The sequence below is a fragment of the Macrotis lagotis genome, chromosome X (assembly GCF_037893015.1).
Source record: "Macrotis lagotis isolate mMagLag1 chromosome X, bilby.v1.9.chrom.fasta, whole genome shotgun sequence".
NCBI lineage: Eukaryota > Metazoa > Chordata > Mammalia > Peramelemorphia > Peramelidae > Macrotis > Macrotis lagotis.
The window spans coordinates 504,059,826-504,341,225 of NC_133666.1; the positions used below are offsets into that span (position 1 = coordinate 504,059,826).

The 281,400-nt window shown below is 34.8% G+C and overlaps 1 protein-coding gene and 1 pseudogene across 1 annotated transcript; both read right to left on the reverse strand.

Annotated features, from left to right (window-relative positions):
- Positions 1-38,721: 38,721 nt before the first annotated feature.
- On the reverse strand, positions 38,722-240,284 carry LOC141499312 (F-actin-uncapping protein LRRC16A). Its single transcript, XM_074202092.1, has 37 exons — positions 240,246-240,284; positions 239,830-239,880; positions 225,212-225,271; positions 219,086-219,207; positions 209,967-210,064; positions 209,555-209,625; positions 209,041-209,114; positions 190,532-190,607; positions 182,520-182,608; positions 181,361-181,455; positions 169,708-169,794; positions 161,383-161,486; positions 159,116-159,193; positions 158,907-158,983; positions 155,197-155,301; positions 150,543-150,612; positions 140,328-140,409; positions 139,499-139,598; positions 139,340-139,394; positions 133,901-134,073; positions 132,796-132,864; positions 128,114-128,207; positions 123,377-123,475; positions 114,916-115,044; positions 113,469-113,600; positions 102,340-102,515; positions 98,551-98,638; positions 95,540-95,689; positions 72,722-72,788; positions 71,994-72,190; positions 64,756-64,868; positions 58,998-59,427; positions 52,843-52,924; positions 51,436-51,669; positions 49,637-49,783; positions 47,142-47,288; positions 38,722-39,759 (listed from the first exon to the last, which is right to left on the reverse strand). Exons 1-37 carry the CDS (start codon positions 240,282-240,284, stop codon positions 39,623-39,625), a joined length of 4,197 nt encoding a protein of 1,398 aa, XP_074058193.1. The 3' UTR covers positions 38,722-39,622.
- On the reverse strand, positions 190,615-199,715 carry LOC141501318 (RNA-binding protein FUS pseudogene; annotated as a pseudogene).
- Positions 240,285-281,400: the final 41,116 nt, after the last annotated feature.

Sequence of the window (281,400 nt, forward strand, 5' to 3'; positions counted from 1 at the left end):
AGCTCAAGGGACCACAAGGTTTTCTGAGGGATCAGCTCGGGAGACCCGCCCAGTTCTCCAGCTTGTTGGCTCCCAGGGACGCCTCCCTCTCTCAACTAGTCTATGCTGGTCAAGAAGAGTCAGACAACCTTTGATGGGTAACTGGAGAAAACAGCTGTCACTGCCTTTCATGGTTCACTGTTTTTCACCATTTAACTTTTCCTTAAATTCAAAGAAAACAACATCATTTGACTTATCCATGAAACATATGTCCCCTCTGGGATTTAGGTATTTTCTAGCAAGTATTCCCCTGCTCAAGCTATTGGTAAAGTTTGTCAATGTGAGTTCCCTTTGGGACTGATGATTTTAAACTGTTTGTATGTTTTAAACTTTGAGAAGGCACAGAGCATTTATTGAGCACGTATTCTATGCAGGACTTTAATAGCTATAAAGACACTGCTTGACCCTTTTATCCAAGTAAAGGGAAATCTGCTATTGGGAAGTCAATTCAAATTCTGATGAAAAATGAAGGAACGTATGTTCATTATTTAGAGATAGAATAGAAAAATAGAGAAATACCTTTCCAGTAAAGTTAATCTATAGAGTTTATCACAACTCTTCAAAATGACGTCAACTTTTGGTGGGGGATGGGTGCATATGGGTCTGTTCATTTTCTGGAAATTGTCATACATTGGATCTGCAAAAATGACAGTTGAATTTGAATTATTCAGTTATCAATTAAGCAGTTAAATTTAATTATTTCCTTTGAAATTCCTTTTCTGAATTGTTCATCTTCTGACCATTTCACTGATTCCTAGCAGCAACATCTGAAGGTGATCCAGAGAGCAGAAAAACTTATTTATTATTGTTATTTATTAGACAAGTTGTAAAAAATGTGGAGATTAAAAATAAAAAAAAAATCAAATTAAGCTCTCTTACATAGCCTGCCAGATTTCATTTATTCCTTCTATCCCTTTCTGGCACCTTCTCCCCTGCACAGATAATTGAGGGTTGTCTATACAAGAAAAAAGTGGAAACCTATAATTGGAAGCATTGCTAATCAACTATGATGCAAGCTTTATTCTCTGAGCTGGAATGTATGAGTGCCTGCAAAACCAGGTCTAGGAAGCACATCTGAAGATGCAAGGAGTATTCCTTGTCAGTATCCATTAGCATTTTTTTGAACATTTAAACAAGTCAGGCACTACACATAACATAGAAATACTTATGGACCTTCTTATACCAATCGAGGAAGCAATCACTCAAAGTTAAAACATCTTAAATAGGCAAAAGTTAGTCCAAAAATCTACACCCCCCAAATACAAGCGGAGTAGATTAGGAATAGAAGAGTTGAATTCTAAAATAAACAATTACTCTATCAAGATTTCTAACAGGAGAGTTATCTCATCTCCCTTACTAATTGTTCTTTTCAAAAAATGCCTGTAGAGCAGCTAAGTGGTGTAGTGGATAGAGATCTTGACCCAGAGTCAGGAAGATCTGAGTTTCCCTTGGCCTCAGACACTAACTAGCTGTATGACCCTGGGCAGATCATTATTCTCTGCCTCAGTTTTCTCATGAAAAATGAACTGGAAAAAGAAATGGCAAACCACTCCATTATCTTTACCAAGAAAACCCCAAATTGAATGACAAAGAGTCAGACAGGACTGAATAACAGCAACAAAATAAAATGCATGACTTCTCATTTTAAATTAGAGAAACACCGATCCCTCTTAATGTCTCTCCATTACTCACTATGTGTCCCTAGTTAAGTCATATCATTTCTCCATGACTCAATTATCTCCTGTGTAGCTTAACCAGCTAAATGAACCAGAAATTTCCCTTTGTCTCTAAATCTATTGATTTTTTTTGTCTTTTGAAATATATTTAAATCCTACAATTGTTTCCATCATGGACTCCTCTAATAATAGATTGAAATAATACAAAATTTCACAGTATCAAGTAACTTCTTGCTGAGTGAGAGCTTATACTTTTTTCATCAACTAGGTAAAACTCATCTTTCACACAACAACATTCCTTTTGAGATCATTGATTTCTGATTGAAAGTGTTGACCACTGCAGGAATGAGGGAAGAAGAGCATACTTTGTTAAGTTTGTTCATCACTCTAGAAATGTCACACCTATGCAATAGACTGTCTTACTGATGTCAAAATGGTTGACATAATTTGAGTGATTCCAGAGGAGTGCTTAAATTCAAAGAGCATGCTAGCCTTTTGGGATGTCTGAATAAAAGTAGCTAGTTAAAATGCATAAGGTAATAAATATCTTGGGTTGGTAGAGCAAAGCTGGACCACTTAATTATCTGAAAACTTCTGTTTATGACAATCAAACTCCAATTAATGAAGTGTTATTCCTGGAGTTCTCCAAACAAAAATAAAATTCTCCCAAAATAGTTTTTATTGTTGATTAACAACAAGCTTATTTAATTAATGGAATCAATTTAAAATACTATTCAACTCACCAAGTGTTTATTAATTGGCTATTATATACAAGATGCTGTATTAAATGATGGAAGCAAGACCATCCTAAATAGCATAATCTGTCAGAATTGGAAGGGTCCTTAAATCAATTAGAGTGAAATCCTCATTTTTCTTGTTTGCAGGAATATCCTCTTCACTAGTAATCTTGCCTTTTCATTTATGTTGATATCATCTTTTTTTAGATAAAACCTATAAAAGACTGCTCAGACACATTCTCTATAAAACTTTTTTCAAGAGTATCTAGGGGAAAAGGAGCTGAAAACACAAGTCATATCTAAATTCTTCTTTTTCTTTGGTCATGTTCAGTCCTTCTTGGAGTTTTCTTCACAAAGATATTGGAGTGGATTGCCATTTCCTTCTCCAGGTGTAGAAGCAGTCATTCAAAAGAAAATTGCCATCTACTCTTTGAGACCCAAGGTAATCAGACTTGGAGTGAGGAAGGTCTGGATTATTTTAATTTTCCTAATGAAAGCCTCTGATATCAGAGAATAAATCTTAGTGCTGCTGATTTCATAGCAATTACTTCTTTTGAACATGATGACAAAACTGCCCATAAAGCCTATGAGGCTGGATTATAGGTGTTACTATGAGTCTGCAAATGGGTGATTCTTTAAAAGGGTGGTACTTCAAGTATCTGTTTTTGGTTAGAAAATTATGTATTGCATAGTAAATTATGCCCTATCTTGAGTCCAGACATTTTATATATTTTACTCTATACCTCTAAAAACATAATTCTGAGGGCAGTTAGGTGGTGCAGCGGGTAGAGCATTGACTCTGGAGTCAGGAAGACCTGAGTTCAAATCTTGGCTTCAGACACTTAAACTTACTTAGCTGTGTGAGTTTGTGCAAGTCACTTAACCCCATTGCCTTGCAAAACCAACCCCCCCACACACAACAAAACATAATTCTAAAAGGGGCCATAGATTTTATCAAACTGCCTAAGGGGTCCATGGCACAACAGAAGATTAAGCACCACAGATTTAATCCAACCCCTTCATTTTATAAATGAAGAAATTGTCCCAAAGATATGACTTGACTAAAGCCACAAGGCTAGCAAGTAGTCTTGTTCAATTGTTTCAGTAGTGTTAGACTCTCCATGGCCCCATTTGGAATTTTCTTGACAAAGAAACTAAGAGTATTCTACCATTTCCTTTTCTAGTTCATTTTATAGATGAAGAAACTGAGGCAAAAAAAGGAAAAACTTGCCCAGACTCACATACCTAATAATCTGAGGTCAGATTTGAGCTCAGATCTTCCTGACTCTAGGTTTGGCATTCTATCCATCTTACTACCAGCAAGAAACAGTATTACTCTTTTGTTTGAGATTTGAACCAAAATCTCTTGATCCATTGATTTTCTTCACTTTAATTTATCCATTATGGATTTTTTCAAAAGAGAATACTTTTTCTGAATGTTCATCAATTGAGGAATGGTTTAGAAAACTGTGGTATATGTACATTATGGAACATAATTGTTCTATCAGAAACCAGGAGGGATGGGAATTCAGAGAAGCCTGGAAAGACTTGTATGAACTGTTACTGAGCGAGATGAGCAGAACCAGAACATTATACATCTTAACAGCAACATGGGGGTGATGATCAACCTTAATGGACTTGCTCATTTTATCAGTGCAATCAGCAGGGACAATTTTATGGTATCTATGATGGAGAATACCATCTGTATCCAGAGAAGGAATTGTGGAGTTAAAACAAAAAACACAGACTATTACCTTCATTTTTTTAAAAAAAAGTTGTCTTTATGTAGTTTTTAATTTTGCTATCTCGTATTTTATTTTTTCCTCAAGGATATGATTTTTCTCTCAACACATTCAATTTTGATCAATGTTTAGCATGGAGACAATGTAAAAATTATCAGACTGTCTTCTGTGGGGGGGTGAGGGAAGGGAAGGAAAGTTGGGGGAAAATTGTAAAATTCAAAACATTACAAAAATGATAAGTAGAAATTACTATTGTATATAATTGGAAAACAAATAAAATATTTATATTAAAAAAGAGAGAATCCTTTCCCCCTGTTTCCCAAAAAGGTCAGTCCCACAATGTCTGGAGACATTGCAGAGAGCTGAGCTACTCCAACTTTCTTGGTCTCATGAACTTCTTGCTATTTCTCTGTTTAGAGAAAGTAGGATCAAAGATTGACTAATTCTTGTTTAAACACTAACAATATGTCTAGGCTTCTTTTTAGCATTTATGTGAGTCCTCATATACATTGTACACAATCTTCTGTTATATAATGTGGCTATGCACATGGCAAGTACTCTATAAACACTTGTTAAAATTTGCTTATGTTGCTTACTTATCTTTAAAATTTTCTATTTAAAATTTCTATTTAAAAATAGTCTTTAAATTGAAGAGGATCTAATGGGAAGGCAGGATAGATGTGGTAGTTCCTGAGAGAGAAGTCCCAGTTTTCTATTCTTTCAAAGATCAGTTCATTTCCTTTAAGCATAGATTTTTCAATGTATTGATCCTGACTGACAAAGTTCTTTCAAGAAAAAAAGGTTAATTTTCCAATGTGAGTCTGTCCAAGGCTTCATAAGGAGGTCTTACCCAAGACATCCCCCAGTAAATAAAACAAACAGAGCTTTTGTCCCTTCCCCAGATTCCCTTTCCCCTCCACTACACCAAGTTAAACAGAATACAGAGTTCATATGGACCTAAGCACCTGTTCAGATGTTTGCTTTTTAGAAAGGAGATAAGTCAATATTTACTGGGAGGGATTTCAAGATGCTCTTTAAGCATCAGTAGGGCTGACATTTCCTGAACAAAAGGAGCCAGGTGCTTTTCCTCTTTTCCCTGAAAAGAACTGATAGCTGACCCTAGAAATGATATTTCCTTTTCTGTTTTACATGTACATTTAATGTTTGTCCTTCATTTTTGAAGACTACCATGGCATCAGGGAGGTGATATCATGACAAATGCATGAATTGGATTTGAGTGAGTAGATGTTGTGCTCAGTCACCAACCTCATTTTTTCCTCCAGAGTCTTCAGGGTCCAGTGGTCAAATATGAATAAGGATGACTGGAGATGGTCCTGGATGCAAGTGACCTTCCCAAGGTCACACAGCTAGTAAGTATCAGAGGCTGGATTCGAACTACTGTCCTCCTGATTCCAAAACCAGTGGTCTATCCACTGCACCACTTAGCTGAACCACATGCACATTTATTTAGTATCTGTAGCCACCTCTGAAGATTTGATTCACCAGATAAAGAAATAAGCAGACATATAGCCTCCTGGGTTCAGATGAATTTACATTGTAGAACCCTAGCTAAACAGTTGGAAGAGAAGTTAGAGCTCAAAAGTCCTTTCTCTAGACTGCTTTTGTACTTCTGTCTCCCCAGATACTCCTCTATATTTAGATAACTGAATTTAACTCAATCTTGTTCAGTTGTTTTCAGTCATGTCTAATTCTTCGTGACCCCTTTTTGGAGTTTTCTTGGCAAAAGATATTAGAATAGTTTGTCATTTCCTTCCCCAATTTGAGGCAAACAAGGTGAAGTGATTTGCCCAGGGTCAAACAAGTAAATGAGATTAGATTTGAACTCAGGACTTTCTGACTTCCAGGTCTGATTTTCTATTCACTATGCCACTTAACTGTCCCAACTCTCTCCTACATTAATAATAATGATGACAACTTACATTTATGTTACTGACTATTTGCCAATCATTGTGTTGAAATTATCTCATTTGATCTTCACAACAACCATTAGGAGATAGGTATTATTATTATCCCTATTTTACAGATGAGGAAAGTATAGCAAACAGGTTAAATGATTCAACTAGAGTCACATAGCAAGGAAGATCTGAGACCTTATTTGCACTCAGATTTTCTTGACTCTCATCCAACAATATCTCCCCATTATATTGAGGTGAATGCCTTTTTCCTTGTAAGTTCTATTCATTGGATCTAACTTTGTCTTTTGGGGGCAATAAAAAATAAGTCTGTTTCCTCTCTTCCAATCTGATAGTGCATCAAATGGTTGAGAATAGTAATCCTATCCTCACTTAGTTTCCTTTTCTTTAGGCTAAATACAACCTTTTTCCTTAAAAAAAATTTTGTATAATGTTATTTTCACATCTCTCCTTCTCCTAGTATGAATTTCTGGTTTGTCAGTATTCCTAATAAAATATAGTATCCAAAACTGAGCACATTGCTTCAGATGTGACTGAACCAGTATGGAACACAGACTTAATTATTGCCTGTACTGTTCAGGACCTTAAATGATCAAACTTTATTATTTGTGGGTCCCATATTTGCAAATTTGCCTAGTAGCTAATATTTATTTGTAACCCCAAAATCAATACTCATGTTCCTCTTGTGGTCATTCATGGACATGCTCAGATGGGCAAAAATTTAAGTATGCTGACTTGCAGATTTCCAGTTGAGGTTGGAAAAAAGTGATGTTTTTCCTTCCTATTTCAATTCTCATATTGTAAATAAGTGTCCTTTTTAGACTTATTTTAATACCATGGTTTCCACATTTTTGTGCTTTTTGCTGGTGGCTCTGCTGATTTTTAAAATTTTAATTTATTTTAATTTGTGGAATAAAACAAGCATATCCATAACATAGAATAATAAAATGATGAATACAAACAAAACTGCAAACCTATTATGTACAGTTTGCCATTCTTTTAAATATATAATAAGGTTATTATGTAAATATCTTTTTTTCTTCCCCCCTTCCTGTCCTAGTGTTTTATAAACATATATATGTATGTATATAACTGTAAAATAATTCTATACATATTTCTATTTGCATTTCTTTCTCTGGATGCAGATGGAGACTTCCATCATATGTAATTTGTAGTTAATTTAGTTTTATATATAATCGCCAAAATGACTCAGTCACTCAAAGATGTTTTTAACTTTGCTATTACTATATACAATGTTCTCTTGTTTAAAATGACCCCAAGCATATCAAGGTGATGTCTGGTGTTAATAAGTCCAAGAAGGCTGTGATGTGTTTTTTGGAGAATGTTAGATAAGCTTTGTTTAGGATGAATTATAGTGCTATTGTTCATGAGTTTGATGTTAATGAATCAACATGACACTTCTAGAAAAAGGAAAAGGAAGTTTTGCTGATCTCTACATGAAGCCTTTCTGGAAAGTGCTAGCATCAATATTATGACCAGAGGCTTGTAGGAATCTGATCCTGTATTTCCTCTAGGTTCAATGGTTCACTAGTCACTAATTCAGAATTTATGGCAACTTTTGTAGAACATAACTACTGTGAATGATGAGAATCAACTGTCTTCTTATTTATGAAGCCTTAGTTTGATTTGTTGTTATTATGATTCATATTATATTGATTATATCATTGGCTCTGATAGAACTTGTGATCAACCAAAACCTCCAGATTTTTTCGTATGACCTGCCATCATATCAATTCTCCCCTATATTGCTCTTACAAAGTTGATTTTAAAAATTTATTTAACATATATTCCTTTTAACAACTCTGGAATCCCACTATTTTTTGTGTTCAAAATGGAGTCTCAAATCCATCAAATAATGAAATAATTCTCAATTTTCTATAATTTATTGGCACCTATTTATAATACTTTGAGAGAAGAGGCATGAAAAAACAAGTGCAAACTTTTTAAAAGCTATTAGGACCCTTGGATACACTGACATGTAAAGGAGAACAGTACCTAACATGTCCCTTGACTTCGAGAGACTGCGGAGGGTAGACTTCCCTTGTTGAGGTGGCCTCCTCTTTGATTGAACTGAGACTTTTAACTCACTTTCAGTCAAAGATCTTCTTTGCTATTGTATATTCTTTAGCCTATTCTAATCTATAGAACTTCCCTGACTTTACCTGTTTTTCTTGGATAAATGGGTTTCCTTGTTATTTATGATGGTCTTTTATGTAACTAGAAGTTGGTGGAAGAGAGCTAAAATGATAATATTAAGATAGCTATTATTTTCCTTTTGAGAAGAAGATAGCAGAGAAAAAAGGATCATTCTTGCAAGTGGTCAGGAAAAAAAAAACCCTTTCATTCTGAATATATTTTAATCCTATATTGCCAATATTTGAAATATGCTGCATAAATACAATTTTATCCCACTTTCTCTCTTGGAAATTGGTGAGGGAAGGAACAAAATAAACAGTCGTGGCATTTTTCCTGCTGGAAACCACAGTTTACCTTGGAGAAGAGTAGGCTAGATAATTGTACCTAAATTAATTTATTCATTCAGTGCCATTCCAATCAAACTACCAAAATATATTTTATAGAGCCAGAAAAAATTAATAATAAAATTCACCTGGAAGAACAAAAAGGTCAAGAATTTCAAGGGAATTCTTGAAAAATTGCAAAGGAAAGTGATCTAGCCATACCAGATCTCAAACTAGATTATCAAGTGGTAATCATTAAACTATCTGGTGCTAAGAATTAGAGTGGTGGATCAGCAGAATAGGTTACTTACAAAAGGCATAGTAAATGACTCTAGTCATCTAGTGTTTGATAAAATCAAAGATCTAAGCTTCTAGGACAAGAACTCACTATCCGACAAAAACTACTGGGGAAAATAGTATTTCTGAAACCATATATAGACCAATATCTTATACCATATAGGTCAAAATGGGTGTATGATTTAGACAAAAGGGTTGATGCCATAAGCAAAAGGAGAATAATTTACCTGTTAGATCTGGGGAGAATGGAAGCATTTTTGACTAAACAAGAGATAAAGAGAAATGCAAAATGTCAAATGTAAAATAATTTTGATTATATTTAATTTAAAAGAGTTTGTAAAAACAAAACCAATGCAAAGATTAGAAGGAAATCACTAGAAAAATGCAAATTAAAGGATCTTTGAAATACCTCCTCATACCTCTCAGATTGGCCAATATGACCAGAAAGGAAAATAATCAATGTTGGAGGGTATGTGGGAAATCTGGGACACTAATGCATTGTTGGAGTTGTGAACTTATCCAACTTTTCTGGAGAGCAATTTGGAATTATGCCCAAAGGACAATAAAAATGTGCATGCCCTTTGATCCAGCAATACCACTACTGGATCTATATCTTGAAGAGAGCATGAAAAAGGGTAAAAATATCACTTGTACAAAAATATTCATAGCAGCTCTGTTTGTGATATCAAAGAATTGGAAATTGGGGGGATATCCATCAATTGGGGAATGACTAAACAAATTGTGGTATATGTATGTGATGAACACTATTGTTCTATTAGAAAGGAGGGACAGGCTCACTCAAAGATGTTTTCAGACATCTTATTATCCTAGTGTGGATTTCTGGTTTGTCAGTATTCCTATTAAAATACAGTTTCCAAAACTGAGAACATTGCTTCAGATGTGGCTGAATCAATACAGAACATAGACCTAACTATTGTCTTAACTTCCTTTCCCTTTTTTTTAGGTTTTTGCAAGGCAAATGGGGTTAATTGGCTTGCCCAAGGCCACACAGCTAGGTAATTATTAAGTGTCTGAGACCGAATTTGAACCCAGGTACTCTTGACTCCAGGGCCGGTGCTTTATCCACTGTGCCACCTAGCCTCCCCTTTCCTTTTCCTTTTTCTAGAAATATCATGATGTTGATTCATTAACATCAAACTCATGAACAATAGCACTATAATTCATCCTGACAAAACCTTATCTAATATTCTCCAAAAAACACATCACAGCCTTCTTGGACTTATTAACACTAGACATCACCTTGGTATTATGTTTGCGGTCATTTTAAACAAGAGAACATTGTATATAGTAATAGCAAAGTCAAAAACATCTTTGAGTGAGCCTATCCCTCCTCTCAGGAGGTTTTTCAAAGAAACCTGGAAAATATGCATGAAATGATCTCTGAGTGAGATGAGCAGAAACAGAAGAACATTGTACATCCTAACAGCAACATGGAGGTGATGATCTACCTTAATGGACTTGCTCATTCAATCAGTGCAATAATCAGGGACAATTTAAGGTATCTGTGATGGAGAATACTATCTGTATCCAGAGAAAGAACAGTGGAGTTTAAACAAAGATCAAAGACTATTACCTTTAATTTCTTTTTTTAATTGTCTTATGTACTTCATAATTTTGCTATCTTTATTTTATTTTTTCCTCAAGGATATGCTTTTTCTCTCAATACATTTAATTTTTATTAATGTATAGCAGGGAAACAATGTAAAGATTTTCAGACCGCATTCGGGGGGGGGGAGGGGGGAGGGAAGGGAGAGTGGAGGGAAAATTGTAAAATTCAAAGCCTTACGGGGTGGCTAGGTGGCTCAGTGGATAGAGCACTGGACTTGGAGTTAGGAGTACCTGAGTTCAAATCCAGCTTCAGACACCTAGCTGTGTGACCTTGGTCAAGTCACTTAACCCCGTTGCCTTGCAAAATAAAGAGGAAAAAATACTCTAAATCTAAAAAATTGATTAGGAAAACTCAAATTAAAACAACTCCGAGGTTCCACCTCATACCTGTCAGATTGGCCAATATGACAGAAAAAATAAAATGATAATTATTGGCAGGGTTGTGGGAAAATTGGAACATTAATACAATGTTGGTGGAGCTGTGAATTGATCCAAGCAATATGGAGAATGGTTTGAAACTATGCCCAAAGGGAAATCAAACTATGCATAATGTCAGTATTCCAAAGAGATTTAAAAAGGGGGGGGGGAACCTATTTGTACAAGAGTATTTATAGCAATTCTTCTTTGTTGTAGCACAGAATTGGAAATTGAGGGGATGACCATCAATTGAGGAATAGCTGAACAAGTTATGATATACAAATGTAATAGGATACTATGTGCTGCAAGAAATGATGAGGTTTCAGAAAAACCTGGGAGGACTTCCTTCAACTGATGCAAGGTGAAATGAGTAAAACCAAGAGAATATTATACACAATAACAGTATATTTTACAATTATCAACTATGAATGATTTAGCTATTCTCAGCAATAAGTAATCCAAGACCATTACAAAGGACTCATGAAGAAAAAAATCAATGGAGTGTGAATGTAGATCAAAGCACACCATTTTTACTGTATTATTTTTTTTTAATTCTTTTGGTCTTTTTCTTCTTTCACAATAATACAAATATAGTGTTTGATATAACCAAAGACCTATTTGCACATATGTGACCTTTATCACATATAGCCTATGATTGCACATATATAATCTGTATCAAATTGCTTAACAGTTTTAGGGAGGAAGAAAATTTGGAACTCAAAATTTAAAAGCAATGAATGTTAAAATTTGTCTTTTCATGTCATTGAATAAAATAAAATACTATTTTTGAAAAAAGGCTAGGAGTGGGCTAGATCCTAGATGAAATATTTATCCAGGTAACACTCAAGCTAGTCCTCTTTATATTTAGTCAGCCATAACCACATATGTATATTTTATACAATATCATTGAGACTTGCTAGGATAGGACTCAGGATTGGATAACTAAAAATTTATTCTCAGGTTCACCTGCCTATCATCTTTCTCATCTGTTCTTCCTTTTTACAGTACAGACAATATTTTCTTAATTCTTCATGGTTTCTGTGCTTTCTCCCTGACTGAAATAAAACTCTTAATTAAAATAAAGCAAAACAAAAAACAAATATACTTTATTGGCTCTTTTGAGTTATCATTCCCTGCCTATCATGTCCCTGGTGTTATTCTTTTCATCTGCAAGATTACTTCCCTCTAGGAGTCTTTTTCCAATTAGGATTTCATCTCTATTTTACAATCTGGTCCCTGCCATTGTTCTATTTCTTTTCTCTAAGGATGTAAAACCCACAGAATAGAACAAAACAGTTGTTAAAGTTAATAGTGATTTCTTTTTAAAAGTTAATTTTACCATTTCAAAATTAGAATGTATTTACTTTTTGTCCTTTCCCTCTCTCCTCTTCCAATTGAACAACAACAAAAAGAAAACTCTTCTAGTAAATATACAAAGTCAAGTAAAGCAAATTCCATATTAGCTATATTAAGAAATGTATGTCTCTTTTTGTATAATGGGTGCCTCACCTCTTTATCAGGATCTAAGTAACATGCTTCATCTTTAGTCTTCCAGTATCATGATTAGTCATTGATCAAAGTTTTCAAGTCTTTCAAAGACATTTATCTTTTGTTATTAAAAATTTGTCCTGAATATAATGCCTAGAGTAGTAGGTACTTAATAAGACTGACTAACTGGTTCATCTCACTTCTCTCTGAATGAATTTATTAAAATCTTCTCAGATTTTTGTGAAACTATTAATTTTGTAATTTCTTATGGCATAATGATAAAAGTTATATTCACAGTTTGTAATATATTTAGTCATTCCTCAATTGATGGGCACTCACTCATTATCAATACTTTCTATGAGAAGGGAAGAAGTCACTCAGGAAAAACAATAACAGATAACTAGCATAATAGGATCAAATATGACAATACATATAAAACATCCTATATCTTAAAGCTCTTGAAAAGGATAAAGATATTATTTGTCATCAAATAAATCATGTCTAATTTGTTTAAGTTATATTTAGTTCAGTTTTATAAAAAGGAATTGGCACTATACCTGAAGAGGAAATAAATGGTTCTAACTGGACCTTACTTTCCATTTGGGCCAAAGGAAATCTTTAGTGTACTATGGGAGGAGAGGCAAAATGATGCACTGGGCTTGTCTTTAGGAGATACAAGAGTATAAATTCAGTCTTAGTACAAACTGTAACCTTGGGCCTGTAATTTCTTTGAGTCTCAGTTTCCTCTTCTGTATAATAGGACTAATCAAACCTATAGTATTCATATGACAGGATTGCAGTGATTAGAGTACCAGGCCTTACAGTCAGGAAGATTCATCTTCTGAGTTCAAATATGGCATCAAACCCTTACTAACTGTGAGATCCTGGGAAAGTCATTTAACACTACCTCAGGTTTCTCATCTGTAAGATGAGCTGGAGAAGGAAATGGCAAACCATCCAGTATCTTTGATGAGAAAACTCCAAATGAGATCATGAAGAGTAAGATATGACTAAAAAACAACTGAACATCTAATGAAATAACATACATAAAGTGCTTTTTAAGCCTCAATATGTTATTATAAAGCTAGTTATTGTTACAAAGGAAAATTTCAACTACCTCATATGTTCAGTAATTGGCACACATCAGATACTCAATAAATACTTGATGAGTTGAATGGAATGTGAAAGGCAACACCTTGCTAACACAGGAAAACATTTTTGGATGATGGGTGATGTTAAAGCAGGAAATCTATAGCAGGCAGAAAAGTGAGTTCACCAAACTTGACAGTGAAATACAGCTGAAATGTTCTAATTTTCTACAATAATCTTCATCTTGTAGAGATTGTGTGAATTTATCCCCTCTAAAAGTGCTACCATGTTAATCCACATACAATAGAACAATACTGATAGTTGTAGTATATTTTTTCCTAAAAAAACCATGGGAACAGAGTATTCTATTTGGGAAAAGCACAAATAATGCAAGAAATGAGTTTAGTAGACAACATGACCATGCCTTGTTCAGGTAACTAGATTATATTACTCCTGCATCTTCTCTGCCTCCTTTGTTTGCATTTCCCAGTTCCTGCCTTTCCCCCTTCCCTACTTTTATCTTCACCAGTTGGAGGTAGCTGGCAGCAGGAAATACCACTAGAAAATCATTTTTGTTTCATGGTGGACAGTGGACCAGATACAACTTGGTTAGGTGTGTTTTGTTCAGTAATCACTTAGAAGTTTGTACTTTAACTGCTGAGTATTCTGGTTTATACTCTTAATCTCTGAGGCAGCTTCAGGGAGGGACTAAGATCTACCTGGGTTAGGTCATCTAAATTGAAGAAAGATGGGTATGACTGAAATAACCTGGGATACTCTCAAAGAAGTTTAGATTTGACATGGAACCCAGAAACATGTGGATTTGTTAGGTCTTCCTGATGGGTGCCTATAAGAAATCTACTGTAGCAATCTGAGAAACAAAGAATGTGGCTATTCAAGAATTTTGTAATAGCTGCCTAGAAGTGGGAATTATATATTGGGGGAGGCATTAATCTCCATATAACATTAGGGAGAAAAGAGTATATAGGGGGAGGGTGACAGTGTCAGAACCTTCAAAGAGGATAGGTAATTGGGAGAGCTGAAAAGAGGCCATAATATCTAGAAGTTAAGAGATTTCTGGTAATCTTGGAAAGAGAAGTCTCTATAGAATGCTGATACAGGAGCACAAGACCTGAGTCTTGATTCTTCCACTAGTCAATTAAATTACCTTGAGGAAATCACATTTTTGTGAACTTCATCTGTAGCTTCATCTGTACCTGAGATTTTTGTATTTCTATAATCATTTTAAAGTAGAGAAGACTAAACACAGAGCCCCCAACACAGTACTAATATATACTAATTTAATATTTCTTTTTTTAAAGCACATAGTATATATATTAGTTCTATGTTAAGGGCTCTGTGTTTGATCATCTCTGCTCTTAGAAGAATGACTGTATCAGAATGCTAGCTTCTAGAATTACATGAACTGATGCTGAGAGAAGTGAGCAGAACCAAGAGAACATTGTAGTCATTAACAATATGGTGAGATGATCAATTATGATCAGCTCCTCTCAGCATTTCAGAGATCAAAGACCATCCTGCCATGGACAATACCATCCACATCCAGAGGGAAAAAACCATGGAGTCTAAATTTTTAAAAAACTTTTTTTAAAAAATTAAAGAAAAAAACTTCTTTTAGCGTTTTTCCTTCCTTTCTCATGTTTTTTTCTTTCCCCTTAACTCTAATTCCTCTTTCACAACATGACTAATATGAAAATATGTTAAATAGGATTTTACATATACAATTTTTACCAGACTGCTGCCATGTTGGGGGAGGATGGGGAAGAAGGGAGGGTGGTAGAAAAATGTGGAACTCATAAATTTGCAAATGGATGAATGTTGAAAAATTACCATTGCATGTAATTGGAAAAATAAAATAAAATTTCAATAAAAAAGAACAACATGCTTCTCTAGTTATACTCTATTGCATTTCAGCCACTTTGAAATTTGTATCCACACTGCTACAAACTCTCTGTGATGAGTTCAAGTAGGGGATTTGCTTCTGAGCAGCTTGCACCTGAAAAAAATGGGATTCATCTTCTGGTGATATAAAAACTGATGTGAATAACAATGAAAGCAGGCTCAATTTAGAGTCCAATTCTATGTCTGAATTTTTGTTGTGGCTTGAAATATCTGTATGACCTTAGACAAGTCCCTTCATTTTGTGGGCTTCACTTTCCTATCTATAAAATAAGGGGGGAAAGGCTAGTCAAGGATTCTTAACATAAGATTCATGAATTTATTTTATTTTAAAGATTGATAATGCTCTTCTTTTTTAGTTTTTGCAAGGCAAATGGGGTTAAGTGGCTTGCCCAAGGCCACACAGCTAGGTAATTATTAAGTGTCTGAGACTGGATTTGAACCCAGGTACTCCTGACTCCAAGGCCAGTGCTTTATCCATTGTGCCACCTAACCGCCCCGATAGTGCTCTTCTTATAAAATTGGTTTCCTTTGTAATCTTAGAGATTTTAATTTATGCATATCAAAAACATAAGAGAAGAGCTCTACAGGCTTTAACAAATCATCAAAGGAATTCTGAAAAGTGATCATACAACTCCTACTTGAAGATTCCAGTAATGGAGAACTCCAAGCAGTCTGATCTATTTTGGACAGTTCTAATTATCATGAGAGTCTTTCCTTTTGTTTAGCTGAAGTTCTACCCAATGAGTTCTACCCATTGGTTCCAGTTCTATCCTTTAGAAACAAGCAAAACAAATCTAATTTTCTTTACATTGTCTTCTCTAACCATCCCTAATTTATCCAACTGAACCTTATATGACATGATTTCTTCCCCTCTGCCATTCCAGATGCTTTCTTTTGATCATATTCAATCCCACCAAAGACCTTTCTGAGATCATCATCAAAAAATGGACACAATATTCTGAAAACAACCTGATTAGAGCAAGGGATTTGATTTCAAGTTCTACTTCTGACATCAGATTACTTTTCTGGCAAGTAGGATAATATAGCTGCAAATGGAAGGGAAAAATTTTGATCAATAAGCATTCAATGAATCATTAATATTTATTAAATACATGTGTTATATCCCTATCTCCTAACCGATACAAAGACAAAAATGAAATAATCTCTGCCCTTAAGAAGCTTACATTTTATCAGGTCAAAGAATAGACAATTGTAAACTCATTCTCCCAACCTGAATTCCACTGGCAAGTTGGGACCTCAGAGCAAGGTGTTACTGCATCTCCCCTAAGAGTTCTGATTTCACAGAAATATCAATGAATTATTGATATTGAAGCACTAACCACTTAGTATAGGAAGGAAGGGTCTAGATGAGGGCTTGGAACAATAGCATTAGGAAAACCTCACATTATCTCAGTGTACCCCAGAACTCTTAGAACTAAAGGGGTTGGTACCAAATATTTACCTTACCATGTTCACTTCTGGATGAATAGCTGTTGAATGAGTAACTCCCTTACCTGTGGCATATGGTAGCCTAGAGATTCACTGCTGGGATGAGTCATATGGGCTGCTTCCTCTTTCCATCCTCAAAGGCTTTCATCAGTTTTTGCTTCAGTAATAACCATTTAAGAGAGAGGTCAAATTCCTCCACTGGAGCACTTTCAAATCTAATTTAGCAGCTAATGAAAAGACTTCTTTGCTACACAGAAAAGCAGACGGAGGAGAACCAGGGGCAAAGATCTTCTATTACAAAAAGTCATCATGCATTTCTAGAAGCTAGCTTACCACATATGTCACATGTGATTGGTGACCTGTAGAGTCCTTTGTGCATTCTCTGAGGACTAGGCTCATCTCCTCCCCCTTAATGCATACGTAAATCTAAAGGGGCAGCTAGATGGTGCAGTGGATAGAGCACCAGCCCTGAAGTCAGGAGGACCTGGGTTCAAATCTTCCCTCAGTCACTTAATAATTGCCTAGCTTTGTGACCTTGGGCAAGTCATTTAATCTCACTGCCTTGCAAAAAATTAAAAAAATAAGTAAACTCAAAGGAATCTGGTGGAAAAGAACTCATGTCTGAGGAGGAAGTGATGGAAGTAGTGGTAGTTAACAGGAGAGATCTCATTTAGGAGGTGGTTGTTGTTCATCCTTCTTTCTTGAAGAGGACCAAGGACATCAGAAGGATGATGTCTTGACTTGCAAGTGAATTGGATTTAAGTGAGGCAGAATTGTATGAAGTCATCAGCCTCACTCTTAGGAAGTGGTACTTGAAGTGAACTTTTTCCTAGTTAAAAAACCAGAGTAATGAACCACTGACTTCAGTTATAGACATACCTCCTAGCCATCTTCAATCCTAGAACCCTTGCATATCAGAGTTGGAATGGACTTTGGAACTCATCAAAATCTGTCCAGTGGTGTAACTGTCTTAAAGTCACACAAAAATTTTCTCATAAATGTGATAAGTTAAAGCAAAATGGTGAGGGGAGCAAGATAGAGGATTTTGGTTTGTTTCTTTGAAGTGGAGTGGGAAGCTTTATGGTCTTCTTCAAGATACTCTTCATTGAAATTCCATTAAAGAAATTTAGGGAAAAAAGGAGGCTGCACTTCAGTATTCTCCATCTCCCGACATCAGGAGGCCAGCAAGGGGGAAGCATCATTATGCCTGGGCTGGCAAAGGTTGGGGTTTGATTGTCACCGGTTGGAGTTCAATGGAGTTGTATTTGCCACTGCTTAGATTTAACACAGCAGTCTCTCTTTCACTGCAGGTGATTGACATTAAAGCAACCATCAGGGCTTTTACCAGTTTAGATCTCTGGAAATCTGTGGCTTCTGATTATTCTGGGAACTTTCAGTTTCCCAAGTCTGGATAGAACCCCTAGCCAATATCCTATTTACTGCACCACAGGTTCCATCATCAGCCTCCCTGAAGAGCAGATGGGAAAAAAAAGTTTGAACTCAGAATTCCACATCAGAGTAGGAAGGTACCTGAAAAACTATCTAGTCAAAGTTTATCTGAGCAAGAATCCCAACTATAATAATCCCTTAGCAGTTCTCAGTTCATCAAGAAATGAAGTCAGGGGCAGCTAGGTGGAGCAGTGGATAGAGCACTGACTCTGGAGTCAGGAGAACCTGAATTCAAATCCAGCCTCAGACATGTAATAATTGCCTGGCTGTGTTACCTTGGGCAAGTCACTTAACTCTTTCGCCATAAATTAAAAGAAAAAAAAGAAATGCAGTCATGCAAGTGGTTCAATCACACCATTATTACTTTCCCCTGGCAGGGAAGAGGTCATGCTATTCTTAAAAATAAAGTGTTTAGGGCTAGGGTAAATGGAGTGAGAAGGATAAGTAAGCAAAATAAGAAGGAGGAAATATGCAACAAGTAATTATAGGTTAGATTGTGAATGGGATGAATTTACCATAAAACATAAAGGGATAGAATTAAAAATTTGAATTCAACAGAATGTTGCTTTCAGGAAACAATAAAAAGAGAGATACACACAAAGATAAAATAATGGAATAGAATTTACTGTGTTAAAAAAAGCAGGGGTGGTAAATCATGGTCTCAGAAAAAGTTTAGAAAATGGTTTTAATTAAAAGGGGAAAAATAGGGAAATTACATTGTCAACTCAACTTATTGGATCCTTAGCATTTAAAACTTTTTACTGGATGTTGCTTTTGAAGTTTACAGAGTTTTAGGTGATGGTGTGGTATTCTTATCATTGGAGGTATGTCTATAACTGAAACCAGTGGTTCCTTCCTTTGTTAATACCAGTAACTTTCATGATTACAGCAGTCTGATCTGGATTGAAGCATTGACTCATTCATTCAGTATATACTACCATGCATCCAGTAATGGATTAAAAGATGTCTCTGATGTGGTCCCTCTTCTCACAGGACTAAAGATCTAGTTGAGGAGATGAACTAATACAGATGAAGAATTTAAATGATAAAAGATGTTACAAGGCCATAGATGTTATAACTGGAAATTCACAGAGGATCCATTATTCAAGAAGTATTCAATATTTTTGTTTAATGATTTATCATATTATTGGTATAAATAATTAGTATTTTGAATTTACTTTCACTATTGCATTGTAACATCAAGTATCCTGTACAAGGGAGTCAGGAAATGCAGGCTCTAAAGACATCCATGCTACATTGTAGGTCTTTGGGTCTCAATTTTCTCATCTGTTAAATAAAAGAGATAAACCAAATCAGAGGTTCTTAACCTAAGTTCAGTAAAGTTGTGGGCTTCTTCTTTTTTTTTTTTTTTACATTTTAAAAATTTTGTTTTTACAAATAATCGGTTTCCTTTGTAAGGACTTTTTTTTTTGTATTTAGAAATAGTATTCTGAGAAGGAGTCCAAGTTTACCAGTATGCCAAAGGAATCCATGAACAAAGAAAGGTTAAGAACTCCTGGACCAGCTTATCCTTTAGTCTCTTTCTCTTTTAAATTCTGCAATTCATTGATTTCTCCCACACACATACTTTATTTGTTGGTCCCTTCTGCACTCACCTGTAGGCCCTCTCTATTGAAATGAGCTCAGGCAAGTTTCATGTTCTGAGATCTTGCTTTGTCTGGCTTCCAGAAAAGACAGGAGAGTTCATGTTAGGCCTCTGCTCAGTGAAATGAAATTGGATTTACCTAGATGAAAGGCTCTTCATCTTGCCCTTTCTAGGCAGAATCAATGTAATTTAAATGGTCATCCTTTCAAGCTGTCTTTCTGTATTTTCTTATTTCTACTGAATTTAAAATGGGTCTGTGGGGAGAGGGAGTGTGTGAAGTAAGGATGGTGATGGTACCTTCCCCCCCCACCACCATAAAGCATAAAGGAACTAGGGTAGCTTGCAAAGATTTTTCAGAATATTCTGTATTTAAAATAGTTCTCTTAAGATGGAACCTCCTCTGGAAGGAAGGATTGATGGACACAAAACATTCAAGTCAAATCCTTCTAATAATAGCCCTTAATTCACTGACTTTTGTAAAGCTCTCAAGACAAAACCCATGGGAAGCACTGCATAAATATTTATTGTTAGTAATTATTATTTAATTATGAATGATTATTTTTGATGTTAATATAACAATTTTTAAATTATTTATTAGTTATTATTATTATTTATGGCTGGAAGGTAGCTTAGGGAACCATCTAACCCTGTCTTTGAGTTTTATCAATGAAGAAGCCAAGTCTCAGAGAATTTTGTAACTTGCCCAAAATCCCAAAGGAAAATAAGTTCATAAAAGAGAGCTGAGATTTGAACCTAGGCTTCTGAATTGGAATATTGTCTTGCATTGAGTAGATATTTTAATTACATTGACTAAATCAAATTATTCTCCCCACCATGCCAAACTGCTTCTACATGTTCATGAAATGCTTGTCAGCTACGTTATATCATTAATTTTGTTTTTCCTGAACCTCTGCTTCTGTCTGACTTCTACCTCCTATTGCTAAAGCAGCTAATGTCCTGGCCAGCTCAGGGCAGTTCTGATCGCCTCACTGGGGGAAGCAAACATAAGTGTGAGGAATCCTGGGGAGAGAGAGGGGAAAGGGTGACCAACAACATAGATGTGACTAGATCACAGGCCTGGTGTAACTGAGTAATAAACTAACATTTATTAAACAATACTATGCGCTGGACACTGTATTATTTAAAGCATTGGGCAGTCCCTGCCCAGAAGACAATATGTTCATACAGACTACATACAGAATAGATGAAAGGTATACTTAGAGGGTTAGACCCTAGCAGCTGGGTGGGATCAGAAAAGGTATTAATCATTCAGTCATTAACAGAAATGTATTATTTGCCTGCTATCTGCCAGTTACTGGGTTAAAGTCCTGGATATGCAAAGACAAGTAAAAGATAGTCCCTGTCTTCAAGGAGTTTCTTGTCTAATGGGAGACAACACTCAAACAACTATGTCACAAACAAAATATAGAAAGGATAAATTAGAAGTAATCAATAGAATGAAGGCATTTTCATTTAGGAGGATCAGGAAAGGCTTCTAATAGAAGGTGGAATTGAAGGAAGACAAGCTTGAGAGGATGTAGAACTGAAGGAGAGAATTCCAGGCATGGGGGACAGCCATAAAAAAAAATAATTGGGTCCCTATTACCTCCAGGATCAATTATTAAATCTTATGTGTGACATTAAAAATTCTTTATAGTCTGGCTTCTTTCACCCTTTCTGATCTTCTTTCCATACACTTTGAGGTTTAATTGATGTTTGTCCTTCATTCTTGAAGAAGACCATGATGTCAGAGAGGTGATACCATACTGACACATGAATTGGATTTGAGAGACGGGCACTGTGCTAAGTCACCAGTCTCACTTTCTCCTCCAGAGCCACCTGGGTCCAGTGGCTAGATATGAATCAGGATGACTGGAGATGACCCTGGATGTGAGGCAGAGTTAATTGACTTGCCCAAGTCTCTGAGGTTGAATTTGAACTCCCATCCTCCTGACTCTAAGGTCAGTACTCTATCCACAGTGCCACCTATTCCTTAAACAAAATGTTCAATCTCCTTCTCTGTAGCTATACATTGGTGGGCTATTATGTCGAGCATGGCTTCTCTCCACTTTTCTGCCTTCTGATGATCTTGGCTTTCTCTAAGACTCAGTTCAAATGCCACCTTCCTGAGACCAGTTAATATCATAAGGACTTTCCTTTCTAAGGGCCACCTTCCATCTCCTCTTTATGTATCTTTTATATATCTATTTATTTACATGTTATCTCCCTCTTAGAATGTAAGCTCCTGGAGGGTGGGGCCCTTCCCCTCCACCCTTTTCTTTGTATTTTTATCTTAGAATACTTTGAACAGAGTCCCACACAGGCCCTCTCCCCTATCTCTTCCCCAGGCTCCCTCACATTTAATATTCACTTCCACCTAATTAATACACGCTTCTTGGCTGACCTGAGAAAAGCATGAAGGAAAGTTGGGGTTCTAAGAGTTGGAGGTTCATAGTAGAAGGAGTTCATTTCCTAGTAGTAATAGGGGACAGCATGTGCAAAGGAATGGAAACCAAGATGGAATGTTCAATATTTATAGATAGATAGATAGATAGATAGATAGATAGATAGATAGATAGATAGATAGATATAAATATGGATATAGATATAGATATGAGGCTAGTTTGGCTACAAGGTAGTAAAGTAGGAAGGAGAGTAATGTGAAATCAGTCTAGAAATCTGGAATCAGATTATGAAGGGCTTTAAATGACAAACTGAAGAGTTAATATTTTATCCTAGAGGTAATGGGGAATCATTGAAGCTTCTTGAGTAAGAGAATGCCATAGCTAGATTATGTAAGGAAGATTATTGTGGGGTTAGGGAAAAGGAATAAGAATTATGTGCCAGGTACCATGTTAAATGCTTTAATATTACTATTAGTGCCACTATTTACTACTACTACCACCATTTATATAGTGTTTCCTACACACCAGGGTGCTAAGCATATTACAATTATCTCATTTAACACAACAATCCTAGGAGACAAGCACTGAAATTATTATACTATTGGTATTGTCAAAAATGTCTGAGTCAGCTTTGCTCCCCCTCTTTGCTTGGCAACTCTCATAATGTCCAGAGAAAGACCATGCAGAATAGGGGAAGGACTCAGGACTTTTCTTCCTTCACTCTGAGTCCATCCCTAACCATTTTCATTCCCCCTCTAGGTGAAATGAGTGAGCCATAGGAACTCAGGAATCAGAATCCAGGCTGGATGTTGTATTTAAACCAACACCAATGGAAGAATCAGTCTCTAGGAGTGATCTTCTGGGCCTCAATCCAACAGAAGGACCCATTTGGCAGCAATTCCTCCTTTGGACTTGAACTCGGTGGGGACAATGCTATGTAGATTTTGCTTTCTCTTTGGAAAAGTTTTCTGCAGTTTAGTGGTTAAATGGCCATGGGTTGTTAATCACTGACTTAACAATGGGATGGGCTTGGGGGAAGGGGAAGACATAGATGGTGGTGTCTTGAGTCAATGATAATAGAAAAAAAATATTCTAACCTCTCAGAGCACCCTAGAACCATTCAAAGCTAAGAAACCTGATCAGACCCTGAGAGAATAGGGCCAGTAATAACTGAAGTAATAACTGAAGGCAGGAGGAAATCAGAAAGTGATACCTGAGTTGAACTTTGAAGAAAGACAAAAATTCTTAGACCTGAAGACAAGAAGTGCATCAAGGTTTGCAGATTTGCTTGCGTAAAAGCACTGAGGCAGGAAATAATAAGAGTACTGATTTCAAGGGAGGAGCTAATGATTTAAATTAGTTATTACAAAAGTCTAGGTGAGAAGAGATGAGATTCTGAACTGGAGTACTGAAGAGTTAGAGAAGAGATTATGAAAGTAGTATCAATAAGACTTGGCACAAGAGATGAGGAAGAGGGCTGTGAGGAAATAGAGTCATCAAATAGAAATGATTCTATGTGAAAGGATGGAAAGTTATAGTACATTATCTAGAGAGATCAGGAGAATGAGGTTTTTTTTTAAAGGATCTGATAGACCTGAATATGTTTGTAGGGGAATTATCTGATAAATAAAAGAGATCAAAGGTGAGAGTAAAAGAAGAAATAAAGAATGAGATATGTTATCAAAGGAAGGAGGAAAAGATAGATTCAAGGATATGATTAAAAGAATTAATCTTGGCCAGAAAGCTTCCTCCTCAAAGCAAGAATAAAAAAAAGGATTGGGGAAGGAGTAGTCATGGAGTAGGAAAGATCTGATGAATAAGCTTTGATTTTTGTCAATAAAATAGTAAAATGGTTAGGGATGACCTTGGACTTAGAGAAAAGTGATTTGATTCACTCCCAGATGAAATAGTGAATCAAAAATGGGCTGTCCAAGTAGCTCTGATAGCATGGTTGAGATTAGATAACATGAATGTGTAGTGCATTAGTCATCATAGTGATATACTTCTTAAATCCCTTTGCAGGCAGCAGTAGACAAGGTGGATGATGAAGTAATGGCAAGAGAAGAAGGCAAAAAGGGACACAAATGAAGACAGGACCAGTGATAAACCAGAAAAACAAGAAAAGAGGGAAGGAGTAGCTGGAAGGAGAGGAGAAATGAGGAGAGGAAGTGAGGGAAGAACATGAAATTCAAAATCATAGAAATGAAACAATTATGGGTGATAGTGAAAATTCCTTTGGATGCCCAAGGGATTGTGAAGATTTAGGTCAGGAGAGTTGAGGGAATTGACAAAATGGGAGATGAGAGTGTTGAAGGGTCTATCAGTGGTAATGTTGAAGACATGAAGGTGGGGTAGAATGAAAGAGGGTGAGACAGATATGAATCTCCTTGAAATTAAGAGAAAGGGTGATATGAAAGCAAGGAGAATTCAGAAGCAAGGCTCTGGCTTGGTTTATAGAAATGAATAGAGTGAATCTCAACAGAGGAGAGGATGATAAATTACAATTTCAGAGGATCTGGCAGGGGCATGATGATGATTCTTTCCCCAATGTCAAGAAGACATAAGAAGACATAGTTATTGTCAAGGGACATAGGAGAAAGTCAACTGTCACTGGTAAGGGTGGTCAAGGATTCAGTGTGATCCTCAGAGTCAGAATCCTGTGAATGAAAGGAACCATATGAAAAAAGAATCAATCTGTACTGAAGGAAATCCCAAAGGAAAAGGAGGACAAGACTGCTAGTGAGGACCTAGGAAGAAGAGGACGGGAGTTTTTAACTTTCCAGAGGAGTGACTCAATCTTAGGAATTAGGGAAGCAGGAGTCCTCAGGGACACCTTGAAGTACAGGAAGCTCCGATCGGTTAGGGCTTCCGCCCACCAAAGTACAAGGAGGGCAAAGGTGGTGTGGGTGTTCCTTTATCAAACACTGAAGAACTAAGAAGTTGGGCCAATTTTAAGAGCAGATAGATTTCCATAGTTGTTAAATGGGTCTTCCTATACAGCCTCTCCTCCCTCCCACTAAACTAGTTTGAGGATGTTAAAGACCTATTAAAGAAGCTGGACAGTGACTTGCAAATGATCACATGGTTGGTAAACGTTTGTAGTCAGTACCTCAACAAAGGAATCTTATTCTCTCTCTCTCTTTTTTTAATGAAAATATGTATTTTATTTTTATTAAATATTTTATTTATTTTTCTTCCAACTACATGCAATGGTAGTTTTCAACAGTCATTTGTAAGGTTTTGAGTTTTGCATTTTTTCCCCTCCTCCCTCCCCCTGACAGAAAGCAATCTAATATAGGCTCTACATATATAACCATGCTAAACATAGATCCATATTAACCATGTTGTGAAAGAAGTATCAAATCTAGATGAGGGAAAAACATTAGAGAGGAAAAAAGACATAAAAAAGACAAATTTTAAAAATTAAAGCCACTAAGCTTTGATCCACATTTAATCTCCACAGATTCTTCTTTGGATATGGATTGTATTTTTCATCACAAGTCTTTTAGAATTGTATTTGATAACTGAACTGCTGAAATGAACGAGTCCATCATTGTTGAGTATCATCCCATGTTGTTGTTAGCATGTATGATGTTCTTCTGGTTCTGCTCACTTCAATCTGATCAGTTAGTGCAAATCTTTTCAGGCTCTTCTGAAGTCCTGTCACTCATGAGTTTGTATAGAACAATAGTATTTCATCACATTCATATACCACAATTTGTTCAGCCATTCCCCAACCGATGGGCAACCCCTCAATTTCCAATTCTTTGCCACTACAGAAAAAGCTGCTGTGGATACTTTTATACATGTCGGATTTTTACCCCTTTTGATGATCTCCAAAGACCTAGCAGTGGAATTACTGGATCAAGGGGTATACACTGTTTTATTGCTTGTTGGGTATAGGAATCTTATTCTCTTGCATATCCTCCCTACCTCCTACTCCTATCCCCCACTGCCCCTCCCATAATACAATTTATACTTTTTATTGACTTTCAATTTAAGCCATGACCTCAGCAAGCTAAAAGCTTGAATAATTATTTTGTAGTTATTCAGGAACTATGTTTTCATTGATATAGAGAACTTCCCAATGAAGAATCTCCCTCCACTCGTATCAGAATCTTTTCTGAAACTTAGTCTTGGAGTTTCCTAGGGCAGTGAGAGCTTAAGTGATTTGCCCAGGGTCACAAAGTCAGAATATGTTAGAAGCAGAACTTGAACCTAGGTCTTCTTGACTCAATGACCATGACAGCTTTTTGAATCATACATCATTTAACATTATGTTTTTTTTACTGAACATAAAGGAAGAAATCCTCAGGATTTTTCCAAGGTTCTGTAGAATAGGAAACATCTCAGGAAAGATAACAGAAGGGAATTCAAGTGCCTTGGAATAAGTCATTTCCTATTCATTTTTTCAGGAATATAATTTAGATAATGTAAGCATCCTGTTGCCTCTGTCCAGCAGAGGGGCTCTGGCAGGCCTTGGCTCACATAGCTAATTAGGAGTGATGTGTCAGGCAAAGAAGTGATACTATTGCTCAATGTGCTTGTTTGGAAGTTTCTGGAAAGAATGCAGAGGCAGGGCCAAATGGATCTGAGGACAACTTGCGGACTGTAAAGCAAGCCCCAAACTCTCCTGGGGTTGGCCTTCTGGGGCCTGCAGTGCTTAAGAACAATAGTGGCATATAATAGCATCTTCTGGAAGAGGGTTCCGATCACAGGTCCAGTTCCAGTTTTCTGTGCAATTCTGCCCTTGTGGTTTTCACTAAGAATGAAAGCTTAAATTTTAATCCTGAGCAAGCTTCAGCCAGGCCTGGTCTCCCATCCCTCTCCAGGGCGCAGAGGACCTTTTCCCTTAACACAATTTTTAGTATCCCTGGCAGGGGGAGGGCTGCCAGCTGTTTCCTCACTCTCTGAAGGCTTTGCAGGAGCAGACCAGATCTCAGCCAGGGAACAGGCTGCTCCTTGGCACCAACCTATCGGACTTCCTGCTGGCTTCCAGAATGCTCCACAATATGGAAAGGGGATGGGACAGGGAACTGTCAGCAGTCAGCAAATCCCCTTTCCTAAGCTTTTAATTCTGGAAACCAAACAAGTTTAGGAGTGACCATCAGGGCATGACCATCTTTAGCCAACATGGAGCATCTCATGGGTGAAAAATTTTTGTATTCTAACTGCTGGGTAGGGGACAAATAGGTCCTTATTTCATCTCTCCATTCATATTTTGTCTCTGATTTTCTGTTTTTCCTTTCTTCTCCTCCTACCTTCTAGCCAATAAGTGGGAATGTCCAGACTTGTGGGACACCTTGAAGGTAGCAGACTCTGCAACCTCGGAGGATTCTCGAGCCTCCAGAAGGGGACCCTGCTGCTGCGTCTCTCTCTACTACACTGGTTACTCCATGGGCTGCTAGCAGGGTGATTGATTTAACTATGGGTCATTGATACACAGGCTGGGATTATCAAGTTGTTTGTCCTGTGAATGGTTCTTACAAAATTCCGTTTGCTAAAGACATTTCAGATTTAAGTTTTTAGGCTCCTAGATTCATCTTCCAATATCTGAAATTAATAATTGGTTGGGGGATTTTTTGCATGGCAATGGGCTTAAGTGACTTGCCCAAGTTGACACAGCTAGGTAATTATTAAGTGCCTGAGGTTGAATTTGAACTCAGGAACTCCTGACTCCAGGGCCAGTGCTCTATCCACTGTGCACCTAGCTGCCTCCAATAATTGGTTGTTCTTCAGAGGGCTATTCTCCTAAATTATTGCCACATGGAAGTCAAGAGTACAAAGATTCTCTGAGGGCCCCATCAGTATTCTTTCTTTTATTCTCTAGGACCCTGGGCTGGCACCATGTCAACTCTGGGACTGAGAGACCATAAGACCAGACCAAAGTTGGATGGACAGGTCTGATGCCTGAATGGGAAGGAAACCAGATTGATGAATAAAATACATACATATGTCTTTCCTGAAGAAACTGGAAAAGTGATAAAGCCTATTATTTTACAGTCCAGGGAAGGCTGAGTAGGGGAAAGCCCTATGGGAAAGGAAGATAGAAGTATATTACAGGGACAGCTAGGTGGCACAGTGGATAAAACACCGGCCCTGGAGTCAGGAGTACCTGGTTCAAATCCGGTCTCAGACACTTAATAATGACCTAGTTGTGTGGCCTTGGGCAAGCCACTTAACCCCATTTGCCTTGCAAAAAAAAGTATATTACAGAATATTTCAGAGAAAAAATAAGAATAGAGAACAATAAAGCTCCCTTCCTCCCTATGAATAGAATATCACGGAGCTTTATTGTTCAATTTTTTCATTATTTTAAAACATAATAGATGTGATCTATATAAAAATAATTATGCTGTAATGATCATTTGCTTTTAAATATTACATGTGGCCTACTGAAACATAAATTCAGTAGAAATAATATAATTCCTTAAGAGAATCTCTCTTGAATTCTGTGGTGTGATTCTTTCACATAGTGAGGATTGTATTAAATGAAGGTGATTATCCATTAAAAATGTCAATGCTCAAACTGCTGATAAGGAGGCAGAAATAGGATTTTAACTGGTGTCCAATACTCTGGTTCAGATACAATAATACATCACAGGTGGAACTGAAATTAGATTAGGCCCTAGGGTTTGTGCTTCCTCTCCTGCATGATGCCCCTCCTCACCTAGTCTCATTAAAATAATCCCCACCATCACCTTCCTGACTACCTTGGGAACTCACCTGGCAATACCTTCTGCTGAACAGCCAGTCACCCTTCATGTCCTGCCAGCAGTCCTGTTCCTGCAGGACATTTGTTTTTAAGATTTATAGTCTAGCAGAGAGAAGAGACAACAAGATTAATGATACCCACTCTGTAAAAAAGCAATGCATCTCTTTAGGTTTCTCCCACCCCTAGCCCCCAAACACACACACACACACACACACACACACACACACACACACACACACACACACACCACACATGCAAACACAGAAATTTCTGTCTGAGGCCCAGGTTTCTGATATAGAAATCTTTTAGGCCAGTATTTCCAGGTGGTTATCATCAACTCTCACCTCCTGGAAGAACCGTGAACAATTATCCTCCTTCTGAAATGGTAGATGGTGGCAGAGACAGTTCCTTTGAGATACAGTGCCAACTATCTCACTGGCATTTAGGTGGGATTTGTTGTCATTCCTCTTTTTAGACTGGAGCAGTAAGCCTCATCTGTCTGAAATGGGCCAGCAGGAGGATCGACTTTGTGCCTCTTAAAATATATGATTGCTCAAGGTCTTAGAGTTACCATGGCCCCCATTTGCCATGGCAATAAATCATAAGTTCAGTGGTCCCTTGGCCAAAATGGGGCAGGACATGGCAGGAACATAATAGGTGAGGACTGTGGTCTAAAGCCTCAAATGGAAAGATCAGTGATAGAGTAAATGAAACTTTTGTCAAGTCTTTCCCTCACTAATAATCAATAAACATTTATTAAATGTCTACTATGATCCAGGCACTGTGCTCCTTGCTGGGGCTATGAGGCAAAAAAGCCAGCACTTGCCCTCAAGGAGCTTACAATCTAATATAGGAAATAGCAGCAAACAAATATATTCAAAGAAAACTAGATATGGGATAAATAAAAAAATAATTAACAGAGGGAAATCATGAATATTGAGAGGGATTGGGAAAGATTTTCTCTAGAAGATAGGATTTTATTTGGGACTTAAAAGAAGCTGGGAGGGAGTAAGAGTAGAAGAGGGAGAGCATTCCATCCATGGGGAAGTCAGAAAGAATGCTTGGAGATGGAGGGTGTTGCTTGTGAAGCCAGTGTCAGTGGATGCAAGAGATGGGAAGAAAGGTGTAAGAATGCTTGGAAATGTAGATGTGGGGCAGGTGGGTGGCAAAGTGAATATGCACATAGTCCTGCAGTTAGAACTCAGAGCCTTGCTACTTTCTAGTTGTGTGACCCTGAGCAAGTCATTTAACCCTAATTGTCTTGCCAAAAAAAAAGTTTGTCAATGAATAAACCCAATTATACAATAAAACATATCCATTTTGATGACCTATAAACACAGGCAGTTTGCCACTTATGGGTGAGTTTTAGCCCATAAATTGGTTTTATATAGTCTGAAGGAAATGCCTGTATTGTTAGTTTCCCTTGTTTCCTTGGTCTTGATTTCAGATTTACTTTCCTTGTTCAATGAAGACGGTGATGAAAGTTTCTTGGACCCTATTTACTATCCAACCCAAATACCTATTCTGCTTCTTCTTTTTCAGGGGAAAAAAGTAGCCACTTTTTGATCTTGGTCATCTCTGTATTAGATGATTTAATAAGTGAAGGAATAAATGGATTTCCAGGATTGTTGAAGTTTCATTAAGCAGCAGCTGGGAGCTTAAAAACATCCACCCTGACTCTCCTTACTTTTAAAAATCAAAAAAGGTGCTTTAACACCAAGAGGCATAGAATTCCTCTTTTTTTTACGTCAAGTCATTGACTAATATAGTGAAGTTCTCTAGGCACAGTATGCACCCCTACAACTCTGGTAAGAAGGATCTGGTACATGTAGTTAGTAGAATAGTGTCAGATCTTACCTGAAGTTTCATGTTGGTTCTGGAATACTCAACATTGCTCTCTTTCCTATTCCTCCAAAAGAATGAGTATCTGGTATGTTGAAACAATGTAGTTAAAAGGAGTTAGCAAGCCAGATCTATAACTTTGAGGGGAAAAAATTTGAAAGTAGCTCTTAACCTTTTTGTGGCAATATGGTAGCCAATGAACTCCTCAGAATACTATTAATGTATAAAATTTACAGTATTAGGAAGCTAAATATATTGAAATATAGATGTGAAGCCACATTAAATTAACTGACCTCAAGTTTGCTCTAAAAAAACTAAAGACTAGTTTGGGGACCCTGTCCCTATGAACCTTGCTACTTTTCTCCTCCTTCACTTTCCCTGCTCCCTAGTGTACATGGATATTATACACAGAAATCTGAAAGGGCACATTCACAGTTCCCAATCACAATCACTTTTATCTTCTAGTCACTTCTGGAATCATTGAATAGAATGGCAGATAAAAATGTCCTCATTAAATTACTTTACTTTTTCTCCCCTCGTCATTTATTTTTTAAATTATTCATTCCATTCATTACCAATCCCAAATAGTTGAAATTGCTTAAGTTAAATGTATAAATAATGTGTCTCTATGATACACATCTCTGAAAACCTCCTAATGATTTTCAGTAATTGGTTTAATAGAAAAACCATTGAAAACCAATTTTTCACATTGTTCTTAGAGCTACCATTTACCTAGAGGAGATAAAACTGGCAACCTTTGCTTTGGCAACAATAAAGTGCTCATAATCATGGAATATTCCATCTTTCATCTTTACACTGGGATGCTTTGCCTCCTCATCCCCAACTTTTAGCTTCCACAGTTTCCTTCCTGACTCAATTTAAATCCCACTCACCTTCCACAGGGGGCTTTTCCTGCCTCTCTCAGGAGCTAATGCCATTTTGGATTACTGCATCTACAGATATACTGTATCTATAGATGTATAATATCTGTATTTCTAGTTATATGTTCCTAGTTATTGACATGTGGTTTCCCCAATTAGAATGCAAAGTTCTTGGAAGGCAGGGGCTGTTAGCCTTTCTTTGTATCCCCAATAATCAGCATACATGTCTAGGCTGATTGATGAAGACAAGATTGATTGATAGATGTCTTAATGATGAAGAAATCCTAAATCTAAATGAATTTTGGGTTTCCCCCAAATTTTTAAAGTCTGGGATAAAGGAAGTGATGTTGGTGGCTTCACCCCTTTCAACAATTGGTCAACATAGAACCTCGATAATTATGTTAATATCCCAAATTACAGGACAAAATATCCTGGCTCCAAAGCAGCAAGGACACAAGAGGCAAGATGCACAAATTTTTGTCTTGTGATTCAAATCCTGTGACAGCACAAGCCAAAAGTTTACAGCTCTGCACAGATCTCAGTCCTTACATCAAGACACAATTGCTTCTTTTAATTTATAACAATATTACTCTCCAGTATCTATGTAGGTAAGTCAGCAAGTCAATGAACCCCTAAGCTAGTAATCAATAGGGGGCTGGGATTTTTAAAGCAATGAAATATGCAGAGAAGACAGCTCCCTCAGGCTGATTGGGAAAGACAGAAAACATTTCTTTATTCATGCTGAGAAGGCCAAGTCTTCTTTACCTTGAGGCTTATTATATTAAATCATCCTACTTAACCGTAAAAAATAGTGGAAGACAATTTCCCCTTTATGGTTCCTTTTGCAAAGTGCTATAGAAATGATTTATTCTTACATTGTCCTTTGTTTGAGATAGGTTACATAGTAGAAAACACACTCTCTGTCTTAGAGTCAAAAATTCTCTATGGGAGTCTCAGTTCTAACATGAGACCCATAAGAAGTCATTTTGTCTTTCTGAGTCTCAAGTTTTTCATCTATAAAATGAAGAAAATACTCTGCTTATCCCATAAGAGTGTTTTTATAAAAAAAAAGCTTTGTAATCCTTAAAGTAACATAAGAATGGGAGTTATTTTTTAAGAAGTCTGGCTCCTACTTAGCATTAAAAAGGTGCTGGATATGTCCTTAAGCAAGTTAGACAGTGTTTTCAAATCTGATTTAGGAGGTATAATTTAAGGGAGAAGCGACAAATAAACTGGATAGACTTTAAAGTAAATGAGGTTATATTTTTGGGGTTTTTTTTTTTTTGGTTTTTTCAAGGCAAACACGGGGTTAAGTGGCTTGCCCAAGACCACACAGCTAGGTAATTATTAAGTGTCTGAGACCGGATTTGAACCCAGGTACTCCTGACTTCAGGGCCGGTGCTTTATCCACTAGGCCACCTAGCTGCCCCAAGGTTATATTTTTTTAAAAATACATTTTATTGGCCTTTTTTTCTCTACATCTTTATCATTTCAAATGCCCCTTTCCCTTCATGTCTTTCATGACAAAGAAAAATCAATTAATCATAAATATCCAATAAGTAGTGCAGTAGATAGAGCACTGGCCCTGGAGTCAGGAGGACCTGAGTTCAAATGTAGCCTCAGACACTTACTTAACCCCATTGCTTCAAATAAAACAAACAAAAAATACCCCAAACAGGGAACTAATCTAACAGTGTATACACTATTCTGTCCTAGTAGTCCTATCTCTTTGCCCTGAGGGGGAGCTATGATTCATTAATCATTCTCTAGGACCTTAATTAATTTCCTATTACTTATTTGGATCTTTTTTTTGGATCTTTTCCTTTATATTCTTGTACTTACTGTGTTTTCTTCATTCTGTTTATTTTGTTTTGCATTAATTAAACAAATCTCATTTTCTATGGGTTTTCCCTTTCTTTATTGCACTTTATTTTCAATTCTTTGAATCTACAAGAATTTGTATATTTGCAGACTTTGTTTCTGTCTTTGACTTCCCTGGGGTATATGTTCGGAAGTAATATTGCTAGGCTCAAGAATATGAAAAATTTAGTCACTTCTACATAATTCCAAGCTAATTTTCAGAATGGATGTATCATTATATCTTGCCAATGTCCCTTTAGACTATTTCCACATTTTCTAAAGAGTTTTTAATGTGAATTTCTCTTGATATTAGTGATAAAGAATATGTAATATGGCATATATATTGCCAAATACAGATATGGCAATATAAAAAATATTTTGCAGTTCTTTTCAAAATGATTTAAAGACCAGGCTGTCCAATCTTACTTTTAAAAGTTTTTATTGAAACAACAGACAATATATTTTGATTTGCCATTTTCATGAGAGCTCTGCAGGAGATTGGCTACGTTTACTAAAGCATTTAATAAACCCACAGGGGGATGCATATAAAACCACACTGTGGGCTGTATTTTGGATAACCCTGGTTTAAAACATGCAAGTTAGAGACTTGAAATCAGTTATCTCTTATAAACATTTGACAAATGAAGGGAATTAACAGATATAGAAGACAAAGATATTTATCAATGAATAAATGATAAATGAATAGTTCTCAAAAGAACTGCACACTATAAACAATATCAACAAGAGAATTCAGGTCATCAAAATTCACACCCGGAAAACTAAGATGATAGAAGATGGAAATAGTGTTGGAAGGTTGGTGAAAAGATAAGTATATTAATAGAGCTCTGAATTAACATAGTCATTTTGAAAAATTCTTTGGAATCATAAAAATTAACTAAAATGTTTATACCCTTTGTCCAGATATCCCATTTGCTAGTACTGTATGTACAATCCCCATTGTGACTCTGAAGTCAGACAGAAAGGCTCCATGTACACCAAAATATTAATAATCAGTGGCTTTTTAATGGTAGCAAAATCTATAAAGCAGATGTCATTGCTTGGGGAATGGCTAAACAAACTGTACACAGTAAATGATTGTTATTGAAATGAAATATAAAGGGAAAGCTTAGACTTTTAATTGAGCATATATATTAATTTTATAATAATGCATAATTACTAGGAACTTGATTATTAATAGATAAATATGAGAGGATTTAAAGGGACTCAGAGAGACCTAGGTCCAAATCCCTCTTTAGATATTTACTAGCTGTGTGACCCTGGTTAAGTCATTTAATCTCTTGCAGAGATTATCATCTGTAAAATGAAGATAACTGCAATTCTTACCTCATGGTATTGTTTTAAGCATCAAATGAGATAATGAATATAAAACACTTTACTGATAGAGAAATGAGCTATTATTATCAATCATCTAATTGTGATTGGCTGAGGAATTAGTTTCATAGTATATTGGGTAAATACAGAGAAGAGATCTATGAATTAGGAAACTAGTTCTAGTCCATGGTTGGCTATAATTAGATGTATTATCTTAGTCACAAGTTGCACAGTAGCAGACCCTAAAACAAGTACAGGACTGCAACGTGTAGGAACAAACAACAAACTGGATGCTGTGCAATTATAATGACTACGTTTTGTTGGAACAGTCAAGAAAATGCACCTCCCTCCATTTCTTTGTAGAGGTTGAACACTGTAAATATGGAATATTACATTTCCTTTAAGATGTAAGATAAATATGGAATATTACATTTCCTTTAAGATGTAAGATTGCACCTACCTTCTAAAAGGTAGGAAGAACTCTCTGTGATCCTGCTTGGGGCTTTTTTGGCAGAGATGCTGAAGTGGTTTGTTATTTCCATTTCATCAGGAAGATTAGTCTTACTGAATCCAAGCCCAGGACTCTATTCACTGACTAGAAGCTTAATATAAAGAAGAAAACTAATATACTTTGACCACTTTCCTACTGGGGAATGGTTCTTACTTTTATTTGTATAAATACCCTGTTTTGGATAGATTTTTATCATCAATATTTAATACAAACACCCCCCCACTCTGCTTTTTAATACTTAATTTCTAAGAACCATGCTTTTCAAGTATATAAGTAGTGGGGACCAGAATTCAGAAACATTTTCTAATCCAATCCTGCTTATGTTATTGGCTTTATCGGCAGAGTATCAATATCTCTTCTTGTGACAGTTGCCTCAGTCACAGAGAATGAATTCACAGGCATTTGCTTACTGGGTTGAGAGCATTTGGAAGATGTTTTGAGATTTCCTCAGGTTTAATGACATTAAGTGAAAGTGTACTTAGTAACTATTCAAATGCCTTAAAAAAAGGTACCTCCATGGGGGTTCTGGAGCAAGTAGGGAAATGGATAGAGTCCTGGGCTTGGACTCAACAAGAACAATCTTTCTGATGAAATGGAAATAGCAAACCACTCCATCTCTGCCATGAAACAATGAGATCACCAAGAGTTAGACATGATTGAACAATGACTCCACACACATGGGAATATATAAACTAGGAACTGGGAGCAGGTACAACTTCTACACCATCATGTACAACTTCTTAGACCATCCTTGTCTTGTTATTCTTATGCAGATCCTTCTTCTTTCACAGGACATCCATCAAGGTTTTCCCCTTGTCCGTAATCACATTTTCTTTGGGCACATTGTCTTTCAATTTTATATACTTTAAAAAGAGTCACAAAATTCTTTTCCTTTTCATAGCAGAGAATCTTCTTTTATCTCCTTGTTGTCAGCTTTGAATCAGACATGTAAGAAATAACCTTTTGTGCTAATGTTCCACATCCAATTTTTAATCTTTGGCTGGTTTTCTCATGCACATGGCGGCCTCTCATCCTGCTACTGGCCAGCTGGCAATGTGCTCAGTAAATACAAAGTAATACTAATATCAGTCTAAGGAAAACCAAATTAGGAAGTTCATTTTTTCCCCTTGTTTATCCCAAAGAAGTAAAATTTACTACAATACCAAAAAAAGAAATGATTGAATTATGAAAACATGATTTCTGGCATTGAAATATGCTCGTCATTGTTTGCTTTACTTTTCCTTACTATAGGTGTTTAAATGTGGCTCTCAGAATGTGACAGATTTTTGTTTCTGGAATTTTAGGGGTTTCCTAGGTCCCACTTCAAGACTAAGATGTTAGAATCATATGATCCTGAATTTTTTGGTTTGGATCACCTCACTTTGAAGAGCAGAGAGTGATGTAGTGGATAGAGAACTGGCTCCAAGGCCAGTAATACCTGGAGTTAAATCCTGCCCTTGATACCTACTGGCTGTGTGAACCCAGGAAAGTCTCTTAACCTTAGTGTTCTAAATAGTTCTCTTAAGATGCAGAGAAGGTGCCAACCTGTATCTGCAGAGGGAGTTGATCCATCTGGGACTTCCTGATACCAAAGAAAATACAGGTGCAGTTTCTATCCTCTCAATTTCTGACTCTGATCATCCAAGCAGGAGACATCTCTCTGTTAAGCTTTCATACACAGCTGGTCATTCCTTGTAGGCTTTTTGGGGACACCCAGTTCTGATCTACACTGCAGCAGTCCTAGTTCCAGTTCTTTTGGTCCCCCCAAAGTTGTCTTCACTTCTCTATATACCTCAAAATCAGAGTGACTCAGAGTAGGCTCTAGTCTGGCAAAATTCCATAGGATAGAAGGTAACTCTGAGAAGTCATTTAGTTCAGTTATCCTTGTTTCCATGTGTGAATTCACTTATCTTTAGAAGGATGACCTATGCCCTCATCCTCAGTTTTCCCATTTGTAAATGGTGTTAATAATAGCAGCTATCTCATAGGGTTGTTGTGAAGATCAAATGAGATAATGTATATACAGTACACTGAATATCCTAAAGCACTATAGTGTCATCACCAATATTATTTGTTAAAACTTTTTAAGATTTCACAACTGCAGTTGTAACACAAAAGCCATTTTTTTTTTTTTTGGCCTGGAATGGTGTTCCTTCCCTCTCAGCATTTAAACTAATTCCTTCATATTGCAGCACATTTCCTCGTGTCTGTCCTTAGGAAAGGTTGAGAACAACTGGTTATGACCCTCTGAAAAACTATTTAGAGTTAGGAGACTTAACTAGCTAGTTATTAACTAGCTATATTTACTTGAAAAAAGTTCCTTGGTCTCTCTTTAGATTACAGTAGCTCCATTTTAAATTTTATTGGCTAAAATTATATCCTTTGGTCCAGGGTTCTAGACTATTCTCAGGATTAAAGGGAGAAAAGCAGAAATTAAATTTCAGAGAATAAATTTTCATGCCAAAAATTGGTACACAAGTAGTTTTAACACATATTTTAATATATTAGAAGGCAAAAAACCCATCTATAGAATTCTTATCCATATCATATGAAACCAAGGTTCTGTAAAACACAGCTTGGGAATTGCCTGAGTAACTGAAATGGATGGTTTTTTCTAAAGCATTTATTAGTTAAAATGTCAGAGACTGAATTAGGCAATTTGCATGAGCTTATCCTGGGGTATACCTTTAATTGGTCCACCTTGCCAAGGGTACAGCCAAATGCAAATGAATGAATCACTTGATTTGATTTTAATTTGATATATTCTTATTAGACAAGAATGGCTTTTCTAAGAAATGGATACCTCTTCGATGTGAGTGTCATGATCCCTCCAAATTATCCTCATTTTACATCTTGAGTTTCTCCTGCATCCCAGGAGTGATTGACCCTAGTGCCCAGACCCTCCATGAGGAGCTGCAGAGCAACAACAGAAACCAGATGGAGCCTTTAGCCTTTCTGCTAAATATATGGAAATCGGTCTGTCATGCAGCCAGGTGTAAAGCACTGATAAATATTTGATTCTTTGTCCTTATGTAAATTCCACTACCCTGCCCCCCACCCACTCTAGAGATGGTAAGCAACTGTAATAGTGAATTATTATCTGTTTTGAATGTAATAGCTCCCCTTGTGGTGTGTCACAATTGTGATTATTACAATTTTTTCCCCCCAGAAAGAATGAAATGACTTCACAAAAACCAAGTCCATCTTAAGAAGGCCACTATTCCACTTGCAAAATCATTTTATTGGTACAAATATACATATGAATAAAATTCAACTTGTAATGTAAGTGAATATCTCTGAAATATGCCCCCAAAAGAGTACTTTTTTTTACAGATGTCTAATTATTCTTCTCAAATCACACATTAAGAGCTAATATGCAGACAGAACTGAAAACAACCTCCCAAACACCAATATTCATAAAATCCTGATTGCCTCATTCCAATTAACTATATACATTAATCCCAGGATTTAGTAGAGTCACAGTTCTATTCCACTCTTTGTTGTGCTTGTTGACAGTATGCAAATGTAACCAATTGTGGGTGGCTGTTTTTTGTTTCGTTTTGTTTTTTTCTGTACAGTTCAATAGGAAGAAAGACATTCTCTCTGGGAGAATGTAAAACCCAGACCCAAGCATCTAATATATATAATTTGTACAAATTATTTATTAGTGTGCTCTGTGACTATAATTACAATGTGCAATTGCATACAGCAAGAATATATTTCTTTGTCGGACACGTGCAGATTTGACACATTTACATTCAGCAGTACAACACCCAACTGTTGTACAGTGGATTCCTGTGAGATGGTTTCCAGTTACTTTCCTTTGCCTTCCCCAAACCCATAGGTTGGGCACTTTGTGAAGCTGCTTCTAAGAAATTCTAATAGGGAACATGAGCAGGATGCTGGCTTTTAGTGAAGGCAAATAAGGGAATGTTTGAGAATCAAATGCATCATCCAGAAAAGGAGAAACCAAACTAATGTGCTTTGAATATAATTAATAAAAAATTTCCTATTCACAAAAAAAAGAAAGAAAAGAAAGAAAACCAACTGCACCAAAAGAAAACAGTACCCGGGGCTACAAAAGTACTCCGTCCAATAGATCATTTACAAAGCATACCCCTTTAAACAAAAATAAAGTCTTTCTCTGCATCTTCTCCAGAGTCACTGGACTTGCTGCCTTGGTAGCCGTCTTTGCTAGAGGACCTTGGCCTTTGCTCCTGGTGTTCAGGCGACTGGTGTCCTTGGATCTTCCATGAAACTGCAGCAAACAAAGAAGAAGCTTATACAAAGAGTTTGCTCTAGGGGGGATGCCAGTAGTTCAACATGGCTAGCCAACTCAGGGTAGAAGATGGGGGCACCCAAGGGTGAAGAGTTTGGGACAGATTTTATTAGCAACAACTTATCAATAAAGGCTTGTTTTCTTTTAAGCCTGAAGACAAGGGAAAAAAAGTACAGAGAGACCTTCTGTGTCTTCTTGGCCCTCTCAGACTTACTGATTGACATTTTACCAATTATTTGACCTTTAGTTTCACTTCCTCAGGTATGAGTCTTATGAGATATTAATTGATACCAGCAAGTACAATAAACCACTCTCCTTCATAAAGAGGTATTATTTCAATCAATTTTTGCTCTAGTTACATGCAAAGGCAAAGGTCCTAAAAGAGACAAAACAGTTTTTGCAACAAAGGGGAGAAAAGAAAAAGGCACTTCAGTTTCCAGTGCCTTGGGGAACGTGTTTTAAATTCTATATACTACAGTACATGACATTAAAAGCTATTAAAGGTTATTTACAATGACTGTTATATGGACACAATTTGTTTAAAATAAAAACACAGCCTTTGTGTAATTTGAATGAAAAATGGAATTGCCTCATTTAGCTTAGTAGTTCAAGTGCTTTCCAGGAAAACCTTAAAAATGTATTTGAAAACTCTTATTTGGCTGGCTCTGTGAGTCTTAGGCTCATAAATTATATTTGGCTATTAAAGTAGTAAAAAGAGGACTCAGGAAGTGAGGACTCATTAGCCCTAAGAGCCTTGGATACAAACAACAACATCATAACTCCTTTGCCAAGACTGTGGTGACCACCAGATTATGATCTCTAATCAAGGAAAATTTAAATTTTTAGTTAATGACATGAAGTAATAAGAGCATTTAAGTCCTGAGTTCCAACTTCTCTAAAGTGAGATATTTGTTTTTTCAGAATGAAGATGAGTTTTAGCTCACAACTTTGGATTTACTTTTAAAAAACGCATTAAGGAAAAAAGCAATGGATATAATTATCTGTCTGAGGATGAACAAAGTTATGTGGAAGTTGTTCATAACCCTACGTATTATATATCCTTCAAGTTGCTCTTAGATATTAAATTAATAAAATGATAGTGTCCAAAGAAAGTTTTTAATTTATTAAGCAACTAATATAGTAGAGAAATAGATCTAGTAGTAGAAGACTTGGCTTCAAATCCAAGCTCTGCCCCTTCCTCATCTGTAAAATGGGGATGCGTTAACTACTTATATTATCAAATTCACCAAGAAGAGATTGTAAAACTTAAGTGCTAAAGATATGTGAGTTCTTATTTTTATTATTATTGATATCTGAGATGAGTAACTTGATCTTTTTCTGGGTCTCTTTTTTTCTACTATTAAATAAAGTTGTATTGCACTAGATAATCTCCAGATGTTTTACAACTCTAAAATCCTTTCCTGCTATATAATGCAGGTAGATGAATATTTACTGACCTTCATTTTGAAGAAACATTATAAAATCCAGTCATAAAGAAATGCTGTTGCCAAGGGTGTTAGCTATGATTGCTTTATTAAAATTTAAAATACAGAAGGAGTTAGCTGTCTCTCTTGCATTTGCTGCTTCATAATGAATTTTAATTGTAGGATGCAGGGGCAAAACCATTCTGGCAAAACCAGAAATTCTTCCCTGATTTCCTAAAGCAGATATATTGATTTATCTTGTTTTACTTTTCATTGTATTCAACTTTTTGGTTTGAGGAATTTTCTTGGATTCAAATCATGTTGTACAAAATGGCCCACTCTCATTTCTTTTTAAGAACCATGGAATTCATACAACTAAAAATAACAAGCCAGAAATTAATGAGGCAGTATCCCCTAAGATAAAATTTGCCTCATCTTTCTAAATTGCCTCACAGAAGGCCCTCTTCAACACACTGATCTTTCTGATAAAAACTAGTTCTGGCTTAAAAATTCTTTGTAATCAATCAACCAATAAGCATTTGTTAAGGGGTTACTATGTAGCAAGCTTGAGGCATACAGATACAAAAATAAGTAAGATTGTCTCTGGTTGTAATAAGTTTATATTCTACCCTTCCACCACCCTATATTTTATTTTTAATTTATGGAATAAAAGAAGTTATTTCCATGAGTATAATTTTTAAAAAAGGTGACTGTAGCTGAAACTGCAAATCTATTAATGTATAGCTTGTTATTCCTTTTAAATTTATGAAGTTCTTATGTAAATATTTTTCCTTCCCTCCCCCTTGCTACCATTATTACCATTACCATTATTCTATTGTTTTCATTCAAAAAGGTTGATTTTCTTATTGAGTCAATGACATTACTTTTGGGGGTCTTTCTCTGTTGTGGATGGGAGGATAAAAGCCCATTTTCATGTTCAAGGATATAAACCAGGTTCTAAGTATAAAAATGCCATAAAAGAATTTGTATTATATACTTCCTAGAGACTGGTTATCTAATACTTTAGATAACAATATTACATTTCAACATCCATTCTAAGTAAAAGATTTCACTAGTCCAGATCCTTCTATTAATTCTGAAAGAGGGATCATTTGGCCAGAACTAAGCTGATTTTCTTTGATATTAGTGATGAAGAAAGAGATTGCTAATAGTATCTCATCTATATTACCTTCAATTTTTTTCTGTAGTTCCATCTCTTTCTACCTTTTAACAATTTTGTGAAGCGCTGTTGCTATTATCCCCATTTTACAGGTGGGAAAATGAAGGTCAAGAGAAGGTAAATGATTTATCTGAAATCATAAAGTCAGGTAGCAACTGAGCTGGGTCTAGAATTAGGGTTCTTGATTCCTAGGTTAATTCACCATGCCAAATTAATATTATAAACAAATCTTTAGGGTAATTGTTCCTGAGGGAAGATACTGTCTTCAGGCTTTTTTAGCAATATCCATTTCCGTATAAACAATATGCTAATTACAAATGAGTAATGTATTTATTAAAGATCACACAGCAGGCCTGTGGTTAGCAGATGGCATTACTAATTATATATACCTGAAATAAAAATGTTTCTATGTTAAAATACTTTTAAAAAATAAATCTAAATTTCAAATCTTTTATTAATTTCAGCATGATGCCTACCTAGTTAACCTAAATGAATTTAGTTTTACTCTGATTTTCTAAATTTATATTTTCTTCAATAAACCTCTCTGATAAAAGGTTACTGTTCCATTAGTTTACAAGCTTTTTTGGGTCCCTAAGTACACTGGGGAAAAAAGTTACTCATACATAATGGATAAGCAAACTAAGCAACTGTGTCCTGTATTCAACAATCTATCTATATTCAAATCATACATATACCATCAAGTTCTCAGTCAGAGGGGTTCAAAAATGGAACCTCTTATTCTCCAAAATGATTTGATTTTGTATAAAAGTCGAAGGTCAACGTTAGCACTGTTATAGCAAAGATTTCCATGAGGAACAATAAGATATTTTCCTTGAGGAATATCAGATCAAAGTTTCTGCTTTCTCCTCCATTAAACTACAATGCTATACTAATATTTTGGAAATCTAAAACTATTATGACCTAAAAGGAACATTCACCAGTGGTTTGTTTGCTCACCACTCCCAGAATGAACCAAAATGGCAACATTTCTCTTGGGGCCAACATAGAAGGGAAATGAAACTGGGCATGGGCCATTCAATGTCAAACCCCACAGTATTTGTAGAATGTGACTTTTATTATTGAGATGGGACAGATAATGTAAAAAAAGCCTCAACATCAGATGACATTTGCTTTCCCTTTCTTCTCTAAAGATCCATTTATACTACATGCAAAGACGACTATTTTCTATAAGAAACAACATAACCAATAATGAAAAATTGTAGCTTATAATTAAGTGGAAAGAGAAAATGATAGGAAACATAAATGATGTAGTTAGAAACACTTTCAATAAATGAAGTTAAACTAGTCTTGCATACAAATACCTGTCAAATAAATATTAAAATATCCAGACTCAATTAAAACAGAAGAATAATCATGAGAAAACAATATGCAGCATGCTTTGAGAACAATAGCTTCTGTATGCTTCATTAAAAACTTAATTTTGAAAGGAATAAGAAAATTGTTTTGTCTAAATAAAGCTGCTGAAAAATTATCTGAGGGACAACTTGCAGCTTAAAAAACTTGTTTAATTTTTATTCATTAATAGTAAAACTGAACACCAAAACTCTTTTCTGAAAGCAGAATGCTATTCAGTTCTCAAAGGTTTAGACAGGTGCTAGGAACTGGCACTAACAAATGAAAGTCATTCATGTAGAAACATAATTACCACTCTTTAAACAAAATCATCATCTTTTTGGTACCTATAAACTGAAGTTTGTTAATATTTTAAGATGCCATGACAAGTAAGCTTCTGAAAGGTAAGCTTCTATAAGGTGACTCAATTTAAGTGATCTTAAGATTCAATACTTCAAATTATTTCTAAAGTCTTAATAAGTATGAGGACTCTCCTCATCAATATACTGTAAAATCATAACCATACCACATCTGATTAGCTTGCCTTAATTTGTTGTCCATGCAGCAGGTGATGAGGGAGTGGACTCAGGTGACTCATCTCTCTAAACTTTAACTATATCAGACTTGGGGTAAATGAAATGTAGGTTATGATTGACTAGGTCCACACTCAAAGCCCAAGAGCTTGAGGAACAAGTGAGAAAGAACATTTCCTTTCCATTGGTGTTGCTGTAAGATCCCAGAGGCACCTCCATGTCACATTTAAACATCAATCAATCAAAGAAGCTTTTATTAAATGCATACTTTGTCCCGGGTAAAGTCCTAGATCCTAAAGATATAGACAAAAATGAAATATTACAGGAGGGGATGTATTATGGAGTTGCTGGGGTTCTGAAAAGACTTTTGGTAAGAAATGGAACATTGGAGGAGGAAGCTAGGGTTTCTAAAAGACAAAGGAGAGGAGAGGAGAGGAGAGGAGAGAAGAGAAAGTGTACATGGTTTGTGCAAAAACAGAGATGGGATGATGTGCCTGAGGAGCAGGAAGGAGGTGAGTAAAAAGTTGGATCAAAGAATACATGACTAATTTATAATAAGCTTTGAAAGGCAGGTAGGTTGGAGGCAAGCAGTGAAGGACTTTAAATGCCAGAGAGGCAAAAGGAAGTTCCTGTAGTGGTCATGGTCAGACTGTTCACTGGAAATAATGTGGAAGGAGGATTAGAGGTATGAGCCTTGAGACAGGGAGGTTAATTAGTTCAGACAGGAGAGCCTGAATTAAGGTGATAGTACGTTCAGAAAAATACTAGGGATGGAGGGGAGGTGCTGGAGGGGGCAAGGGAATAGGAGGATGCTAAAGATGTGGAGCCAGAACCAATATTGCTTGGTAATTGTCTCTGTTTGTGGGTTGGCAGTGTGGAAGAATGAAGTGTCAGAAATGATCTGAAAGATGCAATCCTGAGTGACTGCACCTTAGTGGAGATGACCAGCTTTAAAGAATTTAAAGTTTTAAAATGAGAATTTTGCAAAGCAAACATATTTTGATTAAATAAATGGACATGCCAAAAAGTGTGAAATCTTTGGTAATATTTTTTCCATGAGTATGTACCATAGGTCCACTGGGAGACCAGGCACACAGTGGAGAAGTTCACTGCAAATCTGTCACCCTCCTAGGAAAAAAGATCAGAGACAAGGTGCAGTAATACCATTGGATGCCTTATTAGAGCACCAGATTTCAAGTGCCTATTTGTAATGACCAAATGATCTTTGTAAAGGAAGGCAGACTCATTTCATTTTGTGATCTAGAGCCCTCTGAAGAAAACTCAAACATGAACAAACATAGGAACATTTGTTTTTCTCTCTTTGTTCTCAAGGAAACTAAAATCTCTTTAAAAGGGGAAGCCATTAATTTTTCAAGTCATGTTTATGAGAAAGAGCAAAAAGTGAGGAAGGACATATCCTTTCCCATACCCCCAACTGTGAAAAAATATATTCATCTCCTTTAAAATGTTATATAATAAAGGATTTTTTCTAAATTATACAGAGGCTAAAACCAATGTAGAAATCTTTCCTTCCTCTAATCTTCTGATGACTTGCATTTACACTGCATATTCTAGGACACAATGCTGAAGGAACTTTTAAAAAACTGTCCTCAAAGACAGAGAAAAATAATTGGGGGTTTTCCTCCATTTTACTAAATAATCACAGAAAATCTCTATTAATAATAATGCATATGGCAGAGAGATCTATTACTATTTTTTGGTTAAAGTCATTCCTTTCTTCTAATGAGCTTATGCCATTTATGTTGTATAAATAACAATAAAGCTTATGTTGTAATAATAACAAATAGCATTTATATAATGCATTAAGATTCAGAAAGTGCTTTTTGAATGGTCCCCCCCCAATACCCCTAGGAAATAGATGTAATTATTGCTCTCATTTTACAGATGGGGAAACCAAGGCAGGTGAAAGTTAAGTGACTTACCCAGAGTCACACATAGCCTGAGGCAGGATTTGAAATCTAGGTTTCCCAATTCCAAATTGATGACTCTCCTACTGTTGTCTTTGGAAAGAGACTCAACTGTCTCTTCTACCTCTGAACTTTGATAAATTACTTTACCTTAAGCTCTCAATAATATAAAAGGTTCAGAAGAGATCCTTTCTAAGGTCCCTTACAAATCTAAAATCCTAGTCTGAGTCTTAGAAGTCTCAAGATTATTTTTTATAGTTAAGACTCTCTGAAGGGAGCAGTAACTAGGAATTTTTACAAGAGGGGCTCAATGCACGCCTTGAGAAGCATCTATGAGGGAGACAAAGGTTTTGGTGTAAGACTTGTTTCTGGGGAGGTCATTGTATGAAGGTGTGTTGGGGGGGATAGGTGGAAGAACTCATGCCAGCCCATCTGGTAGCCTCTTATTTTAATTGTCTTTATTCTTTAGACACCTTGGCTCTGTTGTCTTTAATCTGCCAGGAGACTATCAGTGAACTCTAAGTTCAATGTCCTAAGCCTCCAGTCCAGTCACTTCATAGTAGATACAGCTCTGCCAAGAAGAATGAGAGCAGAAAGGAAAAGAACAGGGAAATGTGCTTTGACAAAATAACAAATCTGAAAGGAAAAGTGGATGACAATAAGTCGTTCCTTCCTGACAGAAGACCCACTCCCTTGTGAGCACTCCAGTTGACATTATCAACCTTGGATGCTTTTCAGTCTTTCCGAAGCATTTTGGGTGGCCATTTTTAAAATGGAAGAAGATCTCGAGTTTCTGTTCTAGGGATACTTACTGTTGTCTGAATAATGTCCCAAACTCACCCCCTGGAATGGAACACAATGAACTGCCTTGCAGCTAAATGTTGATCTTAGTGCCAGTTCTTTAGCATTGACTCCATGAAAGATGAAAATTGAAGGTTCTAACCATTTGTTGGCTGTGACTTCCTGTGCCCAACTGCATTCACTTCCTCTTCCGAAGTGGTAGAGTACAGTTTTGAAGATCTTTTTCCTCCACTGGTGAACTTGTCATTGCCATGGTCTGAATCTCTTTTGTAATAATCTCCTGTTTGTTCTACTGGGGAAAAGGGATTCATTTTACCCCCTTGTCAATATTGGCAAATAAATCCACGTGTGGAAGCTACTATTAAAAAAAGAATTTAATATCATCTTATCCACCCCACTTATCATAATCCAAGGGAAATAGGCCATCTATTCAGGTACCTTCAGTCCTGGGCATATCTGCTGTTATTTACAGAATTCAACAGCCAACATTATGGAAATGTAGTGCAAAATGAGGTGTGCTTTGAAATTGCCCCAAAAAAGTTACTTACAAAACAAAAAACAAAAATCTTATAAAGTGCATCTTATTTCCATTTTGGTTCTGTAATGGACAAAAAAATAAATAAAACACATTCACTATGGAGTAATCAGGAATAATTGCAGTGATTTACCTGTTTCAGAAATTAGTTGGGCATGCTAGTCCAAAGGAAAGCACAGAGCAAGGAAAACGGGAGTAATTGGCATGAAGAAAGCATAAAAAAATTTGAAACAGAATGATTAGGAATTTTTTTCTACAGCAAGAGGCAGTGTTTATTCACAAGCATCTCTATTTCCCAGGTAACTCTAGCCGAAAATCTGATAATGAGCATTTGTGAAAACTTTAAATCAAAGTTTCACCATCTTTGATATGCCTATGTTTAAAATCTGTTTTTGAATGGCATCTTTTCTCAATGTACTATACTTCAATCTCAAAGAGAATTTGAATCATTGTGACTTGCCTTTTAGGAATTCTAACTGCAAAACTGAATTGCACAGCTGACCTCCTCCTCCCATCCAGTTTCAAAAGTAAGATTTTTTTATGTACCCCTAAATGGGGTACCACTGGATTCTAATAGCTGCTGGGAAAAAATCCAAACACCCTACTCCACCTCCCCTGAAATTTATTAGAAGCAATTCATTCTATCTCTTACTGTTTTTTTCTGGAAAAAAAATCAGAACATTTCAAACCGGGCAAGACCATGCTCATGGCATCATATATTTTATTTTTTCATACATCTGAGGGAGAGTAGACTTCCCTTTGGTTACTGAAATTATTTAAGAATATTTTAGTCATTAAAGAAAATAACCTAACTTTTAACTTTTACTTACTTCAAAGTTTTAATTGTCCTAGAATAAAGGGCCATTTTATCCCACCTCCTTTACGCCAAGATTTTTCCATTTATCTTTTGAAGGTTCTCAAAGTTAGCTATATACATTTTTAGAGCAAGCAAGTACAGAAAGCGGGGAGAAAAAGGAAAGCAGAAAGAAAATTTTCATTTCAAATGAAGAGGAAAAGTTATTTGTAGATGCTGTCAGGTGGCCAAAGTCAATGCCATCTTGTCAACATTTTAGAACTTTCTCTTGCACAGAGAGTGATTTATACTAAATTAAGGGTGCAAATAGCTTTCATTGCCCTTTTTGAGGATCATTAATTAGATGACTTGTGTCAAAACTCCAGATCTGAATTTTCAGCCAAGTTTTTTTTTATGGTCTCTATTCAAATGGGCTAAAATTCAGTACAGATCAAAAAGGGAGAGGTTTCATTTCATTTCATTTTATCTTTGGTTTGTTGTTTGTCTACAAGGATCAAAAGCATTTTTTTTTTTTACCATTTACTTTGGCCCAAAAATCATTACTTGATGATTTGTCAAACCCTGGGAGATCAAAGGAATTTGAAGGAACTGAAATCTTTCACATACAAAATTTCACATCTAAGAGAAGACAAAAAGGACACTTGTACACAGACTATGGTGATCCTTTTTGCTTTGATTGAAAATATTCAAGGCACAAATCTACTATACCTTTTATATAAAAGCAAATGCACATAACACAGCAAAAGGAATAAAGTTGAATATGGAGGCTTCTGAGCCTCAGAAAAGCTCTACCATCAGGTCTGGGGAAATGATTTGATGCAATAAAGGACTTTTGGTTCCTGGGTGCGTGCTATCTTTTGAATCAAAAGTATTAAATTTTATCCTATGAAGGCTGTAGGGGTCCAGATAAATATACAATGGGCTCCAGAAACTGAAAGATGGATGTTTCAGAGAAATCCACTAATATATGATTATTTACTTAGAAGTCATTCCTGAAGGGGCCTATGATGGGGTTTCTAATGCAGAATTCAGTGAATAGTCAGAGAGAATTTTTTTCTTTAAACAGTTAAGTACAACTTATTCCAATAAGTTATAAATAATACACATGCTTCTTGGCAAGAACTTATAAAACCAAGAAATTATGAAAGTACCATAAACTGACCTGAGGGAACTTACCACCTAACCAATATGGAATCAGCTTAATTATTCCAGTGTTTATTTCTTTTCCCTGAAATATCTAAGAGGAAAGTTATATAGCAATATAGACCTAGAGAAGAGCCCATCTTACCTTCTTGGGAAAATGATCTTGCCGTAGGCTGAGGGCTGCTTTGGCCATCTCTCTCTTTGTCAGAAGGAATTTTCTTTAGAACAGGTGGAAGCAAAGCAACTTTAGGGGAAACGGGGCCAGTTGGAGAATCTGGGATATCAGGGATATCTGGGGTAAACAGACAAATCAAATTTCTCAATATCTGAGAGCATGAGTCAAGTAATAGATTACTATGGTAAATGACTTAAAAAAATGGGATTTTGGTTTTTTATGTCTTGGAACAATTTCATATTTCAACTCAGCATAACAAAACTGGTAAAAATATAAAAGTCTAACTTCTGCACAGATATTACTTGACTCCACAGAAGTAGAGCAGGATTACATTTGTAAATTAGCCAAGTGTTTCCTTTAGCTGCCAAGTTCAAGGGTGTTGTAATTTCTTATAGTATCTAGCCTCCACAATCCACAACCTTCATTGGTTGTCATATCCAAAGAATGGGGATGCTATATAAATATTAGGAGCATAAGAGTGACTTCAAAAAGCAATTTTATCATACCCTTTTAAAGGAAACAAAATATACTGATTTTGCCACCAAAGAAAGAAAAGTAACCCATTGACTCCATTTTTCTGCATTCTCTATATGTGGGACTATCCAACATATCTTTACTTAATTCAATTTCACACAGTAAATCTAGGCTGAAACTTAATAAAATTCAAAAGGATTTGCCTTAGCAGATCATAAATGTACCACTTTCCTCCAACCTGTGATTATTTTGGTTCTTTGTAGAACCAAAACACAGTTTGTACTGTGTTTTAGAAGGGATAAATGGGCTAAAGTGTCTTAGTAAGATTGATCAGTTTGGCTACTGTACATCTGAGAGAAAATTAGGAAAGAAATAGGAGAAAGAGAAGAAGATTGAAAGTGGGGCCATGGGATGGTGATACTTTCCAAATTATACACATATACTGAATGCATATTGATCGGGTAATCAGACAATTCATTGTGTTGATCTATTTATATTTATACACACACACGAATTTACTTATTTATTCTGTGTATTTAGGGGAGAAATGTCTGCTTAAGATGTTAAGTTTGATGGGCATGTGGGAGATAGAATAGTAAAGGGAGAAGGAGAATAAGAAATAAAACAAATTGTTTTCCATGCAAGTGGCGCGGGGAGGGGTGGTGGTGGCAGAGAACACTGGGCTTGGAGTCAGGAAGATCTGAGTTCAAATCTGAACTCAGATACCAGCTTGTGACCCTGGACAAGTCACTTAACTTAATTCTGCCCTGGTTTCCTCAAGTGCAAAACAGGGGTGATAAAAAGCACCTATCTTCACCCAAGGCTGTTATTTGGATCAAACAAGATAATATAGGTAATGTATTTAGCAAAGGGTCTGGCACACAGTTAGTGAATATTTAATGTTTGTTTCCTTCTTTCTGATTTTCTGTTCATCATCTTCAGACACTTGACCTAATTCTAGCTTGGATATGTTGTGTTCACTGATCTGAGGTTAAGACAAAAACAAATGAATCTTCCTGTTCTTGTAGTGCATGGTCACAAAGTACAACTTTGTGTTCAACATCCTCATTTTTCAGAGGAGAAAATGTGGTCTATAAAAGTTAAATCATTTATTCTTAGTAAATGACAGGACTGAGATTTGACTCCAAGTTTCTCGGAAATTCTATGCCTTTTCCACTAAACCATCCTGCCTGCTTTTATGAAACACATTTTTCAGAGGTTCTGGTTTCTCATGCTTATAAGAACCAGCAACATCTCTAACAGATTTTGAATTGGTGGCAAGTGCAGTCTCTTACCAGGACGAGAGGAAGTTCTTGGTTTCTGTGGGACGGTGGGCCTTGCTGCCAAGGCAGGTTTGGGTGACTGAAGGAGGGGTTTGGGACTGGTAGGTGTATTGGAAGAACTCCGAGGTCTGATACCAACTTCCACCTTGGAGTCTATTTTAGTGTTTTTCTCTGGTGTTGCTGCAATGTAGTCGCCTTTATTTGCAGTAAAACGGTTCTCTGGAAGACCTGGATGCAGCTTAGGTACTAGAAAGAAAACAGATATATGTTGCATAAAATTCAAGAACAACTGGTTATAGGGAGATAGAGTCAAGATTTGAAATCAAGCAATATTTTCCCCAAATACACACATACATATGTGTACATACATTTACATATTAAATCTAGAAAAGATAATTTCAACAATCACCAGAAGAAACTTGGTCCAGATTATGATGTCATTTTTTTTTTTTAGGTTTTTGCTAGGCAATAGGGTTAAGTGGCTTGCCCAAGGCCACACAGTTAGTTAATTACTAAGTGTTTAAGGTCAGATTTGTACTCAGGTCTTCCTGACTCCAGGGCCGGTGCTCTATCCACTGAGCCACCTAGCTGACCCCCCAGATGTTATTTTTAATTGTGGATATTATTTTATATTGGATTCTTCTTGGAAGCCTTTACCAAAAAAACCTGACTTCCTGATAGTACTATTCCACAAACATCAATTCAGTCAATTAACAGGTTTTCTAATAATTATACAAAGTTAAGAACATCAACTACTGCACATCAGATTTTAAAATCTTTTTTTGTTGTTCTATGGTAATAAAATATTTGATGAATATAAAAATTACTATTATGGACAATTATAAATAAAAGTGCTAACTATATTAATAGCCCTGTTCACAAATCTTAGAATGAATTAAGTAATGGGGGGATATGGTGATGGCAATCTTTCAGTGAATGGCACACCTTTTGGAAGTGAAGTCTTCACAATATTTTAGTTTAGAAACAGTATTTTACAAAACTCCAATTTCCTACATCATAATATTTGTATCACTTAATCACAATAGGATACAAGCTCCATGAGGGAAGGCACAATTTCATTTTTGCTTTTGTATCTAGTGTCTCACAAAGTAGCTTGTACACAAATAGATATTTAATAAAATGTTTGATTGATATAAGCATACTGAGCATTAGTATTATCATAGCAATATTGAATTTCTAGTATGTATCATATGCAAATACTTTCCACTTTAGGCATATTATTACTCTATTCCAATAACCCAAAGGAAAAGGAATTGAGTAAATGTATTTAAGTAGAGGAAAATCTAAAAAAAGCAACATTTAGAAATAAATATCTTCCCTGCAACAAATGTCTTTACCATGACAGATTAGTGTAAGGGTTCTTCTTAAGAAGAAAAAAAAAAGTTGAGCCTAATTTACCTGTTCCACTCCCATCTGATCGTTCTGTGTTGCTCAAAGCAGTAGCAGAAACATCCTGGGGAGAGGTTTCATTTCCAAGCTTCTAGGAAAATACAAGAAACCCCACACCCACCCCAATAAAATTATTTAATGAAATGAAAAAGTAACAACAAAACAAAATCACTTTATTCAGCAACTTGCCACAGAGCAGAAAACAGATAACATACAGAATCTTGCCAAACTCCCCTCTGACTTTTTGAGCATCTTTCACAAACCTGACCCTCTCTGGCCTTCAAAATACCCTCACAGGCAATATTCCTGTGAAGACAAAACACTAAGATGTGAAATCTATTTTTAAAAAAATTGGGGGGAGGGGCACTGCATTTGTAATTTTATTAGTGTCAGAACTTCTGGCAAGGAAACCCCTCTTCCAATGCAGGTCAGCATCTCTTCTATTACCTAGAGGCTTAGATTGATGCTTGAGGACCCTGAGAAGTTAAATGAGTTTCCCAGAGTCAGTTGGGATGTGTCAGAAGAAGGATTTAAATTCAGATCTTCCTGATTCTGAAACCACTATTATTACATCAAACTTCCTCTGATATGGGTTGAGAATATGTGGGATTTGGGATCCTTGGTGCTGACAGTAATTGGTAAATCTATATACCTTCTGGCTCCCAAAAGATCTCACATCTGGTGATGACTGATGAAGCAAGGTGGGCTTAGGGAAGAGGGGGGTGGAGAGCCAGACGAGATGATGGAGCAGAATCAGCAAAACCAAGTGAACTCTCCCAACATTCCTTTCCAAAAACTTTAAAATAATGCTTCAAAACAAATTTTGGAACAATAGAGTCCACAAAAGGTCAGTAAGAGATATTTTTCCAGCCCAAGGCAACTTAGCAGGTTGGTGGGAAAGGTCTGTGAGCCTGGGTGGAGACTGTAAGAGGTAGCAGCAGCACCAGAAGCAGCCTGGGAGGGGGCTGTGATAGCAGCTCCAGTAGCTTTGGGAGCGCTAAGCACAGAGATGGTAAATCACATCAGATAAATGGTCTGAAAGAGATCAAAAGAGAACTTTTGCTGCCATAGGATGTATCTGGGACTGATTAGAAATTCTATAGCTCATATGTGGATCTGAATAGAAAGAACATTAGTGATCAGTCACAAGGGGGCATTCTTCAAATAGATGTAAATTGAGAATTTAGAGCTAGGAATTAGTAACAATCACATGTCTTTAGGGTTCTAGGAAGCACTTCACTGGAGTAGCCAGTTGAAGATTGAGCCTGCCGACATCTTTGGGTGAGCATATCAAAGTCTGTGAGCATCAGGGATTGTTCCTAATCTAACTTTCTACCTAATTGTCTATGTCCAAGTAAGGATGTGATCAATTTTTCATGATAGAAATTTTGTGTCTTATCTTTTCTATATTTAAAACTCTTCCAAACAGTTCCAAAACAGAATGGAACACTGGCATTTGCAACTAAAAGACAGCAGATGATCTGGCCACAATAGGAGCACTATTTGCAGAGGAACAGGGGCCCTTCCTGAGAAAAGGCTTTACTGAAGACCAGAAGACCATCAGAAGACCACTTGGCCACCAAAACCTTGCAGATTCTCAAAATTAGCAACTTGAAGAAGTCTTTACTTTGAAGCAATACCTCCTGACCTTCAGGGGAGCAGAGTCCAATTTTAATGTAAAATTCAAAGTCAAGAAATAGACTGGGGAAATGAACAAACAACAACAAATAAGAATGTTATCATAAAAAAACTACTACAGTGGAAGGAAGACCAAGACAGAACCTAAGAAGAAAACAATAATCTGAAAACAGCTATAATCAAACCCTCATAAAAAGTGCTAACTAGATTCAAGACCAACAAGAATTCCTGGGAAACTTAAAACAAGAGATAAAAGTAGTAGAGAAAAAATTGAGCAAATAAATGAGTTATGCAAGAAAATTATGAAAAGAAGCATAAAAATTCACTGAAGAAAAGATGGGTATTGTGGCCTCTTAAACTGTATTTCTTGTTCAATTCAGCATTGATATACATGATACTCATTATACTGAGAAATCACACAAAGAATATATAGTTAGAAACAGGCCCTGCTTTCTAGGATCATATGTTCTGAATGTTTTTGGAAGTTCTGTAGGAAAAAAAAGGAAGACATTTTCTCCATTCTTTTTTGGTTGCAAAAAATTGTTATATGGATTTTGGATTGTTTAAATTAAAAAAAAAAACTCTGCATGTGTAACTGCCTATAAATGCCAGAGTAGATAGAGGAAGAAGAGCAAAAAACAAACAAACAAAAAAAAAAACAACTCAAAAAACTCACAGTCCTCTTCTCCCATGAAGAGTTTTAAATATAAAAAAGATAAGACACAGAATTTCTATATTTTTATGATTATTCTCAATAATCCTATCATGTAAAATTGTTTGCATCCTTACTTGGACATAGAAATTAGGTAGAAACTTAGATTAGGAACAATTCCTGATGCTCACACAGACTCTGATATGTTCATCCAAAGGTATCGGGTAGGCTCAGCCTTCAACTTGGCTTATTCTAACAATGAAAGCAACCTGACAAAGCCCTTCCTAGAACTCTAAAAGACATGTGGTTGCTATTAATTCCTAGTTCTGAATTCTGGATTTACATTTATTTAAAGAACAAGCTAATTTTCTTTGAAAAGAAGACTGTCTCATTTATTATATTTATTATCAAACTACCATTGTCATTGAGTCCCCAAATGGAGGCCAGTTAGACCCAAATCATGGCAAGGATTCCAAGAATATTTGTTCTGACCCAAGGAAAAATCCATGAAAGACTAAAGCAGACCCAATTTTAGTAGTGCTAGGGACTGGGTCTACATCATTGATTCAGGGAATGGAATTCCTGAAGGAAGAAATACTTTAATCCAGAGTGTTTCTGAGAAAACTGAAAGGTTTGTATTAGATGCAGACCTTCATCTATTAGGCTGCTTCTTTTTTTCATTTAGTAGTGAAAGCTTTACAATATACACAGGAAATTATACATAGGCACTGCAAAAGGACTAAGCATGTGGTTTGATCCCAATGGAAGTAACTCAAGGAAAAGAAACATTAAGAATAGTTGAGTGCTACCTTTACATTTAGAATAAATGTCTTGAGGAATTGTAGTATTCAATTCTGGACTCTGCATTTTAGTAAGTACATCAACAAGCTGGACAGTATTAAGAGTAGAGAAACCCAAGATGTTGAAGAGCCTGGAGATCAGGTTATATAAGAATTGTTTGAAGGAAGTTGGATGTTTAATGTGGAAAAGTAGAGACTTAGGGGAAATATGAAAGCTAGAAGGACTGTCATTTGGAAAAGGGATTAGACATAATCTATGTGGCTCCAGGGGACATAAAAAGGAAGCCTAAGAAAACATTTCAAAGAGTTGATTTAGGCTTGATGGAAGACTTTCCTAAAGACTAGAGCCTGCTTAAAGGAAGCAGAAGGTCACCATTTAATGGAGTTTTTAAGCAGAAACCAGATGAATCTTTGGTCATGGGTGTTGTAGGAAATAATCTTGGGGCGGGGCAAAGCTAGGTGGCAGCCTTGGAGTCAGGAGGACCTGAGTTCAAATCCAGCCTCAAACCTTGGACAAGTCACTTCACTCCATTGCCATAAATATTTTTTTTTGCAAGGCAAATGGGGTTAAGTGGCTTTCCCAAGGCCACACAGCTAGGTAATTATTAAATGTCTAAGGCCAGATTTGAACTCAGGTACTCCTGATTCCAGGGCCGGTGCTCTATCCACTACGCCACCTAGTCACCCCAATAAAACTTTTAAAAGGAAAAAATTTTTGTTTAGATTTAGATGGTCCTAGGTTTAGATGCCTTGAGAACTTTTCAAATCTGAGCTTCTAAAATTTCTAGGAACATAAGTAAATTAGAACACAATGAGCTGAACTAATTTCTTAGTCATCGATGCTGATGTCTTACTGTTTTAAGGTTATAAAGTTATAAGTTTACAAAAGGCAGAAACTGATATTTTCATAGGTCTTCTTATGTAGGATCATAGGCAGTTAACATAAATATATCCGTAAAAACACTGATATTGGAATGATTATTCACCTCCACACTGTTCTTGTTTCTAGATGTTCTCAGAAGAATTAGGATTATTAATTTGTTGATTGATTCTTAGAAGAGTGAGGGCAGCTCAGCCTTGATAATGACTGTATTTAGCCCTGAATAAAATTAAGTTTTATTTATGGTAGCTTATATTTACATTGTACTTTTTACAGTTCTATATGAGTTTTGAATGTGAAAACTAGATATGTAGCTACTAAGCATCTGGTAATTTATACTTCAAATCATTAGTATAAATGACTAGTGCTGTTCTCTGCAAAATTTCTTAATGTTTTAGACAAATGTCTTAAGTATGAATAATGCCTACTTAAATATTTATGCAAGAGGATGAAAATCTTTTTTCCCCACTAGTATACCAAAAAAAAGCTTTAAGTTTCCAATGTCCTTAGTTGACTACCACAACAACAATAATAATATTAAGATTTAGAAATAGTGGTTTAAATTGCTGTTAAATATGCTAATGCAGATTTCCTTAATTATTAATGTAGATTTTTCTTAATTATGAAAAGGCATGGCTTAATATCTGTTCATTCAGCTCTTAAATATTAAGTTTTGCAAACACTAGATGGAGCCAAGTGATCATTAGTTTGAGCCTTATGCAAAAGCAAACACCAATTCATATTTATTTTGTAGCTTTAAGGCAATTTACACATCAGAAACCATATGAAAACAAAACCAGCATTTGCCATTTTTCCATCCAAAGTGCAGCTGTTCATCATTAGTGGCTGTGATGAAACAGGAACAGCTTGTGAGTAAAAACAGTAAATGTCTTCTTATTTTAAAGAAATGAACACGAATAGATAAGAATTCAGGCAGCGTCTTGACCCAGGATACACATGCATTCAAGAGAGTATTTGTTCAGAATTCTGATCAATCTGGAGACACGTGGTATCATCCCTGTTATTGTCTGCAGAATGCACCACTCTTTAGGATCCATGGTGGCTATTTGAGAGTGACTTTAGTTGAATTGTTCACTGAGCTGTACCAGGTTATAACAGTAGCTTAAATTTGCATTTTACAATTATTCAGTTATTACAATGAGATGCCTATGATACAAACCCAGGTTCTGATGATAAGCTCTTTCCACTAGAATGCATAATATACTTATTTTAGTCTATTTTAAATCAAGTAGAAGGAATTTCACAGAAACCACTCCCTTCTATGTCCTCAAAAACAAAACAAAATAAAACCCCAAAATAACAAAAAACCTCATCAGTGACACCGCTAAAATAAAATCCAAGACCTCTGGCATTGTATTGAGTTCTCTCAATTATCAAAAGGGGCTCAATAGTTTTAGTAATCAGAGGAAATATCCTTCTCTCCCCCACTCCTTAAAAAAATTTCAAAGACAAATGAAATACTGTTTTAACCCAATCTTTTTGAAACACTCAGTACATGTAGATTTTATTTTGAGATTTTTCTGGTCAACATACAAATTATGAGAAAACAAAATTTGCTCTCCTCCCTTAAAGGACAGTAAAAATTCAGAGGTCAGACATTTGATTAATTCCAGTACTTAACTCAACCTTTTTTTTTCCCCTCTATTTTGGTTTTTAAAATCCAGACCATACTAAGCAATGTTTGTATTTAAGACAGAGAAGAAATTACAAAATGGCTGAAAAGATTCTTGATATTATAATTGCCTGGTTTCAACCATTTCTTATATGAAATTCCAATTCCAATTACTATTAAAATCCCATCTGCGATCCTCATAAGAAGGTCTGATTGACATCTGTAAGATTTGTTTTCCAGGACTTAAGCAGGTCCCCAAAGAATGTGATTCCCATGTCAGAGATGAAACACATTTCTTTCTGAAAATGCCCATGTATTGACATGCCACTAATCTACAGGACTATACATTTGGACCTTTGGTATTTTTTTTGGTCAGTGTTCCCTTTTTTATTTAAAAGAAGCTTTCTGTCCAAAATCTAGAACAGGCATTAAGGACTCAAATAGCTCTTTAGCTTATGGAAACATAATTACTGATATTTCTGTATTTTTCTCCTCTATCTTCAGCATTCTATTGTAAAGAAAATCCATCAGGTTGAAAGGATAGCCTTTTTTTCCCCTTACCTTTTGTGCAGAAGCTGCTCTCCTTTCCTGCTTGGCTTTCATTTCTGCTAGAAGGCCACTCCCCATCACCTGAACTCCATACCTTCGCCCTCCCTGGGGGCTGTTCCTGCTGTCACTCCGCTCTAACTTCCCAGGTTCCTCCACCTGATGATCCTCAAGTGAGTCTGGTGTTTTTAACTCCTCTGTTCGTTCTGAGCTTCCATTCTGCTCTGTGGGCTTTACATCCTTTTTGGAGGTGTCCACAGCAGGGCTTTTCACTGCCCCTTTTGGAGATGATGGCTCCTCTGTGACCAGAACAGTTTGTGGGCGCTCAGATTTGGATCGTGATTTGATTAAATTGAGAAAGCCACTTTTCCGAGAATCCCGTTTTTTCTTTTCATCCCCTCCTTCATTTGACTCATGGGAATCTGAACCTTTTGCGGAGGATCTCCTACACATCCAAACCAAGACATTAATTCCTTGCTGATTTGAGGGAAACAATACAATACAAAATACAAAGCACAATACAAAACAATGACATTGAAGCTGCTGGTGACCACAGCATCTTTACCTAGGACTTAAAAGAAGCATTTGGAATGGCACACCAGAGGAGTAGGGAGCAGTCGGGATCTTCATCTTTCAGATTATTAAACTGAGGTGCAGGGATTAAACCACTCAAGAAAAATCAATGTCTGAACTGAGCCAAAGCCATGTCTTTTGGTGGTCATTTAAAAAAAAAAACTGAACTCAAACACTATTAAGATGAACATTTCCATTTGAAAAATAGAACTTTTTAAAACATGAAGCTATAAATTTGTATCACACATAGATTATTTTCCTTTTAAATATATAACAAATTTAATATTATTGTGTTTATGGTTGATGAATATTTAGAGCTATTCTACTTGCCTGTTTTCTACTAACCTTCCTTTTGTTCTCTTCTCTCGGAAATTTAAAACCTGCACTGACCCTCTTTTTTTCCCTCATCTTTTTAATTTTTAAGTTTTTACCCATTTTGGTATCATTGACCCCTGATTTGACTTGGATCTCCTTAGTTTGAATTTCTTCTCCACCTGGTATACATCTTTTACATTTTGGAACTCCAAAAAAATAAAATAAAATAAAAATAAAAATAAAAATCACACAGCTCCTGCAACAGCCCAGCTTCTGGTGTTAGTTCACTTAAATTTCACAATGTAGTATCCATTGAGAAGATTTAAATCTACGTTCCAATTATGCTAACCAATATATCTGTGTTCCTAGGCAATAGCTCCTTTCAGTCTCACTTTACTCATCTGTATTCATACTTGTACTGACTGGGTGGTTATAAGGAAAGTCTTTGTGAACCATAAAGTACTTCATGTGAAATAATGTTATCTCATGTATTTATTATTATTATTATCATAATATTTATCATCATCATCATCATCATCATTATTAATATACTTTTTAAACACTGGCCCTCACCTGGGATCCCCTTTGGTCTGATAATCTCCCACTATATTAATTTACCAAGATGACAAGATGACTACAACTAACAATGATAGACTCATATCTGCTACATCTCCCCCTTCCTCCAACAACCACTAGAAGAATAGAGACCCAGTGACCTTTTTGAGCTACAACATACCTGGAACTATCGAAATCAGCAAAAATTCAATTATTACTTCGGCTAATCATTGAAGTCAGCTGATCTAGCCTCTTATAGTACTAAGAATAATGTACATATTTTTGCCACAGTCTGGTCTAAGTCATTTATGGACTTGATTCACCCTGGGTATATAATGACTCAGTTCAGAGTGATCATAATGGTTTTACTTCTAAGGAGACTGGTCATCTAAAGGAACCACTATTTTATTCACAAAATCTATTAAGCAAGGACTCCATTTAAGTTCTCAAGGAGAACTGATAATTTACTGACCTACCCATGTTTATCTCGTTATACCTACCGACCTACCCATGCTCATCTGGTTATGGGTGGACATGGCTACTGACCTAACTGTGCTCATCTGGTTATGAGTGGACATGGCTACTAACCTATCCGTGCTCATCTAGTGAACATAGTTACTGACTTACCCATGCTCATCTGGTTTTGGGTGGATATGGCTACCAACCTACCTGTGCTCATCTGGTTAAGGTTGAACCTCAAGTTCTGCTTCTGTTTATGGTCAAAGTAGTGGCAGATCACCTAGCCCACAATAAGCCTACCTGGTGGCAAAAATAATGTGGTGGAGGAGTAGAGTGAGAAAGAAATCCAGTGTAGCTTGTGAAGCACTATGACTGTTTCAGGTATGGAATCTACCTTGGCCATTCTTGGACCAGACAGACTGATCCCTCTGGGTAAGAAGATAGTGAGACTTTCATTTTCACTCATTCTCAGTCTCAAACATTTCTCACATCCCCTCCCACAGTCCAAGTATTTGTGAACCTTGAGATTTGATTGAGCTTTAATTGTCAAATCCTCAGCAGAATAGAAGCTCCTTGAGAACATGAGCTATTTTTAATTGGTCTCTGCATAGTGGAGCACTTAATGATTTGAAGAACCATTTGCTTCAGTCTCTATCTTGATATACCTGGATCTACATAAGTAATTTGTGGTGTGGAATGACATACCCTGTAGGATTGTAGGTCTCTCCTAAAGCCCTAGGCCTCTGTATACCTCTTATTAATGAGGAGCTATGTGATCAAAGAGGAATTGGCTAATGGAGAATACCATATGTATCCAGAGAAAGAATTGTGGGGTTTAAACAAAGACCAAAGACTATTACCTTTAACTTAAAACCCCCCCGCTATCTTATTATATAATTTTTCTGTCTCTTATACTTAGTTTTTTTCCCTTAAGAATATGATTTCTCTCTTATCACATTCAACTTAGATCAATGTATACCATGGAAACAATGTAAAGACTAATAGAATGCCTTCTGTGGCGGTGGGGGGGAAGGAAGCGAGATTAGGGGGAAAATTATAAAATTCGAAATAAATAATTTAAAAAAAAAAAGGACGGGGTGGCTAGGTGGCGTAGTAGATAAAGCACCAGCCTTGGAGTCAGGAGTACCTGGGTTCAAATCCGGTCTCAGACACTTAATGACCTAGCTGTGTGGCCTTGGGCAAGCCACTTAACTCCGTTTGCCTTGCAAAAAAAAAAAAAAGAATTGGCTAATGTTCAAAGTTGTAGACAGAGAGGCATCATCTGAAGAGAGCAAGGTCCCTGAACCAGAAGGCCTCAGAAATTGGAAGGAAAGGATGACTAACTCCTTATTTTTCTTTAAAACAAGTTCTAAGGGCCATTAACTGAGGTTATCCTTATTATACTAAATTCACATTAGGTTCTCTGCTAGCCTTTGTTATAATAACCTCATCATGACTTAAATCTATGGACTACAAATTCTTCCCCATCATTGCTAATTACAGATAGGCAGGGAGAATACATAGTTTAAAATGTCCTTGACTCATTTAAAGTTAAGGATCAATGTTAATTACTAGTGTATTGGCTGGAGTACAGTCCCAAGAAGAGAACAGAAAAGCTACTATATACTATGAATGGCATAGCACCAAAACAGTCCTTCTAGTAACACTGTCCTAATGAAACCTTCCATCAAGGTCTAGGAAGTTGTCTGGTGGATCCAGCCATGATCATATTAACACATTAGTGGAGACTGATGGTGGGGAACACATACAGTCAGTAAAAAAGAGATAAAGAATCAGGGAGATAAGTCAAAAAAAAGGCACCTTGATAGGAGAGTTGGCTATACTTAGTTTTCCACACTGGGATTGAGGAGCTCTAGACAAACCAAGGGCCCTCTTGCTTCCTCTCCCCCAGCCCCGACTTTGGTTTATATCTTCTTGAATCCTGATTTACAAATTGATGCCTCTTTTCCTAGCAAGTGAGTTTCTTCTTCCCCTGGGTACTGATGAATGTTAAATTTACAAGTATACATTAGCTCCTTGGGAAGAAAAATCAGTTCTCTCAAGGTAGCAGGCAGCAATGCCACCAAAAGGGAGAAAAAAGCCAATACTAGGGACTTTGAGGGTACAGAGGACATACTTTGCCTAGCATTCCCCTCTAGAATCTGTCTTATTTTAAGTTTCAAACGAAAAATATCCTATTCTGTATAAAATAATTTAATGAATAATCATTTGGTTGGAAGATCAGTTCTATCATTATTTGGTAATTATTAAGCATATATTCAAGCTCTGTGTCATATACCGTATTTCCATAGATAAATTCAATAATTGAATCTTCTTGGATTAGTCTGATGTAGAAGAATATTTTTATTTTTTTTAATGCATTTACAAATCTTTAATTCAAAGACTATTAAAGGAGATAAGAGCAGAAAAAAAACCATGACCCAGAGCACATGGTCATAAATGTCCCTATTAAAGATAATGATATTACTTTACAGAAACACAAATTAACAGTGAGAATCTAGATTATATGGATAAAGGCCCAAGTTGGTCAGATTGCTACAAGAGTAAATCTCTTGTTGTCAAAGTATGATTCTAAGCTACAGCACTATCAAAAGGCTAATAATTGACTATTAGAGTTTATTATGGCACTATTGTGCTCTATTTTATATATATATATATATATGGAAAGATGACATTTCCACATCAACCTCTTGGTGAGTTCTGGGCACAACCATTTAAAAAATAGGTACACAAACTCTTTTATACATATACTCAGCTTATGTTTCATTTTTGAATCTGATGCCCTCCAAATAAAGGCTGCATCACAATGGAAAAAACAAAACAAAATACAAGACCAAGAACTGTTAACAAATAACTTGGGGGGGGTATGTAGGCATGTATGTATGCATATATGTTTTTACATATGTGCATTAATGTACTATCAATCAAATACACATTCATTTGGAAAATCTATATCAAATAATTTGGTACAAATTGCACATACAGACTGAAAGTTCTTACTGTTATTAAAGAGCTCAACTATTAACTTAATCTAAGAAAAACAAAACACCTGCCTTAATCACATGGAAATTTGTGGCTTACTTTGGCACTTAATCTTTTGCCCTTTTGAAAATGAAAATTTCCTGGGCTTTATGACCCCCCAAAACATCAGGCTACAGGCAAGTGACAATTTTGGTTAAAAATAAACCTACGCCCTTCAGTCCCACTGCTGAGTTTTATTAAAGACTACTGAGTCAGACATCTAATATAGTATTTTAGCATGGATGAGAAGAATTCTTAAGGCTGGGTCACTCAATCTGTAAGAAGTCCTCTCTAGGAAAGCTCTGAATAACTTTTCTCTCCATCACCCATTAAAAATTGTGTCTCAGTTCAACTTAACATTAGCTAAGTGCTCACCATGGGCAAGACATTCAACTACTGCTTTCTAAAACTAAAGATTTGTGTTTCCAGCTCTAAATCTTCTGCTTGGAAATAGATTTAATAGTCTCTGCAAATGTTAAGCTCTTGCTTTGAATTCACAAATTCCACTGCTGCCATGAAGAAAGAGCTCCAAATTCTCCCTTCTTACACCCCCTCATTTCTTCCACCTCTTTCAGCCCAGAAGGGTTAAGGGCAAGGGTTTTCTAATTTAGAGATTTCCTGATCTAAAGAATTCCTTGCAGATGGTGAGAAAGACTTGTAAAAAGAAAAAAAAATACATTTATATGTAGGCTAGGTAATTACTACTGTCAAACACTGGTTAAGAAATGAACATATTCTAATTTACCCTTGAAATACATTAAATTTAATGTAATTAAAGTAATTCTTGATAAGTGCATTTTGTTGCTTTTTTTAACTGCTATAAACTCACTTGGAATCCATTTTAGTTACTTTCTTGGTAAAAAATTCATCTACACCTTCATCCACTCTCCCCATAAGGCCATTCTGTTCTCCATCATGAGGGGCAGGGGTAGCAGCGCATACCTGAAAAAAAAAATGGCCTCTTGTGAAGCACTTTCTTTAGTTCAAGCCATACAGGTGACAGAGTATGATAAAACCATGTGCCAAACTCACCCTTCATACAGACAATCCACATACCAAAGTCTGCTCCATTAACTTTCCTGGGCCCAAATATATGCTTTTTAGTTGTGTTGGGCAAAGACAAATGGGCAAATGTTGCTAAAAACTAACAAAATGTTCTGTTCATCATTTACATATAAACAGCAGAGGGAATAGGAAATACTTTGAGAGAAGAAATGCACTGGAATTACATGGGATTTGGAAAATCTAGACTATGTGATTTATGGGAAGTCAGTATGGTGGAGATGAGGACAGAGAACATTCCAGACATGGGGAATAGCTTAGAGAAAATGCCCGGGGCTAAAAGATGAAGTAAATTTGTGTGATAGCAAGAGGGTCAGTGTTACTGAGGGAGTACACTATATAGTCAGGGCAGTAGTGCTAGGTTATGATGGGCTTTGAATGCCAAGCAGGGGCTTTTGTATTTGATCCTGGAGCTGATAGGGAGCCATGGAAGTTGATTGATTAGTGGGATGACATAGTTGGACTTGAGGCAAGCAGCCTCATTAACCAGTTACTTATGATAGTCTAGAAGTTAGGTTGTGAATGCCAACACCAGAATGGTGGCAGTATCAAAGGAGAGAAAGGGGCATAGTCAAGAGATGTTGCAAAGATAAAATCTGCCATCCTTAGTAATGTATTGGATATGGGGGAAGACAGGTAGTAAAAAGTCAAAGATGGCACCTAGGTTGTGGGGGATAGGAGGAGCTTCTGGGAGCCATCTATCGTCAAAGGGAAAATAGAAGTGGTGGGGTTGAAGGGGACAGATAATCAGTCTGGCTTGAACTCTTGATGTCTACCAAGCATCCTGTTTGAGATGACTGAAAAGCAATCTGAGACTAGAGCTTAGTAGAGGCTAGAACAGGATAGGTAGATTTAAGAATCATTACCATAGAGATACTAGTTAAATCCATGGGAGTCAATGAAATTATCAAATGAAGTAGTATAGATGAAGAAGAGTGCTTGGACAAATCCCTGAGGGGTTTTTAGAGGGTGTAATTTAGAGAGTGTAATCTAGATGAGGACTCAGGAAAGACCAATTAAATGAAGATTCTCTTAATTCACCTGAATACCTATTTGAAAAGAAACTTAAGGATTTTATTGCATATTTGTGAATCACTAGAAAGCAAAATGCAAAAACAAAGAATAAAATGACACAAGGAGATAATCAACTCTAACTTTCCTTTAAGTTTGAAAAATCTGTGGTTCTATGATATCATATTGCAATAAAGAAAAGACATACTTCCATATAGTAGATATGACCTAGAAAATTTCACAAGCAGATAAAGAAAAGAAGATTCACCAAAAATGTGCTTAATTTTTTCATTTAATTATGAAAAACAGAAACTATTTTTATTTTTCACTTTCATAAGAAAAATGCTAATTTAAAATGATCTAGCTGATGTATACACATATATATGTACACAGACATATACATCACACACATATATCTTAACATACTATGTTCACTCTTCAACATGTCTCTTCCATAATTAGCAAGCCTATTTAGAGAAGAAAAGTATTACCTACACATTGCAAGCTCCACTATTTTTTCCCCACTGTAGAAGAACAATGACAGCTACTAAGAAAAGGTTCCTTGCAACATTTAACAACATCCTGGTTGTAAGGGCACAATGATGTCCAAACTTCTCTCTCTCTCTTTTTCTTCTAAATTTTCATATTTTATAAACAGAAGGAATCTCAGAGATCATTAAGTTTAATTGTCTCATTTCAGAAATAAGAATACTAGGCTTCACAGAGTTTCAGTGACTTGCTCATAGCCACAGCTAATTTATGGCAGTCAGGACTAGAGTCCAGACAGATCTCTTAGCCCTCAAGTCAAGTATGCTTTCTTCTATCCTATACTGACTCCCTCTCTTATAAGGAAGAAGAAACATTTTTCCTTTAAGGAACAATTTTTTCACACAAAAAAGGAATGTGTTCTGGCACTACCATGAAAAACAAACTTAGGGTCACTGAGGAGGGATGGAACTTATCCTACTATTTCACTTTATCTTATTATTATCTATTTCCCTTACAAATAGCTTAAGCAGTCAGAGCCAAACTGGCTGACAATTTCAGTTACGCTAAATAAGTTTTAGCCAGGGCATCCAAGGGCAAGAATATCCACACAGTGGCAGCTTACCAGTACTTCAACAAGTATGGTATCTTGGAAGAAGCAGGAGCCTATAGAGACCTATCCTTTACAGACCTAAATGGATAATGTGATAGTAATTCAACAATCATTTACTCACCACCAATATGTATAAAGGTAGTTGGTGATAGAGTGAATTGAGAGTTAGGCCTGGAACCAAGAAGACTCATCTTCTTGAAGGTGTTTTGAGATGGAATTTGAACTCAGGTCTTCCTGACTCCCGGGCTGATGCTCTATCAATTGTGCCACCTCACTGTCCCAAATTTATATAAAGTTTTAAAGTTTCCATTATGGTTTCTTTTTTGTTGTTATTGTTGTTTTTTGCAAGGCAATGGTATTAAGTGACTTGCCCAAGGTCATACAGCTAAGTAATTATCAAGTGTTTGAAGCCAGATTTGACCAGATCCTCCTGACTCCAGGGTTGGTGCTCTATCCACTAAGTCATCTAGTTGTCCCATGACTTCCTTATAACTCAATGAGGTAAACAGTATTCTCTCCATTTTTACAAATGAGGAAACTGAGGCCTAGGGAGATTAAGTGGCTGGTTATTTATTAAATATATAAATATACTGTTTTCTTGACTCCAAGGTTCACTTTTCCAACTATGCCATGCTGTCTCTCAGTACCAGCTAAATGCTTCAGAAAGGTCAAGGTCAAGGTGCATAGATTTTTATTTAGTAGGTTATTGGTGATTTTGAGAGACTAGTTTCAGAGTCAGAAGGGGATGACTTCAGGAAAACATGGGAAGACATATAGATAGTTGCAAAGTAAAATTAAGTAGAACTAAAAAATCTTACACAACAGCAATATTGCAATGATAAGCAACTGTGAAAGACTTTGATCCTCTGATCAATATAATGATCCACAACAATTTCAGGTCTCATAATGAAAACTGCTATCCACCTCCAGAGAGAGAACTGATGAACTGAGTAGAGACTGATGCATATTTGTTCACTTTCTTAGCTTTTTTTTGCACCATAGCTAAAATGGAAATGTTTTGCCTGATTTCAGATGCATAATGAGAATCGTACTTCTTGTCTTCTCAGTGGGTGGGGGGAAAGGTTGAAGAAGGTGGAGAATTTTGAATTGAAAATAAAAACTTTTTTAAATAAAAAGATAATGCTGACTACCAAAAAAAAAGAGAAATTGGACTAAAAAAACTAGTTGGCAAGGGGCTGAGGAAGAAGCTGAATGTTATATCTTCCTTATATTTAGTAAAATTGAAGGTGAGATCATTTCCTGAGACACTGAATGAATGTGCATTACTCTAAGAATTTAGAATTAAAAGGGAGGGGACATATAACTTTGGGGTGGCAGAATCCAAGGAAGGAATTGGGTAGAAAAATCTAAACATTTTGGAAGTCAGTGGGGAAGAAACTAGTTGGCAGAAAGAGATGGAAGGAGAAATGAGGCAAACTTGGAAATGATGAGATGAGAGACCTATCAAAGAAGAAGTAAAAACAAGGAAAAGTGTCACATCATTCTATGGAAAAGGAAGAGTGGATGAATGAAAACATGGTTCTGGGATGTAAAGACAGGGAAACAAGAGAGAACTCAGAATGACTATCCTCAACATTCTCAGTAAAATGGGATATGAGATAATTAAGAGCTCTTTTGGATATGGAATAGTCACTCTGGGGAATAGCATAGAGAATCTGAGATTAATAAAAGTATTGCTATAGAAGCAAGTTGGACTTAATTGAGGTGAAATAGGATGAATTTGTAAGAATGCTTTCATGAAAGGAAAATGATAAATGTTGGAGGGAATGGGGGAAAACTAGGACACTAATGCTCTGTTGATGGAGTGAAATGACCCAATTGTTCTGTTTGGAACTATGTCCAAAGGGCTATAAAACTATGCATATTCTTTGATACAGCAATACCCACCACCAGGTTTGTATTCCAAAGAGATAACAAAAGAGGAAAAAGAAGCCAAACATACAAATAGGAAATTAAGGAGATGCCCATCAACTGGGGAATGGTTGAACAAACTGTGTTATATGAATGTGATGGAGTACTATTGCTCTATAAGAAATCGTGAGAGGGTGGATTTCAGAAAAACTTGGAAAAACTTACACGAACTGATATTGAGTGAAGTCAGCAGAACCAGAAAATCAGCAGCAACATTATGCAACAATCAACTATGAATGACTTAACCCTTCCCAGCAATACAATGATCAAAGACAATTCTAAAAGACTTATGATAGAAAATACCATTCACATTCAGAACTATGGAATCTGCAGTAAACCAAAGTATACTATTTTCACATTTTTAAATTTGTTGTATGTTTTTTCTTTCTCATATTTTTCCCTTTTGTTATGATTCTTTTTTTACAACATGACTAATATGGAAATATGTATTACATGATTGTATATATATGGCCTACATCAAATTACTAGCTGTCGTGGGGAAAGGGGGTTAAATAAAGAAGAGGGAGAAAAATGTGGAACTCAAAATCTTACAAAAAATGAATGTTGAAAACTATCTTTCTGTGAGATTGGAAAAAATAAAATTAAAAAAAGAATATTTTCATGACCTCCTCTAGCAACATTAAGTAGTTTGTGAACAGAAGGAGTAAAGGCAAAAAGTAGGAAAAAGGGGAGGGAAGATCATTAGGATATGAACAGAGAAAGAGGTAAATCATTCAAGAAAGAAGGATGGTGACTTATTGAATTGATTAAATCAAGAATATGAAGTGATCCCCAGAATAAAGATGCTATAGACTGGCAACACAGGGAGGTATAGGGAAACCAGAGGTAGTGGGAAGGACAATCAGGACATTCAGAGGATTGAGACAGTTCTCAAATAAGAGAATATTTGTGAAATATTTAGCACAGGGTCTAGCACATGGTATATAAATACTTATTTGTTTCCTATTTCCAAAGCATCTCGATTCCATTAAACAAAAATTTGTTAAGTCTCTAGATGAACCAGGTTTTTCCCTCAAGGTGCTTCCATTCAACTGGGGAAACAGCACATGAACACAATGAGACGCATTAACAAATGAGAAGGGGATCCTTGAAAATGAGGAGTCTAAATGTAAGAAATAAGAAAAGACTGCATGTGATTGGCATGTATAAATTCATAGGAAGGAGACATAATTAGGGAATAACTGGAATTCAAGTTTGGCTAAAATATTGAGTATGAATTGGAATAATGTGAGAGAAGATTGTAAAGATTAAGTTAGATCCAGACTGTGAGGAACCTTAAATGCTTGGCTGAGGAGTATTTTACTCTTAAAGGCATGGGAAGTGATTGAAGGCTTTTGGGCATGGGAACAACACGGTCATATTTGTACTTTGGAGAGATTATTTTTGGCAGATAGGTAAAAGATAGTTTGGAGAGCAAAGAACCTGGAAATCAGTTATTCAAGCAGGAACTTTTACAGTAGATAAGGTGATGAGGGACTGAGCTAAAGTAATGATTATGTGGGCAAGGTATTTGATAGACATTTCAGAAGTAGAACTGAGAATGTTTAGATTCAAAGAGATGAAAACATCAATGACAACTGAGTCAGTGAACCTGGGTGAAAGATAAGATAGTAGGGCTTTCAAAAGAAACATAAGAGGAAAGACCAGGAAAATAAAATTTTTATTTCAGACACTTTAAGATTCTTTCAGGATACTGAAGTTCTTCAGAAAACTGGTGAAAACAGGACTATTATACAACAGAGATGAAAGGCTAGACATGTCTATTTGGGGGTAACCTGCATAGACACAGTAACTGAATCCAATAGGAGAGATGGGAGAGCCAACTGTGATTGGAAAAGGCAATTTCAGCCAATGTCACAAGATTCTGAGAATATTTCCAAGATGTTTCTCAATCAAGAAACTGCCACAATTTACCTTAGAACAGAACAACAGAGTCAACTATGCAGAACCTATATTCTGCAACCTAATTACCAATCTTTCTGTGGGTCACTGATTTAAGTATAGGGACATTAAATTCATTTCAGGAACAAATTAGAGTTTTAATAGTCCTTCAAAGGAAGGGAGATAAAAAGAAACTATTTGGAAACATACTATAGTGTTGATTATTGACTTTTCAAAACGAGTAATGTCAACTTCCTTTATATTGTCCTTAAAAAAAAAACAAAAAGATGCATTCAAATAAATGAACTAAATTATAAAAACATTTCCCCCTTCCATTGACATTTAGATAAAGATGGGTTGAAAATCCTGACAATTATCAACTATTTGCAATCAAATTAAAACCAAAAGCATCTAATAACTTAATAAACTAAAGCAAATCTAATAACCTAAAGCAAAACAGAGCCCCTTACACTTCTAAACCCAGAGTTCTAAACTTTTTTTGTGTCATAGATCCTTTTGGCAGTCTGGTGAATATTGCATAAAATGCACACTATTACAAAGGAAAACAATGAAAATGAAGCAATTGTTTTTTTTTATATAAATTCATGGTCCCCAGATTAAGAAACTCTTCAATGTAGTCCACAAAAACAGAGCCAAACTAATAGTGCCATAGGTAGATATGAAAGAAAGTGTAGGACTTTTTGCATATATGTATTTCTTTTCTGATTTTGCAAAGTGAAACATAAATGACTTGTTCACTCATATTTAACAAATCTTTTCACTCCTGAACATCAAAGGTAACTCTAGGCATGGTTTCCATGTATTCTGAGATTCAACTTGTTCTCAGACACTCTATCTTGGCTCTATGCTGCTCTACATTTTATATCCCTCAGTTTTTCAAAAGTATCTCGAAGCAATTAATTTGCATGGGATTTCAGCTTTGGCCATTATTTCCTACCCTATCTAAACCCTACATTTTAACTCTTTGTGAAATATCTAATTCATATCACAAGCCAGAGCTGGAGGGAAAAAAAAAAGTAGAATTACTCAAGTGAACTTACTGCTGTTTGTGTAGGTTGTTGCTTTTTATTCCGTTTTGGCCTTAATTTGGTGAAATGCTCCAGTTTCTTCCCCTCCTCAGATGGTAGCTCTGAGATAAATCCTGAAGCCCTCTTCTCTTGTCTGATGGATGGGAAAGGTGGGTCCTCTATATGAATTGGAACTTCTTCTAGTGCCTTATCAAGATCAAACTCCATTTCTTAAGGGAAGCAACACAAAAGTGAATATCACATATGGCAATGCCTGACTGAAGACCAGAAGGACAGCTAGGTGATGCAGTGGAGAGAGTGTTGGGCTAGAAGAATGAAAGACTTATCTTCCTGAGTTCAAATGTGGTGTCCGACATTTCTATATGTATGACCCTGAACAAGTCACTTAAACCCATTTGTCTCAGTTTCTCATCTGTAAAATGAGTCAGAGAAGGAAATATAAACCACTCCAATATCTTTGCCAAGAAAACACCAAATGGGATCTCAGTAAGATATGACTGAAACAATTGAATAACAAAGTGTTTAAGGCACCATGGTAGGTGTTATCTTGCAATACAAGGCAAATCTCTTTGCCCCTCTTTCGTTCCTCAATATTCCCCATCTATAAAAGCAGGACCAGAAGAAGTGTCATAAGGAAGAATATATTTCTGACTATGAGGTAGTTTGATCAGCTTGGTCTAAGAGTTGTACTTACAAGAATTTTTTTATAGTATAATAAAAACAAGGAAATATTAACTTACCAAAGGCCCTGGAAACAGGTCGGAGCATTCGGCTATGTATACTTTTCCTTTTAGATTTAGGAGTCATCTAGCAACCAAAGGAAAATAAGCAATTAGTAATCACAGAAATATTACTCTACCATCTTTAGAAATATTTTGTGGTAAATTTTAGTCTAACTAGAAACTTTATTTGTTTCCTCTAGGAATGGTTGAGTAACTTTGTTTGGATTGAAAGAATCATTTCATGTTTGAGAAAGTAACAATTTTTTTAAATTTGTACAATTTTAACCCCAAACTTTGGATGGGAGTGTAAAACTATATTTGGGCTAATATTTCACAACCAGAACTGAATTCTTTTACTATGTTTTTGCAAATTATATATGATGCAAATAAGCATCAGAGATGCAGTAACAAAAGACTATCATAATATATAATATGCACAAGATTAAAGACAACAGAAATCAGTTTCTAGGAATTCAAGGATGCAAATAAATAAATTCACCTTAATTACAGGATCACACATCATGAAATGGTACATCAGAGATCATTGTAATTTGACTCCCTCATTATACAGATGAGGAAACTCGGGTACTTTTTCTCAATTCTACCTTGATTTTTTTTTTCATTTCTCCTCATTTTTCTTTAGTTAAAAATCAAAATCTCCTAGAAATACATAGTGTATATGTACAATCATGTTCAGTATACTGCTGGTCTCTTAGTGACAGATCATAAAAATAAGCCTTTTTCCCCCCCAGCAATTTTGTCATTAACTGATAAACTTTAGTACTGAGTTCTTACAACATTGCTCTTAGTCATAAAGAACTACTTTGTCAGTTCCACCAAAAGAGTAGTACTAGGAGGACAAGTTAATGAATCTCTCTAAGGTGCTAAGAAAAGTGAGTTGTTCATCTTCATCATCATCATCATCATCATCATCATTGAGTCAGATATAGAATCATTAAATTTTAAGAGTAGAAGGAACCTTTGACACTATCAGCAGCAGTTCTTATTTTACAGATGAAAAAATTGGGTTCTAGACTGATTAAATGATTTGCCCAGGATTACATAGCTAAGCGATAGAAACAGGACTAGAATAAAGCTCTCTAGTCTAGTGTTCTTTCCTCTACACTGTAACCCTATAAATGTACTTGTGAATTTTAGAAATAAAACAAAACAACCATGCAAATTAATTTGAGAAATAAGAAAATATGATTTGATGTTGAAAGAATGAAATAAATTTGTGAATTTCAATCTCATAGTAGAACTTAATACTCCAGTAAAAATAAAACCATCTTCATTGGATGATATTTTCATAGAATAAATCAGCAGTCAACTGGGTTGACTGGGTTTGCTAGGGGTTTTTTTTGCTAGTATTTTAAAAAAGTATATTTTGTTGCCAATACTTATCTGAAAGAAAGGTAGGGGAGAACAGAAGAATCATTTTTAGATCTAAATTGGTCAACTTGGCCAATAATAGTAAATGGCCTATTCTGTTAAAAATGTTGATATGATACCAAGTAAAAACATTAATTCAGAGAAAAGATTTTGTAGTATTATAAAAGCCCCATTAAGATTGACCATGAGAGGCAACCATTTTGATAGTAGTTCCCATTCCCCTACAAGTTTGGCTCAGTATAAATACAGTCTAGAATTAGACTTCAGAAATTAGTAGCCCAATAGGCATCTTTACAACTTGGGTCTCTCCCAAGAAGTTTATCTTCAGCAGAAATTGATTCATAATGCCTTAAAATGGTGCATATATAGTATTCCTGCTCTGAGATATAACCAGCCAATGTCAATAATAGTCTTTCTAGTGTCTTGAATGCAGCCTATTCTTTAAGGCATTGATCCCTGCTTCTACCAGCAGAAACTCTTATTGTTGACTGTAAGAAGGTAGAATATATAATCGTCCTTTGACAACTTCTTGAATGAGGATGGACACTGAGAAAAATCAGACTCTAACAAAAAAATTCATGATTTAGTCCAAGGGAGGATAGGCTTCTAATACTATTCCTGTTTTGGCTTGTTATTGTGATTGCTGTTATTTGGGAAGCATGTGATGGACATAGAAAAAGGCAGAATAATGAGAAAAGATCTTCGGGACTGGCCCATGGGAGAAGGTTCTCTTACAAAATAGATAATGAACTAAGAAAAGCTCTATAGAAATAAATAACTAAAGTTTCATTTGCTTGTCATCAAGTTAAGTCTACAGACAATTCTTCCTTTACATAAATGAACCTCTGGCAAAGTGATTTGTACATGTGCCCTTTGCCCTCACTGGCTTCACTCTATAACAAAGGCATACATAAAATAATAGCTGTATATTAACTTTATAAATGTACAGTATATTTCCTCACCTACTACACCTAGCCTTTAGATGACTGTGCAATATTTTTTTTTTTATGAAGCCAGAAAGATATTTGGATGGTGGCTCTCTTTTTTTCCCCTTGTGTATCTAACAACAGCAAACAATCTTATCCTCAATTAAGTCTTTGAACTTTTTTAAAAAACTTGATTTAGATGTATCTTTTCTGTTAATTTACTGAAAAAAAAATTACTGAAAATGATGATATGCCAACCATTTTTCTGGTTTGTTTTCACTTCAGGTTGTGATGTTTCCTTTTCTTCTTCGACAATTTTTGAAGCTAGCAACTCAATTAGATCCTCACTTGACAGTTTTTCACCATGAGACTTAATTAACTCCTCCATATCATCCTCATCCACTTCAAGTTCCAATTCTGTGCTAATTACAATATAGTTACTCCTTCAAAAGTTCTATCTTAGTCAATTCACCAGGACTGAACTATGGGCACACTTTTCCCCCTACCATCTTCATACATGTTTCCATTACACTTTCCATTCCTTAGCAAAATTCTACATTGCAAGGTAAGTATAATGGGATTGGCAGAAAACTCTCAGAGTCAAGGTCTTATCTGCATGCAAAGCTTCAATTGCCTGGACCAATGTAGTGTGCAAATAACAGATCTTGAAATTTATCACCACTCCCTGTAATATGAGGTAGAATTAGGAGGAAGAGAGACCACTTTTTCATGTTCATTAAAATCATTCAGACAGTGAGGGTGACTTGGGGCATTATCCAAAGTAAGTAGAATCTTGAAAGGAATATCATCATTATGAAACTTCTTTTGGATTTGAGGAGTGAAGTAGTGCATAAACCATTTTTCAAAGACGATAAGGGTTATCTATACCTTAGGTTTAGCAGAAATAATGCACAGGTAGTGTTGCCTTGCTGATTCCTTTAAATGCTCTAGCATTTTCAGAGTGGTGCATGAGAACAGTCTTAATTTACAAGTCCCAGAGACATTTTCATGAAGCAAGAGTAACTATTTTTCCAAGTTTATACCCTAGCGTAGTTTTTTTTCTTCAACTGAAAAGCAAGTTTGAGAGGATATTCTTTGTTAAAATAGGCCAGTTTTATCTACATTAAAGATGTCTCTGGCAAGTATGAACTTTCATCTATTTTTTTTTCTGGAACTGAGAACTTCTTGGCTATTTCTGTACAAGAAGCCTTTCCAGACTCTTGCATATTATGAAATCCTCCAAATAAACCATTGCTTGCTGTAAATATCTGTATTACTTTAGGGTACTTTACTTTTAAATATGTTTTGCATAAGGAATTTTTGTATTTCTTCTTGGATTGCTGTTTTTGTAAAACCCAATTTGCATAATGCAAATTTACACAAAGAATAAGTCTCTATATGCCCAATACAAAAACCACTCCATTTGCAAACAGATTTGTCCATTTCCTAAAAAGTCTTGCCCAATTCCACAGCAAATCTTCAATCATTCAATATCATTAAGATAAAAGGTCCTGATCTTAAAAATAAAATATTAAAGAAATCCCTATTCAAGTAGTACACTGGCCATCTTTATCTTTCTAATTTCTTAAAATTAAATTCTTGAAGATATAAAACAAGACTCATTATTTTGCTTTATTGTATTTATTACAGTTATTGCAATACTTCTGTGTCCTTCACAAGCATCTTCCAAAACATGGTGACATTTCATTGGATTTTAAAGAACCCTTTTTCACAGAGGAATGTGACTTTTCAATTGTCCCCAAAGTGACTTTTCTACTGATCCCAAGCTTACTAAGCTCATATTACTTACAGTTCACTATAGAGTTTTATACTTGATATTGGTAAATAAGATCTCATTTTACACACATTTTTCTACCTGCTAATTTACTTTTTTTTAACTTGCCTGACAGAATCACAAAAGATAATAATTTTTGAGTGATCCCTTACAATCAACCATGCAAACTTGATGACCATAAAAAGCCTAGAACAGAAGTATAAACAGTGCCTAACTGACAAAGACAGCTTTTTCAGGATTATCTATGTTCTTGAGTAACCATTTCATTCTCAGCTACTTACTTTCACAGATGAGTTATATCTGGGATGAAACTGAGTTCATAAACTTCTCTATCATTATTTATTCACTTTTCTATCTATACAACCTAAGGGATGAAATCCATTGTATTGAGCTTTTCCTTAAAATCTGTTCATCCTCAATGATCCTTTGTCTATAAAGCTTCAGTTCTAAAACCATTGGTAGTAGACTATAAACTGATTTCATGTATATGTAAGAGAACAGTCATCTAAACCCCTCAAATACAGATCTCATATGAACTTCTCACAGGAAAATATAAACAAACCTACTCAGTACAATTAAAATTCTGGATCTCAAGAACTTTTGCTTTAAAGGCAATTGATCTAAAACAAACAGGAGTTTGTGTCAAATCTTCTTTCTTTAAACATATATTCAGTAGAGCAAATACAAAGACTTTATTTATCACAGCAACCTGCAACTCCATCACCATGAGAGTAATAACCGAGGAAGTTCTCTATTCGAGGCAAGTTTGGCCCAAAGGCTAGAGAACCCTTACTGTAAATTGCTGAGTGCTGTCATTTGCTTCATCTAATTTTTGTGACTGAATTTAAAACATATTACCTACAGCTTAATACACATTAATGCCTATTTAAATATCAATTATAATCCAACATGCAAACCCAGAGCATATTTCTGTTGTACTAAATTTCTATTTCCTGAACATATTTGACATGTTCCTACTATTTATAAAGTCTAAAAATACTTGGAACAGTTTAAAACACTACCCACTTCAAATTAAATTTTTATCCCCTAAACTCTACACAGATTTTACCAAGTCTGGATAATATATGAAAACAAAAGCAAACAAAAAAAAACCATAAAACAAAAATCAAACTCAAACCTAAAAAAAATAAGTTCTTAGTGATCTCTTAAGAATCATTTATCAGATAGGGAAAAAGTACATAAAAATATTTCTAGTGCAGGAAATTAATCATAATGTCAACTTTCCACCAAATTGGATTTTCTAAGATAGGACTAAAACAAATATGAAGAAAAACTGGCAAATTTAAACAAACTGCTATTTTGTGACATAAAAATCTGAATGTTTTTTTTCTTTTTAAACCTGAGTGACATTTTGTTTGTACCTCTTTCACCAACACATTCTTTGCTTGCTTTCACGCATATGGCTGGGGATATTTTAAATTCATCAGCTGTTATGCTGGTTGAACCTTCTTGTAAAATCCAATCTTGTCTCTAAATTGCTGCCTATTTCATTCAGTAACTGCGGGTGGATGACAATCAAGTCTCCGGGGAGACTAGCAAGGCAGCAAAGAAGCAAATGGAGCACGAAAATGTAAACAAGTAGGGCCAGAAACTGCAAGGCTACCAAAAAAATACTTACACTTGTACAGCAGAGAGTCTCCATGCAGCAAAAAGAAAGAAAAAAAAAAGAATATGAATGGAAGGGAGAAGAAGCAACAGCAGTTTTCAGAAAACAAGGGCAGAGACACACCATTCAAAAACACAAAGAATACAAAAAAGCCAAAAGTACATAAAAAAATCTTAACAGAAAAGGAGGGTTGCAAGAATGAAGTAAAGATTTCACTGTGGGTTGAGGCAGGATAGCTACTGATTTGTTTTTTAACAATCAGAAACACAATAATATCTTGAAAAATAACAGACATTTAAATATAAGGAGTGCCTTATCCTATATGAATTATTTCAAAGTCACCACTCCCCCCCACCCCAGTCTATGTTATAAACTATTTCTGGTGGATCGGGAAAACCAAGGACTCTAGAGACTCAAACCATCAAAGATGTAGGAAGGCTGCATCACAGGTCTTCAGAATATCTGAACTCATGCTCTACCCTTGGCTATGATGCAACTGTTGACCTTGTGCAACAGGACCAATTCTGGGGAAAATTGTGAAGTGGTTGGCATGACCTTTAGGGATTCTCAAGTCTCTGCTTTCCCAGGTCTTAAATTCATTCTGTGTGCTTCTCTCTGCAACATTTAAGAATTAAGTCCTAGTGTGCTTAGGCTTTCATGCTTTTGTTAAAACCTGAACATAGAAAAGGACCTGGATCCTTAGAAGAATGCCTTATACATACTGAACATTCAATAAGGATTGATGGTGTTAAATTGAAAAAAAAAAATCTCTTGACATACTAGAAACAATTAGGCAAGGACTACCTCAGATGTTAGCCATTTTTTTTAAAAGCTCTGTATTTTAGGTTTCTCTCTCTCCTCAATGGAAGATTGATTCAGTATAATGAAAAGTATTTCAGACATAATTATGAACCTATTGGATCATTATAAGGCAAGGCAGGGATTTTTCTACTGGTTCCAGCTCTCGTGCCACAGTGAAGAAGATTCCTCTTAACAAGATGTTATATCCATGGCAACACTCAAGCTAACTTTTGCCTTTTCAACAGATCAAAAGCCATTAGTTCATTTTCCCCCCCTCCTCTCTCTTTGTCTTCCAGTTTTAGAACCCCTATGAGTAATAGCGCCTTCAAAGTTACTCATTTCAAGACTTTTAGAGGAAGTTAAACATTTCAAAGAACAAAGGATTTCTAGTGGTCAAGAAGAAGTCATCCTCATCTATTCCATCTCATTGTTCCCTATGGAGAACTACACAGGAATCACAGACACTAGGTGGAGATGGTATAGGGGAAGAAGAGAGACAGAAAAAATAAAGGAGGACTATTGTGGTCCAAAACTTAGAGGAAATAGTAGCCACTTAGTATTGACTAGCTTCATTATATCATAGAGAGGACACACAAATTTAAGTTTTTCCTTATCCTCTTTCAAGCACTGCTTTAGATACGGGACTCTGATAAATGAGCTTTTTTATTATTTAGCCTTTTCTTCCCATTTCCAAATCTTAGTACTTAACCTCTGTAGCAGGGGTGTCTAATCAATCGACTCTTCTGGGTTGCAGGGTCCAACAAAAACCCTTCAAGGGCCTCAGAGTTCAATATCCATTCATGAATATGCAACCACACCACCAAGAAGCACAGCAATGAGCCCCTAGATTGGACACACTAGCTATTTAGATTATTTGAAAAGAATTTGCATATACCTTATTTATACATAGCTGTGTGCATGTTATCTTCCCCCACAGACTCCCTCACTAAATTCCTTGAGGGAGTTGTCTTCTTTGAAAGACCAACACTGAGCATAGTTTCTGGAACACAGTAGCAGAGTCTTCTTCCATGAGAACATAAGCTTCTCAAAGGCAAGGACTGTCTAGTTTGAGAGATATATGTGTGTGTGTGTGTGTGTGTGTGTGTATATACACACACATATATATATAATACACACACACACACACATTTAGCTCTTAGCACAGTGCCTAGAAAATGTTACCTAGATTCTTTAACATTCATCTGCAAGTATTTTACACTTCACTTGAATGATCAACTACTGATGGATAATAATAGAAAACTTGTAAAAAAGATTGCTATGATCTGAATAGCTGCTTTATTTTTTATATATGCACTTGTCTGCAGTTCTGCTTAGAGGAAAGAAGTATTTTCTGCTCTAGTTTCTTTGCTTGCTAATGTCAGTATGATTTTTTTCCTCCAAGTGGCACACATAGTAAAAAAATCTAAATTAAAAGTCTGTTATATTTTCATCTTTGCTTTGCCAAAAGACAGACCTAGTGGTAGGGGGTCTTAGCTTACAGATATGAGAAAGAGAAAATCCATAGTATCAAATTCTATTATATACAGTGCCTTCCTCATTAGGCTTCAAATTTGTGAAGAACATGTTAACTTTCTGAGCAGAACTGAAGCACAAGGTCATGAATCACTCGTTTCTGAAAATTAATGTTTACAAAAGAGGATCAACAAATTTGGGGGCTAGAAGGGACCTTAAGAATCATTCAATATAACCATTGTTTTATTTAGATGATGAATATTTGTATTTACTTTCTTTGTCCCTTCTGTAAATTATTTTAGTACTTTTAATAAAATGTCTTGCCTTTTGTTCTAAGATACATCATTCCATTTTTTTTTAGGTTTTTGCAAGGCAATGGGGTTAAGTGGCTTGTACAAGGCCACACAGCTAGGTAATTATTAAGTGTCTGAGGCCGGATTTGAACCCAGGTACTCCTGACTCCAGGGCTGGTGCTCTATCCACTGTGCTATCTAGCCATTCCTTATCATTCCATTTTAAAAGCAGAGATTCTTTAATATGATTTGAATCCCAACTTCAATTATCACTTAAAGTCTCAATCTTTTTCTTCCATATCTATAAAATAGGGATAATCATATTCATACTACCCATAGGATTGTTGGGGGAAAGTTGCTTTGCAAACATCAAAATGCTATAGAAATGTGAATAGCATTAGCAATAGAAGAAAACCCTCCAAATTTTAAACTCTAGGAAGATGTGGCACCATATAACCTCACAGGGCTTTAGAATGAACAAAATTTAGGTAAGATTATATATTTAGAAATGGAAGTACCTTAAAGATCATATAGTAAAATCTCTTCATTTTGCAGTTGAGGAAACCCAGATGGGTTCAAAGTCATGCTGCTTAGAAAGGCAGAATTTAAATCCAGATCCTTTGACTCCAAATGAAGGACTCTTTATACTGGAGCATGATGTTTATTTATATTTAGTACCACAGTTCTTAAAGATATTCCAAGTTATTGCTCTAAGATAGATTCAACTTCAGTTCAGTCTCAATCAATAAATCAACAAGTATTTATTAGATATATATTATGTTTCCTTTAACTGTAACACTAATTGATTGAGCAGAAAAGACCACAGGTCTATCTTTCAAATGAGCAGATGATTTATATATGTTGCAAAAAGGGCTCGGTTTATTGGAAAAAGAGTAAAATCTCTCCACTGACATAAAAATCTCCTAGGAGAGTACTGTCAACCTAGATCTTGGGATGAAATTATTTAAAAAGACCCTTCTGTTTGTTTGCTTGCTTTCCCTCCAGTACCAGACCTTTCTTTTTTGATTCCCCTGGCAAAGAGTCTGCCTCTTTGCTTAATCTATCACCTATTTCTTTATCCTGTCAGCTTGGTTCATTCAGGGTTTTTATCAACAGAAATCCTAGCATTTGAAATTTGGAAAATGACATAAAGAGATTTTTTTTTTTTGTACAAGAACCATCTTTGGTTTAGGTTCTGGAAAATCTGGGATTGTCAACTAAATAGGGTATGACATATTATTTTCACGTGGGCATTTTGGGGTTTGTCAGTCATTCTGTAGGAAAGGGGCTTTTACAAACATTGAAGTGTTATAAATATGTGTGTTGGAAGTAGCAGTACTATCAATAGAAGGAAATTTTCAAATATTAAAATCTAGAAAGATGTGACACCAGATAGATAACCTTAGATATTAGCTTTAGAGGAATCTCATCAAAGATTCAAATGCCTACTGTGTGAAAGGACCTAGTGTTGGTGTCCTTGGAAAATCCGAAGTTGTAAAAGGTCCCTGAACAAAAAGATTTATACAGTTTAGGAGAGCTAAGGCATATACAAAAATAATTAGAATATAGGGTAGTATTTGATAGGGGTCAGAAGAGAAGTCAAGAGCATTTTTAGAGGAGGTGGAAATTACTTAATGGAGGGGAAGTTTGAAAATCACAAAAAATTTCTTGGAAAAGATGGTTTTTGAGCTAGGCTTTGAAGGATGGGTGGAATTGACCAGTATGATGGGAACAGGGAGGAGAAAGGGCTTTCCAGGAAAAGAATATGGAATAGTTAAATGGAAAACTATGGGTTATTTGGGAGGTAATGAATTAAAAGATTAGATTGTTGGGTGGGTTTCAGTGGGGTGGTGAAGGGAAATAAGGGTAATAGAAGCATGAAAAAATAAATTGAGTCAAACTGTGAATACCAGGCTAAGGAGTTTAGATTGGGCAACAGGAAATTAAAAAGAATTTTTACTCAAGGGAATGACCTGTACAGAACAATACTTTAGATTAAATCTGGTGGCAGTGGGTGTATAGATGGAACTAGAATGGAGAAAATGGAGTAAAAAGAAACAACTGAAAAGGATGCTAAAGGTGCTAAGTAATAAAATGATTACACTAGGATAAATGTAAAGTGAATGGAAGGAGATAGATGTGAGAAACACTTGGGAGAAGAAATCAACAGACCTTGATAACAGATTGGAGAGCAGTTTGAGAAAGTATAAGATAGCAGGTAACTGGTTTTGAGTTTGGAAGAATCTTGGTACCATAATTCAAATAAGAAGATCAGAATTAAGCATGAAAGAACAACTCAGTTTTGGAATTGTCTCCCAGCAGTTGTGAACACTGAATGTGGATCTGTGTAGAGGGATACAAAAGATAATGATAGCCAACATTTATGTCATGTCTACTATGTGCTAACCACTTTATATCTCATTTAATTCTCACATCACCTTTGGGAGGTAGGTGCTGTTATCCCCATTTTACAGTTGAGGAAAATGAGGCAGGCAAAGGTTAAAGGTCTTGCTTATGTTCATGCCCCATGTGGGAGTTGAACTCAGATCTTCCTGATTCTAGGCTCAGTGTTCTATCCTCCATGCCACCTAGTTGCCTAAGATTTAACAACCAACTAATAGAAACTCAAAAGTTTACAAAAGGATAAATGCTGAAAACTATCTTTGTGTGTAATTGGAAAAAAATAAAAGTTTTGTTGAAAAAAATCCCATGTAAAAACATACTTGCGGAATAATTTCTTCATAATATCATAAAGATATTTTAAGTTTAACATGTCCAAACTCATGTTTTTTTTAGGGTTTTTGCAAAGTAAATGGGGTTAAGTGGCTTGCCCAAGGCTACACAGCTAGGTAATTAGCAAGTGTCTGAGGCTGATTTGAACTCCTGTCTCTAGGGCTGGTGGTTCTATCCATTGCGCCACCTAGCTGCCCCCAAACTCATTATCTTTCCCCTAAACTGCTCTCTCTATTCTAAATTTTCCTATTACTATAATTGATGACATTACCAGTCTCTCAGTTTCTCAAGTTTAAATTCTGGGTCTCACCCCAATTCTCATCATCTTTCATGTCCCCATATCCAATATGCCAAGTCTTACAGATTATACCTATGAAACATCTCTCAAATATACATGTCCCCTTCTCTTCTCTGATATTGCAACAATAGACAAATATTGCCTGAAGATGGCTAGATGGCTTGTAGAGCATTTTTACCCTGAAGTCAGGAGGACCTGAGTTCAAATTTGACCTAGTCATTCACTAGCTGTGTGACTTTGGGCAAGTCACTTAACCCTGACTGCCTCACATCCAGGGGTCATCTCCAGTCATCCCTGATTCCTATCTGGTCAATGGACCCAGATAACTGGAGGAGACAGTGAGGTTGGTGATCTAGCACAGTATTCCCTCATTTAAATACAATTCACATGGTTGTCATGGCATCACCTCTGTGATGTCATGGTCTTCTTTGAGAATAAAGGACAAATGTTATCTCTGCAACCACCTTAGTGCAGGCATCATCCTCTCACAAGTGGACTAGAGCAATCAATTACTGGGGTCCTGACTGCCAAAAGAACCCTCACTTCAGCCCATTCTCCATTCAATCTACAAACTGATTCTCTTAAGTATAGGTTCAACCACATCCCTGCCCTACTCAATAAACTCTAGTGGCTCCCATTCACCTCTAGCATCAAATACAAAATCCTCTGCTTAGCCATAAAATTCTTTAATAAATTAGCCCTTTCTCTACCTGCCCAGTCTTTTCAAATTTTATACCCCTCCTCACCATCCAGTGTCAGTGGCCTCTAAGCCTCCTTTCTAGAAAGTTCCCCTAATTTCCATCTCCTGGCTACCTTGGAGTTTCAAATACAATCCTACCTATTATAGGAAGTCTTTTCCAATCCCTCTTTTCCTTTTTTGCAAGGTAATGGGGTTAAGTGACTTGCTCAAGGCTAGATAATTATAATGTCTCTGAGGCCGGATTTGAACCTAGGGTCACTGCTCCATCCACTGCACAACCTAGCTGCCACCCCTCCACCCCAATCCCTCTAAATTATTTCCTATTTATCCTTTGTGAATATATATGGATATACATTTTAGATAATGTATGTATATATATATATTATATATGCATATATATTGTACTTAAAATATATGCATATATGTTACATACATAAATACATAAGTATGTGTGTGCATGTGATTGTGGACAAGGCACTTAGACTCAGTTTCCACAACTGTAAAATGACTGTTGTGAAGATAAAATGAGATAATATTTATAATAAAGAACATAAAATGCTTATTCCTTTCCCCTTCCATTCCTTACATAGCTTGTGTGTACATAGCTGTTCATTTATTTTCTCCCCCGTAAGACTGTGAGATCCTTGAAGGCAGGGACTGTCTTTTTGCCTTTTATTTTATTCCCCAGCACAGCTTAGCCTACTGACCAACTAAGGGAAAATGCAATATACTATTGCAAATACTGTTATCCTCATTTTATTGATTAGGCAGTAGTTGAGTTTTAAGAGATAAACAAGGAAATCACAAGGGTTTCAGGCTTTGCATCTGCTTCTTTAAATAAATTTCTATAAAGTTTTATGAGACTTGTGTATATCTATACATATACATATACATATACATATACATATACATATACATATACGGACCCCTTTGGCAGTCTAGTAAAACCTTGGGAGTCCTTCTCAGAACTATGATTTTTAAATGCATAAAATAAAATAAGCACTTAGAATATTTTGTTGAATAGTTTTAGTAGTGTTTGGCTCTGTGACCCTATTTGGGGTTTTCTTGGCAAAGAGACCAGAGTGATTTGCCACTTCTCCCTCTGGTTCATTTTACAGATAAGAACCTGCCAGTGACCTGCCTTGAGTCACACATGTCTAAGGACAGATTCAAACTTAGGAAGATGAGCCTTCCTGTTTCCAATGGGAAACCAAATATATTGAAATCATAGTTGAGTAAATATATATATATATATATATATATATATATATATATATATATATATATATATTTTTTTTTTTAAAAGGTCACACACCCCAGGTGAATAACCCATGCACTATTCAATTCAAATTAAGAAACCTGAGCACTTCAGAATCTTGCTTTCATATTTCCTTTTAATGAAATCAATTTTGTAGACTCAAATTATTTCTAAAGTGACTCTAATAAGCTGAAATCACTGTGGTGCATAAATAAGTCAAGTCTAGTCACCAAACATTTATAAGGTGCTTATTAAACATGAGATTTGGTACACAAAAAAGGCAATAACAGTCCCTGCTCTCAAAGAACTCATGATCTAATGCCTATCTAGCTAATGAATTTACATAGAGGGTATGCACTGTGTTCTACTGAAAAACAGCTATGAACAGGGTATCATAAATGAGTTACATATCCATTTCTTAAATCTTCTCTATGTGGCAACACTTTAATATAACATGTTACTTGCTAGTTGAAAAAATAAAAAGACACTAAAATATGCATAATAGTTTTGATTTTTACTGATAGACTGACTTTTCTCTATGCGTCAATTAGAATTAGAAAAAATTTCAATACACTTATAGTGAATAGTTTTGGTTCACCCTATACATATAAAACAAAAATTGTGATTTTTTTGACATTAGAAGCAAGATAGAAGCACTCTACATAAATTAAATAATTTATTATTTTATTTTTAGGAAGCAGTATCAAGGGCATGGATTATTTCTATGCACTAATATTATTACTTGGTTTAAAAGTAGTGTGAAATTTATTGTAGTGGGAGGGAAAGGGGGGGGAATTAGGAGATAATCATTTTTGAATTAGTATTGCTTTACCTATTTGGCATAAAATATTTTCATAACTCATGCAAACAAAATACACACCAGGGTCAAATTATCAGTAATTTTATATTAAAATAAAATTTAATTAATAGATCAATGGATGAATTATGAAATATTAATGTGTGAAAATCATTGGTGAGAGTTTCTTTTGGAACAATGCTCTTGTGATCCTTAAGATTCCATAGATCAGAGAAATCAAAGTTCTGGCCAATGTACTTTAAAATACTGATATATACATATATACTTTTAGAACAATTAAGACCATAGCATAAATGTAAAATGTAAAAAAGTACGTAAATAATATACTCTGATTAGGGAACAACTGAATAATATGGTATGTCAGTATAAAATAATATTATTTTAAAATAATGAAAGAGAATGAAAAGGAAGTATTTGAAAAATTTATAGAAACTTTAAGAATTATATAGAACTAAGTATGTACAAATTAGAGAACAATGTTGTACAATGATCACAGTAAATAGGAAAACAGTACTAAAGGACAAAAGAATTAAGATTTACTGATCACTGACCAATCCTGACTCAAGAGGATTTATAAAGTATTTCTTTTTCTTCTCATTAGCATGGCTGTGCTCTATATAGTTACAGAATAAAGCATAAGCTACCAAACAAGACTAATGTTAGTTTTTATTGCTTGACTGCATTTCTGCATTTCCGTTTGGAGATTTCTTTGGGAGGGTGAGGTGAGAATAGTTTTTAGAAATGGCAATTATGTGAAAATTATCAATAAAAAACTTTTAAAAAAGAAGATGATGATCTTATATAGATGCACATTTCTTCCTAATGTGCAAGGCACATATTCTGGAAAAAACAAGAAATACATGCAAAGCATGTTAAAAAAAAAACCTCTGTTGACAAAAGATATACAGATTCACTGAATCTAGACAGGCAAAAAGTACTCACTTTCATTTATAGTATAAGTTAAAATAAATCTTAATTAAAGATAGCAAACTTTTGATTTAATGACTTGAATAATTTTAAAGAAATTTAGATGTATGTTATCAAATACATATCCTTTTACATGTCTCATCTCTCTCTCATATGTACACATACATATTGTAAATATTTGCATCTTTCAGTGACTGCACACAGTCAAGATATCTTTTCTTGCCCTATGGCCCAGATTCTTTTCTCCCTAACTAGTGAAAAAAACTATTATTTCCTTACCACCTCTCTCCTTCCTACTTCCTCCATACTATCATTCAAGACATCCTATACTTCCTAAATCCCTGAAATAAGTTGCATAAAATCAACTTGGGTTGACATGATTTTTATATCAAGATTACTTTTTGTCTCCAATCAAATATAATGCTGCTCAGGTCAACATTTATTTGTCTAATGCTAAACTGAAAATTTTACACAAGTCCTTTTTGAAGCTACACAAGAACATTTCAAGATCTCCTATAATAGTAACTAAGAATAAAATCCACTCCATATATATAGTAGAAGGAGTATTGGACATTTTAATCTGAGTTTGTCACTGGCTAGCTATAAGGCCACAGATGAGTCATGTATCTGCTCTGGATCTCAGTTTTTGCAACAAGGCTGACGAAGATAATCTTAAATTCTGAGTATTCTTTTCATATGCTTGCCACAAATTTTTATGTTCTTTGATCAGGTGAAGGAAGTTGCAATAATGGAAAAAATAGGACTTGACTTGAAGTCAGAAGACCTGGGCTTTAATCCCTACACTTACTAGCTGTATGATAATGGACAATTTACATAACCATGTACTATACTTCTCCATCTAAAAAAAGGGAATGATAACACCCATTTGTCTCTTAGGTTTGTTGTGAAGGAAGTAGATTGTAAAGCTAAGTGGTATACACATGGGACTCAGTATTATTATTTCTTTTGTTTTGTTTTGTTTATTTATTTAAGGCAATGGGGTTAAGTGATTTACCCAAGGCCACACAACTAGGCAATTATTCTGTGTTTGAGGTCGAATTTGAACTCAGGTCCTCCTGACTCCAGGACTGGTGCTCTATCCACTGCACCACCTAGCTGCCCCTCAGTATTATTATTTTTAAATGGTTCTCTAGGCAATAAGCTTATTTGGCTGGAAGCAACTACACACAGCTTTTAATTAGGGAATATCAGTTTACTATAAAGTCAAAGCGATAAGAAGCTTTCAGGTCAATAATGCTCTAGCTAACATATTTCCCATTTGATGATTCATTCACTCCTAACAATCTTCAGGGCTTATGTAGTCAAGCAACAAGTTAACGAGTTGTTGAGTGAACTTTGTTTCTTATAAATTAATCACACATAATTTAGCACTGTTGCCAGGAAGATGATCAAAAAGTTGTCAAGGAAATACTCCCTCAAACAGATCTCTCATGATAAGTCACATTACAAGTTCAACTGTTTTGACTATCTATGAAGGGAAACACATGCTTGGAAACAAAAATGAATTTCTGATCTGAGGAGTTAAAAGTAAAACACAGAAGTGAGTATGAAGAGAGAGAAAGTTGCAATGTTTCAGCAAAGAACTGCCTAGACCCTTTATTCAGGCTAAGATCTAAAGGATCAGTTTAACTGTCACCTTCCAAGCCTTTCCTATTCTTTTCCAAAACTATTATACATAACCAAAAATATCATATATGTATGTATATGTATATATATAAAATATATACAAATTGAATGCATCAATATATGATATATTTACTTTCTTATATGATATATATGCTTATATATGCACATATTGTCTCTCCAATTAGAATGAAAGTTCCTCAAAAGCAAGGACTTCTGTTTTTGCATCCTAAGGAATTAAGCTTGGTCCATAGTTAGTGCACACTAATTCTTGCAACCAAAGTCTTTGGCACTGTTAAATAATTAGGAACAGAAATTGGTGTGTTTATTAGTAGAAATCACATTAAATATGCATTGTCATCTACTGTGTTGTACCTTTGGGAATATGAGACTTTTCTATAAGATACACAGCTGAAATGTCACCTATGTCTTACCCGTCACCTTTAGAATGTGAATTCCTTGAGAACATGGACTGGTTTGCTTCTCTATAAAGCAATTAATATTGCTTTTGTCATTCTTTCATTCACTGCTAATTGATTTCATTTTTAGAACTGATGGATTTATTAGATGCTAGGAAAAAATGTTTCCAAGAACTAGGATGCATGAATGAAAGAAATATTATAGTAAAAAGAAAGGAATTGCTAGGTGACCTCTATGCTATAATTCTTATAAGGCAAATACCAAATTTATTCCAATAAGTATTTGTTGAATGCACCAAGAGTTGTTGAATAATAAGGCTACAAAATCTCTATTCTTTAACCTAGATCAGTTTTGACATAGACACAAGACTTCTTTGCTCAACCATGTATATAGGTATATACATTTTTACCTTTTGAATCAAATGAAAGGGGAAAAAATTAACCATGTACTATGCTAAGAGAGAGGGAAGGAAAGGGGAAAATAATCTTATTTACAAGGAGCAGATACAACAAAAATTAAACTGCAGGAATGACTGCTTCCTTTCAAAGTAACAGAAACATTTTTGTCACTGAGTTCAAGTAGGTATATAAGGCTAGTTTGTAAAAGGAATCTAATTCTCCCTCAAGTATTATTATGCTTGTGGTAGAGAGCAGTTCAATAGTGATGCTTATTTAGGGCAACTTAGGTTAACTAGTAAAACAAGGCAAGAATCATTCAGTCAACAACACAATAAGAAAACCCAGTCCGTGCTCTCACATAATAGCTATTTTGTTGAGTTGCTTCATCATGACACTATCTGGGGTTTTCTTGGCAAAGATATGGGAGTGGTCTGCCATTTCCTTTCCCAGTTCATTTTAACAGGATGGGGAAATTGAGGCAAATGGGGTTAAGAGACTTGCCCAGAGTCACACGGTTAGTAAGTGTCTGAGGTTAGATTTGAACTAAAGAAGATGAGCCTTCCTACTCCAGTACAAGCATTTCATCCATTGCATCACAAACAAGATATGGAGGGGATAAATTGGAGATAATTTAGAGTGAAGGCATTAAAGACTTCATGTGAGCAAGAATAATTAAAGGTAGCTGAAATATTAAAATACTTTCTACTCCCCCTGTGTTATTACTTTATCAGCATCTATTACCAGTATTTCAAATACTAAAAAGTTAAGGCCAAGTGTCATAAAGGACAGTCAGTTTGGTGGGGCTGTGAACTCATCCAAACCTTTCTGGAGAGCAATTTGGAATTATGCCCAAAGGGCAATAAAAATGTGCAAACCCTTTGATCCAGAAATACCACTATGGGGTCTATATCCTCAAGAAATTATGGAAAAAGGGTTAAAACATCACCTACACAAAAATATTCATTGCAGCTCTGTTTGTGGTGGCAAAGAAATGGAAACTGAGGGAATGTCCATCCATTGGGGAATGGCTTAGCAAACTGTGGTATATGTATGTGATGGAACACTATTGTTCTGTTAGAAACCAGTAGGGATGGGAATTCAGGGAAGCCTGGAAGGATCTGCATGAACTGATGATGAGCAAGATGAGCAGAACCAGAAGAAGACTGTACACCCTAACAGCAACATAGGACTGATGATCAACCTTAATGGACTTGCTCATACCAACAGGGCAACAATCTGGGAAAATTTGGGGCTATCTGCAATGGAGAATACCATCTGTATCCAGAGAAAGAATTATGGACTTTGAACAAAAACCAAGGACTATTACCTTTAATTTAAAGAAAATGTTGTCTTATTATATAATTCTGCTACATCTCATACTATATGTTTCTTCCTTAAGGATATGATTTCTTTCTCATCACATTCAACTTAGACCAATGCACACTATGGGAATGATGTAAAGACTAGCAAATTGCCTTCTGTGGGGGGTGGGAAGCAAGATTGGGGGGGGAAAATTGTAAAACTCAAAATAAATAAAACATTTCTAAAAAAAAAAATAATAAAGGACAGTTGGCCAACTTATTGTACCTTGCCCATATGGTCACAAATTGCCAGTACTAAATGTTGAAATAATGTTCATAAAAAATGCAAATCAATAGGGTCACACCAACAAGAACATTACCTACCTGCTAAGCAGTTTGAGGATGATACCCACTCAGTCTTGGAACGATACTATAAAGAGTACTTAGACTTTCCCCACAATTCTAGGGCAGCTATGTTATTCTCATCTTTAGTAAGCTAGTTGTGGGTTAAGACTGTCCTCATTCATCTTCAACTAACTAGTCCCTGAATATAATCAGTGTTTAATAAATGTCTGCAGAAGTAAGGTCACAGTTGCATAAAGATTTTCTGTATATTCTCAAATTTTCTTTTTTAAAAATTGTCTTTCTTCCATTATTAGGATGTTTATCTGTAAAATTGGATTGAGAGATCTTTGACTTTACTTTTAGCTTTAAATCTATGTTCCTGTGGGCACACCCAAAACTTTAAAATGCTATGTAAATTTAAGCTGGAATTATAAGATGAATTTATTATATACTCAAAAATAGAGATTTTTAGACTTTTTTGTATCACAAATTACTTTGGAAGTCTCATGAAGTCCATGGATCACTTCTCAGGGAAAAAAAGTTTTTTGTTTTTAAATTTACAATAGAAGGAAATGCTAAATTTCAGGTGGAGGTTAGTAAAAAATAAAGATGACACTTTTTTATTTTTGCATCTAAGTCCAGTGACCCTCGAAATCTGTCCATATATCCTTTGGTGAGTCTGAGTCTGAATTCTACATTAAGACACTGACTTAAAAGCATAATAGAGATTCACAATTTCAAGCAAATTTTTTTTCCTGTTTTACTTTGTATATGGAAATACATATTTTATTTGGTGTTTAAGTATGGAATAAATAAATGAATGAAAAGACAGTACTTACCCACCAGGAGTTTAAAATCTAATGAGATATCATCTTGTCCATAAAGTAATAGGTCTAAGATAACACTTGAAGACCACATAATTGAATAGTTGTACTCATAACAGACACTTCACTTAAGGATTGGATAGAAGTGCTACCTATTATTCTCCTACATAGTAGGAGGATAATAAGAAAATAGTTTCTTTGGCCACTAGCTTAGGACCAGAACAATTAAACTTGGATCCTAGTTTGTCTTCGGAAGAATGGCATTTTTTGTAAGACCAGCATCAAGACTTAAAAACTATTTCATATTCATTTGCATCTTCTGTTGGATGTGTTCTTTGAACAGGACTCAGAAATTTGAGCTGCTGTCCCAGAACCCATTGTTTTGTGTCTTGTTCCTAGGTGAGTGGGTGTTAATTCTGAGGTCTTGCTGTTCTGTCTATATGTGGTTATTAGTAGGAACTCAATTGAGGGGGAGGGAGAATGTCATTTCAGTAATCAGTGATGAAATTGGACCCATGGTAATGAAATTCAATCCATGGACTCTTGGAGGTAGAACAAATCTGGCACTCCATAGAAGGCTTTCCATAGAAGAAGGAATTAATTGAGGGGGAGGGTACTAGTGACATGAAAATCCACAATTTCCCCTTTCTAATTATACACTAATTAAATTTAGTTTAAATTTTAAATTAGAGTAAGGGTTAAAAGAAAAAGTTTTCTAAGTATACCTTTAAATTTAATCGTAATAAACTCCACTTATTTTTACACTTTCCTTATTTTTATGCTATTTCTCTCATTGTTTTTGTCTCCTTCCCTCTCACTATCTTCCCCTTTCCCTCTTATTCTATCATTTTAAAAATGTGCAGAATTCTTGGTGAAAAAATTTCCTATACCAATGCAAATCAGCAACTCTTCTGCATCTTTACTGGTTTAAGAAATTTGGGTGGGGGGGAGCGGAGAGTATCCTTTTTCCCTATTACCTTCTAACATTCAATCGATGTACAATTATTCTGTCTATCTCATGGCAATCTTTTGTCAGAAAAAAAACCCCATAAATACCTACATTTTTGGCTAGGATTTCCCCTAGTCTTGATGTGTCTTACATCTGTATTTTGTAATCTCTTCATTTTCTAACAAGGGGCAGAATTTTTTCTTCATTTTAAAGCCAAACTAAACAGAATTTGTTTTTAAACAAACCTGTAGTGAGAGTGATTTCCTCATGAAAGCTAAGTAGCCTCCCACTTAGAATTAAAACAAACAATAAAAATCCACAACTATTTGATTCAACAAAACATAGGCAAGCAAAAAAATTTTCCTCCCAATTCTTCCCAAACTTACAGGAGACAACATATACTACTCTATGGCTCATTTTTTATTTCTTTTTAAATTCTCTCTTCATCATTGCTATTCCTGGGTGGGAGGATGAGGATATAGAAGGGTTGCTGACTACCACTACATGACAGACTAAGGCAATTGATGTGGTAATATACTCTACCTTCTAAATGCAAACACAGAAGTCAAAATCCTTGCGCTCACATTTAAAGAAACACATACATACTCATACACACACACACACACACACACACGCACATATTTATGTCTAGCCTTGGCCAGAGAAAGCAGAATTCCAATAATTCAATCAATTTTCTTCATTAACTTGTTTCTTTGACTAATTCTTTGTGCATTTATTGATAATTATTTGTATACAAGGAATTATGTTTTTTCCTTATTTTTATTGTAATCTTCAGTGAAGGTCAAGACTATATTATTAATATACTACAAAATGTTAACCTCGTTAGTTTCGTGGCTAACTAAATGATTTTGGCCACATCAGATAAGATTTTTTAAAAAGTTAAGTAAAACAAAAAGTATACCAAGTTGAAAGTTAAAAGTTTCAACACATACATCCATATAGGTAAGATGTTCAGTATCAGTCTTCCAACACCTATTCACCTATTTTAGGAGCTGTATAATTTTGTCTTAAAAACAGTAATCTTATTAAAACCCATGGATTAAAAGGGAAAAACTATTACCACAACTGTTTTTTACTGATAATTGTAGTGTAAATGAATTATAATAATGATGAAGTCAATATCATGAGAAAACTGTCTCTCTTGGAATGAACCCCCCCCTCCACAGTCCATGTGTGTATGAGCCTATGGATGTGTGTATGCATGTGTGTGCATATGTGTGTGCATATAGACAAACACACATTCATATATACATGCACACACATAACACTGATTATTGTCCCTTATTCTCAAAGAGGACCAAAATAATACCATTATGTCAGAATCAAGATACAGTGTATCCAACTGTGGCTGATCAGATCAATATGAGCTCAGAATGCTCTAACACAGTTCAGGAATAAATAGGTCATGTGAACATATACACACACACATTCATCTCATAGACTCTTATTCAAATAGTTAAACAAAAAACCATTGAATCTGAGAGAGCATGCAAAGTGTCAGAATCTTCTGGGAGGATCAGATAAGCACCATGATATTAATAATCAACTTTAAGGAAAAAAAAAGAAAAACAAGAACTACTTAGATAAATGTGCAATAATAATTGAACTAGATGGCCTGCACCAAGAAGATGAAGCAACCATAAATTGCAAACATTTTCAAGAAGAGAAATAAGCTTCAGGGGAAAGAATGATAAGACTTATTTGTCATATTTAAGTCAAAGCAAATATTCTCATATTCATTTATTTCACTCTTTTATTTAGGAATATGTCTATCACAGAAAAAAGCTAGACTTTCCCCATAACTATTTTTTTCCCTGCTTTGGCAAAGATGAAATTCTAAACCAGTGGGGTCAAGAGAACAGTATACCTGATGCTAAAAAAGAGACTGTCTTACCATACAGGTGTCTAAGTCTTCCAAACGCTCTATCTCGGTCAACTCCTCCACAGTGATGATGGAGCGTTTAACTGGCTTTTCCTCAGCCAATTCAATCTCCAAGGATTCTTGGTGTGGAAGGAGTTTTCCTCTTCTTGTAAAATGGTCAGCCTAGGAGAGAGGGAAACATGTCAAATATGCCCAAGGTGAGGCTGGAAAGATGAGGAGCATCTTTGGCTGATGGTACACTTGTGGTTGTCCTCCACCAGATGGTGCAATGAGGAGCAAGGCTGATTATGAATAAATATTCCTATATTAAACAAGTTTTTCCTTTTGCCATCCCCATATCTTCCATGGAAAGAATACAAATATTATTTCTCCTTTCAGTGATTTTATTAGGACCTGTTGGCAGCTTATCTCTAAGCTGAGTATTAAAAAAAGTGTTGATTTAGGGGAAATAAAAGACTTCAATTCTCATTTAAATAAAGCAAGATCTGTATGGAAGAAAAACACTAGCAACTCTTGTTTTAACTACTGTTGGTTCACAAACTACTTGTTGGTTTTAATTAATTCATGTTAAGAATGTAATCTGAGATACGCACCATGAATTGCTAGTGTTGGTTCAATGTGCTAAATGTGTAATCAAACAGCAGGATGTGAAAGATGTTGGGAATAAGAAATATGCACTGACACTGAGCTGATCTTTTGAAGAAAATTAAGACTAGTACATTCTATGGAATTTTTAGGTGAAAGGAAAGGAAAGCAATTTCAATTTACCTTTGGGATGAGGTAAAGAGAATTTCACAGCTTTTCAAACCTTATTTCAACAACTAAGTTTCAGTTTGAAATTGCTTTTTCTTTATTATAGTAATTATGCTTTCCGTAGTCATTCCCCAAATCCAGAAGCATTGGCATTAAAATGAAACTGAAGAAAGTGAAAATATTTCTAAAGAATCGTTTTTCTGAGGAGGAAAAAAAATTGTTTCTGAACTATGTGGAAAGGTCAACATTTCTTCAGTGGTTATAACTCTAAGCAATGCCAAAACACACACAAGAAAAAGGAAAAACTAGCAAAAATTGAGATAAAGTGTAGTCAAACACTTAGATACCATAGTGTGACATGTATTATAATGAGCACCATTTTTTCATTTGTATGTTTTAATGATATTAGATTTGCATCAAATATAAATTTTGAGATATGCTTTGGAAGGGTAATACACACACACACACACACACACACACACACACACACACACACACGCTTGAGAAGCCCTACCACCTTAAGACTTGCTTTCAATGGGCATATGTTGTTTGTTTATTCTTATGTATAATAGATTCAACTGAAATTGTAAAATTGTAATTATTATTCATGGTAAATTGATCTGTACCTCCCATTTTGACTTTTTTTCTCACTAGAAAAATAAATGTGAAGTTCAATGATCAAGGACAATCCTGAGAGACCTGTTATGAAAAATGCCAACCACATCCAGAGAGAAAAAGCTATGAAATTTGAATGCAGAACAAAACATACTAGGTTCACTTTTTAAAACTTCTTTTAGGGGTGGCTAGATGGCGCAGTAGATAGAGCATTAGCCCTAGAGTCAGGAGGACCTGAGTTCAAATACAGTCTCACACACTTAGCTGTGTGACCTTGGGCAAGCCACTTAACCCCATTGCCTTGCAAAAACCTAAAAAAAAAACCCAAAAACTTCTTTTGTTTCTTTCTTTCTCATGATCTTTTTCCCTGCTTAGTTCTAATTCTTCTTTCACAACATGTCTTACATGGAAATAGTTAAATACAAAATTGTAGAAGTACAACCTCTATAGGATTCTCTGCTGCCATGGGGAGTTGGGAGGAAAGGAAGGGTGGTAAAATAATGTAGAACTCAAAAGCCTGCAAAAGGATGAATGTTGAAAATTATCCTCAAATGTAATAGGATGAAGGAGCATTGGATCTGGAGTCAGAAGGACCTGAGTTCAAATTCAGACTCAGACACTTAGTAATTGCTTAGCTTTGTGACCATGGTCAAGTTATTTAAACCCACTGCCTTGGGAAAAAAAAAGTAATTGGAAAAAAATAAATAAAATAAATGTGATATAGCTACCTGAGAGTTTTGAGAATGGTAATTTTTATGCTCTTACCCAAATCCTAAGGTGAGATTCTTTCCTGCCCCCCCCAATAGTTACTCTATTCCATGCCTAGAATATTGATTCATAATCACCTCTTACATTTACAGTTGAAATTTCTTCACTGGAAGAAACTTTTCTTAGAACCTATAACTTGCATGGAAGGTTTCTACTTCATTATCCTATTTCAAATATTCAAATATCAGGCTACAACTACATTATTAAATATTCAACTTTGCTTCAGGGAATTCTGAGCTCTGACAAAGAGTCACAAAATTTCTGAAATATCATCTCCCATATATCCTAATATTGGAAGTAAAATACTTTACTTTGCTATGAACTCTAGCTTCTACAATAAATGAAATTTAAATTTCTACTTTTGCAGCATTTATTAGTTTTGTACTCAGAAGTAACCAGTTATCTCTCCTTTAAACATGCCAATTTTACTTTAGGAATTTTCTTCAGAAATCTAAATATTTTATATTTTTCCTTAAAGTATGGTCTATTCTTAAATAACCATGAGTGGGTCAAAATGAGTAAAGTTTAATGAAATTAAAATAACTAGGTTGATTTCTAACTTTGGTTATCTCCTACCAAACATTTTTATATAGATCACTAACAAATAGCTGTAACTATGAATTTGCTCTAATTTTCCTCTTTCTCTTCCCATTGAAACAGGATGCAGGTCATAGGAAGAAAGCAAAAACTGGATAAGTCAAAAACAGGGTAATGGATAATTGGAATGCATAATTCATAAACTGGATAACATGACTTAGCAATATTATGAAGGAAAGGAAGAAAGGGCACCTACACAGCTATAAAGAAATTTAAAAGTATTCTAAGATCATTTCAAAACCATGTATATCCTAGTTATAGTTTCAGCTCAAAATTCTGCCAGCACTCACCAGTTTATGATGGCAGTGTGAAAGGGCATCCAAAATTTCATCTACAATTCGGTCAGAGAGGAAAGAGGCCACTGTCAGCTTCACTTCACTGTTGTGAAAAAGGAAAAGAAGGATATTGAAGCATTTTAATTTGTACAAGGGAACTCCCTTTAAGTTTTGATTTTGGGCTGATATGATCATCAGTGACCCAGTTACCATCTCAGAAAATGAAATAAGGAATGTATGAGTAGGGCTAGGGACTTCCAAAAATAATCCTTGAATGCTACAACAAACACAAAAGTCATAGATGTTCTTTACCAATTTCAACCTGCCTTTGTAATTTCAAAACTCAAGAACTAATGTTAGAAATAAAAAACATCTGGCTAAAGACAACATAATAGGTACCATATGTTCAATTTGCCAAGGAACAATTCATCCATTGACAAGAGTGAAAAAGAACCAGGTCTGGAATAAATTAAGAAAGTCTAGTCTGGTTTTGTTAAACTTCAGTTATTACCTTAATACCCCACACTCCTTCCTGGCCTCTGTTCTGCTCAGTTTTACAAAGTAAATAATACTGTATTCCACCCCTGCTAATCTCTGTCATCTTGAACACCTGCAATGGGGGGGGGGGGGGGGCATTTCCAGAGACAGGATCAGTCTAGAACTGAGTGCTCTCCTTTTGCCTGTTACCAGCTGTGTGGCCTAGGATGGGTCACTTCAGTGCTCTGGACCTCAGTTTTCTCCTTCAAAAGAGAAAAGTAGGCATCAACTTTTTTCTCCCCTTGTCTAAGATGTTTAGTGAAAAAGTAATGTTCTTTTTCAGTGGCTCTCTTGTTTTCAGTCCTCCATCAGAGCATGGTTTGTGTCTTCTAGTAACAAGGAAGCTTAATCCCTCTAATTCCCATTGGATGGTTGATAATTTAGGTAGCAGTTTCACAGTTTGGCCTTTATGAGAAATATACATCCATGAGTGTTTTCAGTTGTGAATGATCCTATACATTCACAGATGTGAACCCATGTGGTAACCCCAAACCCTAACACCGCTGAATAAATTCAGCCAGCTTCTGAAATCAATAGGGCTTCAGTTTTCCTAGCAAGTCAAAGAAGATACCGAAACAAAATAATAACAGTATCATATTATAAAACTAAAATGGAACACAGCCATGCCTATCAAGCAAATATCTCTTCTAACCCAAGGGCAATAATGTAAACAAAGACACTCAAGCCTTGAAAGTTCCTTGGCAATGCAAAGGGAGAGACCTGAAAGCATTAACTCATTATGTTTTATATTAACATTTTCCCAGGCTAAGGATTAAATTAAAAAACAAAGACTTGATTAAGTCCCCAGAAAGGTCTTTATGTTTACTTTGACATACCTTTTGCTATATTTTTCCCCTCAGCACATGGGCATAACCCACATTAAAAAAATAAAAAAGTTTTTCATTGAGGTAAAAAGAAGTTCATTTGCTTGTAACCCAATGGCAGGGCTAAAAAAGAAAATCTCTGTAAGAAATGTATCTGTAATTATTATTCAACTAAACTGGACACAGACTTTATCATTTACTTGCCTCAGCAAGTCAAGTTTGTGAGGTTTTTTAATGGAAAATAGATCAAGACAACATATGTGTTGTAGTGGGGAAGGTATAGTAGATTGATGCACAGAAAGAAAACTGTTCAAGTCACAGATTTAGAGCAGGAAGGGACCTCAAAGTCCATCGAGTTCAACACATATTTTACAGATAAAGAAACTGAGGCCCATAGAGGTTAAGAGACCGTCCCCAAGGTCATAAAGGAAGTGAGCCTTAGAGGTGAGAACTGAACCAAGGTCCCTCGATTCCACAGTGTTTTTTCCATGCTATCGTCTTGCTTCCCAATTTTGGTAAGTCTAGGAATCTGAAAACATTACATGATGGATCTAATAAAGCTTCTGTTACAATTCATCTGGTTCAGCATTTCATGGCTTTTTTTTTTTGTTTTTTGGTTAGTTCTTCAACTTTACTAAGATTTAACTGATTTTAAACCAAATTGGAAATTTTTCATTCAACTCAAGATAATGAATATATAACATATAGTATGGGGCACACTGGAGTGATACTCTATTAGGGTTTTTAAATTAAGATTCCTTATCTGGTTTGAAGGGAGGGTCAAAAAGTTTTATGCACATTTTCAGGGGTGCTGTGCCCCTAACTCCTGCAATATGGAAGGGATAAACTGAATAATACATTCTCAATTACTGAAGGCCAGAAGAGCCTGGTGTACTAGAAAATGTTCAAGAGACTCACATTCTGGGGCGGCTAGGTGGCGCAGTGGATAGAACACTGGCCCTGGAGTCAGGAGGACCCAAGTTCAAATCCGACCTCAGACACTTAATAATTACCTAGCTGTGTAGCCTTGGGCAAGCCACTTTAACCCCATTTGCCTCACAAAACAAACAAAAAAAAGAGAGACTTAGGTTTAAATCCTACCTCTGGCACATGTGACCACTTAATATCCACATTCATATTTGCAAAATGAAGATCATAATATAAGATCTACCTATTTTAAAGAATTATCATATGGAAAGGATTTTCAAAGTCCCGCAGAAGTTTGACATTCTTAATCAGCAAATTATTTATGCTTCTTTTCCCTGATTCCTTTTGTCATGTAATTGCCTATTACCCCATCAATTAGCCAAGTAAATAGGATCATCAAGGAGACTCAGCAAGGCTAAATAGAAACAGTGAGAGACCTAAGTTCAAATCTCACCACTAATATCATAGGAACATAGACAAGTAACCCAACTTCTCTGATCCTCAGTTCCTTCACCTACAAGATGGGTTCACAGGGTAACTGCTAAAAACTAAAATAATAAACAAAGAAAATCCTATATAAATGTCAGATATTGCTAGAATAAAACCCAAAGTTTGTCAATTTGAGATCTCTTTAGCATTCTTATAAAGGATTAGTAGTGAAGTTTACAGTTTAATTGCTAAAAGTCATTTATTAAATTATTTGGGTTTAAAGCAACCTATGTGTTTTATTGGCCATTGCTTGCTTAATAAAGATCACTAAGAATTCATTTGGATCAGATTGTAATCGCCAGAATATTTTAGTAAACATCTTGAAGAAGGCTGGTGGTACCTGCTGATACTAAATGTGAATTTCTTTGTGAGAATTGTTTTTAAAACAAGCTTCTAAATTTCCAAAGGGAAATGTGTATAAATTCCCAAAAAGATCATGTTAGCATATATGTAATGTCACAAAGCCACTTAATATTATACATGTATTAAAAAAGCTAAGAGGTTACACCAAAATTGTAGTAGGCTTTTATCCATTGACAAAATGCACATTTACATCAAGTATTTCAATTTCTCGTGACAAATTGATCAGTACTCCTTCGGCTAATGATTTATAAAGGCAAAACGTCAAAAGATTAAAAGTTGCAAATAGTTGCACATATGTGAAAATTAAAACTCAAAAAACAGATAAAGGCCAAGTAACACAGACTTATATATAATTTTTCTCTTTAGGAAATGGTTAAGATGGATCCAGACAGGATCTATTTTCCAATAACTAAACATGCATATGTATACATACATACATACATACATACATACACACACAATAATATATATGTGTGTATATACATTTATTAGGTATACAATAAGTAATGAATTATTTCTTTATGTGGGTGTAATATATGTATAAGATGTAAAAACACACACACACATAGATATACACACATACAAACAGATAAGTATCTTATTATTCATTGTACATAGAGAAATAAGAAATTGTACATTCTAATTACCAGAATCTTTAACCAACCTAATTTTATTAAGAATATCGATTCCAGACTGCTCCAATAGGACATTTTTAACAAAAGTGCGTGGAATGGAAATCTTTTCAGTGCTGGCATGAATCAGGTCTTGTCGGATGTTGGCCTTTTTCATCACATTGGGGCAAAGGTCCTCAGCAGTATCTACCATGGATTCCAGTAATGCCTACAATTCAACACAAGGAGAAGGGAAAGACAAAAGGGCATCATAAGCACACTCTACTCCAGAAATTTTATAAAACTGAAGTCATTCTGTATGACTGTGAAGACTTGATAGCACATGGTTGAAAGTCACAAATGAAAGAGATAATGGAATTTTGCTCTGTGAAGCATTAATCTGAAGGCCCTATTGTGGTTGTTATTTGGCATGGTCATTGATTCCATATAACTGGATTAAATCTGACAAATTCTAGGAAGAAACAAGTTATATGAACTTTTAAACAGGCATTTTAAAAAGTGGTGTGTCAGTTGTATTTTATGATAGAAAAGTGTCAAAAATGTTAAAAGCAACATTCATCTCCAAAGTGAGCATGTTCGGGCATTTCTCCAAGTATGGTTTAAAAGAAGGGTTCCAGAAATAAGCAACTCAAGCAACTTAATGTCTCAGATCTCATTTTTTCTCCCCATAAAAGTAAAGGGTCACTTAGACTAGATAATTTCCAAGGTCCTTTTTTAGTTATGATTGACTATATGATTAGGATGCACTATATAGACACTCCTACAAAAAAGCACTCAGAAAGTCATTTATATTCTCCTCTTTCCAGTCTTCACACCATGGAGAAAAAGTTCTACTCCATGCCATCTTCTGCTATCAAATCCCTGACACCCTGGTCTTACCACCAATCACTGCAGCAAGGTAGCTCTTTCTTATTAAAGTCTCCATCCCACTCACCAAAATCCTCTCTCTCCTTATACTTCTGAAATACCCTCTTCCTCCATTTGCAGTTATGAACCTCCTCTCATACTTCACTGGAAAAAATTAAGGCCATCTTCTCCCTTCATCATCTTACTTTTCTGAAATAACATTCTAAACTGTATCCTGCTTCACCCCACAATCTGATGAGTAGGTAACCTTTTTTGGTTACCATTCCCTATTTTCTCAGATGACCTCCCTGTCAACTTGCTGTCTTCAATCTTCAACTTTCTCCTACCTATAGATTCCTTTTATGCACCAACAGTTTCTGTTGCAAACCACCCCCCCAAAACCCCTCATTTGACCCCTAAATGTTCCAGTCCTTTACTTCCTCAGCTAAACTGCTTGAAAAAATTAAGGACACTTCTAAATCCTCTGAAATCTAGCTTCCTATCTTATTCAATTGAAAGTGTTTTCTCCAAAGTTATCAACCACCACTGGCAGGTGCAAAATTAAATGATTTTTGCCCTCTATCTCCATATTTGTTGATTCCTTCCTCTTGGACCTTCTTTCCACTCTAGCTTTGTGTGACACTTTTCTATTCTCTTCCTAATTTAATGACCACTCCTTAGTATCCTTTGCTGGATCCCCATTATTTCATGCTCTCTAATTGACACTTTTTCTTTTCCCTTTTTAAATTAAAAAAAATTTCCAATTATGTGCAGATAGTTTTCAACATTCATCTTTCTGCAAACTTTTGAGTTCCACATTTTTCTGCCAGCTTCCCTTCCCAATCCCCTCCCTATGGCAGCAAACAATCTGATATAGCTGTGTTTAACATATTTCCATATTAGTCATGTTGTAAAAGAAGAATCAGAACTAAGGGGAAAAGCGAGTATGAGAAAGAAGGGAAAAAAATAAAAGAAGTTTTAAACATAGTATGCTTTGCTCAGTATTTAAACTCCACAGTTAAGTATCTTGGATCAATGAACTGCTAAATATCACTGTTCAGGACCCTCTTTTTCTATCAACATCACTTACAGAGATCTCATTAGCTTTCATGGATTAAAGTATCAGTTAGTTGCATGTTGACAATTGGCAGATTTATATATCTAGGCTGAGTCTCTCCTCTGAGTGCCAGTCTGATAACACCAACTGCCTATTGAACCTTCTCAACTGGATGTCTCATGTGCATCTCAAATTAGACTGAGTTCAAACTAAACTTTTTCTTTCCAGACATGCCCTTCTTCTGACCTTCTCTATTGGGTAAAATCTTCATGTAATTCTTTTTTTTCCTTTTTCTTTTCCATTTTAGGCAATGGGGTTAAGTAACTTGCCCAAGGTCACTCAGTGAGTAAGAATCAAGTGTCTGAGACCAGATTGAACTCAGGTCCTTCCTGATTCCAAGAAGCACTATACCCAATGTACCACCTAATTGTCCCCTCTTTATGTAATTCTTGTCTCCATCTCATTTATCCTATACAACCAATTAGTTGCCAAATTTCTTCCTGTTCTTCTCTTGTTTCTGACCCTTTCCCTCCACTCATAAAGCTACTACCCTAAAGTCAGAGTTTTATTCCCTAAATGGTCTCCCTTTCTCAAGACTCTTGGTTTATTTAAATACCTGCTAAAGTGATCTACCAAAGTGATAATGCTACCTCTCAGATACTAGTGGCTACCTATGGACCTCTACAATCAAATATAAACTTTTCATTGGGAAAAAAGCTCATGATACTCTGGTCCCTTCCTACCTTTCCCATCTTCTTTCACATTACTACTCTATGTACTCTTATAATCTAGACATACTGGCCCACTTCTTATTTCATACTAATGTCTATTTCCTTTTTCCTTACCTTGAAATGTGAAACATGCTGTCCTGCCCCCCCCCCCCCCAGAATGCTTTCACTCCTCTCCACTGCTTCTTGGATTTCTTGAACTGGCTTCCTTCTGAATGAATATGGTCCTCCTGGCCCCTTTTGCTGCAGCACTTTCCCCAGAAGGTTACCTTCCATCTTTCCTATATGTAGCTTAAATATTCTATATGTATGTGTATACACACACACACACACACACACATACACACACACACACACATACATATACACACATACACATATATACACACACACACACATTTCTTTTCTACTATCCTCAAGGGCAAGAACTGTTATTCTTTTTTTTTTGTAACTCAGTGCTTAGCAAAGTGCTAAGAGAATAAGAACTTATTAAATATCTGGATCTTAATACATTATAGGCAAGGACCTGAGTTGATTATGTGGCTAATACTGGGCATCCCAAAAGTCTTGGTGCAGAACTGCTACTCCAATCTTACAAGGTTTATGTCTTTTTTGTTTTTTTTAGGTTTTTTGCAAGGCAAATGGGGTTAAATGGCTTGCCCAAGGCCACACAACTAGGCAATTAAGTGTCTGAGACTGGATTTGAACCCAGGTACTCCTGACTCCTGGGCCAGTCAGTGCTTTATCCACTATGCCACCTAGCCACCCCTATGTCTTCTTTTCTAAAGAGTTAAAGATGTCATTGCCTAGTAGTGGAATGATATTTCTCCTACTATCCCTTTGATCTCAGATCAATGCTGATACAGGTTGGAACCTGCAATTATAGGTGTGGCAAAAGCCAGGGAGAGGTGGAGAAAGGAAGGTGAAACCCTGAAGTCAGTTGTCCTTCTCCAGGCATTCCTGCCTAAGGACTAGTCTAACAGGTAGCATTTCTAGTTCAAGAGCAATTTCAAGGAGAGTAAGTGGCAGAATGAAATTACTAATTCCTGATTTAGAATCATAAAACATGGTATTTAAGCCCTGGCTAATACTATATCTAAACCTCCCAGGATATCTGTAAAGAAAGTGTTTTGGGATATGAAAGAGATATTCCACCTTGTCCTGATCTTCTGGTTTTCTAAGGGCCAACTACTATGTGGCAATAGCTAGGGGTTCATGGAGGAAGGACTTTTCTTGAAAACAAGAGATGAACCTATCTTTTGTATTTTGTAGAATAAACGATCACCATAGCTCATGTGCTTTTGCATTGTGGGGAAAAAAAGATATGAGATAAACTTTTTATGCACTGCATGTTTCCAGCTCTTATTATTAAAAATCCATGGAAAACATTAAATGATTCATGTATTTGCTTAAGGGATAGAAGAGCACAGAGCATTCTATTCTGAAGAATGAGAAGTTGCAGGTAAGAGAGATCATTGGCAGGAGAAGAAGACACAAAGGGATCCAAGGATCCCGAAGGCTAACAAGGCAGGGAAAGAAGTGGGTAGGAATGGGCTTTTCTCAATATTTATTCCTGATTTTTTGGAAGACTCACTTTTGATCATGCTCTTTTTTTGGAAACTCTCTTTTCTGTAGTTATCAGGACATGATTCTCTCCAGGTTTTCTTCCTACCTATCCGAATTCTCTTTCCCTGTCTCCTTTGTTGAATCATCATTCAGATCCTGAACTTCTAATTGTAACTGCCCCACAGGGCTCTTTTCTGGCCCTTCTTTGTCCTCTCCTTTAAAGTTATTTCAACTGGTGATCTCAGCTCCAGCTTTAATTAACAGCACAATGTTGATAATTCTCACATCTTCCAATCCCCCTTAACCTCTCTCCATCTCACAATCTCCAACTGCCTTTCAGACAATACAACCTGAAGGTTGGGCAGATACCTCAAACTCAACATGTCCAAAATGGAACTCAGTATCTTTTTACTAACTATATCTCTCACCACCTCCCTGCCTTGTTAGCCTTCCCTGTTAGTGTAGAGTATCATCCTCAACTCTTCACTGTCTCTCACCTTCCATATCCAATCTGTGGCCAAGGGCTATATATTTTACCTTTATAACGTTTCTCAAATATGCCATTTAATTCCAAGTGCAGAAAGACTTTAATTTGAATCTTGCCTGACACTCTTGTTATTGTGAGACCTTAGGCATACCAGCTAATTCCTGCCTCAATTTCTTCTTCTGTAAAATGTGGATAATAATAGTAAGAACTTTACAAGATTTTTGTGGGGATCAAATGTTACCCTATACAATGTAATTTGCAAAAACTGAAAGGGCTACTGAAATGTCAGCAAATATTATCATAACTCAAGGCCATTTTCAATTCAATTTAGTTAAATATCTATATTATCTATTAATACCTTGCTATTTGCAAGACACTGTGTTACTATATGTCTAGGGGTATACAAAGAATGAAATGTGTATTAAGTCTGATAATTATTTATTTTGTATTGATTCAACTGTCATCAGTAGATGTTATAATTATGCATTTCCTGACAATTATGTAATAGTATATAGATAACATAACAATGAAAAATGGTTTTATATCTAGCTCTTACATTTGCATCATACAGTCCAATGAATTTGGAAAGTCAATGATTTTTACCCTTCCTACTTAAACATAAATACACACACACACACACACACACACACACACACTCTCTCTTTTAAATATTTTGGAACTCTTTCTTAATGTAAAGTGAAGAAGAAATGAGAAGCAATTTGATTAGTGAAATCTCTTAGCAGTACTGAGTTAATTTAATAACTCTTGCCTTTCTGCTAGCCACATCTTAAAAGTTTGCTTTTCAAGTGAACTTCAAATTTATCTGAGAAATTTTTTCATAAATTAAACATCAAATGGGATCAGAAAAGTCTGATCACAAAACAAACTTTAAAATTCAAGTATTCAGAAGGGAAAATTGAAATTTTCTTCATGTTAAAATATTTAGGTTATATTCAACTCTAGTGATTGTAAGAGCCAATGTTAATAAGAAGGGCAAAGTCATAGAAGGAGAGGAGAAGAGAAAAGTACAATGTGGATCACCTTAGTCCTTCCATGCTTAATGAAAAGAGGATTAAAGTACTTATTCTAAAACGGGAATTTTCTTATCATTCTCTCACCATCTCAACATTTCAAGTTCACTACTTAAAAAAGAATTTTGCCAAATTATTTAAAGAGGTGTCATTTGAAATTTGCTCCTCACCAATTCACTAACATTACTATTATTGATTACAACTTCTTAACCAGAAAAATCTGATACTTCAAATGAAAAAAAAATGAGGAAAATTTTAGGTGAATAGATCACAAACCTAAAAAAATTATTGCAGTAATTACACTTTTACTCATAAGATTTAGAACTAAATTGACTTAGGAGATCATCATTCAATCTCCCATTTTACAATAGGGAAATTGAGATCCCAGGCAGTTAAATGTATTACCTAAAGTAATAACACTAATAAATAGCAGAATCAGGATTTGAATATTTTACATTTACGTTTCTGTATATGATGCATCTTTTCCCCTTATTCCTGAAGGGGACAATTCTGTGAATGAATGAAAAAAAATTTTTTTTTAATGGCCACTATAAGGGCAGGCCAGGAATGAGAGTAGATAATGCTGGCCTGGAGTCAGGAATATTTCTTTTCCTGTGTTCAAATCTGGCCTCAGACACTACTTGTGACCTTGGATAAGTTAATTAACTCTGTTTGCTCTAGTTTATTCATCTATAATATAAATTGGAAAAGGAAATGGCAAACCACTTCATTATCTTAACCAAGAAAACTTCATATTGAGTTTGAAGAGTCGGACATGGCTGACAACTGAACAATAATAATGTTCAAGGCACTCCTTGAAGGTAGGAATTATCTTTTTTATCCCTAACAATGAGACAACACATATCAAGTGTACTATATAGTATACGATTAATAAATGTGATTATTGAATTGAAAAAATTGAATTCTGACAGCAAATCTACTGGTACTTCTATAATCCATAATGTAGCTTCTTCCAAATTAATTTTTTTCTTCACACTGAGGTACTGAAAACATCACAAAAATCACCTGAGATTTTTAAAGAAAGTGGGACAATTATCAATGCTATATATATATATATATATATATATATATATATATATATTACACACACACACATACATATATAAACATGTATTTAGAATAAAATCAATCTAAGATAAGACAGGAATTAATTAGTTAAAAAATTTTATGGTTGGTATCCAAAAATCTATAGAAAGTCAACAGAAATACATAAAACCAAAGTTCATTCTTTAATAGATGAGTAGTTAATGGACAATAATAAGCTTATTTTTAAAATAACTACAAGTGGACAACTAAATGAGTGAATGCTCTAAGTTATTAATAAGAGAAATAAAATAAAAATAAACCCAAGGTTTCACTTCACACCAAGCAAATTAGCAAAGATGAAAAAAGCTAGGAATAGTCAATATTGGCTAAGTTTTGGAGAGAGGTTCACACTAATGACTTCATGGTGGACCTGTGAACTAGTTCAATCATTCTGGAAAATAACTTGGAAGCATGCAAATAAATGGTTAAAATGTACATTTCCTTTGACTCTGAGATTCCAGTATTAGACATATACCTCAAAGAGATCTTTGATTTTAAAAAAAGCTCCACATACAGCAAAAGATTCATAGCAGCAATTTTTAAGGTAGCAAAGAAATGTGAATAACGTCACTTTCTATAAAAAGAGGATGGCTAAACAAATTGTGGTACATGAATATATAATACCACTGATATATTGATTTATTTTATTGACATGGAATAGAAATCATGAGAAATGAAAATTTGATGAATAGAAAGAAGATGAAAAAGAAAGAATTGATGCAACTAAGTAAAGAAGAAAACAAAACAAAACAAAAATGATGTAAACAGAATAACAAGCACAAAGCAATTCAAAATAAATGTTGCAAAATTACAAAAAATAAGCTTGGCCCCAAAGAAGAAATTATGAGAAGACATTTCTCCCATTTCCTTTACAGAGAGCAGAGTGGATGGCTAATGCATGTAGAACCCTGCAAAGGTTCTGAAATTTTTATATATATAAAATTTTGCTGATTTTTTTCCTTTTAATTCTCCTTTTTTAAAAAAATTTATTCATAAGCTCTTAGAAAGAAGGCAGGAGGAAATTGAGGCAATGTAAAAAGAAAATATATTAATAAAAATTTATTTTTAAAAAAGGAAGTTTTGATGGGAAAGTCTGCCATGACAAGTGAGAAAGTATTACCAAATGGAGAAGGGATTTGAGATCTAAGAAAATCAGGGGAAAAAAGAAAAAAGTTAGAGCAGAAATTTTGTTTTAAAAATTAATTGAAGAGAATGAAACAGGGTAAGCATGTTGTCTGCAAATGCTATGGACCTTGTGGATATGGCAGAGATAAAATAAAGCATTACTTGTGGGTCAAAAATTGAGAAGGAATAAAAATAATTTGGTGATATTTCATTCAATGTCAAAAGTCAAAAAATATTTTAAAATTATTGTTTTAGATTCATATTTATATTCTTTTCTATTTTTACATGTTTTTGTGCTTGTACCTTTTAAATTCATATTTTAATTTTAATGATACTTACTTAAGTCCTTTCTGTATCTTACATCCCACTCAGATCCATGATTTATACATGTAGCTACTTGAAACAGCAAATAGATCCTATCTCCAAGAAGGGACCCAGCCAGAGAAGTGTGGGAGGAGAACGAATCAAGGTAGGTTACGTATAAATTATAATGGTCAGGGAACTGTTTATGCTCTCTCTGTAACTCTTTAAGAACTTTATATAACAGTCATTTTCTATAATAGTTTTACCTAATGAATGCTCTTATGGTTTCAGGAATATATGAGTCTATCCATACATGGTCAAAGACCATACTGGGTCTTAAATAAGTAAATTCAAGACAACAAATACTAAAGCATTATCATGTGTAAAGCACATGTTGTTGCCACAGAAACAGTTGCTATCTTTAAGGAGTTTATAGCTTACCTGGAGGTGGTGGAAGACAAGGAAAGGAGGAGTGGTTTAACAGGTACACTGATAAATTAATACAAGTTGATCTAAGGAGGGACTCTAAAGTAACAATCAGGGTAGGGAGTGGGAGAGGACAGGCAATGCTTTGTATAGAAATTGGTACCAAAGCTGAGTTTGAAAGAAAGCAGAATTCTAAAGCAAAGGTAAGGAGAAAATATATTTCAAGTGTTCAAAATGGCTGTTGGAAAGGCAGAGAGTGGGACTATGATATTTTGATTATTCCTCTTTTGCCTTTTATTGGTCTCTATGTTATGCCTTAATCTATGATTTGATAATCTTGGTTTGTAAGTGTTTCATAAGTGCATTGTTATGCTTTGGGTAAATGTGCTCTGAGTTATGAGTGTAGACAATGTACAAGGGGATCTGGAGTCAGAGTTGTAACAAGATGTTGTCTACCCTCCTCACCTCCTAGCCCACCTTGCCACTGTATGTTCAGGTTGTGTGAGTATACCACCAAGAGGGAGAATGAAAAGGAAATTGTAGTTTGTCTACACCAGCTGTACCCGGGCTACGCTGCTAATCGTTGTAGCTGTTTGTCCATGCCTTGGAGACTGCTCTCTTCTCGCCTCAACCTTTTAAAATTACTGGGTTTCTTCTAAATTCAGCTCAAATACTGTTTTCTACCTGAATACTTTCTGGAGTTAAAAGTGCCTTTTATTCCCAAAATAAATATCTTTTATCTTTTTTAGTCCCTCCCTCTCTCTTTCCTCTTCTTCCTTTCTTCCTCCCTCCCTTCCTCACTCTCTCTTTGTCTCTCTACACTTCCCTCCCCACTCCTACCCCACCCCATATTATATACACAGTTTTCCCTGAGAGAAGGAACTGTTTCACTCTTGTATGCTTGGTCTGTAAATATGTGATAACTAATTTAATATACCCTTCCCCTGTGAAATCACCATTTCTTGAAACAAGTTTTAAAAGGGAAAAAAAAGGTAGTTAAGCAAAACCAAGTAAAATTTTAACCAATCTGAAAGCATTTGCAACATTCCACACTTACAGACTTTCTTTGGGAGGTAGGCACATTATCTTAAACTCCTCTCCAGAATCAAGCTTAGACATTGTAATTATAAAAGAATAAGTTTTATTTTATTATTCTGAGAGTGATATTTTTTTTTTAAAAAAATTATTTATTTAAGGCAATGGGGTTAAGTGACTTGCTCAAGGTTACACAGCTAGGTAATTATTAAGTGTCTGAGGCAGGATGTGAACTCAGGTCCTCCTGACTCCAGGGCCAGTGCTCTATCCATTGTGCCACCTAGCTGTTCCCTGAAAGTGATATTCTTGATATTGTGTTTTATGGGTTTTTTTAAAAAATGGAACAGTAAAACAAGGAAGAGAGAATCAGGGTAACTGCTTTTCAATGAAGAGAACTACAGAATTCCTGGATTAAGAATTAGATATCAGGAGAAGTGACAGTTTTGTTGCCACATCTCTGCATCTGCCCAGAAAACATTTAAAACCATAATCTTTTTAAAAACATATCTGAAAATAACACATAAAAATCTTCCCTTATTACATGTAAAGAGGGCAGAGGCACGGGTTTTAACTCATAAGAAATCTGCATTTTCTCCCTCATTAACTTTTTTAATTTACTAAAGAAAAAAGCAATTAGAATATTGCATTATTAGTCTTATTTTACCCTAAATCTTCATGTGTAGGAGCAATTTGGTTCCTCAGGCTAAACACACAGGTGCATAGAAGGAATACTTAAACACAGGTGTACTAGGGAAAGAAAAGAGCTTTCAAAATGTAGAATTCCTCCAGGGTTCCTTGTACTAACAGATTAGTTAGGCTGGAAGGCAGGAAGGTATACAAGCCTTGTGGATTATTCTTTCTAGATTGTAGTAAAAGTTGATCAGAATTCAAAATGGTTGACTGCAATGACTTCTCTGCAAGGACCCTACAGAATAGGAAGGGCTTTAATGAGCACCCAGGTACCATTATACCTAAATAAGTATACCATGACAGGAAGACAATGATAAGAGAATCTGGGTTCTACTTCTCTGAACTGCTATTTACTGTGATATTGTGAAAGTGATATAATAAGAGCTCTGGAACTCTTATTTATAAAATGAAGTGTTATGATTAACTAAATTCTAAAAATTGGCAGATTTGACTACTAAACCCTTTCTGATGACCTTTTAAAAAGTGGGAAGAATTGGAGGGGTTCTAAAAGACAGAAAAAAGGCAAATGATGTTCTAATTTCTAATAAAGGGAATTAGAGAATGCAAACAAACAGATTCCATTTTGATTCCTGGAAAAATTCTAGAAATTGTAAACTATAAAAAAATTATTTTGTTATTGCTACTACTACTATTACTACTACTACTGCTACTATTATTATTATTATTATTATTATTATTACTACTACTACAGCTATTGTTAATACGTAAAAAAAAATAAATTAAAACAAGTAAGCTTAACCTTTAGTTGCTCATCCACAACCCTTGTAACTTCTCCAGCCATTGATTCTAATGTCTCCTCAATTGAACTGGATGATAAACCATTGGCTCCTACCCATGAAGCACCACCAACATGATACAGATTTGGTAGCAACTGAAAAACAAAGGAAAATAACTATTTAGTGGTCAAATGAAATAAACATCTCACTGTGCATTAAATCTAGAATTATTTCTTTACTAACCACATGGTTTATAAGGAAGAAAAAAATTCAACAATTTAAGCCAATCCAAAGAGGAACAGATTTTTTTGGTCTTATTTTTTAAATTAAATATATTTTTAAATTTTTAATTAAATATTTTCAATGAACAAAATTTGATGTTTCTCTTCTTTCCCTTCCCATTGGAAAAGAAAAAAGCAAAACAAAACCATTGAAATAATTACATATAGTAAAGCAAAATCAATTCCTGCAATGGTCAAGTTCAATAAAAATTAATACCTCACTCTATAAGACCATCATGAGATGGGAAGAATACTTTATCTTTGTTCCTCTGGAATTGTGACTGGTGAGTTCTTAAGTCTTTTAAAATATTTACAGGGTTTAGAGTATTGTAATTTTTGTTTGGTTTTCTACAATTGTGAAATTTGGGGGCTAAAAAAGAAAATACATCACCATCAGTCCTACCTTTTTATTTTTTCTTCATTCATAAGAAAACTGAATCCCAGGAAGGTGATTTGTCCAAAAATCATACAGCCACAATGGCAGAATAAAAACACAGGCCTTTTAATTAAAAGTTACAAGCTTTACTCCATCACATTTCTGGGTCAACTTCTAATTTAAGAAAAGTTCTTCCTGGGGAAGGCAGGGTAGGAGCGAGATGCCAGATAGTATGGTGAAAGAAGTCTGGACCATATTTCTAGTTTTACCTCTATCACTTACATAAAGAACTTTGGACTAATCACCACTTCTCTGATCCTCAAGTTACCTCATCTACTAAATAAGAGGGGTTCATGCTATGGTTTCTAAAGGTTCCTTTTAGGCCTGAAATTTTACTATGCTGTGAATTCTTACAAGAATAATTTTCCATAAGTCTTCAAACTAGAGATGACTCTTCATTAATAAAGGACTGATTATCCCATCTGTAATTCATATACACCCTCTAGATTTTCCTTTTCCACCAACATTTTATCCAGTTCAAACTAATTAGTAAAGAGATGGCAGCAGAAGCTGAACAGCTGTGATTATTATTAGTGACTCTAATAAAAGGCTGCAGGAAAGATAAATGAAATCATTGGCTAAAATGAAATTTAGGTATTACTGCTAGATTTTAGTTATTCATATAAAAAGAGAACCAATTTCTAATGATCACAAATAATAAAAAATTGGATATACATCATCAAGGCCCTTAAATCTGTGATTATAGCTATTGTTTCCATGACAGACTTTAATAAGTGTTGAAATGAAGCTTACCGTTTTGGAGTTCTTAGCATCACGCATGAGCCTTTCTGCTGATTTTAGGTCTTCCTGAATGGCATCTCCACCACAGTTACGTAAAGAGTTGAGATGGTCTTGTACTTTTACACATATCCTGTCAATCATCTAATTTATACCAATGGTGGGAGGTGGGAGGTGGGAGGAAAAGAAATGATAATATACATCAGAGTTAGCACAACCAGTATTCCAACACAACAAATAAACAAAACACCTCAAAATGAAAAAGAAAATCAATTAACTGGAAATATAAGTGAACAGGTTTGGAACTGGAATTTCCTGGTTAACAAAAACTTCCCAAAATTTTAATTCCTTAAACATAGGACTCCTCTCTCCTTTCCATGTTCTGATATTAGTATAGCAAATGTAACTGCAATTTTCTTTGATCATTCAAGACTTGCAACATGGTTCTACTGTAAAACTATGAAGGGTAGGGAAAGTCGTGGGAAGCACTCTGGGTGAATGGATGTGTTTCTGGACTTTACACTAATATAAGATTCCTTCTATGAGCTGCCTCTTGCCACTTCCATCCATCACTATTGAAGCTAAAATAACCTTTCTACAATTTAAGTCTTTTCTACTGACTCCCCTTAAGAACTCTCAGTGGCTCTCTAAGATTTCTAAGGTAAAACACTGCCTTAACAATTAATTAAAGCAATTAAGTCTTAGTCTACCTGTATAGATTTTACTGTACTTCTCAGTCTTTCTATTGCATCCAACATGGTCAATAGGTTTTACTCTAACTCAAAAATCTCTCTCTCCCCCCCTTTCTGTGTCCCTGCCCACACTAATGCCTAAGCTTGGAATGTATCCTTTTGACAGCTTTGTCTCTCAGAATCCTGAATGTCCCTCTTCTTGGAAGCTTTTCCTTAGTCCCTTAGTTTTTAGCACTCTCTTCTTTCTTAAATAATCAGGTAAAAATGCATCTTCCAAATTTGGCAATTTGGAAGAATGTACATTGTGTGAGAGTGAATAATGATCCCTATGCTACCAGTCTCCCTGGAGAATTAGAACTCTGGAGTTTCATCTTTATGTGTAGCTTCAGAGTTAAGAACACTATTCTTTACATATTTGATATTTAATAAATGCTTACAAGATCAAACTATCTGAAGAAGGATAAAGGGGAAGAAAGATTAGGCTAATAGAAGATTCCATATAGTATTAAGTTTTTAACATATTAAGATAATAACATACCTAAAATTATTTCTTTTCCCTGCTGGAATATACCTTTCCTGCCAAATTAACTATAACTGGATCACTTCCAAGATATTCTAGGATTTTATTCATATGAAACTCAATGAAAAAATATCAACAGATATTAGAGTAGACAAGGATCAATAACAACAACACAAAGATTAAATGTCTTTTCTGCATTTATTTAAGGAAAAACAAAAATCAACACTAAAATTCAACACAAGTAGTACTCTGTTATCTTTACACAGTTTCTATTCCATTTTGCAACAATCTATTAGTTTGGTCATTCTCATTTGTTAAGTAAAGCAATCCTCGATTATAGTTTTAAATTTAGCTTCTTATCTGAAAAGTTATATAAATATTTCAGAAGCAAAAGTGAATGTCAGTATTCATTTGTAAAGAATACACAACAGGGAGGAGATATCTGGGGACTAATGGTGTAGTGCCTTCCTTTTCACCTCCAATTTGAAGTTGGACATCAGACAGGTGATGTTCAGGACATGGTGCCACTTCTTCCCCCCCCTACTTCCATTAGAGACTGGAGACCAGTAAGAAAACTAATAGAGATGAAGCATTGGTATATGTGCTGAATTTTGAAGTTATTCAAAGAGCTCCATGGAAGTTAAAAAGAAGAGAATTCTAGACATAGTAAGTAGACTGTGAAAAGGCAGAGAGAAAGGAGATACAATATCTTGTACAAGATACAACAAATTGGGCAATTGGAAGATTGTACACTGTGAAAGGTTGAATAATGAACAATCAATCTAGAAAAATGGTTGATGTCAGATTGTGAAAGACTTTAAACGCCAAATGGAAGAGTGTTTATTTTATCCTAGAGGCAAGAAGAAATCATTTGAGAAGGGGAATGACATTGTCAGACCTGAGTTTTAAGCATATTATTTGACAATTGTGTGGATTGGAAAAGGATAGATGAAAGACAGGTAGATGATAAGGAAACTATTTCAGTAGTTCAAAAGAGAAATGATTAGGATCTGAAATATGCCAATGGTTGTGAAAATAGAGAAGGCAGACATGAGAAATACTATGGCCTCTTTGGCTTGTTCTCTTATCCACTGAACATCAAATTCCAATTTTTCAAAAATTTCTTGATGAACTTTTTTTGGCAGCAGTTTTTGTCAAATAGGGAGTACTTACCCTCCAAGTTGGAGTCTTTGTGTTTTTAGAATATGAGGGTATTAGACACAATTGTGTGTTTGCTTGTACTATGTCTGTCCATCGAGTCACTATGTTCTTAACCAGTAATAAATTGTTTTCATAATTACTGCTTTGTAATATAATGTCAGATCTGGCACTATGAGGCCCCTTTCATTTCCACATCTTTTCATTATTGTTCTAGAGATTCCTGACCTCCTTATAATAATAGCTAACATTTATGTAGAGTTTACACTCTGCCAGGCACTGACCTATAAATTTTATAATTATGAATTTTATCATTTTTTCTAGTTCAATAAAGAAATTACAATATGTAATATTGTCATTTGTATTACTATAAGTGGTTTGTTCTAAACATGAACAATTTGTGTTTTTCTAATTAATTGTCTGCATTTCTGAAAAGTTATTTGTAGATGCATTATATATTCTTGTGTATATCTTGAAGTATAGATTCTAAGTATGCTAACCATTTGGTAGTTTATTTTAAATGGAATTTATCTTGCAATCTCTTCCCGTTGTGATTTAGTGTTATATAATAATGCAATTGTGATTTTATCTTATGAACTGAAAATTTACTAGTTTTTTCAATAAGTTTTTAGTTGACTACACCATTATGTGCTTGATTAATATTTTTTATTAATATTTTTAAAAAATAAATCTAATTTAAATGAAGAGAATTAGTGCTATCACAGAAATGATATTAGCTTTGGAGTCAGCAGATATGGGTTCCAAATTCTTTGTCTGATAAACCCTCTATAATAAAGTGATGATTTTATTTCTTCTTTACCTATGCTTATTTCTTGAATTTCTTTTTCTTTTCTTATAGAAAATTTTCTTTATATATATATATATATATATATATATATATACACACACATACACACACAATATACACACACATAAATATACATATATAATTAAAATTTCTAGTACAAAAAGAAATGATAAAACACATTCTAGTTTTTCTCTTGGATTGATTAAAAAGACTCTGGTGTATTTCTTTTATCTTGGGTCTCTCGGTTTTAGACAAATATTATGCTATGTTTTGATTCAAATGATTTTTTAAGTTTTTTTTAATTTGTATTTTCAGTTCCAAATTCTCTCCTTCCCATACACTGCCCCCCTCAACAAAGGAGAAGGTAAGAAATAAAATACTATCATTCAGATAAAGTTATGCGAAACATTCTCCTATTCGTCATTTTAAGGCAAGGTCCACACTTTATAAAAATATAATTTCTAAATGAAGATGTGACCTAGATAAAGCTCACATCTTAAACAAACCAGAGAAATATGAAAGAAGTAACCTGGTAGAACTAAGGAAACTAGAAAAAATTCATTAACCAAAGAAGGAATAGAGAGGATCAACAGAAAATAAAATGGATAATTTTTGAAATCATAGAATTAAAAATGTTTTTTGTGCAAATTTAAAATAGCTAAGATCAAGTGGGAAATAGAGAAAAAAGCTGCATTAAGGTTCTCTGATGGAGGCCTCACTTCTAAGATATAGAAGGAATCAATTAAAATTTACAAGAAAAAGAGCTATTTCCTAATTGATAGTCTAAAGAGGTATGACTATACAGTTCTCAAGAGGAAAAAAAATCAAGGATTTTTATAATTATACACAATAAATGCTCCAAATTACTATTAAATACAGAAATACAAATTAAAGCAAGTCTGAGATTACTTCTTACATCCATCAAAATTTTAGCTGACAAGAGAGGAAAATGATAAATATTAGAGGGGCTGTTGGAAAAGCAGGAACAATGATGCACTGTTGGTGGGGCTGTGAATGGGTATGATTGTTCTCTAAAGATAACTAGAATTCTATATAGATACTAAAAACACATGTCCTTTGACTGAATTATAACACTAATAGGTTTATGCCCAAAAAATAACAAAGAAAGAGGGAAAGGACTTTAATGTACAGAAATACTTATAGGTCTTTCAGTGACAGTAAAAAAATGAAAATTAGAAGTCCATCAAATGAGAAATGAATGAATAAACATATTATACAAGTGATATAGAGTACTATTGTGCTGTTAGAAATGAGGAAATGGATGATTTCAAAAAGACATAAAAAAGACTTTCATGAACTATTGAGAATGATGTAAGCAGAACTAAATCTATAGTATAAGAGCAATATTATAAAAAAAAGAATGATTTTGAAGACTTTCAAACCAACAGAAACAGTAGAACAATTTATACTATAACTATAAAAATTTTGAAAGTTGAAAGAATTATCATTGCTACAATGGCCATTCGTAATTCCAGAAAATCAATGTTGAAACATTTTATCCATTATAGAGAAGTGAACAACTTAGAATTCTCTTTCTGTATGTGTATATTTGTATGGTCATTAAGTAAATTTGTTGTTTGGCAACTTGTTCATTGTCAAAAGAATTTTTTTCTTTTTTTCTCTGCAAACAGTGAAGGAGGTAGGAGGGAGAGAAAATAAATTTCTGCTAATTTTTTAGAAATATAAATGCTGCATGCACTTTCTGGAAATGCCACTATCTTATTAATTCTACTTAACTGTTTTTACAGGAGACTACTTATGAAGAGGGAGTAATATGTAAATGTTTTTAAGGTTAAAAAAAAGTCATATCAATAAAACTTTTAAGAAAAAGTGCTTTCTTACTGGTTGGTGTGGAGGATATGTGGATTTTTCATAGCCAGGTGGAAAAAGCACTGGGTATGGAGTATGAAGACTCTAGTTCAAAAATCTACCTTGAGGTTTATTTCTGTATGATTTTTAATATTATTTAATGTCTCAGTTTCTCAATCTGAAAATATGGATGTTAGACAAGATTTCTGAAGTCTCTTCCAGCTCTAGATTCTCTGTTGTATTTTTAATTTTTATGATCTGCATAGATAATTCAACAAGAATTTATTGTCTTCCATAGGCTAGACATGCAGCTAAACATTAAGGATATTTAATGGTTCTGTGAACAGAACAGTGGAACTGGAGTCATGAAGTTTTCTGATGGGTTTTTTCAGTTGTTTAAGATGCTTCGTGACCTCATTTGAGATTTTATTGCAGAGATATTAGAATGGTTTGCCATGTCTTTCTCCAGCTCATTTGATAAATGAAGAAATTGAAGCAAGAAAGGTAAATGGACTTGCCTAAGGTTGCAGCTAATAGTGTCACCTGAGCACAGGTCTTTCTACCTTACAGGCCTCATACTCCATCCATTGTGCCACTTAGCTGCCTACTTGAGTTCAAATCCAGATCCAGATACTAGACCCTGATCTAGTCACTTAATTTCTGGTTGTCTTGATCACTGGAAAAGGAAATATCAAACCATTCCAGTATCTTTGTTAAGAAAACCCCATGGACAGTATGATCCACTGGGGTTGCGGAGAGTCGGGCTCAACAACAGCACCATGTGGCCAACGTGGTGCAAAACACTAAGTATAAGAAGGCAGTCCCCAAGGAACTTACAATTCAATGGGAGAAATTATAGCCAAATGACTAGGAACAAACAAGATATATACAGTATAAAACAGAAATGATATCAGAGGAAAAAAACAGCATGAAGGGCAATCAGAAAGACAGTATGATAGCTAAGACTTTAAGGTAGTCAGAAGATACAGCTAAGAGGGAAGAACATCCATGGTAAGGAGTACAGCCAGTATAAAATTTGTAATGAATGGAGATGAAATATATTATGCTAGAAATAGCAGAGGCCAGTGTCACTGAATCCTGAAGTACAAGAAGGGGACTCAAGTGTTCAAAGAAGGGAAATGTAGGGAGGAATCAGTTCATGAAGCAATGCAACCAAAGCTAAAAGAAAAACAGAAAAGTGGTAGATACATGTATCTCTAATAAAAATCTCATTTCTCAATATATATAAAGAACTGAGGGGTGGCTAGGTGGTGCAGTGGATAAAGCATCGGCCCTGGAGTCAGGAGTACCTGGGTTCAAATCCGGTCTCAGACACTTAATAATTACCTAGCTGTGTGGCCTTGGGCAAGCCACTTAACCCCATTTGCCTTACAAAAACCTAATTAAAAAAAAAAAAGAACTGAGTCAAATTTATAAAAATACAAGTCATTTCCAATTGATAAATGGACAAACAATATGAATAGGCAGTGTTCAGAAAAAGAAAGAAAAGCTATCTACTGTCAAATGAAAAAATGCTCTAAATCACTACTAATTAGAAAAATATAAATTAAAACAACTCTGAGATATCATCTCACACCCTTCAGATTGGCTATATGACAAAAAAAAAAGGAAAATGATGGCTATTGCAGGGAATGTGAGAAAACTGGGACACTAACATTCTGTTTGTGGAGCTATGAACTGACCCAACCATATAGGACAGCAATTTGGATATCTGTCCAAAGGGCTAACAAACTGTGCATACTTTTTGATCCAGTAATATCATATCCCATCCCCCCACAAAGAAAAAGCACCTATTTGAACTGTTTTTGTGAAGGCTAAGAATTGAAAATCAGAGGGATACCCATCAATTGACTGAACAAGTTGTGGTATATGGTTGTGATAGAATAGTTTTGGAAAAACTTACATGGCCTGATGCAAAATGAAATGAGCAGAACCAGGAAAACAAGGACACAGTATTAAAAATATTGTATGATAAAGAACTGTGAATAACTCAGCTATTCTCACCAATGCAATAATCTAAGTTGGGATGGGGAATGTCCAGCCTGTGGGCCATAGAAAGTCAGCAAAATCATTTAGTCTGGTGCTGCACAGGCAACCACAGGTGGAACTTGGAAATTCAATGAATCTGGGAGCATTTTTAAGGGGTGAATTAAATGCTTGACCAAAAATGGAAGGCTAAATAAGTTGATAACCTTGACAGACAAAAGGTTCCACACCCCTAATTAAGACAAACCCAAAGGCAAATGATGAAACAAACTATCTGTGAAAGGACTAAAATGGTTTGAATACAGACTGAAACAAGCTATTTTCAATGTTTTGTTTCATTCTTTTTCTTTTCTTTCAATCTTCTTATATAAAATGACAAATATGGAAATGTTCTGCATGACTGTACATGTATAACATATATCTGATTGTTTACTATCTCAGGGAGGATGGAGGGAAGAAAAGAAGAGAGGAAGAAAAGAAGAGAGGAAGGAAAAGAATTTGTAACTCAACATTTTAAAAAATGTTTTAATACATAATTAGGGAAGAAAATAAAATATAAAAAAATTCAAGGGGATGGCTAGGTGGTGCAGTGGATAGAGCCCCAGTCCTGGAGTCAGGAGTACCTGAGTTGTTCAAATCTGGCCTCAGACACATATTATCTAGATGTGTGGCCTTGGGCAAACCATTTAACCCCATTGCCTTGCAAAATGTAAAAAAAAAAAAGAAAAATTCAAGAAGGATCACTGTGATAGTGAATGGGGTGACTAGGGTGAGTACAAATTTGAGGCAGGCAGAACAACCCCCCCCTACCCCGGGGTATTAGGTTAGTCTAACATGATACTACCACCATCTTTAGGTGGTAGCAGTGTCAGAGAAGAGAAGAGAGGATAAAATTAGTTACAGATATCTGATACTCCTTAAATGCATAAATCATTAAGATGAATGACAATAATACTTTTATATTCTCTTGTATTTTTCAAACTAGGAACTTCTGTAGCCCTCAAACTGGCCTAATGTGATATGTTAAATTTTCTTCTAATAAAAGGATGGTAGGTTTTTCTCTGGCTACAAAAGTTAAAAAAATATATATATATATGCAAACAGTGTCATCCTCTATCTCTACCTCAACTTTCCCTTTAATAATCTACTTATATTTTGAGGAACTTTCCAAGAGGACAGAAAAGGGGAAGGATCACCTCCCTGTTATTTTATAGTAGAAGTAGGCCAAGAAAACCCTTTTATCTGGAATGAAAAGATTAGGGGTAGCTAGGTGATGAAAAAGATAGAACACTGGTCCTAGAGTCAGGAAGAACTAAATTCAAATCTGATCTCAAGCACTTAATAATTGCCTTAGCTGTGTGACCTTAGGCAAGTCACTTAACCCCATTGCCTTATTTAAAAAAAAAAAGATTAAATAAGTGACAACACAGGCGTTCTTAGTTAAGATTAAGATTCCTATACCTGTTGTGTGGTGCTGGTGACAATGCCCTGTTGAAGTCGGTAGGCCTGCTCCTGGAGATATTTTCTTGTCTCATGGTTTCGAAGCAAATAGTTTTCTATCTGAAAGTTAAACAAAAGTGACTGTCAAAGATACCTTTCAATTCCAAGTGGAACAAAACCAAGTCTATGAAAGGTCTCTGCCCCCTTGCCTTGACTCAACAACAACAAAAATAATATAAAGGAAAAACTATCATCAAGATTTATAACTCTTTAGTAAAAATCCCAATCTGGAAAAGAGATGAAGTCTCTTTTTGATAAGATTCAATATTTGATAAATGGATGTTTATTTGCATGTTTTATATATCCAATTAACTGATTTTCTTCCCTCTACATGCTCAGAAACACAACGGCACAGTTTCATATAGGTTTAATGAACAAAGGCTTCAGAAAAAAGCAAACAAACAACTAAATTTAAAAGACAAGGACACTCTATGGTATCATTCAATGCTAACACCACCAGCAATCAGATGAGCATTTTTCTAGGGGGAAATTGTAAAATCAAAACAATTATGTAATTAGAAAGACAATACAATGGAAATACTAAAAATATTTATACAGAGCAGTTGATATCTATCACACCTGAGGCTCACAATAATCCTATGATGTAGTTACTATCATTATTATTATTATTATTATTATTATTATTATTATTATTGTTATTATAGCATTTTATAGATAAGGCTGAAAGGAACACACATCTGGTCACATATGCTATTAAGATTAAGGGCTGGGATCTGGGACCAGGTCTGAGTGACTTCAAGTCTAGTATTCTAACCAATAAAACACAGTGCTTCTTGATCCATGAATACTGGAATATAGTCAATAAAATGAAGCAAACCCCAATTTCTCTGCAATAAATTTTAATTTTCCCTATAATTTTAATATTTTTCAGATGAAATTTGTGAGAAATGAAGGATTTTTGAGTTGTATACATTTGCATTTTCTTCTACAGACAACCTCCCAAGATATAAATGAGAAGAGACCTTCTATAAACTCTATCAAGTAGATTAAATTAAATCATTCGAATACTATGTACCTCCAATAACCCATTCAAAGAAAAATTTTCCAGTTGACAATTGAAACTGATTGATACTGATGAATGTTTTGGGAAATTTTATCTGAGATGGGCAAGTTGCACCATCTGGTTTTTATATGATTTAACCATTTTTATCTTTCAATCTATGGCTCTTTCCTAATTTAAAAACTGGAATAACCAGGAAGATTTAAGTGTTTTTATGATTTTCATTTCAGTTTCCCATATGCTAAAATGACTACTTAATATCAATTAGTTGTGATTAAAATGGAAATGATATTTAGCACAATCCTTGGAAACTTGAAAGAAGAAGAAGCAGCATCTTTTTACAAAACAGAAATGAAGAAATCATAAAAGTCCAAAGGTCTACAAAAGAAGAAAATTAAACACCATTAAAGCGAAACATTTATGTCATTATGGTTCTCTTAATGTTCTAATGATGAGTCCTAGTTTTTGAAGGTCATATTGCTAGCAATGGAAAATGTTTGCTCCAGAATGTTCTTCACACTAAAATAAGCACAAAGACTCAGGTCCTTTTCTTAGGTTCACTTTTCTAGATCACTTTGCTTCTAAGAAGAAGTAGTGTTTGGTTTATTCATTGAAAAAACTGTGTTTATTGTTCTTATTGCTGAAATCTTGAAACCTGACAAAGGCAGCTTGAATATGTTGACCAGGTAGAACCACTTGGTCTGCAGAGGCAGGAACAAAAGAAGAAAAGCAGGCAAGAACAGTTATACAAAGACTAAGACAAGCTTATTTTCTATAGTGAGGGAAGTTGGAAACTAGACACATGTGCTGGGGACCTCCCCAGTAGGGGACCCTGTTCTCAATATATATACTAGTGGCCACACAGTGTACTTTAGCTTTGATAATGAGGGTAAATGAGATTGATTCATAGAAGAAATTCATAACTGGAACATGGGTATGGCAGGTACTTATATGAGGTCCGAGAACACTAGGTATGGGTTGGTGTGAAATATTTCTGGGATTTTGCTGTGGCTGAGTTCATCCAGAGTGAGTGCAAAGGACTGTTGTTATGCTGAGTTTAGCTCTGGAAAGCATCATAACAACAGTCCTTTGCACTAAGAGAATCCTGACACAGATGGAGTCCCTCCACAGATCAAACACTCTAGGTTTTATAGACTAAACAGGAGGAATTCTCTAGAATATGAAAATATAAAGCACCTTTTGAGGAAACAACTCAACAAGGATAAGTTCAAGAGATAAAAAAAGACAATCATGCATAAACACACACCATCATCAAAAATCAATGATTTGGGGAGGTCCAGAGTTCTCTCCCTTTTTCTAAAGTCCTCATTTCAAGGTTCAGCCTTTGAAGAACAGGACTGATGACAGCAGAGAGAATTAATATTATCCTTAATCTAGTTATTGCTAGATTAGAATAAATTTAATCTTAGGTGAAAGTCTGGCCAGCCAATTGTCTTCTGCTCAGGCTTAAGTGGTGGATATAAATCTTTTGTCTAGATTTCCATGAAGCTGGGGGTGATTTGGAAGTAATGATGTGATCTGCTACCCTCAGGTAACTATAAACCCATTACCAGGATGTCTTTGGCATTAGAGTATGTATCATTGACCTATTTTAGGTCACTAATCAAATGATTAATTACCTAGAAAATATCTCTCAATCTGTTTAAACATTACAATAACAATCGAGATTGTCTTGGCAAACTTTCACGTCAGGTCCATAAATTATCTTGTGTAACATCAATGACAGCATATTGACATGCCTGAGCTTTTAAGAAGGAAGCTTTTCTTGAGGAACTGTATTAATTACCTATAGTCATAGCAGGAGGGTATACCCACTGTTTCATGATTTTTAAAGAAAGGGTAAAAAGGGGGCAGAGAGCCCAAAAGACTATAAAACCACATCTCCCCTTGACCTAGCAAGCCCACTATGGATCTATATAACAGAAGAAATGAAAAACTGGAAGAGATCGACTTCAGTACTCTGAGAAGTAGAAGGATTGTGACATGTGATTATGATGAAATGGTATTCTATTATAAGATGTGATGAACAGGCACAGCTAGGTGATGTAGTGGATAGAGTACTGGCCCTGGAGTCAGGAGAACCTTAGTTCAAGTCTGACCTCAGACACTTAATAATGATCTAGCTGTGTGACCTTGGGCAAGTCACTTAATCCCATTGCCTTGCAAAAACCAAAAAAGGGGGAGGGGGATGAACGGAATGCTCTCAGTAAAAAAAAAAACTTCCATGAGAGCAGATGCAGTGGGAAATACGCTATATACAAAGTAAAGCAATGTTGTAGGATCATTAGCTGTGAATGACTTAGCTTTTCTCAGTAATGATGTGACCCAAGAAATACTTATGGTAAAGAATGCTATCCAGATCTAAGGCAGAGCTGATGGTATGTGAACACAAATTGATATGTTTTTTAACTGCATTTTTCTTGAGGTTTCTCTTTTCTGGGCAGGAGTGGGGTTGGAAAGGCAGATAGGTAGGTAGGTTATGTTTACTCTTACAACATGATTATTGTAGTAATGTTTTTATGACTACATATTTCTAACCTATAACAAATAACTTGCTTTCTCAATGAGGAGGACTGGAATGGGAGGAAGGGAGAGAATTTGGAACTCGAGATTTTAAAAGTGAATGCTGAAAATTTGTTTTTTCATACTTAACTGGGAAAAGTAAAAATAAAATTTAATAAAAGGGCAGAGATCTAGGGTTTGGAGGAGGGTCCTTGAATAATATGCCTGTCATAGCAAGAATCCACAAGCTAGCTTCGCTGACCCAATTTAAAAAAATAAATCTGTTTTAAAGAGGGTATATGTGGGAAATAAGATTATATACCTATTGCTGCTATTAAAACCACAAAACAATTCAAGTAAAAGGACAAAATATTCATTTCTCCAATCAGCTGAGGATAAAGCATCAAACTAAAGATAAACTTCTATATGAATATAAAATTCCCCAACTATCCCAAATTAAATCGATCTTTAACTTTTCAGAATTTGGGTCTGATAGCTTTCTTTTGTACTTATCATGAAATGATATAGGGTTATTTATATTGGGGTTATATATCCTTTATTAAACAAGAAGGTAGGAACCAAAGTCTAAGAAATAAGTTCAATGCTCTAAGAAAAGTAGATACTTAATAATTGTTAAAAAAAAAACACAATTATTTTAAAAGTTATGCTTAAGGCTATAGACTGTGGAATATTTATTAATAAATACTTGCTAAAAACAAAATTTAGCTCCCAATGGACACAGTTCAATGAAATGATTCATCTGCAGTCAACTATGCATTCAACTTCATATTTATCCACTCTTTCTAGGAAGTCAGAAGCACGAAAATATTGAAGTTTTATATCTCTTGACTAATTATCTTTTGCTACCATAACTTCACTAAAATTCAATGATACACTAATGATGACAACAGTTGCCTTCCTTTGGCAATGTTTTGGTAACTATGGTGACCAAGAGGAAATATAGATATAACACTCTTGTGACTTGAATTCATTGTCAGAAGACCTGTGTCTTGAGTTCTCATTCCCAAAATATATGCTGCTGGGAAAGTCACTTACCTTTTCTGTGCTTCATTTTTCATCTATAAAATATTAATTATGCTACCTACATTGTTTTCATTAATTTTTTTTCTAAGAATGAACCGTTTATACAGTACCTTCTGCAGTGCCTCCTCTGTTTTTTCAGGGTTTGTCTTAAGTGCTTGGGAAGCATCATACATGGGAATGGGCATAAATCTCAAAGTATAATTCCTAAAAGTGAAAGGGTAAATGTATTATCACAAAATAAACTCCTAGCATAATAATGAATCAATTGCTTTTAAATAACAATATTCATTAGAAAGGATAATAAGCAAATGCATTGAAGGCTCCATATTTACTTCAGGCACTTGGATCAAGGATAAATATTTTCTAACAGACACCCTTGTATTCCATTTCTGGAGAATAGTATTAGCTGCAAGTTGTTCACGTGTCTTTAAAACAATCAATATACTCTTTCTAAGTTTGTTTTTCATATATCATATAAACAGAATTTTCAGGTTAGAAATGACATTTTTATTTAACTTTCAATCCTGAAAGAAGTTTAAAATTGTTGGGATTTACCATTGCAGTGATTTAGTCAAAAATCAAATTTCAAATTGTTAAGCATGAAATAACTAGATAAGGAAAAAAGTGACTAGAAAGGCAATGGCTTTAGTGGAAAGAATTCCGAATTAAGAATCAAAAAACTAAACAGCTATGCAATTCATCCTTGATAAGATACTGGATTGGAAAAGTCATTTCACTTCACTAGGCCTAATTTTTCTCATTTGAAAAATAAAAGGGGGAGAGAATTGGATGATTCTAAGATTCCTCTTCTTAGCTCTAACATACTATGACTCTAGTCTGCAAAATAATAAAATTTCTTAAACAAAAAGTCCAAAAACAAGCTATCTTTAAAAGATCATTGTGATCCTCTGCAGCCAGAAAAATTCATCATTTTCTGTTTCTATAACTCCTTTGAGGATAGTGTCATGCTTGCCACTGGGTTCAGTAGCGAACTATTAACCCTCAGTCTAAGAGTGATAACTTTCAGATTGAAAAAATACATATTAGTCTGTTTTTTATTTTTTTTTAATATAATACAATTGGAGTGGGTTAGTGGTGGCTATTTTATTGTGTTTAGGGGAGAGAAAAATGTAAAGATATAAACTGTATCTAGCATATCCTAATAATGCTGTTAGACACTAACTCCTCATTTTGGATACTCTCTTATTTTTTTAGTATGAGATTTGAAAAGTAAAAGTATATTAGAGTATATATCCATGCCCCACATTAAGAAATTGAATTGTGTGATCTCTAAAATCTCAACTCCTTCTTGATTCTAACTTATCCATAATATAATATTTAATAGTGTAAAATGTCATTCTTGATTTCTTTAGGCAAAACTCTTCTATTCATTTTGGAAACCTTAATATAGAATTTTGTGTTGAACTAGAGGGAGAACAAATCAAAATGAAATCAAGTATTATGAACCTGGACCTGGTGTGAATTTACTGTACTCTTTTCGAAGGAAAAAAAAATATTGTACTTTACTTTCTAGGCCTGAGTCTACCAGAAACAATTTTTTAAAATTAATTTAGCTTTATTCTTCTTTCTTTCTTTCTTCCTTCTTCTTTCTTTCTTCCTTCCTCTTTTCTTTCTTTCTTCCTTCTTCCTTCCTTCCTTCCTTCCTTCCTTCCTTCCTTCCTTCCTTCCTTCCTTCCTTTCTAAGGCAATGGGGTTAAATGGCTTGCCCAAGGCCACATAGCTCTCAAAGATGTAGGAAGTCATCTTTACTAATTCAAAAACTAATTTTAGCTTACTTCCTAGAGAATATACTCCTCCATTTAAATGGATACTGGACATGCTAATATATTGTTTTCAGATATAACTCTATTTCAATTACTTGGGGAAAGGAGAAGATCTGGGGCTAGAAATGTGACAGTTTTACTTTCTTCTTCCATACTATCTATAATATCTTTCCACATCTCTTAATCATAGAACAATCTTATTTGTATATTTTTTATACTCTAAAAATTCCCTATTCATTAATACTATTTACCAGATAAGTTCATTTTACAAAAGACTTCAGAGAGAAATTGGGTCCCTGTGGATCCCCTTTATAAACGCACTTAAACAAGTTCTATTAGAATTGTATATTAGCAACTAATTCCTAAATGTAGATATTAATTGGGAAAGAGTATTAAATAATTCAACATGTTTACATTAGATTATCATATGATATAACAGGTGTGATGATAAGGAGCACTACAGTAAAAAAATGCTGTTATAGTCTAAATGTAGGAATTTGCTTTATTTCAGCAAAATACTTTGTTAAGCTTAAAAGAATCAACCAACCATAACTAGGAGACAATGTGTCTATTTTACAACCTTTGTGACTTTCTTCTCCCACGTGCAATTTTTTAGATACCAGCATAGTGGGTTTAACCAAATGATACCAGCAAATGTTCCCATCTAAACCCTGGCAGATTCCATGAAGCTGGAAAACTCCTGGCAATAGATTTGTGTCTGTCACCCAAGGACTAATCTGGTTACATCTGGATAGTCACCACACCATAAGTCTGGCCATTTACTTTTTTTCACAGCAATTCATGAATATTGTCTACACAAGGTTTTTTTAATCTTGTGTCAAAGAAGGATTCACACACACCAATAAAAGGTTAAAATATACTTTTATATTACGATGCTAGAGTGATATTATACTGACTCAGGCATTTGGTGTGTAAACACTAGGTTTTGCATGACCAGAAAGGGCTTATCTGTTAAACTGAAATCAAAATAATAGCTTCATTTCAACGATCTATACAACAATAATTTCAAAATACAAATGATTAAGATTCTGCATTTTGTAAAAAGGATAGTTACAAGGAATATCTAGTCTCCTTAACTATTCTTCTCCATGCATGTTTATGTATGCGTATTTACAAAATATATAGGTCTACATGTGAATATACATACACATACATTTGGCTCAGTTCATTCGTTTTTAAGTCATGTCTGACTTTTTGTGCATTAGGTTATCATGTAATATACATTTTAGGTTTTTCTTGGCAAAGATACTAGAATGGTTTGTCATTTCCTTTCCACCTTTGGAGAAGGTGAGGAAACTGAGGCAAATAAGGTTAAGTGACTTGTACACATTCACAAATTTGGTAAGGGTCTGAGGCCAGATTTGAGCTCAGGAAGATAAATCTTCCTAATTACAAGCCTTGAACTCAATCTGCTATACCACCTAGCTGGTCCATTATATGCACATACATGCATATATATGCATATATTTTCACATATACATACAATGTCTCTCCCATTATAATATAAGCTCCATGAGGGCAGAGACAATTTCAATCTTTTTTTTTTTGTTGTTGTTGTTGCTGTTGTTTTTACAAGGCAGTGGGGTTAAGTGACTTGCCTATGGTCATACAGGATAATCTCACTCTTGTCTTTGCATGACTATCACTGAGTACATTATATATGTGTTATGCTTGTTAACTGAGTTGTGATTCTCTCTAGGCAAGAAATCCTTCAATAAAGAATAAAGTTGGGCGGCTAGGTGGCACAGTGGATAGAGCACCGGCCCTGGAGTCAGAAGTACCTGAGTTCAAATCTGGCCTCAGGCACTTAATAAGCTGTGTGACCTTGGGCAAGCCACGTAACCCCAATGCCTTAGGAAGGAAGGAAGGAAGGAAGGAAGGAAGGAAGGAAGGAAGGAAGGAAGGAAGGAAGGAAGGAAGAAGTTAAGTTAATTTAAAAAAAATTTTCTGGTAGACTCAAGCCTAGAAAGTAAAGTGCAATATTTTTTTTTCCTCTGAAAAGAATACAGTAAATTCACACCAGGTCCAGGTCCACAATACTTGATTTCATTTTGATTTGTTCTCCCTCTAGTTCAATACAAAATTCTATATTAAGGTTTCCAAAATGAATAGAAGAGTTTTGCCTAAAGAAATCAAGAATGACATTTTACACTATGAAATATTATAATATTATGGATAAGTTAAAATCAAGAAGGAGTTGAGATTTTAGAGATCACACAATTCAATTTCTTAGTGGAGCATGGACATACTCTAATATACTTTTACTTTTCAAATCTCATCCTAAAAAAAATAAAAAGAGAGTATACAAAATGAGGAGTTAGTGTCTAACAGCATTATTAGGTTATGCTAGATACAGTTTATTAGGAAGATGAAAAAAATTGTCAAACTAAATTATTCTCTTTTCCATTCCAAACAATACCTTACATTTTCAATTATGGGGATGAGGGAAAAGACATTGTACTAAATGTTTTACAAATATTATCTTCTTTGATCCTCACAACAACCCTGGGTGGTAGGTACTATTCTGATCCTTATTTTGCAGTTGAGGAAACTGAGGAAGACAGAAAGGTTAAGTGACTTTCCCAGGGTCACAGAACTAGTAAGTTTCAGAAATTTGATTTGAATTCAACTCTTCCTGATCCCAGTCTCAGCACTTTAATTTACCACAGTGCCAGGGGCTATTTACCTTTAGTATTCCTAGTGCTTCCTCCCACAATTTAATTTGGTAGATTTAAATCAGTGATGAGGCAGGTTAGACTACAGAAATTGAGGTTTAGTGACTTGGGCATAGTCACACAGCTATCAAGTTCCTGAGATGAGACTTAGACCCAGATCTTCTGATTCCCAAGCCAAATTCCTTTCCTTTAATCTAAAGGGAAAACACTGTCTACTAGCAGGGAAAAGTAAGGGCACTTTGCTCAGTTATATTTTTGTCTCAAAATGGAAACTTTTCATTTTTCTAGAAAAGAACCCTATCAGAAACTTACTTCTCCATAGCAACAGCTATATCTTGGAAACCTTGTGCAGTTATGTTGTTTTTGTCCCAGATGACAGTTCTGTTTGAAAAAATAAATCATGAAAATGGTCATAAGCACTTGAGGGAAAGAAGTTTCCATTAAACCCAAATGCCCTCTAGACATGACATCATGAGACATAAGTGTGATATTAATTTTACATCTGAACAGGAAGGGGTAATAAAAAATTGATTTTCTCCCTTTATATTACTTTAGTATCATATTAACCAGGAGAACATGTATAGAAGTAGAAAATAAAATTAAATATAATGTGACAAAAGAACATCAACATTCTCATTAGAGGAAAAGAAACAGTAAAATGAAAGTATATACATACAAACCCATAAAAAAAAAATATATATATATAATATGTGTGCGTGTGTGTGTGTGTGTGTGTGTGTGTGTGATATAAATGTAAAAATCTGGATTTATGCAGACAAGAAAACGCTAAATGAAATTTCAAATATCTCCATAATAGAGATCTGAAGCTATGAAGAAAATATGTAAAAAAACAAACAAAAAAAGCTAAGAGACATTATAAAAGTTTAAATGTTGAAACTTCATCTGTTCTAGGGAACACATAACCTTAATTCATATGCTGTATATGTTGCCCAAATGACTTATCATATTTGAATGAATAATCTCAAGAGATGGAAAAGATTTGTTCTCTGTTGAGCAAATGTGTTAATTTGGAAATATTATTTTTTAAATTTAAAGACAAGGCTTCTCCAAGTTTTTAGATTTTGAAAAGTATTCAGTCATGTACTCCCACTTGTACTCTGCTCATGTTTTGGTATGATGATGAGGGAGAATCACAACAAGAGAAGCAATATCCTTATTCATTTCCTTGCTATGTTAAGGCAAAGTAAACTTTTTGTTCGATCACTTACCAGTAGCTCATTTTGATTCATCACTGAGTTTTAACTAAGAGAATGTTGGTATTTAGCTCACCTCTAACAGCAAGTAATATGTGGATTTACCCATATAAACAATACCCATCTAAGTCTACCATCATCTAAACAGAGCAACTGGTAACCCAATGATAAGCATAGAAAACAGGCTGCTTTTTGAGTCATACCTGAGCTTAGTGTTGATCTGCAGGGCTTTTGCCAACATCTTTGCTCCCATGTCTCCCATTCCATTTCCACTGATGTCCACTTTGGTTAGAGAGGTGTTGCTGCCTAGAGCATTGATGATGATGGTGACCTCTGTTTTGAGTTTGGAATCTGCAAGGGATAAGGACTGCAAAGGCTGTAGATTGAATAACAAAGACAAGTCACAACAATATAATAACCTTTAGTAAGCCATATCAAATTAATATATGAGAGAATTGATTAAATTGAGATGAATCTTCTTTAGTTTTGTTAAGAAAATAGCAGCAGTAAATGAATTTCAATCCTAGATTTGGAATAAAATTGTGTTGTTTAATTTCTAGTGCCAGCTATCTAAAATACTTCAGATGAACATGCATTACAAAAATTGATTAGGGTAAAAGAAATAGAGTAAAAGATATCAATAAAAATGTCAGAAAACATAAGATGTTAATTTGACTAAAAATGGTCAACTTTACTAAAAATTGAAGAGAGAAGCAAATGAAGACAACTATGAGATAGCACCTCACACCTGTCAACTTGGCAAAAATAATTAAGAACTATGAATCTCAGTCCTGAGGTTTAGTGACTTGGCTATAAAAGAAAAAGTCCAGTCATTTATTGACAGTGGAATTGCAAACTAGCAGAATATTTTTTTTTCCTATAGTACCCAATAAAATTTCTAGAAATAAATAAAGCCTTTGGTCCAACAATTCCACCATTGGAAAGATGCCCTGAAAGTGTAAGTAAAAGCAACCACAAGAAGAGATCTCTCTTCAAAGATTTCCCAACAGCAATAATATACAGTCACATAAAACTGGAAACAAGCTAAATGTCTACAAATAAGGGAATGGATAAATAAATTATGATTACTAATGTAATGGAATAGTTCAATGTAACTGCAACCATAGTTGTATCATGGTAGATCATCTTACAATGTTGTTGTTAATGTGTACAATCTTCTCTTGGGTCTGCTCCCTTCCCTCAGCATCAGTTCATGTAATTTTTTCCATGCTTCTCTAAAGTCCGACATTCATGGTTTCTTATGGAACAGCAGTACTAAGTAACATTCATATACACAACTTGTTCAGTCATTCCCAATTGATGGGCATACCCTCAATTTCTAAATCTTTGCCACTACAAAAAGAGCCCTTTAAGAAAAAAGTTATCTCCAGCATATTAGATGCTAATACACATGATGTGACATTCCTAGTACAATAATAATGCAAAAATGTCACTTGACCTATTAGGGAAAATTCTTCTGTTCATTTTAGAAAAATCAATTCTACTAGAGAGATTTATGATAAAAATGGGCAGGAGTTATAAGACAGAAAAACATGGAGAGGGGGCAGCTAGGTGGGCACAGAGGATAGAGCACTGGTTCTGAGTTCAAATCCAGATTCAGACACTTAATAATTGCCTAGCTGTGTGACCTTGGGCAAGTTACTCAATCCCATTGCCTTAAAAATTTAAAAAAAAAACAAAAGAAAAACATGGAGAGAATAGAGACTCCAATAGTCAGAATCAAGATACAAAAATAAGTCAACCTTATTTCTTATAATTTAACAATAAAAATAATAATAATTAGCATTTATATAGGGTTTTAAAATATGCAAAGAGTTTTATATATACTATCTAATTTAATTCTCACAATGGCTTTGAAAGAGTTGCTATTTTTATCCCTATGTAACAAAAGAGTAAACTGAGGTAGAGAGTTATTAAGTGATTAGGACATAGGGCTACTAAATTTCTGGGATAAGATGTGATGTCAGGGTTTCCTTACTCCACTCTAATAACTGTACCCATTAGCTGCTGACCTGTGAGCTAATGGGATTAGAGAAAGTTAGGACAATAACATGCTAACCATCAGAAGGAGATTTAAGGAAAGAATCTCTAGAGTACTAATAATAGACAATTCTGTTTAAAAACAAATTTTGAGGGCAGCTAGGTGGTGCAGTGGATAGAGCACCACCCCTGTGGTGAGGAGGACCTGAGTTCAAACCCAGCCTCAGACACTAGTTGTGTGCTCTTGGGCAAGTCACTTAAACCCCTTGCCTTGCAAAAATAATAATAATAATAGTAATATTTCAATGAGATGTTCAGCCTTGTTAACATACTCAATTCCACATAAGATATATGAGCTATCACACACATACTTAAAACACTCATGAGGATAAATGTGGAAATATGATTAACATAATTGGACATGTATAACCTATATCAAACTATTTGCTAAAGAAGGAAAAAAAAATTGGCACACAAAATCTTCCAAAAAATGAATCTTGATAACTAGCTTTACATATAATTGGAAAAAACTAAAATATTATTAAGTGCAAATTTTTTTAAATTAAATTAAAAAAACAACCATGAGCATAGTGGGACTAACAATTTCAAAATTTCATTCAAAAGCTGCACTAAAAGGAAAAAAAAATCAACCCTAAAATATAAGTTTGAAGATATTTGATATTTAAATAAAAACAAATGTACTACTGTTTTCTTGATAGAAACCCACAATCATCTATCATCCCAATAATCTCTTTTCAATGATGCCTACTCCTATCCCAAAAAAAGGAAACATTATAATTTTCTCATAATACTAGAAAAACATCAATACCACCACTAGTCTATTGGTAATTCTATATTCAGAATCACATAAAATTAGGTAACATTTAAAATAATAAGCAAGACCATTAATTCAAACAAAGATGTCTGAATCACATACATATTTATAGTGTCATCTTTAAAAAAACAATAGAGGCTTATCATATAATTCCATTATTCTAAATTTTTATCATCACTTCTCTCAGCAGACATCTTTTAAAAATTCAGATTTAAATCCTTGCTATAAGTGTTTCTAAGTAAGGCACAATCAAGTCCACTGGTGACAACATAATTTTTTAAATTTAAGTACCTTACAACAAATACTATTATTTTTATCTTTCCCTTTTACTTCTTAATTCTATCCTAGTGGTTCTATACTTGGGAGTATGACAACCATAGATAGTGAAAAATGGGAGCTACGTACACCAACTCACTTGCAATCAAATTTTACAACTGAAGCTAGCAGTATGATATTGGGGAAATAAAATGTCTCATGGACTAACAAAGAAATCCTCTTTTAAAAACATTCTCATGTAAAATGCAAATGAGGTGCTCATGTATATTTAAAACTACTTAAAAACAACAACTACGTCAAATGAATTTAGATTTTCTTGCTGCTTGTATTTTTGTAGTAATAAGATGCACGTACAGATCATTTTAAGCATTCTGCTAGTTACAGATTTAGCAGTAAAAAAAAGCAATATGCTAATAGCTTTTCTTACAAGTCACCCACTTTTCAATGACATGAAAGTAAAAAAAAAATCTTTTAATTATAGGGTGCTGTTAAGTAACAAGGCCGTGTGTGCTTTAACACGACACAGTTCCTTTTAAATACCTGTATTCTCCCCAAGAATACTTTCAAAGAATTTCTAAAACTATCAAATACATTTCAGCTAGATGTAAGGGGACCCTTTAGAATTAGAGAAGTAGATTTTTAATGTTTCTAATGGAATAGAAATTAAATAAAACAAAAGCCTATATTACCTATTCTTTTTTTTAATGTTAAATGTATAGTTTAACAAATATTTTAGGATATTAAATATCACAAGATAAGCTTCCCAAACCATAAAAAGCTGTAGCAGTTCAAATAAGCTAGGATCCCCAAATTACTAAATATCACTGAAGACAAAAGTAAAGGTAATTGATGTAAGGATAAATTATGTGTATAAAATGAAAGGCACAAAAATAGAATTTACAAGTAAGGTATCATGGCTACCTCTAGCTTCAACAAAGGGGCATATTATTAGGAACAAGGTATGTATTTTATGAGGATTAGGAAATATTAAAGTACTTTTAATTCATTAAATAAAAAATGAAACCCATTCCCAAACCTGCAGTTTGAATATTAGATTAGCATAAACTGAACATAAAGGAAGTTATATTCAGAAACTTGGAGGGATAAATCCTGTCTGATTTCTTATGCTAGTGGGAAGCCTCCCACATTTATTCAAGCTCAGAACCATACAACAGACTGATAGGATGTTGACAAGAGCCAGAGGTTAAATACTGGGTATATGGCAAAAGTCAGGAAGTATTCTACTCCCCAGTACTCTGCAGGTCCCTTTTGCTTCCCACTGGTTTCTTAGCAACTTTGGGTGGTACTTAAGAAATCTTATTAGGTTAAATTGCATGCATATTTCTGGCTAACTTCTGAATGAACCAGAATGTAACTTTAGAAGGATGTCAGATGAATTTTCTTTCCTAGTCTGCAAGAAATACTATTACTGTCTTTGGAGTGAGACAGAACAAGTAAGATCCTTTTAAAATTATAGACATATTAAAAAATCATAGACATGGACTTTTAAACTTCTTTAGAATTTGTAAAGAAATGGGAGAAAAATGCCACCCCCCTCCTCCCCCCGGCCAGTGTGAGCACACACATACAAACAAGGTTAAGGGAGAGTTTTCTAAAAAAGATAATTATAAATAAAGTTATGCTGAGTGTTCATGTGGACTATGGTAAAGAGGAGACTCAAATATAGTTAAGAGGTCAAATGCTAGGGAACAAATGAAAAGGATTAAAGGACTTTCTTTCCTCATGCCTCTCTGATCCTACCCTCAATTTACCACTTTCTTTTCTAGTGTTCATGAAATAAAAGTATCATGTGAAATCATTTTAAATTTAAACATTTTCTCCAGAGGGAGTCTTAGTCAAGGGCAATCAAAAAAGGAAGAGTAGGTTGGATTTACAGAGCATAATGACAAACTCTTATGAAAATGTGGTCGGCTTATGCTTCTTGCAATTCTCCAAAACTAAATGAAATTCAAAGGAGTAATTTGATGTTTCCTAGCAATAGTTAAAGTCACAAGGCCACATATTTGAACACAAAGTACAAAAATTGAGTCTAGGATTTTCACTTGACCTTAAAGAAATAGAGTAAGGGGCTAGGTGGCGCAGTGGATAAAGCACCAGCCCTGGAGTCAGGAGTACCTGGGTTCAAATCCGGCCTCAGACACTTAATAATTACCTAGCTGTGTGGCCTTGGGCAAGCCACTTAACCCCATCTGCCTTGCAAAAATACCTTAAAAAGAAAAGAAAAGAAATAGAGTAGAAAGGGATCTAAGAGTTAAAATTCATTGACCTTTTCATCTTTAAAGATAACTCTATCTTCCAAAAATAAGTGTATGAAGAAGTGAATTGCTAGTGTATTTAATCTTACTAACATTAAAATCTTTAACAGTCTATATGTGTATGCTATGTTTGGGCATATTTACCTATATGGTCAGACGGATTTGAAAACATATAGGGATTAACTCCCTAAAAAGAATCTGCAAGAAGAATAAAGCCACAGATATTAATATAAGGTTTTAAAAACAATACTCACTGATTCTTCATCTTGAATCATCTGTACTAAGTTATCCAAAACAGGTGTAAGATTTCTAAAGGGATTTTAAAAATGGAGACAAGTGAATCACACCAATAGTGTTATTAAGCTTGGCTGCTTCAATTGAGTCATTTTTGAAAAAAAGGAAAATATTCTTACTTGGATTTCATATTATTGAAATTTTTGCCCAATGCTAGGTGTTGTATTGATCTGTTCTTACTAAGCCACACTATCAGTGTAGAGAGGTCAGATTCCAATCCTATGAGAAACAGGATAAATACACACTCAAAACACAGGTGGAAGAGAAGGAAAGTTACTTTCAGATGGGCATATTTGCACACTACTATGAGAGTTTTGTGGATTCTTAACCATTCATTCTCAAAGTTCTTTTTACTTTCCTTTCACTTCCCATTACTTCACAAGGATAACCTCATTCTTCACAATGATTCATCCAAATCTCTCCTTATCATTGGCTATTTATATCCAATTAGTCAGCAGGAAATGGGGAGGGGGCTGAGGGGAGAGAGGCAACTTAATTCCTTATGCTCACTAAGATAACCAGTCTGCTCACTGTTAATGTGGGGAGATTTTCTTTTTTGCAAAACACTGATACTTAGTGAAATAAATTCCTGAATAAGGTAATGGGGAACACAATTTCTGTTGTGTCAAAAATAAGCAAAACAGTTTCAATTTCTCAGGAAGAAAAATGTTCATTTGATCTGATTCCCATCATGTGAATTTGACAAGATATTTATTATCAGAGGGCTAAACATTATTCTTATTTCTTAAATTACTCTTAAGCTAAATTAAAAAAAATGCTCTAATTCAAGATGGCCAATGACATTCCTACCTAGTGAGTTACCCAATGAATTTCCTCATTCAGACCAATGGTTTTCTTTATCTAATCTATTTTTTACTCCAAGGACAAGTTTGTTTCTTTTTTTCCCCTTTTCTTCCATGCCCCAACCCCTTTTTGTCCTGTACTTACCATTATCTGAAATGTCTAGGCTGGTGATGTTGTGGATTTCTGCAATACAGCCTTCTAAAACCTGGGCACCTCCAGATCTCAGCTAGAATACACATATATCAAACAAAAACACAGAACTATTAGCAAAGGCTATAACTCCTGGAGGTAGCAGCAAGGGTCTTGAAAATAAATACTTCAAGCAAAGAACAATGTACATAATGGGAAACAACACTATGCAAAGAAGAAGCATCTTTATCACCTTGAATGAATTCCCTTTCTTTCCGACCTCCATCAAATCCAAGCCCTCAAAACCAATAGGAAAAAGTATTAGGAAAGCAAGTCTTTTCCCATTTCCACAACTAATAAAGGCAATGGCTGCCAATTCATGACAATTTCCATTTTGACTTAAGATATGGTACAGTTTATAGCTTAAATGGTGGACATAAAAATCATATCAAAGAAACCAAATCAGGAAAAACAACAAGTCCATTCTTTGAACTCTAGGGATGACCGATACCTAAACCCATTTTAACAAGATGTATATAATCACTGTGAAGTAGAGGGATTCAGCTATGTAAGGATGAAATAATATATCCAAGCTCTGTGAGGAACAGACAAGAAGAAAAACTAAGAGAGCTTATTTACTAAAAATGACCACAAATGTTCTTATTGCATTATGGAATAACTTTTCAGAAGAGAAATGCTACACAAATCTTCTCCTCCCCACCCAAAAAAATATATGAATACTTCTAAAACTTTATTTTTCTTGTTTTATTTATTGTGTTTTCTTGTGCAAAATGGCTAATATGGAAATGTTTTGAATGACTTCACATATATATTTGATAGCATTTATTTGCCTTCACAATATAAATGATATGATTTTTTTATATATAATTGATATCAATTATATGCCTTCTCAGGGAAGGAGGAGCAGCTAGAGGAAGAGAGTTCAGAATTCAAAATTTTAATATATAATATAACATATGTTATACATATAACATATAATATATAATTGGAAAATATTTAATAAAATAATGAAAATGTATTTTAAAATGTGAATAGTAATCTGGAAAAACTTAGCTAGTTTCTTTTTGCACAGTAGCAACTGTTAAGATGAGAGGGGTTGGGATCTCTTTCTATTTCATTTATTCAATTTAATTTTAAACAAAAGAAAAAATGTAAAATACGAAACAGGACATTTGGAGACCTAGTTTTCCTAGCAAGGGAAAATTCAAATTTAGAATGTTTGAAAAGTATTTTATAGAATTTAAAGCACTACTGTTGTTTGTCCTTCATTTTCAAAGAGAACCAATGTCATCACAAGGCAGAACTACATAAAGTTTTCTCTGTTTGTCTGTCTGTCTGTCTGTCTGTCTGTCTGTCTCTCTCTCTCTCTGGAATACAGTGAATGACCTTTGGGTCTTCCAGGTCTGACTTCCAAACTCTAAACACTTCCTAGCACCTGCTCTCGTGCTAGGATAGAAACCTTGTACTGTAGTTTTTTTCATCCACGGGCTTGGGACTGGGGCTGGGGCTGCAAGGCTTATAGGACTGGGTATATATGATCTTCCAGATCTAACATTTTTTCAAATTTCTGAGCAATTATGTGTGCTTACAATACAGGACTTATGCTAAGTACTATATGCTATGTATAATGTTGTATACAATACCATTCATGTACTCAAAGATTTTACCATTATTTGTAAACACTAAAGATATCAATAGCACAAAGCAGCCTTTAATCAAATTTTGACTCAAGTAGCAAACTACATTCCACTAATTTCACCAGTGTTAAAATTTTATCCTAAAGTAAGTCTGATGGCTTATTCCGGACAATTTCAATTGTCAAAAAGTTTCTATTATTCTCTACTATAAAGTTTCCCTTCAGTAAGGAGAAATATTCTGCTAAAAAAGTTTAAAATAAAATTTTCTAATTTTTTTGTTCAGATTTTTCATTAGTATTTGAAGAGATAATGTTCTAATGTGAAGAACATCTCTAAATACATCAACATACAACATGCTAGATAGGCTCACCCTTGTTCAATATGAAGGGTTTGTAATCAAATTTGTGTTAAGTTGTGAAAGGAAGTACCAGAGCCATTCCACTTCATTTTACATGGTTCCCTGACTGAAGAAGTTTTTCCCATATAGAATTCTGGACAATAACATGGTCCATGAACAGATTTCTACCTGGTTGGCAAGCACAATTTCTTTAAGACAAGAAATATTTTTGAGAAGCCCTAATTTGCATTCATATTAATTGACAAGTACTATCTATGTATTACTAGCTATAGTAATAGAAACCATGAGTGATTTTAAGGGCTATTAAACCAAGATCTTTGATAGAAAATGCTATACATGAGTCTAAGTGTGAATCAGCACAAATATATTAATATAAAATGTATATTTTAAAAATCCAATAAACTGAAAACATCAGTGTGTGCTACACATACAAGGCTGCATTGTTTAGTGTATTAGCTATTAAAAAGTTGATATAAGAGTAGGCAAGGTACTTACGCAGTGGCCAAGCTGAAGAAAGCACAGGGAGAAAAGGTGAAATATATTATCAGCAATGAATAAGTAGCATAAAACAGAGGGAAAGCAGCAGCTTGTCAATAGGCAATCAGTCAATGAGCATTTATTAAGCTATTAGGCAATGAATTAATCTGGGGGATACAAAAACAGTCTCTGCTCTCAAGAAACTTATAGTTTAATGGGAGATATGAATAAATAAACATCAAAAAATGAAAAAGTTCTACATGAAATTCTTAAAAGTAGAATTACAGGGGGGAAAGGGAGATTAATTTAAACAGGAAAATAGCAAATCTTTCAAGGAGTTATCTAGAACAATAGATGAAAATCAATCATTATGAATATAAAGAATAAAAGTGACAAAAAGATAAAATTGCCTTCATAATGTAAAAGTTCTTCCATTCCTACAAATGAAAATTGTTTTTAAATGATTTACATAATTGGAAGGGATAGGGGGTATATAAGCTAGGTTCTATTACTTAACACTAACATTTCTCATGTTGCTTCCACTACATAAGTGAAAAACTATTTCTAAGTCCATTAACCATGGTGATGGGATAATTTAAACCCAAAGGTGAATATAAACCCTCATTTGCTGTCCTTCAAAGATCATCTATTTTAAAACAGATGTTGGCATGTCCACTTAAATAGAAATTAACTTGAAAAACCATTTATCTCTTCATTTTTTCCAACCCCCTTCCCCCACCTTCTTCCAGTGTGCAGGAATAAAACTGTAATTATTCTTCTGGGAGTCTGAGGAGGGAAATCAATCACTACAAGTCAGAAAAAGAGATAAAAACTACAGTGTAAGTACTTCCTTTTTCATTTGGAAAATATGATTCAGGAAAGGCTTTGATTGGGAAGGGGGAGAAATTAACTGGACAAAATCCAATTAGACGGGGTCACTGGCTACCTGGATCTGCTGCCAATGGAAGAAGTACAAATGCTTGAGAAATATGAAATAAGAGCTCTATTCAAAATGCTGAAAAGCACAGCTACACATTATAAGCCTTGCCTGCCCATTCTGCCCTGGTGAAACATTTTTTAGCTGTGCATTCTATTGTTTTGGTCCACAGGAATGCAGTGGGTGGGAATGTGCAAGATGATAGAGGTCACAAATACCTACACCATACACACTGTCTAATCTTGAAGGCTAGTGGAAAGGCTGTCAGACTATATAGCAATGCCTCAAAGTTCCCACTGTTTCTAACTGTTTGGAATTCTTACAGCTGATGTGCATCCATTGAAATGGTCATCAAAGTACTTTCCAATGTGCCACAGGATGAGTCACACAGGTGGACAGCTTTCAGTGAAAATGTTATTCTACAAGGAGTCTCATATCTAGAAGTAGCTGTATTTGCTACAATTATCTACTCAAGTTTTCCCCCCAGCTGCTAGGAAGTGCAGAGCAAATCCAGGGCTGGATTTGAAGTCAGGAAGATCTCAGTTCAAATCCAGCCTCAGGTACTTGTGATAGCTGTATGACCCTGGGCAAGTCATTTATGACTATTTCCTCAAATGTAAAATGAGAATAATAATAGCACCTACCTCCCAGGGCTGTGTTGAGGATCAAATAAGATCATATTTGTAAATCATTTAGCACAGTGACTTATTAAAGGCTTGTTTCCTTCCTTCCTTCTTTCCTGTTTATCTAAGAGGAAATTAAGATCATAGGAATAGGAGTTCAAACTTTCAATTTTTACTCTCCTCCAGATAGTGTATGGTGATAAAGGGATTTTTAAAAATATCCAAAATGGATACAATCAAATGCTAACTTTAATGATGTTATCTTAGCTCAAAACATTCTTACATTTCTCTTTGGGAAATATCTTCCTGATCAATAGTAATAATGCAACTCATCAAAATATGTGAGATGCCTACTAGCTTATGGACAGAGCTCATTGTAGACTGGAAGAGAATCTGAATTCTTCAAGGCTTTCCTAGCGTTGAATAAGCTCTGGAAGCCACCCAAGTGGGGTGGACTCTGAATATAAATGAACTCAGTTAGGGACTAGGCCTTTGTCCAGAAATCAATCTAGTAAAATTCTGAGAGCATTCATCACTATTAGTCATTACATGATAAATACTCTTGGCCAATGGCTACTACACAACGAGGCAGAGCAATAAATGGAATATTGGACTTGAAGACTGGAAGACCTGAGTTCAAATCTTTCCTCAGACACAACTTCTCACATCCTGAGTTATCTCATAAAATGTCAATAATCATAGCTTGTTCCCTTTGTATGACATTCTTTTCCAACCTATCCATTTTCATAGGTTGTTCCTCAATTTCTAGAATGCATTCTCTTGCCAACACTGCCTCACTGCTTGGTTTTCCTCAAGGCTCAGTTTAAGGGCCACCTCTCCTAGATGAGGTCTATCCTGATCCACCCAATTCCCACTTCACACTCTCCAAATTAATTTATATAAATATATATTGTCTTATCTGTACAATCCTTGAGAGTAAGGACTACTTATTTTTGTCTTTGACATTACAGCATCTACCACATACCTGGCTCATAGTAGGCACCTAAGAAATGTTTGTGGAATGAATGAATAATAAAAGCTAACATTTATATATCATTATAAGTTTTGCAAAGATCTATACATACATAGATATATTTATTCATTCACATACACACAATTTAATTTGATCTTCAGAACAGATCTGGATAGATGCTAGGATCATCATTTTACACATAAGTCTCAGAAGGGTTAAGTGACTTCCTCAGGATCACAAATATAGTTAGGTGTCTGAGACAGGATTTTAAATTTGGTTGTCCCTGACTGCAATAACTATCTTCTATCATTATGTCATCTAGTCATGTCTGAGAGAAACTAAGGAAGCCTTCATAGAGGATGGGTTCTTAAAGAGTGTTGAAGGGCTCAACAAGGATTGTTGAAGGGCATTCTAGATCTAGGAGAATGTGAAAACAGAGGTGGGGAGGCAGAAAAGTATGTGAATAGTATGGTTCAAATGGAGGTCAGAATACATGAAGAATAGTAGTATGAAGAGTAGTACGAAGTCTATAAAAGTAGGATGACACCAAATTGTGAATGTCTAAAATGCCAAGTTTAATGGCTTAGTCATTATGTGGAAGACTATTAAAAACCACTGAAGGGTTTTAAAAAGTGGTGTAACATATTAGACCTATGTATAAGGATTAATTGGTATTGATGTAAAAATATGAATTGAAGTTGGAAGTAAAGAGTGGAAGCTGAAGACAAGTAAAGAAGAACTTGGATGGCAGAAGTAAGAAGAGAAAGAAAGGTAGATTTTTGAAGCAAAAATCATTGGCAACCAATCACATGTAGGAGATAAAACTATTTAAAGCTATTACTGTTGAGAGAAACGTAGAAGGCAGAAGGAAGAATAATAAGATTTTTAATAAATGATAAGTTATGCTTTGAACACGTTCAGTTTGAGATGCTGGAGGGACTTCTAAGCAGAGGTAATGAACAAAAGAACTGAGTAAAATTTCAAATGTCAAGAAATAATAAGTCCATGGGAACTATCAAGCTTAAAGTATCAGAAAGAGACATCAACAAGGGGTTTGTTGCAGGATGTTGAAGTTAGGAACAGAAATAGGAGAATATAGTGACACAGAAGCCAAAAAATGAAGAGATACTGAAAAGTAAGAAATTATTTTCGAGCAAATTTCTCTAACAAATGTGATTTTATATGTGTGTGTGTGTGTGTGTGTGTGTACACACACATACATACATACACACACATATTAAAGATAAATTTAGCCAAATTTATGAAAATAAATACAATTTGACTCCATGGATATAATATGTAACATTCTGTCTTTTAAATATTGAAATATATTTATGCAATATAGTATAAGTACAACTACACAATATGTATCTCTATGTGCACACATATAAGCTTCAAAATATATAGTTATTCTTTTCCAAAGTTGATAATAGATTAAATTCAGTGAAAGTAAGGCATGTTCATATAAACCTTTATAGAATATTTAAATAGCTATTATGGGGGCATATGTTCGCACTAGAGCCAAACCATTACTCAAATGATCTCAGATCTCAGCATTCAAATGAGGAATCATAAAATTTAATTTTAAAAAATGAATAAATAAAATTTTATTGCTTTAAGAGACCTCTGGAAGTTTATTCATCTGCCTACATGTAACATCACAATTATGTCATTCCAAATAAATCAGTCTACAAACTGTGTTTCCAGTGGTAAAAAGATATTTAGCCTGAGAAATTTATCACAGAATTTTAGAGCTCTTATTGTTCAGTCCTGATCAGCTATTCATGACTGCAGTAGACCAGGTCCTTCTATGCTCCATGATCTCCTAAAGTCTGCCCAAGTCTGTATTTGTTGTTTCAGTTATCTATCTTCCTCTGCTGTCTCCTACTCCTTTTATCTTTAATGAGTCATCTTCTCCTTCTCTGACCAAAGTATTTAAACTTCAGTTTCAGTATTTGACCTTCCAAGGAACAGTCTGAATTAATTTCTCTAAGTACTGACTGATTTGATTCCCTTGCTGTCTAAGGGATTCTCCAAAATTTCCCCCAATTTGTGGCCCTTAGCTTTCCTTACAGTCTTTCACAGCCATACTTTGCTACTGGAAAAGCCATGGCTCTGAATATGCAGACCTTTGTAGACAAGGTGATAAGTGTTGTTTTTTTTTTCCATATGCCTTCAGATTTGCCATAGCTCCTTAGTGTTCTAGGAGATCTTAGATCACTTGGTCCAATCTGCTTATCCTTCAGATGAGAAACTGAGGCCAAAATTGATTAAATGTATGCCTATGGTCACAAAGTTGATCAGAAGGATTGGTGCTAGCATACTGCTCTTCTAATGTCTAGTTCACTATCCACAGAGGTTGAAAATTTCAGAAAAGTACCTCTAAGCATAATTACAAGGTCAGACAGCAAGCCAACTCCCCTTCCATTTTCTTTGTCTTAATTCCATATCATAACTGGGTATAGGTGATTAATTGAATCCTAACTCAGTTTTTTTTTGGGGGGGTGGATGGTACTATAAGGAATCCAGGTGTATATTAATAATAACAATGGATAACTTTTATAAAATGTGCTAAGTGGTTTAATATTATTTTATAAGTTGATCCACACAACAACCCTAGGAAACAGGTACTATTATTATCACACACCCCCATTTTACAGATGAGGAAAACTGAGGCACAAAAAAGGTTTGGGGTTTTTTCTGACTTGCCTAGGCTTACACAGCAAGTAAGTGTCTGAGAATAGATTTAAACTCAGTTCTTCCTGACTCCAGGTCCAGTACTCCATCCAATGTACCATCTAATTTCCCTAGCTGCTATTGGGAAGGAAAAGGAGTAGTATCAAACAAGAGTTCATTAAAAAATGTGAATTTGTTTAACAAGATTTTCAAACTACAAAGCTAAGCTAAAGGTTAAAAAAAAAAGACCCAAACAAATGAAATAAAAATTAAAAACCTGACCTTTAAAAAAAATCAAGTCTCATTCTCATATCTAATGCATGTTAGATCAGATGAGTACCTGGGCAAGTCATTTCATAAGGTACTATGATAATATCCTTATTTAAAAACTGAGGAGCAGAAATATTAGGATAAAGTAGATAGAAGACATGACTTCCTCTGGCTCTGGCTCTGGCACATACTGGGTAGGTGAACAAGTCACTTAATTTCTCATTAAACTCAGCAACTTTCTAAGACTAGTGGTTGCAATGAAAATGCTAAACTGCATTGGTCTCAGGAGTTTCTTCTCAAGGAAAGTTCCCTATGTCAGTAAAATTGAAGGTTTTATTCTCTACTGGGAGATATCCTAATCCTTATCCTAATATAATAAAATCATGCCATAATTACTTAAAACATGAAGCCCTGTGGAAAAAAAATTGTAAACTTTAACATGTTTTAAGCTTACTGCTACTACAATTATTTAATCATTCTCTGATAAACCATAAGCAGAAGTCAAGAAAAAACCTTGAAAGCTCAAGAATACAAGTTCTAAAAACTAGTATTTAAAATTAAACTTCTTATGTTATAAAATCATAAAATTGGGTCTTTTGGGGAAATAATTTAGCGACACTATTATTGTAAAATAATATTTCAATTAAACAATATAAACAATAATAACATATTTTTATTAAACATCTATGATAAAGAAGACCTTGTTCTAATTATTGGAAACACAATAGAAACAGTCCCTGTTCTCAACAAATACTCCACAGTATTAGATATATGTTGTTTCTGTGTTGGTGTTATTCAGTCACTTTTCAGTCACATCCAACTCTTCCTAACCCCATTTGGACTTTCTTGGTAGAAATAGTGTAGGGCTTTGTCATTTTCTTCTCCAGTACATTTCACAGTTGAGGAAATGGAGGCAAACTGCATTAAGTGGCTTGCTCAGTAGTTACTAAGTGTATGAGGAAAGATTTGAACACAGATCTTCTAGATTCAAGGCCCAGCACCCTATTCATTGTGTCACCTAGCTTTCATATGTTCATAAGATATATAAAGATAAGTAAAGAGTAAGCAATTTTAGGTGGGATAGAGTATAATAACTGAAAAGATCAGGAAAGGCTTCCAACAGGAGGAGACACAAGTTTGCCTTAAAAGAACTTAGGGATAAGAAGTATATATGAGAAAGGAAATTTTCAAATTTGTGCTCAAGTATCAGTCAGATGCCATGGCTAATGCCAGAATTATTAGCAAACAGCACTATGTAAATTGTAAAACACCATATCAAATGCTACCAAAATCTCACTGGATTTTTGGCATAATATATATTTATATATATGAAATAAGATAAAAAGGCAATAGAGCCACAAAGCCCATCTGGAAAACAATTTGCTGTAACTTAAGCAACTAGGAGATATAAAAGAGAGATAAACAAATATGAAAACTTATTGTCCGGGGACTAAACTAGCTAAATTTGGAGAAGTAAATATTGAAGTTGCCTTCAAATGTATTTTTTTTTTTGATACGGCAACTCACAAAGACCACCACATAAAGAGGTGTTGGAATGATGGGAAGACTAACAATGATAATACTAAAGATGAGATTAACTAGCATTTATATAGTATTCTAAAGTTTACAAAATGTTTTTAAAATATTTCCATTTATCATTACAATAACCTTGGGAGGCAGATGCTATTGTTATGCTCATGTTACAGAAGAGGAAACGCAGGTAGTTGAAGGCTAAGTGACTTGCCCAGGATCATACAGCTTGAAAGTGGAAGAATCTGAACTCAGAGTTTCCTAACTAGGGGGGTAGCTAGGTGGCACAGTAGATAGAGCACTAACCCTGGAGTCTGGAGGACCTGAGTTCAAATTTTACCTCAGACATTAAATAAATTGCCTAGCTGGGTTACCTTCGGCAACTCATCTAAACCCATTGCCTTAAATTAATAAAATAAAAAAAAAAGAATTTCCTGACTCCAGGTTCATCAGCTCCATCTACTGCGTCACTTAATTGCCTTACAAATTCTTAGGTAATGGGATAGAAAAAATGAGTTCTCTTAAAAATATGCCTTTTTTTTAGAGGATCAAATGGGGTTCTAACATTCTATAATAGCTAACTTGGAGAACAAATAGAATCAGAACTTTTATCATATGCTTTTACTCCCCCAGTTACACCCTATGGAGATATAGTATCAGACTCCAGGAAAAAGTCAACTCAATTCTGAGATTATTTTCTCATATGCATATACTGAAATTAGACTTACCTCACAACTGCTGAGATCAAGAGAAACCCCCTTCAGATTATGATTGCAAGCCAACCCCAATAAGAGTGCTCTGAAAAAAAAGAAAAGAAAATTAGATGAAACTAACAAATTCAATTTTTTTTTAAAGAAAAGTCAAAATTCTGATTAAACATGCTACCCACCTCCAGAGAAAGAATCGATGGAATCTGAATGCAGATTGAGGCATACTTTGAGGTTTTCTTTCTTTTTTTTTTAGAGGGGTTTGTGATTTTTTCCTTTCTAAAACATAGCTAATATGGATATATGTTTTACATAATGACATGTATAATCAATTCCAAACTGTTGCCTTTTCAAGGAGGGAGGGAAAAGGAGAAAATTTTGAACTTAAAATTTTATAAAAACAAATGTTAAAATTTGTTTTAATATGTTACTAGAAAACTGATTAATTAAGGAAGTCTGGCACACATTTTAATGAGTGTTGGAAGAATGAAAATTACCTGAAATCATAGGTCTAACAGATAATATCATCTCAGTTTTTTTTTTTTTTATTAAATCTGAGTGTGAAGGGGTGGCTAGGTGACGTAGTGGATAGAGCACTGGCCCTGGAGTCAGGAGTACCTGAATTCAAACTGGGCCTCAGACACTTAATAATTACCTAGCTGTGTGGTTTTGGGCAAGCCACTTAACCCCATTTGTTTTGCAAAAAAAAAAAAAAACCCTAAAAATAAAATCTGAGTGTGAAACTATGTATCTTTAGACTTGGTTAATGCCTGGGGTTAGTTTGTGCTGAATTGTCCTTCCCCCCCCCCTTTCATTTTTACATCATGTTATAATGAGGAAAGGAATAGGGAACAACCTATCTGAAAATCAAGATGATATAAAAGCAAAAGATATCAATGCTTTTCAAAAATTCAATTCAATTGTATTTCCATTTTTTGGCAACATTGATAAAAACAGCTTTGTAGCTTTCTTTGATCTTACACAGTAAAAGTTCTATCATAAATGCAAAAGCCAACAAGATTGCTATTCCTATGCAAATAAATTAACAGTAAAACTAATTGCACACTAAAATTAATAGGAGTTCATCAAAGATAATTCCTACCTGCATCTACTTTAGAGTATCATTAATAATGCTTAGATTATTAGATAATTGTCCTCAGAGCAGCAAAGAAGATAAAAGACAGTGTCTCCAAAGATTTTATTTTCGAGTGCAGAAATCATATTCGGTGTTGTTATTACAGGGTTCAAAATTACCAGTTTAGCAGATAAAAGATACAGACTATTTCATTTTAGCAATGATTAGAAAGTTGAACCTGTGAAAATTCACTCATTCTCCAATTCATTTCTTACTGTGATCTTAGGAAAACTAGAGCTTGAAGCTATCTTTAAGAAAGGGATTAATGTTGATTCATCTCATAGTGTATCTACCTCCCTCGTGAAGTGACTAAATCTAACTCAGCATGAAATGACCAAAGGAAAATTATTTAAACATTTCCCTTGCATGTGATCATGAGTTCAGACCTCATTAATCCAGATTGTGTAATCATTTGGACAAAAGCCCAGATGACACTTGCATTAGCAACATCAACAACAAAATAATTTGATATGCAAATCAACAGGATAAAAGACTACAAGGAAATATATTTCCTAAAATCAAAAACCACTCTGACAGCCCCCACATTGTATATAAAAATGTATATGTTTTAGTTAGTGCCTGATTCTTGTCTTTTCATAAAATGGTGTCATAGGATTTCTATATGACAATGCTTTTTTGGCCGATGGTTTTAGTCAACCTATTGTGTTAAATGAAACTGAATTTCTTTCAAAATACTGAATGGGAGTAATTTACAATGTTCACAAATTCAAACTTTACTTCCCCTAAAAATGACAATGAGGAAAGTACTGAATTACTTCCACCACACGTACACTTTTATATCCCTTTCTCTTCAGTTGTCAGTCTCTCAGAATATGCCTCTATGTATATTTCCAAATCCATTTGACTAAAGTAAGAAAAAACATATAATTCAGTAATATAAAAATCTTTTTTTTCAAGTTTTTATTATGCTTAAAAACAAATTCACTTTTTTACTCAGCTATTTTAGCATTGAGAAAATAGAACCTCACTTATTACCTTGCCTTTTTCTTTATTTCCTTGTCTTATGTTCCTTTGTCCATTCCTTTTCTAATCCCATTTATTCTTTGTTCAGATAGCATGATTGGAATAGAAAAAAATTGGAAAATACACCTTCAAACATAATAAGAGTCTTTGATTCTTGAGGATTATTGGGAAAGATTATTTGGGTATTGGCCTTGCTTCTTTATATTTTATCATTTGAATTTTTCAAATTGATAATATCAAAGGGAGATTTACATTTTTATTCTAATATATTTTTACAATGCTATCTTTGTTTTTGGGGGGTTTTTTGTTTTGTTTTTTTTAGGATTTTTGCAAGGCAAATGGGGTTAAGTGGCTTGCCCAAGGCCACACAGCTAGGTAATTATTAAGTGTCTGAGACCAGATTTGAACCCAGGTACTCCTGACTCCAAGGCCAGTGCTTTATCCACTATGCCACCTAGCCGCCCCTACAATGCTATCTTTGAATGAATTTTTTTTCCTTTTTGATGTTTTTTCTGGTAAAGTTAAGACTATAGGAGTAATTATATACATTAAGATTTATAACTAAAGTAAGCTCACAATTACTCAGGAAAAAAATTACTCAGAGAGCCAAGGAACAAAAATAACTCAAACAGTAGAAACTGTCATTCATTTAATGATGAACCAAATTTCACTGGACTACTTTTTGAAACAATTATTTTATTTATCTAAATTCATTTATGAACAAATCTAAATTCATTTAAGAACTACTTTTTTTCTTCAAAGATCCCTCCAAATATAGACTACTAAGACAGCAAATGATAGTTGAGTTGTAGGTTTAATTTCCTTGTTTTTGAATGGCTAATTCTATATTTCAAAACACTCCAAAGTAAATTTATTAAAAATACCAAGTCAAACTTTTTAAAAAGAAAAATAATTAGTACATATTGAATCCATAATGGCAAGATACCTAAAACAATAGCCCTGGGATATTTCTGAACCACACTATGTAATCTCTCCTGCAGAGCTCTAAGAAAAACATCAAGGCACAGAAACTCAATGACCTTTGAAGTAAGCATGAAATGCTTCAGTTTGGATGCAAAACATGGCCTCAAAATGAAAGGCCAAGTAATGAAACAAATAATTCCCCTGCTTTAAAAAAAAAAATCATTAGGTTTGCCCCTTAGCTCTCTTAAAAGAAAAGTGGGCCAAAAAGAGCGAGGAAAATTTCTGAGGGAGACAATGTTCTTATTTCACAATTAAAAGCTGTTAATGTAATCATTTCTAATCATTAGCATCACTCCACCTCATATCCAGTCCTTTTCCATATACCTATTACCAAAGACTTCTCTAAAATCAGACTCTATCTGATTCCTACTCCATCAAGGCAGAATTGCTTCCTTATTTCTTTTCAGAAGTATCATCAGCCCAATATCTAAGTATTTACTATTAACATTGTCAATTATCAATCATCATCACAGAGAAAAATTATTCAAATCTGTGAAATTTAATCTCTAGTATATATGCAGAAATGAAACAAGCCTGTTCATTATCAATAAAATTTTTAATATACTTCCACAAAGCAGCCACAAAGGTGAACGGATTATTGATTTCATATGGTGATAAATTTATACAAGTATTGATATAGCACATTCATATTATGAAATATGCTATCTAGATACAGTAAACTTTTATGCAGGTACAGAATTGGAATATCCTGAGTATAACAACCGTGCAAGACATTTAATATAGAGAACAGCAATCCTTTAAAAATTAGATTAAAATACACTCAAATAAAACTATTCTAAACATTAACTGATATTAGTGATTAAATGATCCCAAAAATCCTCATCAGATATATAAACATAAATGTTTAGAGAATTCTCATTACATAAATTCAAAGTTTATATTTGAAAATAAACACCATGATCATCCCCTAAGAGGTCCACCCACAAAAAATAACTAGCTTTATAAAATCCTTATAATTACAAAAATATAATTATGTGAAATTATAATCAATGTCCATAAATTATTCGAGTTCTATTTTCTAAATAACAGAAAATTTTATTTTCATTTTGTTTTTCCACTATGATGCTTTCATATCATCGAAACAACCAAAAGACAGTTAGATAGAGAGATAAGAAAACATGGGCCTGGGTAATTTGTCCCTAAATAAATATATAGAGTTTTCTTATCATTAAGTTAGTCAAAATACTTGGTGTAAAGAACAGAAACAACACCATAATCTACATTCCAGATTATATATAATGTGAGAAGATTCCCGAGGAGTAATTAATCATCCATCCCTTCACCCTGTTCCCCACCAAAAAAAAAAAAAATATCCTGGTGAGCAAAAGATTTCATGAAAGAAAAAGATGAGCTAAAGACTCTTTATTACAAGCTGCTAATAACAGCATCAATCTTATGGATCTCATGCTCCAAGTGGTCAAAAAGAACATGACGGAGGCTTAGAAGCATTTTGATTGAACTTTTGGATTACATCTCCTATTCTTCAAAAAAAAAAAATCACCTAGAAAATTGAACTTCAAAAACTCTGGAGAATAAGAACAAGACACTTACTTTAAAGGCTCTGGAGAGAGTTTGGTGCCTGATAAGTTGATCTGCATCAAGGCAAGAGAACTGCTGAAAAACTGTTTGAAAGATGGGGGAACATCTTTTCCCTTCCTGTAAATCAAAAAACATAACAGGTTAGCACTGACATTTTTACAGCAATATATAATTCCAAAATGGTAGTGTCAACAGATATACAATTACCAATGGCTGAACACTGATCTTTGGGAATTAATGGATGGAATGGTCAAATTTTCAGAATCACTTTAAAGGTGAAGAAAAAAACTAACCCAACAATCCCAAATCAATTCACAGGAGATGGAAATATAAGGAAGAAATATAGCCTGTAAACCAATAAAACGTTATTCATAAAGTCCTTACTGTATCCCAAAACAATCCCAAAACGCCATTCTCTTTTCTCAAATAAACTAATATTGGTTGACCTTTTTTATAATGTCAAAGGGAAGCCTGGGATTTAAAAGTGAATGTATAGAATTTGGTTTTAAATAAGATGCCTTTTGGGCGTGGGGATGGCTCTCTGGAAATTATGCATTAGGAAGCATAGATGAAGGACAGCTAGATGGTTCAGTGAATAGAGCACCAGTCCTGGAATCAGGAGGACCTGAGTTCAAATGCATACTCAGACACTTAATACACACTTAGCTGTGTGACTTAGAGCAAGTCACTTAACCTTACTGCTTCAGAAAACAAAACAAACAAACAAAAAAAAAGGAAATATAGATGAAGTCAAAATGAAAGATGAATAGAAATTAAAAGCAAAAAAACACACACACACACACACACACAAAAAGAGGATTTTGGCAGCAAGGAACAACTTGCAATTGTTGAAAGCCCAGAACTATTTCAAAAAGGTTGGGAATCAAGAAAGACTATCATCCGAGAAGAATGAGTGATGGTAAAAGAGAGATACACAGTGGGTGTAGTCAGACGTCCCATTAAAGACCTTGGTGGGACTTGCAATTAGAAAAAAAAAAAAACCCAAAGTCAGTTGTTAGGAAGGGAATGGAATAACAGATCAGTAGCTTGAATGATGTATGAGCATTTATGAATTTTTAAAGGTCTCAAGGGAAAGTTTTAAGTATTTTGAGGATTTGATGAAGATTTCTGTTTAGAAGACAATCTACACTATTCAGTCATTTGTCAGCTGTATCCAGAGCTTCATGACATCTTTGGAGTTCATTTTACAGATGAGGCATCTAAGGCAAACAGGAATAGAAGACTTGCTCAGCATCTAAGCACCTGAGGCAAGATTTGAACTTGGGAACGTAAGTTCCTAAACATCTGAAAAATGTTACTAAGACCCAGCATTCTAAACATTGTGCCACCAAGCTGCTCCACCCTAGTGGAGGCAAATCAATAAAATCTCAATTATTTCAAAACATAAACGTATGCCTTTATTAAGGGGTAAAAACGATCAGTGAAAGAAGGTCTCATTTGAAAAGACAATTCATTGACTAATTCTGCTCACAACCCCTACCTGTCCTTATTAATATTGGAAAAATCAATGAGACTCATGTACAAACAACTTTTGAATTATTTTGATCTGAGACAAATCACTAAACAAGATGGAAAATAGGAACAGAAAGAGATATGTCAGGCCACATTTTCTGTTGCTTAACTATTATTTTTCCTGATACACCAATCCCATTTGATTAAAACATGCCCATGCTCCCACAGAAATGACAGAAAAGGGAAATATCCACCACTTCAAATACATGTTCTGGCCTTTAAAAGAGAAGCAAATGGAATAAAGTCAGCAAACGCTGCATCACTAGAGCTAAGAAGTAATCCAGGATTTAAGAGTGACAGATAAGAGCAACAGATTAGAGAGACTGTACTACTGATCTGGAAAACTTTCTCCATTCTGTTCAGTGGCTATGGTTTTTAGTATCAAAAATAACTCCCTAGTATCACTGTCAATATTTTGAAAAGGTCAAACTAATACTAGAGGATACATGCAATTTAAGGGAAAAGAGAATTTTGTCATTTTGTTCTACTTGACTAAAAGAAAAATGAGTATTTCTATACTTGTATTAAGGGGATTATAAATTTCCAACAATCTTCTCCCAAGAATAGCAATATCACTACAAGACTCCAGGGCAGCTAGGTAGCACAATGTATAGAGCACCAGCCCTGGAGTCAGCAGGACCTGAATTCAAATCTGTACTCAAGACACTTAATAATTACCTAGCTGTGTGATCATGGGCAAATCATTTAACCCCATTGCCTTGTAAAAATTAAAAATAAAAAAAAAAGATACTGAAATGATTTGTCTGTGACTTCATGATCCTACTCTACCTTTTTTAAATCAATTTGACAGATTTTGTTATAAAAATTAATTTCTCTTTCTGTTTCTTTTCTTGTGAAATAATCTTTAGTAAAGTCATAAACTATCCTTATAAGATTTAAGAAATCATAATAGGCTTATTTTACTCATGCCATTTAATGGTTCTCAAGAAGGCAATATTCTTTTTATCTAGGAAATTGCAATTATATACATGTTTAAGAATTTTACCCAAATCAGGTGAACTTACCAAACTTTTTTTTTCTAAATGGCCTTCTACATATCAACTCACCCAATCAATCATTCATAGTTATATCTAAACTGGTCCGTTTTATGGTCTTAAAAGCTTACTGAAGTACATAAATTTACAATCTGAGCCAAGAAGCAAGGGTTTTGGAAATCTTCTCATGAGATTAATTCTATTGACTTCTCTAACCAGTCCAGTGACTTTCTACATCCAATCCAACTGTGCCCTTTAACCTATTCTCTCTCTCTCTCTGTAAATCTCTTATTCTAACTTGAAGGGAAGAACTGCTTAAATAGAATTTATGCTAACATTTTGACAATTTAATTATATTTGTGATTTAATGTATAATAAAGATAGCATACACATACATAAAATTTTCATTATAAATTTTATAAATATCACTATCCTCACATTCATACCATATATAGTATTGTATACTTACATAAGTATTTTGTTATACATTATCTTTATTATATAGTAAATCACAAATTTATTTAAATTGTCAAACTGTACATATACACAGGTTAAAGTTTAAAGAAATGCTCATTTATAAATCCTTTTCAGGGATGAGATTTTTACATGATTAGATTTCCTAAGATCAGAAACTTTGTGCTTTCTCAGCATCAGAGCTCATTTTTTTTATTCATAGCAATTTTTGAAGGACATCTATATTACACATATAGATGACATAGACATATATACATATTATATATATATATATGTATATATATATATATATGACACACCCTGTTTTCTTAAAGAATGCAAACTGAATAAAACATGATTCTTATAATTTTAGGGTGGTTGTAGATATTACTATTATAGCTCTTATTTTAATATAGGGAAATATAGTGGTGGCCTCAGATACTGTGGTGATGCAATCAAATGTCCTCTTTAGGGCAATCTTCCAAGACCAAAAGTTGTAGAAGGGTTGAATATCAGCACCAGTAAGAGATTTCTCCATCAGTGCATCTCTAAACTGATGAATACATAGATCCAAGACCAAAACAAAACTTTACAAAAGGAAAAAACCTGTAGGATTTAATAACCTTAGAGAATTATTAGCATTGTCTGAAAGCCTAATGGTTTAAAATTTCTGGGACGAAGTAAAAGATTTCATCCTTGATACATAATTGAAATTAATGGTGCTCAGAAGGAAGGTCATACCGGTGAGAAAAGACAGTTCTGGAGAGGCTGAGGACAGTTAAATGTTGAAGGCATCCCCGAAGGAGTGCTGCACAGACCTGAAAAGTAAAAACCTCAGATTGATTATCAAACATCTCTGGTTATATTAAGTATATATTACTCAGCATAAATTCTACTGTATCACAACTTAATGGATGCTAAGATTCCAAGGCAAAATAAAGAAACATTACCATGTCCAGGGCACACTCTGTGTTAGATAGATCCAGGTGAGCAATGGCATTCGGTTGAGCCAAAAAGTTGTATAGGTACTTAGAAAAAAATAAGAAAGAAAAACTAGTTAACTATTAAAAATGCTAAAAATAAGAATAATTATACTAGAGTTTTTAAAAATTAGATATTTTAGAAAAACTAGAAAATATTTCTCTTATATTTTTCCTGCTTCCAATAATATTATCACAATTTTTGTAACAATTCCATATTCTAAAAACAAATCTCCAAAAATATTTAATTCAAAGCTAAGCTTAAGATAAAACATGAGAAGTCTCCAAATGAAATCTGAACTCCCCAAAGCCTTGCCTGTAATGCATCACTAAATTTGTTTAATTAGCTTAGTTTTATGCTATACCATTTTAAAAAGTGATAATTAATTTTAACTCCTGGGACTGAAATGCCACCTGAATTATAGCCACTCTCTCAAAATGGTAATCAATTTTGGAAGTTCAAATAAAGTCTTGTACTCTTGTTAGGATCACCACTAATTTGAATCTGAACCATATGATGCTCTCTGGAAAGACTTTGGTTTGATATATAGTTGATCTTCCTGTCCTAAAATACTTTAGAAAATCTAAGAAAACAGACCTTTCCCAAAAAGCAAAATCTTAGATGACTGATATATTCTCATTTAGCTGTTGTTTGGTTACCTAACAGTTTTTAAATTGGTTCTCATTTAATTTTAAAACTCTACAATTTATTCTACCTCAAAATTTCCTACAATTTCTTAGCATGTTATTGTCTAAATTAGGTCTCTGCATCCATCCCTTTAGAGGGATTATAGCAAGAGTTGGGATTATCAGTTAAGGTGATACCAAAGGAAGTATATAACAGTCATAACTCATCACAGGAAAAAAAAGCAAAAAAATATCTTTTCAGCAGCGTAGATAGAAAATTAGAAAAAATAGAGGGAAACAAAATAGAAGAGAAATGTGACTGTGCCATCAAAACTCTTGGAATAAGGGGAGGCTAGGTGGCATAGTGGATAAAGCACCGGCCTTGGAGTCAGGAGTACCTGGGTTCAAATCTGGTCTCAGACACTTAATAATTACCTAGCTGTGTGGCCTTGGGCAAGCCACTTAACCCCATTCACCTTGCAAAAAAAAAAACAACCCTAAAAACTCTTGGAATAAAAATTAAATTCCTCCCAAGAATCTCATCAACAAGTACTCTCCTTAAGGTCTGACTGATATAGTTTGATCAGTTTAACCAGTGATGACTATCCCAATAGGATGGCAGCCTAGTTGGAATAAAGGCCTTTCTGAACATCTAATCTGAGAATAAAGCTCTCAAGTCAATAGCTGTCTAATAAATTCTTGCTAAATTGTAATGAATGACCAAAGGTAAAATCCAGGATTCATCAAGATCATCAATTTCTATCCAATTTTAGAATTGATTAAAGTATCATACTGAAGAGAGTTACAAGTATTTATATTTTTTATCCATTTCTTAATAAACTAGAGAAAGTACTGTTTTTTGGAATGTTTTCCTTTCATACTTCACCATTTGTGAAGCTCTAGGAAACTCCCTATCATTAAGGATGCCTCTTCTAAAATAACTGGATATTCTAGGGTTATTCAATTATGCTTATTCTTCTGTCAATCAAATCTTTAAATCATACAATATAACCAAGGTCTCAAGGTCTCCAGTTGTTAAGGAATAGCAGAAGGTATGGAATTCTGAACCATATGGGTTATTTGACCAATATTATACATACCACATTTTAAAAAAATTTCATGAATAAAAAACTATTATGAATACCCAAATTAATTACAAAGGATATATGAAAGAAGATGCCATCTGCATCCAGAAAAAGAACTGATAGGTGTACAAAATGATTTTAATTATAAAACACACACACACACACACACACACACACACACACACACACACACACACATCTAATGACCATGGTAGTGGTGGAGAAAATATACTTGATAACTTTATTACATATTTAAAATGAATAGTGAATAGCATATAATAGATTTGTGGTTAAATGTGCAATCATCTTTTTGAAAAAATATATATATATAATACACACACTCTGTTATGGAAACGGTTGTTTAATAAAATAAATTTTAAAATGAATAAAAGTTTTAAAAATATTAGGGGGGAAAAATGAACAACATTCAAAAAGTTTAAATGTTATACTAAAAGGGAATTGTACATAACTCATAAAAATACAACTCTGTCTAAGAAATCAAATGATATAACAAGCAAATCTTACCGAGAGGTCATCTCCCCGAAGAGCATTCCCTGAGAGGTCCAAGTGGGTAAGGGTGGTAGCGATTAACTGATTGGCACTGAGTGATTGAGAAAGGCTATTCACCCCTACAATATCAAGAAAAGTCAAGTTCAATTCTGCTTTAAAGAAAGTAACAGGCTTATTATAAATTTTATGTTAACAGGTTAGCAACAGCAACTCAATTAGAATGTAAAAAAACTAAAGGAGACAATGATTCAGTTCTTCAAACATATTTTCTTTTAATAAAAAATGTGAGTAGATTAAATTACAACAAGAATAGAGATGATCTGTGTTATCTACCTAACTCTCCCCTAAGCTTTGCCCTCAAATACTGCTTTGCTGGCAAAGGCAAAAGAATAGAATGGGATCCTACAGGATTATCTAGTCCAAATAGGTGGCCTGATTGTGCAAGTGAGAAAACTTAGGCCCAGAGAAATTAGGTGATCAGCTCAAAAACATGTAGAAAATATACATGAAAACTTTATTACATATTTAAAATGAATAGCAAATGGCACATAATAGATTTGTGGTTAAATATGCAAAAATCTTTTTAAAAAAGATATATATTATACACTATGTTATGGAAATGGTTGTTTTAGACCATAAATATTAACTGTTATACTAAAAGGCGAAAGGAGAGCTAGTATTTAAATGCAAGTCTTCTAAGGTCCAATCTAGTTCTCTTTCTACAACACCAAGAAGTTTAAAATGTTTCAACAATACTAAATAAGTTAATTGTCCAAATTTATCTAATTCTAAAAACTTGTCAAGTGCTTTGCAGTCTAAATATAGTATTTCAATGATAATTGTGACCATTTAAGAAATAATCATTAATTGACATTAATAACAATAATTTAATATTAATAAATAACATTCTATTATGGACAAGTGAAACAATAAGATAAATACAAAATCATACATTAATAAAAGTTGGAATAATGTGTTATCAATTTGTTAATATAGTAATTGCTAAATTTATTATGTTAACAAAAAGTTAATAAAGTACTTTATTCATTGCATTCACATTTATTTAACATAATATCAAATCAAAATTTACTCAGTATTGTTGAAAGCATAATTTAGGATCTTAGGGTAAGGGCAGGGATATCAGTCCTAATACCTTTATCAGGTAAGAACATATTTCCGATGTTGACTGGTATGAATAATGATAGGATAATTCCTGCAACTTCTTCAGATTTATTATGAGAATCAAATGTGGATTTATGTAGTGCGCTTTCCAAATCCTAAAGCCTCTTAAACGTATTTTTTTTAGAGGTCTAAGAGATCAACAGAGGTTATATTTATGAAAAATCGCCACCTTCCTGCAGCTTTTCTGGTCCTGTTACTGATAAATTTGTACATGCTATGACAAAAACTTATGGAATTCACCAGTATCATATTAAAACATACAATTATCTGCTATTCAACAACCATATAATAAATGTTATTACCAAATGCTTTAAAAAATATCAGCAGAAATAACTTTTCTTTAAGTCATTCCGCTCAGAAGTATGACATAACACAATAAATATAAAGTTGAATTAGATGGCCAAATCATTCTCAATAGCAAAAGGTTACTTGACAAGTATGGGCAATGGGCATTAGGCCAGGATATAAAAATAATCTGAATTGAGTAATCTTGTTTAGTAAGTTTAATTCCAGAATTAGTAAAATGAAGGATTCTTTTCGGCCAGGATATAAAAATAATCTGAATTGAGTAATCTTGTTTAGTAAGTTTAATTCTAGAATTAGTAAAATGAAGGATTCTTTTCTGTTTTCTCCAAATGTTAATAAGCCACACCATAGCAGAAAATTATAAAAATGCAAGAAAGAGAACTCAGATCTATTCTAAATACAAATTTACATCCTATATATGGGTTTGCTGGTCATTTAAACCATACTCTTTATTCTGATATAGGAGTGTTTCCTGCAGCTAGAAGAAGGTGGATATGACTTGACCTAATGAGAATAAAAGGATACAGAACTAGAAAAGTATCATTCATTGAATATCTGTGGAAGAGATAAGGTGCTGATATGAGAAAATTAATAGATTATATGGAAATAAGGAAATAAAACTGAAAAATAGACTGATATAAAAGAATAGAACTGGATGTCCAACAGTCAATGCTCATAATTATTATTTAAGTATCACCAATTGCTCAAGACAAAGTTTCTTTTTTGATCCCAAACCTACATGAAGTTCAACTCAAAGAAGAGAGAGAATAAGGCTTTTTAAAAATAATAAATACTCATATTTATAAAATATTTTAAAATTTAGCAAAGTGCTTTCTCTAGAACTCTATTATGTTAGTTAGACCAAGTATTATGATGGCTCTGTTCATAGAGTTATTACTTATAAGAAGACAGTTTCCAAATCCCTATCTCCTGATAAATAACTTTCACACTAATTTTATACCAATTCTTAGAGCAATTATACCAATGTTATTTATATTATACCAATATCAACTGATATAATAATTTTCTCCTATGAAAATGCACATTTCCAGATATAAGACCTAGAAAGTGGCTATATAAAAATCTCACTTGATTCTTAAATAAATATTTTAATATATAACTTCAGCTTCCAAAATGGGTATTAAGGAGAAAATATGTAAACACTCCCATCACAATACCAAAACATTTTCAGCCCAATTAAAAGTTCTTAAGGAAGAAGATGATTCAGTTATGACAAAGAGAAGAAGTCTATAAATGGACTTAAGGAAAATGTCAAAGTCAAGAGGGGAAACAAAAATGAGAGAAGATAAAAATCTGAAAATTATTTAAAAATAGGGAGCTGATTCTCCCTTACTTTAGGAGTTCCTTTTCAGAAAGTTCCTTTTTTCCATCCTTTTATCTAAACTCCATATGTATAGCCTATAATCACTGAGAGTTGATCATTAATGTCTTCTGGCTGTCATAATTTGCAATGGAGTTTAAGGTTTTAGGAAATATTGGAAAGTTTATGAGATCTAGAATAGATCTCAGGTTTGAGGATTATAATTGCAATTTTCATAGAGATCCTGATGAATAATAATAGAAGGAAAATTAATATTTTCAATTATATGGACTTTAATGAATAGATCCTAGATTGCATGAAGAAAAGGACAAAACAAAATAGTTACAATGACCTCAAGAAATTTGAATAGTCTATTGTAATATCTTTTGAATAATCAAAGAGGGGTAGGGAAAAAATCCACTTATTTTATCCAATGAAAAAATCCATTTTATTTTATCCAATGAAACTACTGACTAATTTTCATCCAAAAGATGAATAAATCATTTTTTTGACATAAGATATTTTGATTAAGGTAAAGGCTGAAATCGATGATCTCTGATATCATATCAATTATGATAATCTGTATTTCTTGAAAGGAACCCAATTTCTAGAATTGGTGCATGATAGCCATTTTCATGCCAATTCATTCTGATTCTTCATCTAGTTATCTTTCTGTAATATATTGCTATTCTAAGAGTCACATCCACATAAATAAATAATTTAACATTGAAATGTGGGGCAGCTAGGGGGCGCAGCAGAATCAGTAGTACCTGAGGTTCAAATCCTGCCTCACTCACTTATTGCCTAGCTGTGTGACCTTGGGTAAGTCACTTAACGCCCTGAACTTAGATAAATTTAAATTTTTTCTTTTAAAACCACATTAAAAGTTCCACTAAGGGGCAGCTAGATGGCGCAGTGGATGAAGCACTGGCCCTGGAGTCAGGAGTACCTGAGTTCAAATCCTATCTCAGACACTTTATAATTACCTAGCTGTGTGGCCTTGGGCAAGCCACTAAATCCCATTTGCCTTGCAAAAACCTAAAAAATAAAAATTTCCATTAACTTTTACATTGATCATCATCATCATATGGTAGGGTTCAATTTCAAATGGAAAGACTGAAAGAAAGAAAGCACTATTAGAAAGGACTGTGGGGGCAGCTAGGTGGAGCAATGGATAGATCACTGGCCCCTAGAGTCAGGAGTACCTGAGTTCAAATCAAGCCCCAGGAACTTAATAATTACCTAGCTGTGTGGCCTTGGGCAAACCACTTAACCCCATTTGCCTTGCAAAAAAACCAAAACCAAAAACAAAACAAAAACAAAAACCTAAAGAGAGGACTGTACTATGAATTGCATGGTTGTACTGTAGGAAAAATAACTTTGAAAAAGAATTTGGTCCAAATTCAAGGTATCTTTATTGACTTATTTGTGTGGCATTGGATAAGTCACTTAAACCCTCTGGGCTTTATTTTCCTCATATGTGAGACATTTGATTGGAAAATATCCCTTCACGCTATATAATTCTATGAAAACTTAATTTTAAGAAAACTGGAAAGATGGTAGATAATATGAGGGGTACACTGGAATTCCTTTCCTAAGCTGCCCAAATTATGAAAACAAATCCTTTCCCTAAGGATCTCAAAGGGTTTTGTAGATTTTGTGTGTTTAGTCATTTTTCATTCAGGTCCAACTTTTCAAGACCATGTTTGGAATTTTCTTGACAAAGATCCTGCCATCTCCTTCTCTAATTCATTTTACAGATGGAAAAAAAACAGACATAGTTATGTGACTTGCCCAGAACAGCTAGGAAATATCCTGATTCTAAGTTCATTATTTTATACACTGACATTTTTATTATATTGTTAGTATAATCTGCTATTTTGCCTATTTTAGAGACAGAGCTAGGAGGCAACAGGTCTGTAATCAAAGGACCTACACCCATGTTTATCCTGACACAACCTATGTGATCTCGAGCAAATAATGTAATCTTACTAGTCCTCCGTTTCCAGTAGACAGCGAGGTGGAACAGTAGGCAGCGTTCTGGCCTTGGCCTAGGGAAGACCTGACCTATTCAATGTGTAATCCTGAGCAAGTCACTTAATCACTTTCATACCCAATTTATTCATCTATAAAATGGGATCAATAATAGCACCTACTTACTCACTAAGATTAAAGGCAGATAACATTCATAAAGTCCTTCATAAACCTCAAAGCACTAAAAAATACTCCACAATGTATAACAAAAAAAAAAAGATAAATATAGGAGAGGTGGTGGGAAAATTGTTAAGTTATGCCCTGGTGTGGATTTGTGAACTGATTCAACCACTCTGCAGAGCGATTTAGAACTATGGCCAAAGGGCATGCAAAACTGTGCATAATCTTTGATCTAACAGCACTTCTACTAGATCTCTATCCCAAAGAGATCATAAAAACGGGGAAAGGACCTACATGGGCAAAAATATTTATAGCAGCCCATTTCATGGTGGCAAAATATTGGAAACTGAAGGAATACCCATCAGCTGGGGAATGGCTGAACAAGTTGTGGTAAATGAATGGAATACTACTGTGTAATAAGAAATAATGAATAAGCAGACTTCAGAAAAACCTGGAAAGACTTGTATGAACTGATGCAAAGTGAAGTGAGCAGAACCAGGAAAGCAATGTACACAGTATCAATGAAAATTGTGTGATGATCAACGATGAATGACTTAGCTTTTCTCAGCAACCCAATGATCTAAGACAAGGACAGAGGACTGAAGAAAAACACCATCTATATTGATGGTCGCTCAAAGCAGAATGAAGCATTTTTTTCAATTTATTATTTCTTATGGTTATTTTTTCCTTTTAACCTATTTCTTCTTCCATAACTGAGACTAATATGGAAATGTTTTACATGATAGCCCATGTATAAACTATATCAAACTACATACCATTTTCAGAAGAGAAAAATTTGGAACTCTAAAGCTTATAAAACTGAATGCTAAAATTTTCACAATATGTAACTGGGGGGAAAAAGTAAAATAATATTAAAAAATTTTTAAAGTAAAAAGTGAAAAATGAAATACTACTCAGCTTTACCATGCTAGATGACTTACAACAGACTTGCTAAAAAATATAGAAAATATCTAGAAAATATCTGATATCTGTCCCTGTCAAGATGAAGGCCCTAAGAAGGCAAAATATTTTGTCTGACATGAAATAAGGAGCTGTCACAAATTTTGATGTTAACCAGTGCTCATTCTACTCTGTTGCAACACACTGGCTCTGACCTTCAGGTTACTTAATTTAGGAGACTATTAACAGCTTAATGTAAATAAGTGGTAACTTTAGTTGTAATCAGTTTAGGAGACTACAGCAAGTAGGTGGTACAAGGAATAGAGAGTTCATTCTGGAGTCAGGAAGATTTGAATTCAAATTTGGCCTAAGACATTTAGTAACTATGTGACCCCAACCAAGGTACTTAACTCTGTGAGCCTATTCCTTCATCTGTCAAATGAAATTGAGAAGGAAATACCAAACTATGCCAGTATCTTTTCCAAGAAAACCTCTAAAGGGGTCATGAAGAGTTTAGAATGATTGTGAATGACTGAACAAAAGCCAAACACTTACTCCTGAAGAAATATGACTTGGTGATTGTCTTCCTTCACATTCTTGATATTTTATACAGTCAGATTGTGATGCTATAGGATGTACAGGATATATAGCTTTCCAGATAAGTTTCATCATTCCTATACAAATCTGATGTCACTACACAGTTCAGAAATCTTTTTAAACTCAGTCAAAAGCTCAGTAGTAATCTAAGCCCAACCTTGATGAGAAGTGCATTATCCCTGATAAGTAGCCAACTAGGATTTCTAGTGATGGAGTAATTTCTTAATAATCTAAGATGAAGGGAGGTAATTACCTCTGTGCATTCAGTTCAATGTCATTTCACACATTAGAAATGACATTATGTATACTGCATGAATATACTATTAGAGGAACACCTATGTTGTCCATCTTCTTTATGGGTATCTCCATTGCTCTGAATGCTGTTTATGAAAATGAATTAAAGTAGAACCTTGATACAATAGTTCTTTGTAATCATGTAGAGTTCAAAGAATCAGAAAAATTTTTTTGACTTTTCGCTTTACAAAATCACCATTTAAAATTCACAACATATACATTTTGGTAACTTGTTCCATAAAACTTGTTATTCCCCTAACCATTTGTAGAATAATAAATTCATCATTGCTGTATAGATGGGTTACAATTCTATTCCACACTATGTTATTTTATTTTTCTCACTAACAATTATCCTATTCTTACAACATGAAACAATTAAGATATAATCCTTATATGGTTTCACCAATATAATTTATACATTTGTAATAGAATTAGAAGCTCCTTATGAGCAGGGACTGTTTCATCTTTTTCCTTTGTATCTCCAGCACTTTAACACAGTGCCTGGCCAAAAAAAAAAAAAAAAAAAAAAAAAAAAGGAGGTACTTAATAAATGTTTGTTGATTTACTGATACTTTAGATTTCAACTATGTAAAAAAATCAGATTACAGGAATAAAATAAATTTATTTCATGTTACTTCTTTCTTTTTTGAATTCCTTACTATTTCTTTTTCTAACAAATGGGAGTCCTTTGGAAGAAATGTTTTTCATCAATGAGCTAAAGGTAAATAAATGCTGACATCCTCAGTATTACTGGGTCTAATAGAAAGAGATAATGACTGAATGGTATGGAGAAGAAAGGGCATGGTCCATGTAGATAAAACAGCAAGAAATTTATGACACAAAAAGAATCAATCTAATTGTTTTTGAAAATTATGTGAAAAGTAGATTTAATCAGATTTTGAAGGGGGGAGTCATTTAAGTATTTTTATAAACCACTGTGCAAATACTTTGCATTCTACTTTTATAATCAATACATGAAGAAAAATATACTTATAATCCATATGTCATTTTTAAAACATAGAATGATGTTCTATGAGAGCTTAAAATATATTGAAGTAGTGATTAGTTTAACTAGAACAGGGCAGGAGGATGGTAGAATGGAGAAACTGCTGGACCTGGAGTCTGCAAAGATCTGAATTCAAATCCTGTCTCAGATATTTACTTACCTTAACTTCTGTGGACCTCAGTTTCATCATCTGTATTTCTCATCTACAATTTTATTCCACACTATGTGAGAACTGCATTATTACATAAGGATAATAGTAACAAAACAGCCAGGTTTGCAATGAAAATTAAAGGATATATTATTTGTAACATACTTTGAAAATCTTAAAATGTTTATATAAATGCTGGTTATTTTTCTTGCTGCTATGATTAGATTATTTATTATTTATCTAAACACCATTTTAGTTTCAACACTGCCAGCAATTAGCTTTATGACGTTTGGACTAGTCAAACAATCTCTCTCCAGATCTTCATTTCCTCATCTCTAAAATCTGAAGGTTGAACAATACATGGTCGTATTCTCTATCATTATTTTTTAAAATGACAATCAATAATATAAAACAGACTTTGGTTTACTGTACCTTTTGGTGATAATGAGGTTTTAGATAAATTTAAGTGTTTGAGTCCCTTTGGGAGTTTGGCAAACTGAATGCTTAGAGAGGACACACCTAGGGAAGAAAAAAGAAGCAGTTTAAATTTTGCAGTTCTCAGAACTGGAGCTGTTATACAGGTAACTGGTTAGAAAAAACAACTTCCACCCTCATTCAAATGATTTTGTTTTCCCTTGCTATTTACCATTCTTATTTAACATTTTACAGTTTTTCTTTCACATAGCATCATTCTTGCCTTTTCTATATCCCCAATCACACAAATAATCTATTATGTAGTTGATTCAGAGAATCACCATTAGGGAAGAAAGTAACAGATAAATTTCTTAAACCAAAAATATCACCCTCACTCAGGTGAAGTCCCACCAAAAATAAATGATTCATGCTGTCCTTTTTGAAAAAGCAAATATTCCTTAAAGAGGAATTTAGTTATAAATACTTTGAGACATTGGAAAAACTTACTAGATTGTTCTTAAAATACTAAATCTGACCTTCTACAGACTTTTGCTGGTCCCCATAGTTGCTTTGAGATTACTTTCCATCTACTCTGTATATGTCTTGTATTTGTCAAATTATTTTCACTCTTGTCTCCCCCATTAGAAAATGAGCTTCTTGAGTATAACAACTATTCTTGTTATTCTGTATATGCCCAGGGATAAGAAGCACAGTGAATGACATATTAGTGATAAGAAATACCTGTTGGACTTCTGGAAAATGGAGGTGGAAATGTATAAAGCAGAATGGAAAGACCAACTTTGCCTAGGTGCATTTTTGTCTATCTATTCTTTTAGCCAAAATTACTTCTAAGCAGGACAAAAAAAAATCTGCATATGTCCTAAAATAAAAATTATCAGATTGTGGAGAAAGAATTGGCAAAACATGACAGACACATCTGAATAGAACTGAACAACATACATTGGCAATTTTTTTAAAAGTTCATGGGCCCCAGTTAAGAACCTAAGGTTTAAAAAAATGCACTGTTGGTAGAATTGTGAATTAATTCAACCATACTGGAGAGCAATTTGAAACTAAACAAATTATGCATAATTTTGATTTAGTAATCTGAATCCCAAATAGATCATAAATAAGGGGAAAAGAACATACATGTACAAAAATATTTATAGTAGCTTTTTTTGTGGAAATTGAGGGGATGCCTATCAATTGGGGAATGGCTGAACAAGTTTAATGAATAAACAGACTAGAAAGACTGTATGAACTGGTGCAAAGTGAAATGAGCAGAACCAGGAAAGAAATGTACACAATATTAGTGAAAATGTGTGATGAATGACCCAGATCTTCTTAGCAACAAAGATCCAAGATAAATACAAAGAAATTGTGAATTAAAGTGCCATCTATATCCAGATAAAAAAAAATAGATTCAGAATGCAGACTGAAGCAGATTTTTTTCGATTACTTTATTCATTCTTGTGGTTATTTTTTCCTTTTCATCTGTCACTTCTGCAACTTAAATTAATACGAAAATCTGTTTTACATGATAGTCCATGTATAGACTATATCAACTGCTACCATTTTCAGAAGAGGGGAAAGAGAAAAAACTGGAACTCAAAATCTTGTAAAAATGAATTCTGTTTAGAGCTTTATTTATGTGAAAAGAATTTTGTAATTAGGTATACACACACACAAAGCAAATCATACCAGGTTCCCTTTTTATTTTAATTTTGTTTATTTATGACAAAGGGATTAAGTGACTTGCCCAAGGCCACACAGTTTGGTAATTATTAAGTGTCTGAGTCTAGATTTGAACTCAGGTCCTCTTGATTCCAGGGCCGGTTGCTGCATCCACTACACCACCTAGCTGCCCGTGTTCACTTTTTTAAAAACTTCTTTTTGTTTTTCCTTTATTTCCTCTTAGATCTAATCTGTCTTTCACAACATGACAAATATGGAAATATGTTAAACACAAATTGTACATGTACAACTTTTACCAAACTGTTGGCTGTCATGGGGAGGGAAGACAAAAGAAAGGGGGTAGAAAAATGTAAAACTCATGAATTTGCAATGGGATGAATGTTGAAAAACCACTTTTGCATATAATTGGAAAAAGAGAATAAAATTTCACTTGGAAAAAAAAAAGAATACTAAAGAGCCAGACTTCAGAAAAGACTGAAAAGACTTGCATGAACTGATGTTGAGTAAAGTGATCTAAATCAGAAGAACAATGTACACATTAAGACCAATAATGACTATCGATCAATTTGCTTTTCTCAGCAGTACAATAACCAAAGATAATTCTAAAACACTTATAATGTACCCTTTGATTCAACAATACCACTACTGGGTCTATACCCTGAAGAGATGATGAAAACGGGTAAAAACATCACTTATACAAAAATATTCATAGCAGCCCTGTTTGTGGTGGCAAAGAATTGGAAATCAAGTAAATGTCCTTCAATTGGGGAATGGCTTAGCAAACTGTGGTATATGTATGTCATGGAACACTTTTGTTCTATTAGAAACCAGGAGGGATGAGAATTCAGGGAAGCCTGGAGAGATTTGCATGAACTGATGCTGAGTGAGATGAGCAGAACCAGAAAAACATTATACACCCTAAAGGCAACATGGGGATGATGATCAAACTTGGTGGACTCATTCATTCCATCAGTACAATGATCAGGGTCAAATTGGGGCTGTCTGCAATGGAGAATACCATCTTTATCCAGATAAAGAACTGTGGAGTTTGAACAAAGTCCAAGGACTATTTCCTTTAATTTAGAAAAAACCTGATATCTTATTGTCTTATCTTGCTATTTCTTATACTTTATTTTTCTTTCTTAAGAATATAATTTCTCTCTCATCACACTCAATTTGGATCAATGTACAACATGGAAACAATGTAAAGACTGACAAATTGCTTTCTGTGGGGGATGGGAGGAGGGAAGTAAGATAAGGGGAGAAATTGTAAAACTCAAAATAAATAAAATCTTTAATAAAAAAAACACTTATGATGGAAAACACAATTCAAATCCAGAAGGAACTATAAAGTCTGAATGTAGATCAAAGCTTACTATTTTCAATTTTTAAAATTTGTTTTGTGTTTTATAGTTTTTCCCTTTCATAGTTTTTTGTTTTTATTCTTCTTCCACAAAATAATTAATATGGAAATATGTTCAACATAGTTATACATGGATAATTAGGTCAGCCTAACCATGAGCATTTGATGTATTTTTTCAATAGTTTAGATCTGAATTCATTTGTGTGAAAAGTATTTTTTAATTGCATTCATACAGTATCTGGGTTTGTCTTGTGAAGTAGATTCTCAAGTATTGTATTTGTCTTCAATTACTTTAAGGTCTTTTTTGGGTTTTTTTTTTTTTTGCAAGACAATGGGGTTAAGTGGTTTGCCCAAGGCCACACAGCTAGGTAATTATTAAATGTCTGAGGCCAGATTTGAACTCAGGTCCACCTGACTCCAGGGCCAGTGCTCTATCCACTGTACCACCTAGCCACCCCATTCAGTTACTTTAAATGGAATTTCTCTTTCTATCTCTTGCTCTTGTGCTTAGTTGATCATATATAGAAATGCTGATGATTTATGTGGGTTTGTTTTATATCCTAATACCTTGCTGAAGTAGTCAATTGTTTCAAGTAGTTTTTTAGTTGATTTTCTAGAGATCTCTAAGTATGCTATCATACTGTCTACATAGAGTTAGTTTCCCTTCTTCACTGTCAATTCTAATTCCTTCAATTTCTTTTTCTTTTCTTATTGCTGAAGCTAATTTCTAATACTATATTGAACAGTAGTAGTAATAATGAACATCCTTATTTTACCCCTGATCTAATTGGAACTGCCATTAGTTTATCCAGATTACATACAAGTTTGTTGTTGGTTTTAGCTAGGTTCTACTTATTATTTTAAGGAAAATCCATTTATTTCTATATTCTCTAGTATTTTCGATAGGAATGAGTACTTTTTTCAAAAGCCTTTCATCCATATGCAGAGAAAAAAAAAACATGGAGTTTTAAGTACACACCATGTTCAGTTTTAAAACTTCTTTAATGTCTTTTCTTCCTTTCTCAAAAGTTCTCTTCTTTCCCCCTAGGACCTCTTTCATAACATGACTAACATGTAAATATGTTAAACAAAATTCACATTAACAGGGAAGGGAGAGTGATAGAAAAATGTGGAACTCATAAATTTTCAAATGGATGAATGGTGAAAAATTACCATAGCTATGTAATTGGAAAAATGAAATAAAATTTCAAAAAGAAAGTTATTTTATCAAAATTCAGAATTACTTCATGAATTAAAAAAAAACTTTATTGAAATTCATATGAGTTCTTTTGTTTAATCTTATGTCATCTCTTCCATTAATGATTTCCTTCATCCCACAGTTAGAACTGATCCCTTCTTGGGGAAGCTAGGTGATGCAGTGGATAGAGCACGGGTCCTGGAGTCAGGAGGACCTAAGTTCAAATGCAGCCTCAGACACTTAAAAATGGCCTGTGTGACCTTGGACAAGTCACTTAACCCATGGCCTTAAATTTTAAAAAAACCAGAATATCTTCTCAAATCAAAATGTTCTTTCTTGGACCCTCTTTCTCCTATCAACTATATGCAGATGATGCCTATGTATGCATCCCTAATCTTTCTTTCTGAGTACAAGTCTCATTATTAACAGCTGCCTATCAGATATATCAAACTGGGGGTCCTATGGGCATCTCTAACTCAACATGTTCAACATTTTCCTTTCTTTCCCCATCTCTACCCCAAATCTAACTCAACTTTCCTAATAGTGTCAAGAGCACCACCATTTTGTGGTCACCAATGTTTGCAACCTTGGTTGATTACTCACACTCACCACCCTACATAGTCTTGAGGGTTTTATTTTAACAACATATTTCATATGTGGCCCCTTGTCTCTATTCTCACAGCCACCACCCTAGTGCAGGTCCTTATCACCTCAAGACTGGACTATTACAATAGCTTGCTTGATGCCCTCACTGTCTCAAGTCTCTTTACATCCAAATCACTCTTCATTCAGTTGCCAAAGTGCTTTTCCTAAATTCTGATCATGTCATCTCCTCCCTCCTATTAATAAATTCAAGTGGCTGCCTTTATCTCAGGAATCAATCTTTTTTACATTTAAAGTTCTTCCTTCCTTTTCAATCTTCTTAATTTTTACTTTTTTCCAAACTCTCTACAATGCAGTTACACTGGCCTATCTGCTATTCCTCAAAAATTTCCTAACTGCAGATCTTTTCAGTGGTTCTTTACGATTTTTGAAATGCTCTTCTTCCTCATCTTGCCTCCTTTAGCTTTTCTAGTCACCTTCTGCAGGAGACCTTCCTTGCCCCTTCTTCTATCACATTCCCTCTGAAATTACTTTCCATTTACATTCTATATCTTATATGCACATAGTTACTTTCATGGTGTCTCCTCCAATAGAATGGAAGCTTTATACTTATTCAAGCTTCAAGACCTTTTTCTAATTTTTTCTTTGAATTTTGTCTGTGTGTGTGTGTGTGTGTGTGTGTGTGTGTGTGTGCGTGTCTGTCTGTTTTGTCAAAATGCAAAAAAGCTACTAAACAGATTTGGTCTCAGGAAGTCTTCCTTTCTCTAGACTTGGTGCTCTGTCCTCTGTGTCAAGTAACAACAAATTTGTAGCAAATGCTACAAAAGAAAGTTTCCTTGAAGTTCTCTGCCATTCTTTCTATAATTGCTTTACATAATTTGCTTTCCTGGGGTTAATCTACCTATCAATAAAAGAAAGATGAGCAAAACATACAGAAAAGAAGTTTGAGAATTCACAAACAACAGACAACAAATATAATTTTTAAATGAACTCTACAATAAGAAAAGGAAATAAGATTACTTACTTTGAAAAATGGTTCAATGATAGAGTAGGGTGTGGTGGTAAGAGAAGCTTTAAGTTTTATAAATGTACAGCAAAGAGAGGCAACCTTTCAGTTACTGACAGAACAAGAGGCAAATTTTAATAGTCTAGTTGATTAGCATAAACAATTTGAAGTTGATGGTGGTAACACTCCCTGAAAATAAAAGTGTTTTCTGTCTGGGGATCGCTAAATTCTAATAAATGCATCGATCAAATGAGATAACAGTGTTTTGGAGATAACAGATATAGTGTTTTGGAAACTTTAAAGCATTATAAAAATTCTAGGCATTATTGTTATGATTATAATTATTGTGGAAGTTGCATGCACAAGTAGTCGAATAAAATTAAAAAGAGTTCACATAGAAAATTTATCAGAAGATGCTTAGGGTTTTTACTCCATTTCTACTGGCATCATACAATCTTGTTTTAAAATTAAAAAATGAAAACACAATTTTAAAGAATGTTTCTTGAAATGAAGAAATGTAAAAAAACTAGAGACTTAGATTGATTATTAATCATGTAATGGAAGTATGGTAGCTTTTATGGTATAGGTAGAGGGGGAAAGGAGAAGAGGAGGAGGAAAGACTCAATTACAGCTTCACCTTCTTTTAAATAATTTTACCAAACTGAGGAATAATTGTAAAAAAAATGTTTAGCATTGCAGTGTGCCATCTGATTCTATTAACTCACATTTAGGAGGAAATTAAATTTGACATTGTAGAATTAACCCATAAACAACTTTGATACTTGAAATACCTATGATATTATCATTTACAATTCTAGCATATAAAGATTTTTTTTAATAATCAGCAAAGTAGAAACAAAATAAGCCCTTGTTAGTGAGGAATAAAAATATGTAGTTAAGCAGCAAAAGACTACCATCAAGTTAAGAAAAATATTGAGAAAAAATCCAATTATAAGATGAAAGAAAAAAATTTCCCTCTAATTTTGAGAAACTGTATAGATTTAAATACCATCTCTGTGATTTTAAAGCTTTCCAATTTCACTACAATGATTTCTAAAGATTCAGTTTAGATGTAAACTAATTCACATACTATTCCATTACTGAATTACTATATTCAAGGAAACATTTTTTTATTATGAGAAATGAATTAAAAATATTTTCATTTTGGAAAAAAAGCCTGCATCTGAATAGCTATAATAGGGCATAATATACTAACATTGCTGGTGTACGCATTCTTAAATTACAAAAGTAACCAATATTCCTTTGAGATACTGTTCTGTCTTTATCATAAATATAATATATAGCTTACTACTTAAATATGTTGTGAACTAAAATCTAAAGAAAAGCAAGGTATTTTGTCTAACTACATATGCCAATACCTGTTTTTCTTATAATAATGATATAACCATCTGAAAATTTTATTAGTATTATGAAATAAAAGTAATAATCCAATACTACTGATTAAAAATAAACTGTTTGTATTCAATCCCACAAGTAATCCATAAACCATATCAGATAATCATCTGATACCAAAGTTAATACATATTCCCACTCACACCCACACCTGCACACACCAAGACATTTAGAGATATAAACAAAGCGTGGGGATGGGGAGGGAGAAAGGAGGGGGAAAAGGAAAAGAAAAGGGAGTGGGAGAGGGAAGGGTTGGGAAAGGGGAAGAGAGGGAGGGAAGGAAGAATGCAGAGAGATTTTACTAACCAGCTATCTAGATCATAAACACTAAATAAATACAAAATAAATAAAATTTCAAAGGGTCCATTGTTGGGAATCAGAAAAGGCCTCATATAAAACATATGGAACAAATTGTAAAATACAGAGACAGAAGACAGAATGTAAATTATCAGTCTCATAATTTTATCAAAAACGGAAATGAAGCTGAGTGTGACCAATTCTTGTAGAAACCAGGCTAGTTTTTTGTTATCATCACTTCCTTTTCTAGATATTCATTAACCATCCCTTTTAATAATATTTTGTGTGTGCTGCTGGAAATGAAGTCAAGATCATTCAATCATTTGTTAGCCTATCATTTGAAAATTCCACTCTCTCCATTATATTTTTTGTGGGAGTGGGGGAAAAGAGGAAAATTTGCCTTTTCACATACCTGCAACCTCTCTTATTCCCTATTATTTTTCCCATTTCAAAAATCATTTATCTTTCATTTTTATAAAAATAAGATCTCTCATTTTTTCAAGGGAAATGTAGATAGAAATTCTGGAATCCTTCAGGTGAATTTTTATTTTTTTAAAAACAGGAGCTTCTAAGGAAATAAATTATTTTGTATACTGAAATTAATGGGCAAAGTCTCCAACAGTTCAATTACAAAAAGATCAGAAAAGAATAGAAAAATACACACAATTTAGAATTTCCAAGGAAATCAAGAATGAAATGGTCTAAGTCTGAAGACCTGTAAATTCTATAAAGGTGATGCATTTTGTCTATACACAAATGAGATTCATATTATTTGATGAAATCAAACCTCACAATTAGTTCACTGTGAAACAGTAAAAGAAATACTCAAAAAGTAAAGAAAATAAACATTCAATAATACCAAAGTTAGGGAGTTGGAGGATGGAAAAGTGTGAAACAAATAATGGGAAAAAACTTGTAAATCAATGCAGTTGATTTTCAGAAGATTGTGGTAGCTTCTCAGACTATATGGACCAATTATGGAGTAACCATGACTCTTATCAGATGATACAACATATGCTATTGACTCTAGTAAAAAAAGCAACAGGGCAAGATAGTCAATGTCTCCCTCCTGTGAGTGTGTGGAGGGTGAACAAATATCCACCTGGCTTGAACAAACAAAAAATGTGCTGCCTTCCTACTGTATTGCATGTGCTTCGTCAAATTTAGGAGATAACACATACTTCTATAATGTTAAAGATAGAGATCAAATCAACTGGTCTAATTTTTCAGACTAAGGAATAATATACAGTAACAAAAACACTGTGCGACTTTTTTTTTATTACTTTCAGAAGAAACAGAGGAGGTTAATGAAAGTGATTAAAAAGTCTAAACATTTCAAATATCTTTTTCTGTAGCTGAAATCTTAATTCAAGTTTTACACTATACTGAATTTCTTAGTTTATGAATGATCTAATGATTTAGTTTTCCTAAAAGGAGATTATTAAATACATGAATAGTATAGGGTTGGGTTTTTTTTTGCAAGGCAAACGGGGTTAAGTGGCTTGCCCAAGGCCACACAGCTAGGTAATTATTAAGTGTCCGAGACCGGATTTGAACCCAGGTACTCCCGACTCCAGGGCTGGTGCTTTATCCACTACACCACCTAGACACCCCAATACATGAATAGTATAAACAAAATAACATCACTCAAGTATGACTAATACTTTGCCATAGCATGGTGATGATAATACAAGCTCTGGCAGGTTCCCCTATTTGAGGGGTATGGGTTATTAAGTGCCTGAAGTATAAAAGTCATCTTTTTTTTCACCCTCAGAGAACATAAGATCCAATTTGGCAATGCCATGTGCCAAACTGAAAATAACTACAATGAATGTTAATAGAGTTCTGAGATAAGGAAAGGGAACACCTATACCATATAATTTAACAATTAAATTACTTTACAAATGTCATTTTATTTGATCTGCACAATTCTGTAAAGTTGGTGCTATGATTATCTCTACTTGGCAATTAAGGAAACAGAGGCAGAGTTGCTAAGATCTGCCCAAATCACACTAGTCACACACAGACACTCTGCCCAAAGCTAATAACTGAGGTTATATTTGAACTCACGCATTCTTGAATACAGACATACCACTCTATACACCTGCCTAGATTGGAGGGTAGGAGCACTGGGTTGTAAGTGGTATCAAGGAAGGTTTCAAAGAAGAAATATAACTTAAAAGGGGGGTGGAGGAATGAGTGGATTCTTATAAGTTAAGTAATCAAAAGATTTGAACAAACAATTTTTACAAGAAGTACAAATGATCAATCAATAACAAACATTCTATTAAGGGTCTACTATGTGCCAGACACTGATCAGAAACTACAAAGGAACAGCTAAGGTGGCACAGTAGATAGAGCACTGGCCCTGAAGTCAGGAGGACTTGAGTTCAAATCCGGCCTTGGATACTTAATAATTACCTAGCAGTATGACCTTGAGCAAGTCACTTAACCCCATTGCCTTGCAAAAAAACAAAAAACCCCAATCACACACACACACACACACACACACACACACAATATATATATATATATATATATATATATATATATATATACATACATATATCAATAATAAAGCATATCAATTCATGAATAAGAAGAGAAATACAAATTAAAACTACCCTGAGGTTTTACTTTATATCCACTAATCAGACAAAGCTGATAAAGAACAGAACTGATTAATTTTGGGTGTTTTATAGGAAGACATCAGAGCACCAACATCTCTGGAAAACAGTCGGGATTAACTGGAGAAAAGACTCTCAACTATTTTATATTATCTGATTAAATGATCTCACCAGTAGGCATATACCCCAAGAAGTTAATGACAGAAAAAGAGATCCTACAGATACTACTGTCTCCAAAACAACAGTCTTTGTGGTAGCAAAAGATCAAGAAGGAAAGTGAGCACTTTTCAAGTAGAAAAATCCTCATGAGATTGCAGTATGAGAATATAATAGAATATTAATGCATTGAGCAAAGGATTAATATGCTTGTAATAAACAGATGAAGAACTATAGAAATCAATAAAGAATAATGAAAGCAAAACCAAAATATATATATATATATATATATATATATATATATATATATATATATATGTATGTATGTATGTATGTATGTATCAGAGGTTCAGTGGAAGGAGCATTGGGCTTGAAGTCCAGAAGATCTGAGTTCAAATTTGTCCTCAGATGATTCTGAGCTGTGTGATGTTGGGCAAGTCATTTAGCCTTCATTTGCTTTAAACCAATGGAGAAGGAAATGGCAAACTATTCCAAGATCTTGTGAAGAAAACCCTATGGACAATTTGGAGTGCTAGAATCCACATGGTCATGAAGAGTCAGATATAACTGAACAACAATAACAATAACAATGTAAATAACAGTAATATGCTTCTGGTCCCAGATTAAACGATAAAACAGACTTCCTTCCTCTTCATAAAGAGGTGGGGACAAAGAATACAAAGAGCAGAATCTACTGGCAAATATTAAAAATGTTTGTTCTGTTTACTGCTTTTGCTTAGCTGTTTTTTCTGTGCTATAAGGAAGCATTTACTGAAAAAAGGAATTCTCAGGGAATATGTGGAAAAAATATCATAAATATTATTTTAAAAGAATAGGATAGAAAATGCAGGGAATATGGAATAAGGGGAATGTCAAATAGTTATAATACCACAAAAAATACAAAATTAAAATTACTAATTCCTATTAATTATTAATATTTGCTTAATCATGATAGGTAGAAGGAAGAGGAAAATATCAAAATATCAGAATGCTAAAATATTCCCCCTTCCTCATTTCTAAAAATTGATTGTTTTTTTAAAAATACGTTTTCCCCCTTCAGTCTGAAAACACTTTAAATTGTCAGGTTTATAAAAGAATCATGAAATTGACAATCATAGTCAATACCATTTTAATTACAGGATAAAGACTAGAAGAAAACTAATGAGTTATTTAAAAAAAGCCAATAACAATTATATTCATGATATAAGGACAATTTAGCATGTGAAAATCCATTATTCAGGCAAAAATTCAGTGAAAACTCACTAATCCTCTTAAATTTCTGGTAACAATGAAAAACTGAAATATTACAATACCTCTATCCTCAAGTGGATTGCTAGCAAGGTTAATTGTGTGAAGTCCTGAGTTGGGATTATGGGCTAGGGCATTGGCCAGTTTTTGTGCAAAATCTCTGAAAGTGAATAAAACAAGTATGGATTAAATATTAATACAGAATTTTAAGGCATTAATACAGTAACTGAAGCAGAGTGGAATCTATTTAGGGAGTTCATAATCTTAATGTTAGCCTTACCACATCTTAGGGAACACTTGGCATATCATATAAATTTCCTCACTGGGAGGCTTCATAAACTTTTCTGTGACCAGAAAAGGATTCCTTAGAATTAACCAGAAAGCCATTTTAAGAAAAGGCAATTCTGCTGATGAAAAATGTATGAGTTCAAAAAAAGAAATGATACAGTGTGTAAACTAAGAAAAGTATTTCTTTCTTTAAAGTTTCTGGTCTTATCCTTAAATTAAATAACCAATATGATTATCTCCTTAGGTTATTTCTGTTTATTGATTTTATTTGGTGCCTGTGTGTTTCTTTATTCCAATACTAAACCTGGTTTTTCTGAAAATTACTAGCAGGTTGTTCACCATATTTGATTTCTCATTCCACGAACTCCTAATGAATGCAAAGCTGATTGCTTTAATTGTTGAATCTAAAGGCTAAAATTGTAGCTTTTACCAGCACCATAATTTATCATAAAATCAAGATCATTATTTTAGTTATGTTTAGCTTCAAATAAAGCATTAAATGTTTTGATTAAGAAACTCTCTCCTTCTCCCACTTTGTGGTATTATAGTTCTTTGTTCCAATGAATTCAACCTTTTTAAATATCATGACCTGGATAAAGTCCATTTAAATGAATACTAATCATGAAATGAAGAGTATCTGAGTGTTGATGTACCAAAGGAGAAGACCAGTAAAGACTTATTAACAGAAGAGAGAAAATGAGGATGAATAATATAGCCAGTGAACCCAAAGTATCAGGGGACATCAAATACAAAGTGTTGGATGATTTTAAGTGTTTAAAAAAATAAAGACTTTCATGACATTGAAAGAAAGAATATGACTGGCTTACTCCTAGGAAAAAACACATCTCCCTCACAGGTTTGCATTTCCTGAAGGTATAAATAAGTGGGGATTGAGGGACATTTTAAAAAAAAAGAAGTATTCAGATAAGTACTTACGTTCTAAGCCCGGCATTTTCTAAAACCAATTCTTCCAATCGATTGGACCTACTCACCACTCTCAAGATTTGTTCGCAGACATCAGTGGACTGTAACAGAAACATTCTGTGACTATTCCATAATGCTAGATAAAATGCTGCATTGCAAAATATGCCAGTCTTTTGAAAATCTTAAAGTACTACATAAAAGTCAGATATTATTAGTCAGTGTCAAAAAATTAATGCACAGATTAAAATAAGGGACATGGAATTCTATCACAGTGATTAGTAAGCTGAGTTTACTGTTGAATATTCTATGCAAAAAAAGAGAAATGCAAATTAAAAATCTCAAGATTCAATTCATGTTTAAATTGAGAAAAATGACAAAATCCAAAATAAGGCAAATATTAGAGGAATTGTGGGAAAATAAGCATTCAGATGGTGGAGCTGTAAATTTGAATGGACAATTCTGAAAAAACAAGTTGAAACTATATCAGAAATATCATTGAACAATATATATCCTTTGACCAAAGGATATTGCTATAAGGCATATATCATAAGGAGGTCAAAGAAAAAAACCTGATAAGGTACAGGTATAGGGTACAGATATAGGTATAAGAATAGAGAAGAATGTGCTGATAAATGTTTAATAACAGTAGTCTGAGAAAGGAAAGGGGTAAAGAAAAAAAGGTGTTTATATAATACCTGTCAGGCTCTGTGCATTATTAAACAGTTTCTCCATCATTGTCTTAAGTCAATAAAGCAAACAAAGCCCTGACATGTAGCAACTGCTGATTTTAAAAATGGGAAATTCTCATACTGAAAATATTCATGGGTTCCATTATGCCCCTGGGTATGGGATAAGTATATGTATGTACATGTGTGTATCTACCCACACATTTGTATGTGTTTACATGTAAACATACATGCATGTTTAATGATATCCCAAAAGTCTTAGTGGAGCTTTAAGCTTTAATAGCTTAAAACTTTATCAACCCCTCTGGACGCCTCTAAATATATATACTTAGAGACAACACTTCTTGTGGATACCAAGGAACTGAGGAATGGCAAAACAAATTATATTACAATAATATATTATTATTGCGTTATAAGAATAGTTTTGAAAGACCTGTATGAACTGATCCAAAATGAAGCAAATAGAATCAGGAGAACAAATCATACCAACTATAATCATGTAAAGGAAAAACAAGACTAAAAAACATCATAGTTCAAATCAAGGCTATATCCAATATTGATTTCAAAGAATCAAAAGATAGGGATGCAAACCAAGAGGATGGGGAACAAAAAAGTGATAGTGTATTTTTGCAAACAGAAAGTCTGGTAAAATCAAATAAAACTGGATCTCTGCCAGTCAAATGTTTATTAGGAATGGCCAATATACTTAATTGTTTTACTTAACTGTATTTTGCTGTTGTTACTGTTGTTACAAGGGAGTCTTCTATTGGTTGGGGTATCACTTGGAAGTGACAATAATGTTTTAAAAATTAAATAAAAATATATATGTCTGTATCTGTGTGTATGTGTACACACACACACACACACACACACACACACACACACACACACACACAAACACACACAGGAGTATATTTTAAAAGTTGAAATGTACCACAGAGAATATGGATCTTTAAGAGTGCGCGCGCGCGTGCACACACACACACACACACACACACACACAAACGAATTTAAAATGCAGACAGGAAAGAAGGAAAATAAGATAACAATTGCAACTAAGGGAGCTGGGGGGAGAGGAAGCATAAGGGTAGGGAAGGAGAAAGGTCTATGATACTTTGTATATTTGAAAGGAATAACAAGTTGAGTTTAGTAGTTTGCAGTTTCATGAGCAATCTTTTTTTAACAGACTACATTATAGAAATCTTATTTTATTCCACAAATTATTTTTTTAAAGAAGAGCTGCCATAACAATTAAGTGTCTATGACTATTTTACTGGGAGGGGGAGAAAAATCTAGACTGATACTTTTAATAGTTTAGAGAGCTCTATACAATCTCCCTCTACTGATAAAGATTGACAAAATGTCAGTATTTCACAGTTCTCTAGGGTTATGGTGGCAAACTCAAATAAAAATGGAACCCTGCCAGCCAAATATTAACTAAAAAAACCACAAATCAATTATTATCGATGTTGTAATATATGCTTATTTATTTTGCTAAATATTTCCCAATTCCACATTAATCTGGTTACAATTCCACTCCAAAGTTATGTGGGCTGGAAGTTTGACATATTCCAATCCAGGGTACTGAGAGATTAAATGTAACAGAGTCAGAGAAAAAACTTCAGCTGAGATAGTCTCCACTTTAGGGTCAGTCTTTTATCCATTACACCGTACTTGCTTCCTCAGTATCTATGTAAATGTTTTAAAGTGGAATATTTAGGGCTAAACAAAAATAAATGAATGAATGAATGAATCTCTGTACACCTTACTCAATATGATAATTAATGTGGCTTTATTTGGAACACCAGTTCCAAAACGTTATGGTTCATTGCCTTGTATGATCACATTGACCACAGGATTATTAATCACTGGAACAATGCCTAAAACTTGAAAAAACTCAACCTAATATCAAGGGTAGAGACATATCTCTCTGAAAAAATAGCTTAGAAGTATACATTCAAGAAGAACATGGGGGTGGGGGAGGGAAGCAAAAATGGGAGAAAATTGTAAAATTCAAAATAAATGAAATCTTTCTAAAAAAAAGAATAGTGCCTGACCATTCCTATATGCTGTCTTATTCCATCCCAATAAATCATAATTCTATCCTATGAATTAAACTGCAATTCAGTTATCCAGTCACAAAAGAAACAGATCATAGAAATTCATTATATTTGAGCTTGAAAATGCAAATTACATTATGTTGATTCTCAAATTGTCACCCCCTTTTGTGAAAGAAACTGTTCTTCTATATTGTCATAATAAAAATTGTTAACTCAGAAGGACCTGACAGGAATTAATCTAACTTCTAAAACCAAATATATAACTATGAAATCTGGGATACTCTCAAGAAGAACCTGAAACAAACAGGGATCCAGAAGCATATATTTATTTCACGGGTAAAACAAAACTCCAAAATATAAGAGATTAAAGAAACTATTGAACAAAGTTGAGCCAACTTCTTTTTAAGACTTTAGTGTTCAAGCAGCATAATATGGTAAATTATTATAGAGTTATTTGTTCAACAAAATTTATTAAATGCCAAGTATGTATAAGGCACAGTGACTGATAAGAAAATGATTCAAGATATGGCTTGTACCATCAAGGGATTCAGTATTTTTAAAAAACTGGGTATTTACACAACTGATAATAATATGAGGTAGAATATGGCAAGAGTATGCTAAATTCCAGTTACTGTGTTTGGTGAAACAAAAGAAATAAAAAGGGCAACCATTTTACATGGAAATCAAGTTGAATTCAACAAAATTTATAAAGTATCTAAAACAAAAAAGCCTTGGCTAGAATATACAGTAGAAGAAGGCATATAAGCAGAATAGGTAACTTGGAGCCAGAATAAGTTAAGAAATTTGCATTTTATCCTACAGGCAAGAAGAGAACCATCAACAAATTTTTAAATGAGAGTAAAAGTTAGAACTTTGCAATAAGAAAATTTAACAATTTGATAAAATATGGATTAGAGAAAATATGAGAATTGGAGACAAGGAAGATGATACAACAGATCAAGAGATAGGTTATAAAGGTATACATTAAGGTCAAATACATTAACCAATATGTATATTACAAGAGAAATTAGAAACCCATTAAAAATCCCATATAAACAATAAAGATAAATGTAAAGTGTTAGGAATATAATTTGAGGAAGAATTTTTGAATAAGGGTCAGTTTTGATCAATTTTGGGGTTTTTTTTAAAGTAGTGAATGTGATAGGGGCAGCTAAGTGGCACAGTGGATAAAGCACCAGCCCTGGAGTCAGGAGTACCTGAGTTCATATCCAACCTAAGACACTTAATAATTACCTAGCTGTGTGGCCTTGGGCAAGCCACTTAACCCCATTTGCCTTGCAAAAACTTAAAAAAAAAAAAGTAGTGAATGTGGTCCAAGACAGATGGACATTCTGAGTGAACATGGAAAGGATAAAGTCTCAGAAGTAATACTAAGCACTGTCAGAGTGTAAGTATATTAGCAAGCAGTGAAGCTAATAAGGTAGTAGATATGAGTCATAAGAGTGATATAAGAGGGGAAAAGGAGTCACTTACATATTTGAAATACACATGTGATTCAATAGTAGTGGAAATATGGGGGAAGTAGATTATCCTAGCAGATATATCTCAGAGAGATTGGAACAGAAAGAAACTGGAAGAAAAAAGATCAGCTAGGAACCTAGACAAATAAGGGCATGGGGAGAGCAAAGCATAAATCAAAAAAACATGGAGGTAGAAATAGATGCATAATGATCTGAAAGCAGAGGTCAAGGGAAGATTAAAGTAAATTAATGACTAAGGTTGAGGTTCTGAGAAATTTAGGCAGAAACCATTTGATTCACCTTTAAATAAAGCAATTTTTCTCATAACAATTTATACAGGAGAAAAACAAAGTTCAGATATTTACAGGGAGCAAAAATAATAAGTTTTGGCGTGAGACATGAACTCAGTTCACCTGATTCCAAATTCAACACACCTTCCATTAATAAGGACTTCCTAATGTGGTTGAATAGAGATTTTCAAAATTATTACTGTTGCTCTAAATACCTTTTGCTCTTGAATACACTGTTAGGATAACAGAATATATGCTTCAAATGGGTTTTATTTCTTACATTTGCAGTGTACTAACAGATTATTCTCCAAAAGATTCCCACAACTTAAAATTTCTCTAATAAGCTAAAGAGGTTTTTTCACAACCCTACCAGAAATGAATTTTATCATTTTTCCTAATAGTATGAACTGTAAAGCTGGTTTCCCTTCAAATTAGATGGACTCTCCAGGATAATGCAATTTTCTTTAGACCAATGAAGACTCCTATGCTAAAATTATCAAGGAAACAATATGATCTTGAATGCTTTATGATGATTTTAAGTCAATTTTTCCAGCATTCATTCATCCTCTTTTAGTTGTGATATGAATTAAAAAATATGGATAAGACTCAAATAGGAAATAAGTTCCTTCTCAACTTTAAAGCAATACTGAAAATTGAGTTTCAGTTTTTCTGTAACCTTTGTCATAAGCTAATATACCTTTCTGGAACTTCACTGACTTGAGTCACAGATTGAAGAACTGATCAAAATAATCTTTATGTTTCTTTCAGTCTCTAAATCCTATAACACTATATCTAATATTTTAAATCTCAGATAATTTAGTGCTACTCCATGAATTAATAATACTTGAATAATGAAGGCATGTGTTTGTTCTCGTATTTTGCTGATATAAAAATAATCATATTTTCACATAATTTATAATAAGAAACAGTGTGGTACCATAGAAAGAGTGCCAACTGTGAGGGTCCAGGCTTGAATCCCAGCTGTGACTTACTTTTGGAGTGAAACTTGAGCAAGCCTCAACCCCTGGGCCTCACTTTCCTCATTTGTAAACTTGAGGTTGGGGGGGGGGGGAGGAAGAAGGAGCTGGTCTAGCTGGCATCTAAGATCCTTTAATTATAAACACCTTCCCCTTATCAGTGTATTTATTTTTCACCAAGTGGTTTCAAATACATTAATTCACTTTTATCTTCATAACAACCTAAGAGAGGTAGAATAGGTATGACTTCAAAGATAAGAATTTAAGTGACACTGACAAAGTCAAATGGTGGCGATGTCAGCTGAAAATTCAGGTTTTCTACCACCTAATACAGAGCTTATCACAGTGCTGGAACATAAAAGGTATTTCATTTTTGCTGTTTGTCCTGCATTATTGAAGAAGACCATGACATCATGACAAGCACATGAACTGGGATTAAGGGGGTGGGGAATGGATGTGCTAAGTCACCCCTCATGTTCTCCTCTGGAGCCATCTGGGTCCAGTGGTCAGATATGAATTAGGTCAACTGGAGATGGCCCTGGATATGATGCAGTCAGGTTAAGTGATTTGTCAAAGCTAATAAATGTCAAGTGTCTGAGACTGGATTTGAACTTGAGTCCTCCAGACTCCAGGGTCAGGGTTCTATCCACAGTGGAACTTAATAAATCTTTATTGACTGTCTTTTTGCCTTTAGTATCTAGGAATAGAAATGAAAGGGCTGTTTCAGTGGGTGATTTGTTTTTTCTTCTTTCTTTTTTTCTTGGGGGGGGTGGTTTGAAAAGCAATCAGATTAAGTGACTTTTCCAAGGTCACACAGCAAGTAAGTATCAATTGTCTGAGGGGGAGATATGAACTCAGGTCCTCCTAACCCTAAGGTCAGTGCTCCATTCACTGCCACACCTAGCTATCCCCTGGGTAATAATGGAAAGAGAATAATGTGCTATTTCTGGATGTGTTGATACAATCATGGTTAGATAAAAAAATCTGGGTCCAACTCCAAAGCTTGGAATTTAGATGGGCCCAACAGAACCCTTCTTGAAACTTAACTGTTAAAGAAAAATTTAGGTAGCGGAAAGCAATAGACCAAGGAGACACTATCCTTGAATTAGTATCCAATCTTTCCTTCCTGCCAATCCCATTTTCCCCATTCCAGACTTCACTAATGGGATGCATCTGTTGCCACCTGCAGGCTCCACACTGACCATATGCTAGGCAAACCTCCTTTCCCAAACCAAACTATGCAAAGATGATTTGTCTTAAGAGTTTCTTTCCTCAGTTTCAAAAAACCTTTTATCTCTGTTGCCTTTTTTATTGTCATGTTGATTGTCTCTACCTGTTATCTGATTCTCTGCATCTCCTAATTCTGTAATACCTGAGTTTTCTGGTTCCTCAGACTCCATGGGCTGAACATCCACCCATTACTGTACTCATTTCCTGACTTTTGTCCTAATTTAGCTTGGGTTTTCTGAGTCATGACTTCCAATTCTATTCCTATGATTCTTCACTGCCTCCAGTCCTCACAAGCAAGTTGCATATCCATTTCCACTCAAGATTCAAAATCACAGTTCTTGTACCAGTCCTACTTTTAGCAAGGGGCATGAATTCATTAGAAACCAGAGTGATGTCCTATGCCGGCTTCCTGGTAAAAGTCATAAAATCTTCAAACAAACCCAAATATTCATCACCTGCACTCAGTGACAGCAACAATATCATCAATTACAAATGGCCAAATTTCACTATCTATCATATCTTTCTCTTAATTCCAAAGTCCCCTTATTTTATATCTTCTGGGAGCTAAAGACACTTACGGGGGCCATCAAAGTGGGGGCTGGGGTAGTTATTGGCTATTATGGATTCTTAAACTAAAAACAAGATAAGCAGAAGGAAGATCTGGAAGAATTTTTGTTATCTTTTTCTATGACTGTTTGAGCTGATCTAAATAAATAAAGAAAGCCTTCCATAAATATACATTTCACTACCACTACCTAAAATAATTCAAGTATTTTGACCTCATTTTATTTTATTGTGGAGTTCACAGCATTTACATTGGTTAAATATAATACTGTGTGTTTGCACTTACACACACACACACACACACACACACACACACACACACACAATATAAGCCTCGGCTGAAAAACTAATGTTAATTATTATTATTGAACCAGATCAACTTCAACATATGCAAAAGGGCCTATTCAAAAAAAAAAAAGGAAGCTATGATAGGAATGTAAAATCTGTTTTTTCTGTACCAGCTGCACAAACGTAACCCTTATAGTTTTTGCCAACTGGATGTAGCTTCCTGTCTAATCTAAAATTGCCTGAAGCAGCTAAAAATCCTAAGCTAAAGCACTTTTCTGAAGCCATCTCACATTACAGGCTTTGCAGAATGCTTGGCAAGTCATTTCTAGAAAGGGTAACAGATGCAAGTTTCTTGTAGTGAGGGGTAAAGAAAATCACCTTTTTTGACAATCTGAACAAGTACGCAAAACTGACACTGAGATTTTCTTTTTTAAAAAAAATCACTTACCAATTTTAGATCTTTAGAGGATAGCTTTGTGAACCATTGATTGTATTCCAGAGCAGCAACGATAGGTATTAAGTCTCTAGAAGGAGAAATATGAACAAATTTTATACACAAATTTTATACAGTCACAACACAGTCCTTCTACTGTACAGGTTGTGATTTTATTTTCAATCAGACATTCACGTTTGCTTGATATTTTACTATTATTTACAATAGGACATCAAATCAAAATGCTTTTGGCAGCTAGAAAATTTAATTCATTTTTCTGACAGATGAATTCTGACATCTATCTGCATCTTAAATCCAGTCTAAAAGGGATACCTACATGGGTAGGAGGTTGAACTAAGTGACCCTTAAGGTCTCATTCAACTGAATTCATTAGATAAAATGAATGGAACTGGAATTAACCATCTTATAGTCCTAGGAAAGTTTATTAATTTTAATTCCATCTTGACCAACCCTTTGTTTCTAATTCTTAGTATCTTCATGCAGGCTATTAATTTGAATGGTTTCCTCTCCAGAAATATTCTAAATGGTACAAAAGAACAACTTGCCATTCCAAGTCAGGGCTTGAGGTTCTATCGCACTTGGTAGTTGATAATAAGGAAATATAGTAGATAATACACTAGATCTGGAGTCAGAAAGACCTATATTCACATCTCATTTCAGACACCTAATAAATAATTAAATACTAGTGACTTTTGGCAAGTCACTTAAATCTCCACAGTACTCACTTTACTCTTCCACAAAATGGGGTCTAAAAGCCTGCAATACCCACCTTGCAGAATCCTTTTGAGGCTCAGTTGAGTTAATATATGTAAAACATTTTAGAAATCAAAGTACTAAATAATTGTCAGTGGTTGTCATTATGATTATTAATTACCATTCAGCTGCTGTAGAATTACACATGAATCCTTCCCTCACAGTTCTGTGTGCCAACCACCCATTTCTACATCCTGTACCTTTTACCTACAGAGGAAAATTTTTTTCTCAAAGCAAAAAGGGAGCCAATTTTTATTTACAGAGTGTCCAAGAATGCATATCATTGCCTGAAGCATGATCCTTCCCCTCCCTGCCTCTCTGCCCCTCCAGGAAAAACTTATCACCAAGAAACTCATTCTAATAGACACTGCATTGGCTCTGGACCTCACACCTCATCAGTACCCTCAGTAGACTGTGCCCCTCTGATTGAGAGACAGAACAACAACAACAACAACAACAAAAAAAACGAAACAAAAAACCATGGAAAAAAATGTCCTCCCCAAGGTCCCATTTAAAGAGGTTTCAGAAGCACAGCCAATTCTCTTTCCTGCCAGGTGCACTCCTTGGATTTGATTCTGCCATCATCATCATGCCCCTAATGCAAAGTACCATCTCCCTCCCCCCATCATGTCCTTCTGTTCCCCATTTTCAGGTTTCTTTTGTGTCATATTCCCCTATTAAACTGTAAGTTCCTTGAAGGCAGTAACCGCCTTTTTTTTTTTCTTCTTTCCTTAGCACTGACAGCTTGAAAGACATTAGGTATTTTTAAAAATTATTTCTATTATAGCATAAAAATAAGTAAAAAGCTCTATTAATTTATGTTTCCTTTCAGGATTCAATTATTTATACAACATACTTCTGCTCACACAATCAATTATCTAATATAATTTTGCCTTTGTGAATGAATAGGGATTCTGATACCAAAAGCATCCTTCACATTTATTTGAGGAGCTGATCCTCTATGGACCGTGGCACCTCCTCACTGTCTGTGTCCTTTTCTCAGAGCCTCACCTTGATAAGGTGCTCCAAAAGTGAGCTACCACTGCCTCCGCACAAGTTCCAGCTGGTACAGTAGAGGGGCCCCAAAGGCTCCCTTCATTCATGACCACTCTCCTGTGGTTCACCATCCCAGCTCCACCTTTGGCAACCTGCCCTGGTCCTGTCACATTCCACGATTACTTCAGCCTGACAAGTTCTGTGCCCGGGCAGCAATAGCTCTTCAGAACATCATTAGTGGGGATTCTATTCTGCTGTTTGATGTGAAGTGTGACAAGTGGGTCTCACAGAAACAGCCTCTCAGAAATTAAATAAGCCTTTGTTAGCAGTGTCAGCTCTTAACACCATGAAGGCTCTCAACTCACTATGTGGCCCAGAACCTTCTATATGAATTTCATGCAAAGAGACTTCTGAAAGCCAACTAGTTCTCTCAGAATGACAAGTCAGTCTTTAAAAAATAAGTTAATATAAGTATATCAAAATTGTCTTAAACCATCTAGAAGACTCAGACATTTGGACGATTCAACTTAACATCTAAAGATGTATCTGTAACATGAGACAATGTGATGTGAATGAAAGAGCATTGGATTTTGAATCAGAAGATGCAGGTGCAATAGAAAATTGGCTACTTTGGGCAAATTATTTGTTCAAGTCTCAATCTCCTCATCTATAAAATCATGGGGCGGGGGGGGGGATGGAACAGGTGATTTTTCTGAGAGAACAGAAGCTCTAACAGTCTCTGAGGATGATGAAGTTAAAATTACATCTTTTCAATGACTTCCTCTACATACACAGTTTAAATCTCTCCTGAATCTCTAGCCTGGAACTTCCAACCAACTGAAGGGCATCTTGAACTGGCTAGCACCATCAGCACCTCAAACTAAACATGACCAAAACTAAATCCACCATTTTCTCCTCCCAACAACTAGAACTTGCTTCTCCCATAGTTTGCTAATGTCTGTTTAAGGTAAACCCATCCCAGTGACTACCCAGAAATATAAAGACTTCAATCAGTCTTTGCAACATCTTTCTTCCTCATTCCCTACATACAAACACTTAAAAGTCCCGTCAATTTTATGCACAAATTGGTTTTTTTCACTCACACTGCTATCATTCTAAAGTTCAAGACAGCATTGTCACTTGCCTAGATTACTATAAAATATTTTTGCCCCCATAATGTACTCCTTTGTTTTTTTCCAATTATATGTAAAACGTTTTTAATATCCAATTCTGTAAGATTCTGAGTTCTACATTTTTCTCCCTCCCTCCTTCTCCTCTCCCCATGATACAGGATATACATGTACCATTATGTTAAACTTATTTCCACATTTGCTATGGTGTGAAAGAAGAACCTATTAACCTATTAACCACCTATCTAGTCACTCCTTTCTCCAACTAATCACCTTGACAAAATAATTTTATGCATGGGTCTCACTATGTGATCAAGAGACTAAGAACACTAAAGAACCTCTTCAGAAAGTTCTCATTTTAGCAAGTGGACCTTGTGCAGATCTCTACATAAAATGAGGGTCAGTGGTAGAGAAAATGAACATGCAGGGCCTAGAAGAACAAACCAAAGGGGGGTATGCAAGGTGGGGAATTGGGAACTAGACACAGAACCAATATGCAAGGTGGGGGAAAGGTGAGGACAATACACACAGGGACTGAACACATCTGCAGGTGGGCTGAACAGGGCAATGGTTTCTTCTTTTGGCAGCCTCAAGCATAGCTCCTAATCTGGCAGTGGCAATGGAGGGAATGACTTCCCCATTCTGTTTCTTTAGCCTGGAGGGGTTTTTTTAAAAAGAATTTTAGGGGTTATTTTGAGGGGGGGGGGGAGGAAAGAGGAGAATAGGGAAAAGAAGGGGAGAGGAGGAGAGAGAGAGAGCAGTACAAAAGCCAACGTAGTGGTGTTTTTTTAGAATATAGATTACTTACCTTCCTGGATGAGTTATTTTCTAGTTCACATCTTAGTCACCATACTATCATGAGACTTTCTTTGCTTAAGTTCAGGTCCATTATGACCACTGAATTCCCTTTATTTATCAATCAAAGGGAAAATGTCTATGGAATGACCTGTTTTCATATTATTTCTTAGTGCCTTTTTTGTTGTTGGGGTGGGAGTGTGGGGATGTAATCTGTGATTTTACTGGTTTAGAGAACTTCTAGAGAAGAGCTCCTTCTATTAATATAGATGTTCAGTAAATTCTAGTTTTAGGGAGATTAGATTACGTGACTTACCCGGGGTTAGTTGGTTTGCATAAGAAACAGAACTTAATGATTTGTTTCCTTTTCTAGATATTTATAAACTAATTTTTAATAAAATATTCTAAAAGTTTTTGGCCAGAAATGAAAGCTATCCTTTAACTTCATTTAAACAACATTAAGAAGTACAGTATTTCAACACACTTAAGAAATATTAAGTTCATGAAGTACTTACCAAATTTCTTTCAATGTGTTTTATGAAAGTATGAAAAATATCTTCCTTATCGTACAATAATAGTATTTAAAAACTGGTAACTCTCAAGTCCTTAGCAAACACTGTATTATAGGAAAACCAAACTAATGGCAAGAAATTGATAATTTTTACTTAGATAAGTAACTGATTTCCTTAGAAAAAATATCGTGCAGATATTTAAAAATGGAACTACTATATTCAGTATAATACAAATACACAAAGGAAAATTTAATATAGTTTGGTTCCCATAGTAAAATAATCTTTAAAAAAAGATTAATAAATACATTCACATGTTGAAAATCATGCTATATAATCATAATCACTCTATCTCTGTTTCTCTATGATACTTTCAAACACACAGATGTGTTCATACAGGTCTGTATACACTCACATTTAGTTTGAGTTCTTTGGAATGAAAGTTTTAATTTATTATTCATGAAAATTTCATACTGACCTCCCATCAGAACCATGAACTAAAACAACAAAGTCAGCAGAAAAACAGATTTATGAGACCATATAAAACCACAGCAAACCAAACTACAATTCCCAACTCCCTTCTCTAACCCAATTCAAAACAAGAAACTTCCTTGGGAGTCTACAGACAACCCCCATAGGCTGTTTTTTGAAGACTGCTTTTTATAAGTTATATAGTTATTTAAACTCAAATGAAATAAGATATGTAAAGTGCTGTACAAAACATCTTTCTTTATTATCAATCACCAGATAAGTCTGATATATTCCTTCAAAAAGCATAACACAGGTATGGGAACACAAGTACATTAGTATATTGTTGGTAGAGTATGGATTGGTCTAATCATAAAGGAAAGCAATGTGGATTTCTTTAACTAAAAAAAACAGTCCTTTGATTTGGAGAACTCACTGCTAAGTTAAAGGTCATTGAACAAAAAACATTCACATTCATGCCAAAATATTCCAACCAGCACAGAAGCAAAGAACTGGAAACAAGAGAAATGATCAAAATACAAACAGAAGAAGAGAAATGTAATGGGATATTACTGAAGAGTAACAAGAGCAGAGCATTCAGAGAAACATGAGAATATCGGTACAGAATGAACCAAAGAACTAATGAAGCAAGCAAAATGAAGGAGGAAATAATCCCAGAAATCTGTGTAATTATAATGACCAAGCTTGGGAGAGATGAGATGAGATGAGGTTTCCCTTTCGTTTCACTTGGGGAGGGGCAGGGGGTGTGTAGAGGAGGCAGGGGCAGGGGGGAAAGGGCAAATTTGAATGTGGAACAGAACCAATATATAGCCAAGGTTAATGTTAGTTTTGCTAATCAAATTTAGAGGTCACCTCTTCCCCCACTTCTTTTTAAACAAGGGTTGGCTCTGGAAAGGACGGGGAAGGGATATATTTGGAAATTAAGGTAATACAAAAAAAAAAGGAAATATTGGAAAAAATTGTGGACTGACTTTGTATTTACAATACTTTTATTTTCAAATAGTTGTTGTTACCCTTTGTTCTCAAAGAGGACTAAAACAATATCACTATGTTAGATTCTTACGATGTGTTGGATGGTGGCTGATCAGACCAATTCAAACTTGGAATATTCTACCAAAGGCTGGGCATAAACAGACCATGAGAACATCTGGGGTAGATTCTCTAAACATGCATATTCCATGTTTTCTTTGCTCATAGATCACAGTACTCTCTGAGAAGGGCACACCATGCTGGGCAGTCATGTGCCAGTGTCTCCTTGTTGCATAATCAATTTTTTTTTAGGTTTTTTGCTAGGCAAATGGGGTTAAGTGACTTGCCCAAGGTCACACAGCTAAGTAATTATTAAATGTCTGAGGTCAGATTTGAACTCAGGTATTACCGACTCCAGGGCCAGTGCTCTATCCACTGTGCCATCTAGCTGCCCCTGCATAATCAATTCCTTTTTTTTAAATAACTAAAACAATGGCATTTAATGGGAACTGGGGGGCATGATTACAATTACAAAGTCCGACACAAAACAAGGATAGGGAGCTGGGTTGGACAGTTACAAAATAAAGGGAAGGAAAGATGGTCCAAAGATGTCTGAGCCAGGCTAACATGGCCTCTCCTGTCTGTCTTGTCTCTGTTCACCCCTTGAGTCCATCTTGCCAGGTCCAAAGTCACCTCTGTCCCCTCCACCCTCGCCCCATTGGAATCCCCCATGGTCCCCTCCTCTGCCTAGGTACCCTCCATGGTCATAGCCACCTCTGCCACCTCTTTGATCATCTCCAAAATTACCACCCATATGAGAGCCTCCAAGTCCTCCTCCAGGTCCATCAGGTTTAGGTACCTTACACTGGTTACACTCATTCCACCAAGAAAAGTTCACATTCTCACATGTGGGATTAGAGCACTTCCAGTCTCCAGCTCACTGCTACCCTCCACCACCACCTCCTCCACTAGGGAATCCTCTTCGGCTGCCACCATCGCTGCCACCACCTCCAAAGCCTCCTGGGCCCATGGGTCCTCCACGCCCATGGCCACCACAGCCATTGCCGCCTCCTCTGTTGAAATCTGCTCTTTGAGTAGCAAAAAAGACTTTAATGGGATTTCCAGAAAATTCTTTGCCATCAAACCAATCAGTAGCTGCCTTGGCAGAAGAGGGATCATCAAATGACCGTAGCCTCTCCTTTCAGTTTTCTTTTCTCCCTGTCCGTATGTAAGTTGATCATAAGCTGTCCTGTCTCCTTATTGGTCTTAAAATGCCAATTTGTTTGACATAAACTGGCACAGACTCAATGATAACATTCTCACTCAAACCTTGGATGAAGATGGTATTATCAGAATTATCCTGTTCAGAGTCATGGCATGATCCTTGGTCCCTGGGTCCACCAAATTTATTGAAGCCACCACAGTCACTTCTGCCCATGCCACCTCTGCCTCCATGATCTTGAGGCTCATAGTCACCACTGCTATGGTTGTAGCTGCCACCACCACTGATGCCTCTGCCACCCCATCCTCTTCCCCCATGGTCCTGCTGGCCACCCCCATAGCTGCTGCTGCTACCACCTCCACTCTAGTCCTGGTTGCCATAAGAAAACAGAAGAGTCGACCACAGATGCCTCAATGACTGATGCATAATCAATTCTTAAAAGAGACCTTGAGAGTGTTCTTGTATTACTTTTTCTGATTCCACTAAAATCACTGTCCCTGTGTAAGCACTCCATTAAATAGTCTTTATGGCAATTTGGAATTTGAATAATGTGTCCAGTCCATTGGTGATGTACTCTCTGTAGCAAACTTGGATATTTGGCTGTTTACCTCAAGGAAGGACTTCAGTGTCTGGTGTCTTGTCTTGCCAGGTGATCTTCAGAATCTTCCTAAGATTATTTAAATGGAAGCAATTCATTTTCCTGGCACAGTGCAGATAGACTGTGCAGTTTTCACAGACAAACAAAAAATGAGGTCAGCATAAAAACTCTTTGAACTTCAGTTTGGTAGTCATACCTCATCTCCCACATTTTCCTTCAGAGCCTCCCAAACACTGAGCAAGCTCCAGCAACAAGTATGTCGATCTCATTATCAATGGAAAGTATACTGCGCCAAGGTAAGTGAATTTATCTACTTCTCATTTGCTGTAACCAATGGTTCCACTTATGGATGGTATGGATGATGGAGTACCTTCTAATAACAAGAGTTTTTCTTCCTCTCTTCACCATTTCTTATCATTTTGTTAGCTTCTTCATAAATCTGTCTGCACTGAATTAAACTTTCTTCATAACTCACAGACAGCTCAAATTGGGCAAAACTGAACCTTAAGTTAACATGTTGTGTTTATTGTTGCATTCTCCAGTAAAGACTTCATTTTTTTTTTCAGATTTTTCTTGTTTGGTTTCAAAATCAAGGAGAGATTTCCTGGCTTGTCAAAATATGGATGGCTAATAACCAATTCATATATTGCCTGGGCTCTCAATATCTCCCTCCTGGGGCCAGCATTTTTGGGAATAATACTGTATTTTTAAATTTTCAACTTCATCCCCACCCTTTCCCAAGTAAATCTGCTCTGGGGAAAAAACAATTAGCACAATCAAAAGACAAATCCAAAGAGTCTGACAATAAATATAAAGCTCCACACCCAAAGCCCTACCCCTAGAAAAAAGGGATGAGAGTAGAGCACTCTGTTAGTAGAATTTGGCAATGGTGGACTTTGCAACCTGGAAACAGTCAAGAAAGAGCATAGTCTACAGGTGGGAGGCATTAAATCTGTCATCTACAGTCTCTCCTATCCCAAGGATGAGACAGTTGTGTGGACAATCACAATGCTCATCTATCCAAGTTCAACCCAGGTCATCTAGAACACAGTGCAATGCAACTTCTCCTTTTCTGCAAATAAGAGACTTAGCAATCTTGCTAACATCTTCTTAGAAGACCAGTGTTCTGGTGGAGCCAGGTGGAGGAGGTCCAGAATCTGAGTTCACACACTCCCCAAGGCCTGAGTGATACTGTGATGGGAAATGGTATCCCTCCTCAGAAACTTTTTGTTATCAGGTAGGGCCCATACAATTGGTGGTAAGGGTGATTTAAGGGAAGTTGAGTCCTAGAAAAGACCAATTTGGGTTTGGCTTCAAGGAAGAAAGATCTCAAGACTCTGCTGGAGAAAAGTATCCCATAAAATTAAAAATTAGTTTGGGGGTAAGGAAGGAGAGGCTCTGGGAGAAGCTGAATATCAGGACGGCCAAGATATGGTACCACCACCCCTGCCATTGTCTGGAGAGAGAAGGTGGCCAGTCTTTTAGGCTGGCTTGAATTGAATATATTGACTATCAATACATCTGTAACCTTAACATCTACAAGGCATAAGTACAAAGCATTCAAACAAACTGTACAAAATGAACAAAATTACTTTTGTAACTCTATTTAAATAGAAATAATATTGTGTAAGAGACAGAGGACCAAAGTAGAAAGTGAATGTTAGTTCTAGTTCTGCCCAGTTACAAGCCATATGATCTTGGCTAAACAAGGAATTTAATATCCATGAGTCTTAATTTTTTCCATAATGATTTGTTTTGAGGATCAAGTGAAATTGTGTCTGAGAACAACAACATGCAGGGGAAATCCATTTTCATCCTTGCAATTTATGTAACTCTATCCTCCAATCTCTATTTGGGATTTGTACCCCAGCTAGAAACAAGATCATCATTGTTAAAAGACCCTTATAGGGTTGATAGAGATAACATATGATGAAGTTTTAACATAACTTCTGACGCTTTAGGAATAAATAAATTACAAGCTCATGTGAGCAGCAGACATACAGGGAAAAAAGGCTGTTATGCACATGTCTACATATAGCAAAACTATGATCTGGAACACTGCTACATGTTTGTATAATATTACCTGTCTGAGTTTGTGGTGAGAGTTGTGGTCATAGGAGTCTAGATAATTTTCCTCTCCTTTAAATAAAAGTTGCATTTTTATTGATTTATAAAAAAAAACTATTGCACAACTTGATCGTATTATTAAAGGAGTTCAACTAACTACCTTAACTATTGAATTGATTATTCAGATTCATTATCATAAACCAGTCAATGACTAACAGAAAGGCCCTATGGATAGATCTTCCCTCAGATATCAGAAAATTAGTCTACTCTCCATTTTCTAACAGTGGCTCTAATTGGTTCTGACTCCACTGAACACCCCTCCCATGAGAAACTGATGACCAAGGTACCAAGCAATTTTTGATACTCCCTACTGTTTGGGGAGGTTAAAGGGGAAGGGAAAGGGAAAGGGAGAGGTTAGAAGGTAGAACAATAAAGTCCTCTCAAAGTCTTCCTTTAAAGAGGGCTTAGAACTTTCTAGGTAACTCCATTTTCTACCAGTGGCTCTATCTGAGTTCCAGCTTCACAGAAAACCAAACTCCCCTGTCTCTCGTTGTTCCCTCTCACCTTTTAGCTTCCTTTTTTCTCTCATCTGCTCCCTTTAGATTCTAAGACCCAAATTTGAGGGAGGGAAGTCTTTCTTTTTCATATTTCTATTCCCAGGACTTTGCACAGCACCTGAATTGAACTGAAATAATCTAAATGTGATGACTATAGTTCAGATCCGTCCTAAGAGACTTCTTAGCTGAATATCCATTTAAAAGTCTATCTTAATTTTTCTTCTGTCTTAACTTTTTCATCTCTTTAATGGAAATGTGATTGGTCATTCTTACTCTGGTTCATCTGGTCCAGCAGTCTTAATACCTGTATTACCTGGCTGACTGATAATAGAAGATTACCTTTTTAAAAAGTCTCTTCAACTCTAAATTTATTGCTTACATTTTTCATACCTAATTTGGGGCATTCTAGCTGAGAAGAGTAGGGAAGATAATAATCCCATGAATTAGATCCTTCCGTTGAAGATAGGATTTCAATCCATCAGGCAGGAATATAAAATAGTTCGGTAGAACCTTTATTTTTACTGGAACATGGAGAGACCCCAAAATCGGTTTCTCTTAATTCCTATTAAAATCATCAATTCTAAAAGCCAACACAACTAAAGACCAAAGAACAGATGGGGGGGGGGGGGCGAGAGAGGGGAGAAAGAGAGAGAGAGAGAGAGAGAGAGAGAGAGAGAGAGGAGAGAGAGAGAGAGAGAGAGAAATTCAGAACTGTAGTCATGGCCTGCAGTTAAATATAAAATGAAAAATGCAGCACTTCGACCATTTGCTTCCTCTTGGAAGCATAGATCCCAATTTCACACCTGAGTGACTTTAGAGCACAGTAACAAGTGGGATAGGTAAACCTCTATCTTGTACAAGAGCTCAGGCTGCACAATGCAATGTGGGAGCCCATAGCAATGCAACAGCTTTGCTGCTCTCATGCTTCCCCTTCCTATGCAGCTTTGGGATTTCCCACCATGGAGGGAAGGTTTCTATAGATGTTGACTAATTTCCTCCATCCTGGGAAATGGGAGCAGCTTCTCACCATCAGCCAAACAGCAATTTTTGAGTTCTAATGTGCTATACTTCACGGCAGGCTTTTAATTGTCATATGAGCTTTGATCCTAGATGGTAATCATTGCTGCTATAGTTGTTATCAGCAATTCAATGAACCCAGTCATCCATCTTTGGGGTAAAGAGCAGTATATTTCTTTTTCTTCAATATCTCTAAAGGTCAAAAAAATGCAGTACTATCACAACGATGTTACTAATAATTCTTTAAAATGAGTGTCTGAAGGATACCCAGATACTCTAGGTCCTGAGTAGGACACCTGCCACCATGACTTAACAGCACAGGGATAACCTAGCATTATCTTCCTTATTCCCTTTCTGCATGGAAACAGAAGAAGTATAATGATTCTGTTCTTCAGAAATGATCCAAATATGAAAATATATAAATAGAAATTGTTTTCTTAATGAGGCACAACAATGACAAAGTCAAAGTCATTAGCTAAAAGTTGAGAACAGAAACAGAAATCACAACTGCCCCTAGGAAGCTGAATGAAAAGAGTTCCTTTATGAATACCCCCCCCAAAAAATTTAGAAATTTTAAAAAACAAGACTTGTTCAGAAAAAAATAATGACTTGTTTAGACTCTAAACAGGATTAGAATTCAGGTTCTATCTACTGTGTTAACAACTTGCCAAATTAAGAAAAGTAATATCATCTGATTTTAGGAGAAGTCTAATTCTAGAAATACAACATGAAATTGCCAGGCTTTTCTTGAATCAACTCACTACTTTTATAGACCACCATAAAAGAAATACAATTGACAGTCTTTCAGTTTCATTGAAATGGATGATAACTATTCCTATTGAGATGAAGAGATTAAAACCCAATATGAAGACAAAAAAACTATTTAAAAAGGTTTTGTGGGCAGCTAGGTGGCGCAGTGGAGTGGTCCTGGAGTCAGGAGGTCCTGAGTTCAAATTTGACCTCAGACACTGAATAATTACTTAGCTGTGTGTGTGGCCTTGGGCAAGCCACTTAACTCCATTTGCCTTGCAAAAACCTTTTAAAAAAAGGTTTTAATTTAAGATGAAGAAAAGACAACTTTTTAGCTTATTACTATAGTACTGCTCTGAAATTGCTTCCCCAATAATGACTATAGATTTTCTCAAAAAATTTAAAATAAGCATGCAAAAATTATTTTAAAAAAAAGTCTAAATCTTCATTAACTAAATAAATGATCCAATCTAATTAGGATTTTCCACATAAGATTCATATAGACTCAGTCTTCAGGGTAGAGATCACTCACTTTCTCTTTCTCCTCTGCCTCTCAGTTGAAATTGTGAAAACCAATGAAATTTTTTTTTAATAAATGAAACATATCAGAGAATTCATTAGGAACAAAAGTTTTTGACCCAAAATAATCATAGCCACTAAAGTATACTACCATAGAATTAGGACACTTCCAAAAGCTAAATTCTGAAATTAAATAGACGAGGACGATCATTTCCCCTTAAATCTTAGAACTAAAAACATATAAGTTCACAGAGAAGGCATGTTTTGTCACATCATATGTCAGATAAATATTTTTACAGATTTTCATGGCCTTTATAAAATAACAAGATGGTTCTTTTGTGAAAAATTTCTCTGAATGATTTAGAAGCTTTTTCTCTTTATATCAAGAATAGAAAAGGTATGAAAGCTAAAAATATTCTGCATTAAAAAAAGATTTTGCATACAAAACTTATCCCTTCATTGAAATGGAAAAACAAACTTCTTACAATCAACCAAAACCAAACACTGGTCAAACATCAACTAAACACTATACATAATGTGTGAACGATAAAAATAATTCAATCATAGAGAATAATTCCCACAGACATTTAATGGCAGCAAACAGCTAGAAAAAATACTGGATTGAAGAGCTGGATTTCAGCTCTGACCTAACTCATTCTCTGACCTAAAAGCAAATCACTTTATTTCTCTGGACTATGAATATTTCATTTGCAAAATAAAAAGGTCATACTGGATAATCTCCACTGTTTCTTCCAGCAATAATATTCTATGATTCTCTTTGTGATGTAGTAGTTAAAAATGTTTTGGGGATGAAAACTGCATCTAAGACTGTTAATTTATGGACCAATTGCCACATACAGAACAACCCACTGTATTCCTAAGAAAAGGAATAAAAAGATGGAGTTTTATATTAGGGGAAAAAATGTATACCTTTGTCCTTAGGATGACCTTGATGAGCATAACCCAAACTCAATTTACAGATAATATCAATATCAAGAATGTCACCTTGATGGATAAGAAATATGATGATACATCAGTAACCAGTCTGAAAGGAGCTGGGTGGCAGGGCTCTTATGAGCCAAGTTTAAACCCAATGATGCATATCTGAGTTCTATGGAGGATTGATGAGAGTAGCTGCTCTTAAAATCTAAGAACAAGAGAAATAGATGCATTAAAAGCAATATATTCCTCTAAACACACTACTGCCTGTCCCCATCAGCCTCTGCCACTCCAAATTATAGTGTAATTACATTTTTAAATGACAACAACAGAGTCCTTTAGGATTTCCTGTAGATAATTTATAGCCAGGGCTTTGTGAGGAATGTCCCTGGTGACCCACCAATGTCTAAACTCAAACAAAATGTGGGGGACAAACTTTAAAAAAATTGGGACATCACAGGCAAGTAGGTTCCTATTTATCTAAATATTTCCAACTTTCATCCTCTGATGACAAGGATTTCACGATTACTATCATTATTATTATCATTTTTACCTATTTCACGATTACTATCATTCTCATACTAAAATATCTTTCAGCAACCAAATGATGCACATAACACTATAGAGAGATAAAAATATAAAACAAGATCAATATTCTCTTCCTTAGAATCTAATTAAAATAACCTAATTCATATAAGACAACAGCACTAATGATCCCACTGAATAGAAGGTACACACTAAAAACAAACACAGACTCTGAAAAGAGGGGTTGGGCCACTTAGATTTGATCACAAAAAATTTCTAAATCTTATCTGGGGAAAATTTCCAATGATAAAGGACTTGACTTGAAAACAGGAAGCCTTGAGATTAAATCTGGTCTCATACAAATAATAGCTCTATAACCCCATGCAATGCAAAGGAATAAAAAAACATATCTACTGGTTTAGTATGTCCTTACTTCACTATGTTGTTGTGAGGAACAAATGAGATATGTGTAAAGTGCTTTTATACCTTAAGCTACCTCCTAAATGCTAGTTATTATCATGATCATCCCAATTTTGATGTTTATATACACATATATACTTAGACACACATATAAACGCACACATGTACATATCTCACTTCCTTGGCTAGCCTAGACAATTCTTTAAAGATAATTATGGAATCCATTTCTTATTCAATAAACATTTATTAAGACTCGACTAGTGTGCCAGGAAATTTCCTATGTACACCACATACAAAGATAAATTGAAGCACATCCTGCCTTCAAAAGAACTCACAATCTACTGAAAAAAATTAGTATAGACAAAATAAATAAATAGGATATAATATAATAAGCAAGAGATAGATAAAATATTTAGAGAATGAATGTTTTAAAAACAAAGAAAGGAAATATAGGTAAGATAGGCCATTTATACATATATAAACTAATTTAGTATATTCCTGCTAAAGCATTCAAACTCTACTAGACAGAATGCAATTTGTTTGGACTGCCCACGTTGTCTGAATATCAAATGTATGCTTGCCAAAAATACTATCTTACGGAGAGCTCAACACAGGACAAGCACCTCACAGGAGAGTCAGAAAAAGTGATGGAAGGGCATTCTCCAGGTCTCTCATACCAGACCAACATGATCTACATTACATGTCCTCATCAGGGAAGTCACTGTTCTCTATGTGCAAAGCAGAATTATAGTAGCTCAAGAGAAACATGAGATGCCCAAATTTACAGAATTCCCCCCCCCCAATCTGAGCCTAACCTGCAGTAGAGCATTTAGAACTCGTACTGTTCTGATCCGTCATAGTCAGACACAATGTAACTTGTCTCCAATATAGTCATGTCATTTTGATCCTCATCAAGATCTAGGACAACAATCAGTATATGCCTATTTCAAGTGATATTTAGTTTTTCCTTCTATAAATTGAGGAAATTGACACATATCTATATCTATATCTCTATATATACATATACAAACTCATATTTCAGCTCAAAAATCCCATGATGCTATATTTACAAGTGTCTCATATTTAGCAAGTGCTAAAGAAATTAGAGTTGCTGAACATCTTCATGACTAAGCATTTCTGCACCAATTTATAAAAAAAAACTTTGAAAGTTGCCAAATATTAGTTGAAGCAATCCAAAATATTTCACTATCCCTATAGTCCCATCCCATATCAATATAATCACTTATAAGAACCCCAGCTGGATGAAGTGCATTTCTTCCCCCCCCCTTCAATAACTCGTTTATTTTTTTTAGATTTTTGCAACTCAATAGGGTTAAGTGGATTACCCAAGGCCACACAGCTAGGTAATTAAGTTTCTTAGGTCACATTTGAACCCAGGTACTCCTGACTCCAAAACCAGTATTCTATCCACTGTACCACCTAGCTGCCCCAATAACTCATTTTTAATGAACCACACAGACAATAGCTTACCTAAATTGGGCTTAGAGCAGTGGTTCTTAACCCTCTTTATAACAAGAATTCAGAAGAAGTATTTAAAAATGTTTAACAATCATGTTTCTGAGAGAAAATTTATACACAATTAACTTATAGGCTTAGTCTAGAATATTAACATTTTGTATATCCCTTTCTCACATCTTTACAATAAACAAAAAAATAAATCAAACCCTGATTAGTAGCATTTGTTGTTAAATTTTTTATGATTTATATGTTCATCATAAAAATTTAACAATTGGTTCTTAAGAGTTAGTTCAAGCTGGTTTGAGTATACTTTTGATATGGCAGGCTGGTAAAGTCCATGGACTCTCTGGATAATATTTTTAAATACATAAAATAGAAGATATAGAATAGAGAACTAATTATAATACAGCTACCAAAAACTAATTCATGAACCTTAGGTTAAGAACCCCCACGTTTGAGAATTTCTCCTTAAGATAGGAGAAATATGACAAATACAGGAACAGTTATCATTACCAAGAAAAGAGCGGAAAACAGAAAATAACAAATGAGAAGCTAAACAATGGCATTAAGCTCTTGTGCAAGTCTTTTTGTTAAATCATTCCATCTAAGTAAAAACAAACTGCAATCTGAAACAAGCAACAATGATAACCACCTGGATAACTACATTTTTGGTTTAGTTAAATGGAGGGAGTGACTCTCCTGACAGAACAAGTTTGTATGAGAATAATCTGATAACAAAGGAAGGGATTTGTCTTGGCAGAGTTCAGATAGTAGGCAAGAAACAGTCTTTTCTTTCAATGATGAAGCAGGGTTTAGCAATTACCAACCATTTCTCTAGACCAGGTATCCTTAACTTGGGGTTGTGAGGTCATGAACTTGTAGATAAACAAATTCATAAGTGTGATAAGTGTGTGTATACACACACACATGCATATAAACATGCACATACATGAAACTACATATACATACACATTTACAAATTTATTTCTCTGTAACTAGTTTCCTTTGTAATCCTAAATCTTTTTATTGAGGCATTTAAAAATATTCTTCTGAGAAAGAGTCACAGCAAACTGCCATGAAAGAAATAAAGGTTAAGAAATTTCTCTTCAGACTAAGTAGCAGAGGCTACTCCCAGGATTTCCTCCCATCATTTTCATGAGAGTGAAAATATGTTGTGTAAAGTGTTGGACCCAGATTAAAATGTAATTGGAAGGGTGGACAGAGCACTTGTCCTGGAGGCAGGAGAACCTGAGATCAAATCTGGCCTCAGACACTGGATACTTAGTGGCTGAGTGACCCTGGGCAAGTCACTTAACCCTAACTGCTTCTCCCCTTTCCCCTGGCAAAATGTAACTAGGAGGTAACTAGGTAACATAGTGAATAAAGACTAGTACTGGAGTCAGTAAGACCTCAGTTCAAATGCAGCCTTAAATACATATTAGCTATGCAACACTTGGCAAGTCACTTTAACCCCAATTGCCCCCCAAAAAAATATAATTGGAAATTTAAAAAAAATACAATACAACATATATAATGTTAATTTGTGATTTTTCTAAGACAAGACATAGCACAAGCGATTTGTTCCTATTTGATTTTGAGACCTCTGGAGAAAGAATCTGAATTAAAGAAGAATTGCATTCAAATCCTACCTCAGAAGCTTCTTAGCTATGTCACAGTTTCCAATCTAAAAAGGAGTCAGAGATGAACACCTACTTGCAAACCAGAAAGCATTATGCAATTTCTAGGTATTTTAAATGTACCAGATCCTCAAACTAGTTCATAAGTGTCTGCATCTAAATTTAAATTTGGGGTTTTCTTGATTCCAAGTCCAGGAACCCATCCACTTCAACACTAATTGCCATAACATGGCTGGAGAAAAGAATAGCATCTTTAAGCTAACATCACTGGTTAAAAGTAATGTGGACTAACCCTAGAGCCAAGGCATCACTTATAATGCAGATATCTTGGAACATACAGTGCTATCTACAACTTTGAGCTCCAAACTATGGTAACACACCCCTCTACCATAAATAGGTCAGCTGTTACCAAGTAAGAATGGAATTTGGGGTTTAGGGCAGTATGTATGTATGAGTGTTTACATACATACAATCACACACAGAGACATGCACATACAACCTTGGAAAATTATTTCATTAGGTTCCTTCAAAAGGGAAAATTAGTCCTAAAATTTAAGCTATTAGTTGCCATTACTCTGTACTGTTTCATTAATTATAAAGAAGTTATTCATTTTTTTCCTTTTTTTCCTTTTTTTTAGTTTTTTTTTTTTTTTTGGCAAGGCAATGGGGTTAAGTGGCTTGCCCAAGGCCACACAGCTAGGTAATTATTAAGTGTCTGAGGCCAGATTTGAACTCAGGTACTCCTGATTCAAGGGCTGGTGCTCTATCCACTGTGTCACCTAGCCTCCCCTAAAGTTGCTCATTTTTAAGAACTTACTACCTGGGATAATTGTATGATGGGTAAATTAAAAAAAAAAAAAAACAACCATAGACACACCTTCCAATAGCATGAAACTAATATATAACTGAATGAGTAAAGAGTCTGTACATTATCACAAAAAGCAATTTAAGTGAACATCCCACTTAAAAGAAAATTGAACCTTTGTAAAGCTTTTGATTCCCAAAGGCAATGCTTATGGTAGTCCAAGGACTAACCTGAAGACACTATCCTATAAGAATGGGCCTCCAAATATGAACTAGTAGAGAAATGCAACCATGGAAAACAATTTGGGGATAAATTAAGATAACTCACCTGTGATCAAGATGGCTAAAGTCTTGCAAATTCAGTTCCCGAGTGTCTTGTGTTAGATAAATAGTATCCACATCCTATAAGAAATATATCTTGCTCACATATATAGTTCATATGTATAATAAGGGAAACAAAAATTCTTAATAGAAATGAAGTTTGAAAAAGGGACAAGGGATTTACCTTCAGTTCAAGTGGGTAATCAACCCTAGGACATTTGAAAAGCCTTACATTACACAGTATGAGGAAAAGATGCCTTCAGCAGGTAATATAAGGGAAAAGGCAGTTAAGGAAATAGATACTTAACCTTCTCTTTAGAATTAGAGTCTTAACTCTTGAGTCATGGACTCATTTGGCAATCTGGACTATTTCTCAGAATAATCTTTTTTAATGATAAAATAAAGAAAATCAGGAAAATCATCTGTGTCAAAAATAAAATTATCATTTTTTTCAAACCACAAGTTCACAGAATCTAGGTAAGAACCTCGCTTTAGATAAAAATTTGGAAAGATGGACTCACCCACTGTACTTCTTCCCTGTATGGAAATCCAAGCCAGTCACAAACACAGGCATACATCTGAGAAAATCCTCCTAAAACAGTCAATTGAAGTACTAGTGAAAAATCATGATTTCATTGTCATTAAACAATACATTTAAAAATATTTTAAATCTTAAACATTTAAAGAGGTTTCTGACGTTTAGAAACTTTTAGACTAGGAAAACAGAGTAAAGTTAATGCCACATATGTCAACATAAATACACAGTGGGTTGCCATGAGGCTTAAATATCCACCAATCAAGGGTCCACACTCTGAGTAACTTCAGGTTAAAACTAATTGCACCTTTACAGCAACCTGCTAGGAATAGAATTCAACTTTGTGGCATGAAGAATTCTACCTAAGATTAATATTTCAGATTTGAATGCCTGCTTACCACAAGGGCCTAGTTCCGCTACAGTCTGACTGTCCCACAGTGCCTGGAGATTAGTAAGTCTTTCAGAGGGCTCCATAGCAACTTTTTTCATTATTCTCCTAAAAGACAAAGTTAAAGAATATAATAAGCCAAATTTCCCAAACAATATGTTCTTTAAAAAGAGTCATCTTTCACCAACAGGATGACAAAGAATAAAAAATACAGCATATGAATAATGAAAACCTTTTTCATTTAGATATGTATAAATGTGACTATCCACTTAAAATTATAGTGTAATTTTCTTCTTTCCCTCTCTTGTTTTCATCTGTTCTTTCTTTGTTATTTCCTAACAGACTGCTTGCCTTTTTTCTCATTAGAAGATACAATTTCACTATTAAATATCATCATCATCATCATCATGATAAGAAGTGCATCTGAAGCTTATAGAATGGTTACTATTTCACAGGCTTTCAAATATTAGGTGGTTCCAAATCATTACCTCATTTGATCCTCACCAACAACCCTAGGAGATGATAGAAACTGTTACTACTCCCATTTTACAGATTAGAAAATAGAATCAAATAGAGGCAAAGTGTCTTGCCAAAGATAACACAGTTAATAAATGCCTGAGGTCAGATTTAATCTCTGAATCCTTCTTGAATCCAGCTCCAAGGCTCTCCCACTATATTATCTAACCTGAAAGAAATACAGTATTCTATTTTACAGTTACTTTGACACTTTGTGGTTTTTCTTGTTTTTTAGGTCTCCTATTTTCGTCTATTTATTTCCCTCATCTTCTTTTTAACCTAAATCTTACTCCTAATATCAGTGGAAGCATGCATATTGCTAATTATTTTTTGCTGTTATTCTCTTTATAAAATACTTGTCTTCAAGGGCTTGAACTTAATAATTAAATGTGGTAAATAGCATACTTTTTTAGGTTACAGTGCAGTTTTCCTGCAGTATGACTCAATTTTTGCTTATACTTTCAATATGCTTGACTTAATTGACCATAGGAACTATAACAAGTCATTTATATTTGATAGTCTGAAGTAGTTTTCATACTTAAACTCAATGCAGTGCTAGGGAGTTAACTTTATGTTTTTCATAAGAACTATTATTATATATTACTTTACACAAGTTAGAGGTAATATGTGTGAAAAGAGGTTAAAAGGAATCAGACTAAATAGAAGTTTATTTGAATTTTACATAGTATTATGAAGACACATGGCATTCCCCAATTTTTAAATGATCAAAGGATTTAAAAAGTTGGTTTTTTGTTTTTGTTTTCTGTAAGCAATGGCATTAAGTGTCTTGCCCAATGTCACACAGCTAAGTATCAAGTGTCTAAGGTCGAATTTGAACTCAAGTCCACCTGACTACAGGATCAGTGCTCTATTCACTGTACCACATAGGTGTCCTTTAAAAAGTTTTTAAAAGAATATTTGTAAAACTTAACATTTCCTTATTTCTGACCAGGTTACACAACTTTGGAACTTCCCAATCTTCTCCACTATACTCCAAAGAAACTCCTCATCGGGAAATAATCATCATCCTGAAAGATTCCATCAACCTCACACCCTATTACTATCCTCTACCCTCTGATTGGAGAACTCAAAAATCTCCACTGACAGAGTGGGCTCAGAATAGACATCTCGTTCCCCACCAGGCTCTACTACTCTAGTCTCCTATGCCTTCACCCCCCCCCTTTTTTTTAGTTTTTTTGCAAGGTGAATGGGGTTAACTGGCTTGCCCAAGGCCATACAGCTAGGTAATTATTAAGGGTCTGAGACAGGACTTGAACCCAGGTACTCCTGACTCCAGGGCCCGTGCTTTATCCACTGTGCCACCTAGCCACCCCTACCTTCCCCCTTTTGGACTTCATTTTTGTGCACTGTCCTCTGATTATGATCTTGAGGGTAGAGGTAATCTTTTCCATTTTTATATCAATGTTCTCAGATAGGCATGGTGTCTGATCCCATAACAGGCATTTTAAAATGTTTATTGACTGTGGAATTAAAGGTCTTTTACTATCTCTTTTCCCTTAGACTTTTTTTAGGGTTTTTTTTTTTTAGCAAGGCAAATGGGGTTCAGTGGCTTGCCCAAGGCCACACAGCTAGGTGATGCTGAGGATGGATTTGAACTCAGGTACTCCTGACTCCAGGGCTGGTGCTCTATCCACTGCGCCACCAAGCCACCCCCTCCCTTAGACTTTTAAGAAGATTAATCTATAGGAAAGGATTTATAGATTTTTTTCAGTCAATGTAGTGACAAGAGAGAGCAGTTAGGTGATGCAGTGGATAGACAGCCAGGCTTGGAATCAGGAAGACTCATCTTTGTGAATTCAAATCTGGACTATATGACCTTGAGCCTGTCACTTAAACCTTTTTGGCTCAGTTCCCTCAACTGTAAAATGAGCTGGAAAAGGAAATAGCAAACTACACCAGGATCTTGGCCAAGAAAACTCCAACTGGGATCACAAAGAGTTGGGATAACTGAAAATGACAATAACAAAGTGACAAGAGATGTTCTGTTATGGCCTTCAAAAGAATTTTTTTTTTTTGCATTATAGTAAGTGAAAACAACATAACTGTAGTTCTTGGAGACTTAGAATTATCTATTTAGGGCCTAAGTCTAAATAATTGAGAGATTATCCTGCTTATGGGTTTCTATTTTTCTATATTCCTCTTGCTACAGGGTACAGTGGATATGAAACAGGTTTGGAGTCAGGAGACCTGGCTTTAAATTCTACCTCCACCACTTATTACTCTACTTGAACGAGTCATATGACCTCTAGGGTCTTATTCTTTCTCATCTTTAAGACAAAGGATTTCAAAGATTCTGTCACCTGACATATACCTCAAGGAAGCCAAAGACAGAATAGAAGGTTTCATTGAGGTTAAACTATCCACCACTCTGGGTATTAGCACACACACACACACACACACACAAAAAACACAGTGGAAATTTCCACAGATTGTAGAATGACTAAATAAATAATAAGATATGTTACTATACTGGATAATCATTTTGTAATATGTAATAATAAATATAGAGTATTCTGATAAATACAGGGAGACATAAGAATTGTTACAGAGTAGAGGAAATTAAAAAAAGAAGAGAAATACATGACTACAATACTGTGGATGAAGAGAACACTAACAGTCAATATTTAGTGTTAAGTTCTGCAAAACACTTTACAAATAATATCTCATATTGTCAAAGCTATCCTGAGAAGTCAGAGTTACTATTAAATGGATTTTTTTAGATGAGGAAACTGAGTTGGATAAAGGTTAAGTAAACTGTTTCAGGGTCACATATCTGGTAAGTTCCTGGAACTGGCTGAGAACAGGTCTGGTGCTCTCTACTCAAAGCAAACCCTACTGTTATGTAATTATAATGATCAATATTGAACCTGAAGAAAAGTTGAGAAAATATACTACTAGCCTTGTCCTGGAAAGGTAAGAACCATGGATGCAGACTCACTATTTCAGATGGTTTTTGTCTGTTTCTTGTTGATGGTGATAGTATGGTTTTAAAAGGGAAAGTTAGTTGTATAGAAATGATTGCTTTAACTATCAGACTGCCTTCTGTGGGGGATGAGGGAAGAGAAGAGAGATCAGGGAAAAAAAACTGTAAAATTCAATAAAAATAAAAATAATTAAAAAAGAGAAATGATTGCTATAGCAATGTAACTTTTAAAACAAAAATAAAATAAAGAGGGAGCAGAATTAAAGTGTGCTCAAGGCACTGTTTTTTTTATGTCTATGGTTATTTCATTGTTCATTAGTGTGTACCAAAGGCTAACAAACAGTAAGAAAAAAAAACGCTAGAGGCAGAAAACTGGCCTAAGTATCTTTGGGCAAGTCACAACTTCTCTGAGCCTCAAATTTCTCAGATGAATAAAGCAAGTATTGAACAATTGGAAAAAAGAAAGTAAAGAAAGAATAAAATGTAGTCTGACTTGTTATAGCTGCTTGTAGCTCTTAAGCGATATGATAGGAATTAGAACAACTTGAAATATCTGTTATCTTGTACTCTTAATATTCTAGGTTGGAAATAACTGCATCACATTATAATATTAAAAGTACACACTATTTGAGATCATTTATAAATGTGACAGATTCTGTTATTTTTGCAAAATGCAAGATTGATGTCTTCCACATTAGTAGCTTCAATATAAAGAATCTAAGGAACACAAAAGGACCATGGTTATCTACTCCTACTAATCTCTGGACAAACTATCTAATGCCTTTGACCTCCACTACATTTATGTGATGTGGTCTACTTTCCAGGAGATTTTATATGTATATATATATACATATATACACATATATATATATATATATATATATATATATATATATATATATATATATATATATAGAGAGAGAGAGAGAGAGAGAGAGAGAGAGAGAGAGAGAGATGATGGGACTGTATGCAGACATTGCCAGTGTTACAGAGGCTACCAAACTGAAAGTCTACAGAGCTGTTTGTGTTGACCTCACCATTATCTGCCTATGAAACCTGGCACCAGCACCAGGAAATTGAATCGCTTCCTTTTAATGGTCTTAAGAAGATCACCTGGCAAAAGAATGTTCTGGACAATGAAGTCCTTTCTCAAGGTAAGCTGCTAAGCATTCAAACTCTACTGCAGAAAGTCTAACTCTGATGAGCTTTATTCCAGTGCCAAATGTAAGTCTGTCCACAGACTATTTTCCAGAGAGCTCACATAAGACCAGCACTCACAAAGAGGTCAGAAGAGACTCTCAAGGTCTTTGATATCAATTGCAAGACTTGAGAGACATTGGCACAGGACCACACAGTGTGACATGGCTGCATCCAAGAAGGTGCTGTAGTCTACAAGGGAAGCAGAATTCCAGAAACTCAAAAGAAATGAGAGACAAACAAATTTAGAGACATCTCCACTCCAGATGTTCATATGGACTAGTAGCACCTACAGTTAGATACATAATGATGTCATTTTGGCCATCTTTGAGAATGAAGGACAACAACTAGTGTATGAAATAAACTGAAACTTCTGAGAATCCCAAGTAGATTCTCTTTTCATCCCACCCTGCTGCTTCTCTCATCTCCTCAATAAAGCAGAGAGTCATACTATGCTTTCTTAACACCAAGACCACTCAAAAAGTGAAAACCATAACCAATCACTCGGGAATGAACAGTTAGAGTGATTTTGTTTCCCTGCTGAGTATGGTCAATAACTTTACTTCAATTCAGGAGGCATTATGATAAACTTGCAATCTAGAAAAACTAGGGAAGTAATTCTGCTTTTTTTAATGGAGAATTCCTTTACAAAAAAATATTTAATACACAAAAACAGAAGAAAAAAAGAAAAATTTTAATGCAGAGTAGACTACTATATAGTTTACACATTACTGAATGAGCATTAATAAAGTCAGTTTCCATGCTGAGTGTTCTCTACACGGAGAAATCACAGGTCCAAACAAACAAAAAAAAATGACAACAATCATAAAAGGGTGTTGCCATTAAAAAACAATGAAAATAATAACAAGGATGGAGATAGGAACTAGAATTATAGAATAAAGGACTTTCCAGGTTAAGAATATTATGTCAGCACCTTATAGTCAGAAAAGAAGACTAGGAGACATAGTGAATAGAGGGCAGGAACTGCAGTCAGAAAGAATGGAATTTAGAAAAGTTATTTAACTACTATATAACTCACTTTCTTCATCTGTAAAATCGGGAGAATAAGAGGAACCTAACTTATAGGTTGTGAGAATCAAGATTCAAATATATGCTTCAAATCTGGCCTCAAGCACCTGACACTACTTACTAGCTATATGACCCTGGACAAGTCACATAACCATAACTGCCTTACAGTAGGAAGAGAGGAAGGAAGGCAGGGAGGGGAGGGAGGGATAAAAAAGGAAGAAAAGAAAGAAGAAAAAGAGTTAATATATGTAAAGTACATTGCTAGTTACTGTTGTTTTTATTAAGGACCATATAATCATTATATTTCAGAGACAGAACTCAAACCCAAGCTCTTTGGATAACAAGGGCAGTTCTCTATCCATTATAGCAGGATGCCTCTTAATTGGCAGGAATACTTAGAAGCAAGTAGAAGAGGTGGGAGGGTAGGGGTATGAATGGGGGTAGGATGAGGGTTGACATTTATAAAGCTTTAAGGTTCTTTTTTTACAAATTTATTATATAATTTATATTAAGAATAATAGAGTAGATTTCTGTAGTTGGCAAAAGTTCAATGATTTAGCTCACAGATGATACACATATAGGATAATATTTAGTGATGATGATTGTTACTCTTCCAAGATGGAGTGATGATAGTGGGGCTGGGGGGAAAGATCTATAGAGAATGCTAATTTCTTCATCTAAAATGAAGGACTTAGACTAAATGTTTATCTCAAGGGTTGCTTTTATCTTTAAAGTCTATTCTTTTATATTTAGGAATATAAGCATTACAACTCAACAAATATTTCCATTTCATGACTGTGTGTCCTTGTGGTTGTGAGTACACTTGGTCACTGTTAAACATTTATCCTAATAAAATGTGAATCCATAATTTTTCTCACAATGCTCTTTTTTCCTACTCAGACTTGACCTACCCATCTCAAGTCCAAGACCCCTCAAGAAGTCTTCCTTTTCTGTTTCAGCCTTCATTTTCTCTGTGGCTGTCCCTTATAATTTGCTATAGCATTCTGAGGGCACCACAGTATTTAACACTTAATTATATCCTATTTTCTCTTATTTTAGGGGGTTGATTTTTCTTCCTCAATTCAAAAGTACAATAGGAATCAAGTCTTATAGTTCTGTGAGTAAACAAGGTGATGCAGGAAATAGAGTGCAAGACAAAGTCAGAAAGAATCAAGTTCACATCTTATGAAAGAGGCTCTGTGACTCCTATGTAAATCATTTAATCCCTCTTATATGTTTCCTCATATATAAAATGGGAATAATAGTAGCATCTATCACAAATAGTTGCTGGAAGATCAAATGAAATAATATTTGTAAAGCATTTTATAAAAACTAAACATTGTAATTACTACTTATTATTACTATTGTTTTCCTATTTCCATATTTCCTAGTAAAGTTCCAGTCAAAGATCCAATAAACACTAGTTATCTGACTGATTAAAGACAAGGATTTTGCTCAAGGATTAAATGAAAGGCACAAATTAAAATATTAATTTCATCCAAATTTCTCTTAAAGCAAAATCAAGTATGAAAAACTAATGTAATCAATCCTTTAAAAAAAAAACCACAATTAAACTTTAATTTTTTTCCCTATATCATAAAAAAATTTTCAGATGGTGTCATGAGGCATGTGACATCTGTTTAAAGTTAAGGGTGCTGTAAGGACATTCCAAATAAGGATGTGATTAACATGGGTGAAACTTGCTAATTTATCAGGCATTTTAAAAAGGAGCACACTGTAAGGAAGTGTATTTAAAGTCCAGAAATGTGGAAAGTTACATTACTAAAAGTGATTAAAGAAAACTCATTTCCCAGTATTCCTGACATTAAGGAAGGTTGCAAAGTTCCAAAGCCATTATAAACTCCCTCCTCACCTTGCCAACTACACCCACACTAACAGAAATGTGTCTAATTGGAAGCCAGGGACTGCTCATTTTTACATGATTCCAAGGAAGGCCCCCATCTCTCACCTCACATTGCACTGAAAAGACAGTTCACAGTTTGCAGAAGGAAGGGAAGGGGAATCCCTTCATCTTCAGGCACCCAAAAACTTCAGAAAACAACAAGGAAGGGAAAAGAAAGATAGCAGTGTACAACTATGAAGCTCACAGCTCCTGCTCTCCCTTCTTGTCTCTTCAAAAGGTTGTGTTGATACAAGACAAAAGGGATCTAAGATGGCATTTTAATCCTAAATTAAATGCATCAAAAAATTGTGATTAGAGGGATCCCTTTCACCCCCAACACTGTCCTGAGAAGTGCCAATCAAAGTGGCTATGTATGGAAGAAGCTCAGAAATGGGCTGAACTAAGTTGAAGTAATTCAAAGAATAAATGAAAACAATACATAATAGGAGAATTACAAACAAGGCAAAACAGTCTCTTTTCTAAAGGACCTCATACTCTAAATTGGAGACCATAACCCATAAAACAAAGTACAACTTAAGGTCAATGGAAAAGCCCAAGAGAATAGTAGTAGGACAAAGGGTAATGTGTGCGTGCGTGCGTGCGTGCGTGCGTGTGTGTGTGTGTGTGTACTTTAGTAAAAGAAGTGGAAAGGGGGATGAAGGGGGGAGGAGATGGAGGGAAAGAGAAGGGAGGGAGGGAGAGAAATCCATAGCTCCCACCTGGTTTCTCAATCACACTCTGATGCTCAACCAATCCTCAATGATTGAGGATCACCATAAGGTGAGAATGGGTACTTTGTACATATTCTTTCCTGAACAATCCAGAAGAAGCTGAACATTGTTAAAAGTAGAATTTAGGAGACTGGATGGGAAATGAGAATTCCAGGATATGTTTTAGCATAAACCATCCCTTGCATTATCCTTCCCTAATTTATATAACTGTACTGTTAGTAGGAAATAATGCCAAATGATGAATTCTACCACCCAGAAGTCAGTCCAATTAAAAATATATACAGAGAAATATGGGCATACAAGCTGATAGAATTTAAGAAGATTAGAGAAAAGGAAGAAAAGAGGTTGGCTTTCCTAGTTTGCTATCAAGTAACATCTTAAACTAAAAGAATTAATTCAGGGCTTCTCTCACATATTGAATTCTGTTCCTGGAACACCATTAGTGCACATGAAGGGAAACTTTATCAGAGAATAAGGTGCACTTATATTAAGGAGGCTTCAGTATTTATGATTTGACCATAAGTCAAAGTAATGAGAAACCATATTCCTTCTTCCATCTTGCTTAGATCCTCTCTGAAGCTTTAGGGCTAACATTGAAAGAAAGCACTAACATAAAATAATATAGTCTAAATTAGGACTATTGAACTATTGATTTTGAAGGAAAGGAAAATGCTTATGGGAAAAAACAAGGTGGAGAAATGGAAGGAAAGCATTTTCTGGATGGAAGAGAGAAATAAGAACTTTCCTCTCCTTAACCTTGATAAAGAATCATGTCCATGATCTTGGTGCTATCCCAAAAGGGTACTTACACTGGTGAGAGACCAGGGAATATCTTTCGCAGACAGGTACCAATGTGTGCCAGCACATCATTCACATCTTCAGATGATGCCATCTTCATGGAAAGGCTGCATTTTTCAGTTTCAACAATCAGCTACATGAAACAGAAATTTAGAAATTACACCTGAAATCCTATTTTATTAGTGAATGAAATGCTTTCATGTTGTTTTGTTTAAACAAATAAAAGCATAATTTGCAATGATCACCCAGATATACAAGCTGAAGTCAGTATAAAACTAGACTATGGACTAGTTTTGGAGGGACTTTGATGACTATGAAGGAGAGAGTGAAGTTGATGACTGCACAGCTCAACATCACTTTCATGATGTCATCGGTCCTCTTCCCAAAAACAATGTAAAAAACAAACAAATAAACAAACCCTGAAACCAGCAAGCAAAGCATCTCAGTGAGCTATTCACTAGCCTGAGAGTCAAGAGAACTAAATTTGAATCCCACTCTTTAACTGCGTCACTATCCATGAATCTATGAGCAAATCACACCTTCTGATCCTGAAAGTAGGTTGGATTAGATGATGAACTCTTACCCAGGAGTCCATGGCCAATTTAAATAATCTGTAGACAGACTGAAGAGGAAAATATAATACAATAAACATACCATGTTTTAGCACTGTATTAAGGTGTTGGAGAAGAGATTTTATCAGACAACCAAAGGGATCCATGATACAAAAATAGTAAGAATTCTTACATTAGCTGATCTCCAAGTTCACTTTATACTGGAATTGAGGAATTTTGCATTTATTGCCAGATAAGAAATTTACTTCCCAAAGGGTTTTAAAAACCATGCCTATAACCTCTCTGATGACAGGAACTTCTATTACTAATGTAGTTTTATATAACTGCATGTGGGCACTGAGAAGTCTAAAGATTAGTTCAACATCACCAAGAACATATTAGGGTAATACATAGGACATATTTTTAATGGCTCATAAAATTAATAACTTGATACAATATTTAAGATTTCTCAAAGTGAATGAAGGGGAGATCTAACTAGACTGCAGAGGTTCATCTAGCTTTTGTTGAGAGAGCAAAAGTGGTCTGTTACTTGAGAAACTAATGGCAGAAACCCTAAAATTCTTTATAAGAATAAAAAGCGAACACAGTGTCCAAAAAAAAAAAAGACTAAGTAACTCAGAAAATGTTGCCTTTAAACTGAAAACCCTGCCAAATTAATTATGGATTAAGAAAGGGCAGAGAGGAAATTATCATTCTAAAACCTAACTATTTAATAGAGCCAAGAGTTAACTACAGAAGTTCTCCTACTCTTCTGCTGCTTTTTTTTAAATTAAATTATATAATGACGTACAGATATTTGCTTATAGTTAGCTTAAGTGAAAGTCACTGTGTCCCTGTTACACTAGGCATGTTACAATCACAATTCAGTGCTCTAAAAATTACATCTACACTTTACTAAATACTTATTACATTTATCCAGGCTACAGTTTTAATTTGACTAACTAGTAATTAGCTTATTTTAATCCCACTTTATCTGAAAGCTTAATTGTTGTTAATTGTGAAGGATTACATTGAGTAAATGGAGAGAAAGACTATTATAGGAAGAGTAAATTGAGGTAATCAACTATAAAACATTTTATGAAGAATGGATTCATACAGTCTAGGAAACATTGCACTACTCTTTTAAAAAAGCAGAGAGCATATGAAAAAGAACAAAAATTGCAACTAATAAAACTGTACTAAATCTTTTTTGTGAGGAAAAGTAATAAACCCTGCCTCTCAAATTCTGTACTCTTTGTCTCTAGTCCTTTTCTTATTTCAACTGAGGAGGAACTAGTCTTGATAGATTATTAGTTTCATTTTGATATTGGAATATTTATTAAGTGCCTACTATGTTTTAATGCTTTACTGTAATGTCTTTACTAAAGGTCTCATTCAGCTCTAAACATACATCATGGTCAAGAGGTAAATTCTTGAAGATTATCTCCAAGGAACATGAGTTCTGACATATCTTAGAAAGAAAGCATCACCTACTGATACTAATAACCTAAAGAATACCTCACTTAAGTTTGAAAGGGACTTATCACCAGGTTGGTTGCATGGTGTCATTTTTTGACAGGTTTGAATCTGTATCCATGGAAAGATAGTCTACACCAATGAAATTGCAAATACCCAATCATTTCAAAGGAATGAATCAAATGAAGGATGCTATGTGAGGTTTGAAGGCTATTAAGAAAAAATTCCTTGCTCTGAAGGATCAAACAAACCTATTAGAGTAATTCAGATAATCACCAAAGAGTATGACATAAGGTACAATATAAAGCCAGAGGAAGAAATCCAGGTCAAATGGTGTAGAGTCATTAAATAGCCAATAAATAGAGATAGAACATATTTATCTTGGAGATGAGTGATTTGAACCAAGTCATTTTAATATTTAAAGGAGACAAAAAGGAAAACATTCCCAGCCCTAATGAACTTAGACTTTACTGGAAAAAAAGATATGCAGACAAGTAAATAAAAAGTGCATGAAAAGGAAATACATAATAATGGAGGGATGGGGAAACTTGGTTTGAAAGGAGGTAAAGGGGTGGGGTTGATAAAGGGCTTTAGAAGTTGAAGAGAAAAGCTTTTCTTTAATCCTAAAGGCAACAAAGAACCACTGGAACTTTTCCAACAGGTAAGGGACATGCTGGATATTAATGGAAGAGAAAGTTCTCAAAAGGCAGAGAAATGGAAGGAGGGAATGATAATAAAAATCTCTAGAAGTCCACAGGGAAAGGAAAAATTGAATAAGATCAGGAAACAGGTAGTAGTTTGGTTTAGCAGGAATATAGAATGAGTAAAAATATGAAATACAGCTGGAGACAGAGGCTTGCACCAGATAAGAGAAAGTCTTAAATGCCAGGATAAGGAGTCTGTGCTTTATAAAAATATAGGCAATAATCACCAAAGGTTCCTGGAAAAGAGAATAATATGATTAGACCCATGTATTAGGAAGTCTATTTTAGTAGCATTGTGGAGCATGGATTGAAAGCAGGCATTAATGCTGCCTGAGATAATAGTTAAAAAGCTACTACAATAGTCCAGAGAAAGATAATGATGACAATGTGAGTGGAAAGGAGGGATTGGATACTAGATGTTTCAAATACATAATTAGAATCTGATGGCATGACAGGGATAAGAGAAAGATGGAAGTGTCAAATTCTATTGTTTATAGCCTGAGTAACTAGGAGGTCAATAATATAATTAACAGAAACAATAAAGCTGGAAAGAAGGACATGTTTTATTTTTCTGTTGTTATGTTTTTAAAACAGATACACGAGATTGCTCCTTTTAAATCTAATACACTACAAACAAAACCAAAGATATACTCTAAGATATCTCATTGAGAATTTAAGTCAATTTCAATTTTCCATACTTGTTGGTAGAATCAACTGACAATTTTAAAAGACAGATTTTTCTATTAAAACATAAATTTGAAGATTTATGGGAGGTTTTCCCATTCTAACAGATGTTGTCATAGTTCATTAACCAATATCTCTTGATGATACACTAGGTTGTGAATCCTTGCATTTAAGAAGACTATACATTACTACACCCCATGTAAATGGAATAGGCCAATATTACTTCAATCTATATGGTATATTTCACAAACCAAAACATCTAACCTGGAAAAATTAAATTATATTAATATATAATACCTTGGAATCTATATACTGGTGTATATATATACACATACCACTTTCAAATCCTGTCAGAATCTCTACCATGTTCTAACATAAACTCTCCAAGAAAAATCTTTCCCAAGGGGCTGGTAGTTTTTCTCCAAGTCTTTGAAAATTTCATAGGGACCAATATAGGACTTGAGCTAACAGCAGCTGTCTCTCAATCTCATTATCTGTCCAGCTCACTAACTTTTCTGCTTTCCTATTATCCCCCATTCACACACATCCCTCTTTCATGTTAAAAGCTCTATATCTGGAAGTAATGACAAAGCAGATTAACTAAAGATGGGAAGATTGGAGTTAGGGAGGAGTCACTGTTCTACTCAAATTTTTGCAAGAGATATAAAAATTAGCCTGCTTGGCTTCAGAAGGCAAAACATAAACAAATAGAAGCTGTCAATGGGCAGATTTTGATTCAAAATAAGAAGGATCATTGTATATGAAAATGGAATGGCCCAACTATTGAGGTAGGGAGTTTTCACTATCAGCAGATATGTTTAAACTGAGGTTTGCCAAACTGCTTGCAAGGAATTTTATGATGGCCATTCATGATTTTAGGTATGAAACCTAATATCAGTGTAACTATCACTTTAGCTCTCAATTTATAACTGTAAAATGAGGACACTGGAACAAATTAGATCAAAATTTCCTTCAAGTTCTAAAGTCCATAATCCTATTTAATATCTGAGATTTCTTTCCTTTCTAGAATTCACTTTATGCTGTAGTCATTTCAGAATCAGTGCTTTTATAAACAGAAAAAGAGACTAGAGGAGAAAAGCAAAAGGATTTATAGTCACAAATACTAAATTTAAAATGAATGCCTCAGCTCTAACAGAAGAAATAAAAAATATTCATTAGAACTAGAGAGGATCTCTGTGTAGCAAGAATTCTGTACTTGGAATCAAAGACCTGAATTCAAAATCTGCTTCAGTCCTTTATCAGCTGGGTCAGCCTCAGCTTCCTCAACAACCTTATGAGGTTGTTGTCAGAAACAAATGAGAGAGCGTATGTAAAATACAGTGAAAACCTTAAAGTACTATATTAAGTTTATTGTTATTATTAATACTCAAACTCCATATTCCATAGATGAGGAAAATAAATCCCAGAGATGCTATATAATTTGCTAACTGATCATACAATAAGCAATTTATTCAGGACCAGGACCCCAGTACTCTTTTGTTTTGTGGCATGAAGCACAAGAAAAGAGTGTAGTAATGTTATCACAAGGGATATTTTCATTACTATAACATCTTCAAAAGTGAACCAACACAAATCTGCTGTTTATTTTCAAGCAAAATCAAAACCATCAGTTACTTTGTTAGTAATAAATAAGTCAAAAAAAATTCCTGAGTTCTTACTATAGGTTGGTTAAATGAGCTCTGTTGAGAAAAATACAAAAAAAATGACACCATTCCTACCATTAATGAGTTTTTATAATTTATTATCAATGTAACAAAAGACTTATAAAGGAGTAGAAGCCAGAAAAGTTTGGGTTAATAGAGTCTATTGATTTGATTGCAAGAGCCACACAAAACAATTCATCTCACTATTTTGTCATAGTGCCTTATAGGCCCCAGTGTCAAATCACATTCTGAAAAATCCTTTACTATTAACCATCAAATTAAAATCTTCCCAAACCATTACCAGTAGATCACTGAAGAGCCATCAGGAAGGATCTAATTATATCATCATTCATATCCTACTGTTCTCTCTGCATGTAGTTTGATCATCTGAACAAAGAGATGGAAGGTGCTAATTGTCCTAATCTCAATCTCCCAATCTTTAAAATGGTAAATACATTGTAAGCATTATTCTGGATGAACTCTGATTAATAATCAAGAATTTGCAGGTATGCTGGATAAATATAAAATGCACAAGAAAATTTAATTAATTCTATTAACCACTCATTCATCCTCTTTAAAAAAATAACATCAACTTTTACTACTAATTTAAAATTATTTAACAGTACATTCCCATAATTGCTGAAATACACACTGAAAATTTAGAGATTGTCTAGAAAATGTTGCAATGCTAATAAACAGCACCATCCCATTGATGTTACTACTAATACATAGAGGTAATTAGTTCTTCACAAACTCATTTATACAGATTGAATTATTTTTATCATAATAACCCTGAATCTACCACCACCACCTATTAACTCACATAATTCTGCAGCTCAGCCCACAGATGAAAACTCACAGCCTATGTGTGAACATTTTCAACAAGTACCCACCCTACAGTGTCTGGGAGGAAATGTTTGTTTTTACAACCTTGTTTTTTTCTGGATTGTCCTAATGGGATTTAAAGATAGGTGAAATAAAAATAGCAAGAGTCTGATTATTTCAGGAATGTAGAAAAGGTCAAGTCCTTGCCTTGATAAACAGGCATGTATACTCACCTGACCTGGCTTGTTGCAAGTAACTCCATGGATCTCTAAGTAGCTGAAGGTTAACTCTAGCTGTAATTAGAGAAAAAAAGTTTATTTTATTAAAGTCTTAAAATATGATTTAATTTTTAAAAATCCTATAAATCGATGAAGATGAAGAAGACAAAAGATCAAGTCAGGTATAGAAAGTAGTTTTGTGGAAACCCTCTTTTTCCAAGGCTAACATCAATAACTTTGATTTATGCTCTAAGAATAGATTATTCCATGCCAATTTAGCAGTATCACCAAGGATCAAAAAAGATGTCTGCTAAATGTAATGTTAGATTTCCCCAGATTCAAGAAGATGCCATCTCAATAAAAAAAACTTCTGCTCTCACATTCTAGTATTTTATTAAAGGTAAGCAGGAAAACTACAGTGATAATTTTTTTTCTGGTTATAAGAAAAAAACAAAAGGTATGATTAATCCAGAGAAAGAACTGTGGAGTTTGAACAAAGACCAAAGACTATTACCTTTAATTTATGTAATTTTACTATCTCTTATATTTTATTTTTCTTCCTTAAGGATATGATTTCTCTCTTACCACATTCAACTTAGATCAATGTATACCATGGAAACAATGTAAAGACTAACATACTGCCTTCTGTAGAAGGTGGGGGAGGGAAGCAAGATTAGAAGGAAAATTGTAAAATTTAAAATAAATAAAATCTTTCTTTTATTTAAAAAAGGGAAAAATTATAAAATTCTAAATAATTTTAAATTATTTTTAGAATAAAAAGTATGATTAATATCAGTTTGCTAATTTTTTCAAAAGCACCTTTATCATCCTTCTTGTCATGTTCTTTTTTGTTGTTGTTTTTACAAGGCAATGCCGTTAAGTGACTTGCCCAAGGTCACATAGTTAAGCAATTATTTAAGTGCTGAGGCCAGATTTGAACTCAGGTACCCCTGACTCCAGGGCTGGTGCTCCATCCACTGCACCACCTACCTGCCCTGGGAAAATCCTTTTGAAAAGTTATGTAAAATTTTCTGGGGTTTTTTTTTTTTGCTTTAAAAATCAATTAACATTTTTTTAAAAAGTTAAGTAAATTAGTCACAATATGAAGTATATGTTAAATGAAAGAGGCAGGAATATAATTTTGTAATTTGATTCTTTTACTCTGAATAAAATTACTGAAATTAGTGCCCTATTCCTGTCTATGAATTAAGGTCTTTTACTCTTCCTGCTTTGGTAAAATAGCAAGAGTATTAGAATAGGGGGGCAGCTAGGTGACACAGTATCTAGACCATGAGCCCTGGAGTCAGGAGTACCTGAGTTCAAATTCGACCTCAAACATTTAATAATTACCTAGCTGTGTGACCTTGGGCAAGCCACTTAACCTCATTGCCTTGCAAAAAAAAATACCTAAAAAAAAGTATTAGAGTAGGTAGCACTAGATCTATGTATAAGTTAAAGAGAGGGGGGGTGACTAGGTGATACAATGGATAGAGCACTGGCCCTGGAGTCAGGAGTACCTGAGTTCAAATTCGACCTCAGACACTTAATAATTACATAGCTGTGTGGCGTTGGGCAAGCCACTTAATCCCATTGCCTTGCAAAAACTAAAAAAAAACCCTAAAACTTAAAAAAAAACTAAAAAAGTTAAAGAGAATATTATAGTAATACACACACACACACACACACACACACACACACACACACACACACACACACATACATCAAGGGGGGGGGGGCGACGAGTAGTATATCTGTGCTCCTTATGAGTTATACTCTTTCACCTGCTATTAGATTATTCAATGAATATCAGAAAGTTTTTACCCACTTTCCCTCTCTCCTGATTCATGAAAAAACAGGTGAGATCATTGTTTTTAAGGAGCCTCAACCATCCTAATTTCACTGGTAGATCAACTCTAGTTCCTTAACTGCAGAACCAAACATATGCACATCTAGACATTCTCAACCCCCTTTCTAGATCCTTCTTTGCTTCTGTTTTCCTCCGATTAAAACATCTTTGCAAAAGAGGTCTCTATCTTATTTTCTTCTATTTTTATTTCCAATGCTTAGCACAATGCCTGATAATTAAAAAAAAAACCTCTGATAAATACTGTATCTATCTTTCTGTCACTCCTCATTCACTACTATTGAATTTGTATCATGCTAAACAGCTTCATACTACCATTGTTTAGGAGCACACTATGTCATCTCCTTCCCTTTGATCCAAAATTCATCTCAGCCACACCAATCTTCTCCTCTACCATTCATAAAAATAATTAGAAAAAATATTAATAATAATAAAAGTAACACCAGAGTGGGTAAGGAGGGCTTTCTCCTTCCACTCCAATCCCCTCCCTCTACATCCCCATCATGAAACATAGAAGAGTTGACATCATTCAGACAAGAAAAGCCATTGTGCTTTGATCTTACAATTAATTAGTTACAATGGGAAGCCAACTGGATGATTCCCTTGTTCCACTGGCTTGGCATACCCTTTGGTAGTGTTAAGAGACCTCTGTTTTCCCACCAATACAGAACAGAATCCTGAGATGTGACTCCACCCCCAACTGAACAGAGATCAACAGGTAAATGATTAATATGTGTTTTAAGATGTTAACCAACCTTCTAAGATCTACTGCCTTTTAAAAAAGACTTCAGATTACACCAAAAACAAAAAAACCATTATGAGAGGTAGATGAGCACCAGGAGAAGGAGAGCCTCAAATCTCTAAAGCAGGATTAATCTGTTCTAAGGTAAAGTAGATTCTGGGCACAGAACTAAGAGTGAGGATAAAATATTCTTTTTTTTATAACTTTTGAGGAATTATTTTCTTTCAATTTTCAAGCTTTTTTTTCTTCCTCCCAACTAACTCCCAATAACAATAAATATGCACAAAATAATGAATATGCATAGTTAACCCAAATAAATTTCCATACTGGCCAAGTCTAAAAATGAGTTTCATCCCACATCAACCTATCTTTCAGGAAGCGAGGGGCATGCTACTTGACTGGCCCTCTGGAATAATGGTCAAATACTACAAACCACTGTTCTTGAGTGTTTCAATTTTTTTTTCTTTCTTACATTATTGTCACAAAGACTGTCTTCTTGTTCTGCTCAACTGATTTCTTTATTAATTCATACAAGTTTACCCAGAATTTTCTTACATTATTTCTGATAGCCCAACAAAAATGCATTACATTCACATATCATAATTTCTTGGGTCATTCCCAAACTGACTAGTAGAGCTTTAGTTTCCAGGGTTTTGCCACTACAAAATGAGTTGCTATAAATATTTTTTTCACATATGGGACCTTTTTTTCATTTTCTCTATTTTCTTTGGAATATAGGTAAAAAAAAAAGTGGCATCAATGAGCCAAAATGTTCTTTGGGAGCAAAATTTCAAATTGCTTTCCACAAACTGTCCATCAATGAGCCTATTTTTCTGTAGCCCTTCCAAAATTTATCATCTTTCTTTTCTATTAAGTGCAAATCTGACAGTTGTGAGGCAGAATCCCAGAGTTGCAAGCTTTGTCAGAACTAGGTGATATTTGGAATGGTATATGTTTCATATGTAGGAAACATCCATCATCATCATATTATCACCATCATTAGCAACTTCATCAGGATTTAGGACTATCTTTGCAAGTTCCTCTGTTATTATATCTTCTCTTCTTTCTTTTTTTCCACTCAGAACTGCTATCTCACTAGACCCACCTACAATTAATATCTAACCTTTTGGACAGCCTCTTCTCTCTTTTTTTAAAGAAAATGTGGGGTCTTCTTTTTGTCCTTTCTCTAGACAAATTCTGTGAGCCATGACATTTAGTATTCATACATACTTGCTTTTAGTATCAAAAATTTTTAAATCAGATTACAATCAAATTTAGAAACACAAATGAGTAATTAAGCCAAGTTTATCCACCAGATAAGTGAATCTACAAGGGAAAAAAAAATGAAAAGTCAATAATGATTCCATGTTATCACCATCACCACTTTACCAAACTCAGACCACTTAGTTTAAAGGATACTTAACATAATTCAAAGTGGGTCTTCTGAAACAACTGAATTTGAAAAGGATTTCCTTGCCAGATTAGGGAAAGACCAACAGCCCAAAGGAGATAGAAGTAATAAGATGGGGGGGGGGGGGCGCAGGAAGAATGCACTGGTCTTGAAAAGTTAATATATCTGTGAGCAAAGGTAGTAGCTAGGTGGTGAAGTGGATAGGGTGCTCAGTGAGGAATCAGGAAGACTCATCTTTCTTGGTTCAAATCTGGCATCAGACATTTACTGTGACCTTTTTTGGGGGGTCTGTTCAATTTATGATCACACTTAACGCTGTTTACCTCAGTTTCTTCATCTGTAAAATAAGATGGAGAAGGAAATGGCAAATCACTCCAGTATCTGCCAAGAAAACCCTAAACAGGGTCATGAAGAGTCAGACATGACAGAAAAATGACTAAACAACAAATCTGAGTAAGCAACAGTCTCCCTGTGTTTCAGTTTCCTCATCTATAAAGTGATGCTATACAGCAAAACTGTTTCTAGAGTCCCACTTAAATAAAGGACAAGGAGTTAGGGGCTTCTTAGAGAATTACAAAGAACTGCACAGTCTAGAAGCTACAAGGGATTTTGGAGGTAATCACTTTCAATTTGTAGCTGGGAAAATATTTCTTGTACAACATATTCCAAAAACTGCTCACCCAATTTTTGCTTGAAGATCCCTAGTGTTAGAAAACCCACTTGCCTCCAGAGGATGCCCATTCCACTAACAAATAATTTTAATCATCAGGAAGTTCCTCCCTACAGCAAGCCTCAATCTGCCTCTGCAGCTGCCCTCCACAGCCAAGTAAAACAAATCTAATCTCTCTTCCTGCATAAAGATGCTAGTTTCCTAACAATATCAATGTGGTGCAGAGTTTTCATTGGGGTATCAGGTAACCTGAATTTTAGTCCCTGCTCTTCCAAGTACTAGTTAAGACACAGTTCCTGTCTCATTTTACCCTTCCCTCTTTTGGCTTTTGTGCATTTGTACAAACATCTCACATGTCTGAAACAGGGTGTCTCCATCTCTTTATTGAAATTCTTTTCTTCCTCCAAGGTTCCAGTTACACACCATTTCTTCACTGCTTCTCTTGATCCACCTAGAAATAGTCTCCCAAAACTTTCACATTTGTGTCTGACTGCCCTTAGACATTTCCTACATTTCAACATATATTATGATTTGTGTACACGTCTTATCCTCTCTGCCTTGATGACAAAGACTGCCATACATCACTTTTCTATCATCAATCCCTAAGCACAATGCATTATACATAGCAAGAAATTAAATCTTTTTTTATTGGCAAAAAAAAAATCAAAAAGAGTATAATGACTAGTTAGGAAAACAGTGATAAGTTGAACAAACAATCAAACAAAAAAGCAACATTTTAAGTACTTCCTGAAGGCAGCACCTAAGTATTGCAGCTGATGGACTCTAGTCAGAAAGACTGATTTTAAATCTGGTCTTAGACAGTTACTATCTTTGTGACCCTGGGCAAGTCACTTAATCACTATTTGCTTCAATTTGCTCCACTGTAAAATGGGAATGATAACTAACAGCACACACATCCCAGGGTTGTTTCAAGGATCAAATGAGATAATATCTGGAAAAACATAGCCCAATATCTGGTATATAGGAAATAGCTTATTAAAAGCTTGTGCCCTCTCCCCAAACAACAGATAATAATACAAAAATTCAGAAGACAGATCAATATTAGAAGAACAAATGATTCAAAGAAAGAAAAATAGGAAACAAAGAAGATAGCAGTGAGACAAAGGATGGAGTCATGGAGTCATATCAAGGCAAAAAACTACTCTAATCTGATTCAGTAAGCAAGGAAGAATCATTCTAGGGTCCCATGGGGAAAGAAAACATAGGAACAAGTCACTTTAAGGAAAAAAGTTCAAGATAATTGAAGTGGCTTAAAAGAAAATGTTATAGCTGATTTTGCCTGCCTGGTTCTAAGACTGAAAGGCCTGGGGCACAGCAAAAATGGAACAAGACAGGGAACAGGTTAAGTGAAGTATGATCAAGGCAAATATATATGTAATACACCTTCTAAAGAGTCAGTAACAGTTTCACTTAATGTGAACACATTTTTCAAGAAACTACAGTTCAAAAGACCATTGAACTCATTTTTAAAACCCATGTGTTCTGTTTCTGTAATGGAATCTTCACCAGTAGTATAATTCTTTATTTAATGCCTAATCATTTTCCTCTCAACTTTCTTCAGAATTCTGAACTATCCAGGAAAGTTTTAAAATTTATAGATCTTCTATTATCCAGATTTCACTTGCACTTACTCTATAGATAAATCTTTTTTTTTAATGGGGTGGAGAAAAGAAAAAAAATCTTCTCTATGAGCAACTTTTAAATACAACTGAATATGAAACTAGAAGGAAAATGGATGAGAGAACCTCTAAGCCAGTTCAAATACAGGAAACTGACTGCTAATTCCCCAAATACAAAAGAGATCAAGTATAAATACATATAAGGGGCAATGGATATAACACAAGGCTTGGAATCAGAAATTCTCACCTTTATGAGTTCAAATCTGACCTCAGGTACGTACTAGCAGTATGACCTTGGACAAATCATTTAATCTGGTTTGTCTATAAAATGGGGCAGAAAAGAAAATGGTATAACTTTGCCAAGAGAACACTAAACATCAAGAATCTGATATGACTAAAATGAACTGACAACAATTTATGCATATGCAAATGATCACAATCATACAAAAGGGAGAAAAAAGTGGTGACAAACGAATTTAACAAGAGAGATAAAAAAATCTTAAGATATTAAGGATGGACTTCCAGCCCAGATGGCATAGAGAAGACAGGCACTGTGTTAAGCACTCCCTGTGTCCCCTCAAAAATAGCATGAAAGAAACCTCTTAACAGAAACTTGATCAACAAAATCCAGAAAAAGAAGCTAGGAGAAGAACACCTACCAACAAGGTCAGTCTCAGGGGACTGTGGGTGAAGGGGTGGGGAGAGATGGGGGAAGGCAAAGGATCAGCCTTAGCCACATTTGGTGAGAGGCAGGTCAAAAACCAACTTTAGCCATGGAGTCTTTGGCTAGGGGGAGGAGAGGTCTGCATGCCTGGAAATCTTCCAGTTCTGTGCTGGACCTGAGTTCCATACTTTTGGAGCATTTTTCCAGGAACAAACATTAGCTACCCTACCCGCCCCCCCCAATCCCTCAGGCATCTAAAAAGCTACTAGAAATAATTAGCAACTTTAGTAAAGTCACTAAATATAAAATAAACCCTCATAACACTCAGCTGAAAGGGAGATTGGCCCATTGTTCAAGGTCAGCTGAGACCCTGATGTCCCCTCCTGCCTCCTTCTCTCCAGGATTGTGAGAGGGTTTCAATCACTCCAGAAAAAGCAACCTGCACCCCCTACAGGCCATCCCTTGGAATTACTAAGCCAAGTAAACAAAGTCTCTAGGATCTTCAAAAGAAAACCTCTGGAGAGCCCCTCCCCACACACAAGATTCTAGAAAAATGAAGAAAACCCATAGAAAGGTGGAACCTTGGAGAAATACTTAGAAAGACCAGATTCTAACCTGGAGAGATCTAGCATATCTGAGGAGAATATGAATTGGTCTCCAGCCCAAAAAGACTTCCTTGAAGAAATCAGGAAAGACTTTTAAAAAATCAATTGGATGGGGCGGCTAGGTGGTGCAGTGGATAAAGCACCAGCCCTGAAGTCAGGAGTACTTGGGTTCAAATCCAGTCTCAGACACTTAATAATTACCTAGCTGTGTGGCTCTGGGCAAGCCGCTTCACCCCATTTGCCTTGCAAACACCTAAAAAAAATCAATTGGAGGTGGCTAGTTGGTGCAGTGAATAGAGCACCGGCCCTGGAGTCAGGAGTACCTGAGTTCAAATCTGACCTCAAACATTTAATAATTACCTAGCTGTGTGGCCTTGGGCAAACCACTTAACCCCATTGCCTTGCAAAAAAAAACTTAAAAGAAAAACAATTGGAAAAGTTGGGAAAAGAAACTCAAGAGAAAATTAACATCTCACAACAAGAAAACAAAACACTGGAAAAATATAAAAGGAGAAATAATTCTCTCAGATCCTCAATGGGGCAAATGCAAAAATAAAATAATTCTATCAAATCCTCGGGCAAATGCAAAAAGAAAGTAATTCTCTCAAAACTACACTTAGGCAAATGGAAAACTCCTTCAAAAATAGAATTGACCAATTGGAAAAGGAGTTGCAAAAGATAAATGAAGAAAATTCTCTTTAAAAAAAAAGAATGGAATCTATGGAAACTAATGACTTCATGAGATAACAAGGTTCTGTTAAACAAAACCAAAAGATCAAAAAAAAAAGAAGAAGAAGAAAATGTAAAATACCTCATTAGCAAAACTACTGACTTCGAGAAGCTATCGAGAAGGGACAACCTGAGAATTACAGGCCTTCCTCAAAACATTGAAAAGAAAAAAAAAGCCGGGACTTAATATTACAGGATTTAATGATGGAAAACTGCCCTGATATCATGGAACCAGAGGGCAAAATAATTATTGAAAGAATATATCAATCTCCTCCGGAAAGAGATCCTAAAATGGAAACATGAAGAAATGATGTGGCCAAATTCCAGAACTATCAGTTAAAAGAGAAAATCCTGCAAGCAGCCAGAAAGAAACAACTTAAATGGCATGGAGCCTCAGTAAGGATTATGCAGGACCTGGATGCATCAACATTAAGAGATCAAAGGACCTGGAATGAGATATTCCGAAGAACAAGGGAGCTTGGAATGCAGCCAAAAATCTACTATCTGGCAAAACTGCGGTACAAAAGACCTATGGGGGGGGGGGGGGCAGGGAGCAGGAGGATAGAACCACCTGAATCTTCTTCTCATCAGACTTGGCTTAAAGTTAACTTTCAAGTATTAAAAGGGGAAAAGGGGAAGGGGGGAATGGGAAGGGGGGGAAAACGGGGAACTAACAGAAGGAAGGGAAGGAGGAAGGGGGAAGGGGGGCGGTTGATACAGGAACGCAAACACACTGAAGGTGGTAGTATTCAGAAAGAAATACCGGGGCATATGGATAAAGCGAAAAAAGGGAAAAATACAAACAGAGGGAAGTTAGCATGGAAGGCAATAAAAAGTTAGTAATTATGACTTTGAATGTGAATGGGATGAACTCTCCCTTAAAATGTAAGCAAATAGCAGAGTAGATTAAAAACCAGAATACTACAATATGCTGCTTACAAGAAATGCATTTGAAGCAGAGAGATACAAATAGAATAAAAATAAAAGGTTGAAACAAAATATATTTTGCTTCAGCTGAAGTGAAAAAAGCAGGGGTTGCAATCCTTACCTCAGACAAAGCAGCTGCAAAAATAGATATTGTTAAAAGACAAGTAAGGAAACCATATCCTCCTAAAAGGTACCATAGACAATAAAGTAATTTCAATAGTAAATATGTATGCATCCAATGGTAAAGAATCCATATTCTAGGGGTGGCTAGGTGGCGTAGTGCCTAAAGCACCGGCCTTGGAGTCAGGAGTACCAGGGTTCAAATCCGGTCTCAGACACTTAATAATTACCTAGCTGTGTGGCCTTAGGCAAGTTACTTAACCCCGTTTGCCTTGCAAAAACCAAAAAAAATAAAAATAAAAATAATCCATATTCTTAGGGGAGAAGCTGAAGACATAGACAGCAAAGCTCTATTAGTGGAAGACCTCAACCTTCCACTCTCAGATTTAGATAAATCTAATCATAAAATAAACAAGAAGGAGGTAAATGGATAGTTAGAAAACTTAAGATATAATAGGCTTATGGAGGAAATTAAATGGGTATAGAAAAAAATATACTTTTTTTTTCCTGCAGTACATGGCACTTACAGAAAAACTGACCAAGTACTAGGACATAAAAACCTAATGAACAATTGCAGAAAGGCAGAAATAATGAATACATCTTTCTCAGATCATACTGCAATAAAAATCATATGCAATATTGGGCTAGGGAGATATACACCCAAAACTAATTGGAAATTAAATAACTTCAATTTAAATAATGAGTGAATCAAACAACAAATTATAGAAAGAATTAATTATTTCATCCAAGATAATGACAATGAAACAACATACCAAAACCTATGGGATATACTCAAGGGCGGCTATCAGGGGATATATTATATCTCGAAATGCATACATGAATAAATTAGAGAAAGAGGAAATCAATGAACTAAATATGCAACTAAAAAAACCAGAGAAAAAACAAATTAAAAACCCCCAATCAGATACCAAATTAGAAATTCTAAAAATTAAAGGAGAAATTAATATAACCAAAAGCAAGAAAAGTATTAAAACAAGACTTTGTTTTATGAAAAAAACCAATAAAATTGATAAACCTCTGGTCAATTTGATTAAAAAAATGAAAGAAGAAAACAAAATTGCTAGTATTATAAATGAGGAGGAAATTAAAGTAATAATTTGTAATTATTTTGCCCAACTCTTTGCCAATAAATTTGACAATCTAAGTGAAATGGATGAATATTTACAGAAATACAAGTTGCCCAGGTTAAATGAAGAAGAATTAATTACCTAAATAACCCTATCTCAGAAAAAGAAATTCAACAAGCTATTATTGAACTCCCTAAGAAAAAAAATCTCCAGAGTCAGATAGATTCACAAGTGAATTCTATCAAACATTTAAGGAGCAATTGGTTCCAATTCTATATAAACTCTTTGGAAAAATAGGGAAAAATGGAACTCTGCCTAACTCTTTCTATGACACCATTATGGTGCTGATACCTAAACCAGGAAGAGTTAAAAACAGAGAAAGAAAAAAATTATAGACCTATTTCCCTGATGAATATAGATGCAAACATCTTAAATAAAATCTTAGCAAAACAACTACAAGAAGTTATCACTAGGATAATACATTATGATCAAGTAGGATTTATCCCAGGAATGCAGGGTTGGTTCAATATTAGGAAAACTGTTAATATAATTAATTATATCAGTAACAGATCTATTAGAAATCATATGATTATATCAATAGATTCTGAAAAAGCTTTTGACAAAATACAGCACCCATTCCTACTAAAAACACTAGAGAGTGTAAGGAATAAACAGACTTCCTTAGAATAATAAGCAGTATCTATCTGAAACCATCTACAAGCGTTACATGCAATGGGGATAGGCTAGAGGTATTCCCAGTAAGATCAGGGGTGAAACAAGGATGTCCATTATCACCACTACTAGAAAAAGAAATTGAAGGAATTAGAAATGGGAAGGAAGAGACAAAACTCTCACTCTTTGCAGATGACATGATGGTATACCTAGAAAATCACAAAAAAAATCATAAAAAGTTACTAGAAATAATTAGCAACTTTAGTAAAGTCACGAGATATAAAATAAACTCTCATAAATTCTCAACATTTCTATATATGACTAGCAAGATACAGCAAGAAGAGCTAGAAAGAGAAATTCCATTCAAAGTAACCTCAGACAATATAAAATACCTGGGAGTCTATCTGCCAAGGCAGACGCAAAAATTTTTTGAAAACAATTACAAAACACTTCTCACACAAATAAAATCAAATTTGAATAACTGGACAAACGTTAACTGCTCATGGATAGGTGGAGCTAATATAATAAAAATGACAATTCTACCAAAACTAAACTACATGTTTGGTGCCCTACCAATCACAATTCCAAAAAATTACTTTAATGAATTAGAAAAAGTTGTAAATAAATTCATATGGAGAAAAAAAGTCAAGAATTTCCCAGGAGTCAATGAAAAAAAGTGCAAAAGAAGGTGGCTTAGAAGGCTAAGCCTACCAGATCTAAAATTATATTATAAAGCATTAGTCATCAAAACTGACTGGTACTGGCTAAGAAATAGAGCAGTGGATCAGTGGAATAGACTAGATGTTATAGCAGGAAATGATTATAGTAATCTGCTGTTTGATAAACCCAAAGAGTCCAGCTATTGGGATAAAAACTCTGATAAATTGTTGGGAAAATTGGAAGTTAGTATGGAAAAAACTTAGTTCAGACCAACACTTCATACCCTATACCAAGATAAAATAGAAATGGATACAGTATCATAAGCAAACTAAAAGATCAAGGAGTAGTTTACCTGTCAGATCTATGAAAAGGGAAGCAGTTTATGACCAAGGAAGAGATGGAAAACATCATTAAAAACAAACAAGATAATTTTGATTGCATTAAATTAAAAAGCTTTTACACAGACAAAACCAGTGTAACCAAGATCAAAAGAAATGTAGTAAATTGGGAAACAGTTTTTACAACTAGTATATCTGACAGACAAAGGACTCATTTCTAAAATACACAGAGAACTGAATCAAATTTTTAAAAAGAAAAGCTATTCCCCAATTGACAAATGGTCAAAGGATATGCAAAGGCAATTTACAAATGAGGAAATCTAAGCGATCCATAGCCATAAGAAAAATTGTTCTAAATCATTACTTATTAGAGAAATGCAAATTAAAGCATCTCTGAGATACCACCTCACACCTCTCAGACTGGCCAATATGACCAGAAAGGACAACAATCATTGTTGAAAAGGTTGCGGGAAATATGGGACAGTAATACATTGTTGGTGGAGCTATGAACTCATCCAACCTTTCTGGAGAGCAATTTGGGATTTATGCCCAAGGGGCAACAAAAATGTCAGAAATTAAGTAAATGTCCTTCAATTGGAAAATGGCTTCACAAACTGTGGTATATGTATGTCATGGAACACTACTGTTCTATTAGAAACCAGGAGGGATGGGAATTCAGGAAAGCCTGGAGGGATCTGCATGAACTGGTGCTGAGTGAGATGAGCAGAACCAAAAAAACACTGTATACCCTAACAGCAACATGGGGGCGATGATCAACCTTGATGGATTCACTTTCCATCAGTGCAACAATCAGGAACAATTTTGGGCTGTCTGGGATGGAGAATACCATCTGTATCCGGAGAAAGAATTGTGGAGTTTAAACAAAGACCAAAGACTATTATCTTTAATTTAGAAAAAAAAAACTTATCTGATTATATAATTTTGCTATCTCTTATATTTTATTTTTCTTCCTTAAGGATGATTTCTCTCTCATCACATTCAACTTAGATCAGTGCATATCATGGAAACAATGTAAAGACTAACAGATGCCTTCGGGGGGGGGGGGAAGCAAGATTAGGGGGAAAATGTTAAAATTCAAAATAAATAAAATCCTTTTAAAAGAAAAAAAAAGATATTAAGGATGGAAGTATTTACAAGTTAACCTGGTATCTTATTTGCCTAGTTACCTAAGTATGGAAGTATTTAAAAGTCCATTTCTCTCCACTAACCCTTCTCACCTAAACAGAATATATAAAATGTTTGTGTAGGCTTTAGAATTCCTTCAAGATAAAACTCCGAACTTCTCTGTCTATAAAGCATGAGATAATATGGTCACTGATAAAGAGAACAGGAAGGACACTGGAGGTCATCTTTCTAATCTAGGAATCCTCAGGATTAAATCCTTTATAATCCTAAAAACTGGTGAGATTGTGAGTTATATTGATCAATATTTATTATATTGAAAAGAAAGCATTTTGGTAGTTATTGCAAAAATAATTTTTATCTTCCAGCTCCCCTCAAAGAATCTTAGCATCCCAAGTGTCTCTGAACCACATTTTGAGAACAACTGACATAATTCAATTCTTCTACTTTACAGATGAAAAAACTGAGACCCAGGTTAAATGATTTGACTTTTATTACAAAGCAAGTATAGAAGGCAGAGTGTTACAACTCCAAATCACGTACCCAATATCCACTATGCTTTCACTGCATCTCTTTCTATTAATAATAACAGTAACAGGAACTGATCTTAACATGTTGTTTTAAAAAATTCAAAGTACTTGATATGCATTATTTCATTTGATCTTTACAACAATCCTATGAAGCAGGTACTAAAAAAAAAACCATTATCCTCATTTTACCCTTCAGAAAACTAATTCAAAAAAGTGAGTGACTTGTCTACGATCACAAAGTTAGTAAGCATTATTTGAACTCAGATTTCTCCTGACTTGAAGTCCAGCAGATGCAATGAGTCTTTGGTCAAAATTCAAGAATATTGTATTTTTAGGTTTAAGTATAAAACCTGAGGAATGGCATTCCTCAGGGGGAGAAAATTATTAATTCTTTTAAGAACTGTAACTGATCTATGGTATTTTTGTAGGAGGCATGGAATATTTTTAAGAAAACAAATCCCTAGCATATCATTTAAAATTCTCTATATTCCTCTTCCAAGCAAAAATTAGACATGAGAAATCAAAGTAATGTGCTAATTTAGAGAATACAGACAAAAAAATTGTCAGGATAAAAAAGGGAATAGCAGAGGAATAAAACAAAGAATCAAAGCCAAATTCTGAAACTCTGACTCAAAGTCACAGAGTCCTCTGTGGGGGCAGGGGGAGAAAGTGAACAAGGAGAATGAAATAATTTGAAAGCCTAATCTTTTCCATTAATAGTAGTCTTCTCCATTAAAAAAAGGACAGTTGTTTAAGGCATTTCTAGTCTTAAATCAAAATTGATTGACTAACACCTGAGAAGTAAATGTTAAGGAGCAAACACTACTTACCTTGGTGGGAATTCGAGCTGTCACAAGAAAGGCCCGACATGATGTAAGCACCTATAAATTAGAAGGAGACAAGTATAAGGAACAGCAGAGAACACTTTAGTGACCATCACCAAAAAGTCTAATGGTACAAAGGAATATCAACAAAATCTCAATGTACTCCAACTATTTTATATCCATTGTCCTTTGGGTAATCCATAATGCTTATTCTTCTTAAGGTAAACTGATAATCCTTAAATTAAGGCAGGCCCTGACTAACAACAGAAGTCACCCTTCATAACTTTATGATTAATCTGGTTTTTAGTTGAAAATTCATTCCTCACACTATCCTTTAATATTCCTTTTTCTGGGTGCACAAATCCCCAAAATTAGCCTTTGTTCCTTAAGCAGAACTGACAATAAAAGGACATGGCCATTGCCTGTGACACATTCAGTTGTACTACAGCTACAGAGTTCATGCAGAGGGACTAATCATAAGGAGGAAGCAAAGGCAACAAGCAATATTAAATGCTTTCCAAGTCCAGGCAGTGTACTAAAACCTTTACAAATATTATCTCATTTGATTCTCACAGCAAACCTGGTAGGGAGACTGAGGCAGTTAGAGGTTAAGTAACTTGCCCAGGAGTTTCCTGAATCACATTTGAACTTGGGTCTTTCTGAGTCGAAGTCCAGTACTCTGTCAACAGTACCACTTAGTTATCTTTCAGCAAACATAAAAGTGTTAACTAGGCAATGAGGAGCTCAAGCTGATGTGAATCAGGGCCTGTTGTAGAGCCAGAAAATGTAAATAGGAAGATTTGGGGCTATTTTGATAGCTATCTTTCATTTTTTTGAAGGAAAAAATGGGATTAGATTGGTTCTGCTAGTCACTTAACGAGAAATAATGAGAAGTTATGAGGGTAAAATTTACTCTGAAACCTTCCACAATTCCTCCCAGTTCTCAGTCCAAACTGATCTCACATTTCAGGGAATTTAACTTATTGTGGGCATATTGTTTTCTTGACCTCTCCCTCTCTCTATTGGAATGTACATTCCTTGAAGGCAGAGGGGTTTTTTTTTTTGTTACTATATTGCCAGCACCTAGCACTAAGTGCTAAATAAACTATACCAACAATGGAATTTTATTGTATCATAGGAACCGAGGTACAATGAACAGAGCACATCCAGGAGAAAGAGTTAAAGTAACAACATTAAAAAGAATAACAACTTTCAAAAACTTGAGAACTCAAATCATTGAGCAACCACACTTCCACAGCACAGATGATGAAGCCCATTACTGACAGAGAGATCAGGTACTCAAGATACAGAATGAAACATGTAACCAATATGGGAATTTATTTAGCTTAATTATACATATTTATTACACAGGATTTTTTTCCCCCAATAGGGGGAAACATAGGGAGGGAACAAGCATTGATTAAACACTACCGGTGCTAAGTGCTTTACAAATATTTTCACTTATTCCTCAGAGCAACTTGGATGGGAGGTTGAGTGAATTATTCTGGATGACAAGGGAGGATAGGAAGGCAAGTAGAAATGAGGATAAAGCAGGGGGAGGAAAATAAGGAACATTCGGGATTTGTGATTTTTTTTTAATACAGAGAAGAAAACAGTAAAGTCTAAAAAAAAGAAACATAGATAAGTAGGATAGTTTTGAAAGCTAGTCTGAAGTTAAAATACTTAAAGCTATACTGAATACAATAGGGATCTGAAGTTTCAAGCATAATCTTTTTTTCTCCACTCTTGTATATATGGAAATGTCCCTTTTATTTGCTGTTTGTTAATTTCAAAATGGAAATTAAATTTTAAAAATGGTTTGATTCAACTCAACTTTCAAAAATTTTCTAACAATTAGAGCTGTTCAAAAGAAAATTCAATGAGTCAACTCAGGATATGATGGGAGTCCTCTCTCTTGCTAATTCTTCCGGGAAGTCCAGATGATCACCCTTGGAGGATGTTGCAGAAGGGATTCCTACAATGATTGAAAGAGATGGTCCCTAAACTTTAAAATGAAGGGGAAATGAGAAATCACATATACTTGAACCTATTTAAGTCAAGAGAGGAAACAAATTATAAATTCCTTAAAGACAAAGGCTACCTTTTGTATTCTCAATGCCTACCATTGTATCTGGTATTTTAAAAAATGGTGATTGACTGATTGACAAGCAATAGCCTGATAAGGGATAAAAAGAATACTTCTCAATTTAAAAAAATTATTCTGCCTAGAACTCAGGGTGAAAATATTTAACTTCTTTGTGGTTTCACTTTTATCAAGTATGATAGGAGACTTAGGGAATAAAGCTAACTAATTTCTTATAACTTTCTACAGTGTTCTGGGAATATCTCAATGCCATCCCAATGTCATGATAGAACGATCAGAAAGATCCAAAGCTCCAAAAAAGATGAAGTTTAAAAAGTGTATGTGGGGACAGCTAGGTGGCAGTGGATAAAGCACCAGCCTTGGAGTCAGGAGTACTTGGGTTCAAATCCAGTCTCAGACACTTAATAATTACCTAGCTATGTGGCCTTGGGCAAGCCACTTAACCCCATTTGCCTTGCAAAAACCTAAAAAAAAAAAGTGAAGTTTTGGGCAGCTAGGTGGCATAGTGGATAGAGCACTGGCCTTGGAGTCAGGAGTACCTGGGTTCAAATCCGACCTCAGACACTTAATAATTACCTAGCTGTGTGGCCTTGGGCAAGCCACTTAACCCCATTGCCTTGAAAAATCTAAAAAAAAAAGTGTATGTGGGAATCAAAACATTAATATAATAAATAAATACATGAAGTTAATGAGTTGCATAATGTTTTATGATTATGACTTGATTTCCTATATCCTTGGAAACTACCTAGAACAGTTTTCTATATCATAGTTGCTTCACAAAAGCATCCTGAACATTCCTCCAGAGATCTATATACATTTGATCTAAATGGTAGAAAATTATATGTAATTAATGTTGAAAATTACTAAAGACAAGGTATAGGTGATAAAGAAGCTGATACACTAGCAAAAAAAAAAAAATGACCATATCATTTTCTTTCTTAAAAATCGTCAGTTGGGGCAGCTAGGTGGCACAGTGAATAGAGCACCAGCCCTGGGGTCAGGAGTACCTGAGTTCAAATCCGACCTCAGACACTTAATAATTACCTAGCTGTGTGGTCTTGGGCAAGCCACACTTAACCCCATTGCCTTGCAAAAAAAAAAAAAAAAAACCCTAAAAAAAATCATCATTAACTTGATAGGTAAAGAATTAATCAATGAATAAGCATTTATCAAGCATTCACCCTGAGCCCAACACTGGGTTAGGTTTAGAATAAGCTTGACAAGAAGCCCTACTCTAACTGGAAAAGAGAGAGACAATACACAAAGAAAGTTCAGCTCTAGGAAGGATGAAAAAACTGGCAAGTTCTTATGGGTACTGGAGAGGGACACATGGCAAGGCCAACAGGTGAGATGCCACTGTCAGGGTCGACAGAGTACAGATGGTAAAGCCTGGTGGTCCTCCGCCTTAGACAATAGAATAGAGTTGGTGATGCCCATAGTGAGCAGACTGTTTTTTAATTTTTATTTATTTAAGGCAATGGGGTTAAGTGACTTGGCCAAGGATTTTACACACACACACACACACACACACACACACACACACACACACACATAAAGTACCTTGAATTCAAACAATATTTATTAAATAGCTGTTGAGTCACTTAATAAAGTGATCAAAGGGCAAAGAAACAAAGCATAGTTCCATCTAAAACATTGTTTTCAAATTATAACCACACGGAGTTTGTACATCATTTTATAAGTCTTACAATCATTTTTAGTCTATCTGAAAAGGAGCAGGCATTGTACCCTGCAAAGATATTTAAATTGTTGAAAAGGCCTTCCTATTTGTAGATTTGCAAATTTCTCCTACCATATATTCAAAATGTTCTGTGTCAAACTATAGGTCTCTTCAACTGCTGCTTCTTGAGGACATATACTCTCCTTCTTTCTTCCCCTCCTCTCATGTCTTCCCTTCTTACATTCTCCCCATGAAGGATGGATATGACCCTCATCATTTAGATTTTCCCACACAGATACTGAACAAAAAAAATAGGTATTTAGTAAAGATTTGCAAAGGGAATATGCTCACAATCAGACCATGCATCCTAACTTTGGGTTTGGAAAAATTGCTTAAGTGTGTAGGCAACCAAACATGGCATATGGGTATTCTTGCCATCCTGAGAGAAGGAGACAGGGAAAAGGTTTAAAAAAGAGAGGTACGATAATGCTGAAAGAAAAGTTTGATCTACTTTGCAATTTTTCCTCTTACTCTGGTTGTTGAAGTTGCTAGTTATCTGAGTGAGGAGAATCTGACCAGTCTGGAGGGACTACATACAAACCTAAACTTTTCACATTAGAAATAGGGAGACTGAGTCAAAGCTAATGCAGGTTCTTGTGGCTCAGTTCAATCCAAGTTCAATCCAATCTGCTACTTAGCTATCACTTCCAGGAGGGAGAAAGAGCATAAAGGGGAAAAGTTATACAAACCCCATGCTACAATAAGTTAGATCTACTGTCACTCTCTAGTTTCTCATCTCTATCCTCTCTCATTAGTTTTGGAGATAACAAAGAGCCATTGGCGTTTATTGAATGGGATGGGGGATGGGGATAGATAATCTGATCTACACTTTTTGCTGTTCAGTGATTTTTGAAAATATAAGTATACAAGTAAGAAACAGCAAAGTTGCTACGCAAATTCATCCAGCATTCATTGGAGGCAGAATGGAATGCTATACTAATTCAATGATAAAATTAGTTTGGAAAGGAAGTAAAAATTACCTTATAAAAGTTCCAAAATTGTATGTAACTCTTGGTCTAGTAATCTTACCTACATAGATTTATAGCAGAAAGAGGCTATTGAAAGGTGGGGGGAAGAAAGGGGGGGGGGGGAAGGACTAAGTATACAAAACAAAGTTTTTAACAATTCTATTTATAAAAGTAAAAGTTGAAAACAAAAATTATAGGCCCCATAACTGCGATAGATATCATAGATTATTACTTTATTCTATGAGATGGCAAACATAAAGAATTCAGATAAATATGGAAAATCTTATATGAAATGATAGTGAAAAAAGCAAAGGGAAGTCAATGATATACATTATGATGATTATGTAAATGAAAATATTAAATGGAAACTAAGATTAAGTTAAGTAAAATAGGTAACTGTACCAATTTGTTAAAGATAATGCATCATTTAGGAAACTGGTAAATTATGAGAAAACTGCAGGTACTCACAGTCTCTTTTTAAGTTATATTGCTTACACATCTTATTTTTGTCAAGGGTTTATTTGAAGCTTTAGATGAATATTCATAAAAAAATTTATCTATTTTATATATAAATTGGTAGGTAGTGATGACTTGGTTTGGTGCAAAGATTTTTGAATTTGAATCAGAGGTTCCAAGTTTGAGTCCTAAGATTTTTGGTACTTCCTACATATGTTCATGGACAAATTGCTTAACTAACCATTCTGGGCCCTAGTTCTGCCTCTATAAAATGATAGAGCTAGGGTAGATGGTCCTATAATATTCCTTCCAGGTCTAGATCATAGAGATTATGCTATTATTATTATAATTGTAGAAAATATAAAGAGATTCTATAATAATAGTGTGCATGTAACACTTATGGTTTGCAAAACACTTTTATACATTATTTCATTTGATCCTTATAACTTCGTTAAGTGTTATTATTATCCCCATTTTAAAGTTGAAAATACTAAGGCTTAGAGGGTTTATGTGCCTATTCCAGAATCTCACAAATAGTAATTATGTGAGGAATGATTCACACCCACACTGCCTGACTCCATGGCCACTATGTCACAATCCCATTCAGTTCTTTCTTACAAGTATATGAAGCTTTCTGAAAAATGGTTCATCATTCTTCAACAATGCAGTCTTAAGGACTGTCATTTTTACAAATGAAGAAACTATGGCCTTGGGGTAAAATGATTCACCTAAAAACTATGGCCTTGAGGTTAAATGACTAAATGACTAAAATCCAAGAGGAAATTAGATTAGAGAGGGAGTAAATGAGAGGGAAGTCAGTAAAACACATTATAACAATTAGGTAAATGAAGAAAACATTAAATGTTAATGGTACTTAAGTCAAATAAAATATCAATATTATTCTTGTTAAGATTTTGGTTCCATTTAAATAGTTTAATTTATTAGTAATAATTAAAGTGACTTAACTTTTCCAGTTTAATAAATTTTTAGTCTTCTGGTCCCTCAAGTTATAACTTTAAATTACTATAAGGTATAAGGTAAGTAGTCCAAACACACTGTACCAGTTTGTTAAAAAGGACTCCTTTAATCAACTGGCAAATTATATATTGTATATTTTTATATATTATTTTGCATTTAGCTATCAAAAGTCAAAGCCTCAAAGTCTCAGTTTCTTCATCTGTAAAAAGTGAATAATAATTGGGCTATTTACCTTTTATCTAACAATGATATTATATCCTGACTTTCTTGGGTCATATTCCAATCACTTAAACTCCACTACCTCAATTTGGAAAAAGACATTTCAACTAGATGATTTCTTAGGTTCACCTGAACATTAATTTCTATAATCCTATGGGGGGTTTTTTTAGGTTTTTGCAAGGCAAATGGGGTTAGGTGGCTTTCCCAAGGCCACACAGCTAGGTTATTATTAAGTGTCTGAGGACAAATTTGAACTCAGATACTCCTAAATACAGGGCCGGTGCTCTATCCACTACACCACCTAGCCACCCCTAAGTTTCAACAGAATGACAAAGGGGTCCATGAGATTCAAAAACTGTTAAGATCCTCTAATTTAGATTAAAATAAACAAATAGAGCTTCTTGATTGTGAGAAAGTGTGTGGGACAAATGTAACCACTTAAATAAATTTCAGAGATTTCTCAAGGTATAAAGAGAAAAAGCTTCATTTGATTCTAGAGAAGCAGACTCCACTCAGTCTTAAAGACAGAGAATAAGGCAAAGGGGCAAAAGACCCTGAGGAATGTGGTCTTTACAATCTAAAGAAAAAAAGCATACAATTCAAACAGAGATAGGATTAGCCCTCCAGCCCTGGGGAATGGATGGACATCCTGACTTCAAAAGATAAAACAGGGTCAGTTGATTCTTTACATTTAGGTCATGATACCCCAGAATTTGCTTGTCAGGGAAGGAGGGGCAGAAGAGATTATCACACACAGTTCAACTATTTCTAATCTATAATATTCCACTGAAGGAATCTCAGGCCTTATCCCACTCAAAAGTAAGAAGCTGGACTACCAAGGATTATCATCATCATCTGAGAGAAAAATATAGATTAATAATAAGAAAAGGAAATTTTTTGAAAGGCAACCAACTTTTTCTTTTTTTTATTTCATTTATGCTTTTTATAGTAACAGAACTCAATAGAGATCCTAAATTCTTCAATATAATAATGAGCATTTATGAAATGCTTTAATATTATCTCATTTGACCTTCACATCAGTCCTATAAGGGAGATGCTAATATTATACCCATTTTACAGATGAGGAAATGGAGACAGAGGTTATGAGATAGAAGTTACTTGCCCAGAATCACATAATTAGTGAGATCAGATTGAATTCTGCACTTCAGCTCTACCTCTTGCATCACCCTGGCTTGCCCAGGGTCTGGCTGAACTCAGGTATTCCAGGACTCCAAGTCCAGCTCTGAATCCACTACACCACCTATCTACTTTACCTTAACACAGGTACAGAATAACTCCTTAAAAAAAAGAAAAGAAAACCATAAGGCACCTTTCTGACATTATTATACAATAGGCACATCAGTAATTAAGTGATTAAGAGGTCTGCAAAATAAGCCTAGTAAATAAGACTCAACAATTAATCTCAACACATGTACTCCCCATATACCTGCAATGCAATAGCAAAGAACAATTAGCAGGCTGGTCTTCCTTTTCTTTCCCAGATCCCTTTGAGAACACAATGCCTCTTGCAAACAAAATTTCCTCTTTTCTATTTGCTTCCCAGCACTGCTCTGTTTTCTCATGGGGGGGGGGGGGGGGTGAGTGGCAAGAATAATCTGCATAGCCCCTTCTTATTCTCACATCCTATGATGGGAGCTGCAGTTGGTTTAAATTAACATACTATGTTTGTGGTGTGAATTATATTTTACTATTTTTTTTCAAAAGAACTGGGGCTGAGTTTATAAATATTTAGTTCTTCTAATTCTTTAGAGAGATTATAGAACTACAGATCATCAAAATAGCATGGACATAATTGGTCTTAGACATTAATTTCCTTTTTAAAAAAGCAAAATGTTTTGGGGGAAATAGTACATAATGCCTCTTGAACAGTGGAGATTAATCAAAATGATTTGTTTGGTTAGAGATAAAACAGAAAAGGAATTCAAGCCCAGGGTCTGGGGAAGCAATATTAAGTCTGACTGAATTTTAGCCAATGATGCCTTTCATGGGCCAGCAACTATTTGGGGGAAGGAGGGATTCAGAGAGAGTCTGTAGATACAGGTATTTAATGAAATGTTGAATTTTCCTAAGTTTCTCAGAAAGAAAACTTCCTAAACTGAAAATACTCTTTCTTAAAACATCCCTTCCCAGTGTACGGGAACATGCCAAATCAAAAGTGAAAAATCAAACTGTCTACTTCAAAGCAAAATTCTGAACTTTACCAGACTCTGCATTTATTCCTTGGATTGGGCCAAGAAATGGTGCAACATCCGTGATGGGAATCCCAATGAATTCAAGTCTCCTAGTTTTCCTGTTTGGCTCTGGCCTGAAATTTTGCAATACTCACTTGGAGAATTTATTTATTATATGAAACTTTTGACAGGATTGGGTTTTTTGTTTTTGTTTTTTTTTTTTTTGCATTTATATCCTCCTTACAGTCCAGGTATTAGGCTGCCTCCATCATATATAGCATGCTGAAGGAGGAGCTAAGCAGTGGATAAAGCACCAGCTCTGAAGTCAGAATGACCTGAATTCAAGTATGATCCCAGACACTTGATACTTACTAGCTTTTTTTGACCTAGAGCAAGTTATTAAACTCCAATTGCTTCACCCTCTCCCCCAAAAAAAGAAAAAGAAAGGATAATGATAAAATTTTAAAATATATATCAGCATAGAATAAGATTTACAGATTTTGGTCTTTGAAAAAATAAAAAAGGTTTTTTTAATCTGTAAATTAAGGAAAAACCCACCAAGATTCTAAGAGATTTTTTTAGGCAGAGAATTAGGGAGAAATGACCTATTCAGTATTACTTTATTCTACAGAGTTCATTATTTAGCCCTAAAATAAATACCACACCAAAAAAAAATGGATCTTTGCAGATAAAGAATCTTAACTACAAAAAAATTAAAACTTAAAAAAAGAGAACTTTCTTCCAACTTCTCCTGAGTTAAAAGTTCAGTTATCCACAACTATGTTAGCATGCAAACCACATTTTCAACCTCTGTAATGAATTGCTTCTTTAATTGAAATGCATGGGACAACTGGTTGCTGTTGAGCTTTCTTAGTCCCATAGCAACTTTAAACATAAAAATTCACTTAGAAATAGTTATAAAAGTCCTCACCATGGCCAAGATTCACAGTCTGAGAGAAAATTTACTTGTGAAGATTTTATCCCAATAAGATGTCCCTTAAAGAAATCCAGCTCTAATTCCTGAGCCTAAAAAAGAGGTCAACGATGGGAGCCCTTGCCCTTAATGCTTTTTCTCAAAAGGGAAGATTTTTGCTTCACTTAAACTTCTAATTTTACTACCTACACAGTCAAACTCATGTTCACTGATTCCTACTAAAGATTTTATATGGTATCCATCTGGAAGCGAAGACCCATTCATACTTTCTCAGCGTATTCACACGTATCTAAAATCTTGTCAACTCAAAGAGCTTCAGAAGGTTAAGGGACACCTCCAGGATCAGACAGCTCAAGCACATTAGTGAACTAGAGAACAGGATTTTTTTTTTATCTTTCTTTTGTCCCTAGTACTTAACAAAGTATCTGAGACAGATTGACAAATGCTTGCTTATTTAATTGAACAAACATTTAAAGAGCCTACTTCCTGTCAGATCTCTATGGTAGGTGCCAAGGATGAAAAGAAGAAAGATGTTAGTCCCCATACTCAAAAATCTTACAATCTACAAAACCACAAATAGCCATGATCTAAGAAAAACACGGGTTAAAAAAGCTTAGAAGACAAAATAACATGACAGTTTTCCAGATCAGGGAAGGCATAAATAAAGAGACTTGGACATTAGAGGAAGGATTTCAAGAAGGGAAATTACTGAAGCAAACTTTCAATGTGTGACAGGTGAGATAGGCATTTAAATGCAGAGTGAAAGAGGATGAAATAGACAATAACTAATTATCCTGTTCAGCTGGTTACAGCAGTTCTCCAAGTGTGATCCAAGGGTTCACTAGATCAATACTGCTTTCATAATAATAATACTAGGATATTTTTGTCTTTTAAAAGTCTTCCCTAGTCCACACTTTTATAGATGAGAGAGATCCACAGTTATCATATATTATGTTTTCAGACTTTCTTTTCTATTTTTTAAAAAAATGTATAATGCACATCTTACTATTCCTTTCAAACAAAAAAAACATTATGTACATTTTTTCTCCTCCCCCTACCATGGCTACTATTAGACACAAATAGGTATATCATATAAATACATATATGTGTGTGTGTGTGTGTGTGTATATATATATATATATGTGTGTGTGTGTGTGTGTATAAAATGGGTAAAATATACCACAAATATGTACATTATATATATATACATATACACACACACACACATACACATGCATATTTAAAATTATTCTATATATACTTCTATTAACCAGTACTTTTCATCATATGTCCTTTATAATTATTTTGGGTATTTATGATAAACAAAATAACTTATTCAGTTGGGGGAGAAGATAAAGATGAAATTTCAGACTTTTCAATGCATCAATCAGTTAAACTTTTAAAATGTAATTTGTTACACGTGATGGTTCTGGCTCACTGGGAAGGAGGAATGGGAAGAAAACTTGGGGATAGCTATGATCATGTTAGAAAGTAAAAAACCAATTTAAAATTTAAAAAAATAACTTCCCTTTTCTAACTTATCTGTGTAGAAGGCTGCATCAAAAACATATCATAAATGAATGTAGGAGACAAGAATCCAGCTGTCTTCCATTAAGTGAACCATTAAAAAGATTTGCAAAAGTATGTAGAACAATTTCACTCTTGTCACTAATATTTTTGGCAGGGGGATTTTTTCATAAATTCGTAAGTATTTCTCACAAGTTTTATTTCCTAAAACTATATGGGGGTGGGGGGTGGGGGACTAGGTGGCACAATCACAGTGGATAGAGCACTGGCCCTGGAGTCAGAAGGACTTGAGCTCAAAGTCAGTCTCAGACATTTAATAATTACTTAACTGTGTGACCCTTAGGCAAATCACTTAAATCCATTGAGTTGCAAAAAACCCCAACTATATTAAGTTTATTGCTGTATTTAAAATTGATAAATATCTTAAATGTTATCAGTTTCCATTTCTAGTAATTTTAAAAATACTTTAAACCTTTAAAAAGTGTAAAAATAAATTATAGAAATCACCAATAATTTCCTAAGAAAAAGTCTCCAGGTCCAGATGGATTTACAATTCTATCAAACATTTAAGGGAAAATTAATTCCTATTCTACATAAACTATTTTTCAGAAATAGGAAAGAAAGGAGTTCTGCCAAATTCCTTTTTATGACACCAACATGGTGCTGATACCTAAACCAGGAAGAACCAAAAGAGACAAGGAAAATTTTAGACCAAACTCCCTAATGAATATTGATGCAAAAATCTTAAACAAAATTTTAGCAATGAGACTACAGCAAGCTATTACCAGGATAATATATCAAGCAGGCAGGGATGGTTCAACATTAAGAAAACATTCAACATAATTAAACATATCAATAGCAAAACCAACAGAAGTCACATGATTATTTCAACAGATCTGAAAAAGCCTGTGATAAAATAAAACGTCATTCCTATTAAAAACACCAGAAAGTTTAGGAATAAATGGAGTTTTCCTTAAAATAATAAATAGCATCTATCTAAAACCATCAACAAATATTATATTTACTGGGAATAAACAGAGCATTTCCAATAAATTCAGGAATGAAACAATGATGCCCATTATCACCATTACTATTCAATATAGTATTAGAAATGCCAACAGTAGCAAGAAAAAGAAATTGAAGGAATCAGAATTGGCTATGAGGAAGCAAAACTTTCACTCTTTGCAGATGATATGAAGGTATACCTAGAGAACCTGAGAAAACCATCTTGAAATAATTAACAAATTCTGCAAAGTAGCAGGATATAAAATAAACCCACATAAATCATTAGCATTTCTATATATGAACAACAAAGGCTAAGAACAAGAAACAGAAAGAGAAATTCCATTTAAAATAACTGTAGACAACATTAAAAACTTGGGATCTTCCTCCCAAAACAACCCAGAAACTGTATGAACACTTATAAAGTGTTATAAACTGTATGAACAATTATAAAGCTCTCCTCATCCAAATAAAGTCAAATCTAAATAACTGGAAAAATGTCAAATGCTCATGGGTAGGTCGAGCTAATATAATAAAAACGACAATTCTAGCCAAATTAAATTACTTATTCAGTGCTATACCAATCAAACTACCAAATAATTATGTTACCAAGCTAGAAAAAATAGTAACAAAATTCATCTGGAGCCACAAAAGGGCAAGAATAGCAAGGGAATTGCTCACTATTTGACAAAATTTTTTGGCAAAATTGGAAAATAGTATGCCTAGGCATAGATCCACATTTCACATCCTATACTAAAATAAGGTCAAAATGGGTACAGGATTTAGACATAAAGAGCGATTAACATAGATAAATTAGGGGCGGCTAAGTGGTGTAGTGGATAGAGCACCGGAGTCAGGAGTACCTGGGTTCAAATCTGACCTCAAACACTTAATAATTACCTAGCCGTGTGGCCTTGGGCAAGCCACTTAACCCCATTGCCTTGAAAAAAAAAGCCATAGATAAATTAATAGACCAAAAAATAATTTATCTATCTGATCTATGGAAAAGGGATAAATTTTTGACTAAACAAGATTTAGAGCACATTATAAACTGCAAAATGAATGATTATGACTATATTAAATTAAAAAGATTTTGCGCTAATAAAATCAATGCTGCCAAAATTAGAAGAAAAGCAGAAAGCTGGGAAACAATTTTCACAACCAGGATTTCTGATAAAAGTTCTCATTTCTAAAATCTAGAGAATTGCATCAAATTTATAAGATCACAAGTCATTTCCCAATTTAAAAATGGTCAAAGGATATAAAGACAGTTATCAAATGAAGAAATTAAAGCTATATATATAATCATATGGAAAAAATGTGCCAGATCACTATTGCTTAGAGAAATGCAAAATAAAACAATGAGGTTTATCATCTCACACCTATTAGATTAACCCAGATGAGAAAAAGGAAAGATGAAGAGGTTGTGGGAGGATTGGGACATTGATGCATCACTGGTGGAGTTGTGAATGGATCCAACTTTTCTGGAGAGCAATGTGAAACTATGCTCAAAGAGCAATAAAATTGTTCATACCCTTTGACCCAGCAATTCCAATGCTAGGATTATATCCAGAAGAAATTGTAAAAAATGGGAAAAGTCCTACATGTTCCAAAATATTCATAGCAGCTCCTTTTGTAGTGGCAATGAATTGAAAATTGAGAGTATGCCCATCAAATGGGGAATGGCTAAACAAGTTATGATTCATGAATACCATGGAATATTACTGCTCTTTAAGAAACTACAAATGGTCAGATTCTAGAGAAGCATGGCATGACTTCCAGGATCTGATGCTGAGTCAAAGGAGTAGAACCAAGAGAATAATGTACACATCAACAACATTATGAGATGAACTATCTTGATGGAAGCAACTCCTCTTGACAATCCAGAGAGCTAAGACAACTGTATCAGACTGGTTATGGACTATATTATACCCAACCAAAGGAAGAAAAACAAAACAAAACACAGAAGAAAAAAACAAACCTACCAAATCTGATGGACACTTTATAAAAATTATCTCTTATGCATCTCTTTCCCTTAATCCTCATTCCCCATGCCAAAAATTACTAATTTGTAAATGTTTAACAAACTATGTATGTAAAATGCTAACCTGCCTATTCCCTGCTGGGGAGTGGGGGGTGGGAAGGGGGGATGGAGGGAAATTTTGTAACTTGGAAATATACATGTACAAATGGATGAAAACAAATAAATAAATAAAAATGTAAATTCTAAGGCACTCATATTTTCAGAGGGCAAAGGGATCCTGAGATCAAAAAATTTAAAAGCCATTAGAGCATAGTTTTCCAAGTATTTCCAATACTTTATATTAAAAGCATTTAAACAACAAATGCCTTCTCTGCATGTGATTCCCAATTCACAAAGCCTTAGGATTTATTCTTCTGAGGAATGGGATGCCAGCACCTGTATATGCCCTTTTTTCCCAGATCCCTTTTATGTGCTCTCTATTCCCATTAGAGCTCCTTGAAGAGATTTCCAAAAGTAAGCTCCTTGAAGGGAAGACCTCTTGCTTGATAATATTTGTATTCTAAGAGCTTAACAGTGTCTGAAAATATTTTATTAATCTATAATATTTTAACTGTCCTAATGATCAGCTCAATATACATCATTGATTTAGATCTAGTCCTTCATATATGCTGAGAACAAAGGAAGGGATATAGAAGTGACTTATTTTCCTGTATATAAGGAAAGTTAATAGTTTATAGTTAATAATTAATTTAATACTTAATATTTAAGTGACTTCTATAATATTACCAAGAAAGTCACAAGAGAACACATCTCAAGGTTCCCTACCTCACAAGGGTCTGTTTCTCATTGGCTATATCTTATCAAAGAAGAAAGATTAAATGCCACAGAGAGGTTAGTATAAAGTTTGTTTGAAATCAAGTCACAGTATTGCTTATATTGAGGAGTGACTAATTTGATTATTAAGCCTGTTCCACTGTAGTAGAGAAAACATGTAATAGATAGAAAAAGCCAGATTTTTAGACAAAAACCTAATTTCAAGTCCACCTCTAACCCACAGTGGCTATGAAACACACTGAGCAAATCATTTACCCTCAAAGTAGCCTAGGTAACTCTAACTACAGATGTGCATTGGTAGAAATGAACTACAGATATGCATTAATAAAATGTTTCTTCATATAGAGTTTAATCAATAGTCTAAGGAGGGGTGGTAACATCCAAGCAAAATCATATGTTCTGGCACCACCACCAATTATTTACAGGTGGGACTCAACATTCAATAAATCTAGGAGTGAAAAAATTAAATATTTGATCAAATATAACAAGCAAATAAGGTGTGTGTGTGTGTGTGTGTGTGTGTGTGTGTGTGTGTGTGTGTGTGTGTGTGTATCTATACACACGCAAATAGCCCTTGAAAGAAAAGTTTCCGGTCCTGGTGTAAGGAGGTGAACAGGCAGTTCTCAAGGAAACAAAATGCAATGCAAATGAAAGCAACAATTCTGAGATTGCACCTCACAAAAGTCAGAAAGGCAAAAAGTGACCCCCCCCCAAAAAGGAGAATTTTTAAGTATTGGAAGGGTTGTAAGAAAATAGACACATCTGATGCAATGTTGATAGACTTTTCAGAGAGGTATAGCCATCTGGAGAGAAATCTGGAATTATACCCCCAAAATTATCAGTGTGTCCCTTCTGCTCCAACTATATCACTGCGAGTCCTATCCTCAGAAGAGATCAAAGACAGGGGGAAAAATTCTATATGTTCATGAACATTTATACTAGCTTTTGTGATGGCAAAAATCTATAACATAAAAATAGATCAATAAGTTATCATATATGAATGTAATAGAGTAATAAGGAAATTGGAGGCAACTAAGTGACACAGTTGATAGAGCACCAGTCCTGGAGTCAGACAGACCTGAGTTCAAATCCCACCTCAGAAACTTAATAATTACTTAGCTGTATAATCTTAGGCAAGTCACTTAACACCACTGCCTTACAAAAAGAAAAAAAAAGAAAAAAGGAAATAAATGATTTCAAAAAGACATGGAAAGGCTTTTTATGAATTATGCATAATGGAGTGAAGTCAGAAGAATAATTTAATACTATAACATCAAAATTATAAAAATAAACAATTTTTGGAATTTTTATATACTGATGAATACTGAAATGAATAGAACCAAGGGAACTTATACAATAACAACACTTGATAATTTTGAAAGCTGTAAAATCTATAATGACCATTCAATATTCCAAAGAACTGAAGATTAAAAATACTATACAATTCAGAGACATGATGGATTTAGGCTACAGAATAAAATAAATGAACTTCTATATACAGTCACTGGATGAATTTGGTATGCTTAAATTATTCATATTTGTTCATATATATATAATATATATATATTTTTGAATACTTTTCCCAATAGAGTAAGGATGAGAGTGAAGGAGGCACAATGGATTCCTGTTATTAGAAGATATGAAAAGTTGCTGGGAGAGAAAGATACAGATATAAAAAGTTGGAGGCACTTTCAGATGAAGTACCTGAAGTATTACTTACCCATTTTAACTTACCCATTTTACTCTACTCTTCCTCTGTGAGAGGTCTCTTTATTTATAAGGGAGAGGGACAGAAAGAGAAGGGGGGGGGGAGGTAAAAGGAAAGTTTCCAACACCGAAGATACAAACCTTCCCCAACCCCTCTCAAAAACCCTTTACTATAGATGAGTTGATATGGAGAAAACTACAAATATGAGGTAAACCAGGAATCAGAAAACTGCTTCTCCTCCAGACGTTGCTCCCAATTAGTTGTGCAACCAAAGACAAGTCACAACACTTGGGAGACTCAAAAAGTAAGAACTGGAAAAATAAAAATGAACTCACCTATCAGTCACACCATATCATTTTCAGCACAAAAGTAATTGCAGTTCTACTTTAAGTCCATTTCTTTTGCTTCACCCCTCAAAATCCCTTTTCCTTCTAACTTAGGGATGATTGTAAGAGTTGTTTTGTTTTTTCTTCATTAAGATTCTAGCAGGAACTGAACAAGAAAACAGAATTCATTTGCAATTTTGTTTGCTGTTCAGCAGTACAGTGATTTGGAGAACTTTTGTACTCAAACACCTGTATAGATTTTCTTTCTTTTTACTTGATTATTTCTGCCATTATGTAGATATGGAATGTTTACACACAGCTTGTCAGACATAATTGGTATATTGTTTCAGCTTGAAGATTTTCCCTATTACTGCTGGTCGTGTGACACTACCAAAGCATATAACAGAGTCACAAACTATGTAACTTTTTTCAACAGATTACTTGGTAGCTACTGATTCACATTTGAATTTTTAATACAAAATTATATTGATTTTGTTTTTTCCAATCATAATAAAAGCTTTTATTCTTAGAATTTATTCTAGGCTTGGGAATCTAAAGACCTGGATGTAAATTGGGGCTCTACTCTTTACTATCATAGTCTTCAGTCAGTCATTTTACCTCAGTTTCTTCATAAGGAAGTTGAAAGAGATGATCTTTAAGATTCATCCCATTTCTAAATCTATCACAATGCTAAAAATTAATATTATATGGAATTCACAAATCTTCCATGTTGATTTTAGTCACAATGTTTTCTCTCCTTTTTTCTTTTGGTTTTCTTTTTTAAAGTACTAAGTGTAGTACTTTAGTAGTCAATGGTGTGAAATAAGAGCTAGTTTAAATGAAGCATAATAGTTGCTAAATCTAGTGCAGATAAGGATTATCAAAGTATTTGATCCAGTAGATATGACCTCGGGACCTCCCATACTCTATCCCATATCTCAAACCAAATTTTCCAGGATTGGGGTCAAATACCTCACTCTGTTCTAAATGAGTCAAAAGGTAATAAGAATCACATTTAGTATTAAAGGTAGAAAAGGGGATGAGGGAGTTCGTGTAATCCATCTGTGAATCACTGAATATCAGAGATCATTTACTTCATTCCCTGTGTTTTACAAATGAGGAATCAGAAACCAAGAGAGGTCAACAATTGGTCCAAAATGAGAGCTTGGCTCTCCAGAATCTCAGGCCAATGCTCAATATACACTACAGCTGCAGAGCGGCTCTTTGTCCACTTGATTTGAATTACTCTAACCCATAGGACCCTCCTTTATGGTCTCATCAATTCCTCTCTCTCTACTTTTTTAGGCTATTTTTCCTTTTGTTTTCCACCACATTAACATAAGGATCAAATTTTTTTCAAAATTCTTCTCTTCTAATGTTTCCTTTAATACCAGCACAGCTCAGGTTATATTAAAATAATCTGCCACTATCTGAAAGTGTGATTTGAATGTGGCAAAATGGTATCAATTTGGATTTAACACTTAAAGAAATATTCCAATTAACAAAGGAAAAAAGATACAATTTCCATGATTTTACAAAGGAAAGAAATAAGGAAGCAGAGCAGAGACCAATAGGGTGATAAATACATGGGGATTCAGCAAAAAAAAAAAAGAAAGAATGTGCTTCTGAAGTAATGATGGTGATAAAAGGCCCTCAAAATAATACTGATGGTGAAGATGATGATAGCCAGAATTTATATAGTGTTTTAAGCTAGCAAAGTGCTTTACATATGAATCAATCAAAAAACATCTATTAAGTTCCAGATCCAGTGATAGCTCACTGAAGATATTAAAGAGAAAATACAGACCCTATGCTCAAGCTTACAATCTAATGAAGACAATGGCAAAATAAATATATACAAAACAAGCCATATTAAAAATTAAAAGAGAGAAAGCACTATAAATAAAAGAGGTTAGAACCTCTTGTAGAAGGTAAGATTTTAGTTATGACTTAAAGAAATTCAGGGACATCAGCTCAGGGGAGGGAGAGATTTCAGGCATGGAAGACAACCAGAGATAAAGGCTTGGGGTCAGCAAATGGGCAGTTTCTTGTTCCTGTGACAGTCTGAGGCCAGTGTCAATGGACCTAAGAGTAATGTGGTTAGGGAGTAAGTAAGAAGACTGGAAAGGTAACATGGGGTAGATTACAAAGTACTTTGAATGCCAAACAGAACAATTTGTATTTGTTCTTGAAAGCAATATAAAGCCACATGAATTGGAGGAAGGCAGGGATTGTCACAATTTGACCTGAGTTTAAGGAAAATCACTTTAGTGACTGAATAGAAGGAAGATGAATTGGAGTGGGAGAGGCTTGTGGCAGACAGATCCACCTATGGTAAGTTAATGCAATAATCAAGGTGTAGGTGATGACAGTCTGCACTAGAGTGGTGACTGTATAGGAAGAGAGAAGAGAGACCTAGATACAAGATATGATTGCAGAAGTAAAACTGGCACCATCTGGCAGCTTTGATGAGGCCTGAGAGACTGTGAGGAATCCAAGATGACTCCTAGGCTGTAACCCCAAGTGATGGAGAAGATGGTGTTACACTTTACAACAATAGGAAGGTAGGACTTGGGAAGGATTTAGGGGGAAAAGATAAGCCCTGTTTGCCAGATACTGAGCTTCCACTCAATCAACTCCTTATTTAGGAGATAACTCAGAGTAACAATGCTTTGGTTGATCTGATTACAAAAACTAGAAGCAAAATACCTTCAAATTCCCACCCACGGTGAGAAAGTACCTAAAGAATTTCCACTTCAAATCACCCACCTCAAATACTCTAATCAATTCCCAAACTACCCACAAATACAAAGAAACACAACTGGCAGTTAAGGAGAAGGAAACTGATGGGTGTAGTATGTGTTCTTTCTCCTAGTGAACACAAAGGCTATCTTTACATTACCAACAAGTTGGGTTTCAACTGTTTTATCTCGGACTCTTGGGCAGACTGAAAATGTCATTTCTCCATGTTACTCCTCAAAAACAATAAGCACTATAATCAGCATTTTTGACTATGCTGTGGTGTTTTATTTAATGAAATTCTGATACAGGCCAGTAATCCATTTAAACTTCATAGTTGGTAAGTTTTGTAACTAAAAGAGGGATCAGGGCAGTGATGAGGGAATTCAGCTCAAGAAGCACATATGGACTGTTTACTAGGTGCCAAACACTGTATTGGGTACCAGGAATATAAAAAGAAAAATGAACTGATACCCAATAATTTCTCTTTACATATTAGGGTTAATGGCAAAATAACTTGATATATGATCTGATCCCTTCCAGTTTTATGAGTCTGTATCTCTTATTTAGAGAGGAACCATTTGGTAAGCATTAAGAAATTAGATGTTTACAATATTCATTAGGCACCACATGGGGGGGGGGGCAGAAAGTGGGAGGGAGTGACAGGAGAGTTGTCTTTTTCCTCTTTTTTTTAAATGAATGTTCTTTTCTCCCAGCTTTGGGGAAATTATGCTTGGTGTGCAGCAGGGGGAAGTTTGCTCAGGAATAAAAACATCATATTCTTCCTATTAAATTAACCCAGAACTGGGCACTTTGCCCAAGGTCTCAAATTCAGTGATAATCTGTCAAACTCTTATGTTCAATGCATGCATAGCCAAGTCTTTTCATGCACAATAAGAGGAAATAATCTGTGGTTGGGCTTTACAGCCAGCAGTGACCCTGACCAGTGAAGCAAAAAGCAGCAACCAAGAATACTCCCCACCCATTCACCCCACAACCCTCTGCTCTCACTGGGGACCAATCACCCACATTTGGAGAATGGTAATTGCCTTTTTTGGACACTTCAGCTCACCAAGCTCCCTAAGGTCTTGGTCTGTCTTAACCTAATGTCAGCCCAGCCCCATTATGCAGACAGCTGCACAGACCACCCAAAACTTAAAGAAATGTGCAACCACCAACAATAACTAAACATAGGGGATACATTATTCTCTAGATCTCCATCAAAGATGGCAGTCCTTCCTTCTTCCTCCCTCTCTTCCCTCCACCAAAACACTAACCAGCGCCACACATAGATGTGACTAGCTAGTAACATTTGGGGAGAATTAAATCAATGTTATCCTTTCCATCTAGATTTAAACAATATCAAATTTGCCAAAGGATCCTTAGTTCTTTCATTGGTTGGTTTTTAAGCCCAGTCAGCCCTGCCTGGGACAGGAAGGAATGTAGCTGGCCCTAAATTGTGCTTCCCAGCAGTGAGGTCATCCTCGAAGCAGAAATAGGGATGAGGGTTAACACAGGAAAGCAGCTTTTGGGGAGTAGGGTTGGCTGGCTCTCTTACTAAGATGAGAGACAAATGGTTCTATACTCAGTCCCTTCTGGACCTTGGATGTTTTGATACCACTATTGTACAGTTGTTATGAAGAGAATTCTTTGAAGAGAAAGTCACTTTTATTCCCTTTTGCTCTCAAGCTTTGAAAATTGTCCACAGCTACAAGGTAAGAGTGATACAATCCATTTTTGCAAATGAAGAAACAGAGGACTCTGGAATACTCAAACTACTGGCTGAGGTTATCACAGTTCATCAACAAGATATGAAGTGGATCTAATAAGGTGAAAGCTCCAGCAATTCAATTCCATTCTGCCATCATTGATTAAGTGCTTGTCACGGACTGTATTAGGCTCTAGCAGAGATGTAAAGCTGAATAGAATGTGGGAACAAATAATTAGTACAAAACAGACATTACATTGATCCTCTGTATGTGTCTGCTAGTATAATAATAATAATAAATTATTATTATTATTATTATTATTATTATTATAAAGAACTGGTTATGTGATTGACCTAGTCCAGGAAGTTGATGTAATTTATGATCAGGCTGATCCTAGACTTATTTTAAATCAATACATTCAACTGGAGTGGTTATCCAGATGAAGTAGCTCATCCATCTCTTTCATTAGAGAGAGGGCTTCAGGGGGCTGCCTCTCTTATTAGGTGGTCAAACAAGAAAGAAAATTGCTTGCAAATATAGTGAACATTTAATGAAAGGCATTCAAATAGATATAAAGCTCAGTAAGATACAGTGTAAAAGGATAAGACCAAACAAATAAGCATAATATAATATAATGCAGAATGTGATATATAGACAGACACACATATATTGCCTCATCAATGCATACCTAAAACTGTTCTGCAACCCAATAGTCTAGAATTGCCTGAGGCTTTGAAAGGGTAAGAAGACTCGCCAAGGGTCAATATGGAAATTATTATTATTATTATTCAATCCTGTGCTACTCTGTGTTATCAGACTGTCTATGGGGTTTTTTTTGGCAAAAATACTGGAGGGGTTTGCCATTTCCTTCACCAGTGAATTACGGGAAACAGGTAAAGTGACTTGCCCAGCTAGGAAGTATCTGAAATTGAATTCCAACTTTGGTCTTCCAAATTACAGGCCCAGGATTCAATCCACTGAGCCATCTAATTGTTCCCAAGATGAAAAAGGGGGACTTAAACCCAGCTCTTCCAGATCTACCCACTACACCATACTTCCTTCTCTGACACATATATATGGAAGAATTTCAAACCAAAATGCTAGAGGTCTAAGAGAGAGAAAATCATAGGTAGGCCACAGAGAGGTGAGGTGAAATTAAGGAAAAATTTCTGGGTATTTTTTTTTGTCATTTAAAGTCCTTTCCAAACCCAAAGGGCAATAAAAATGAGCATACCCTTTGATCCAGCAATACCACTACTGAGCCTATACCCTGAAGAGATCATAAAAATGGGTAAAAACACTTGTACAAAAATATTCATAGCAGCTTTATTTGTGGTAGCAACGAATTAGAAATTGAGTGAATGTCCATCGATTGAGGAATGACTGAATAAATTGTGGTATATTTATGTTATAGAACACTATTGTTCTATTAGAAACCAGGAGGGATGAGAATTCAGAGAAGCCTGGAAGTATCTACATAAACTGATGCTGAGTAAGATGAGCAGAATCAGGAGAACATTGTACACCCTAAAAGCAATAGGGGGGGTTATGATCAACCTTGATGGACACTCATTTCATAAGTACAACAATCAGGGATAATTTTGGGCTGTCTGCAATGGAGAATACCATCTGTATCCAGAGAAGGAATTGTGGACTTTGAATAAAGACCAATTTAATTTTTAAAAAAAAAAATGTCTTTTAAGTAAGTAATCTTACTATCTCTTATATTCTATTTTTTTTTAAGGATATAATTGCTCTCTCAACACATTCAATTTAGATCAATGTATAACATGGAAATAATGTAAAGACTAACAGACTGCCTTCTGTGGGGGGGGGGGGGGGAAGCAAGATTTGGGGGGGAAATTGTAAAATTCAAAAATTAAATAAATTAATTAAAAAAAAAGTCCTTTCCAAACTGACCCCAGTATATCTTTACAGCCTTATATGACAAACTAAACTGACCTTACTATTATTTCTCACAAGCAATATATCTACCATCTCCAGGCTTTTGAGATGAACCCCATATTTGGGATATACTCTATTCTCATCTTCATTTCTAAGAATCTCATTTCCTTCTGACCTCAGCTCAAATACCACCTTCCAAAAAACATCTCTCTTGATTCCCTCAGCTCCTAGAGTTCTCCTTTCCCAAATAAATATATTCTTTATCTACTTATTTGTTTCGGTGTTGTTCCCACCATTACTTTCACCAATAAGGTATAAGTTCTTGGGGGCGGGGCCTATTTATATATTTTTTTGCATCCCCAATGACCAGCACATAACAACTGACTAATAATTTCTTGTTGATTAGATGATTAGATGAGAGAAAGGGATCAAAAAAGGTGAAAGGGGGCAGCTAGGTGGTACAGGGGATAGAGTATCAGCTCTGGAATCAGGAATACCAGAGTTCAAATACAATCTCAGACACTTAATAACTGCCCAGTTGTGTGACCTTGGGCAAGCTCACTTAACCCCCATTGCCTTAAAATTTAAAAAAAAAAAGCTTTCAAAAAAAGGGGAAAAGGGAATGAGATGAGTGTTCATTGTCCTTATATTTAGTTTCTTCTATAAAGAGTACAGGCCTATCTACAGCAAGATAAGGGGATAAAACAGTTGAAAATTCATGTGGTCCATTGGCATCCTTGCAATGTCAAGAGAATGAGGAAATTGTTGTGAGATTGACAGATTCAGACCCTTCCCCTGGTAATTTAAGGGAATAAAACAAGACACTCATAGTTAACCAAGGGAAAAAAAGTTGTCCAACTCTAGATAGTCCATTGGTGGTCTGCCAGTCAAGTACTGGTGAGGGGTTAAAATTTCTCATGGCTTTTCTTCTCAGGTAACCAGGAAGTTGTGTCAATGACTTGAGCTTTTAGTTCTTCAAAATAATTAAGTCTTAAGGATGGTTTTGTTCAAAAGAGAAGGAGAAGGATGGGACAAATAATAAATTTTGTGTGCGATGAGGAAAATAATTAAGCCCACATGTCAGGCAGAAGACTCTGGTAGAATTTTCTACAGCCACAAAGGCCTTTCGCAGAATGTTAGATGGCCACCTTGTGAAGCACTCCATATCCTAGAAGAGTATTGAACAAGATGGAATGGATAGAGGAAATATCCATATTAATGAAGTTATAGATTCACTCAATTATTTTAAGATTTCACATTTGCCTCATCAATATAATTAGTTATATATTTATCTGTATACATGTTTATAGACATAATACTGAGATGTAAAGACTGTTGGCTTTAATATTATTCCCTTAATCTTTTTTTAAATTTTATTTAAGGCAATGGGGTTAAGTGGCTTCCCCAAGGTCACAGAGCTAGGCAATTATTTAGTGTCTGAGGCTGGATTTGAACTCAAATACTCCTGACTCCAGGGCCAGTGCTCTATCCACTGTGGTACCTAGCTGCCCCTATCCCCTTAATCTTAAAATAGGCACATAATATTTGTTATTTGTTAAATGAATTGAAGTAGGAGAGTATGTTTCTCTGAACCCAAAGGAGGAAGAAATATTCAGGAGAAGGATATATCCATTTATAATGTCAAGATGAAGATGGAAAAGAAACCCTTGATTTCAATGATTAATATAATCTCTTTGAGAGCAGTTTAAACATAATGGTCAAAGTGGAAAAAATGTATAATTATAAGACAATCGAGGGGAAATTGGGTAGTGAAGAAGTGAATCTGATATCAGGTATGGATAACTTTTTCCATAAGTTTAAATGGAATTAAAAGCTCCAAAGGACAAACTTTTATCTGAGACTATTTGCCTCAAAAGATTGCTGTAAAAGAAAGTGTTGTAAAAACTAAAGCACCAAATAAATGTAAGCTTTAATGTTACAGATAAAATTGTGTAGATAATATTTTCAACAATATTGTTCCTTAATACCTATTTGCTGAATACCTGCAGTGTTTTAATACTGTTGGACATCCTCCATGGTCTAAGAAAGGATGGATTAGTTTTCTTCTCTATTTACTAATTTTTTCATATCCTATCTTCTTCATGTCACTTAAGCTCTCTACAGTTTTCACAGGGCTATGGGTAAAGCTATTTTTCTGTGGCTAATTTTCTTCACCCACAAAAGAAAGATGTACAAGTGTCATTTAATTTCCTGATAGTGTTACTGTGGGATAATATACCTTACTAACAAACCATGACATCAAGATTGTGCATAATTGAGCCTTACCTACATAAAGAACCATTTGGGAGGCACAAATATGATTTTAAACCACAGTAATGATTAAGAACATTTTTTGGTTAGTATTCTAAAAACAGAATAAGCATCCTTTAGTCAGGAGTACCTGAATTCAAACCCCACCTCAGACATTAATAATTACCTAGCTGTGTGGCCATGGGCAAGCCACTTAACCCCATTGCCTTGCAAAAACCTAAAAAAAGAAAAGAAAAAGAAAAAGAGAAAGAGAGAGCGAAAGAGAGAGAGACCCTTATCAGAACCCCTAAAACTGTTTCCCAGCTTTTTGTTTTCCTTCTCATTGGTTTAATTAGTGCAAAAACCTTTTAATAGTCAAAATCATCTGTTTTGCAATTTATAATATACTGTTTCTTGATTGTTTATAAGTTTCTCCCCCTTTTCCATAGATCTGACAGATAAGAGTATTTCTTGGTCTATTAAATGATCGATGGTGTCCCAATTTATGTCTAAATCCTTTACCCATTTTGACCTTGTTTTGGTATAGTGTGTAAGGTGTGAGTTTAAGCCTACTTTTTGCCATATTATTTTCCAGTTTTCCCAATAATTTTTGTCAAATAGTAAGTTATTATCCCAGAAGCTAATGTGTTTGAGTTTGTCAAATAATTGATTATTGTAGTCATTTACTACAAGTTTCTTTTAACCTATTCTAATCCACTGATCCACTACTCTATTTATTAACCAGTAACAGGCAGTTCTGATGACTGCCACTTTAGAGTATAGTTTTAGATCTAGTAGGGCTAGACCGTCTTTCTTTAAATTTCTAAAATATATAAAGAATTGCATCAAATTTATAAGGTTGCAAGTCATTCCCCAATTGATAAATGGTCAAAGGATATGAACAATTTTCAAATGAAGAAATTAAAACTATATGTAATCATATGAAAAAATGCTCCAAATCATTACTGATCAGAAAGAACAAATTAAAATAACAATGAGATATCATCTCACACCTATCAGATTGGCTAAAACAACAAAAAAGGGGAAATGATCGAAGTTGGTGAGGTTGTGGGAGGAATTGAGAAATTAATGCTTTGCTGGGTGGAGTTGTGAACTGATCCAAACTTTCTCGAAAGCAATATGGAACTATGTCCAAAGAGTAGTAAAACTGATCATATTCTTTCATCTAGCGAAACCAATATTAAGCCTATATACAGAAGAAATCAGGAAACTTCCCCGATAAGCAACTTACACTTAAAAAGCTCCAAAGAGTTGGTACCTCCTCTAGAAATTCATTCTACTTTAAAATAATTCTAATTGTTAGAAACTTTTAATTTACATTGAACTAATATGTCTTTCTACAGCTTCTATCTTTATTTTCCAGTTCCTTCCCTGATGCCTACAAACTTTCCCATGTCTCTTAATATCCTTCAAAATTATTACTAGATCCTTGCATCCCACCAGTTATCATCTCACATCTCTCCTACCCCCTTAGATAATCTCTTTGAGAAAGCTATCTGCAATCATTTACATAAATCCTGTATCCCAGAATGTCTGATGACCTCAGAAATTCCTTTTCATTCAGATTCTGTACTATTTTTAATAAAACTCTCAAGTCTTAAATTCAAGTCTGAATACCAGGTTAATTAAAGTTAAACTAAAACCAAGGCAATGTATTTATGAACCAGTCTAGTAGCATCCTGGTTAAGTAGTCAAGCAATAGCTTTATTGAATCATTTTATGCTGAAATTCAATGAAGTGGAACCCACTATACCTTGTATGATAGTCCATTTTTCTTTTAGACAGTTTTTTTACGAAGCTTTGTCTTACACTAAGCTAAAATCTGCTTCTCTGCACTTTCCAACCCATTATTTATAGTTTTGTCCCCTATATTGCCTCCAAATTCTACTCATCCCACACCTATGAATTCAAATCATTCAATATCACTCTAATCCTCAATCTCTACATCAGTATGAGACAGTGAAAGGACAAGTAGCACTCTAGTTATATCAATCACTCCAAGTAAGGAAACAAGCACAAAAGACTGCCATGAACCTATAGCACAATATAGGAACAAAAAAGAGGGAAGGACAGAAAATAGAAAACCAATGACATTGAAAAGAATTCTTTTCTCCAAAATGGACATTTATTAAAAAAAAAAAAAAAAAGTTGGCAGATTAGTCAATGAAAAAAAGAGCCAAATGGGGCGGCTAGGTGGTGCAGTGGATAGAGGACCAGCCCTGGAGTCAGGAGTACCTGGGTTCAAATCCAGTCTCAGACACTTAATAATTACCTAGCTGTGTGGCCTTGGGCAAGTCACTTAACCCCATTTGCCTTGCAAAAACCTTAAAAAAAAAAGAGCCAAGTGTAATGATAAAAGAAATTGATGAAAGCCAAGTTACTGAATTCATTCATTCAATAAACATTGAGATTTTTGACCGTTAACAAGTGACTCATGGGTTTGGGAAATGAGTATTTACTATGTTACCTTACACAAATCGCATACCTTCTCTGTAACTCAAAGGTTGGATTAATTGATCTCTAAGTGCCTTGAATATAGTAGAAGCTTAATTTTTTTTAAGTTATACCAGCCTATTTTTGTGAGGGGAGAGACCCCCCCCACTGGTAAGTAGAAAATAAACTGTTCAATAATATTTGGAAAAATCATCTAAATTAAATTTTTAAATGAATTTAAAATGATTGGATCATTTTATCATCATCATCATCATTGTTATTTATATTGAAAATACTTGGATCGACAGAATGACAAATTATTAGCACTTGCAAAAATTGTGAATATATTTATTGTAGTCAAGTTTCTCAATTTACTCAAAGAGATGAAATGACTGCCTGCCCAAAGTCACCAAAAAAGTTAATGGAAAAGCTGGAAATCATAGTCATCTTATTTTGGCCAAGAGTTTTCTCAAGTTTGCTACAGCTGTCTTAGTACAATCAGACCTTAGTTACTGTTTGGGTTCTTCTTTTATATAGTTAAATGAAACAATCTTCTAAATCTTAGTCTGGTGTTATTCTTCAGTGAATGTTTCCTATGTAATTATAATCAAATAGATTAAGCAACACTTGAATACAAACAATTTCTGCTTTTTTTGTGCACAGAATTCCAAGAAACCACAATAAAATAAGTCAGATCACAATATATCTATATCATAGAACAACTGATTACTGAATTTCTGACAGTAAATCACAAAATTAGCTAACATTTAAAACAAAGTCTGAGAACTAGACTACAGCCAACAATATTATAAAATAAATATTTAATTATAATTTATCTATGATCACTTAAAAGTATCATTATGTGGATACAAAAATATTGTAACTGTTATATGTGGATGGGGGTTGGGGATCCCCCGAGTTCTATAAAACTACATATACATGGGGCAGCTAGGTGGTGTAGTGGATAAAGCACCAGCCCTGGAGTCAGGAAGACCTGGGTTCAAATCCAATCTCAGACACTTAATAATTACCTAGCTGTGTGGCCTTGGGCAAGCCACTTAACCCCGTAAGGTTATTTGAAAAGGCACATAGAGGGACTTACTTGAAAATGGTTGTGATGTAAAGACAAAAATGCACTAATTTTAAATTTGTTTTTAAATTTTAAAAGAAATTAAGACATATCAGTGACCACTACCATCAAGAGTAACAGCCATAAGCATTTATAAAGACAATGTCTTTAAATCTTACAAATGAATACTTACTGAAAATAAATACTTAATACAAATAAATAGTCCTATGACAAAAATGCCCTTTCAGCTTCATGAAAAACCCTTATTTAGAAGAGAGGAGCCAGAAAACAAAAGCATTCATGAAAACAAACACTACTCCACAAGCTAAAGTAAATTCTCTTTCCTTTTTTCACATTTCTGTTTTATTTGCTTTTCCTAAAATTCTAGCTCAATTTATTGTAAAGAGTTAAGTTTATTCATATGAGGAAAGAATAAAGAACAGAGGACAGAGAGGAAAGGGAAAAGTTACTGAGAACTTCGATAGAAAATAAGACATAGATCCCATATTTGTTAGGTAAATAAAATTGTTGCATATTTAATGTTTTTAGAAAACTATTTGCAATACTGAACTGAAAAGATTTGCAATTTCTTTATTGTAACATTTAAATTACCCAGTATTGGAAATAAAATATGCACTTAATTTAATTTTATTCAAGTTCTTTAAAAATGGCACATTAAAGTGACTACACATAATAGATTTAAAACTGATGTAATTAGCTTTTTTCACATTTAATGAGTGCTTTTCATATTCGAAAAGTTAAGAAAAACTTTTGTTCTTTCAAGTTATTAAAAATTCTAATATGTGTTTATGAAGTCATATTTTCTTAAATTCTACACTGGTGCAGCAAAAAAGGATGCTAGTCATTCATGTCAGCACTTCTGCTAAATCATTTCCACTAAACTGAACCTGTCACGTTTTCCAAGGAAACTGTAACTTCCAAGGAAATTGACCACTACAATATTTGAGTATATTTCTCCACCTCCCTGAAGCAAATGTAAATTTAAAAAAATTTTTTTAAATAACATAGGCCTTGTTTTTAACCTGTTTCTCTAACTATCCATCCCCATTAAGATAGTGGGGTTTTTTGTAAATCTCCCAGTACATACATACCTAGATTATGGCAATCTTAATTCCTGCAATAACCAGGTTCTAATGTGCATGCTTCTTACTTTCTATTATATCACATTTCTGACAGAAGATGAATATTATCTCTCATTTTCATCCTCTTGGTCTTGTAATTTATCACTGCATTGAATTCTAGAGTCTTTCAGAGTTGCTTTCTCTTTAATATTATCTTTATATAAGCTGCTCAAGTTCTGGCTCAGTTCACTCTGTATCTGTTCATAAAGGTATTACCAGGTTCTAGAGGTATGCTCTTTACTGTTGATTCTTTCTAGTTTAATTCTTAAGTGCCATGATATATCTATCACTGACAAGATAATATTAAATCCCAATTCATGGCCAGGTAGAAATCTAGGATGGGAGCATGGATAGTTCTGACAATCTGGAGAACCAGTTGAAATCAATACTATAGGTATAAAAGTGACTGAAGCCCATTATGGGCTTCACATGTAGCACACACATGTACATGCAAGTATTTTGTCATTCAAATTACTTTGCCTTTATGCATCACATTTTACAAACCTGTAATAGCTCTAAGATATGTGCCAGCTGCAATGTTCCTTGATTCTATGATACCTGGACAACCAGAAAAGTCTGAGCATCTCTTCATAGATTCAAATTTTTTTTTCAAATTCTGAACTGAACGGATAAGAGGGTAAACAGTTCTCTCATCTATGAAAGCTGCTCAATTTTAATACACAGTAATTTTTCCTTCCCATAAACTCCTTGGCCATCGTCATCTTTGACTGATAAGGTACTATACACAGCTTATTTGCCATTATCACAGTACTATTAGAATGCTATTTATCACTTATATTTTTATTAAAGTCTAATCTCTCCATTTCAACTAACAATTGGCATCTTGAGTATTTTAAAGGCTTCAGAACAATTTCTCTACACAGTCTGCAGGTGTATAGAACCTGAGACTTAGAGAGCTAAAATGACTTTAACCATAATGACAAAACTAGTATCATAATCTAGATCTGAACTAGGGTCTTCAAACTCTATTACACCACACTAAAGGCTTTCTGAGAACAAAAAGAATGTCTTGGGATTCTCTGCATTCCTCCCTAACACTGTGTATGCTGGAAACAACTCAATTCTTTTTCATCCATTTGCCCCCCTGGATTTCTATAATATAAGATGCCAATATCCTGTTCACTTAATTATTATATGTTATTTATCTACCCCAAAGTCACTAGGATTTTTTAAAATCTCTGCCTTTTCTTGAGTTTGCTAGTTTGTTAGAGTAGAAAAAAAAGATGAGCTCAAATTAAGGATACTACAGGCATACCCAAGAGTCCTTTTAGAGTAGAGGAAGATTTGGCAAAGAAAAGTTTTTGTTTCTTTTTGAGTGAACTAATAATTTTTCTATTCTTGAATCAAGAGGGAGAATGTTTCTTTGTTAGGAAGGTTCAGAAACTTATTTTATCTGTTGATACAACTATACTAAATTAGCAAAGGCAAAGAAGGGATTGCTTAGAATTCCTACTTACAAGTATTATCAACTCTCACAACAAATTATAGGTGTGACATTCTACCTATTCTAGAGGGCATAATTATGCGTTCATCTGCTCTAGAAATTCATCTTTAGCCACTCTGAAAACAAAACATAACAAAAAAATAAACTAATCATTTATTTTTACATTTATTATCTTTCTTCCACCAGTCTTACCCATTTCAACAATTAAGAAAAAAAAAACAAAAATCAAACTTCCTTGCAACCAACACACAAGGTCCAGTTAAATAAATCTAAAATTCACCAGTTTTTCCCTATGGCTTTTCTTTGGCAAATAATCAAAATAAAAGGCAAGAAATTGGTACTTCGATTATTTCTGAAAGTTAATTTTCCTAGAATTGACTGCACCCTAACAATGAGAATTGTGAAAATATTATCTCAATTGAGAATCAAGTCATTCTCAACAACTTAGATAAGTGCTATTATTATCATCCCCATTTTACAGAAGATGAAACTTAGTTGAAATGATTTACCCACAATCATATAGTTAGCATATTCCTAAGCAAAATTTGAACTCAGGTCTTCCTGACTCCAAATCCAACCCTATCTACTGTGCTATCTAGCTTTCTCTATAAGCTCCCATTTCTTTAGCTGTAAAATGAATGTGTTGAATTATCTGAATTATATCGAAATTGTGTGGTCCTAAATATGTCCAACTGTCCTTTCCATGCTATATTCAATTTCAACAATTATCTATTAAATTCAACAGGAACTCTTAATCTGGGGTCCACAGCCACCCAAGAAGGGTTCATAGATAAACTTGGATGAGGAAAAAAATATAGCTTTATTTAAATAAAATTGATTTACTTTATAATTCTAAGTATCACGCATTAAAAATATTACTTTGAGGAAAAGATCCATAGGTTTCACCAAACTTCCAAAGGAGTCCCAGACAGACATACAGACAGAAACATATTACAGACACACAAAGGTTTTAAAAAAAACCAGTATAGGAGCAAAGCAACAGAACTAATTGATAGAGATACAAATACACACACACACACACACACACACACACACACACACACACACATACATATATAGAGTAAGCCACCTCTGCTCTCAAGGAACTTACATTCTACTCTCATAAGTAATTTGATATGTGTATAAACCTTCCTTTGGCTTTCAGCCCCAATAAACTTGAGATCTGACCCAAAGTCAAGGTCAAGAAGCAACTAGTAATTCTTATTGTTGCCTGTTTAGTTGTTTATAGATGGTTTTTATGGCTTTTTTTTTCAAGGCAGGAACAGTATTGGGGCTGCCAATTACTGCTGCCCCTTGGCCATGGGTCAATTAACCTATTATAACCTCTCCCTCTTGCCTACAGCAATCTGGTGTGGCTTGAGAGTGGGAGTAATATAGTCTCCACAAGGAAGACCCTGTTTTGGGTCAGATACCCTGCCTCTTACATTTATAAACTAACCTGTATGATGAGAGACAAGTTATTTCTGCTACCTCTTTTATAAAAAAAAGATTCAAAAAACCAGATGATCTCTAAGGTCCCTTCAAACACCAAAACCCTAAGATTCTCTGAGAGACTGAAGTGCACAGTTCTCATTGCAAAACAGCCACACAAACAAATAAAGGTTTGAAAAAAATAAAACCTATATAGACATGTTAAGAGAATTAACCTCCAAAAGACTGCAACTACCATGAGGGCAAAGATTCTTTAGTTTTAGTCTTTCTCCAGATGAGCACAAAGCAGATGCCTAATTAATTTGATTTCAGGATGCTCAGACTAGAAGACCAGGTCATAGACAGACTTTACACAAAAAGGTACTTCTTGTTGCTATTCAATCACTTCAGTCATGCTTAACTCTTCGTTTGAAGTTTTCTTGGCAAACATAAAGGAGTGTTCTGCATCTCTTTCTTTCTCCAGCTCATTTAACAAAAGAGGAAAGTGAGGCAAACAGAGCTGAGACTTGCCCAGGGTCACACAGTTAAATGTTTGAACTCAGGAAGATGAGTTTTTCTGACTCCAAACCCCAGACTATCCACTGGACCACCAAGATGCTTTTCTTACTGAGTAAACACCTGGAAAAAAAATTCAAGAAAGAACTCTTAAAACCGAAACCCTGAATTTAGGTCTCTGAGAGTTTGACTGCTCTAAGTCTCAGTTTTCTCTATATATAAACAATGCAGGTGGAAGGATGGGAGGTATAGAACCTAAAGCACTAGATGATCTCCAAGGTCCAAACAGTAATCAAAAGTCTCTGATTTAGTGTACAAAAAGGTGCTCCTAAAAGGGTTAATAGAATGTTGTCTCAGAACAGGTCAGATTCCCCGGATCCCTTTCAGTTTTGTGATTTTATGATATGTTTCTATACAAGTATTCTGAAATCCTTTGAGAATGGTACTGTCACAGCAAAAGCTTCTTTGTCCCAGAACTGTAATGTGTATGTTTTATAATTCTATTTCTTAAATAAAAATGAAACTGATGTTAGAAACCAAATCTATTTTTCACAATTTCTCAAAAAAATGGTTCATCTCCCTCCTAGCATGGGATGTCTTCATCAGAGAGGGTGTTGGGCTCCATAAAGAAGGCAAACTTGAAGCAGCTCAGAGGAAATTTGTGAAGTGTAAAAGTTTAATGAATCCACCCCAGTGTTCACATGGACTATTTGAATTCCGAGCTTGCATTGGTTTTATCATAGTTGGATACAATGCAACTTGTCTCTAACAGCCAATGGTCATCAAAATGAATATGGTACTTTTCATAAGGATTTCAAGGAACAGAATGAAATTTCAATAATTGGAAAGCTTATGTGTTACAAACACCTCTCTTAGGGAGGAGAGGAAAATGACACTTGGGTCATATAGAAACTGCAATGATTCCCTAGTGGTTACAAAAACCATCCAAATGAGCACCAGAAAATCTCCATCTATTTGACAGTATCAAGTTTGAAAATTTTTTTCTCATACTCTCATCCTGAATGTTAAAATTGGAAGATGAGCAAAATCAATTCCTTCCCACAAATTAAAACCACTCCATCTACATGCTTTTTCTAATTAAATTTTAAAAGGATGTTCCTCAATATTTATTTCATATAAGTTTTTCCCTAGGAAAGCAAAAATATTACTCTTGAGATTTAACTGGTCCAGATTAACTTTTAAGAGTCAGTCCAACCAAGGCTAAAAAAATTCAGTTAAGTAGGAGGAGGTCCTCAGACTAATATTCTAATAGATGTTGAAATTGGCACAGTCTTTCTACCAGTTATTTATGAAGAAATGAGGGCTTCATTTACCTGAACCATGATTGTATCTTTTGCTAAATTATCTCTTCCATTCCATTTTTGTTACACATTAAAAGGACAATGAGAAAGGGTCTCATTTCTACTCAATCCCAAATCTTAATCACCTACTTGGCATGAGTCAGGCCCAGCCCTCAATAACACAGGTGATAAAATAAGGATTAATCATAATTATTATTGTTGTTGTTGCTCAAATGTGTGATTTCATTGGTGTAAGGAATTGCTTTTAAACTTCTCTACAGTGATAAAGATATATCACTGTCTTAAAGATTTATATAATCTTACAAAGTTGTCTGGGGGTACCAATAGGTACGTTCTCTAAATGACATCAGTTTTCACCAGAAAAAGCAAAACGAGCATCTCCCATGTTAAAAAATCAGGACATTATAATTTTAACCAAAAAAGAAGCTCTTACAACAATGTAAGAGATGATTGGGGAAATTGGGACAATATCTTCTAAAGAGGATATACTAAGGGTTGTAAGCAATCAAAAGGCACTGTCAGTTTTTTTTATAAGCTGAACATCTACTTTAAACCAGCCTGGATGGAATTCATCTCATTCTTAAGATGATCCTTAAGAAGAATCATTAAGACAGATAAAGATGGGATGAAATTTTTTGATTCTTAAAGCCAGGAGATTCCATTGAGATTTTTCTAGTCTAAATTGAAGCCATGAGAGATAAAATGACCTGCCAAGGTCACCCAATGAATTTGTGGCAAAAACAAGGCCCCCTAACTCAAAGTCTAGTGGTCTCCTTTGCATGCAGCCCACTTGACTTAAGTAGGGAATTAAGTGACATGAAAGGAGTCTAGATTTTAGTGTTATTACTGCACAATAATGCATTAAAAATATCCATTTCCTTTCTTTTCTGAGTAACACAGTACATGCAGTTTTTAAATGACTGCGGGATTGGTGTACAGGTAACACTTCATTTTAAATGTGTCAAAGCTTGGCAACCAATTCATCTTCAACCTGGTAGGTTAGAGAAGTTCATTAAAAAGTACCACCTCCCATAATGAAGATGGTAAGTACATGTTTCTCACTATACACATTCTCTCCGTTCAATTTCAGAGGATTATTAGAAGACAAGTCAAAAAAGCATTTATTAAGTATCTATTACATAAGAAATACTGTGTTGTGTGCTGAGATACAAAAAAAAGGCAAAACAAAACAAAACATTAGTCCCTGTTCTCAAGGAACTAGATCATAGTCTAAGACATAGTACTGGGTTGGCTAAAAGGAAATAAAACACTAAGTCAAAAGTTGTCAGTAGAGATGGGAGGTGATTGATTGCACTGACTTCCCCTTTATTCAGTTCCCAATTACAACAGCTTCCACCCTGATGAGAGTGGAAAGTCTAAAAGACTTAAATTTTGGTTTTTCATTCATGTCTTCACTCACTCATTCATTCAAAACATTGGACTCAGTAAAAATCAAGAAAAAACAAGGAAAACAAGAGAAAGATGAGGCTTAGAGATTAGCAATCCTTGGGAAATTTTAGACTCACTATAAAGCTGTCATTCACATTTATTTTAATTCTGATAGTTCAAATCTTCAACAGTCCCCTAAAATTATCTTTTCTATAAGATATAAAAAATGATTTTTTTAAATGTCACAAGACATCTCCCAAAAAGGTACTTTACTTTATTAGGATACATATAAAGCTAAATATTATAATTTTAAAATAATCACTTAATGCAGCAGGTTATTCAAGAAGGCATTATTTTTTAATGTATCAACTACATAATGCAACTATTTTACTTAATTAAATCCCACACTTAAGAGCCTCAAAGTTTTCCAATTTAAAATATTTATGCTTCCAATGATCTAATTATTAAGTTACAAGTGGCTTTTGAAGTTATTTTTTACTTCATTTAGATGTGTCAAAATGTGGGCTTATTTTCCCTCAAGGTAAAGATTAAAAAGTCTTTTTGCAATAGCTAGGAATACAAATTTAGCTAAATGCTGAGCCCTGATACAAAGTTTCTGTCTGCCAGAAACCATTTAATTTTTTTCTTTCTTGGTAAATAGATGTGCACAAAAGTCAGGTAAGAGGAAGTAGATTAATGAAACACAAACTGTAATTAACTATGTTATCAAATCAGAACATTATCAAGGACACATTTTATAAATCCCCACCCTTTAATTTGGAGAAATAACAGCCAACTAACCTCTTTGTTGACAAAGAAGCTATTACATGTTACTGCTTCAAATGGAGGACCTGATGTCCAAAACCAAAAGCAGTGTAACACCATGGTCACATTATGAATCATTCACAAAGGCATCTGTTGTTTCAGCTACATATCTATAAAATGCCGTAAAATGTGAGAAACCAAGCATGCATTTTTTATTTGCTTTCATTGGAAAAAAACAACATCATTGTTTTCAATAGATCTTAAAATTGGCTATGCTTTTCAAGTAAGTTTAAGCTTGCCACTTATAATAATAGCTGGCCTTTACAAAATACTTTAAAGATTACAAAGTGTTTACAAATATTATCTCACTTTATCCTCATGATAACCCTGGGATATAGGTACTATTATTACCTCCATTTTGCAGAGAAGAGACAAATAGGGGTTAAGTGTCTAACTCAGGATTTGAACTGGACTACCTCAGCTATAACTACAACTTTATAATGTGAACATTGGACCATGTTTTAATGGTAAAAGCAGTGAACAAGGAGGCAGAGGACTTGAGTGTCAATCTCATCCCTCCTACTTCTAAGTCATGATCATGATGCTGGTTTTGCCCTTTGTTCATTAAGAAGACCACAATATTGGGGAGGGATGTCATGACAAGCAGATGAATTGGCTTAAAGTGAGGGGGTATTGTTTAAGTCTGCAGCCTCACACCCAGAACCATCTGGATCCAGTGCCAGATATAGATCCTAACTGGAGGGGCGGCTAGGTGGTTCAGTAGATAGAGCACCAGCCCTGGAGTCAGAAGTACCTGAGTTCAAATCTGGTCTCTAAATACCTAGCTGCGTGGCCTTGGGCAAGCCACTTAACTCCATATGCCTTGCAAAAAAACCTTAAAAAAAAAAACAGATCCTAACCTGAATGCTAGGCAATCAAGGTTAAAGTCATCAGTCAATAAACATCATTAAGGACTGACCACAGGCTAAGCGATTAAGATATAAATATGAAAAAGAAAGATAGCCCCTGCCCTCAAGGAATTTATAATCTAAAGAAGGAATGCCAATCAACAAAAGGCAGCTGAAAGTAGAAAGAGAGAGAAAGAAGAAATCTTGCATGAAGCTAAGTGGAGTCCAAAGAACTACACTGAGAGTAACAGGAAGAGATGGAAACTCAGTTTAAGTAGATGAGAGCTTTGCTAAATTCTTCAGGCCTCTAATCAGATGGGCAAAGAGTACTGAGGATACTGATGCAATCTCACCAAGTGATGAGTTTCCAGATGAAGACATTCTTGGAGATATGATGAAGTACCATCAAAAGGAGGTAAGGGAGTAGGTAAGGCAGTGGGAGGGAGGGGAATGAAGAAATAGCTAGCCTAAAAGCCCTCTTTTAACTGAGGCTTCTTGGTTTGGTTTGGTTTTTTTCCTGGGGGGGGGGGGGGGTTCTTTGCAGAGAACTCATTTGTAAAATGAACTAAATGAATTCCTTCCACTTCTAAACACTAATGATCCTAAAAACCCATTGGAGGACTATAACAGCAAGGCAATCAGAGACTTGGTCAAAATCAAAATTAGTATTACTTTCCACTACAGATAATACTTTTTCCAACTGAACAATTTTTATTACACTTTTCCATCGGAAATAGATTAGTCTAGTGAAAGAAAAATAAAACCATAAGATCATAGATATAAAGCTGGACCAAGTTCAACCTTTTTCATTGACAGATAAGTAAACTGAGGCATAGAAATACTAAATAACACAGCTAGTGAATGACTAAAATAGGATTTGAGCCCAGGTCTTCCCATCTCTAAGTCAAGAATATTTTACTACTACACTCTAATGCAACACCAACTCTTTCATATCAGATACCCTTATTACAAGAAACTCCATAAAATGCTAATAATCTAGCTTTTCTTGCCACCAGAAAACAAAAACTAGAAAAATAGAACTAAATTGCATTTTATTGCTTGGTTGAGCACTTACTCAGTGGAATGGACTCTTATGAGGGAGATACAAAAGGATTAAGAAACATGCTCTCTGACCTTGAGAGGCTTACAATCAATCTAGTTAATTGAAAAGTAGAACAAACTAAAATTTAAACAAGCAAATATTTATTGGGATGAAACTGATTTAACTCTTTTCTATGGTAGAGAAAGAAAAGATACACTTCTGCAAATCTCTTCATCTTCAAAATGATAATGTAGTTCCTCTACATTTTTACATCATCTTAGCAGCACTCTGGGATCTCATTCCCTCTGAGCATTTTTTTCCATCTTTAACAATACTGGACTCCCAACTCAAGGTAGTCAGAGTAAGAAAAATTAAAATTAAAATTAAATAATGTTTAATATTTCTTAAAACATTAAGTTCCTGCTCTGAAAATTCAATAGTCAGGTTTTTTCCTATGCATAAATAATTCTCATACTACAACAACTGTATCTGCATGATATAAACTATACTGATAAAACATGAAAAACCAAGTCACTTATCCAGGTATTAAAAATGTTAGGAGGAGGGTGATTTGGATAATAAATAAATCATAAGGGGCAGCTAGGTGGCGTAGTGGATAAAGCACCAGCCCTGGAGTCAGGAGTACCTGAGTTCAAATCCTGTCTCAGACACTTAATAATTACCTAGCTGTGTTGCCACTTAACCCTGTTTGCCTTGCAAAAAACCTAAAAAAAAAAAAATCATAAGAAATAGATAGCAGGATGGGAATGTTTGTCCTAGAAGGAAGGAGACTTAGGGAATCTTCAAATATCTGAAAGGCTGTCATATGGAAGAGGGATTGTTCCATGTAAGATCCAGAAGGCAGAAATAGATCAATAGGCAGAAATTCCATGGAAGCAGATTTAATTCAACATATGAAAAAAATGTCTAACAGAGTTGGTAAAAAACAGAGTGGGCTGCATTCAAGCAGTGAGTTTTTGACAGCATCCCAAGGAGAGAAAATACAAGAATCAATCAAGAACGATGCAAAGGAAATGAATAGATAAATCTATCAACAGCCAAGTTTAGTCACAGTGATAGGCCCTGAGAATACAATAAATATATATATATATATATACATATATATATATATATGTATATATATATATATATAAAATACACACACACACACACACACACAAACACACACATACAGAGAGGTCTGCACAGGTTATGTCAGGTAAGCTTTGTGCTCCATGTTAAAGTCTAATTTTCAGTCAAATGAAAGGCTGGTAGACACCACGCCTTTCTGGCCCACTGCTACCTTCGAGAACCATTCTGTGAATCCAGTCTCCCAAGCCAACACAATCAGCCCAGTCCAGAACACTTGCAATAATTAAACAAATAAAAACAATCTATGTCCTAGGAACCCAGAATAAGAAGCTGTCAGAGCCTAGGTACACCATTTGTGAAAGACTGCTTGCTAACATTTTAATAAAAGGCAGGCAAAAAGCAGAGCATGACTGAATTATATACTGACTTCAGGAATTTCTTACATACAGTATATTCCATGCTGAAAAATTAAATGATATGCAAATTAACAGGTAATTTTTCACCTAGGTCAAAGTAAAATAATTTGGGAGCTGTTATTTTCCCCATTCACCTACTCAGTTATTATTTATAATATGATAAGCAGTGAGAACTACTAAGATCAGTATTAATTTGCTATATGAATAAATAAGATTAAAGGCTACACACCCAAAGAGAAAAACAAATCATTCCTGAAAACTCTAGTCTGAGACAGTCCAGAATCATCTATTGTTTTGATTTTCTAAATTGAAGAGGAACATCTTCCATATTCTGGTATAATGATATAATTCCGCATATAATCCAAGAGGCAGCTTGCAAACTGCCTTGAATAATCACTTCTGGTCCAGGGATCACCAATGAAGATCAAAACATTGTAGAAGACACCAAACACTTGCTCCACTCAACAGTAAGCATTTACTTACTGTAAAAGATGCTTCCTGGCAAGTAGAAAAACGTACTACTGCTCCTCTATGATTGTTCAGAAAGCATATGGCAAACCTCAAATCATTCTCAAATCTGATACAAGATATAGTAAAAGTCATATACTATGTTCTCATTCTAAAGCTGCCTAAAAGTTGCCCTCTAATAGGTGATCTTTGACAACTGGTACCACCCCAACAAATTCACCACTTAATATGCATTGTAGATGCACAGGAATATTTTGGATGCAGATAGAATATGAAGAGCAATAATTACATAAATGATCCACCTCGGCCCCAAGACTTCATCTCTGCTAGCTAAGGATTTGTAGCAATGGTTTGCAGCTCCATTTTTATTTCAAACTAAGCAAAAACAGTTAACGGATATCAATAATATAGTTGAAATGTATAAGACATTCCACAGCCGAAATTTCAGCATCGCTCACTAAATACAGAAAGTTTCTGATGCAGAAAAATCAGACGTCTGCCTGCCTTCTCATTCTTTATTCCTTA

What these genes read in the sequence shown, in the direction of transcription:
- LOC141499312 (XM_074202092.1), bottom strand. Translation starts at nt 240,284, where the DNA reads ATGAACTCTGTAGCTGTAGTACAACTGAATGTGTCACAG. An exon ending in ACAGGGAAGAAGTACAGTGG is followed by an intron (nt 209,115 to 209,554) that starts GTGAGTCCATCT and finishes TATTTCTTATAG; the next exon opens with GATGTGGATACTATTTATCT. An exon ending in AACAACCTACACAAACAGCA is followed by an intron (nt 64,869 to 71,993) that starts GTAAGTTCACTT and finishes TTTTTTTTTCAG; the next exon opens with GTATGCGCTGCTACCCCTGC.